The sequence below is a fragment of the Bolinopsis microptera genome, chromosome 12, assembly GCF_026151205.1.
Source record: "Bolinopsis microptera isolate Bmic1 chromosome 12, MBARI_Bmic_1.0, whole genome shotgun sequence".
Lineage (NCBI taxonomy): Eukaryota > Metazoa > Ctenophora > Tentaculata > Lobata > Bolinopsidae > Bolinopsis > Bolinopsis microptera.
The window spans coordinates 7,649,271-7,928,459 of NC_087083.1; the positions used below are offsets into that span (position 1 = coordinate 7,649,271).

At 38.8% G+C, this 279,189-nt stretch overlaps 10 protein-coding genes across 31 annotated transcripts; 5 read left to right on the forward strand and 5 right to left on the reverse strand.

Moving 5' to 3' along the window:
* Positions 1 to 24,978: 24,978 nt before the first annotated feature.
* LOC134824308 (CCN family member 1-like) lies at positions 24,979 to 43,295 on the reverse strand. The gene is made up of 8 exons (XM_063836132.1): positions 43,235 to 43,295; positions 37,526 to 37,604; positions 37,096 to 37,253; positions 35,405 to 35,541; positions 33,195 to 33,346; positions 27,660 to 27,808; positions 26,691 to 26,898; positions 24,979 to 26,465 (listed from the first exon to the last, which is right to left on the reverse strand). The coding sequence occupies exons 4-7, from the start codon at positions 35,415 to 35,417 to the stop codon at positions 26,733 to 26,735; spliced, it is 480 nt and encodes a 159-aa protein (XP_063692202.1). The 5' UTR covers positions 35,418 to 35,541; positions 37,096 to 37,253; positions 37,526 to 37,604; positions 43,235 to 43,295; the 3' UTR covers positions 24,979 to 26,465; positions 26,691 to 26,732.
* A 6,022-nt stretch (positions 43,296 to 49,317) lies between these two features.
* Positions 49,318 to 181,843, forward strand: LOC134824622 (uncharacterized protein DDB_G0284459-like). 18 transcript variants are annotated; one of them, XM_063836552.1, is made up of 33 exons: positions 49,318 to 49,333; positions 138,503 to 138,619; positions 138,858 to 138,947; positions 139,169 to 139,333; positions 139,520 to 139,624; positions 142,986 to 143,134; positions 145,071 to 145,108; positions 146,442 to 147,668; positions 148,207 to 148,313; positions 158,798 to 158,982; positions 159,413 to 159,490; positions 160,669 to 160,776; positions 160,904 to 160,955; positions 161,621 to 161,720; positions 162,243 to 162,348; positions 162,889 to 163,009; positions 167,679 to 167,731; positions 167,875 to 167,920; positions 168,088 to 168,202; positions 168,598 to 168,686; positions 168,959 to 169,000; positions 169,462 to 169,575; positions 170,155 to 170,172; positions 170,573 to 170,606; positions 170,740 to 170,958; positions 171,249 to 171,357; positions 172,195 to 172,308; positions 172,509 to 172,626; positions 174,121 to 174,219; positions 174,351 to 174,393; positions 179,796 to 179,816; positions 180,362 to 180,545; positions 180,803 to 181,843. In XM_063836552.1, exons 2-32 carry the CDS (start codon positions 138,506 to 138,508, stop codon positions 180,541 to 180,543), a joined length of 4,161 nt encoding a protein of 1,386 aa, XP_063692622.1. In that variant the 5' UTR covers positions 49,318 to 49,333; positions 138,503 to 138,505; the 3' UTR covers positions 180,544 to 180,545; positions 180,803 to 181,843. The 18 variants fall into 18 exon arrangements, with proteins under 18 accessions (XP_063692622.1, XP_063692620.1, XP_063692624.1 ...); XM_063836550.1 differs by lacking the exon at positions 49,318 to 49,333 and having other exon boundaries at positions 138,352 to 138,619; XM_063836554.1 differs by lacking the exons at positions 49,318 to 49,333; positions 179,796 to 179,816 and having other exon boundaries at positions 138,352 to 138,619.
* Positions 56,361 to 61,415, forward strand: LOC134824577 (leucine--tRNA ligase, cytoplasmic-like). Its single transcript, XM_063836485.1, has 2 exons — positions 56,361 to 59,822; positions 60,035 to 61,415. The coding sequence occupies exons 1-2, from the start codon at positions 57,118 to 57,120 to the stop codon at positions 60,777 to 60,779; spliced, it is 3,450 nt and encodes a 1,149-aa protein (XP_063692555.1). The 5' UTR covers positions 56,361 to 57,117; the 3' UTR covers positions 60,780 to 61,415.
* LOC134824204 (cytohesin-2-like) lies at positions 67,744 to 90,822 on the forward strand. The gene is made up of 9 exons (XM_063835980.1): positions 67,744 to 67,912; positions 79,302 to 79,391; positions 81,728 to 81,826; positions 82,266 to 82,394; positions 84,128 to 84,274; positions 87,711 to 87,888; positions 88,159 to 88,430; positions 88,919 to 89,062; positions 89,206 to 90,822. The coding sequence occupies exons 1-9, from the start codon at positions 67,829 to 67,831 to the stop codon at positions 89,308 to 89,310; spliced, it is 1,248 nt and encodes a 415-aa protein (XP_063692050.1). The 5' UTR covers positions 67,744 to 67,828; the 3' UTR covers positions 89,311 to 90,822.
* On the forward strand, positions 94,365 to 110,288 carry LOC134824123 (eukaryotic translation initiation factor 5-like). The gene is made up of 12 exons (XM_063835858.1): positions 94,365 to 94,566; positions 94,856 to 94,972; positions 95,238 to 95,335; positions 100,354 to 100,435; positions 103,587 to 103,759; positions 104,390 to 104,529; positions 107,173 to 107,315; positions 107,569 to 107,717; positions 108,593 to 108,754; positions 108,955 to 109,131; positions 109,373 to 109,507; positions 109,772 to 110,288. The coding sequence occupies exons 3-12, from the start codon at positions 95,261 to 95,263 to the stop codon at positions 109,871 to 109,873; spliced, it is 1,338 nt and encodes a 445-aa protein (XP_063691928.1). The 5' UTR covers positions 94,365 to 94,566; positions 94,856 to 94,972; positions 95,238 to 95,260; the 3' UTR covers positions 109,874 to 110,288.
* A 16,892-nt stretch (positions 181,844 to 198,735) lies between the features above and the next one.
* Positions 198,736 to 212,339, forward strand: LOC134824550 (uncharacterized). Of its 2 annotated transcripts, none has more exons than XM_063836456.1 (5): positions 198,736 to 198,803; positions 198,960 to 199,016; positions 199,178 to 199,339; positions 208,933 to 209,017; positions 211,531 to 212,339. In XM_063836456.1, exons 1-5 carry the CDS (start codon positions 198,740 to 198,742, stop codon positions 211,745 to 211,747), a joined length of 585 nt encoding a protein of 194 aa, XP_063692526.1. In that variant the 5' UTR covers positions 198,736 to 198,739; the 3' UTR covers positions 211,748 to 212,339. The 2 variants fall into 2 exon arrangements, with proteins under 2 accessions (XP_063692526.1, XP_063692527.1); XM_063836457.1 differs by having other exon boundaries at positions 199,184 to 199,339.
* On the reverse strand, positions 199,349 to 201,069 carry LOC134824456 (uncharacterized). The gene is made up of 5 exons (XM_063836362.1): positions 200,924 to 201,069; positions 200,412 to 200,793; positions 200,026 to 200,192; positions 199,790 to 199,903; positions 199,349 to 199,362 (listed from the first exon to the last, which is right to left on the reverse strand). Exons 1-5 carry the CDS (start codon positions 201,003 to 201,005, stop codon positions 199,349 to 199,351), a joined length of 759 nt encoding a protein of 252 aa, XP_063692432.1. The 5' UTR covers positions 201,006 to 201,069.
* A 12,197-nt stretch (positions 212,340 to 224,536) lies between the features above and the next one.
* Positions 224,537 to 227,220, reverse strand: LOC134824313 (uncharacterized). Its single transcript, XM_063836138.1, has one exon. The coding sequence runs from the start codon at positions 227,191 to 227,193 to the stop codon at positions 224,731 to 224,733; it is 2,463 nt and encodes an 820-aa protein (XP_063692208.1). The 5' UTR covers positions 227,194 to 227,220; the 3' UTR covers positions 224,537 to 224,730.
* A 2,108-nt stretch (positions 227,221 to 229,328) lies between these two features.
* On the reverse strand, positions 229,329 to 237,144 carry LOC134824429 (deleted in malignant brain tumors 1 protein-like). 4 transcript variants are annotated; one of them, XM_063836336.1, is made up of 11 exons: positions 236,898 to 237,144; positions 236,407 to 236,635; positions 235,410 to 235,522; positions 234,732 to 235,061; positions 234,087 to 234,300; positions 233,171 to 233,286; positions 232,511 to 232,840; positions 230,935 to 231,264; positions 230,398 to 230,616; positions 230,159 to 230,278; positions 229,329 to 229,760 (listed from the first exon to the last, which is right to left on the reverse strand). In XM_063836336.1, the coding sequence occupies exons 1-11, from the start codon at positions 236,956 to 236,958 to the stop codon at positions 229,750 to 229,752; spliced, it is 2,073 nt and encodes a 690-aa protein (XP_063692406.1). In that variant the 5' UTR covers positions 236,959 to 237,144; the 3' UTR covers positions 229,329 to 229,749. The 4 variants fall into 4 exon arrangements, with proteins under 4 accessions (XP_063692406.1, XP_063692405.1, XP_063692404.1 ...); XM_063836335.1 differs by having other exon boundaries at positions 234,087 to 234,297; positions 236,407 to 236,638; XM_063836334.1 differs by having other exon boundaries at positions 229,329 to 229,772; positions 230,174 to 230,278; positions 236,407 to 236,638.
* A 20,617-nt stretch (positions 237,145 to 257,761) lies between these two features.
* On the reverse strand, positions 257,762 to 261,139 carry LOC134823864 (uncharacterized protein K02A2.6-like). The gene has a single exon (XM_063835461.1). The coding sequence runs from the start codon at positions 261,137 to 261,139 to the stop codon at positions 257,762 to 257,764; it is 3,378 nt and encodes a 1,125-aa protein (XP_063691531.1).
* Between the last annotated feature and the right edge of the window lie 18,050 nt (positions 261,140 to 279,189).

The following is a 279,189-nucleotide window of genomic DNA, read 5'->3' on the forward strand; positions in this document are numbered from 1 at the left end:
AACATAGACTAACATTTAATTGGTTGCCGGCCTCGCCAAGATATGGAAGAAAACGAGGTTTATTTACTGCTACTTTACTATACTAAATGATCCCTTGAATCTGAAGTCGATTAATAGTTTGAAGAAAAACTGCACAATACTCAGAAAAGAGCGTAGACAAAAGAAATTTTGACTGAGTTTTGTTTAAAAATTCGTACTTTTTCTACTATTCGATAGGTTGAGGAAGATTGGAAGTGGACGTAACTTAAGTTTTAATAGCAGATCAATATAAAGCTGACAAGCTAGACTGTATTTTATTTTATTAAGCTTAGTAAGCCCTGAATTTAAGTTCAGCTCTGTAAATACTTTCAATGACAAAAACCTTAGTGATTTATTAACAGTCTCCACATCAAACCAAATGTTAATATCAAGCAGGACTGGTCTAGTCCTAAATATCAGTCAATCTGCGAACGGAAATAAATCACTATATTTGGTAATTTAAAAAATGCAACGCGAATTCCCTAAATCAATCATCGTGACACGAAATCCCAAATTAGCACTATATAACCACATTTTTAACTGTAATTTTACCTCAATCCTTAAGTCTGTAATTATAGACAGATGATATTGCAGCCCACGAAAAATGTCGCTGTGGTATCTATCATACCCAGAATTATAAAATATGCGTCGCGAATAAACTCCGACAAAGATAATTAACTAAAATTGTGTACTAAAAAGAAATTTCATCATCGAGCTAACCTTTTCTTCAGAAAAGTCGTAGCACAAAGAAAAATCAAAATTAGATAGCCAGATACAACATTTAAGTCTAATCACTAAGAGACTCAGAGACACTACTGGCAGACTCAGCATGGTTTTGGGAGCAAGATTGAAGATTAATGGTATTGAACTTGTTGAGCTTCTTCCTTAGGTCTCCTACTAGCGTGGTTCACAGGTACATTAATAGGAATCTACCAACTGTATACTGTCGTAAACTAAATGAAGTCTGCGGATATCTGTTCAATATGTGCAGTGGTTGAGTTAAACTAATAAGTTAATAAATTACTTGTCTAGATTTGTTTTATCCGACAAGTCGATTCTGAACAGACTCAAGTAAATGGTTTTCATTGTGAACCATTCCTGTAATTTTTGAAAGAAAAGTGCACACTTTAAACTGACAGAAATAAGCAAAACTGCCACACAAGTGAGGTGAATTTTTAAAAGTCAGCCTCTTTTTTATGCGGTCGTGAAAGCTCCCCTAACAGCTCCCCTAACAGCTCAGCTCAGTGTTGATAATTTGATTGTGCCGCATCCTATGCTAAAATTGGATGAAATATTCTTATAACAAGTATAAAGACGGTCCTCAATAAAGTGAGACAGCAGATTTGATATTAAATCATGAAAAAGTGTGCACGACCTGCCAGCAATACAAATGTATACCTACTCATCGACCAAAAACGGATCGTGAGAGTAAAAACATAGCTTCGACTGAGTGAGTGAGTTGGTCACCTCCACATATCCAACAACGGCAAAAACCCCACTAAAAATGGAAAATCTCAAATAAAATACAATATGACGACTCTTATATAGAATTCAAAATATTCGACTAACTGGTGTTCAGAGTAAGTACACCCAGGAACGCGGAAAGGTAGAACATGAAAAACATACCGGCCGTCGCAGCTGGCAGTTGCACAATGTTAGTATACTTTGGGTGAATAGTAGTGAAGTCGTGTAGTTTTAAGTTGAAGGTATTCTGAACGCTGTTATTCACTATGTGGATACGTTGGATACTCTAGTATAGGCCTTACATAGATAAAGGTCAGGGTATTATTAAACGACACAAAACGTATGCCACTGGCAGTTGACAGAGGCGGGGATAATTCCAGGGACACTAACCCTATAACAGGACTACAGTAGTTTAAAGAGCACTAGAGGGTTGTGAAGTTATCCGAAACTTTCCAGAAGGCCGAAGGGTCAGAATGAGAAGCCATACATCGTACGCGACACGCGTACTTGAAGTGTATATATAATTATATAAACAATAAGATTTGGTACCCAAAAACACATTGCACAGCGAGCTTTTGCCGAATTCCCGGCGTGAAGTACATACCAGCACTTTAAACTACGAGGTGATACTATTTGGCTGGTTTATGAATTGCTTCAGTCGCGGCTTACTAATTTCAGCTCTCAACACACCGGCATATGTTTCTTTTTTGTTTCTAGAAGGACTGATCCATAAACATTCCTAACTTGATAAAACTACTTAGTAAAAGTGAACCTATTATTGTTGTACGCCGTACGGGGAAGTTAAAGTTAAACTATTGTGCATATTAGGCCACACACGTACTGATACCTACGCGTGACTGTCTTAATGCACCAATAGTTTAACTAACCCGTAAAATATCTTGGCATTTCTAAAAGTAGATACAAGTCGTATCTTGTAGCAAGGTGTTCCACCTCTACAGTGTTACAAATAAGGACACTTCACATGATATGTCCTAACATGCCCAAATATGGTCATCACGTGTCAAGTTATATGCCCAAACATGGTCATCACGTGTCAAGTTAAACTACCTGCTCACCAAATTTCAGACCCTGTTAAACCAAGGGATGATTCAAGGAATATTCTGGAAGGTTCTAATACATAGCTTCCTGACAGGAGGGTCCCATAGATACCAAGGATCGGAAATTCTCTACTGAGTGAAGAGAAAGTGCAGGCAGCAGGCTTAGAGGCGATTTATTAAAACAACTTGTAAACTTTAAAGCTTAACAATAACTCAGTTAAGGCTAATAAAAGGGGTGATCACAACAACTGACCCCTCACTATACGCACATCCTTTAAACCGCAAGGATTGTAGAAGGAGGTGGACTAAAAAGTGAAGAGTAGATAAGTGCAGACGTAGAGGTAAGGTATTTTTATAATTATTAAAAGAACCAAGATGATGTTAAACTTACGCGCAATTACGTTATAGTTAGCTTCTCTAATCTTTCTTGATACACTGAAACTGTTTACTGTTCGCAGATGAAACTGTTCACTCTTCCTTAACTGAACTCGATGGTTTAATACATGGTGTTGATGATAAAGTTCCAATCTGTTTAAAACTGCTTTGTTAACATGAATGATTGTGCTTAGAGAACAAAAGGAATGGATAATGCATCAGATGAATAATAGATTTAATATACCCGCTGATCATCAGTCGAATCTATTACTAAACACCTGTTAAACCACAAGCTTACAAGGTTCTTCAAGACAGTTCCCGACTAAGACTTGCAAGCAAATATATCGGTCTTCTTAATTACAAACTAATTATAAAATTTTAAAGTTTAATGTCTGTGATTACAATTAGTATTAACCCAATTGAGAGAAGGAAATATCAAAACAAAACACAACTCCTCGTCTGTTTCCCCAGCAACATGATCTCTACAACAACCAGCGCAAGCCAGATACTCGAAATAGTAAAGATAAGAAATAACAAAGATAAACATTAAAATCTCCCTCTCTTTAAACTATCTGTCTAATGAGGAATTTAGCCTCCCCCAGGAATTTACCCTGGACCTACAGACGGTTTCGACAATTCTCCTTCGTCAGAACAAGCCTTGGTTGGATATGCATGCACATCCCGGAAATATGGACTCTAATCCCTAATAGGTTGTAAACAGCGACTCTAGTTGGAAGCCGGTGCAGGTGACTTAGCCAAAAATATGGTTAGTTCCCGTTCTGGGAGATTAGATATAGTTAGGGATGAAGACATCGACAAGTGGACTCCAAGAGTCAGAGATACTGATCAGTAGTCACGTGGGCTCAAGAGTTGTCGCGTGGGCTCAATCTAAACAGATCAAAATTTCACCTGTAATTTGGAGTAATTTGGTCTTAAAATAGATACGCTCATTGTAATTATTTGAGCGTTGGCGGGAAAATCAGAATTTTAAGTGATGTGGTTCAAATTTAATTTAAGCCGTTCAACTGGTTAAACTCTTTATTCTTCTTCGTAGACATATGATCAGGGTAGAAACCTGACTACAATAATGCATTTCCTGGATACAACAGGCCGGCTTCTGTTAACCACATTTCTTCTGTTATCAAAATTTAAACCACATTAATTTCTTTTAAACATCAACTTTTAACTAAACATAAGAATTATAAACTCAATCTCAAAATATTAACAAACGTCTGAAAACTATGTTAAACTAACTAACGTCCGCGCAAAACGTGTTCAACAAAGTCAGAACTTGAAGTGTGTGTGGTCAGATAATCGGTTAATGCGGTGAAGGTCACGCACATTATGACAGTTTGTATGCCTTTATTATGACAGTTTGTATGCCTTTATTACGACAGTTTGTATGCCTTTATAATAACAGTTTATATGCCTTTATAATAACAGTTTATGCCTTCATGACTGTTAGGTCACACTCCTCTTAATACATAATTCCCCTGATGAAATCAAAATATGCGTCTATTGTGCCTGCGTTAAAGGTCCCCATAGCTTTAATCAAAGGGGTGATCCCAATTAATAAAACCTCGTATGAGTACCGGAGTACGAGACGCATTTATAAAACCACAATGGGTTATTGGGCAGTCGAGGGAGGTGGATTTTAATCCATACGCACCTTTTGTTAGTACTTAAATCAGAAAAATAATGATAACAATCACTTTACTTAACTGCAATAGTGCACTATTACAGTTAAGTAAAATACGGCAGCAATCACTATTAACGTCAAACTTTACTTACAAACGAACTGAAGATATAACATAAAATGTCTACTGTTGGTAAAAGCAGGCTCATATTACAGCTTAGTAACTTGAAGTTGAACTGTTGAACTTGTGTTGAAAGGTTATTGGTAGTCCCCACTTTAAAACAAAATACACGAAACATCTCGAACACATTATCACCGCATCCCAGCAGCTGCAACTTGTGTATTCTAGAAATAGCTAGAGAGAGAGAAGTCGTAGCAAGTCAAGAAGTTCACTGTCAGCTAACTCGCAAGTACCAGTAGGTTTCCTTAGTTGTTCTGGTGAACTTTTGTGGGTTATTGTAAAGGTATTCCTATGGTCTGTAGAAATTGTCTAGGAAGCCATTCATTTACTTTCTGGCCAGTTTGGATGTCATGGCCAGAGACTGGTGAAGACGCGGGTGAAAAGCAGTAACTTTCCAATAAATATGCGAAGAGCGACTAAAAAGAATTGATGGAAAGCTCAATTAATAAAACAGTTAACCATATTTACGGCAGTCGGCACTTTCAAACAAAAGAAACTCGCGGAGGACATGAGCAGTCTGGCTTAAGCGTAGAGAGAGTGGAGAGAATTAACTATAATGGATTTGGGCCTGATATAAGGACGGTCAGCGAGGACTGAAAGTGTTATGTAGTGTAGTTTAAGGGTAAGACTCCGTTAGAGACGGTTAACGATGGTTAACCGTGATAGGTGAACGTAGAGTAAGGGCGTGTGTTTTACAACTTAGATGTAGGGCGGTATAAGTCAGAGTAATTAGGAAGTGTATTTTGTAAGTAATTGAATTGTTAATCATTTTGTTTCTTACCCTTTTTACCATCATTATTACTTTCGTTTTTGTTGTTCGTAACCTAAATTACTACAAATAATCTACGAATCTGAAGCAAGTGATGACTGCTTACAAATGGCGCGAACGGTAGGATCCTATTTTATTATAGGATAGATTGTTTGTAGTTTAATTAAGGTAGGGAGGAGATTACTTCTTATTCAAGAGTGAATTGACAGGTGTGAGGAGTATAGTTACGTTATGTTGTAACAGTGTTGCCAGGTACCGTTGTCAGATTAGTGCAGTGCAAGAGCAGTAAATGAAGGCACGGTTAAGTGTGAAGTTTAAATGATATTTTTGGGTTTCTTTCATCATGGAGGGGAAGGGAGGTTAGATACCGGAGGGGCACAGGTTAGGAGGGGCTGAGGAGATATTTTGAGCGTGGTGAGAGGTGACAATAGTGGAATTACTATTGGAGCATGGCGAGAGGTGACAATAGTAGAATTACTATTGGAGCATGGTGAGAGGTGATAAATAGTGGAATTACTATTGGAGCATGGTGAGGGGTAATAAGTAGTGGAATTACTATTGGAGCATGGTAAGAGGTGATAAATAGTGGAAATACTATTGGAGCATGGTGATTGGTGACGGGTGAGAGTGGTATTAGAAATAGACACATCGAGGCACTAGGAGATATTGCGGTGGCGATACTAGTGGCAGTGGCGTAACGAAGGGCCCTGCTGACCCCGCTGTGCAGGGGGGCGCCGTCTTAGGGGGGCGCCAAATCGTCGTTTGAATGTGGGACAATTTCGAAAACTTAACTAAAGTACTAGCAAAAATGCGCGTTTTGCTCTAGATACACACTTTTTTAGAGATTTTTACCGGCGTATCTTCTAAAATCACCTAATTTGTTCAATTTTAGGGAGGGGCACCAAAAGGGGAGGGGCGCCAACAGGGGGGCGCCTTTTCGGCAGGGGGGCGCCAACAGGCAACGTTACGCCACTGACTAGTGGTAATTATAAAGGTGCTGTTGGACCTTGGTGAGTACTGATATTGGAAGGAGACACGTCAATCCACTTGGAGATATCGCAGTGGCAATACTAGTGGTAAATAGTGGAAATAATATAGGAACATGGTGAGTGGCGACAAGAAGCATGGTGAGTGGTGACCAGAAGCATGGATCGGAGACATATTGGAGGACACATGAATTGAAGGTCACATAGAAACATGGATCGGAGACTGATTGGATGACAGATGAATTGGAGGTCACATAGAAGCGTGGATCGGAGACAGATTGGAGGACACATGAATTGGAGGTCACATAGAAACGTGGATCGGAGACTGATTTGATGACAGATGAATTGGAGGTCACGAAGAAGACACATGGAGACCTGTGAAGGAGACACGTAAGCACATTGGAAGAAGACACATGGAGACCTGTGAAGGAGACACGTGAGCACATTGGAAGAAGACACATGGAGACATTGGAAGAAGACACATGGCATTGGGAAGAGACATATGAAAACATTGGGAGGAGACACGTGGAGACCTGTGAAGGAGACACGTGAACATATTGGAAAAAGACACATGAAGACATTGGAAAAAGACACATGGAGACATTGGAAGGAGACACGTGAACACATTGGAAGAAGACACATGGAGAAATTGGAAGAAGACACATGGCATTGGAAAGAGACATATGAAAACATTGGGAGGAAACCTGTGAAGGAGACATGTGAATTGTGAACACATTGGAAGAAGACACATGTAGACATTGGATGTAGACACATGGAGACATTGGGAAGAGACACGTGAAACATTAGAAGGAGACACGTGAAACATTAGAAGAAGACACAGATATGGAAAGCTGGAGGGAAGAACAGTACGATAATACAGGGGACTGTCCAAAATGTTGGAAAACGAGTGGAAGACGGAGACATGGTGTGAGAAGAAGAGAGAGACGCAGAGAGGTTGATAATTAAGAGGAACACCAGTGGAACAAGAGAGATACACAGTAAAAGAAACAATGGAACGATGTTTGGAGGAGACTCGGAGACTTGGAGACTTACCAGGTTGTAAATACATTCTAGTAGGAGCAGTTGAATCCAAATGGTTTTACGCTATTCTTCCAACCTAAAAACGAAAAGATTTGATAGATGTGGAAGAGTAATGAATTTATAAAGTAAACTTAGACTGGATTGAATAACTATGGGGGATTATCATCCCCCAGGGGCGGTGGAGAAAAGCTGATCAATACATAGGAAGCGAATCTAATCATCCGGAGAGGAGCTGCTCACCATATCATTTTGGATAGGAGGACTTGGAGTCGGAGTCGGAGCTGTCGGGGCAACAAGTGGAGTGGGGAAAAGTACCCGACATAAAGTACAAAGTGACACGAGGAGGAGGAGCAGGGGGATCGTCAGAAGAACTGATTTCGCCATGTTGTACAGAGTCAGACATAATTAAGACGGAGTGAAGTAAGTCAAGCATTATACTTATATAGACAATAGAACATAATATGAAGATGAACAGTGAATAGATGACCCGTCATGGTGTTCAAAAAGGAACAATTTTATTTGGTTCTGGGACAGAGTAATGACTGAGTTGAAGATAGTCTTGGAACGATAGTCTGTAGTACGAGATTTTCTATAAAGTTATTATATGCACTATCATAGTAAAGTTATAAAAAAGCTCAGATTTTGTAAAGTTGTGTAAGCCGTGAATATTTAGTGATTAGGAGCAAGCATGGAATAGAGTCTGTAGTACGAGATTTTCTATTAAATTATTATACTATTATAGTAAAGTTCTAAAAAAGATCAGATTTTGTAAAGTTGTGTAAGCTGTGAATATTGAGCGAATAGAAGCTGATATGGAATATAGTCTGTAGTACGAGATGTTCTATTAAATTATTATACTACATATTATAGTAAAGTTCTAAAAAAGATCATATTTTGTAAAGTTGTGTAAGCCGTGATTATTTGATCTAGATTATTTGATAGATTTTAGATAGTATTGTGTAATAAGGCAGTATTGTGTAATAAGGCAGTATTGTGTAATAAGGCAGTGGAAGTGGAACATCCAGTTCTGGTCTGTGGTTAGGGAAAGTTAGAGAAAGAGAATACAATGGAGATTGTGGGTTGGACCTCACCTGGGCAGGCGAGAAATATATCACCCTCTAGAGGAGAGACAATGAATTTAGGAAACCTCAGACGTAAAGCCTTTGTGTAGATAGAGAGTCAAAGATAGCTCCTAGAAGATGTGAGTTCTAACAAACTATGGATTCAGAGGTCATCAGACAGGAAGCTTTGGTAAAAAGATGAATAGTCGTAACACCTGGACAGTGGACTCGGGACAATGAAGCTTTAGTGGGAGATAAGACCAGCTGCCAAAGGTGTGAGCAGGGGCACGTGAGTCTGGTTAGAGAGGTCGGGTGAAAAACCACGGACAGGACATTATATAAGGTCCGGTGAAAAGGTTAGAAAGGAGATAGAGTTTGCCCGATTCGAGGGCCATTGATGTAGGTTACTTTGGAGCCAGGACCTGTTACGTCAGGGTCCTGGAGAGAGCATTATGGGGGTCTGTAGTTAGTGGAACTGTGCGGAGGACATGAGCACTCTGGCTTACGTTAGGGTCCTGGAGAGAGCATTATCGTGGTCTGTAGTTAGTGGAACTGTGCGGAGGACATGAGCAGTCTGGCTTAAGCGTAGGGAGAGTCAACATTGGTTAACTCAGGAGAGCAGGAATAGGCTGTGTTGTAGCCAGGGTTAACACGGGTTAATCCAACACGAGTGGGTTCGTGTCAACAACAATCGGGCTCAGGTAGAGCGAGAATGAACTATAGTGGATTTGGGCCTGATATAAGGACGGTCAGCGAGGGCTAAAAGTGAAAGTGTTATGTAAGTGCAGTTTAAGGGTAAGACTCCGTTAGAGACGGTTAACGATGGTTAACCGTGATAGGTAAAGGTAGAGTAAGGACGTGTGTTTTACAACTTAGATGTAGGGCGTTATAAGTCAGACTAATTAGGAAGTGTATTTTGTAAGTAATTGAAATGTTAATCATTTTGTTTTTTACCCTTTTTACCATCATTATTACTTTCGTTTTTGTTGTTCGTAACCTAAATTACTACAAATAATCTACGAATCTGAAGCAAGTAGTGACTGCTTACAGGTTTCCTTAGTTGTTCTGGTGAACTTTTGTGGGTTATTGTAAAGGTATTCCTATGGTCTGTAGAAATTGTCTAGGAAGCCATTCATTTACTTTCTGGCCAGTTTGGATGTCATGGCCAGAGACTGGTGAAGACGCGGGTGAAAAGCAGTAACTTTCCAATAAATATGCGAAGAGCGACTAAAAAGAATTGATGGAAAGCTCAATTAATAAAACAGTTAACCATATTTACGGCAGTCGGCACTTTCAAACAAAAGAAACTCAAATGGATATCGAATAAACTATGCGGCAAATTCCGATATATAATGATAAATAAATATAATAATAAGTAATAAATATAATAAATAGTAATAAATATAATAATAAGTAATAGATCTTTAGTTAAGATATTTCAGTCAGTATAAGAGTCCTATCATAGAGTCCTATCATAGGATGGTGACAAGTACTACCGAAGGAGCTTATTTGATACTGCCGTGAGCCTGGCACCTCGCCCACAGGACGTCAATAAAGCAATAACACTATTTACCTAAACTAATTTAATTAACTAAAAAGTAAGAATAAAACTAAAAAACGCCTACATGTGTCTGCTGACTCAGTAGATATAGATTCAAGTTTTGTTAAATTTTTGAGGGGAAATCAGTAGATTTGGCTTCGATACGGTCGCCATATGGCCACCAAACAATCACCATATAGCCGCTATTTATATACAAACAAATGCCTTAATTTGTTAATTTAACTATGTTAATTAAATTGCAACAGTCTGGATCGAATTTGAATAGTTTCATTTATCATATTGTAATACTATTAATATAATCAATTCTCACGATTAAAATATTTTCCTAATTGGTTTGAGGCTGTACCTGAACCATGAACACAGCTTCAAGCCAAGAAAAAACGGAAGAATTTTTTCAACTGTAGATCTAAAATAATTGCTCATGAGCCAAAATTGGATTACGAAGAGAGATATATCCTGTAGTGCATACAAATGTATACTTATATAGTTTTGCATGGTTCAGTTGCATAGTAGTGTCCGAATTGCACTGATTCTAGCCCGAGTAGTGTTCGAAAGGGCGCCCTGTTTTGACATACCTCCTGAGCCGGTACTCATTTCCTCTCTGAGCTAGCTAGTGTATATCAGTTTCTTGTTGGTGTTTTGTCTGTGTTTGTTTGTCCGTAGTAGGAATTTACTGTAACTTTGGAGACTGGGCGCAGTAATGTCCCAGAGGGTTTGTAACATCATGGATGCTGACTAAGCTTACCTGATCCTCTCCAACTTGTATTAGTACACTACTTCATTCACACCAGTCATTTCACTACATTAAACTGATTGAGGTTATGCCCTTTGTACATGCTGAAGCGATATGCTATGATGAGTGGAATATGAGTTAGGATCAGTTTGGTCCGTTTCATGGCAAAAACATTTATTGACAAATTAAACAAAGTAAATGGTTATTTAGTACTACATTACGCTTGAGTTAGTTACATACTAGTAAATTATACTTACATAATAGTAAATTATACTTATCAAAGCACACAAAAGAAACATTAATATATAACTTAAGTTATCTGACGCGGAAACTGGTATCATAACACAGGCAGGAGGTGATTACTATGGTGGAGTATTAAATTATGGTTCGGTTATTAATTAGTACTATGTACATATAATTATGTTAGTTATTTAATACTACTGAAGTAAATTTGACATGCCGCAATTCTCACAAAGAAACATCAAAGCCACACCTACCTGACCCAGAAATTCTTATCATAACCCACACTATTACACTTCTGGTTTCAGAGAAAGATTACCAGAAGAACAAAACAAATGGTTAACTCTAAGTAAGTAAGTAACTTTAACTATTAAATGGCGGTTGAGTTAGTTACATAATAATAAATGCAACACAAAGAGATAGTAATAACTGAGTAAAGGCCACAAGTGTAACGACCTGGCGCAGAAACCGATAACATAAAACATACCGCAACCCCTAACAGCCGCCTTTAGTTTGAGTATAAGTGACTTTTAGCATGAGTATGACGTGGGACTACGTAGTTACATGAGTCGTGACTACTTCTTTTTTTTCTTACCAGTAGCACCTAACGTAACACCTACGTAACACCTGAGTAACACCTGAGTAACATCTGAGTAACACCTGAGAAACACCTGAGTAACATCTGAGTAACACCTGAGTAACACCTTAGTAACACCTGAGTAACACCTGAGTAACACCTGAGTAACACCTGAGTAACACCTGAGTAACACCTGAGTAACGCCTGAGTAACACCTGAGTAACACCTGAGTAACACCTGAGTAACACCTGAGTAACACCTGAGTAACACCTGAGTAGCACCTAACGTAGCACCTAACGTAACACCTGAGTAACACCTGAGTAGCACCTAACGTAACACCTACGTAACGCCTGAGTAACGCCTGAGTAACGCCTGAGTAACACCTGAGTAACACCTGAGTAACACCTGAGTAACACCTGAGTAACACCTGAGTAACACCTGAGTAACACCTGAGTAACACCTGAGTAACACCTGAGTAACACCTGAGTAACACCTGAGTAACACCTGAGTAACACCTGAGTAACACCTGAGTAACACCTGAGTAACACCTGAGTAACACCTGAGTAACACCTGAGTAACACCTGAGTAACACCTGAGTAACACCTGAGTAACACCTGAGTAACACCTGAGAAACACCTTGTCCTCACCATACTTTAGAGATCCTCAATAGAATATCCTTCAATGAGACTCAGTAACATTTCACCACGACTGTTCGTTATGTTTGACAGTTCTTGCATTCACGTTGTTTATTATGAAGACAGAGAGAAACTCTTCTTTTCAGTAATTGTAAAAGTAAATAGTTGAACTAACTACATAATGCTCAATGAGTTACAGCAGAGTACATATTACTCAACTTCATGATAAATGGTTAGCACATGAATTTAGTTAACCTATGAGTGGCGGCAGCACTTTTTCTACAAGACTCTAAATCTCTGTCATTAAAGCCGTAAAGGTTTTAAATCGCGAGAAATCGAAACATTTCTCAGCTTGTGGTTTGGTAGACGCCGAAAACATATCAAACAGAAAAAAAATATTTCAGCCGGCACTTTTACTTTTATTGCAAAAAAACATCTTCGACATATTTAACTGGCGAGACAATAGACGTGCATGATAATTGTGACGTCGTCATGACGCCATCATGACGTCACGTACATGATCATTGATCCTTTGATCATCATGACGTAAATACTAAGTTTAGAGAAAACATACAGTTGTGCTCTAAACTTCTAAAGCAAGAACTTTTGGTGGAATTTTATGAATATCGCTACAGTAAAACCCCGATATATACATTAAATACAGCGGGTACTCCCTTCCCCACATTTAGGATTACTCACACATCGTGAACAATCAATTAGCCCCAATTTTCAATTACAGCAAACCTCTATATACCGCGCGGCTGTTTCCTTTTCCAAACTCAGTGGTTAGTGGTAAATCGGGGTAAATAGAACTGTACAATATTTACAAGGTTTACTAGGTTTACTAGGTTTACAATATTTACTAAGTTTACAAGGTTTACACTGTAAAACAAGACTAAGGTGTCAAACCCCAGGGAGTCCAGATATAATCTTAATCAACATAACACATCTCAGTAGCAGGGAGAGAGAGAGAGAGAGAGAGAGAGAGAGAGAGAGAGAGAGAGAGAGAGAGAGAGAGAGAGAGAGAGAGAGAGAGAGAGAGAGAGAGAGAGAGAGAGAGAGAAAGAGATATCTACTTGTTAAAGTCTACCTTGTGCCGTAATGTCATGCTGCTCTATATACTGTAAGTTATGAGAATGTAAGGAGTAAGATCAAAAGATCACCCTGGACTCAGTACACGTACTCTATAGTTCGACACGTACTGTAGTTCGAGCTCGAAAAACCCTAAAATTCGACCCTGTCGGACTTTAGAGTGCGTGTCGAAACTCGAACTAGAGTACCGGAATCCCTGGCCACAACTCACAACGAGCGATTTCCAAGTGGTTGAGTCTCCAGTCTCCACATCCTAGTAATGGTCAGTTTTGTAGTTTTATGATAAGTGGGATTCTGGTGGGGATGTGAGGTATAAGTTTTTGACGCCTGACAGATAAAACCAATCAGCTTTGACTATAATTATTGACCAATCGAACCCCAGAATAACTGTCATATGTCTAAAAAATTATCAGTTTTGTAGTTTTGTATTTCTTGACTTCTGAGTGACAACAAGCTTACAAATAGCACAAGGTTCATTCCCAAAATCACCTGTGCTCTCATTACAGGGACAAAAGGAAATCGCGGCATGTGCGGAATCGCGATTTTTCCCATTATTTGCGACAAATTTTATGTATAGTCTTATGTATAGTTTGTTAAAAATCGCGGTATCGCGACTTTTGGGCAAACTAATCTGAATCACGATTTTTATTTGTCCCTGGCTCTCAATAAATAAATCATGCTTACCAAAGTAAACCGTGGGTTTGCAAAAGGATGGTTAATTGAAGAGATTTATAAGAGTTGAGTGTGCACTGTGAAGGCTTGACCCTAATAAATTATGTCTATTACTTCTAGACTACGCTCACAACATAAAAGAGTAAAAGGGCTGGGCTAATAATTAGGATACTGTAGAGTCGTCCAGGTTTTCAGGCTCTACAGTTAGTGGGAGTGGTGGACCAGTTGATCCTAGCTGCCGCAATTGTGAAACTGTGCCTATGGAATCTACAGGAATGTGAAGCACATGTAGTGTGCACTGTCTCCCCCGCAAACATTTCTAGACGGCGCGCAAAACCGACATGATAACCACGGCATTTTAAATTTCATATGTTTCCAGACTTTAAAAATCAAAAATTCTTTTCCTCCTAGTGTCCCAGGTACTTAGTAATAAGCTACAGTATAACCCTTATATTAAAGGCCTCAGCATTAATGGTATCGACATACTCATGAGTCTGTTTGCTGATGACACGGATCTGTACCTGGATCCCTCCCAGGCTTGCGTAGATGCAGTTATCCTAGAGCTCAACCTGTTCGGTCAGCACTCAGGCTGTAAGCCCAACATCAGTAAAACTAAGTGAATACCTTTAGGAGCTACCAGAGACAACACTAGTCTTCGAAATTACCTTACCAGTACATACGGGGAAGACATGGTAGCTAACGAGTTTACAGCATTAGGAGTCAAGTTCGACAACACGTCTAGTGGAGCTGATCTCTGCAAAATGAACTACCACAGTAAACTTAGTAACGCCAGCTCCGCTATCAACACCTGGAGTAAGAGAGACTTAACTCTGATAGGAAAGTGCACAATTATTAAATCTCTTATTCTTTCCCAGTTCACTTACCTTATCATACCACTAGAAACTCCTGATACTAACACCATCAGTAAAATAGACACTATGATTTTTCACTTCTTGTGGGGTTGTAAGAGGGATAAGTTGAAACGTGATATTGTTACTTCTCCTCGTGAATGTGGGGGTCTAGGTCTCTTCTATACTATCGATTTTATTATAGGTTTAAAAGTGTCACTTATAGGAAAAGTTATCGATCCTAATTTCCAACATGCCTGGAAAAATATTATCATCAATCAGCTTTTACACCCAAATATACCAACTGTGTGTATAGAAAACTGTCTCACATTAAAGAATACTGGTTTTACCTTTAACCTACTTCGCCATTATAAGCTTTGGAAGTCTATTTCTTCACAGTCAAGTAACAGTACAGTCAACCACTGTGTGTGGGGAAGCGACGTAATAACGGACATTGGCTCCAAGCTCTGGAACGATATTCTTATTGATAGAAATATCATCTATCTTTCTGATTTCGTTTCAGAGGAAGGTAACCTCTTAAGTTTCCAGCAATTTCTGAGAAAGTGGGGCCAAACAAGTAGTATAATCTCTTCGACTCAATATGCGAGTATAAAATTGGGAATACGTCGATTTAATAATACCGATACGTTTACAAGTAACATTACATTTATCGATACCCAACTTTCACTTCGCTTTTGGAGAGGTAGGAATACCCCCAACTCTAGAGATACTCCTCTCACTATCAAAGGTAGAAACATTAGAGATACCATGTCTAAGCGTCTAGATCCCAGCACCCTTCCTCCAATGAGGAACTGGAGTGCTAACCTCTCCTTAACGGATATTGATTGGATTAGTATTTTTACGGATATTTTTACTTCTTTCTCAAATAACTTCAAACTTATTCAGTACCAATATAAGCTCCTTCACCGGATTAGTACTTGTCGGTACATGAGATATAAAATGAAGATTGAAAAAGATAGTCCAAATTGCTCGTTATGTAATCACAACCTCGAAACTATCTCTCACATATTTATTGACTGTCCAGCCACAAGCTCTTTCCTACAGGGAGTAAATCTGTTTATTAGATCGAATATTGACGCAAATTATGACGACCCATATCGCCACTATTTGATTTGCTTAAATCACAGAGATAAAAGTGTTAACTTCATAAATTCGGTTTGCTGTTGGTTTATTGGAAGGAGTTTCCAGAACAAGGAACCCCTATTCTGGGAGCGATATCTTAAACATCTTAAGCTTTTCTTATTAGGTGAAAAACCGGATATTATACGGTGCCTTAAAGACGTTATACCTTGATGACCATTTTATACCCAAAGTTCTGGATCCACTATACACTCTTGTTTATTTATTTTCTCGAAAATTCAGCCGTGCCTTACCTTTACCATTTATTTCACAAGTTGTAGCTAGTGGAGTTATCTCCACTACTAGTATTGATATAGAGTCACATTTAAAACCAGTAGTATCTCTCCTTTTTCTCTCCATCTTATGTGCAATTTATTACTCTATATCCACTGACTTTATTCGACGTATTATCTAAAAGAATAAAAAAAATGTGTGCGTGTGTTTTTATATTTATTTTGCTACGGCGCATGTGAAACCCCAGGGCATCCAGCACCGGAGAAGCTGAAATGACACTCTCTGAACCCTTGGTGCCGCTCAGATTTTGCCTCTTGGCTGGTAAGCCGAGTCATGATCGATTAACTCAGCTTCTTCGGTACAACACAGACCGGAGGGTACTATTAGCCGCTTTGCCGGTGGTATCCTCCTGGTGTCCTGGGGTTTGGCAGGTTCCTCATTTTTAAAAAAAAATAAAAAAATTTTTAAAAAAAATTAAAAAAAATAAAAAAAATCAAAAAATCAAAAATTCTCCATTGTCACGAGGAAGATTGCATTTACTAAATGCTTAAATGGCAGACATGAAATAAAGCTGAGACATCATTGTACTGTAACGTCAACTGTGCATAATATTAATTATAGAGGTTGCATTGTATGAAAGCATTTCCACTGCTCAAATTGAAACTACTTCGCCCACACTGATTAACGAGTATTTATACTCGTTTATAAGCGAATAATCTAGAATTTATGGAGCTATATCAAATATAATGAGATGAACGGAACAGGTTGTAAAATGACAACTTAAAACATCATATTTTAGAACTGTCCTGGTTGTCATACAAACTATCAAAATCATAGCTAATATTTAAAATCGGACGACCAAATTTTTTCACGAACAAGTATCGGTTCAGATAAACAATTCATAAAATAACCGGGATATGCGCAAAACTTGAAACAATAACCATGACCGTGATTGAACTTCCCACGACGTTGGTAAAAAGAGGAACAATTTTTGACGGAAAAGATTGTGAGTGAGAAAATTTTGGGAAGAGTCAGTGCCAGGGCACGGTTTTAATGTTTCGTCCACCACATAATACTGTGACGTTAACGGTTAAGGCAAATGATATCACCATCATTTTCTTATATCATTGGCCTCAGGATATACAGTTTTAAATGATAAAATTAAGCAAGTTTAATAACAGAATGGTCGCCGTGAAATTGTTTTGAAAATCATTAAAGCGTTTGTGAAACCCAAATTCAGTACTCACGCACGGACAGTGTACACTGAATAGTCTTGCGTTGATTCTAATTACGATCTAAATAACAACTAAGGACAAGCTAAATCTGCATATTCAGACGAAGATCTTGGTCTGAGAAATATGTCAAATTATGTTTCTTTAGTCTTTGCTCATGGAATATGAGAAAACAAAAAACCACAAGCTGATTGATTTAGTTAATATACGTAATTTTAGTTAATTGACCTTATTTCAGATCAACAAAGTTTTAAGGCGTCTCAATTCTTTAACAACAGCTATCAAAGACTTACCAGTTGTCTTGATATCATCGTAGTATAAATAAACATGGTTGTATAAATACAACCATACAAAATGGTTGAAGCAAGGAGTTTTCGATTTTTGTTCAGCAAACTTTTTGTGGGTTACATTTTTAACAAATAAATAAAATAGGGGTTAGCAACAAGACAGTCAGCTCATGGCAGACTTTGATGCGTAACTCGTTATCGGGTGAGCGTTATTGGCCGTTAACAAATTCTGCTGCAAAGCTTTTCATCTATAGAGCTTGACTTTATGACTTAGACAAATAATCAAGAAACTGTGATTGTAGCTAGATAAAACACTTAACTTGGCAAGGCACCAAGCCAAGATTTAGGCTAGCAAAAAAGCTGTCTTAACCATTTGTATCGCCTAACCATCTCTTTATATTTTGCTGGCGTTGATCAACAAATTGTTAACGATACTCCACAACATATAGATAAGGGCATCCCTCGCCTTTAGACCTTTCGACCCGAATTGCAACTCAAATTAGGTTTTGAGGTCTAAGTTATAGATCTTTAAGGGCTAGAACTGAGTTGTAGGCTTGAACCTAAACTTTGGGATATGTTAAGGCTTTGAAGCTACTGATCAGATTCAAGTATGAAGAGAAAAATGGAAAATTCAAAACTTGTACAAAGGAAGGAACTATAACAAAAACTGGTTACAGGGACAAAAGGAAATCGCGGCATGTACGGAATCGCGATTTTTCCCATTATTTGCGACAAATTTTATGTATAGTTTAATGTATAGCCTGTTAGTGTTAAAAATTATCGCGAAATCCTTTTGTCCCTGACTGGTTATGATCATGGTTGTAGCATGATGTAGATTGTAGACTATAGAAGTGTAGACAGTTATAGCTACACGTCGTATACCTCTTATCTTTCCTTAAAAGGCCGCCGTGCGCTTCACGCACTAAAAGGAGTTGCAACGTGTGTCAAGACAGTTATAGCATTAGCAAGTAGCTAGAGGCTTTTGATGAGGTTGAAGGGGACTAGACTACATCCTTCAGGAACGGGAACCCTCTATACTTATAGTCTATAAAAACTCTCGAAGTGGCATTTGGTCACTACACACCACGCTACAATATCTACAAGTCTGAGCTGGAGCTTATATTGTGACGTGATTATAATGAATCACAGTCTTCTAATGCTGCCCTTATATTATTACTACAATGGGAAGGCTGTAATTTTGTCGCTGTGTAATCGAGAACAGTTCATTGTACTCATTAATTAGACTGTCACAGCACATGTTATGCTCCTTCGTAATACACCTCATTTTAGGATAACAGTGGGTGTTTAATATTAATAAGTGTTTTATGCGCGGCATTACTGTTCATCACAGTGCTGGCAAGTGAAACCGTTGATTTGATAGTTCTATTCAGATTTTTTTTTAATGAGTATGTTATGTTATTTAAATTTTATGAACGTGTCATTATAATACACGTGTTGATATTTCACTTTTAAACGAGTACATGTTATTTAAATCTTACTTTTAGACAAATGTGCGTTATATTATTATTCATATTTGACTGTTAGACAAATATATTATGGGTTATTAAGTTATTATGATCTTACTTTTAGACGAGTATGGGTTATCAATATCTTAAAACGAGTATGGTAGCTTAATTAAACTTAAATCATCGATTATTCTTATTAATTCAACTTGTCATATTTAAGGCAAATCATGGGGGGTGATTCGGAATCAGCGTCCAAAAATACATCGATCTAGACCACTTTCATGCCCAAAGGGCCTTTTCACAAGAATTTTCTTAAAATTTGGGCGAGCGATTTAGTAGGAGCGCATATTTAACTTTAAGAGATTATATAGGTAGTATATATTCGTCCAAGAAAAACAGAACTCCTCCAAAATCATGAAAACGATTTAAGCCGTTCATAATCATTATAATCACAGTGCTGGCAAGCACGACCGTTGCATTTATTGTGGGTATACTATGTTCCCCATTTACTATTATACCCCCTTTACTATTATACCCCCTTTACTATTATACCCCTTTTACTATTATACCCCCTTTGGTACACGTTACAAGCCTCTTTCGTGCACGCGAAGCGTGCACTCCGGCCGGAGGCGGAGGCCGAAGGCCGCCGCCTCCGGCAGGAGTTTTCCAGGCATTAAGACTCATCGGAAGTCGTTCAGCAGATTTATTTTTAGTTCAAAACATTCTAATTTGATGTCAAAGAGGACAGGAATAAGAATAGTTATGTTCAGATTTTTAAGAAATTTGCATAAAATACTCGCCAGCACTGTTATACGAAATTCGGTAAAAAACCCAAAATCGCCATATTCAGGTGCCCTAAAAACCTTTTTAAAATTGAGTTAGAGATCTGAAATTTTTCAGGGCGTCTAGACGTTGACCAAATTGACTGCAAAAAAAGTTTCAGGTTTCAGGAGCATCGGGAAATGGGTTTTCTAGAACCCCTGTTTTACGACAGATTGTCGGGACATATACATACAGATATACAGATATATATATTCAGGGATAGACGCTTTGCCAGTCAATTGTAGCCTGTATTTAAGTGTCCATAGATTCAAAAGTATAAAAGATACAGCCATTTCCGACCACAGGTCTTGCAAATAATTGTTTACACTTTAGTTTACATTGTATAAAAAATTTATTTGACGTCATAAACACCCCTTGATGACGTCATCAAGTTAACCGTTTTTAAAACTTGATTTTTGACAAAGTAATAACTTTTAAAATTAATTTTAACCCATTAAGGAGTAATTTTATTCAAAATCTGAGGAAATTTTCACCTTAGATAATTGTTCAAGCATTCTGAAAATCTACCGGAAAGTTTTTCTAGCTTGCTCCTTCATAAAGATATTTGTCATTAAAGTTTGTGCTTTTTTGAAGAATTATTTTATAAAAACGTCAATTTTGCGATTTAGTATTCTTTGGTGTTGGGCCATGCCTTGGGTTGTGGAGCTCAGTTCTGCTTCCTATAGGTATAAATTGTGCATTAGGCTAGTTTTAAAGTTGAAAATCGAAAAGATGCACACGTGGGGACACGCCCAAATTGATAGAAAATTGCTAAAATCACTGAAAATTGCTGTTTTCGTCATTTTCTGTCAACTTTAGAGTGCCGTTGTGATTACAGTTCTTCTTGAAATACTTTGAAACTTTGCATGCTTATCAAGCTATATATAAAACAATTACATGCAAAAATTTACGGCGATTCAATATTGGATGCGCATGCAACGTCCGCTCAAAGTTTGCACGTGCGAAAGGTGAGAATTTTGCTCATTCGTGATTTCCAACAAATTCTGCTTTGCCACGACAGTTTAATGTCATTATATATGAATTTAATGTCAACTTGAATGAGTATTAAGTGGTATATTCAGTCAGTGATGGACCGATATGCTTACCTAAACACAAGGAAATGTTTTTAAAGGAAAAATTTCGAAATCGTTGAAACTTCCTCCTTATTATAATGAAGATATCAGTTTATATTTCGACTTTATAAAGTACCCTGACATTATAATCAAAAAGAGATGATATTTTACCAAAACCCATAATCATGGGTAGAGTGGACCGCTGCCAGTGGCTCTCTTTCCCAAACAAAAGGAAATGATATTAATTTGATTGACCGTTCTCAAATGCAAAATGATACCGAGAATGAAATCGGTCGCTCGCTTTTCCCATTCATTTACAATTGTAATAGATTAAGAAGAACTACCCAAAGGCAGCTGTACTCGGCAATAAAGATTCAATAAACTTCAGCTAATGCAATAAGTGATAACTACCACCCTTACCCCGAAATACTAGGTATCGACCCGAACGCAACCCAAAGAGATTTTTACAGCATCTGATTGACATGTGATCAATCGAAAATTATTACAATTCGTAAGCCGTGAATGAATGGGAAAAGCGAGCGACCGATTTCATTCTCGGTATCATTTTGCATTTGAGAACGGTCAATCAAATTAATATCATTTCCTTTTGTTTGGGAAAGAGAGCCACTGGCAGCGGTCCACTCTACCCATGATTATGGGTTTTGGTAAAATTAGGGTTTATATAATGAGGTAATTAAATATTTACTACAATTAAACAATTTGGCCGACTACAGTTCTATAAACATATCTCCAGCACGTGCTGCAGAAATGTAGTAGACGGCGTTGATTTACTTACTGGGCGGCGCTCAGCCTGTCATTCCGACGAATCTTTACTAATACTAATAATAATATTATACTGGGCGGCGCTCAGCCTGTCATTCCGCCAAATCTCTATTTTATATATTGTTATGAATATTATAGCCTGGGGTCCCCAGGTAATGATTCATTTACGTTAGGGTTGCCATTATCGGTACAATTTTTTTAAATCGCGATAATCGATAACTTTTTCAAAATTATCGCGATAATATCTGATATCGGTTATCGGCGATAAATCTGGCAAGATAATAGAATTAATATTTTTCTGCACTATGCATACTTGAATTATTCTCCTATGCTATGTAACCTTGTTACATCATCATTATATAGTTACAATATCATTAATTGAATTTAATTCCCAAAAATCGGTTAAATTCGAACTTTGAAAAAAAAAAATTTTAAAAATAGCAAACTTTAATAGCATTATCGTTGGCTTTATCATTTTCTATAGAATTGCTTAATGCTTTCCTATAGAATCAATTGCAATATTGGCATTGCCCTTTAATCAAGCCCATATTTCATCGACAATATGGCCTATTGTTTCTCTGCAGAGTGAGAGAATTAGAATTACTTTAATAGAATTATCGTGTGCTTTATTCTTTTCTATAGAATTGCTTCATGCTTTTCTATAGAATCAATTGCAATATATAATATTGGTATTGCCCTTTAACAAGCCCATATTTCATCGACAAATGTTCTTTAGGCATATTGTTTCTCTGCAGAGCATTAGAATCACGTATCAAGGTTTACTTAGTGATCATTTTTTAGTCTTGATATGCATCTGCAGCTAGAATACCGGGGTCCGAGTAGAAACTAGAACGTTACCAGCGATCATACAAAGTTAAGGTTCTTTCTCTAATATCTTGACATATCATGTACGTAGCCTATCAAGAAGGGTTCGAGAAAGTGGCGAGTCTATCTTTTGACTCTTCCAGCTTGCAATCAATAAACTGAACATTCACTTCTGCTAGCTTGAGGGAGATTGTTGTCTCTTTAACACAGTCTTAATGATGTCAAACTCATGTCTAACTCAGTCTATCCTGTATTCTGTATTAGATTACCTAACTCCGAGTCAACCAAAACTTCGTTCACTGCATCAGTTATCCGGTCATATCTCTTCAACATACTACACACCACACAGCAAACTCGAACATGTTTTGCAGTCTCGTTGCAGTATGAGTTTCTTTCCGTGTATCAAAAAACAGAATAACTGCGTCTGATCATACAACCTCCAAGCTACCTACTTAACTCATAACTAACTAGATGCGATAATATAACACGACGTTTCAATTTTCACTGCCGCAAATTCATAAAAACTACAGACTACATAGCACGTCAGCATCTGCATGCCATTGTCCATTACATTGCAAATTATGGTACTGGTAGCAGTCGGGTTTAACATGACAAACAAAGAAACAGATAAGAAAAATATGTTAAATTTAGGCTATTTAACATATTTAATAAAAATAATGTTAATAAAAATTGGTCGATTATCTCGATAATTCTCGAGAATAATCGCGATAATCGATAAAGATCTTTGGCAAATTATCGCCGATAATTATCGGCCGATAATATCGGTTGGCAACCCTAATCTACGTGCTTCTTTCTATTTTTAAAAAACTTATTATTTCAATAAGTCTACTTAAGCGGTCACGACCGGGTCCAACTCCAAAAAGTTTGATACGATCATCAGCTACACTCACAAAAATGTTTAAGGCGATATCTGCTGACCCGGGTGATTGGTGAAATATACAACATTAGAATTAGGCAAAAATTTCAATTTTTCTTTTTTCAACCTTGTTTGGTCTGTAACTTCGTCATTTATTGTTTAATTATATAATCCTTTGACCTTTCAAGGGCTTCTTGTACGGATTGTAAGACTAAGTAATGTTTAGTAAAAACATCAGCTAAAAAACGTTTGAAATGATTAAAATATCGGCATTACAGTGACAGACTTCTCAAAATTTCCAAAACTTTCGTAAAAGAAAATATTTATTTTTTCGAAAGTGAGTGCTCTCAAAAATAATTTGTTATGTATCAAATCTTGTTATTTTTATGTATACTTTCTCAATATGAAGTTAACTACAGAGCCCCGGCATAAAACGTTTTTGTATATGTCCCCTTAAGAACTTATAGAAAATAATATTTATTAAATAAATATAATTTTATTCTCATGTTGAAGAGCTGGGTCCGGTTCTAATTTTGTCCCTGGCCCGGCGCCTGTCGGTAACAGCATATTTCAGTGACAAGTTTATGGGCCCTAGGCGAGCCTTGATATTTATTAATTAAGTCTATTGTTATTTTAATATCGACGAGCGGGTTTAATTGCTTTTCCTGGCCCCGTAACCTGTCGGAGACAGGGATAAATGTTTATGGGCCCGAGATTTTTATTAACTTATTACATTATTTAGGGTTTAAGTTTATTCGAAATAACTGTATAACATTAAGTATGTGTCTCATCGGATGAAGATAAAAAAGGCAGTCTCTCAGATAGAACTCCAGGTTAAAGAACCAGTTTTTACTACCGAGAAGTAATACGTTAATCATCCATCATAGTATCCTGATGTCTTATCTGTGGAACACTGTTGTGACACTACCCAGTTGTAGCACATAAAGGTCACACAAAGGTCACACAAAGGTCACACAGAGGTCACACATTGACAAAGGTCACACAAAGGTCACTGTTAGATATAAATGATGGAAAACCAATAAGTTGTTCGACTTTATCGCAGACGATTTAAACGAAATATATGCTAATAAGCTTGTTAAATGAATAATAATGATTCAATACAGGTATAAAGTAGTTCATCATTATAACAATGTTTAATTCGGTAGTTAGACTAGCTCATAAAATCTAAATTTAACATAACACAATATATCTAGTTGGCGATTATTTTTACAGCTGATATTATAATATTAAAGAAAAATAGTTTTTTTTAAGTAGATTACGTAAAGATTAAGAAAAGAAGGTGTTTATGGTTCTTATATTCAAACTGATATTATAATCGCCAATAAGGTAATTTATGTACAAATATCACCTAAACCTAAAATGATGAAAAGTTACTAAATATGTTTTCTAAGTATTCTTCTTCGAAGACGAAAAACAAATGAAATTATATTTTATAAGGGGCTGCAGTGAGTGCAAGTCGGTCACTTCAAAATAAGACATTGGAGTCCAGTGCATATCTCGGTAACTAATAAACATTTTTCAGACAACAAAGCATTGATCTACACAACATTAGGATCTACCAAAGCGATTACAAAATTACAATAATGCCGTTCAAACAATGACATTCTGTTTCAGTCGATCATCACCAACTGTTATGGTAAAAAAGGATCCGTGATGCTTTTCTGATCTTGAGATGAAATCTTATTTTTAACTGGACAAATGTGGAACATGCCGATATTACCGATTCATGTAAGACTTTGTTATCACTAATTTTGTAATTATGGGTATGAATTCACATAACATTTGCACTGCGACAAAAGCTACTAGCCAGAACATAAAGCTGCACCTAAACATGATTACATTGACCTGCCGCGTCTTTAACGGACTTACCGCATAATTTCTAGTGCAACTAATGGAATTAAAAACGGTTAGCAACAAATCACCGTTAATCGCAACAAATCACCGTTAATCACAACAAATCACCGTTAATCGCCATAAATCACCGTTAACCACTTCAATTTCAACGTGTCGGACTACCGGATGTGACTAGAGCTTAGTGGTACAATAATGCAGGTGTTTGTCAATGCTTTGCCTGTTATTATAATCCAACTTTTGGCAGGATACGACGATAGACGCCATTGGGAGGGTCCGTCACGTGGTTCGTCACGTGGTCCGTCACGTGATTTGACGTTTCACAAATACCAGGTATGATCTTGCATTGTAGATTGTAGCTTTTCAGTTCTTTAAAAGGACTCATAGCAATATTTAGAATGTACTGTACACACAATGCGACTCCAATCGAAGTCCTACTATTGAAGTCCTACTGAGTTTTATGCCTTTTAAATCATCACTGGAAGTCTTAAGTAAGTTGCAATAAATAGGTTGCACTGAATAAAATCCACAATGCCATGGTTAAAATCATGATACTTTTTAAAACTGTAAATATTAATCTTGCTTTGGTACTATCCTAGGATTTTAAGGTTCTAAAGCTAACGTTTCATTTCAACCAAACAAATAACCAAATAAACAATTTCACTTTTCGATGTCCATTCAGCGACTTTAAATAAACTTGAAATCGTTCAAAGTATCATCAAGTTCTTTATTTTTTAATCATAAGTGTTATTTACAAGTTTTAAATAACCAACGAGTGTTTTTTGATCTTTTTGGTCTGAATTCTGATTGGAATCAAAGAATTTCTTTAAGTCTTTTTCTTCTTCTTGAATTGGTGTCCTAGTATAGGCTTAGCTTTTAAACAACGGTAACAATGTGTAGTGCATATCTGAAATTGTATGGTGGTGTAAATTTCAGCTTAACATAAACAATTGGTTCATACAAATATACAGCTAACTTTACAATATGTTATTTATGCCTTATTGCTTATAGGGCATTATTTTCGATATCATACGTCCCCATTAAAAAAACAGAAGTTTCCACAGAATGAAAAAATCACTTAAATAATCACTAAATAATCACTAGATAATAACTAGATAATAACTAAACTAACCACGATCATTCCAGGGAAGATAACTTCAGAGAGACCATCTCGTCAACTAAAACCAAACAGACTATTGATGATATCGTCATCATTGACATTAACATTCTGTCTTACGCAGCCACATTCTTGGATTATAGCTACATTATAAAATACCACTCTGCCGTCATAGCAAATCATTCGGAATGTTTCCACTCCCCATCTTATTGGTACGTTCTCACTGATTGGGTGAGGAGAAATTAGAAACAAATTGAAGAAAGAAACTCAACGTTTAGCAAGCATGGTTGTACATATATTTATAGTTTACAGATATTTACATGCTGATATCTGGATATTATCCGGTTGGAAGAGACAAGGACAAGTGAAACAAGGAAGTTAGGAGTAAGGGCAAATTTTCGGCGTCAACGCCATCTTCAGGCTAAAATTGTTATAAATGTTAGTATATAATAAATGCTTCTATACTAGTTAAAATGCTAAATTAAAATTACACACACTGAATACAGGTTACATCAAATGGTATTGTACATTACATTGAAAATAGTGATGTACACACGTTTTACACTCTGTCCAAGTTTTGTACTTGGACAGAGTGTAAAACGTGTGTACATCACTATTTTCAATGTAATGTACAATACCATTTGATGTAACCTGTATTCAGTGTGTGTAATTTTAATTTAGCATTTTAACTAGTATAGAAGCATTTATTATATACTAACATTTATAACAATTTTAGCCTGAAGATGGCGTTGACGCCGAAAATTTGCCCTTACTCCTAACTTCCTTGTTTCACTTGTCCTTGTCTCTTCCAACCGGATAATATCCAGATATCAGTATTTCAATCATGAGACTAATAAACAGCGAACTACTCCGTTATTTGATATTTACATGGTTCAATTTTGCTTATACAATTGTTATTTAAAATCTTTATTTTTATTGAAAAAATTCCGAGAGACTCTAACTTGTAACCTCAACCTCACTAACCTGTTGTGGTCTTCACAGAGCCCGACACACCACTTGTTTCTCACAACCTCCGTACTTTGACATCCATCATGCACGAAATAAGTTTCTATAGGCTTTTCCAGCTCGTATATGTTACTCAGGGATCTTATCGGCTCCTCGCACGGACAAACCTGAAATAATTATCATTAGCATATTATTTTGTAGGTAATATCCGGATGGGAACATTATTTATTAGTCGCATTGCTGAAATGATTCCATGGGGTAAAAATTGTATTGTTCCCGTTTGTTGCGACAAGGAAAAGGCTCTGATCAGGATAAGGAAATTTAGCTTTAAGCTTGCATTTACAAACATGAATAACGCTCATTCGCTCAATGTTCAATAGTTTAAAAGTGCAAGTATATTAGTATATGGTTTCTTTCCCAAAATAATGTATGATTCAAACGTGATATCATCGTGCCATTATGCCTTTATGTTTTATATTTCTTTATATCATCGATGCGTTTACTAAAAATAATGGTAACGAATTGTTATATACATAACATTCATCCCAGGTGACCTCGCGGGGAAGTTAGCGGAGTGAAAACTATCGTCAATGGTACTTCCTTTCTCAGAGAGAGAGAGAGAGAGAGAGAGACGTAATGTGAACTGTAAAGACAATGTGAAGAATTAAGGTCATCGCTTACCATCTTTTATTATGTGAATATCATGATTTAACTTTAGAAAAACTGTTGTTTAAGGTGTAGGACACAGGTACTAAATTAATATCTTCTCACGCATTTCCTCCAACATTAAATTTTTTTTTTAAAGAGAGGCTGGGCCAAGATAGCCCACGAGAGGATAGCATTGAGATGCTCTGCCTACCTCTGGGGTGTGGCAACCCTGGGGAAGGTTGCCGGTGAAATCGGAGTGAATGGTGGAGGATGGTGTAAAAAGTGACATGAGTCAAAATGATACGCTTAAGTGCCAGCTGGGTTTGGAAAAGTAAAACGAGACGAGATAGACAGCATATGAGATAATAAGTCACCCCGGTCTGATCCAGCTCTTCCGGCACAATTAAGCGTTTGGTGCGGTTTGCGAAATTGACAATCGTGGTGATGTGTTGGTTGTCGAATATGTCATTGACAGAGAGGTAGTAGTACTGGAAATATTGACCTCTAATTTGGGCAATAGCCGGACACTGTCCAAGGAAGTGTGAGACAGTTTCCTGATTTCCTCTCCGTCGCCGCATATAGGACAAGCACTGGTGTTTGATTTGCAAATGGTGTGAAGGTGTTTGTTTAAGCTGCAGTGACCCGTGATGAGGTGAACTGCAGTTCTGTAATCTTGTTTGTTGTTGCTGAGTGTAGTGTTGAGGTTTTTTATGATCATTAAATATTGTCGTGTATTGTATTCATGTAGTACAATCAAATATTGGCCAGTCGCTACCCTGTGATCCTTGTGTTCTTGCATTCCTTGTATTCATTGGCTTTATTTAAAGACTTTTATCTATTTGACTTTTTACAGTAGATTATTTACTTATTCTCAAAAAAGGGCAGTTTCTAGTGATTATGTTTCAACAGGAAATGATACATCGTTTAACTCGTATCCCTTGTTTCTTTTGGTTATTATGAACGTAGTCTTAAATTTAAACCTCCTATAATTACTTGATTAGTGGCAAGGTAAAGTAGGGTGACAGTGCGAGTTTCTGACAGTCACCTGGCAAACATTATAATGTAACAAACTTATGTTTCCGGATACTTACATAATTTAATTGTACTATAATACATGGGCGCAGCTGTAGACCACAACGCCTATTATTAGGCAAGCATATTATCGAATGCCAGCATTTGCTCTTTCCTCTAAATTTGATTTTTAATGTAATTATTTTGAGTTACAAACTATTCGGATGTGCAAATATCACAAGATTTGTATTTTCGACCTAGTCTTATTTTCATCCAAAGTACAAACAATACTGTTGTTTTTTGGATTTCTTTTCAGATCTTTGAACCTTTCAAGTACCATAAATTTAACCCTCCTACAACTCCAACAAGTGTCCACTGTGAAACATGTCTTTAATCAGTACCGGAGGGACCTCATATCCTGATATAATCTTCATCTTGTTCCTGATCCTCCCTCTTGTGGCATCTTCTGTCCTGAACCCAGCTGTTTTCTATTATAACTTCAAGTGAGTCTTTGCTGTTCTTTTTTAGTTTGTGTATGAGTAGTAGCGAAGTGCTTCCATTTTTATCAAGCAACAGAACACAACTTTCAACTTTCCCTTTCCATAAAGTCACATGTTTTGTCTACAAAACGCCAAGAACTGTTTCATAGTTAATAATTAATAATTATACTTCATAGAAAGGAGTCCACAGTGCCCAGGTTCCTTTACAAAGTTCTTGCAGTATTTGACTTTCTGACATGTTTGATTTTGCCTGTAATCTTCATCTACAAGGTGCGTTACAAAGAAATGTTTTACTATTACTTACCAGAAATGTTTGATCTTTAAATTTATTACATTAGTTGTTCTATGATAGTGAATACGTGACTAGTGACTACTGACATTACACTACGTGGATCTATTTTTCCTGACCACGTACCGTTTCTAACGATAAATCAAAAGTTTCTGAGAAATCGGAAATCCTTAACACGCACCCATAAGATATCGATAAAAGAGGACCCCAACTGTTACTTCTACGAATACTATGAGATGTACCACTGCAATGCTAACTTTGGGCCGAAGCTTTGGGAGAGAGTGATGGGAGTTGCTATCTACACCCTGCTGGTTACCCCGAATTGTATTTTGGCAGTGTTGGCTACCATCAGATACGTTCAAGTTAGTATTTGTTGTCTCTTTTCAAACACAAAGATTTATTTTATAGTGCAAGAATTAATATGTTTTAGCAATAAAACCATGTTTTAATATCTTTTGTCATTAAAGTCATCTTACAGGTAATTTCTCAATAACCTATTCTGAACAAGAAGCTTATTAATTTTTATTTATCAGATAAAGAACCCGTTCGGCCGTCTGAAGATGCGATACAGTGTAATGTTTATAGTCCTTTACCTCATATACGTGATCACGGTGTTTAGCGTCATGTTCTCGGGTAAAACTTCTTTCTAATGTCAAGTTTGATAATAAAAAGTTTGATGGCGTAACGATTTAAATTGATTTCATTGATTCGAGGTAAGAGGTACGGGTAGTGTGTACAGGGAGCAGGACTCTAGAGCGGGGGACTCTAGTGTACTCGTCGGTTTGCTATTGACGTTTAAAGACTTATCAAATTGGGCACAATAATTGGGTTCTGCAATCTGCATAGAGGCCTTGGCTTGATCCCAATAATCAAATGTTAAAAGATCCAAGCCTAATGACTTTATTTTTTGATAAGTTGGCTTACGATCAAATCCTTGGTTATGCATTTTAGGAAGAAAACTATCAAGGACATATCAAATCGGTCGCAGTAATTGGTATTTGCAAATGTATAATGGCTCAGCACCAAAAATCTTGCTTATCATGAAAATATCTAAACCTAATGACTTTCTCCTCAGATAAGCTGGCTTACTATCTGTCCCTGTCACAAACAGTTGAGAACATCTTCATACTGACCAGAGACTTTAATCAGACTCAAGGTTAGTTGAAAAACAATCCAACTATACTGCCATAAGCCATTCAACTAGTATGCTTTATTATAAATCAGATTAAGAAACTCTCGCATATGGTCGGAATCCGAGTCGGAATCTTAATAACAAAATTCATAATTGATTTTTTAGACATGATTGACAATGTTTTTGCGGTCTTGAACAGACATACCCCGAAGGTACTATGTCGTATATGGTATCCGGGAGCTATTCCTGTCCCCAATGTCGACTGAATGCAGCCTATTTGTAGACGCTCCTATATTTAGTGATCCTATATTTATAGTTCCATGTATTGAAGGTTCCTGAACGATTAGAGGTGATATGTAAATATGATATCCGATAACCAATACCCAGGAAACACTGTTTAGTGAACCCTATTTTATTGGGGGTTGAGCACGCGAGTAAGTAGAAATTCGCAAACATTATCAAATTTATAATTAAGAAAAAAACACAACGTTTAATATTGAAATTGCCTTCACGATGCACTTACATTCAGAACTTCTGTCAGAAGTTAAAAGTTCCTGTTTGCAGATCCTCTAACCCCTTTGTCTCAAGGTTTATGTTAAGATAAGTTTATGTTTCTGTTTTTAAAGTGAAAGTGAAAGTGAAAGTGAAAGTGATAACACCCCTTTTTACTTCAGGTATGAAGAGTATGATAACCACAACCATGCTATCCTGGGGGCCCTGTTTTCTTTGTCAGTTGGTGTCTTTTGTCTGCTCTATACTGGCTATCATTCAATTATACTACTATTCAACTGGTATGTGGTTTATTATAATTCAGACTAGGATACTCTTGCATATGGTCGGAATCGTATATTTCCAGATAGATTATGATTCAATAGTTGCTATATTTGACTCGAACCTTTCGGCTTTAAAACCTTGATTTATATTTATCATTGAAACCGTGTAGTGTGACGTCAAAGAAGCCAATAATAGAATACTTTAAATCCAGATATAACCTCTTACTCTAAAAATAGTAACAATTTGACACTTTGTCTGCATGTTAGACACGCTTTAAGAATAGCTGTAATTTTACAATCAAGTTGTCAAAATCACAGTAAAAGTGCCCGAGTAATGGTGTGACATTTGGCAATCTTCCAGAAGCAGAACGTTCTGGAACCAAATCCCAAGTAGACAATTGTAAGGCCACTTTGAGGATTTTCATCGCAAACGCAGGTGGACTGGTTTACACAGTGATGCATCTGGTAAGATTACTGAAGAGTTTGATTTCTATTGATTCTGGTCGTAAAGAATTCGAACGTTTAAAGCAATGCCAGCAATAACGTGTCTCAATGGGTAAATTACCTGTTTTTCAGGTTTGGTACTTTGGCCTGTCAGACTGGGAGACATCTAGACTTCAAGTGATCTGTTTCTACATCTACAACAACCTCTTACCCCTCTACCTCTCTTGCTTTAACCCCATCATCTTCATATGCTTTACAAACAACTTCGTGAATGAGCTGAGATCTAACCGAAGTGGAGCACCGCGTGGTGTCTACTCAGTGGGGAGTACAGCGAACAATGGTGGTACTGCCAAGACGTGTTCAAGACAAGGCACTATTATCACCATGCTCAGTAATGACCCGAATTTGGACAAGAATGTTTTCTAATTTGTACTGTGGTTTGCTTCATTAACGGATGTATAAAGGGGCTTTTAGTTTAGATCCCAAACATAGTTTATGTACAGTTGTATGGTTGATGGGTAAAATGACAAGTTAACGGTACACCATCGAGCTCTTAACGATCTAGACAGGGAATTTTTTTGTTTCTTGTCACAATTTATGTTTGACAATTCCGGTAATAAAAATTTGTGTTTCTATTTCGACTTAGCTGCATATTTGCCAATTATTATAGTATAAAAATATACACGTAACAATTGGATAAGCTGAAATATTCTTTAACGCAGAATGACTTTAAAATGTTTCGTTTAAACTACCCACCTCACATAATGCCCTTTCTTCAACTTTAGAACAATCATGTCTTTTTCTGACTCTGGTTCCCAGGGGAAGCTTGAGACTACGCTTCATAACACTCTTTCCGCAGCTAGCTTCACAGTTGCCCCATTCGGACCATTCGGATACTTCTACGCAATCTGAAATGTTTTCATTACAGCTCCATTGGAAAACAGTTTATTGTTTTTGTTAAATGGGAAAATGGGGTTTATGGTTTTTATTATACTGCACTCAGTCTCCTTATATCGCCCATACGTCGAATATGGTGGGTAACAATCCCTGTTATGATTTTAGGAGGTTACTTAGGAGGTTACTTAGGAGGTTACTTAGGAGGTTACTTAGGAGGTTACTTATCTCTATACTTCGACCCGGCATTTCTGTCTGCAATCTGTACAATCGAATCCAATCTTCAACGAACGGCTGTAATGGCCCCCACATATTCACATGAAGCCATGCTGTTACAGTTGGTCTGATTCAGCAGATGACCGTCATACAGGCCCAAGACGATAATATTAAGTAGTGAACTTTTACTTCACTCTCTTAATTAAAACTGTAAAGAATCAGAACTCATATGATTAAGAATCAGGATTCGTGTTGATAAATGTTTGTCTGAGAATTAAGCCCTTGTGGTCCGTATGTTGTCGGCAAGTGTCATCAATTGTATCGGCAAAACAACAAACATTGGTGCCACATGATGGTCATTAAAAGCCACTTACAATTTACATGTTCATTCATTTGGCAAATAACCAAGACAGTAGACACATATAATTTACAATGAGCACCTACAAAGTAAAGAAAGCAAGGAAGCTGTTTTACTTGGCCTAGACCTGATTAAAACTGAGAATTACAACTTCTGTTAATTAAACTTCTGTTAATTAAACTTCTGTTAATTATTAGAAGTAAAACTTCCTAATGATCCCACAACAGCCGGACTTAACCGACCACCTCCTTCGCGAACCCATCAAAGCTAATTAGTGCTGGACCAGAAGTTGGATTATCAGTCTAGGACCCTGGAGTTCGAGGTAGACTTGCACCGAGAACTACAGCTAAACCTGGCTGCAATGTAGCAAATATTGGTATATATGTACCTGGTTGTCAGTCTTGGTTAGCTTGAAAACCATCCGAAAATGTTAGTCCCGGAGACCCTTAATTTCCTGGAGTCGCAAGCTTATATTTTATTCGTCTACCGCTGCCCCGGACTGGTTTTTGTTGATTTCAGCCGGTTACAAAAAGAGTCGTTTTGTCTTGATATGACAAGGGCTCGGACCACGAGGGAAAGGGGGACAAGGGCTCCCTTCTCACAGGCTTCTCCACGTGCATTATCACGTGACACGTGCACGTGGGCGGTCACGTGACTCTCACGTGACTCCACTAACGAACAGTTTGAGATCTTGTCTAGCTCGGCCGGGATCGTAACACTGTGATTATAAGAACGGACTCGTGTATCTCCTTACACAGGAAGGTACGGTTAAGGCTGAACTGTTAACCCGGCAAAATCAAAGACTTTTTGAAGTCGGACCGACGATGATGTTTTTTTGCTGTGGTTTTTAAAAATTGGCTTGATTGATTTTCTCTACCTTCAAAAATACAGTGGCCTCCATGAACCCGTCAAAAATTAGTGCATTTTGCTACAAATAGCAATAATAGCATGAAAAATAGTCTACAAAAATATCCTGACACACTGTAACCCCGTCTACGTATCCCAACCTCAATCTTACCTCAACCCGACCTCAAGTTAACCAACATCCAACCTAAACCTGACCTCTAGACTTCGGGCTCCCCTGTATTTGGGCTCCCCTGTATTTGGGTTCCCCTGTATTCGGGCTCCCCTGTATTTGGGCTCCCCTGTATTCGGGCACCCCTGTATTCGGGCTCCCCTGTATTCGGGCTCCCCTGTATTTGGGCTCCCCTGTATTCGGGCACCCCTGTATTCGGGCTCCCCTGTATTTGGGCTCCCCTGTATTCGGGCTCCCCTGTATTCGGGCACCCCTGTATTCGGGCTCCCCTGTATTTGGGTTCCCCTGTATTCGGGCACCCCTGTATTCGGGCTCCCCTGTATTCGGGCTCCCCTGTATTTGGGCTCCCCTGTATTTGGATCTATGCAAATGATATAAAATGGTATTTTAGCCTGACCGACTGGGAAATTATATAAAATATAGAAGATTGTAAGATCGGACGATCAAGCAAGATTTACTTACTTTGATGACACATTCTGCCTTGAGGTTGAAAGCTAGACTGATAAGAAACTTCTAAGATAGCAGATAGGTCTGTGTTTTTTTTTAGCTGTAATGCTCCTTTCTGTTCGTATTGGTGGTCGATATTATACTTTAAATCACTGAAACAAGTTAGTATTCAGTAAAAGAGTAATTAGTAAAGTAGAAACAACAAATCACATATATTGATATATTTAGATTTGTATAGCAGGTCCCGTTACTGTTGGGTTTTTGAAGCAAATGGATTATAAATGTACAGCTGACTGCAAGGAGTTTGTGGCTTTTTTGCTAGCGATCGACTGATTTACATTTAAATTTTTTTTCTTACTTGCTGGTCCAAATGATCTATGTTAAATGGCTTCAAAAGTTTAAATCCCGGCCTTGTTAAAAAAGGAGAAAGAATTGATCCCCACGAAGTCCCAGATATTCCGTTAAATTGACAATCATTTCAACAGAATTTTCAATATATAAATTAATGCGGTACTTATTAGACCAAAATTTATTTTAGACCACTTTCTCAAGATTGAAAGACTATTTATGTCCGTTTTTCAGTTTTATTATGTCAGATAGTGGCAGACTAATTTTTGGTAAACGCTATCACCATGCTACGCTCTAACGACTTCAGCAAGAGGTGTACGTGAATACCTGGCCAAAAATTGTTACCGGCTAGTTTTTTAAATCATTAAAGAGTGAATTAACGGAGTGATCATTAGATTCTGCACTTTTTGCAGAAAATAATCACCTTAGAAGTGTAGGTTCAGGTTAAATGATAAGTTCGTTTGAGTATTATTACATTCAAGTATGCTCAGTCTTCTTCAATTACAAATGACGCAGCCTTTACTCAAACTTACAAGTTGGGTTTTTTCCGCAGAATTGTTAGTTCCAGGAATTCAAAAGTACACCAGTAATCCAAATTGTGGTATCATAATAACATTACTTACTGAAGGACTATTACCGTTATCTTTTAGAAACGTAAAACTTGTTTGTGCAAGACACATGGTGCAACGTGTAATATCTGTATCATGATTGATAAACATTGCCAGACACTGTCATCATCACAAATATGATGTACAGTAACATTAACACTGGTTTATCCGTCACCTTATTAATGTGTACGTTAGATTAGATTGAAATTATTAGATTTCCAAATTTTACAAATTTTTCAAATTTCTCTACTTGACTGGACAATATCATATTTTTATGAAAACATGACGGAACTTATCCGTTATTCCATTTTTTTGAGAAACTTTCTTTGATAGCGTGCAATACGTGACTTTGGAAGATTCTGAAAGATCTATATGTCAACCGTTCACAAACGGTTCCTGAACGCTTACCCAGCTTGTAACAGACGGTTCACGGACATGGGCCGACTCGGTTTGTCACGAACGAATAAAGTGAATGATTATTATACACTTATCGATAAAAGACAAAATCTTTGAATTGGAGTTCTCATCAAAGGCTCACAAATGAGACGGTGTATTAAAATTAATATTTTTAAAAATTAGATACAGTGAAACCTCTATACCGGGCCGATCTTGGGGGAAATAAAAAGTGCAGGGTAAAAAAACCCCCGGTATAGAAAGGTTTTGATTTATCAAAAAAAATTTAAAAAATTAACCATCTCATATATTTTTTATAAAATGTAATGCAAATTTTCAAAATAAATGATAACTCACTCTGAAGTAGAACTAAGAAAGAAAATGTATCGAGTGTAGCTCTTGACAACACTTAGGCAGGAAGTTATATGCGTGCTCACACCTTCCACTGTTATTATGTTCTGAACGTTAACTACCCGCGGGGTTTTGTAGATGCAGTCCACTTCAATTATCGCCCTCTGAAAAAGGTTAGTCAGTTGTTTGTGTTGTATAATGTTATAACATAATGTTGTATAATGCTGCATAATGTTATAACATAATACAACTTGTATTACGTTAAAGTTTTATGCATTTTTGGTATCATTGATATTGCAGAGTGATAAAAAAAAGCGCCCAAAAATGACCAGTATTAAGAAAAAAGAGGAAGTATAATAGATGAAAGGGAAAGTTTAAAGTGAAAGGGAAAGTTTAAAGTTAAAGAGAAAGTTGAAGTATGAAGAAACGTACCTACCGCGAGCAGAGTCCTCGGCCCCAACGGTTCAACGTTTAGCACCTTCCCCGTCAAAACCACTTCTGAGGTTTCTGCAAATCTGTGGGGTCCAATTGTTAGTTTTAAGTTGCTTAATCATGGACGTGAATGATAGTTTGTTTAAACTTTCACCCAAAATGTAAATTAAGCCATTCTTGATTAGAATTAGATTGGCCCAGGAAAACCTTCATGGTTTTGTTTGGTGTCGATTTTGAACTCGGGAAACAGGTCAATAATTAAGCAAGGCATCTAATTCTAATGGCATCTAATGGCATCTACGGAAAAAATACAGACTCTCAACAATAACACGAGGTCTATAAAATACCCTGTGAAATTCCCTGCGATCCTAAAACACCGATTTTACTTTAAAACTATTGTATCAGATATCACATTGTGTCCAAAAGCCCAACATCGTGATACTCGGTTTACCACAAACTCTGTCTCGTGGATAACTGATTTACAAAATCCACCTCCACTCTTGAAGTTCCCTCCATATTTATGATTTTTTATTGTCATTGAGTCAACGTATACTCATACTTCAATATAACCTTTACGTCAGCGGTCAGCCTTCTAATGTCTAGTATGTAAAATAGAACTCTACAAGCCGTTCTACGATAGCTATAATATGTACTATGTAGTGGTAATGACGCAACAGCCATATTGATATAGTGGCTATACACCGACCATATACCGACCGTTAAGCAACCATTTACCGGCCATTAAGCGGTTACATCCTGGCCATTCAACGGGCACAAGTCTTCATTACCATTACCTTTGATACAAGGAATTTTTAATCATACGTGGCTCTATGAGTATGATATTTACGTGACTGTAAATATCCTTGTTGGACTTTAACATCTTGTAGCGATCAAAGCTAGAAAATTAATTAACCTTAACACGTCCGACCTACAAAAATGCTTGTACATCATCTCCTTGTAGTAATCCCAGCATATTACTGATATGACACGAAAATTAATAATGCCCCGTCGTTCCGCGTGTGTTCCGCACGCGTTTCACGTTTGTTCCACGTGCTTTCCACGTATCATATACTCTAGCTGCAGGGAAGACCCTTGTTTGCGACAGTTACAAGCTTGTGCAAGATTGTCGGCGGACTCCTCCGCTACAATATTCTGTTACAACATTACATGCTTACAATGGAGCTTATTTTTAGCAACACGATTGACACGATCAGCGAAAGGGTTTATTTTCGTGGCGTCAGCCGTCAACTGTAAAAAACTGAGTTTTGCTCAGAACCATCATGGTTTTTCTATATCTGACATGAAGTAATATGTTTTTGTGTTAAACTGGAAAGTTAACTCGTATAAACTGTCTCAAACGAAGTCACATGTTTTTGTCTTTAACTGGACAGCTGTATAGTATAAAGGAATAAGAATCCACTGTAGCATTCTAACACGTGGTGAATCATTTTAACAAGCAATAATCTTGTATTGATAGAGTTGGAATTTTCGGCGCCCTCCAGCCGGACAGTCTCTATCAGTCTCTATCACAACCACACTACTTAATACAATCCGTGACTCCGTGCAAGACGTGACAAATTTGATGAAAATATTATGCTAATTCATTAAGGTGGCGTCGCCAGCACTGATTGATTATAGAGCAAACGCTAAACGGTTCTGCAGACGGAAACTTGCAAGATTTAATTGCTCATGTTAAGACCAAATATTATCTGGAAAGTTCCTGGCGGAATTTTTAGGGGTCTGTATTACAAAGTTATTCCTGTAAGGCCGCATGATCGTTAAACTTGTGAATGTTAAACGGTTGAAATTGGAAAAGCAAATGAACGCCAGTTCTATTTTGATGGCTGACTTTTACTGAGACACTCATAGGTTATTAGGTCTACCATCAGCCATGGTTGTGTTACTGACCACAGACCGACCATGGTGACCACAACAAAAAAGCAAAACCACCCACAGAATCATTCCTCAACCCACTTCAATTGACGTCAGCTATGAAACTGGCGCAAAGCCAGCTGATATAACCACGATGGTCCTTTAATGATCTGAAGATGCTAACCGATTTTTCTTCGGTCGAAAACCAGCCAAGCTAAACAACGAGCTACTAAAATGATTACGTTTAGAGAAAATGATTATGAATTGAATACAAAATCACAGCATAATCGCTGAAATAAAACATGTTAAAAATTAATGAATAGTTCATTACCGAGCCAATTCGTCGGACGGTATTTTTGAAGGAGGACCGTTGCAGGTAAACATTGCGGTGGCTTCTTTCAGGAAAAGTGATATCAGAGTAATTGAGAGGAAATTCATTGCAACTGTGATCTGATCTAATCCATCGGAAAATGGGTTGTTATTAATCATAATTTAACTGTAAATATTATCTCATTATATAATACGCAGTTTTTTATTTGAGGGGGAAATGAATTACCACGTACCGGCTGTCCCCCGGTGGCAATACTACGGGACGGACTGTGTGATACTGAGAAAAGCTTAATAGCTATCTGATACTGAGGATAATTGGCAAGTGCGGTACAGTATGAAACCAATGCATAAAATTCATTTTACGTCTGCATTGATAGTTAACTTCTCAAAGTTCACAACAAAATCTGATAATCGCCAATTTTCTGCCTGATCGATAAAGGGCTACTGTTGTGTTTGCACTACTTTCAGGCTTCAGCCGAAATATAAACGTGGCTATATTTCTCTAAATAGCAAGTGGGTCACGCACCAATACTTTTAGAGAACGAAGAGTACCGAACAAACGATATATAATATATATATTTAAATATATTTAAACATTATCATGTTTATATTTCAAGCACAAATAAATGATAAACCCAATTATACGTAAAATTATTTAACAAATTGTCACCAAGTATCAAAACAAAAGCAGTTCAAGTCCAAATTAAACTCCGATTAAGGCAGTAACTGGAAACTTTTTAAAAACTAAACGCAGGAAAAAGTAAATCGAATCATCTAGATCAGCACAGTACTGATCAGGTAGCATTAAAAGTTAAAACAAATGATATTTTAAAGGTAAAATAGTGCTATCAAGTCACGTAAAAATTAGACGATAAAGTGAAGTCAATTCGGAAAAAGAGCACGGCAGTGGAAGTTGCACTTATAAAAATGTGCACTATTTAAATGGTTTCAAATGGTAACGATACCAATTTTTTTTGAAATAATGAAACAGTTACAAAAACTTTGGCTAGCTTTCCACCCTCCACAAAGATCGAAATCAAACAATCAAATTAACAAAATTCGGGGTACTTGCAGAGGCGTAACGTTGCCTGTTGGCGCCCCCCTGCCGAAAAAAGCGCCCCCCTGTTGGCGCCCCCTCCCCTTTTGGTGCCCCTCCCTAAAATTGAACAAATTAGGTGATTTTAAAGAATACGCCGGTAAAATCTCTAAAAAAGTGTGTATCTAGAGCAAAACGCGCAGTTTTGCTAGTACTTTAGTTAAGTTTTCGAAATTGTCCCACATTCAAACGACGATTTGGCGCCCCCCTAAGACGGCGCCCCCCTGCACAGCGGGGTCAGCAGGGCCTTTCGTTACGCCACTGGGTACTTGCCATCGAATTTGTCTGGGAAATTGACAATTTGGAACAGCAAGCTTGTAACTTCTCACCGCGCGGGAAAAACACACAGAAAACGTAATAACTAGACGGGATAAGGTCTATGAAGAAAGTATCAGTTATCAGTCCCCACTGATGACGTAAAACTACAAACAGGATCTGCGGAAACAAATCATGGGACATATTAATGGATTATTATTGTAAAGCGTCTAGCACAGAAGACTTACAAGTTACAACTAATTAGAAAAAGTGTTTGATACAAATGAGTGTGAGAGAGAGAGAGAGATAGAGAGAGAGAGAGAGAGAGAGAGAGAGAGAGAGAGAGAGAGAGAGAGGAGGAGAGAGAGAGAGAGAGAGAGAGAGAGAGAGAGAGAGAGAGAGAGAGAGAGAGAGAGAGAGAGAGAGAGAGAGAGAGAGAGAGAGAGAGAGGAGCAGTAGAGATGCAGGATGATACCCCCACCGAAGACGGTGCTACAGATTTATCTGATCACTATCTCCACTGAGTGCTCCTATATACTACATAATAACGGAGAGTGAGTGAGAGTGATAATATAAAGCCTAATTTGATTGTGTCTGCGGCTGCCTGGTGTCACGTCGAACACAAGCCAAATAAGTAAGGTCACTTCCCGCCGTCAGGATCACGGATCAGAGCTCGTGTAGACTTGTAAACAGGGAACCTAGTGACTTAGCGACCACCAGGAGATATACCCGTTATTTGATCTTCAAGACAGACGTTTCCTTGGTAACAATGTAACCCCGGTAACGCAGACCCTTTGTTTGATGAGAGCCGCGCACTATGGAGGCTGGATCCTCACGGCACGATTAAATATTTATCAGTGCAAACGCATTTTATTTAGACTGGTAATAAGGGGGTGTAGGGATGATTGAGGAGACTTCAGAGGGTATTCAAAGCGTGTACTGACATGAATTTGTAACTGCGTCACTTTAGCTGGATGTGATATCTAGTTCGCAGTACAATTATATCAAAGTCGGAGACATTTTGCTACATATTGTAACACTAATTTTGTGAATTATTATTTAGGTCTTTAGTGTGGGTTATAATAATCTGGAGCGAGATATTATGGAGGACATCATCACTGGGTTCAGAGGACAATTAAATCATGTTTATAACCTCATCAGGAATATATCTAGACGACAATAATATAATGTGAATACTAATGACTAATGACTAATGCGTTCGCATAGAGGGGGATTTAAATCGTTCATCCTAGGTTTTTCGTTTAAAATTAACTTGTTATTTTTTCGAGGGAGAGCACAAAATTTGTGGACGTATGATGGCCACGATCTAGCACTTAATGAAACAAGATGAAGAGGAAGTTCAAGGTGACAGAAAATCGTTGCAAAACACCGTCTTAAATCAGAGAATTAAAGACGCTTTTTAATATTTTATCTAATAATTTCACCTGTCGACCTAGTTCGTGAAAGAAAACTGCACATGAAATCGATAAAATTTCGTTTGTATTTGTTTGTCGGAAATTTTAAAAGTTTTGCTGCGATGATAAAAGAATTAATGGCACTGTTAACAGGTCACTCTGTTATCGTAATTAAAATATATATTTTCAGTTAAAAACAAATTCTGGTAGACTTCTCAATACCCGATAAACAAGCTAGAAAGTGACATCAATAAGGTATTTTAGAATGTGAATAAATCGAAGCAAAATGCTATCTGTGTTTAAGAAAAAGGGGGATGCTTCCACAAAAATAAATACGCTGCTTATTTTCAATTTGTTCTCTGCTTGACTTCTTATACTGCTTCCTTATATGGGCATCACGTGACAAGCTTCAGCTTGATCCCTAGTAATTACCGGGAAATGTCTAAGGACGTTTTGGCATTTCTTAAATCATAGCATAATCGCTGAAATAAAAATTGTTAAAATTTAATGGGCATTTCATTACTGAGCCATTTCGTCGGACGATATTCCTGAAGGAGGACTGTTGCAGGTAAACATTGCGGTGGCTTCTTTCAGGGAAAGTGATATCAGAGTAATTGAGAGGAAATTCATTTCAACTGTGATCTGATCTAATCCATCGGAAAATGGGTTGTTATAAATTGTAATTTAATTGTAAACATTACCTCATTATATAGTGCGCAGAGGGGGGAAATGAATTGCCACGTACCGGCTGTCCCCGGTGGCACTATCACGGGACGGACTCTGTGATAATGAGAAAAGCTTGATAGCTATCTGATACCGAGGATAATTGGCAAGTGCGGTACAGTATGAAACCAATGCATAAAATTCATTTTACGTCTGCATTGATAGTTAACTTCTCAAAGTTCACAACAAAATCTGATAATCGCAAATTTTCTGGCTGATTGATAAAGGTCTATTGTTGTGTTTGCACTACTTTCAGGCTTCAGCCGAAATATAAACGTGGCTATATTTCTATAAATAGCATAAATAGCAACAAAAGATTTAAAAGATATTTAAAACATTAATATGTCTATTTTTCAAGAACAAATAAATGATAAACCCAGTTATATACGTAAAATTATTTAACAAATTGTCACCAAGTATCAAAACAAAAGCAGTTCAATTCCTAATTAGACTACGATTAAGGCAGTAACCGTAAAAACTAAACGCAGGGAAAAATTAATCGAATCATCTAGATCAGCAGTACAGTACTGATCAGGTAGCATTAAAAGTTAAAACAAATGATACTTTAAAGGTAAAATAGTGCTATTAAGTCACGTAACAATTAGACGATAAAGTGAAGTCAATTCGGAAAAAGAGCACGGCAGTGGAAGTTGCACTTATAAAAATTTGCTCTTTTCAAATTAAAATGGTTGCAAATGGTAACGATACCAATTTTTGTCTGAAATAATGAAACAGTTGAAAAAACTTGGCTAGTTTTCCACCCTCCACAAAGACCTTTATCTTTAGTAATGCCCGGGAAATGTCTAAGGACGTTTTGGCATTTCTTAATCCTAATCTTAAACACGTTTTTGGCAAGACCAGTTTAAGAAGAGCGCTAAACCACGACCGTACCATTTCCATACCCAATATTAGTATATTAACCCAGCAGCTAAAATAAATAAAATAGCAAAGTTTCCTCGAATTATTTATTAATTTTATAGCACGCTCGTAATAACCACAATCTTTAAAATTAAATAGCATAAATTTATTAAACTAAAATTAAGGAGAGTAAATTATGACAAATTGAACCGTTCGAATGAAGCAGGGTCGTCTAAGCCCCAGTGTCCATAACATTAACCAAAGTAACACCACGTGATCCATTAAAGAAATAGCACGTGGTCGCCCCTACGTGTCACGTGGAGTTTCCCTCATGGTTTATTGGTTGCATGGCAACCCACGTGATATTACTCAGTATGGGCTGCCGACGGAAATGGGCCAAAGTCTGTCAATTTCTTCCTTGAGGAGATATATGTTCGCCCAACATATGGTTTGACTAGTACGAGCGGATACCACTCTCGGTATGGCGCCGGTGGAGCGCCCTACCGACGGTCTACCGGCGCCCGACCGGAGCCCTACCGGCAGCGGTATTCTCTCGTACCGCCATGATTTGTAAGGTGACGCATCTTTTACCTTGTGTATAATAGCTCTCGTACCGCCATGATTTGTAAGGTGACGCATCTTTTACCTTGTGTATAATAGCTCTCCGATATTAACGTTCAGGTTATCGTGCCGAAATTCATTTATGATCATCATTATTTGCAGAAATTCTACATGCATTGAAATAACGAATGCGTTATGGAACAATGGTTAAAAATGCATGCAAGGACCAAAATACAAAATGGGCAGAATATGATGATGTGGGTGCATAATGAACTGAAAAGATGCAGGGTATGTGCAAGCGATGGGTGCAGGATGTTGAAAAATGGTTGGTGCAAGATTGACAAGATAGGTATGTGAGCAAGAAGATAGGTATGCGAGCAAGAAGATGAGATGTTCGCAGGATACATTCCTTCTAGACACGTGCAAGTCACAGATCACAATTTATTTGCCGTGAAAGTATTCTGGCGCGCTATCTATCATTAGTGATGACTGCATCTAGTTCTTAACGTCACACTTCTATAAGAGTATAAAGGTATAAGTATAATCTATATTCGGCCATGATTGATAAAATCATGGCTGTTAAACGATGATATTTGTATTCTTGATTCTTGATGGAAGGCGGGAAGGCCTCTCGGCCAGACAAAGGTTAAGTATTCTGTGACTCGATAAATCTTGAACTTGGGTGTCATTGTCAATTTTCATTCACATGGATGATATCGAAAATCTGGAGAAACACACGGTGAAAAAAGACATTTATCTCAATAAATTGGCTTGATGATAAAATTCTTTGCAAGTCTACTTGTTAGAATAGCAACTGAAGGGTAAGGAATATTCTAGTAATGAACAAAGCGTACTGCGTTAAACCGGTCTGAAAATACGAAACTACCTGATAAAAACGAGGAGAACTGAAAGATAAGCAATCAAATTTCAGCTTTAAAGTACCGACGTCGAATTTTCCAGGACATTCTAGAACCTTGGAAACATATTTAATCCTGATTAAGACTTCCGGTTGTCCCGTGGATGAGGGCCAGCCGCCAGAGAGATATTTAGGATGTTTCAAGTTTTCAAGAAGATCTAACTTATGTAATCCTATATTTAATGCTTCGAAGGGGAAATTAAATATTAATCGAATCCTTCATCAATTTCTTCCTCATTTGACGTCAATGAAGTTAGTCTTTAGTAGAAAGGAAAATAACCGGGAATATTAGATTGCTAAATTGTTGAATTATATTCTCCCCAGCCAGATAATCTAATGTATAGTGATTGTGTTTGGTAAAGAGACCTGACCCAAAAATAGGAAGGAACTCTTACTTCGGGGGAGGTGAGAAGAGGACGACTTTAAAACCTCAGGACAGATGGATATTAATGGAAGATGGATGTAGGATTAATGGCAGCGAGGATTTTATTGTGTATTGAAATCAAATGCTCACAAATATTAAGTGCACTTAGATTGAGAAAATAGAAAATTGCTCCGACAAATTGGAAAAAAAAGTCAAAGAAGTAAGAACTATACAAAATGTTGCGTCAAAGTGCTTAAAAGGTTTTTCGCTTTAGAAGTATTTTCAAGAAAATGTCGATGGACAAATTTAAAGTAATAAAATGGCGGGAATCAATCGAGGTCAATAATCAACATCCATTATACACATTACACACTACGTAATATTAATGAATTATTTTGTTCAATAGACCATGACTCAATACTTTAATTAGATAAGGACCCTTTTATTATTTTATTAACCTATTCCGTTAATCATTGCTGTACACGGAAGCCATTCATAATGAAAACCCGGAAATCTTTTTTTTAATGAAGACCAATCGTGAAAAAAAAACAAACAAAAAAACACACTAAATCTAAATGTTACGAAACAGCTACGATACGACACGAAATGAATCGATAATTTTTCTAAGAATCATGAACGAGCAAACTCTTGCAGAGAAAGAGTCAAATGACTTGGAGGTCTTAATCCAAGAATCAAATCAAGTCACTTAAGAAGTGGTTAAATACAAGTTCAAATCAAATTGTCTAAACTATTTCTAAACTATCCGGCTGATAATAAGCTTAATCTTAAATGTTCAATTAGATCTACCGGGATGGTTCGTGATACAACATTTCATTTGCCAAATCTACGTTTGAAAAACTAATTATGGTCTGTGCTTACCTGAAATAAGATTATGTAGTTGCTCCAGACTCCATGAACGAAAAAAGCTACTAAAAATAAATGAAATCTCGTCGTTTTTCATTAGATTTAGTACTCCTGACAGAGCTTTGATCTTTTCAGCAGGAGGAGGATGAGGAGGAGAAGCGAGGTCTGGCTCGGCCAATGACGTCTGAATCTTGTTGACAGTGAGTCCCGCAAAGTAGCAGAATTGTTGCTGTATGCGGGGTACCATTTTATCAATTTATCTTTAAAACCCAATTTTAATTTCTTAATCGAACGATCTAATCTACAATAATAACAAATTGGGTATTATTATCAACAAGTCGCCAAGCCATAATTTTGACTTCAGTCCTAAGTGAGTCATGATTAAATTTATTTTTTTTAATTTATGGAAAGTTTCGTATTTTAATATGAACCGTTGAATTATCGGTGAGGATCTGACCACGTTGCTCGTTGGTGCACTAACAATAACAATGAAAGGACTGTGACATCATTCAATCAATAACCATGCACTTTCATTCAAAATTGTAGTAATAAAATACGAGAGATTATTTTCAAATTTCCATGGTCGTCTTAGATACATAAAAAAACGTTACCTTTAAAAACGATTATAAGACGAAACACTAATAAGTTAAGATAAAATAACTTATTTGTAACCCTCCTAGTTCCTTTTATCTACTCGTTTGAAAACCAGTCCTTTATTGTAACAGTTCATAACCTTGCGTCTGCATGACCTAAGATGCAATACCGTGCCGACTATTAAGTCTTTGTTGGAGAATGGAGATCCTTACTCTCCAGTCCCCGCCTTAATACGTCTCAGTGCGAAAATAACTATAGGAATCACTTTCCTGCCAGCAGTTTATGTTTATTTATTATGATAAAGCTTAAATCCTGAAAAGAAGGGCGACTTATTATAGGACAATTATCCACCGTTACAACAATTAACGATGATTTTAAGTCTAAATAAATGTTTCACATTTAAATATATGAGTGATTGAAGTGATTCTAAATTTGCTTTGGTTATCTTAGACACTTTTAAAAACCTTGCTCTTAAAAAACAATCGCCATTTATTACACTGATCATGAAGACACCACATTAATATTATTATGTAATTTCCGAGCTCGTGCAGGTTTCTTTTTTGTAAATTTAACCGTTATTTACTCTGGACTATAAGAATCGCTTTATGGCTAGCAGTTTTGGATTATTTATTATGATACAACTTAATCATCGTCTTTGAGGAGACAAACCACAATCTCATTTTCAAATCCTTGAAATTGAATGAATCATGAGTAATTTACGGAAAAGATTCGTGTTTTAATAATAATATTATTAAATAATATGATAATAATAATAATATTATTAAGTAATATGAAACGCTGTATTATTGAGATGGATTCGACCCTAAAAACCTTTAAAAATAATGGATAACAAAAAAAATAACTTATTTTTAGCCCTCCTGGTTACTAAGAAATTAGATTTCTTTTTAATTTTCATTTATTCATCAAGAAACTAAACCTGTACTGTAACAGAAAATAATTTTGCGCTTGCAAATGCAATGTCGTGCCGACTATCATGGAGCCCTCGTCGAAGGTCCTTACTCTCCATGAGTCCCCTTATGTCTCGAAAATATAGTGTTCTTATGGACTGACAGGAATACATTTCCGGCTAGCAATTATTAGGTGTATTTATTGTACGTTTTTAACCTGCCGAGCTGTGTCTCCTTGCTGGGTCTGTTTGAAACAAATATTTCAAATATTTACTGGTATCCTTATCTTTGATATATTGGAAGCTTGATCATGAAAATGAAGAAGACAAGAAGGCCAATAACAAGTTGTCAAACTAGAAACTGTTCAAATTGAAGTATGTGAGTCCTCAATGTTTCAATTGATGAAAAAGTTGCACATTTAACCCGAACCCCTGCATAATCGATTAAGATTGAACCAAGTTTTAGAGTAATTACTAATTAACACGGGTTATTATAAAAATCGCCGATCATTTTGGTCACACATTTATTGGAATACAATTTATTGGACAATTACAAATACTCCTTATCGTTTATTTTCGTTATTTGTAAATCTAGTGATGATATTATATCACCATGATATATACCCTAATTATAATTGCACCTTTAAGTTGCACCCGCTTCAAACCACACAATAAAGCCTGAAATCTAAAGACCATGTGTCCACGCAGAAATCTTCTTACATAAAGAATCGTGTTATCAATGGCTATCTGATAATAATATTCTCTAACAAGGAAGAATAATGAAGCAATCGCCAAAATAATATTACAATCATGGAGGCGTGACAATATTCAAAAAGTTGTTTGCATGACAATTGACAGGCATACAATGAATACAAGGTTAATCGAGAAAGCTGACATCTTACTATATATAAAGCGAGACAATATAAGCGTGACAAAGTAAACTATGTTTTCGTCAAACTATATATTGATTGAGCACTGTAAGCAGACGACGCCACCCACAATTATATATATATAAAAGTTTTAATACTTTCAACACTACTATATAACAAATAATTTGAGATTATGGTGATAATGGATGTAAAGGTACTTCAACCGACTTAACAATCCAACCGTGTGTATGACGTGTCCCAGTAGCCAATCATAATATATTATATATTATATACTATAGTGTATATATATATATATTATATACATAAATGTTATGTTTGTAAGCAAAATTTCCTGTCCCCCTGTTCCAATTTTAGTAGTCACCATTCTAAACAAGTTTTCCCTATAACTAAGTATATATCTTGTCAGAGTTATAACCTCATTTATTTAATGGAGTGTAAGACTTGTAAACAGTCGTATGTCGGTTATACTACCTCAAATCTCCCTAAGAGATTCTCTAACCATAAGAGTCACATAAAGAAAGGTATAAGAAGTTGTAAATTAGTTAACCATTTTTTAGATATTGATCATGATTTAGATTTTAGTACCATAGCCTGCTATAATTCCTCACTTAGTAAGCACCTTTCTGTCATTATAGTAGACGCTTTAGTATTTGAGCCTAATATTAGTAAAGCAGACAAAGAAAAGGCTATGGAAGCTAGAGAGGGGTTCTACCAGACCCAATTGAAAACCCTTGAACGGTTTGGGGGTATGAACACCCTTGATAGTAACCATCTACTTTTTAAATCTGCCGGAGCTTAGTTTTAGTTTTAGTATATTTTGTAGATTTTATTTAGTTATACCATTATTCCAGAGACGTGCATATTACATTTTTTACTTAAGTATAAATTTTACAGGTTTTTGTTGTGATTTTAAGTGATTTTCCGAGAATCCGTTATCAGTATTTAGATAAGAGATAAGATAAGAGTACATTTTTAACGGCTTTCAGTTTCTTTTTTTAAATTTCAGTTCATCAGATTTTCCCACTGCTTTTAGTTTGTATTTATTCCCAATTGTATATGATTCGTATTTGTTGTAGTTACTTTAATGATATAATTTCTCAGAATTGATGTAAATAAACGATGCAAAGACTTTCGAAGATCTAATCACAACCGCTTTCTTTTATTGTGTAGAAGTCCAGCCATGAAATATATATATATATATATATATCACAGTGCTGGCAAGCACGACCGCCGCCCTTATACTCACCATACTATTTACCCCCTATACTATTAGGCAGTATCCAGATAGCCCGACTCCTGTTCGCGAATGCAAGCTTGCATCAAGATATAACTTATAGTATGGTAGGTAAACTGTGCTACACTTCAGTCTGTTACTATGATCTGTGATAGATTTAAATCAAATTAAAATTTGTCACTGTTCAAGTAAAAGATAATGTGAACCAACCGTGCTTGCGATGATGTGAACCCTGCTTGATTCAGTGTCAAGGGGTTCACATCATCGCAAGCAAGTCTGTGTACTGTTATTATGCAGTCATATGATCTGGTAACCATCAAGTCATAAGTTGTTCACGAACACCTGTTCGCGAACAGGGGTCAGGCTATCTGGATACTGCCTACTATAATTATACCCCCTTTACTGTTTAGTAATTAAGACTCACCGTCTTAATAATGCCTGAAATTGTTATAGACTCCTCCCAATGACCAACTCTTTGATGCTCCTAATCCTAAGAACATGAAGCCAGGGGTGAAAGAAGAGGAAACTGTAACTCAAGAGAATAGAGTAGAACTCACGCTGGTAGTTTACATTATCAAGGAGGCTTTCCTGGTACATGTAGGTAGTAATTCGGACATATGTAACCGGGAATTTGGTAAGGACGAAGGATAAAGTTACCAGCATGACCACAATGTAGCTTTGTATCAGCTTCGTATTCATTTGGGATCTTTGTTGAACTGTGTAGTACCCTGACGACCCCATCTGAACCACTAATTTCAGGATAATCAAATTGGAGACCAGTATGATTAGCCAGGAAATTCCTGAAATGATCCCAGGGATTATCATCTCTGCCTCATGTTAACCAGGTACGAGTTTACTGACAATCGAAGTATCGCGGTCGCACCTTATTGGGTTGTAGTGATCAGACATTTTCCTTTCTCCATCGATATCATCGTTTGGCTGTGTAACATACGCAGTTGATTAGAGGACTACTCTCGTTTAGACTTAACTTCATGTGTTTAGGTAGGGAAAGAAAAACGAGTACCATTCTTAGTAGAATGATAGTATTGGTCTTGAATGAAATTCCTTGCGTTGCGATATGCGAATACAAATCATCAAATATGAAATACAATTAGTTGCACTACAATAGCCAACTTTGTCGATAGTTATAGAATATAGATTGAGAATCTCGGAACAAACAGTGGTACAAAATTATTTTACAGTCACCATGGGCAAAGTTTTTTCAGTACATTTATTAAAGGGGCAGAGGAAGAGGAAGAGGAAGAGGAAGAGGAAGAGGAAGAGGAAGAGGAAGAGGAAGAGGAAGAGGAAGAGGAAGAGGAAGAGGAAGAGGAAGAGGAAGAGGAAGAGGAAGAGGAAGAGGAAGAGGAAGAGGAAGAGGAAGAGGAAGAGGAAGAGGAAGAGGAAGAGGAAGAGGAAGAGGAAGAGGAAGAGGAAGAGGAAGAGGAAGAGGAAGAGGAAGAGGAAGAGGAAGAGGAAGAGGAAGAGGAAGAGGAAGAGGAAGAGGAAGAGGAAGAGGAAGAGGAAGAGGAAGAGGAAGAGGAAGAGGAAGAGGAAGAGGAAGAGGAAGAGGAAGAGGAAGAGGAAGAGGAAGAGGAAGAGGAAGAGGAAGAGGAAGAGGAAGAGGAAGAGGAAGAGGAAGAGGAAGAGGAAGAGGAAGAGGAAGAGGAAGAGGAAGAGGAAGAGGAAGAGGAAGAGGAAGAGGAAGAGGAAGAGGAAGAGGAAGAGGAAGAGGAAGAGGAAGAGGAAGAGGAAGAGGAAGAGGAAGAGGAAGAGGAAGAGGAAGAGGAAGAGGAAGAGGAAGAGGAAGAGGAAGAGGAAGAGGAAGAGGAAGAGGAAGAGGAAGAGGAAGAGGAAGAGGAAGAGGAAGAGGAAGAGGAAGAGGAAGAGGAAGAGGAAGAGGAAGAGGAAGAGGAAGAGGAAGAGGAAGAGGAAGAGGAAGAGGAAGAGGAAGAGGAAGAGGAAGAGGAAGAGGAAGAGGAAGAGGAAGAGGAAGAGGAAGAGGAAGAGGAAGAGGAAGAGGAAGAGGAAGAGGAAGAGGAAGAGGAAGAGGAAGAGGAAGAGGAAGAGGAAGAGGAAGAGGAAGAGGAAGAGGAAGAGGAAGAGGAAGAGGAAGAGGAAGAGGAAGAGGAAGAGGAAGAGGAAGAGGAAGAGGAAGAGGAAGAGGAAGAGGAAGAGGAAGAGGAAGAGGAAGAGGAAGAGGAAGAGGAAGAGGAAGAGGAAGAGGAAGAGGAAGAGGAAGAGGAAGAGGAAGAGGAAGAGGAAGAGGAAGAGGAAGAGGAAGAGGAAGAGGAAGAGGAAGAGGAAGAGGAAGAGGAAGAGGAAGAGGAAGAGGAAGAGGAAGAGGAAGAGGAAGAGGAAGAGGAAGAGGAAGAGGAAGAGGAAGAGGAAGAGGAAGAGGAAGAGGAAGAGGAAGAGGAAGAGGAAGAGGAAGAGGAAGAGGAAGAGGAAGAGGAAGAGGAAGAGGAAGAGGAAGATGGGATCGGAGGAGGAGGGGAGCCGGGAGGAGGGAGGAGGGAAGGAGGGGAGGAGGGGAGGAGGGGAGGAGGGGAGGAGGGGAGGAGGGGAGGAGGGGAGGAGGGGAGGAGGGGAGGAGGGGAGGAGGGGAGGAGGGGAGGAGGGGAGGAGGGGAGGAGGGGAGGAGGGGAGGAGGGGAGGAGGGGAGGAGGGGAGGAGGGGAGGAGGGGAGGAGGGGAGGAGGGGAGGAGGGGAGGAGGGGAGGAGGGAAGGAGGGGAGGAAGATGAGCGTGCTAAATCACTTTACACTCGGTGATTCGATTGTCAATATTTTTCTAAAGGGCCCGACAGTTCAAAGCACACAAATTGCGAGCATTGTAATAACTTCTTTCAAACTTCATGAATCGAGATCAAATCTTTTTCAATGTATTCAGAATCAATATATGCACTTGAATGAATTTATAGGTTTACAACCTACTAAAACGCGCGCGCCCGCCGAGTTGGACTCGTCGACGGTCTTGTTATTCAAAACAAATATTTTACGAGTATCACCCGTACCGTTAAAATGAATCACTTACGGACTTATTAACTTTAATGAATCACTAATGGAACACTTTTGAAAGATAATCCGAATAATAAGATCAAGAATGCTATTGTATTATTTCTCTGTAAAAAGCTCACTAGCCTAATATGAATACCATGAGTAATATTTTTTGTCAAGTTGCCTTGAAAGTGATGTTAAACTAGGGGGTGCACGGTAAAAATAAACTTGCTCGGATTTTCAAAATTTTTGTACCATTGTTTTCTAGAGACTGTGAGAATTTTCACAGTACCAAATTTGTTTTACCTTTTTGGAATGGTCAGTGAGTTTCGCCTAGGTACGTGCCATATTTGATGGTGCGCGGCTTTTGGAGCAAAATGAGATGTAAAAGTCGCGTAATTTGACGAAATTCGTTGATTTTTGTCGTATTATTCTGTCATATCTTTGGTTCCTGAACATAAATCATGCTGAAAATTTGTAAGAACCTTTCAATCATATTTAACTACCGAACCTAAATTAGTTGGGAGATATTTGCTTTGATTAAAAGGTCTAAAAATGACAAAATAGGTATAAATTCGTTGATAACTCAAATTCTGACCATCGAAATTGCTCAAACTAATTTAGGTTCAGTTTACCTGAGGACCCCAGGCTTTAATGTTGGTAAAGATTAGGCGGAATGACAGGCTGAGCGCGGCCCAGTAAAGGTTCAGTAAAACATAAGTTTTTAATAACGTGAGCTGACAAAATTTCAACAAAACTATTAAATGGGAAGTATTATAACTTTTTGATTGTTTCCAAAATAATGTGCTGGCCGAAATACGAGCTAAAAACCATGTTCAATGGTCAGCGCGCGCGTCTTACGGTCGATGGCGCACGGCCTAGTTAAACAACAAACAAGGCCCGTTCAATTTTGGTTGATACACGACAACTTAGTGCAAAATAATTAAGCAAGTTATAAAACTATAACATACGTATTTGACCATTGTTAATGATCTGGCCCGGCGCGCGCTACTTCGTAGCTCGTGCCATTTCGAGAAGAAAGCGGCGCGCGTTACTTCGAAGAAAGTTAGACGAGTAACATCCGTCAACATACTTGGAGGACTTCCAACTTCGCCGCTTCGACGCGCCGCGCGAACTCGCATTCTTGCTTCGTATCGAAGTCGTCTATCGAAGTCGTCTATCGTCGTCTATCGTCGTCTATCGTCGTCTATCGTCGTCTATCGTCGTCTATCGTCGTCTATCGTCGTCTATCGTCGTTTATCGTCGTCTATCGTCGTCTATCGTCGTCTATCGTCGTCTATCGTCGTCTATCGTCGTCTATCGTCGTCTATCGTCGTCTATCGTCGTCTATCGTCGTCTATCGTCGTCTATCGTCGTCTATCGTCGTCTATCGTCGTCTATCGTCGTCTATCGTCGTCTATCGTCGTCTATCGTCGTCTATCGTCGTCTATCTTCGTCTATCGTCGTCTATCGTCGTCTATCGTCGTCTATCGTCGTCTATCGTCGTCTATCGTCGTCTATCGTCGTCTATCGTCGTCTATCGTCGTCTATCGTCGTCTATCGTCGTCTATCGTCGTCTATCGTCGTCTATCGTCGTCTATCGTCGTCTATCGTCGTCTATCGTCGTCTATCGTCGTCTATCGTCGTCTATCGTCGTCTATCGTCGTCTATCGTCGTCTATCGTCGTCTATCGTCGTCTATCGTCGTCTATCGTTGCTCTGCTTCGCAGAGCAACGATCGAGATCTCGACGGATCGACATCGTAGATCAATCAACATACGTATTAAATTAAATTGACATGTGGCTGTGCCATGTGCTTTCGCGGGGGATATGGCACGCACTTTCAGTTTTCACTTTTTGGCTTAAGTAATTTATTGTTACACTTTTTAAAGTGACGCAAGCAGTAAGGATGGTAATCAATATTGCACGCGGCGCGCCGGCGCCACGCGTAATAGTTGATACGGCCAACTAGCATGCCAATTACTTACTTCACGTTAATTGTAGCTAGGCCCGCTGCACACTCGTGCGCGGCTCACAGAGGGGCTGAAACCAGGTTTTCGATCAAACGACAAACGCTGCCATTTGTAGTCAAACTTAGCCAAAAGCAATTAACTTCATAATACAGTTGCTCTCGTCCAATGAAATCGCTGCATTTTTCAAATCATTATGCATAATTGAATTGCATATATTCGTATGCGGCGCTTGGCTTACATAATAAAAAATACAAATTTTTACAAATTTGAATTTTGAAAAAAAGCTGCAACTCTAAACTAACAAATCTATCTCTGAGATCTATGTAGTCTTTCCTGGTACCCTTTCCTTTGGGCCATGCACGTTCGGCTGCTCTCCTCTTTTGACGTAGCAAACTGAGGTCTAAGTCAAGCCAAGGCATGGATTTTATTTTAAGCCACGGCATGGATTTTATTTAATATGTATACAATAAAGTAATTCAAGTGTTGCAATTGGCCGAGCACAATACAGAGGTAACAGAAATTGTCCACTGCTACCAATATTATATAATATGAAATATCAACAATCAGATATATACACATCTACTCCATCATAGGGGCAGGGATGAGGTTATAATATATAAGAGACTTCTGATAGTGGTGTCTCATATTTGCTGTCCAACGTTTTTGATTTAAATCAGAATGAATGGTGTGAATTGCTATATATTTGGTTTATATATTTTTATTTAGAGTCATTGTGACATTATGTGTATATTGTTTGAATAATTGTTTGAAATTACGTATTTGATTGTGATAGCATTCATAGGCATAGATTTGTTGAGAACATGTATTCTGCATGGCTATCTATTCAAGGTAATTGAGGAAAACAGCTCTTCTCGACCAGCTTCAATTATGAATATGTACTCTTTTATCTCTTAGGATTTTAATTTTTATGTCTTAGGCAATGGGAATTTTATGAATGAACTATTTGAAAATCACATTATTTTCGACTATATAGTTTGCAGGGTTAGATAATGCATAATGGTCATGTACATGCAGTACTCACCCAGTACCTTACAAGACATTCTGACTCGACTGGTATAAATTCATTCACTAGTGCTGCTGAGAGCAGCCCCCCCCCCCCCCCCCCCTTGTTTTTTATATTAATAGAATGAATGAATAATGAATCGAAGTGATATCAATTCTGGATACACTATCACATACAACTGTTAGCACCTCTTGTTCACATTATCTTCTTTACATACAAACTAAGGTCATTATTTGGATTGGTTATTATTTACAGCTCTAGCTCAGCAAAAGCTGGATGCTACACCAAAATATAACACTGAGCAAAAAGTTTAATAATTTGTAATTCTGATTCGAAATGGCGTCTCTCTATATAAGCATAAGTTTATAGAAAACCTTTATTTTTACATGCTCATTTCACTTTACTTAACTGTGAAGTAGAAGTAAAGTCAAATTTATGACATCACATCATCACACACGTCTACGAAATATCATCACACTTTGAAGGCCAGTTATATCGTAACCATTTAAAACAAAGATGGCCAGAACAACCATGATTTAGATGAACCATTACTGCCCGTCTAATTGACCATGATCAATTGTTCAACAATTGTATTTTTCGAAATCTCATTGAACAGCCTATCCAATTTAGGATAATTAGCTTAGCTCACAATTTAAGTCCTAATCCAATCTTTTCCAGTTACATGAACACAACATTGCTGTAAGACGTATTTTGGGCTCTCTCATGTCTACTGCTAAAAGAGATTTTCTCATTGATATTGAGAAGAAATATCAGAGGAAATGGGAGGATGAAAAAATCTTTGAATCAAATGCTGAAAAACAGGAGTCAGAGAAATATTTTACATGTATTCCCTACCCATATATGAATGGACGTCTTCATTTAGGGCATTGTTTCACCATCACTAAAGCTGAATATGCATCTAGATATCAACGTTTGAAAGGCAAGAATGTTCTTTTTCCTTTTGCTTATCATTGTACTGGAATGCCTATTAAGGCATGTGCAGACAAACTGACTTATGAAATGGCTACTTTTGGATGTCCTCCTAACTTTCCTGATGAAGACGATGAAGTTCAGGTAGAGGAAACTGTAGACTTTGAGAAAGATCCTACTGCGTACAAAAAGAAAAAGGGTAAATTGGAAATGAAGTTTGGCAACACTAAATATCAGTGGGGTATCATGGAAGGCATGGGAATCCCTGCCAATGAAATTCCAAAGTTTGCAACAACTGATTACTGGCTCTCTTACTTTCCCCCTCATTGTATGCAAGATCTTAAAGACATGGGCTTGTCTGCAGATTGGAGGCGTGGCTTCATCACCACAGAAGTGAATCCTTACTATGACTCATTTGTTAGATGGCACTTTAATACTCTAAAAGAGCGTCAAAAGATCAAATTCGGAAAGAGATATTCAGTTTTCTCTCCAAAAGATAACCAGCCCTGCATGGATCATGACCGTAAAACTGGTGAAGGTGTGGCACCTCAAGAATATACTGGAATTAAGATCAAACTGCTAATACCATTTCCAGCTGCTCTAAGCGGCCTTTTTGGAAAGAAAGTATATTTGGTAGCTGCTACCCTCCGCCCTGAAACCATGTATGGCCAAACAAATTGCTTTGTTAAGGATGATATTGAATATGTTGCATTTGAAGCAAAGAACAATGAAGTTTACATCACAACAATGCGTGCTGCAAGGAATATGGCATGGCAGGAACTTACTCCTGATTATGGTAAAGTTAATGTTTTAATGAAACTGACTGGTAAAGACCTGATGGGTGCTGCAATTAAAGCACCAAGAGCCACATTTGATAAGGTTTATGTTCTCCCTATGATGGGAGTGAAAGCTAACAAAGGAACAGGTGTTGTAACTAGTGTTCCCAGTGATGCTCCAGATGACTATGCCACTTTAATGGACCTCAAAAACAAACAGCCCCTAAGAGAAAAGTATGGTATTGAAGATCACATGGTAGATTTTGATCCAGTTCCTATCATTGATGTCCCTGGTTTTGGAAATCTATCTGCTGTGACTGTTTGTCAAGAACTTAAAGTTAATTCTCAGAACGAGAAAGATAAGCTTCTTTTGGCCAAAGAAAAATGTTACAGAAAAGGCTTTGAAGAGGGTGTTATGCTGGTTGGAAACCATGCTGGAAAGAACGTGAAAGTTGTCAAACCAATCATCAAAGAGGAAATGATTGCTGCTGGTGACGCCTTTAAATACCAAGAGCCTGAAAAAGAGATCATATCGAGATCCGGAGATGTGTGTGTCATTGCTCTTTGTGACCAGTGGTTCTTGGAATATGGCGAGCCTGTCTGGCAGAAGAAGACTGAGGGATGCTTGAAAAATATGGAGTGTTACTTTGATGATACAAGACAGGCATTTGAGAGAACGATTGACTGGTTACACGAGCATGCTTGTTCTAGAAGCTATGGGCTCGGTACCAAGCTGCCCTGGGATGAACAGTGGCTTGTAGAATCTCTATCAGATTCAACTATCTACATGGCTTACTACACTGTTGCTAATCTTCTGCAAGGTGATATTTATGGAGCTAAATCTGGAAGTCTGGACATTAAACCTGAGGATATGACCCATGGGGTGTGGAACTACATCTTCTTCAAAGATAGTCCATTGCCTGAAACAACTATCCCTAGGAGTAAGCTTGATGTTATGCGAAATGAATTCCAGTATTGGTATCCAGTTGACATGAGGTCATCGGGAAAAGACTTGGTCCAAAATCATTTAACATACTTCCTGTATAACCACACCGCTGTGTGGGATAATGAACCTGAGAGGTGGCCTCAGTCAGTTCGAGCTAACGGACATCTTCTGATGGACGGAGAGAAAATGTCTAAATCTCTAGGCAACATTATTTCCCTAAGTGAGGGAGTCCAACTTTACTCCGCTGATGGAATGAGACTGGCTCTGGCAGATGCTGGAGATGTTCTGGAGGATGCAAACTTCAACACTCCCGCAGCTAATGCTGGTATTCTCCGTCTGTATACCCTTATAGACTGGATACAAGAAACTGTTGATGACCTCCACAACCTTCGGTCAGGTCCCACTAATCAGTTCTACGACAAGATCTTCGCTAACGATATAAATGTTGCAGTATCACAAGCTGACAAACATTACTCTAACACCATGTTTAGAGAGGCTATGATCACCGGTTTCTACGAGTTCCTCTCAGCCAGAGATCGTTACAGGGAACTCTCAGCTGCTGGTAAAGGTATGCACAGAGGCCTAATCAAACAGTACATAAAAACACAGATGATCCTGCTAGCACCTGTGTGTCCTCATGTTGCCGACTATGTCTGGAGAGAAGTGCTGAAGGAGGAAGGGTCGGTGGTTAATGCTCGCTGGCCTGAGTACTCTGCCCCTGATGATTCTCTTACTAAGGCTGCTGCTCATCTTATGGAATGTGTCCACGATTTCAGGTTTGTGTGTGTGTGTGTGGTTTGTGAAACGTGATTTATTCGTTGTTAAATGTGACATTTTATTTTATATTTACAGTTCAGTCTGCACTCAGCTCTAATAACATGTAATTAAACTATTTAGTTAGAATTTAATTTATAATTTTACATTACATGTGTCTCAGCTATGTGCAGTATGCGCTAGTTTAACTGAGTTTAACTTCTCTTATTTTCAGACTGAAGCTGATGGCCTACACTAACCCCAACATCAAAAAGAAAGGAAAAGCTGTCATACCAAACGAAACACCCAACCACATGACAATCTTTGTTGCTAAAGACTACCCAAAATGGCAGGAAGTGACACTGAACCACCTGAAGAGTAACTACAATCCATCCGCAGATCTTCCCTTCCCTGAGAACCAAGTTATCTTGCAACAGCTGAAGACCATGGCGGAAGTGAAGCCCATGCTGAAGAAGGTTATGCCGTTTGTTGCGTTTGTTAAGAGCCAGGTTAAAGAGAAAGGTCCGTCTGTTCTTGAAAGTCATCTGTCGTTCATTGAGAGTGAGGTTTTTGAACAAAACAGAGGTTATATCCTGAGATCTCTGGACTTGGACTCGCTGGACATCTGTGAAGCATCATCGTACCATGATCAGAAACTAGTGGGAGATGTTTGTCCTGGGAAACCAATGTGTAAGTTCGAGAAACGAGAGCTGGACCCCGTGGATAAACCCTCAGCTCAAGTAACGTTTGTGAACATTCAACCATGCACACCCTTCTTCAAGCAATCCCTCAACATCTACGACACCGACACCATCGAGGACATCATCGCACGACTGAAGCGAGCTGATAGAAAGTTAAAAGCAAAACAAGTGGAAGTTTACAGATACGTAGACCCAGTGAAGGGTCCGAGACAGCTGCTGGCATTTGATCAGCCCATGATGTGGAACAAGAGGAAACTGTGGAGAAGTTGGAGAAGATAGAGTACTGTCAGAGTAGCGGGTTAAAGTCCGGGCAGAATCTGATAGGGGACACTCTGTGCTATGTTGTGAGCTGATTCTTTAGAATTAGGTTAATTAATTGATTAATTAATTAAGTTAGGGATTTTTAAAATAAGTGGTAGAATGTCTCTTTTTAAATGGTAGTTTTGAGCCGTTTGTTGAGATCAGTTGATTTGATCGATATAACATGGTTGATACTTGATGGATAGTATTTAGGTTTGATTTTTATAGATCATGTAAATCTTTGAAGGTCTCTGTTATTCTAAAGAGATAGTATTAGTATTTATTAAGTTTTCACTTTACATTTTACATTTTCACCTTTTGATAAGGAACATGCAGGTAGTTTGTTCTTATTGTATTTGACTGTGGTACAATTTGACAAGTTTTAGAGTATAAATATACATATATCCTTAAAGATAACTTATTACTTAGTTTTACATCAGTTTATTTAGATGGATTTCATTGATAGTTTATATTTGATAAATGAACTTTCTTCAGTATTTATTAGATGGTATTAACTTCTGGGGATTTCCATGATTCTTTTGTGATAATTACTAATTAGTATATTAGGTTATTTGGTACTCATAATATCTAGCATTGAATAGAGATGTTCACGGAGTTCAGAGTTTTACTAAAATAGATTCTTAGGTTATATATTAAGTTAAATTTGGTTTAATAGTCGCGTAAAACATAAAAAGTTGATAAATCTGTATTCTGTACTCTGTTAAAAGCATGACACTTTAGTTAATCAAAAAGCAGTATATAACTAAGCTAGATACCCGTGCCATAATTTAAGTTTAACTGACGTTAAACACATCACATACCTTTTACACATCCTGTGGAATGCCAACATGCCACATAACATTGCTCAACGTTCTGCAGATCACTGACATTTTTCGTGTAATCTGGTGTTACAACACATGTGACGTGCGCACTGTGCACTGTGCACTGTGCACTGTGCACTGTGCACTAGCAGTAATCAGTATGGACATGTTGCAATTAATTAATATAACTAGATATAAGTAACTAAGTGAAGAAGTAAGCTGTAAGTTGTTTACTCACTTTATTTCCGCCCTAATCTCAGTACTGTTATATTATATTAGTATCACACATACTTGTAATATTACAAATAGCTGAAATGTGTAATAGCTTGTTCACATTGTAACTTTATAATTATAACAATGAACCTGCCTGTCTGTTGGCTGCAGCTACTCACTTAACCTCAATACAATACAACTACCTAACAGAATTCCCAGCATACCTCTCTTCTAACAATATCAAACACTACATATTTTACTACTGCAGTATGATTCATTGTACTAACAATATACTGCACTACTGTTGTAACACTGCAATTAATTAACCAATGATACTCGCTCATTTCCCACACAAGTATATGTTACAATAGTACAACTATACATTGTTACACTACTGTAACACTGCATTGTTACACTACTGTAACAGGGTGTAACACTGCATTGTTACACTTCTGTAACACTGCATTGTTGTACTATTGTAACACTGCATTGTTGTACTGTAACACTGCATTGTTACACTACTGTAACACTGCATTGTATGCATTGTTTACTGTACGTGCTGACTCCTGGAATAGTTGGCATGTTCCGTAATTATATTCTGGATACGTTGGAATTTAGTGGGGAAATTATGGTATTTACGGTGTTTATAAATTAGTTAAATTAAATGAAACAACCTAAGTTACCATCTAGCCTGTATACTATATTATGTTGCATAGTGTTGTAACGATATTAAATGCTATATTTGTTATATTTTACGCAGTACACATTGTACATGATTGTCTGTTCATTAAATCATGATAACAAGCATTGCACGTGCAATGTTCATGACAACATCCATTGCACGTGCAATGTTCATGACAACATCCACTGCACGTGCGCCCTGATAAACAGTATTATATCAGATCTCACTGCTCGGACTAAAGTTCTCTCTCTCTCTCTATATTAAGTTAATAACAGGCAGGAACTGTAGTGATGACAGCTAGAATCTACATTTAAACTGTATATTAGATCATATTACCAGCAAACAGCGAGGGAGAGGTGAGGGAGGATATTGTAGAGTTTAGTATTTTGTTTGTTGTGTTTGTCATACTGGAACCTAGATACCGGTTACTAACCGGTTACTACTGGTTACTATTGGTTACTATTGGTTACTACTGTACTGGTTACTATTGGTTATTGCTGGTTACTACTGTTTACTATTGGTTATTGCTGGTTACTATTGGTTACTACTGGTTACTGCTGGTTACTACTGGTTACTACTTTTTTATTAAATACTTTTCAAATTTTACAGAGTACAGCAATAGATGAATATAAAATAGAACCGTTCAAAATATCGCCCCCATCTGTAAAATATGATGGGCACCCAAACACGGTAAACACATAGTGAACTATGTCCACAGTAACTTGGACCCATTACATCGAATTAATCTAAATCCAAAAATTTATGAAAAACTATTTAATAACAAACAAATCCATGGTGAATAACTGTGGATATAGAGTCAAAATTGGTAATTCAATACGTCAAATTCCAGATACATTAGATACAGGTCTGAAATGGTCATTAATGTGTGAGAAGGTGTGCGGGTGAAGTGTGATATGATGTTGAAAGTATAGGAAGGTAGATAAAAAATTAATAAAACAAAAATAATAATAATATGGGGAGCAAAGAGACTAGGCTAGACTGTTGTTTCACTATCCAATAAACATTTCCATAGATGCTTAGTGACCTCAGCTTTGAAAAGACTAGTAGACACAATCTGTCTTACCTGTAAAGGGAGTCCATTCCACAGTATATGGGTTCTGTAGAAAAATGATTTTGCCAGTGGGCTATTTGAGGTACATGTGGTGTGTGAATTCTGACTTAACTTAGGTAAAATTGATGACACAATAGACAGACTGTCGAGGTGGCAACGTCTTAGTCGAGAAGTGCCCTGATATAAAGAGAGATAGTGAGGCAGCGATACAGGAATTAAATTGTTAAGAACTTTGTAGAAAAAAATAAGATCATTCAAGTCAAACTTTTGAGACAAAGGGAGAATGTCGACAAGCTTGCACTTTTTGACATATTGCTCAGGTGGATAACTGCGGCCCTCTTCAGACAGAATCCATTTAATAGCTCTCTTTTGGAGACTTTCTAATTTATCACTAAGTGATTTATTACAAGGGCGCCAGATTATGGAACAATTTTCGAATTGGCTACGAACCAGGGAGAGGTAAAGTGCCCGGCGACGTTTCTGATCAATGACAATATGGCCATCTCTTCTGACCATACCAAGTTGTTGGCAGGCCTTAGTATAAATTCTGTCGCACTGACTATTCCAACTTAGCTTAGGAGTAACATCGACTCCAAGATCTTTTTCTAACTCTACATACACAAGAGGAGAGCCATCAAGATTATATGCGAATGGAGGAGATAAAGATGGTTTTCCTGAATCAATAAGCACTTTACATTTTGCTGGATGGAATCGCATTTTGTTTCTTAGTGCCCAGTCAGAGAGATAGTCTATATCCATTTGTAAATTAGTATTATCAGAAGATGAATGTATTTTACGCCAGATTTTTGTATCATCGGCATACAAAACAATATCAGTATTATCCGAAAGGCCAGGAGGAATATCATTGATAAACAATACAAAAAGTAAGGGACCAAGAATAGAGCCCTGGGGGACACCAGAATTAACTGAGAGGGTAGATGACATCTCATTACCAATAACCACTCTTTGGTAACGGCCTTGAAGGTAATTGGTAAGAAATTTGAGAAGTGTACCATCAATGTTATATAAGGTCTTTAGCTTATGAAGAAGGATATCATGATTTACAGAATCAAATGCCTTAGCAAAATCAAAATACACAACATGATTGATAATGTTTTCGTTAAGAGACAATGCCAGGCTATCACAAAAGTCAACCATATTGGTTGTGCATGACTTGTGCTCTAGAAAACCATGCTGCCTGGGATCAAGAAGGGTACTTGTCAAAGAAAGCAGTTTACGTTTAACAATGCGCTCAAAAACTTTCATGACTAAACAAGTAAGGGATATTGGTCTATAGTTTTCAACCTCACTTTTCTTACCTTTCTTAAATATTGGGACAACATTTGCAAGTTTCCATTCTTGTGGAATGTAGCCGCTGTTGTAAGATCCACGAAAAATGCATGTTAGAGGGTAAGCTAAACCTACGGAACAATTTTTGAGAATTTTACCGTGTATGCCATCTGGTCCCTGGGCTTTATTTGAATTAATATTTGAAAGAAGCTTACGAACATCCCGATGATCGAAGTCAATATCAAAATCAACATCATTGACATAGGAGATGTCAGTGTCATAAAGTGAAGGATCCGAAAACTGGTTATAAAAGAAAGAATTGAAAAGTTCAGCTTGAGCTTTGGGTTTGAACCGAAGCTGTCCAGAATAACTAACACAATTAGGAATACGGCAGGAGTTAGATTTATACTTAACATGTGACCAAAACTTCTTAGTTATAAGCGCTGGATCATCACTATTGAAAAGATTGTCTCTTATTTTGGCTGATGAAAGCCTCTTAAAATCTTTACGGCTAGTAACAAACTTTAACTCATCAGAAATAGAACCAGAAATTTTAAATTTAGCTCTGAGTCTATCTTTTTTACGGCATGAAGAAAAAAGTTCACTATCGAACCACGGGGGTTGAAACTCTGATTTAATAGTTACTTTAGGAATATGTATATCGACTAAATTCATAATGCAGTCTTTAACTAACTTCCAAGACGAATCAGGATCTAGGCATTCTAGGACTTGCCAATTAATCGAGCATAATTCACGATTAATCATGTCCCAGTTTGCTTTCTTATAATTATAGATTTTACGTTTAGGAGTTTTCTTGCGGGAAAAGGAGCTTTTAATTGAAAAAGTGACAGGAAAATGATCAGATTTGCACACGGAATGAGGAATGGTTACTATTATATTGGTTACTACTGGTTACTACTGGTTACCAAAAAACAGGGTGAGGACGAGCCCACTCTTCGGTTTATATTGCACACAATAACTAGTTCCGTGTTTTTTGTGTACCCGATTCGTTGTTGTAGGGGTTATAACTTAGGCACTGCAACTGGTTACTGTAACCTATAAACTGGTTACTGTAACATTGCTTATGGTTACTGTGACCTTGCTTAGTTGCTTTTGGTTACTGTAACCCCGCTATTGGATGATGTTACTTAGATACTGCTTACTAGTTGGTTATTCAGAAGTTCGTAGTTTCTTGATTTTCAGGTCTCTTGTCTGGGTTTGTTGATTGTGCTATAGGAAGTTCCAGTGATTGAAATGGTATTATGTGTAGTTTACTGAAAAGGTTTAAATTATGACTTGGAAACTGTGACCCACAGGTACTGGTCACTTTAACCCACAAACTGGTCACTGTTACTTATCACTTCGTTACCACAATCCTCTCACTTATCAGCAGTAAATGTTACATTGGTTTCAGTTACCAATTACTACATTGAACTTAAACTGTTCGGTTGTTATTACAGTCATTTCATTTTTGGTAGTCAGTGTGAACATAAGGAAATAAACGACTACCAATTTTCCGGCGATTAAATATTCCTGGAATTTATCTCTTAAGTCTTATGTATCACGTGACGTCGTATCACGTGACACGTACGTTATCATGCCCAAATTATACGGATTTGACCGTGATTTGCTGGCGTGTTCTAGTATACGTAAGCTTACATTCTCTCTTAATGTTACCTAGATACTGGTTACTGGTTACCTAGGTTCTAGATACTGGTTACTGGTTACCTAGGTTCTAGATACTGGTTACTGGTTACCTAGATACTGGTTACCTAGATACTGGTTACCTAGATACTGGTTACCTAGATACTGGTTACCTAGATACTGGTTACCTAGATACTGGTTACCTAGATACTGGTTACCTAGATACTGGTTACCTAGATACTGGTTACCTAGATACTGGTTACTTAGATACTGGTTACTGGTTGCCCAGATACTAGTTACCTAGTTACTGGCTAATGGTTACCTAGATACTCGTTACTGGTTACTTAGATACTCGTTACTGGTTACCTAGATACTGGTTACCTAGTTACTGGCTACTGGTTACCTAGATACTGGTTACCTAGATACTGGCTTTATAGTTACTGGTTTACATGATACTCTCACGAGTTTGCTGCCCTGTCACGGTTATTTGATGGTTGCGTGTAATTTCTGTCATCAGCTTAGCTACTGTGCACTGTATATTTCATAATCTGTCATATGTTGTTATCTATCGAGTTAATTTGAAATAATTATCAGTTAATAATATTCTTAACGACAGCTAAATTGAAATCTGTCAGATGTGAAATTTCTCTGTCAGTGGCCGGTAGAGTTGTTTAAAACATTTACCCGGGTACCAGCCGGTAGATTATGTCTAGTAGTTAACAACAGAATAACAGTTGCTGATAACAGTTAACCAATTAATTAATTAATTAATTAGCAACTAACTTATGAACTACCAGATTTAGGTCTAGCGATGTGAAATATACCCGGGTACCAGCCGGTAGATTATGTCTAGTAGTTAACAACAGAATAACAGTTGCTGATAACAGTTAACCAATTAATTAATTAATTAATTAGCAACTAACTTATGAACTACCAGATTTAGGTCTAGCGATGTGAAATATACCTATACCCGGGTACCAGCCGGTAGATTATGTCTAGTAGTTAACAACAGAATTACAGTTGCTGATAACAGTTAACCAATTAATTAATTAATTAATTAGCAACTAACTTATGAACTACCAGATTTAGGTCTAGCGATGTGAAATATACCCGGGTACCAGCCGGTAGATTATGTCTAGTAGTTAACAACAGAATAACAGTTGCTGATAACAGTTAACCAATTAATTAATTAATTAATTAGCAACTAACTGATGAACTACCAGATTTAGGTCTAGCGATGTGAAATATACCCGGGTACCAGCCGGTAGATTATGTCTAGTAGTTAACAACAGAATAACAGTTGCTGATGGTGGCGCGCAGCACCAGAGAATCTTACCTGTTAGAACAACTGGAGGCGGACAAGCGCTTTCATTCTCTCAGTGATGAGCAGGTAATTAGTAATAAGTAATTAACATGTAATTAGTAATTAGTAGGTGATTGGCAAGTAATTAGAGGATAATTTGTGGCAAAAATTAAAGTACAAGTTAAAAATGTTTTATATTAATGCTTTTCATGCAAACAAGTGAAAACGAATCTTTTATGTCATGTATCCAGGGTTTGGACTGGAATTGCTTAAAGAACTTCCATCGCGTTACATTACATAATTTTCTCAATAAATGTAATAGATTTGTAGTGTTGTAATTAGTTTAAAACTATGTTATATTTACTAGTGTTTGATGTCACTTATCTATATTACTATCTAATATAACTAAGGATATAATTCTCAATGATGAGAAACTGTTTTTTTATATATAAAAAAGTAAAGTTCATTTGACATACTATGACTATTTACAGTTTACATATTATTTACCCTAGTAATAAGTTAAAGTCTCCAATTTTAAGTGGATTAAAACTGGATTTAAGTATCTAACTTAGGCTGGATCCGTTTAAGCTGCTATTATATTAGACAATTAAGCTACTTAAATTTATAGTTTTAAAGCGTACAAACTTGCACTGTACTGTACTTGTTTTCCAGCCAGGAACTCGTAAGTTTATAATATAACTTGCATATTACGTCAAACATACCTCTCAAAAAGGCGCTTCCTTTTTAATGAACTTCCTCGCGAGCTCAATTTAAGTTAGTTTCGTTTATAACTCAGTTACATATACCGTATAATGTATATGTTTATACGTAAAAGACGCCTCTCAAAAAGGCGCTTCCTTTTTAATGAACTTCCTCGCGAGCTCAATTTATATTAAGTTAGATTCGTTTCTTGACATATTTTATTTTGTAGCTCAAAAAAAAGCTTTTAAAAACTTCTTTTTACGTCCGTATATGGTTTAAATCGTAATCGAAAATCAAATCGACCTTAGATATAATATAGCAAGATATTGTGTCATTTATTCGACTTCACTGTCTCTGTTAAGTCTAAGAGCCTTTTTATCGCTCGAAACGTTTAGTTTCTGTTTAGTTTCTGTTTATGGCTGTTTAGTTTCTGTTTATAAACGGTTTTTATGGCTGTTTTAATACTGGATACTATCTTGCGCTTTCTGATCCACACGATTGAGTCCTTCTCCAAGGTTTGTTTCTACCTTTAAACACGAAACCGTGCAAATTTAAAAACTTATGGCAATTTCTGCCATGTTGGCAGTTCTATTATTTTGGCAGTTAACATTATCTCTTCAACACGATTTAACCCTTGATTAACACGATTTAACCCCGCCAACCACGGTACGTGGTCATGCTTTTATAAAAGTAAGCTTCCACTGCCAATATCATAAAGCCATTTCAGTGCCAACAGACCAGAAACCCGTCGAACCGACGTCCGACATTGATGTTTAAATAGTTCTTCTGAAGTTCTGTTTTCTAATCTATGTTTTAATTCATCATAATATCGTCCGTGTTGCAAGTGGCATGTTAATACATAATTGCAGCGAATTTAAGTCGAACCTCGAAAGTCAAGATTGGAAATATAATCGCATCTAACCCTCCTTAATTAAGTATCTAGGAGTCGGGTGACTAAGACTGTGTGATTTGACACAGTCTCAGTGTTTCATTTAAAATTTGCATCTTTGTGCGTATATTTGATATGCATCTTTTCTCGCCCTACTCCTGGAATCCTAATGAACCTTCACTAGTACTGTACACAAGCGAACAAGACATATCTTCTTTAATTGAGGTTAATTGGCTTAACGCCAGATAAAAGTAAACATTTTGCTTTTGAATATGATATTGAAATACCACAACTTTTCTCACGTGTTAGTATGAGTTGTATGAGGCATGAAAATTGAAATTCAGAAGTTTCAGCACAGTTTACCCACCATACTATAAGTTATATCTTGATGCAAGCAAACTACAGTGTCAAGGGGTTCACATCATCGTAAGCAAGTCTGTGTACTGTAATTATTATGCAGTCATATGATCTGGTAACCATCATGTCATAAGTTGTTCACGAACACCGCCTGTTCGCGAACAGGAGTCGGGCTATCTGGATACTGCCCCCCCCCCCCCCCCCCCCCCCCCCAACGTCACGTGCGGTACTAAGTGTATGAGGAATGAAATTCAGAAGTTTCAGCCACCTAACTCAAAACTAGAAAGTCAAGATTTGCAACACGATCTCTGTATAATCCCCGTTAATTAAAGTAAAGGCACTTGGCACAGTCTTTGTTATTAATTTGCAGGTTTTATGTGTATACATTCTTTAGTTTATGCATCTTTTCAGTTTTCTCTCTTTTCAGCCTTCTGAAGGTATTTTGACCAAGTTTGGCCATACAGCCACTGCCCACTCTTGGCTTAGATAAGGCTTACCATTTTGTATCACGGGTGGCTATAATATTTCACTATGGATCCAAATGTTCCTTCGTTAGAGCTGTTCACAGACGGACATTACATATCTTCTCTCGTTCAGGTTGGTATGTTAGTTACACTTGATACACTTGTTACACTTGTTACACGTGTTACAATTGTTACACTTGTTACACTTGTTATACTTGTTACACTTGTTACATGTGTTACAATTGTTACACTTGTTACACTTGTTACACTTGGTATGCAGAGCCAAACTTTAAATGTTTTACTTTTGCATTATAATATGTTAAATATTTTCCTTAATTACTTTGTGTATTGGGTCTATTACACAATACAACTTTTAAAACATCAACAAGTGAAACATGACTGTATTTGAAAGTCCTATTTTGACTATTACAATTAATAATTTAGACCTGTGGTTGAACGGTAATGGAAACTGTGGGGGGGTACCAATGGCATAAATGGCATAATGGAGAATTGGCCAAACAAAATTTCCATTTATGCCATGAAATTTCTATGCCATTTGATGAATTTTATGCCATTTGTCTCCATTCTATGCCATTCGAAATATTAAATTTTAAAACTTTGAACTGAGAATTTAATAACGAATAGTCTGCACCCCACTAGTACTGTCACCTTTATCTCTATTTGTTGTACTGACCCTGGTCATTAGAAACACCCCTAAACAAAAAATTGAAAACTTCTGTAATTTCATTTCTGTTTTAGTTACGCATTTGATTTTTGGTATGCGTATAGAAAATCGATACGGCTTTAAAATGAGATGTTCGGCGACCTCCTAGCTCACTCACTAGACTCAGTAGGAGTGATTTAACTGCGAGGGACAATTGAGGCTAACAAATTAGCCTCACCACTTTCAAAAAAGAACTTTCTCATGTTACGTCCATGATATTCAAGTTGCAAGTATAATCCATATTACCTGGGGACCTCAGGCTATTATGTTCATAAACATAGAGATTATGTTCATAAACATAGAGATTTGGCGGAATGACAGGCTGAGCGCGGCCCAGTAAAATCCATAGTGATTATACTTGATCGAGATCTAAGCTTTAAATATTCGAGGTGAAAATGAAGCTAACCACCTTTTGAGAGGGTGAAATGAGGCTAACAAGTATACTTTTGTGTATATTTTCGAGTTGGTTCGGTATTGTGACTATCTAATATGTCAACAATAAAGATTGATTCATCCTCTTCAAACTCAACATTTCAGAAATCGCCGAGTCTACTTGTAGGAGGCCAAAATGAGGCTAATAAATAATTCGACCGCATTTTAACTTTAATGTACTACTTACTTGATTAGGTCTCCTCAATCATTCGAGTGGCCTGCACCAATGAACTCCCGTTTGTGACGTATCATCTCCCTCCAAAGTTTGCGGTCACTAGCCATCTCGCTCGCTCCTTCTAGGTCTATGTCAGTGTTTCCTGTAAACGCTGCAGCATCTTCCAGCAAACATTTCCTCCAGTTCTTTCTTGGACGGCCCCTAGATCTTCTCCCATGGGCAGGGGTCCAGTTAAGCAGGTACTTAGGAAGCCTAGTGTCTGGCATTCTGGTGACATGGCCAAACCAACGCAGGCGGTTTGCTCCTATGTACGTCTCTACTGGATTTATCTTTGCACCCTCCAGCACTTCAGTGTTTCCAACCCGATCGAGCCATCTTATCCTAAGTATTCTCCTCAAGCAACGCTGATGGAACACCTCAAAGCGATGTAGCTGCTTTTTGGTTGTGTTCCAAACCTCACTACCATATAACAATATTGTCAAAACCGCTGCCTTATAAATCCTGATCTTTGTATAAGACTGGATGTTGCGGTTTTTCCATATATTACTCAGTTGATTGAAGGATCCGGAAGCTTTCTGAATCCTAGCTGACAACTCACGGTCGATAGTACCGTCGCTGGAAATAATTGTACCTAAGTACGTAAAATCACTAACTTGCTGCACTGGCGTGTCTTCAACAGTGATGTTCACTGTGGCTTCTTTCGTGTATGGCCGTTGAGAGGTTGCTTTACCAATGACCATAGCCTCAGTCTTTTTACCATTGATTCTAAGACCTCCCTGGGCACCATACATACACAAAAGGTCAGTTGTTTCTTGAAGACCTTCCTCGCTGTTATCCAGTACAGCCATGTCATCTGCATAATCTGTATCTAACACAGTGATATCATCAACAAGCGGACTGATAGATCTTTGAAGAACCGCTCCGTGGGACACCACTTTGTTGCTTTCTGTTCTCTCAGCAGCCACATTGAGGCAGACATTAAAAAGTGGGGGACCCTGAATGTCTCCTTGGCCACTGCCTGAACTTACTTCAAACCATTCTGATAGTTCACCATTGTGTCTAACAGCACTAACAGTTCCATTAAAGAATGCCTGTATTATTCGAATGTATTTACATGGCAGGCCATAATGACTGAATGCTTTCCAAATATAATTCCTGTCGATGGAATCAAAAGCTGCCTTGAAGTCCACAAAATTTACATACAGGGGGAGATTATATTCAATGCAGTTATGTATAATAGTGCGGAGTGAATAAATCTGATCAATGCATGATCTGTTCTTTCTAAACCCACACTGATTGTCTCGTAGCAAACTTTCTAAACCGTCACTCATGCGTTGTAATATGATGATTTGATACAGTTTAGATGCTGTAGATCTTAGAGTGATCCCCCTATTATTGGAGCAATGAGAGGTATCACCCTTCTTTGGTACAATTATCACGATGCCTTTCAACCAGTCGTCAGGCACTGCTTCTGAATTCCAAACTTTAGAGAACAATTTCTCCATCCTATCCACAAGACCACTTGCCCCATACTTTAACTGCTCATTAGAGATTTCGTCGATCCCAGCACTTTTGTGGTTCTTCAATTTTTTGAGACAGTTTAAAATCTCAAGTCTAGTGGGGGGACCATCACCATCACCAAGATAAGGAAAGCATGGAACCACTTCAAGATGGTCCAGGTCAGACAGATCCGCATTCGTGGGAGGAGGGTTTAATAGCTCCGAAAAATGTTCTCCCCATCTCTCTCTCTGAGCAGAAGGATCAGCAATCAACTTCCCGGATTTGTCTCTTACAGCAGTTGATTTTCGATTCTTCATACCGGACAGTGTTTTTATCCGTTGCCAGACTTCCCTTTGCCGGCCATGGACAGCAGCTGTTTCCAGATCTGCTGCAACTCTAAGAGCCCAATTCTCGTCGTCTTTCCTGCAGCTCTTTTTGACAAGTTTGTTGGCCCGAGAATACTCGCTCCTATTGTTGTTGTCACTAGGCGCCATCTGTTTAATCTTACTGCGTTCTGCAATAAGGCTTTTTGTCTCCTGAGACAAATGCTGCTGCTTTCTGCGCCGGGGGCGCTCACCCAGTACCTCCATAGACACTTCTTTAATGGTATCCTTAACTAATGTCCATTCTCCATCAAGATTCTCCTCCATTGGTAGGCAGCTAAAACGATTTTGAAGAGCAATGCAGTACTCTTCAACCTTGGACACGTTACTTGATATCCATGTTGCACATGAAATTCCTTGGGATTATATTTAATCGGTATTTAAGCTTCAAATATTCGAGGTGAAAATGAGGCTAACCACCCTTTGAGAGGGTGAAATGAGGCTAACAAGTATACTTTTGTGTATATTTTCGAGTTGGTTCGGTATTGTGACTATCTAATACGTCAACAATAAAGATTGATTCATCCTCTTCAAACTCAACATTTCAGAAATCGCCGAGTCTACTTGTAGGAGGCCAAAATGAGGCTAATAAAAAATTCGACCGCATTTTAACTTTAATGTACGGAAACAGGTTAACAACTCACAAGTTACTTGATATCTATGTTGCACATGAAATTCCGTCGGATTATAGCTTCAAATTTTCGAGGTGAAAATGAGGCTAACCACCTTGTGAGAAGGTGAAATGAGGCTAACAAGTATACTTTTGTGTATATTTTCGAGCATGTTCGGTATTGTGACTATCTAATGTGTCAACAATAAAAATTTATTCATCCTCTTCAAGCTCAACATTTCAGAAATCGCAGAGTCTTCTTGTAGGAGGCCAAAATGAGGCTAATAAATGATTCGACCGCATTTTAAGTTGTAACTTTAGTGTACGGAAACTAGTATCTTTGTTTCACACAATAGAGCATAAGTTTTGTGGTTTATCCACTGGGCTTAGAGTTTGTGTTTAAGCTACCAAATTTTATTATTATTATTATTATAGACCCACTATAAAACTTGTAACTGTAGCCCGAAGGTTATTGAGACTTTATCGAAACTTATGTGAGGTTGGATTGAGGCTACCTTCCCTCCTTGAGGCAAAATTGAGGCTAACAGATACACTACGCAGACAATTGTCACTGTGCCAGCTATCAAGTAGTTGCTGAGCAGCAGCAGCAGTTAGATGAAGAAAATGAAGTTGAGGAAGGAAATGTATTAGAGCTGTTGGCTAGAGTAGGCCCCTTACTTCTATGGAGCTCTCTGGCCAATTGCTCTGGCAATGCTCTCCATGGGGCCATGTAATATCACATGATCTGATATCATGCCAAATTAGACTCTAAACTATAAAGTATAATAAAAATGGAACTGTTTGAGAAAAAACATTTTTCGTTACTTGGAAAGAGAATACTTACTCAGCTGTCAGCATAACGAATCAGACGTACCTTGATCTTATATGTACTTGTGACGGTCTTATTTTGTATTTAACTCTGCTGAAGAAGCAATTCCCTAATGCTGAAATCGTCACTTATTACCTTGGAAGTGATCAGAATGAGCAGCTGTTTGCATTTATTCGGGTTTCTTTTTCATCTGGTCGCTCAAGAAATATGGATGCGATAACTATGGCCCATGGAATGGAGAGAAAGAATGTGTACAGTGCTTTATCATTACATGAAGACACATCTGCAATTGCACATGCACGTGGAAGTACAGTTTTGCATCCTACAGTTCACCTCAAAAAGGTTAAATCTACAGGCCAGAAAGCAGAACGAGTGAAATGGACTGGTGGTATGATAAGCCTAGGCAAGTTGGCAAAAACGCTGGACAGGGCATCGAGGGACTGCATTCGAGAAGGGAAAAGAAACAATTTCCCTGTGTTCGCCGCAGTCGCAGATCCTGAAGAACAGAGTGGGAAGCCAATCGTCCATGGCCAAGAACTTTCTTGGGAAGCTGTAGATGATGAAGCTGGATGCCTCGAGGATGAGGACGACTTAGCTTATGAGGTAGAACCTGGAGTTGATGATTGTGATGATGGAGAAACGATATCAACAGATAAATATGGAACACTATCCTTCCGGTCTTTTGAGACACTCACGCTCAATGGAGGAAGAAGCACTTTATCAACAAAATCTCGTCTTTCAAGATTCAAGGGGGACGCGTTTGGAGTGTCTTCTGATGTTCGCATATACAATCAATCTGAATGCGGATGTTCAACAGTTTTGAAAGCTGGCAGTACAGAAACTCTTAAAGTCTTCAAATCTCAGCAGGACTTTGCAACAGGAGTGGTTAGATTTATTTCTTATAAGTCATGCCCCATGAAGTACTACTGCCAGGAACATAGCCTAATCAATGGATCTCCTAATGTTTGGCTACTCGTCGAAGACAAATACATCAGATGCATTGTTCCTTGATGACATTCAAAATCGTTGTGTTGTCAATGTTTGTATTCTGTACATTTTGAACATCTCACAATTTGCTTTTCTTGAATAGTGAAATGTTTGGTATATATTTGATATAATACATTTCTATTTTCTTTATTTGTCATATGAATCTTTGACTTTAACGATCATTCCAAGCGTTATAAAGCATGAAACATGTCTCTTATTCAAGTACTAATAATATTTGCGAATTTAAAGTCATCCTAAAGGTCAAATATGAAGACCTAAATTCATGGCATAAATTGGCATAAATGGAGAATTGGCCAAACAAAATTTCCATTTATGCCATGAAATTTCTATGCCATTTGATGAATTTTATGCCATTTGTCTCCATTCTATGCCATTGGTACCCCCCCCCCCCCCCCCCCCCCCCAAACTGTGTCATGTCTGAGGAGTATAACTGTGTCTACAACATTGCTACCATTTGTCACTAACAGTACCATCATTTGTCACTATTATGTCATTTCTAAAAGAAAAACTCCAGATCCATGTCAACTAGGATACATAACGTCACTTTAGCGCTCACCTTTTTAGTCCAATGCTATTTTTCTCCTCCATTTGTGTGTGGTCACCGTTATGAGGTATTTGACCTTCAAATGAGCCTAACAGGAAGCCTTAATTCCATACAGGCATGTTAATATTTTAGTGGACTGGGCTGGTCTAGTAGGATATGACGTCATAACTACAACATTAGGTAATGTAAGGCATATGCATAGTTTACATACCATGCCAGTTTATTTCTTTCTATACAATTACAATCTAATACTCATTACTCAATATCATAAATTTCACAATTTTGTTGAAGACAAATCATTTGCTAATTACAATAATATGTTGGTTGATATGTTAAAGAAGATAATATCGGTATTATATTGAAGCTCGTAAGCAGTCTAATAGATTCGTTATATGAAAGGCATGAAAGGTATGTACATTTTTGGGTTGGTCAGGTGTTTTAGCAGGATGTTATGTCACTGATACACAACATTCCATAGTTCTCCATCACTGATAATGAACCCGTGTAACCCACTAGTTATTGTATCCTAGCAACTGTAACCTAGCAACTGGTAACTGTTACCTAGCAACTGGTAACTGTAACCTAGGCACTGGTTACTGTAACCTCGTAACCAAGCAACTGGCAACTGTAACCTAGCAACTAGTAACTGTAACCGAGCAACTGGTAACTGTAACCTAGCAACTGGTAACTGTAACCTAGCAACTGGTAATTGAAACCTAGCTACTAGTTACTGTAACCTAGCAACTAAGCAACTGTAACCTAGCAACTGGTAACTGTAACCTAGCAACTGGTAACTGTAACCTAGCAACTGGTAACTGTAACCTAGCAACTGGTAACTGTAACCTAGCAACTGGTAACTGTAACCTAGCAACTGGTAACTGTAACCTAGCAACTGCACTGGTAACTGTAACCTAGCAACTGGTAACTGAAACCTAGCTACTAGTTACTGTAACCTAGCAACTAGTAACTGTAACCTAGCAACTGCTAACTGTAACCTAGCAACTGGTAACTGTTACCTAGCAACTGGTAACTGTAACCTAGGCACTGGTTACTGTAACCTCGTAACCAAGCAACTGGCAACTGTAACCTAGCAACTGGTAACTGTAACCTAGCAACTAGTAACTGTAACCTAGCAACTGGTAACTGAAACCTGGTTACAGCTTTACAGTAACCTAGATACAGTAACCACAGTAACCTAAACACAGTAACCACTGTAACAAACCCACATATTAAATCACCAAACCCACATTCCACAGTAAAGCCTCACCTTTAACCCACCGTCTTAACCTGGTGAGTGATATTACGAAATAACACACATATTTGTCATATCATCTGCGTAATAACGAGTGTTAACATCTTCCGTACACGCACACGTCACTTTACTGGGTGTACTGCATTGTTGAGGGGTTTCTCATTTTTCTTGGGAGTTCTTTCTGGTTTGGTTGCGTGAGTTTCTGTTTAATTTGTTACGTTTTGTATTACGAGTGTTACTCTGCGCGTTGCTAGTTGTTGAATGTTGATTTGTTGTTGGTAAGAAGCGAGGTATTTGTAGAGAGTTTGTTGGAGTTTGTTGAGTTTACTAACTTAATGTAAGTTTGTTAAGTTTACTAACTCAAGTTTGTTAAACTTAACGTATTATTATCTTTGTTATCGTATTACTGGTCTAATGTCTAATCTTTCTCAGCATTTTAAATAGTTCATTGAATTTTTGAACTGCTCTCGATTATGTTTCGATTACTCAGTTGCGTAACTTTTGATATCATTATATTCTTATCTTAACTTATCCAATCATGAAACGAATCTTTCTGCTTTATCTTTTTTTCGATACATTACTACTTCCATACCACACAATACATTCTTCATAGTCAACAATCGAGACTTACTTCGAGTGTCGACACTATATTTCGACACTATGTAATCTATACTACAATTTACAACTGCAATGCATAGTGCTAGAATTTCAACAGAAGGAAATTGAAAGTTTAAAAGCAATTCTATCCGTCTTTAAATTGTTAAATTATCAAGTTAGTTGTAGAGTGTAACATTTTGCAACACAATACCCCTATTTCCGCTGTCAGTAAGTACTTGATTATATCTTGTGTCAATGAATTATTTGTAATCTGACGCCGATAATCCCATCAAATCTATTGTAACAGTCCTCCTTTTCAACCGCTATTCTTTATGTCATGGAGGCTTAATTTACATACTCAACAATGAACCATTGCCAACATTGCCAAAATCAGTTGCTTATCTTTGGAATTTGCTGCACGAGACGCCCATTTTTTCTGATAAAACTAGCTAGGCAGCAGACAAAATTTGTAAATTTTGTAAATTTTGTAAAATTTGTAAATCCTGTTTAACTCCGGAAACAATACTCGTGTCGTTAGATGATTGTGCACGAGTGAACACTCAGGTTCAGCAACAAAATCTCAAGACCATTACTATACCATACAAGTTACCTAACTTCTTTAAAAAGAGAAGAGTAAACTACAAACGGTACCGTACAAGGTAGGATTAACCTTACCTAGCTGCACTTCAAAACTAGGAGTGGAGTGCTGTACAAATAGTTCCGCGCATGTTACGCAAACTTTAAAAAGGAGTGGTGTTTACCAACTAAGTTATTGTCTCCTCCCCTAAGTATTACTAACTAAGTTATTGTCTCTTCCCTGAAGAGAAATGGTATTTTATAACCTATGTGGGGCAGAAGGGTTTGTATAGAGTGACAGGAAACTTGCACTTGGGAAGTAAAAACCAGTAAAACCGTGTTTGACAGATCTCCATGACTATAACTATAAGCCTCTTATTTTGTCCGATTATTTGTCTCCTCTTTACAAACTAACTTATTGTTTTCTCTCTCAGAAACGAGCGGTAATAGAAGTGCGGCGGAAGAAGGAGTTGGTACAGAGAGAGCTTAGTGTTATTGATCAGGAGCTATCTAGGATAGATCAGGTACAGTGACGTCATTATTTACGGTGACGTCATGACTTACAGTGAAGTCATGATTTACCGTGTCTTTGTCTAAACATTGCCTTATTCACTTTGTCTTTCTGACAAGTTTTTCAGAGACAAACCTGCTGCAGATATGGCGGCAGTAAATACCCTTAGTTAAAGAAACTTTACTTCGATTTGTTATTTTATTTTATACAGGGTGGGCCAAAAGTCAGTACCCATACGTTGGCCTTAATCATGGGCACATATTAGGTGCGATGGGTGCGGGATCGCACAATTTACCGTTTTCCGCACACTTCCGCATAATTTATTGTTTTCCGCACATTTCCGCACATTTTGTAATTATCTGCATATTTCCGCATAATCTAGCATTTTCCGCGTAATTTCGCATAATTTTGAAATTTTTGCGTTAAGATTTTCGAGTGTAAAACCAAAATATGTTAAAGTTGGGCACTTTTAGGACCGTGACTCAGGCCCTTTCGGGACCCTGGCCCAGGCCCTTTCGGGACCCTGACCCAGGCCCTTTCGGGACCGTGACCCAGGCCCTTTTGGAACTCATACCTAGGCCACGTGACCCAGTTACCACGTGACTCAGGCCCTTTCGGGACCCTGACCCAGGCCCTTTTGGAACTCATGCTTAGGTCACGTGACCCGGTTACCACGTGACCGAGGCCCTTTCGGGACTGTGACCCAGGCCCTTTCGGGACCCAGACCCAGGCCCTTTCGGGACCCTGACCCAGGCCCTTTTGGAACTCATGCTTAGGCCACGTGACTCAGGCCCTTTCGGGACCGTGACCCAGGCCCTTTCGGGACCGTGACCCAGGCCCTTTCGGGACCGTTACCCAGGCCCTTTCGGGACCGTTACCCAGGCCCTTTCGGGACCGTGATCCAGGTCCTTTCGAGACCGTGACCCAGGACATTATGGAACCCTCGTCGTTACCGTACTTCGATTATAGTGTATCAGTTATCATTCGTAGGTGATAATAGAAGAAGTAGGTGTAAAGGGTAATGAGCTTTATTCGTTGCAGCGTTGGCTTTATAGTGGGCTTAATGGATCTTGGATCAAATGGTTCACAAATACTGACGATCAATGCCAACAAGCGTGTCACATATTTGCGATCACGCATGGGATCTGATCGACTCTATCAAGAGGCGTCTTCAAATAACTGTATCCTGATTCCTGATCTCTACCAGATCAAGTCACTGTTCCCAGATAACTGAATCTCAATATAGGTTCAATCATGGTCTTAGTAAAGAACTACACCCTCAGTAACACATAAACAGACCTATTTTTGATAAGAGCGGCGGTTATACGTTTAGAATTTCCAAAGTCCTCGAGAAAATGCAAAAAAAACCCGCACAATTCCCGCACAAATTTCGAAAAAATCGCCGCACATTTGCCGCATAATTGGTAAAAATTTACCGCACCTTACCGCACATTTTACCTTTATAGTCGGGTGCGGTACCGCATAATTTCGATTTTTTACCGCACCTAATATGTGCCTCTGGCCTTAATAGCTCCGCCGTGTTTTATATTTGAGAGCTGTTGCTTTGCAGATGGCATACTGTACTTACTGGTTCGAGGATTCAGTCGTCAAAATTTGAAAATTCGAATATTTTAGACCACGCCTATTCAATATTAAAACACCTATATTGTTTCCTCTGAACATGCTGAACACCTAATTTTTTCAGAGACGGTATATTATCAAATGTTGCATATGATCTGAAAACGTGAGGCAAAACGGATTAGAAATGACGAAGTTATCAAGCATTTTCTGTATCTCGTTAACAAAATTGACTGGGTGAATATGTGACACCGTGACACGACACCTTAATTGGGCACCCTTAACAATTCCCATAATATTTCACGAGGTAGTTAACGGGGTCACCTTATCACGTGATTAGGTAAACCAATCACCTGATCACACGTAACATGAATAAACTCGTTATGCTTCATATCTCGGTCATCTGAGAAGCTACAGTTCTAATTCTTTCAGGACAAACGTAATTCGAATGGCCAAACACAATTCAATAACATTTAGCTTGATCCGACTATCCAAACTACCAAATAAATGTGAAAATGAACCTCCATTTGAAAAAAATGAACGCGAATATTTTTCGAGTTGACAAATTCCTCGAACCAGTGGTGGTACTAAGTCATACCAGAAAGAAGTATTTAAATTGGGCACTCAGTGACTGAGCTATAAAGGCCAACGTATGGGTACTGACTTTTGGCCCACCCTGTATCATAGAAAAATCAGTTACTCAATGATAACTTAATGACTCTTACTATTTAGGAATTAGTTAATTAATCTTAATGACCCTTACTATTTTAGGAGTTAGCGCAGTTCGAAGGGAGACACCCTGGAGCTGCTGCTGCCGCGAGCGCTGAACACAATCGTAACGATAACACTAAGACTCTGGACGACGTTCAGGTTAGTTGATAATTGATTACTGATAATTAGTTAATTGATAGATAAGAGGCTAATTTATTAATTGCCTGGAGAATGATTTTAAAGATGGCTTACTTCCTCATCCGACAGTTGTATTCGCCTTGCAATTACAAATAACGTGTAAAGTCAGTTCGTTCCTCGTATAACTTTTTTTGACATGTGACATTTAATTGGCACCATGCCATTACCTTATATGGTGATAATACTATAATTATTAGCGATTTGTATTGTATCGGAAGCTGGATCAATATCAATACCAAATAAGGTACTGGCAGGGTGCCAACTAAATATCACGTGTCCATCAGAGAGATGTCACGTGTCAATTAGAGGCCTCAGTATATTCCACAGATCTTTATTGCAGTATTTAATTTGATTGATCAATTAACTAATAGTCTAATTAACTAATTGGCTAATCCTCCAGGGTCGACAGAGGTTTAACGTGGATCCCAAGAAGGGAATAGAGCTTCTGATAGCAGCTGGGTTACTGAATGACACTCCTGAAGATATCGCCTCCTTCCTCTACAAGGGAGAACGTCTTCACAAAACAAAGGTAAGAGGAATGTTTATGAGGCGAGAAGAATGTTTATAAGGTGTGAAGAATGTTTATAAGAATATTTTCCATGTTCTTACTATAACCATCGAGGTGAAAATTCAGTTGCATCTTGAAAAGTGGCCTCCGTTTTCTATCAGTGGCATGTGGATATCAACCCACCACAAAATTTAAAGCTGATAATTCACCAATACTACAGTACTATAGGAATTTTAGATTACAAGTCATAAACTCGCAGTCGCCAGAAACATAGCATAACATTCCCTGGAACTGGCCTAACAGAGACTGTATCCCTTGTATTACAGCGTAAAGTTCAGCAGTCACGCTAATCACACAATATAGACACTAAACCGGTATATATGTGCTGCACAGTTACACTGCATGTTATACAGTTAACACACATTTAACTGCTTTGCACTTATGTTTAGTGGATATCTACTATCTCCGTATATTATATTGTATCCAGGTTTTATAGATTCCTGAATTTGTAATTGTTGTACTTGATAAAGTGCCCTCCAGTGATCAAACATTACTGCTACATCTCAGAATGTGCCCTTCATATCTGTTATCTAACATACCAGCAAGTCTCCAGTATCATAATGCACATACCAGTATTATTATGCACATACCATAACATACCTCGCTGAAACACACAGAAACACGTACCAACTACACAAACACACCCATCCACTGTACTGATTAAACAAACATTTCTCAATCTTATTAGATCATGTTTGTTTATATCTATATATGCCCTTTATATGTATTCACTTAGTACCTGTTCGGAAATTCTTCCGGGATTATGTGCGGTAGTTTAACAGTGTAGGCTGGAATTGCATTTTAACCAATTTAGAATTAGACAAAAAGGATAAGATATAGTTTTTATATTTCAATAATATGTTGCATGAATATATTACTTTTGAGCGCGCTGATAATGTAAACTCTAGATAAATTGCAATTGTTGGTAGCATTATGTAACTCTTGGCAGAGATCAATAATTTGTAATGTCAAATAAGTAATATTAAGTAATATATTAGTATTGGCAGCATAACATAACTTTTGCATATTATTACTACTGTCGTTATATATTAATTAATATTGGTAGTGATCTTAACTGGTGGCTGTCAAATTTAAATGTATTAATACATCTTGTAGTGTTACTATCAATATTATAACAGAATTATAAGGTCATCACCCATAATACGTTACAGGGTACTGTCGATGTAACAACTTAAAAATGCAGTAAAATATTTTGGATATTTGTGTGGAGTGGTGACATAATGTTTGAACTAATAGCTGAAATAAGTGCTCGTATTACACGATCGTAACTCGTTCATCATCGTAACAGCTTATTATACAGACTCTGGCCACTATGATGTCATTTTAACGAATATATTAATACTCCTTCATCAATAAAAACGATATGTAATCTCAATTCTCGACAAATATATCACTCCTGAACACCAACAAAAACGATATATCATCTATAGCAAACATGTTATGACTCTTTCACATGAAATATGAGGTCTTATTTTCCAATATGTTGCTCATTCAGGTCTATAAAAATGAAATGAATATTAATTGTCAAAATGAAAAAAAGTATTTTCTTTTAAACGCGTGAAAACATTTTGATGGTGGAAAGAACAATTTTAAATATGCACTTCACATTCCACAACAAAAGAAAACGTTTACATACTTTTAAAACTTTCCCAAACACAAGGAAATATTTTCAGATCGGCGAGTACCTCGGTGAGCACAAAGAACTTAACTTGATGGTTTTAACGAAGTTTGTTGAGTTGTTCGAGTTCGAGAAGATGGATATCGTCACTGCACTCAGAAACTTTCTAGGAAAATTCAGATTACCGGGTGAAGCCCAAAAGGTAAAAAATTAAACTTTTATTAATTAAGTTATTTATTATATTAATCAAGTCACTGATTGATATTAGTTTTATTTGTTTACATTTTAGAACTGGTTTGGACACGTGACAGTGATTGGTTAGTTTGATTGGTCGTTGGTGGAAACTGTAATACCGGATTGGATATTCATTATTGAGTCACCTGCACTGTCAAGTTTCAAATCAAGTTTCAAATAAACCATCACCAGCATTAAAGTGTATTTATTGATTTGCTAATCCCGTAAATTTGTCATATACGAGTAAATCGGTCTACTTTATAGGGGGGGGTGTCACGTCCGTCTATGTCCGCTTGTCTCATAGAATCCAAAAAGGACAGGACATAGGCGGACATAGGCGGACATAGGCGGACATAGACGGACATAGAAGGACATAGAAGGACATAGGCGGACATAGGCGGACATAGGCGGACATTAATGGACACCTAAATTGCTAAATAAAATGTTCAATTTTTGCTGTTATAGGGGGATCATGTTTTTTGTCCGTTCGGTACCCTATATTTTCAAAACGGACAAAAAATAGAGCGGACATAAACGGACAAAAATGGACAAAAACGGACAAAAATGGAAATAACATTTAGATGCTTCCTCCTCCTACTCTTCCTCCTCCTCCCCCTGGGTCTTCCTGATCTTCCTCAGTCCTCTTCCTCCTCCCCTCCTCAGTCCTCCTCCTACTCCTCCTCCTCGTCCACAGTCCTCCTCATCAGTCCTCAACAGTCCTTCTCCTCCCCAGTCCTCCTCCTCCTCCTGAGTCTTCCTCCTGGGTCCTCCTGCTGGGTCCTCCTCCTCCTCTTAATCCTCCTCCTCTTCCTCCTCAGTCCTCAGTCCTCCTCCTCATCCTTCTCCTCAGTCCTCCATCTTCCTCCTCAGTCCTCCCCCAGTCCCCCTCCTCCTCCTCCTATTCAGTCCTCCTCCTCCTCCTCCTCCTTCTCAGTCCTCCTCAGTCCTCCTCCTCCTCCTGAGTCCTCCTCCTCCTCCTCCTCCTCCTCTTCCCTCTCAGTCATCCTCCTCAGCCATCCTCCTCAGTCCTCTTCAGTCCTCCTCCTCAGTCCTCCTCCTCCTGGGTCCTCCTCCTCCTCTTCATCCTCCTCCTCTTCCTCCTCGGTCCTCAGTCCTCCTCCTCCTGGGTCCTCCTCCTCATCCTTCTCATCAGTCCTCCTCCTCCCCAGTCCTCTCCCAGTCCCCCTCCTTGTCCTCCTCCTATTCAGTCCTCCTCTTCCTCCTCCTCAATTCTCCTCAGTCCTCCTTCTCAATTCTCCTAAGTCCTCCTCCTGAGTCCTCCTCCTGAGTCCTCCTCCTCTTCCTTCTGAGTCCACCTCCTGAGTCCTCCTCCGACCTCCTCCTCCCTCTCAGTCATCCTCCTCAGTCATCCTCCTCAGCCATCCTCCCCAGCCATCCTCCTCAGCCATCCTCCTCAGTACTCCTCAGTCCTCCTCCTTCTCAGTCATCGTCAGTCCTCCTCCTCAGTCCTCCTCAGTCATCCTCCTCCTCCTGGGTCCTCCTCCTCCTCCTCCTGGGTCTTCCTGATCTTCCTCAGTCCTCTTCCTCCTCCCCTCCTCAGTCCTCCTCCTACTCCTCCTCCTCGTCCACAGTCCTCCTCATCAGTCCTCAACAGTCCTTCTCCTCCCCAGTCCTCCTCCTCCTCCTGAGTACTCCTCCTGGGTCCTCCTCCTGGGTCCTCCTCCTCCTCTTCATCCTCCTCCTCTTCCTCCTCAGTCCTCAGTCCTCCTCAGTCCTCCTCCTCATCCTTCTCCTGAGTCCTCCATCCTCCTCCTCAGTCCTCCCCCAGTCCCCCTCCTCCTCCTCCTATTCAGTCCTCCTCCTCCTCCTCCTCCTCCTTCTCAGTCCTCCTCAGTCCTCCTCCTCCTCCTGAGTCCTCCTCCTCCTCCTCCTCCTCTTCCCTCTCAGTCATCCTCCTCAGCCATCCTCCTCAGTCCTCCTCCTCAGTCCTCCTCCTCCTGGGTCCTCTTCCTCCTCTTCATCCTCCTCCTCTTCCTCCTCGGTCCTCAGTCCTCCTCCTCCTGGGTCCTCCTCCTCATCCTTCTCATCAGTCCTCCTCCTCCCCAGTCCTCTCCCAGTCCCCCTCCTTGCCCTCCTTCTCCTATTCAGTCCTCCTCCTCCTCCTCCTCCTCAGTTCTCCTCAGTCCTCCTTCTCATTTCTCCTAAGTCCTCCTCCTGAGTCCTCCTCCTGAGTCCTCCTCCTGATCCTCTTCCTTCTGAGTCCTCCTCCTCCTCCCTCTCAGTCATCCTCCTCAGTCATCCTCCTCAGCCATCCTCCCCAGCCATCCTCCCCAGCCATCCTCCCCAGCCATCCTCCTCAGCCATCCTCCTCAGTACTCCTCAGTCCTCCTCCTTCTCAGTCATCGTCAGTCCTCCTCCTCAGTCCTCCTCAGTCATCCTCCTCCTCCTGGGTCCTCCTCCTCCTCCTCCTGGGTCCTCCTGGGTCTTCCTGATCCTCCCCAGTCCTCTTCCTCCTCCCCTCCTCAGTCCTCCTCCTACTCCTCCTCCTCGTCCTCAGTCCTCCTCATCAGTCCTCAACAGTTCTCCTCCTCCCCAGTCCTCCTCCTCCTCCTGGGGCCTTTTCCTGGGTCCTCCTCCTGGGTCCTCCTCCTCCTTCTCCTCCTCAGTCCTTCTCCTCCTCCTCCTCAGTCCTCTTCCTCCTCTTCCTCCTCCTCCTCCCTCTCAGTCATCCTCCTCAGCCATCCTCCTCAGCCATTCTCCTCAGTCCTCCTCCTTCTCAGTCCTCCTCAGTCCTCCTCAGTCCTCCTCCTCAGTCCTCCTCCTCCTCAGTCATCCTCCTCAGTTCTCCTCCTCCTCCTCCTAGGTCCTCCTTCTGGGTCCTCCTCCTCCTGGGTCTTCCTGATCCTTCTCCTCCCTCTCAGTCATCCTCCTCAGTCATCCTCCTCAGTCATCCTCCTCAGTCATCCTCCTCAGCCATCCTCCTCAGCCATCCTTCTCAGCCATCCTCCTCAGTACTCTTCAGTACTCTTCAGTACTCTTCAGTCCTCAAAATTTTTGCCGCTAATGTCCACCAATGTCCGCTAATGTCCACCAATGTCCATCCAAGTCCGCCAATGTCCGTCCGGGTCCGCCAATGTCCGTCCGAGTCCGCCAATGTCCGTCCGAGTCCGCCAATGTCCGTCCGAGTCCGCCAATGTCCGTCCGTGTCCGCCAATGTCCCAAAAAACACGTCCGTTGTCTCATAGAATCCAAAAAGGACAGGACATAGACGGACATAGACGGACATGACACCCCCCCCTTTATATTAACTATATATCAATTTTACATTACCTACGTGAATTAAAAGTTCCATTATTCGACTTTTGCCTTCCACATTCCTCTCCAGCTATTTAACCAACCAATTATCAAATCAATTAGTTATCTAATCATCTGATTACCCACAGATCGACCGAATGATGGAAGAGTTCGCGACAGTCTACTGCAAAGCAACTGGCAGTGTGTACAGTAAAAGTGACACGTGCTACGTTCTAGCGTTCTCCATCATAATGCTCAACACCTCACTTCATAACCCCAGTGTTAAAGACAAGCTTTCTGCTGATCAATTCGTAAAAATGAACAACGGTTAGTTTTATTGAAGTTTTTATTGACGCTTTCCCTCACGTGACGTCATAGTTTCATGAAGCAGGGAAAGACTGTTTTGTTTTGTTGTGATTTTTTGTTTTGGCACATTTTTTAGCCTTTATAAAACATGATACTAAGCTAGGATCAACAACAGCTGATCAATTAACTGTACTTACGTTAACGTTAGTTGTTACGTCAGTGGTAAACCTAACCTCTAATTATAATCTTCACAGCTAATTATTTAATTATTTAATGATAAACATTAACCAGGTATAAACGATGGTGGAGACCTCCCCGCCCAGCTACTCATAGACGCATACCACTCCATTAAAAACACGCCCTTCGAAATACCTGAAGACGACACACAAGACTTCACCATAACATTCTACAACCCTGATAAACGGGGTTATCTAGTTAAGGAGGGAGGAAAACATAAGAGCTGGAAGAAAAGATACTTTGTGTTGACTGATAATTGTTTGTATTATTTTGTGAAGGAATCAGATAGTGAACCTAAGGGTATTGTTCCCCTGGAAAACCTCAAGGTAAGGTCGACGTTATGAATACTTACGTTATGAATACTCACGTTATAAATACTTACGTTATAAATGCTTACGTTATGAGTTATGAATACTTACGTTATAGATACTTACGTTATAGATACTTACGTTATAGATACTTACGTTATAGATACTTACGTTATAAAGGGTATTTATACAACGTTTGAAATTTATTTCAAACGTTGTATAAATACCCTTTATAACAGGGTTATAACATAAAGTTTTATAAAACTTTATAAAGTTTTATTTCAAACGTTGTTGTGAAAATTAACAATTCCATTTTTTAAGTTCATGGACTCATGCAGAGTCTAGATTTTGGTGCTGAAAAGCTGTAAATACTCTTCTTAAATCATCCTATTATTTTAAGACTCGGTTTTGGCTTCTGAGTTCTGATATGAGTTCCTGGATGTTCCTCAGAAGATTAAGTGATTAAGTGATTAAGTGATTAAGTGATTAAGAAGTAACTGTTCCAGGTTGAGGAGTGTAAACTAAAAGACAGAAAGTTTACACTCGAGATAAGATCCGACGAAAAGTTTATCAAATCAGCTAAAACAGACAGTGGCGGCAAAATGGTGTCCGGTAACCATGAATACTACAGAATACAAGCAAGCAATCATGTAAGAAATCAATTAGTTTAAATAGTTCAATTATTTTAAATATTTGCGAGTTAAATATGTATAATAGTTTATTATATATTATGGGATATTTTATCCCATATCTACAATTTAACAATTCAAGTTAATATTTCTTCTTTACTCAGGAGGAAATGATGGCCTGGATGGAAAGCATCAGAAAAAGCATCAGCAAAGATCCGTTCTATGCGCAAATGCAGGCCCGCAAAAAGAACGCTATGTGCAAACAATGAAGAAACGAACTGACTTAAATGAATTTATTTACCACATGACGTCAAATTTTCCCTCACGTGACGTCACACGTCCAATCACATGTCGTCACATGTTCCCTCACGTGACGTCACACGTCCAATCACATGTCGTCACATGTTCCCTCAAGTCTCGTCACACGATACCTCACGTGACGTCACAAGTTCCTTTACGTGACGTCACACGCTCCTTTACGTGACGTCACACGCTCCCTCACGTGACGTCACACGTTCCTTTACGTGACGTCACAAGTTCCCTCACGTGACGTCACACGCTCCCTCACGTGACGTCACATGCTTCACACTTTTTGTATGCTCGTTAATTGTTATAGCTCCGCTTTTTATATTGCACAATCAACAAACGATATATAGTTTATTGAGGTGTTATTGTGAATTGTGAAACTCAAAAATGTTGGGGGCGGCATAGAAATTAAGAGGGTAAAGGGGAGGCAACCTAATCAACAAAAATAGCACTGTCCTTATAAATTGTGAATGAAATTATTCACTTGATATCAACACGACTCTGCTTAACAATTGGAGGATTTCAAGAAATTGAAGAGTAATTTGGGAGTAATTAATCACAAATGTAGGCCTAATTAGTTACATTATTAAAATGCATTTAACTTCTTAAAGAATACATAACTGGACGAGATATAATGGGCTAATCGTTTTGTAGAAAATATTACTTACATGATAATGAAATGTTAATACTTTTAAATTGATTGATGAATTTGCTCACGCAAGAAGTGAGCTGTCACAGTGATATTTGTTTTAACGCGTTATTATTATGCGGTAGTTATATAATTGATTAATTAAGAATTAATTATTGTTTAATTATATAATTACCGTATATTATTATATCCCATGATCCAATTTAATGTTTTATAAGGTGTCGTTATAATAAGTGGTTAAAAATATCAACATTTTTTGTGATCGTTGTCCCCCGTCACCGCTTCGTGCCCCAGATATTAGCTCTTGATATCTTGTTAAGTTTTTTTGTTGTTGGTTGGGGTGATGAATTCAGTTAGGGTTACGTAACAGCTAGTGCTAAGATCAAGAAATGGGGCTCGAAGTATTTGGCCAGGGCCATGTGAACTTAAATGTTACATTGATTAAGTTTTCCCAGTTTTATATGAAAAAAATGTCTCCTCAGATGGTTTTAAAATGAAACGGAAATTCTTGATCTTGTATTTAAAATTATTTACGGTCTGTTTCGGATGATTTACCTTAATTTCCTAGTTTATGTTTCTGTCAAACACCGCGTTCTCTCCAACTTTTTGAAACCAAACTATTTTGCAGATGAACCAAATTTGAAGTTGAATTAAAGAACGCGATGTTTTACAGTAACACAAATTGTGGTGGCGCGGTTGGATTCACAAGAGGCGATTATTATCCGTGTAAATAAGAGATATGTATCAAAAAAGCGATGTTTCCTGTCTGACTTACAGAACTTTACGGTATCATCGTTTTTTGGGTGACCTTTGTCACAAATTCTTACACAGTTGTTTTATTACCTCCAAAGTCCATCATCTGCAGTTAGACACGTTTAGTGCCCAAATTTGGTTTGCCCCAAATACAGTCCCCCAGGGGCATTTCCAGTAATTTTGTAAGAGTGACCAATAAGAGCGACCTATAACCACTTCTCATGCTTGTTATGCATGTTCATCTTCTATTGTTCATCTTCTCCTGTTTTCGTCTGAGCCGTTATAATCAGTAACCCATGACCTTACCGCCGCATCCAATGTAGGTCGACAGCATTCTGGACATAGCGTGCTGAACAAATCTGGGTGTTGTCCCACTCCATTTGTGGAACGCGCGGAACAGATATGGATTATTAAACTGTACTCCTTTAAACAGTTTGATATGCGCGCCGCAAGCTAATACAGTCTATTTATTTATTTACATTGCTGCTGCGCGCGTCTATCGACGTACTGTTAATTTCGCCAGTTTTCTGAATCCCTCCTGCCTGTACTGGGGACCTCTGTGTTCATATTAACACGATTGAAGATATGGCGGATTGGCAGGCTGAGCACCGCCCAGTAGACTGAATCCATATCGATCTGCCTCATGTTTCGTTTCCCTTGTGATGTGCAAGTGAAGAGGGAGCTGCAAAGTGTATCAAAAATCGATTGAAGTACTGCTAGTACTGCATGACTCTAATAGATGAGACACCAATTCTATTGCCCGAGTTATTCGGTTTCCCCATTTAAGCCCAGTAAACTTGTCCGTATTCCATTTTTACCAAGATTCATAAATTAATAATAACACCAACACCGCAAACAAAGCATGCTTTGCTATACTCATATCAATACTAGAAAAGCTGATCTCAAATAAACATTTAATTGTCACATTTCACGGTAATTTGGTTAAAACTGACACGGTTATTAAAACCATAGCATTTTTGAAGCTGATCTTTGCCATGCCTCATGTTGTGGCCGGCAGTCGGCACGATGCACAGCACAGAGCAACTTACTGGGCCGCGCTCAGCCTGTCATTCCGCCAAATCTATATATATGTTAATGAACATAATAGCCTACCTAACTGGGGTCCTCAGGTAAAGAGCAACGAGTGTGGAGTAGAGTGCGCGGCCATATCGGTACTTCTTTAATTTCGTATTTGCATTTGTTACAGCGCGATGCACAACTGGGCCGCGCTCATCTTATCGTTCCGCCTAATCTCTATTCTATATATGTTTATTAGCATGATAGCCTGAGGTCCCCAGGTAACGATCAGCCTGTCATTCCGCCGAATCTCTATTCTATATGTTTATGAACATGATAGCCTAAGGTCCCCAGGTAATACTGAGCCGCGCATTAAATAATGTTTCTCGCAATATTTCGGTTACCCCAGGCTATTATATTATGCTCATAAACATAAAGATTCGGCGGAATGACAGGCTGAGCGCCGCCCAGTAATATTTCGGTCGATCAAGGATGAATGAAATGCACCACTGGGCCTCGCCGAGCTGCGAAGGATTGACATCAGACATCGTGAATTAAAGTATTTATTATATGAAATGACGATGAGCAATGATATTTGATATTTGGTGATGCACTCAGATTTCACCTAACCATGTGCTTTCGCGCCACTGCGCGCCCGCTTTTTTACCGCCGGGAGGAGGGCGCGCGCCACTGCAAGGGCTCCTGATAGAGCAGTACACTCAGATTTTGTTGTATCACGTGGTGACCCCCACGGTCGCTTCACTATAGTACTTCCCCTGTAGAGTTTCGACGATACAGGGGGAGCCCTGCACTCGTGCGCGGCGGGTCATACAACGTATGACAAAGATTTTGTAGCGCGATGCACTACTGGGTCGCGCGCGCGCATCCAATAATGCTTCTCGCAACCACAGTAGATCTTTGGTTGCTCTATCCAGAGCCCTTGCGCTTGCAGTAGCGCGCGCCCGCCTCACGGCTGTGAAACAACTTGTGAAACAAGCGCGCCCGAAGTGGCACGAAAGCACATGGTTAGGTGTTACTGGGCCGCGCTCAGCCTGTCATTCCGCCAAATCTATATTATGTTAACGAACATAATAGCCTGGGGTCCTCAGGTAAGGTTAGGTGAAGATCTTTGGTAGATCGGCGAGATGCACCACTGTGCCTCACCGAGCTGCGAAGGATTGACATCGTGAATCAAACTCAGATTACAATTCCAATATATAATACCAAATACACTGTATAATAGTATGTTGTACTTTTAAGCGCCTTACACAGCTTTGCTTAGTGAAGCAATCAATACAAAAAAAAGTATCAAACCAATCACTGATCATGCATAATCCTTTCACATAGCCATGTGTATACGCGCACTGCGTGACGCGCTTGTAAGCGAGAGGGCTCTAGTTATAGCAACATAATCCTTGACCACACGTTTGCGTTTAGTTGGTTTATCACCTACTATTATACCAAACCTACTATATGTACACTATACCAGACGCGCACCGAGTTGGATTCGTCGACAGTTTAATATTTGGAACAAAGAGTATCACACGTTGACGGATGTTACTCTTCTAAATTTCTTCGAAGTAACGCGCGCCGCTTTTTAACGGGTGATACTCGTAAAATATCTGTTCCATATATTGGAACAGGACCGTCGACGAGTCCAACTCGGCGCGCGTCCTGGTAGGTTGTAAACCTACAACATACAAGCCGCTTTCTTCTCGAAATATTTTGGCAAGTGCTCATGCTGTGGCTACGAAGTAGCGTGTGCCGCGCCAAACCATTATGCATAAGCATTAACAATGGTCAAATCACACGTTGCATTATTTATCATTTATATTACATAAATCTGTCATTATCAATTATTGATCATGAATCCAAAAATCACCGTTTATATAAAATTTTAATACTACTAGTTTTGCGAATTTTTAGTTTTCATTTGCAATTTATTTTGTATTGTTCGTGTAATTTAATCGTTAATGATCATGAAGGTAAAAATAAACAAATGGTCAAAATGAATGAATAAAATACTAAAGTTACTTGTAGCGCGATGCACTACTGGGTCACGCGCGCGCATCCAATAATGCTTCTCGCTTATGCAGATTGGCGAGATGCAAAGGATTGACATCGTGAATCAATAAAGTTACAATAATAGAACAAAAGTTACAATGATGAATAAATTCACAGTGAATTTAAAATGTTTAGTTTGTTTGGCCGATATTTATAAGTTACGGCGTAACATCAACAATCAACAATTAAACATATGTGTTTATGTATTATGTAACAATATAATAAAATAATAATTTTTGTGCTATATTTTATTATTTATTATTTGCGTGATATTTGTTCGAATTAAAATGAAAGTTAGCATTTTGTCATATAATGATTTGATTGAATGTTAAAGTTCGCTTATTTCATTATACAGTGAAACAAAATTCATTAAGATCAATGATCGCAACGTGAATCAGCAAGTAGCTCGAGTTTCGTCAAGGTTTATAATTGAAGCCGCGCGCGTTTTAATATGTTTATCATCTTACCTTCCGCGCTTTATATTTGTTTTCGCATTGGATACAGATATTGCAATAGATAAAATCAGCCAATAATAATTGAGCATTCGTAGTGTGATCAGTTTTTAACCAATCATCTCAGATCTGTATTGTCACGTGATAAGAGTCTGGTTGCGCAAGTGACTGAGATTTTAAGTCCCCCATTTTAACCGTACGTTACCGTGTTGGCCTGATTTCATCGTTGTGTTAAATATTATATGAGAGCTCTATCTTCAACAGACCACAGACCGCGAATTAAGGTAAATAGGGTACAAAGCTTGTTTTCGCCCATGAAGTTCAATTCTTTACTGGGTTTCATAGTATCATATTCTTTTAATTAACATATGAATGATGACCGCTCTTGCGACTAAAACCTTTGTATGAGTACACGCAGGAACGTGTCATCAAATTTGAAACAATCTTCTATGACTGAAAAGGGCTGGACTTGCTTCGCTTAGACTGAATCATGTATTATACTCCATGAAAAGGCCTTGATTAAGTTTTAAAACTATTATTAATTGCTTTCTTTTCAAATAACCTCCTTTTCAGGCATCAAGGCACTCCTGCTTTTCGACGAGCCTTTTTATGACTTTTGATTTAGAGACTGCAGCCAGTGAAACTTATCACAACACTCAAATAATCAGACCTGATCATCATTGTATGCTGGTAAGTGTAAGGTTTTAAATATTTCCTACGTAATTTCACGATTATGTCTTATTTGTCCACTTGCATACCTTTTTTAATCACTTGCACCCCGGGTCCTATTTATTTAAACCATTGTGTAAATTGCCAAAAATCTGACTCATATGTAGGTAAACTCAATGTTGGGAGTGTTCTATTATTTCAAGTTGTGTACGATTTATTACTGTGCAGCAGTCAAGTGTTGGATTTATCAATTAACAATTAATCTTATTAACCTTTCGTTTTTCAGTCACAATCTAATCGGGGATCAGAATGGCAACTCTCAACATTAATCGAAGTGTCACTGACATGTTCTACAGATACAAGATGCCGAAAGTTATAGTAAAGGTAAGTTATTTTAATAATATTTGCTTACTTACATTACTTAATGTTACTTTACTTAATGTTACTTTACTTAATGTTACTTTACTTAATGTTACTTAGGTAAGTCTTTATCTGGCACAGATTCCAGGATTGTTAGCCTTGTTGGGGATGATTAAATCAAGAAACGGCACTTTTTAAGGAAATGTTGCTAATTTGGTATCACATCTTTGTTACTTTACAGTCATTTAAAACGACCGTTACCACAAACTATGAAGTTGAACTTCTATTTCTCTTGAGCATGATGAACTGAAAACGTTGCTGGCAAAACGCCCATACAGATAAGACTTACATCACACTGCTTATCTTGTATTTGATGTGTTTAGGCAACTTCCTCTAACTGAATTGCCCTACTTTCTACTACCTCCTCGTCAGTCGTCAGCCACGTTGAACAAATCAATGATTAAACCAAACATGGTCATGATTGTGGTACGAGGTGGTCATTTTTAGAAGTCCATTTGTAAAGACTTTGTAATAGAGATTCAGCTGGTTGTATTAGTCACAAAGGAGACAGATAGCAGTTTGACGTCGATTTGCACTATTGTGACAATTCACGCATACATGCTACCTGTCGTTGTCAGTCAGCTCAGGCATTATGTGAGTATTACTAACAAAGAAAATAGGGTTTTATATTCTACCCCAGAGCATGATAACATCATCAAAGCTCTAAAATAGAGGTTCTACCCTTCACAGGGCTCTGTGCTCTCCTGTCAATATATTGGTTTAGATAATCGCTATAAATACCCTCCTGACAGTTACCACTATATGCAATTTATAGGGCTGTGAGAATATGCTAAACGGTGTCAGGATGTCAGTTGATGGGTTCCACATCTGACGATAGTTAGCCCGTATATTCCTAATTGTCACAACCAACCTTAAAGTAATATTCTTTAGAGGTTACATCATCTGGGTGTCCTTAATTTCTGCTTTACGAGAGTCCTTTGCAGTTATTTTCACTGGTCCCCACGCAATTATTCGCCAGAACAATAAAATTCGCCTATCGCAGATTTCTTTGGTTGATTTCGTTGACCATATATGGAATAATAACATTCTCAGCTGAGTGGGTGATTATTCCATTTATGGTCAGGCTGAAATCCACCGGAGTGATGCTGAAGTCCCTCTACTCAGCCGTCATTGGCCAGCTGTTTATAGGTTTTGATTGGAATACGATCATGAAGTATCTGTTCCTCTTTGTGATAGGGATATAGATAGCTGCTTTTCAAAGGGTTCAATACTGCCTGTTATTTAGAATAGTAATAAGAAAGATATCTAAAAATAAAGCTCCAATCTTTGTACCCTTCTACCCCATGTCAAATGACCATTACATATTGACCATGACCAACATTAGATTGTCAATGGTCATGATATTCGTTGAACATGTGACGAATCTTTTATCCAAAGCTAAAGGGTCATTGATCTCGTCTCGTACAGATTACTTTTGACATTCATTGAGAAAACAGGCAACAAGGTTACCAGGTACGGTTAAGGTTTTTTTCTACCTATACCTTGTGATGAAATGGTGGTATGTGCACAAGAACTGGCAATAGCTCAATGTTATTCTAGGCTTGTTTCCTGCACAAGTAACATCACCCATGTATGATATTGAGCTAACAGGGCCAGGGGCCGGGGGGGGGGGGGGGGGGGGGGCGTAGTGTACCCCCCGTTAACAGCTAGCTCCGTGTACATTGTTACACATAAGTGAGTGCAGTATAACTAGTAAGTTAACAGGAGCATTATACTGGAATTAACTAGAATTTTGTAGAATCGTTCATTAACGCTGAATTCGACACTTCGCAGAAACACAGAAAGTAAACTGGTGTAAGCTGAATTAGTAACAGTGTACTATAGCAGAGGCTGGTAATAAGCCAAATACGCCGACTAATTGAAACATCGTTAATCATTAAGGACAGAGGGGGGGGGGGGGGGGGTAAAAGTCGATTTTCCAGTTTTCACATATTTGATCAGAGCTGCTGGAGACGAACAAGAAGAAAAAACCGGATCGAAATCTGACCTTGCGTTTTTAAGATATCGCGCGCCAAATATTGAGGTTTACATGTAATTACATGTAAAACTTTAACTTAAACTGTAAAAAGTTAAACATCCCTTAGTTGAGAATACTGGCCACACCCAGAAGCTGAAACTTGGTACAGTTGTTCCTTGGGCTGTCACCCACAATTCTGTTGCACAGAATTTTGATATTTGCCTCTGTTCTCGAGATATGAGGTTAACTTTACCCCATTTTTCGAAAAATGTCGAATTTGGGGTAAAGTTAACCTCATATCTCGAGAACAGAGGCAAATATCAAAATTCTGTGCAATAGAATTGTGGGTGACAGCCCAAAGAACAACTGTGCCAAGTTTCAGCTTCTGGATGTGGCCAGTATTCTCAACTAAGGGACTTTTAACTTTTTACAGTTTAAGTTAAAGTAATTACATGTAAACCTCAATATTTGGCGCGCGATATCTTAAAAACGCAAGGTCAGATTTCGATCCGGTTTTTTTCTTCTTGTTCGTCTCCAGCAGCTCTGAACAAATATGTGAAAACTGGAAAATCGACTTTTACCCCCCCTCTGGCCTTAAACCACATACGATTCAAGTGATATTGGCAGTCAAACTCTCACGTTATTCTAAGAAATTAGCAGCTGATGTTTCATGTTTATCATCAAGTTGACTGTAGACTTGCTCTCAATGTGTGTATAGAGAGATGGTCTGTGTTGTAGTACGTGATTCAGGGTGGACAGTGTATTGGATGGTTTCTCCCCCGTCGGGTAGATCAAACAAGTATTTCCAAGAACATATAAATGACTGAACATGATAGGGGTAGTCCTCCGCCGCCAGCATAGCAAACTTGTGTTACATTTGTTAATGTTTAACACATCTTACAGTTACAGAGTTGTCCATCTGTAATCTGTATTACACCCAAGACATGTTTAAATGTACAAATAACTCTTTTATTCAAATTTCTGATTGTTTCTGAATAGACTCAGTGATGACAGATTCTAATGGAAATAAATAGCTGAATAACGTATCGACATTTCTACGTCATATTCATATTCTCAATAAATGTATTTAATTGTAGTTGTGAAAATAGTTTAAAACTATTTTCACAACTACAATTAAATACATTTATTGAGAATATGAGTATGACGTAGAAATGTCGATACGTTATTCAGCTATTTATTTCCATTAGAATCTGTCATCACTGAGTCTATTCAGAAACAATCAGAAATTTGAATAAAAGAACTATCAAATCATGAGACTCAAAAACACTACACGAATCCACCAGTGTACAAATAACCTTTTAATACAACGACTCTTTCGAAATCCTACTCGGAATTACCTAGCAGTTGCTGAGTTGCAGTCGGGCGGATAAAACAAGTACATTACATTTGAAATCCACATACTCTATTTGAAGTTGCACAACCACGTCTCTAACCTGCCTGCTACTAAATAATCAGTAGCCAATACTGTATCCTGGGCATTTAATTTCACTATAATTTCAACGAAACCCTAAGAATAATCTGATTGAGTCGTGTAGCATTATTGAGTCTCATTTGATGATTCTTTCAAGAAAATTTTGGTTTTTTTAGTCTATTCTGAAAAAATCATAAATTTTCTTGAAAGAAAACCCTAAGAAGTAAGCCTAACAATACAGTAGCCACTAGGTATTACCCAGGAAGTGCTGTATGTGATAGATAAATCATGACGTCACGACCACCACAGTTGTTTTCCTGTCCAGCCTCTGGTATGATGGTATTACGTGATGATCGCATACTTTTTATAAGTTAAATTTGTTGGCCGCGTTTTTTCTTGACGCAAGTGACCACATTACAACATAAGGAATCTGTGATCTAATTTTCTGCCTTGTAATCAATCAACTATACGGTATTAGCGTAAAAGATCGAATTGGAAGTCAGTCAGATGACGGATAAATTGATCAGCGACTTTACTCGTTGTTCTAGAGTAATGGAATGTATAACTAGCCCTGTTCTGATATATAACTGCTAATTTGTAAAACACACAGAATATAGATATAAAACTATCACAGTTGTTACACAGGAGGCAAGCTGTCGAGACAGTATACAAGAGCTAGACAGTTTGCAGGCGTGTACCCATTGTAACATACCCTTGTACCCGTACCTTGGCTGTTAAAACCAATTTTCAATAATAAATGGATTGAAGATCGGCCTTCCAGCAGAGTATGTTTGCAACCGTATTTTCTTGAAACATCTGATCACAAACCACTGTAGCGCCACTTTATTTCACAATCTAACACGTATGAGGAGAAGACATGTTGTATTGTGAAATGATAACCATGGTGTGACGTTAATGTGGTTACCATGGTAACGCCCATGTTGGGAAAGTTAGCAGTCTAGAACTGTCCAATCACTAGCCCTTTATAACACCACGTGACCTCCCACTGTCCAATCACAGGAGAGTTCTATTTTGGCTACCATACAATTTTACTAGCTCTGTAATAGGAGTATTAGCTGACTTGATCCCTCCTTGGCCTTCAGGCCCCATGTTGATGAAATTCTAATGTTTCACGGAATTTGAGGAGTTAGGGTAATAACATAAGTCTGGATGCAACAGAGATGAGGGGGGAGGAGGCAACCCCATTTTTACTTTTTCCTCAACTTTTGGTCAACTGGGCATGGGTTTGCCCCCCCCCCCGGCCCCGGCCCCCCAACTGAAGTTAACATAATAAATATTGCACGTTTTAAGCTGTCTAGCCGCTCCAGCTAATAACATAGTCTAACAGTTGCTGTCTCTCCCTCTCGCTAAACAGAATTATATTTAACAACCTCTCCACTCCATTATACCAAACCCAAGACTATTAAAACATGCTATTTACTTTTTAACTTGTCTGACATTGCAATTATATGTTTTCAGAACCTCTCTCCAGAATATTACTCTTATAATTATTATAACTACATAATTATTATTCTCATAATTATAATGTTTTAACAGCTGTGTTCTTTTCAGGTAGAGGGGAAGGGTAACGGTATCAAAACCAGAATAGTTAATATGAGCGACATAGCTAAATCCCTCGATAGACCTCCCTCATGTTAGTAATTAATTAATTTTAATTAGTTTTAATTAGTTTTAATTAGTTTTAATTTTATACAATTATGATAACTTATTTTCTATGATATGTTTAGTGGTTATATCAGTTATTTGATTTACTTATTGAAATCATAATTTCAAATTTGTAGAACATTTACATTTTACTTCAAATAATTAAGTTAACGATCCATCTCTTCATATTCCCCAACACTCCACTGGCAAATTAAAAGTTGCATCATGAAAACGATTGTAATCTTTGCTTTTAGTTCCACACATTGACGTAATTGTACGGTAACGCAAGACAGTGTTAGATCGACAGGCGTTACCATGGTTGCAAGTAACTACTATTGTTTACTTTCTCTCCCACGATCTGTAATCTCAATTTAGTAACTAACTTTACACAGTACAACTGCCAGTATATTGTTTATAATCACGTGTTCTATTATATAATATATATTATATATATCTTGTGTTGTGCATTTCAAATTAATACAATAATACATGTTTTACAGTCTCAAGCTGCCATGGTACGTATTATATTTAGTATGTTTACAACAGGGTCTTCTCTCAGCGATCATGTGCATTATCAAAGTCGTCATTAATCACGCATGACTCATGCTTTTAAAAAGTCAGATGATTTTACCGATTGCAACAATTACAAAGTACTACAATTTATTTTTAATTAAATATTATATATCAGAAGATTTTCTACCGCAGTTAAATGAAATTTTTTCTTAGGTAAATTTCTATTGATCCCGTTTAGATCGACAAGGAAAAAGGCTCTTATCCTTGTCGCCTTTTTTCATTTTTGCATCAAACGGGATCAATAGATATTTACCCAAGAAAACATTTCAACTATGCGACTCATAAATAATATTCCAATCCGGATTTTGCAATTAAATAAGCAGCAAAAACTTTTATAAAACAACAGGGGGTGGGAAAATTCACTGTAATAATAACCAGGAATAAGATATAATAATAATAATCCGGTCCGGATTTAATCCGGATCCCCTACGGATCAGAAAAATTGAATATATACAATATTTATCATGAGTGGAAGGTTAAAGAACTACGAGCTCACCTCGATACCTCTAGTTCTTAGTCTTACTAATGCAGTGATGTCATGATAAATCAGCTTAAATATGAATCTTGCGGTTAACCTAATTATGATTTATGTACCAACGCTGCATATTATATGCAAAGTGAAGCCATTTTATGTCACATTTGTGGTATAAAACCATCAAAGCATCAATTTAACCAATTACCAGCGGCCGATTTAAAATAAATTTGCTCATTGGCTTCGTCAGAGTTTTGTCGGCACTATACCGAAAAAAACCAGTCCCGAACTTTTACTGTTTTCTTAATTAAGGCGCTTGAAAATTTCCCACCCACACACAGACTTTTTATCAGTATTGATAAGCTGATATATCATCATTATCTCCTCATCTTTTAAAGTATTTAAAGGTATTTGCTCATTTCTTGTCAGCTGTATAGAACTAATGAACTTTCTGCCCGAATAATCTAGAATATAAAAGTTTCCCTAATAACACGATAAAATGTTCTAGAACAAAAGCCAATTTAATCTTCATGGTGCATGTTTCAAAGAGCAGTATAATAGATAATGGTTTATTTCAGCACTGTAATATAGGTGCTGTGGAATATTCTGAATCATACTGATTTTATTGATAGAACATTCTCGATCATGTGCCAATCTTACCATTCTAGAAATAGATCTTCTATTATTGTTACCAGATTTATTGAAACTTGAGATAATAAAAGCATTATGTAATCTTTCCGTACATGATAATACTACAATATCTTCACTGTCATTTGACTGAGCAATCTAATCGTATGCTGGACAGTAGTTCAATGATGAGTACATGTTTTACAAACTAACGAAAGGTTCGATTGAGAGGATGCTGCCTTCAAACCGTCATTAGCATATTAAAACGTGTTGTACATAGATTATAGATATATCTATCACATGTATCATCTTCCCCTCTTTTCTGCCCTTAATTATAAATGTTATAATTTTTTATCAATTCATTTTTATTTATTGTTATTAATTTATTATTTAGTATTATAATCTTTAGTTTAATACTGTTAATAAATAATAGATAATGATAAACTAATAATGAATAAATGTAATAATCTGTAGTTAAAATCTAATATCGTCACACGACTAAGCATGTATCGTACAGGACAATAATTCTAATATAGTCTATACTTACCAATACTCAACAGCAATAATTCTATACTTACCATGTGTCCAGTGATGCGTGCGTGTTTTAAATAATAACGTCACTACTTAATATAGTACTTATTGTGTATTATAGTGGTTACATGTAGCGAGCAGTGTAGTATCAGTAACCGTTGTTATATCATGAAGATAGCATTGTTACTATCCAGTGGATTGTGCGTACTGTCGAGTAGATGGTGTGAAGTTGAAGTCACGGCAGTGTCTTTTTAATAGACTTAATAAATGCTGAGTAGGAATAAAACAGGGTTTCTTAAAGATGAAACTGAATGTAACATTTGCATTATATTAACTATAAATATGATATACTTCCCTTAATTACTTGTACTAGATCTGGAGAGAAAAAATAAGAGACGTTGTATTAATGATAGAGTAAAAACTGTTTCTTATAACAAACTTACACAAAAATCCTACGCACGATCTATCATCTTATCAAGCATACATCAAATAGTGTTACAAAGCTCTCAAAACTTTTAGTGTAGACGATCCTCAGTATTTTAAACTCTTGGTATACATGCTGCAAGTATTACAACCAATAGTGACCATTAGTAACCACTAGTAACCACTAGTAACTCTTAGCTTGGTATACATGCTGCAAATATTACACCCGCGTACTGTAAAACCACGCTGATGTGTAATAGCTGACAGCTGTGTTAGATATCCACTACACTGACAAGTTAGACCCTGTCACAGTTAATGTTCACATTCTTAATAACATTGTCTTTAACATGTTTTAAACCGTGTAGTTCATGTTTTACTATCGAACAGAAAATATGCTAACTTCATCTCATAGCCCTCTCAATGTATCATCACCATCTTAACACATCCGCTAAATCACATCATTTCACTATATTTCACTATATTTCACTATTTCACTAAATTTCACTATTTTCAGACCCTACAAAGTACTTTGGGTGTGAGCTGGGAGCCCAGACCACGATAGACCACAAGACAGACAAGTACATCGTTAACGGCTCCCATACCTCCGACAAGATGCAGGACATCTTAGACGGATTTATTCAGAAGTTCGTACTTTGTCCCAAGTGTGAGAATCCTGAGACTACACTGGTTAGTTATAGTGGTTCATTTGTTTTTATAGTTCGTTTTTATCCTCACTCTTATTTATTTATTCCAATAATCCCATGAGTTGTTGCATCGACAAGAATCTTATAAGTGGAGGGGGGGGGGTGGGAGAGCAGAGGAGGGGGGAGCAGAGTAGGGGGGGGGGGGGGGGAGAAAACTAGGTATAATTGGAGGATGGTTAGAGATTTTGGGGTTACTGTACCCCTACTGTAAAAAGCCCAATTCGCGTATCCAGAAATCCCTGTAATACACCAATATTCAGTTCAGAAATATCATATGAGTAACGTCTAGATACTACTCACCAACCACCTTCAAGATTCTAGCGCCCATCTGACTGAAGTTGTTCCTTAACTTTATATTTAAAGTAAAGGAACTGGGGTTTGATAGGTCAATATTGGAAGCTGACTGTCACGTGTGATAAAAACATGCCCCGCCTTCAGCTCCCCACCCCGGATTTCATATCTGTAATATTATGCCCTGTAACCTTATTTTATCTGTAATATAATGCCCTGTATCTAACCAGTAGTTACCAACCAGTAACCAGTAGTTACCAGTGGTTACTAACCAGTAACCAGTAGTTACCAGTGGCTACTAACCACACCCCTTCTATCTCAGACCGTACACAAGCAGAGCATATCTCAGCGCTGTATGGCGTGCGGTGAGCGGGGTGTGATCAAGATAGTACACAGACTAACCCAGTTCATCTACAAGAACCCCCCCAATAGCACTCCTGTAGAAAACGGAGCTGGCAAAAAGTAAGTTTGGATTAGTTTATCATGTTTATTAGATCTTAATTATGTTAAGCTGTCTAAAATTTGATTATCATTTCTGCATACTTGGTGGGGGGGAATGCAACTTCAATTAATGTCAATTAATGTCAATTAATGTCAATTAATGTCAATTAATGTCAATGTCAGTTTTGCAAAATTTGGGAATACTGACATTAATTGACACGACATTTTTCGACCAGAGATTATGTAGTTCTACCATATTTTTAGCACTTTAGAACGTTTATATCATCAATTTATTCACTACTATCACAATATATGGAAATGTGAAATGTGAAAAATTCAGATCATTAAATAATAAAACTAAAATAATACGGTTTTCCGAAATTTAATTTTCTTAAATGGGCGTGGCCATCCAAGGGCGTGATTCTCAACATCATCAGAACTTAAAACCCACATTAAACGAAATGCCTTCATGACATTTATATTTGAATTACGAATCTTAAACAGCTAACATTACTCCTTCATACTAAAAAAGCCGATTCTAGATATTTTACCTGTATAAGAAACCAATAAAATATGGGCGTGGCCGGTGGGGACCGAAGATGGAAGAGTTGGAAGCTGAAATTTTTTTTGTGGTCTTTGAACCTAAGGATCAACAGATAAGAACATACTCATAATTATTCAAGGACATTTTGTTTTTTTGAACCGGTCTAACTTACATAGACGTGAATATCTTGAATATTTATCGAATAATGATAATCTCAAATTTCAAGACAAATTAATGTCAATTAATGTCAATTAATGTCAATTAATGTCAATGTCAGTTTGGGGTTTTCATGGAATACTGACATTAATTGACGTTGCATTCCCCCCACTTGGTGATTATTTCACTTCTAGATTACTTCTCATTTTGATTATTTCACCCTGCATTTCACCCTGCAGTTTACCCTTACATATGATATGTTTAGTGAACAAAAATTACAAATATTGTTCACTTTGGACAAACTCTCGCTGTTTTAAATTTCTTTAAACATCACAATTCAAATTTAAGTTTTGTTTATTTTGTCTGTCCGACATGTTTAAAATAACCGAGATTTTAGGACTTGATTTCACTGTTATTTAGAAGTTTTAAAATGTTTATTAACATTGATATTCTGAGAAGTTAAATGTCAGACTGTGTCAGAATATGACTGTAATCGTTCAACTAGTCTTGATTTCCTGACTAATCCATTAACCATAGACCCTCTAGACATAAAATACATTAGTGCCAATATATCCATAGCTTTAATCCCGGTGTGAAATATATATGTCCTACACGTATACTGTATAGTACTCTAGTTTCAAGTGTAACGTTTGTAGTTAGCAATGTATAGTAAGCAATGTATAGTAAGCAATGTATAGTTAGCAATGTTTGAGTCAACTATTTATACAGTTTATAGTGTTTCGTTTACAATGTACTGATTCATGTACTCCACATGTACAGTGCAAGGGTTACTGCTTAGAGACAGTATGATCTTAAACTTAATCTTACCAAGATGTCTAGTTCAACCACAAGTGTCCACAGTAACGTTAATATCACGTGATCCCACAGTCCACTACCTAACCACCTAACTGTTCACTCTTCACCCCCTATTTTACAGCGTAGAGTTAACACAATGGTATATAGAAGTTGCTGCCGGGTTTAAGAAAGTGTGATTTAAGTGCTCGGAGTAACCGGACACTATCTCGCCACATTAGATCACATATTTCACGTCTCTCTTTTTCTCTGAATCACTTTGTTATCCTCAAAATTCCATCTCGTGATTTAAGAGGGCCCTCTGAAATATCTGGTCTTACTTTATACCTTAGTCACAATCACAGCAAGTCTGTAAATTTCTACTCTATGGTAATTTATCTTATATAAATTATAAGACGGTGGCTTTAGATAGCGCACATGATCTGGTGACTCATCGGAATTTTCTAGAACAGTTCGAAGATAACGTCACAGGTGATAGAACAGTATTTGATTATCTGTGACGACAGCAAGTGTAAGAGAACGTGTTGGCATCGCAACGGTCCTTTTATCGTGTTCGTGACTGTAATTCTAGTCCGGAAATTGCGTCACCGGTATACAGAACATTCTAAGAACTCAGCATTCTGATCTTACGTTAAGGTTAATGGGAGCGCGCGTCGCAAGGCGCTGTGAAACTAGTAGTAATGCTAACAATTTGGAGTCATATTTAGCGCTGGTTTACATGCAAAGCAAACAATGTATCCCGTTTATAAATGCGCGCGCGCGCGCGATGACCATTCGGGCGTGGCACTAGTGTCACTCCATGTCAACATGTCTGTGATAGTATTATACTGGGTATCCAACAGAGTGTGAAGTTCTGGTTTATCAAGTAATATGTGACTGAATTGAACTTTTAGGGATTCGCTGTATCGGTACAGTTCCGACATTTTGTTCGGCAGATAAAATTTTACTATTAGTGGGGGCCAACAACTGCAACTGTATCGCATTCACAATATCGCCAACTCCTGATCAAGGTTAACGGGACTTCCACAAAACAATCGCTGGTTACATTTTTATTTTAAGGTTCTATTCCCAATCTCACCGGTCACCCATCTCTAACCTTGAACCTCTTAACATTGTGTAAGATGTTCAGTCAATAACTAGCAAATTTCCAGAGAGACAAAGAAGAATAAAGGCAAGAAGGGTAACAAAAAGGATAGTGACAGTGATGACGAAAAAGGATCTAACAACGACTCAATAATCGCACAAAACTACGTAGACGCTGACAGGAATGGAGACCAGGACAGTCCTCCACCAGGTACCTACTTTTTACAAAACACACTTACCCTCCACCAGGTACCTACTTTTTACAAAACACACTTACCCTCCACCAGGTACCTACTTTTTACAAAACACACTTACCCTCATTACCCAATTACCCATGTTACCGCTGTTTGTATCTCACATTTAACCATCCAACATATGTTTGTCCCAATAAATAGTTGTCTATTTCCCCTTTCTTTACTTTTGTTTCCATGGTCCCATGCACATGGTAACACTCGCGATCACAGTTGCAGAAGACCATGATGACGAAGAGTGGGCGGAGGAGGCGCAGGAATCCCCCGAACTGGAACAGCAACTCTCCTCCATGACACTCAGCAGTAACACCAGCGAGCGCAGCCACGAGGAGAGACTCGAGATGTTCTTCAACTTTACAGAGGTTATTTAACTTTACCGAGGTTATTTAACTTTACCGAGGTTATTTAACTTTACCGAGGTTATTTGATATTCCACTTAGCCCGCAGACAGGAAAGAGTTTTGTCGTCGGATGGATTGTATTTATCATTTGTCTAGCTTAAACAGTCTGAGGGCACCGTCCTGATATTCTCAGTTTCAGAAATATTATCTGGCTGATTGCTAGGAGGCCATGATATTTTTCATGTAATAATCCGAACGCTTAAATAATTATTCGCGAGTGTAGAGTGTAGAATATCTGAGCTAATGAGCCTCTTTTAGATTAGCCTCATGACAGTATGACTCTCGCTAAATCATTTATGTCTTCTAATTTAACATATAATTATACTGCGAGAGTGGGCACTAATGATATAAAACTCTTTGATTTTAGATTTGGTCCGTTAACTGAGTGTGATCAGGTTTCTCAACCTTTCCTAGTTGAGTGTGTCCAACAACCAAGCACACTGCCTAGAAGGCCGGAGTTATGTTTTATAATGATCCTGGACCTAAGTGGCAAGCTGCTCTATATCAACAACAAAAAATAACTGAGTGTGATAAGGGAATAATGACCGATATAAATTCCTTTTGAAACGCTGATTTTCAATGAAATAATACCTAATTATACATTATTATCTTATTATGCATCCAATCCATCACAAATTCATGCATTATCAGAGTCACTTCTTGCGCTTACATGTGCCAGCAGTGCTATTTAATGCTAAATTGAGCTACACACAATAACAAGCCCAGAAAACCAAATTATGCTTGTTCTGGCACCCATTATTGCTACAATTTTAAATTATACAATATCAGGATTGTTCCATTTTCCCTAGTCCTGAAAATTAACACAACCTTTCTCAGAATAAGAAGCAAGGAGGAAACATAGTAAGTGAGCACAAGGAACTGTACGGAGAGGCTGAGAAGCTCGATATTGTAGACAAAGCTCCATCCGTCCTGACGGAGGTGCTACTCGGAGATAACATCCTCCGTGAACTTCCTACCTACCGCAACATCTTCCTCCGGGTTTGTGATATATAGTGATTTTCTATCGTTAATGGGTAAACATCTGCTTGGCTTTAAAAAAACCCCAATGCGGGAGGTTTTGATACAACTGAGCTGTGATTACTCTAATGTGCAGTGCCGCCACGCCTCTCTTAGTCAAGTCTCTCTAGTTAGATCCTAATATAGCTCCAACATCAGCAACTAACCCATCTTGTCCACAGTTCTGTATAAAGAACCCGAGATCCCAGAAGTGCCTGCTCCAATCTCTGGAGATGCTGATCTGTAAAAGGTATCCTGAGACTCTGCTCCCAAAAACAGCTCACATTCTCAAGGGTCTGTACGATCTAGACATCGTAGAGGAAACTATCATCATCGAATGGCAGGAAAAGATAGAGAAGGTATGTTAATTAGATAATTAGATAATTAGATAATGACTCCTAGTCCGGTAGATTACAAGTAGAAGGCTAACTCTGTCTGTAATATGCTGTTTAACATAGATAAAAACCTTAATTTCTCAAGTTATGTATTTTAACGTTAACTAAACTGCCATCCCCACAGTTAATCATTACATACAAATTACTAATATTCCATTAAAAAAGTATGTAAAATTTTAAATTAACGAACAACAACCTGTTTCAGAGCAGTAAGAAGCGGCTTGGAAAGGAAATGTGTCAACAGATACACAACAAAGCGGCTCCCTTTATAAAGTGGCTGAAAGAGGCTGAGGAAGAGAGTGGTAGTGAGGATGAGAGCGACGAGGAGGCTGAACCTGAGGTTTCTAGATAATTAGTTTATATTATATCGTTTAATTATCGTATCATTATTTTTCCGATTAGCTTAAAATCTATTTGATTAGCTTAAAATCTGGTTAATTACCGTATATAATAATTTAAACATATGCGTAGTTAAAACTTGGTCCGAATATTTAATAATCAAATCTTAGTCGTGTCTTATGTATTCAATATCTATCAAAATCAATTGTAGACGTGTTTCGACTTTATACCCCGGAATGTTTATCAATCTCTTATCTCCCACCAGGTTGAAATCGAATACTCATATCAAGCAACTAGCGGACTTCAAGAATCTAAAGTCAAGCCAGCAGTTGTGGAGGACGACGACCTGGATATTGATAATATCTAGTCGTATCCCGGATTATATCTCGGATATCCCATTGTATCCTTGATACCGGATACCGGACACAATGATACCGGATTTGTCGTTCAACGGAGAAACTGTCTGGCTTATATCCTCTATGTTTACATGTCTTATGATTAGCGAGGTTTTAAGCAAAAATGTTAGCTTAATTACTACTCCATGTTAACAATGTTAACTGAGATGTTAACTACGATATGATATGTGTGATTAATGAATGTTGCTATTGATCCGAGTGCCGTCTGTCCGTTCTCAACTAAGGACACACATACCTGGTCGATTACAATGCAGCCGATCAAATGTGCTGATCTTCACCCTTAGCTTATTAAAAAATGCTAAAGCTTCTCAAATGTGGCCTGATTTGTGTCGTTAGTTGAAAACGGCAATGCTCTCTCTTTGACCCTATCCTTTGGGATTTCAACTCGATTATTTATATCGCCATGCTCAGTTGTGGTTTTTTTGAGTTGCGTTCTCGCCTGATTGCTCCAAAAAAAGAGCGTTATATATCAGTTAAATTATTTATTCGGCGACACGGGTTTGTATCTGAGAATTGTGCAGGTATTTGCTGACTGCAACAACTGCACCAGCTTACTTCTTATTTTTGAGACTACCCTCAGAAGAATGCATCAAAAAACTCTGTTTAATATTGTGGGAGGGGGAAGGAAAGAAGGGCTGCGCTGACCCGATTTCGTCAATTTCACATCTGAAACTGGTAAAATTGGCTCAGTTCTCCCCATCCGATCCTTTCCTTTCCATCATTAAAATTGTTTGCTACTTTAAAAGTTTACTCTGCTGCGTTGTTTGAAAAACGGTTTCCTAATCGAAATCGTCTCAATAAAGGGTTGCACCAATGAAAATGCAAAATTTTTTGTTGTTTGAAAAATGTTTTGTAAATTGTGCAGCTTCAATCATTCACTTAAACGTCCAAGTGGCCATTGCAATTTTCATTTAAATACCATTACGGGGGGGGGGGGGGGTGTAACCCAAAAAAACCCAACTCCTACCCAAGAAAAGGTAATACTGGGATTGGGTTTTTTTGGGTTTTTTTGGGTTTTTTAACAAAATTTTAACAAAATTCTAGCCATTTCATTAATTGTATTGAATGTGAATTATTCCCCACTAAGTCTTACCTACGTGTTGTTCTCATGTCTTAACTTAATAGATAGTTTACATAGTATATAAGTGTGTTTATATTGATATAGTATATTATCACGATAGCAAACAGGATGTCTCGTTCATCAAGATATAATCCATATGAATGCACAAAGTGGAAATGTGCCAAACATGGCAAATGTGTTCTCCTGTCATGAAAGGAGGCTATGACGAAGGTCAAGGGCAAGTCAAAGCACATGACTTAAATTACTTGACTTAAGGCGGCTTCAGAGTCCGAGTCTCGATGATGTGTCTCCAAAGCTTTCTGTCCGCCATAAGCTCCTTAATCTCCCCAGTGTTCTTGAGTCCAGTGTCACTTATTAGGTTATCGACGGAGCCCCTCCCTAGGTTCCCAAAGGAGAAGTTGGTGTGCTGCCAGGTCATCATGTCGCTGGATGTGCCCAGCCAACCTCATTCTTCTGGCCTGTATCTTCGAAATAACTCTTGGGAGTGATCCAAAGACCTCCTTGTTGGTGCGATGTCCTCTCCAGTCCACGTTTAGGGCCATCCGAAGCATTCTACTGTAACATCCGTCTATTCTTTTCTTCAAAGATTCTGTTATTGTCCACGTTTTCGTTCCATACAGGAAGATTGATTCAACCGTAGCTTGAACAGACGGATCTTTAAATCTCGGCGCAAATTGGACCTCCATATAGCCTACATTTTGTGGTAGGCAGCCCATGCCTTGGCCTTGCGTAACCTAAAGTCGTGCTCCGTTGTACTAAAATCCTCAACTTCTAAGGCATGTCCGTCCTTAGAAATTATTGTGTGTGGCTCCTCTCCTACTAAATTAACTGTAAGATGCTTGGTTTTAGACAAAAAAGATTTCATGCCTCCTCATCAGATGAGGCTTCTGTAGGACTGTAGCGCCAGCTGCGTTTCTCCACGTAGATGATATCACTGGATGAATCCCTTTGTTCATCTTTTCTATTCTGGTATTCTCAGCAATCAGCATGCACTACCCGATGTTCGATTCTTGCAGGCCAAGGATGTGCAGCTTGCTTCGAGAAAATAGTTCTGCAAGTTCGATGCCTTTGTGCTGTTCTCTGGCTGTTCTTATGTTAAATGTGCCAACCTTAGCAGTCCTTTTACATGATACAATACAATTGATGTTCATATTTTTTTGATGTTTTCTTGTTTGACTTTCTGTAGAAATAGGTTGTCGTGATGTGGAGACCGAGTCATCAGCTTCTGTAATAGCAGCGTAATTACCCCGGCAACCACTTCCACTAGAAAAATAGGGGCTTTAACCCTTAAGCTGTTGATAAACTTCATCTTGACTTTTCAGTTGGCTCACAATCCTGTGCAGTCCCCTGCACATTGGCAGTGGATTGTGTTCTTAACTCTTGCACCACTAAAAGGTTAAGGGCATCTGCTTGAACAATAGCCATCTTTAACTCTCACCATACTATCTTGGGTATCTTGAGCATGTAATTGCACGAACATAATATGCTATACAAGACAAATGTGACACTTCCTTTTTCTACCCAACAGCATCAGTTGTAATCCTTACCCAATCGTGAATCGTCACCTGCTCCAGTGTGGGACTTTCCGATTTTATCCCAAAGCATAAGGAGGTTAGAGTGAGAACAGAGCTACACTTTAGCGGGGACTAACCCTTCCCCTGACTACCTCGTTACCCGGTACCCCGGGCATAGGGAGCCGTATCCTGACTACCAGAGTGTGGTCCAGTCTAGCTGGGTCATAGTAGACTAGGTTGAACAGGGTAACAGCCAACACCTCTTTAGCTACTGTGCAATCCACAGTAAAGATTTACGAGTCTCAAAGCTTCTTGTAGACCAAGAGTTAAGGCTTTAAGGAGTCAATAGATCAAATTATTGAACTTCCGGGGCTCAATGTCTCCCGTCGATCGTCCTGCCTTTAGCCTGGACCCCCTGTCCAGTATCCAGTCTTCAGCACGCGGAGGTAGTGGCTTTCGTCATGCTGTCCGATGAGTGTCTGGAAGAGGGCACCAGCAGGATACCCCTTTTCAAAGTTCTGGGAGCCTCACATCAGACCAGGGCTTCCACCCAGCTTCTATCCAGCGGTGACGCCTTGGGCCACCTAAGCTTCGCACAACCATTGAAAGACCACCTGCCTACTTGTAAAAATTTTGACGATGCGATTATTACAGTCGAGGGTCTGATGCTGTACATTCTCAGTGTAACAGCTGACAACAGTTATCAACACTTAATGCCCTGGCTGTTTACATCCGATGCCTGCGAGCAAACTTTATGCTTTCCTGCGCATAGGCCTCCATGCAGGCATTAGAACTAATCTGTGTTCTAAGGATATGTTGGTTGGCATGGGCAAATCAAACCGTTCGCGTTCCCTCGAGCTTGATGCACTCGGCAAAAGTTTGATCCCTGTAACAGTTGCCCACCCTCGCAACAAGCTTGTTATACCGCATCCGAAAGCAGATACCATTTAGAGGTAAAGATACGTCAATCCCAAGATTGTTACAAGCTATGAAGAAGGGAGTCTCAAGGGTAGAGAACTCCTTCAAGAACACTGTAACTTGAAGGAGAGGCTTTCCAACCATCTTCTGACGGAGCAGAGAGTGACGAAGCGGAAACAGATGACGAAGAAGAGGAAGTGGTCGTGGAGGATATTGACTCATCAGAGGAATGGGCGAAAATAGTAACTGTGTATTGTGATGCTCTGCATCATGATAAGGCTGTTAAGGTTTGCCTCAATGGAGGGCGAGATCGAATGCCATCCCAGTCAAGATTTTAGCGACTACAGGGCCATAAACAAGCGAGATATCACTTAATATCACATGTGATCATGCAGCTGATGGTAACTGCAAGATTCTTTCAGTTGGAGATAGAGCATGGTTTCTCGTTAAGCGGATGATCAGGAAAACGGAAACAGAGATCGTGAAGGTGAGAAGAAAGGCTTTATTCCTCTCGTACCGGTTGCGGTCAGGGTTGGGGTCATCAGTGAGTTGCGTCCCTACTAACTCAATTTGCCATGGCCATCGAAGTGAGCATTACATATGGCTGATATATCATATCTGGATGGCCAACTTCTTCTGAGCACATCAGTGAATAAAATACTGTTTTTGGGTGATATTTAAGCGATTATATCTATTGTGATGTTGTAGTGATGAACCACAACAGTGATGTTGTACTGATAATTGTTTTGCTAGGTGCCTACATGATTTTATTTCCTTCAAATGAAAAATTTGTAAAAAACCCAAAAAAACCCAACTCCTACCCTGAAAAAGGTAATACTGGGATTGGGTTTTTTTTGGTTACACCCCCCCCCCCATTACCGGGTTTAGTCTTCGATCAAGATCAATTTAGGTCTGATTAATTATTCATTCTAGTAACATCCGGCCTCTTGTACTGTTATGAAATATCCACTGGTTCTAAAAAAGGGACACAGTGATTGAAGACCATGCACACTGCACAGCCCCATACTCTAGTTCTTGGAGCTGCACAATTTTCTGAAGAACACTCTTGAAACTTAAGCTTCACTATTGGCTTTGCTTTTTGTGTTCAATCTAAAATGTTAGAGTATTTTTTCCTCTGCGTAATAATTTTTATGTACTGTTGGTATGTTTGATTAAATCGCCAGCAGTTCGAATAGTTATCACGTACAAGATACGTTCCCAACATAAAAACTAAAGTTATTCTACCTTAACTGTTAGTTTTATTTCGTCACCCATTGAATTCAAGTTAAACAGCAAGGTGTGGGGGGGGGGGGGGGGGGTCCAACCCGATGTCCGATATGAGGGTTGATGAGGCCAAAATCGGAAAATTGAGAAATTTACTGAATCAATCTCTAAAAGCTCTCAGAAGTGACATAATTTAACCAGAACCCCTACATATGCTATGTATGCTATATGAAAACGAAACAATTGGACATTCCAATAGTATGTTTTATGTGTATTTCCACTGCAGGGGCTAGTATGCTCACTACTAGTTGGAGTTATCATGTACTCCCAGACCCGAGTGCTTTGGACTTGGTCTCTTGTGAGATCGATTGTTTCTGCTCATTGATTCTATCCATGTTACTTGTTATTATGTATTAGTACAACTAACAACACTAGGTACCGGGTTATATTTTGTGGTCCGGTCTTCAAACATACCATAATATCACTAGTACACTGCACCTTAAATGTATAGTCAAGTACATTTGTATCGTAACACATGCTTGGCTGGGGAATCATGTTTTGTGTCCGTTCGGTAACCTATATTTTTAAAACGGACAAAACGTAGGACGGACAAAAACAGACAAAACATTTAGATGTCCTCCTCCTCCTCCCTAGTCTTCATCCTCCTTCTCATCAGTCCTCCTCCTTCTCAATCCTCTTCAGTCCTCTTCCTGACTCCTCGTCCTCCTTCTTCTCAGTCCTCCTCACCCTCTTCCTCAGTCCCCCCTCCTCAGTCCTACTCCCAGTCCTCCTCCTCCTCCTTCTCCTTCTCCTCCTCCTCCTTTTCATTTCTCCTCCCTAGTCTTCCTCCTCCTTCTCCTCCCTAGTCTTCCTCCTCCTTCTCATCAGTCCTTCTCCTCCTCCTGAGTCCTTCTCCTCCTGAGTCCTCTTCAGTCCTCTTCCTCCTCCTTCTCCTCAGTCCTCCTCACCCTCCTCCTCAGTCCCCTCCTCCTCAGTCCTACTCTCAGTCCTCCTCCTTCTCCTTCTCCTCCTCCTCCTCCTCATTTCTCCTCCTTCTCCTTCCCATCAGTCCTCCTCAGTTCTCCTCATAGTCGTCTTCCTCCTCCTCATCCTCCTCCACCTCCTGAATCATCCTCCTGAGTCCTCCTCCTCATCCTCCTCCTCAGTCATCCTCCTCTTACTCCTCAGTCCTCCCCAGTAGACTGACCTGAATTTTCACTTTTTCGTCCGATCATCTTGGAAAGTTTTTTGTACATCCCCATAGACGTAAATAGTAACCAAAAAAATTATTTTTAAAAAATTCGGAAATTTAGGTGTGCCCCAAGCTGTTTCCATGACAACCGCGCTCGCGAATCTCAGAAATCTGGAAAAATTCGATATCTCAGGACCCATTGCACCTACAGAGCTAAAATTAGGCTTAAAAGATGCGGAATCAGCACATTTATATGAGACTTATTAATAAACATATAGCCTAAAGTGCTTACTTTCGTCAAAAATTGCAAAAAACACATTTTTGTGCGTTTCCATGGCAACCGCGCCCTAAAATTTGAATGTGCATCTCTAATTTAACTCCTAAAACTTTTGACCTGAGATTATTCTTCATATGTATTAAATAAAAAGAAGAGAACTATAATAGGGGGTTAACTACAGGGGAGGACAGCTCAGAACTACAGGGGGAACAGCTCAGAACTATAACTACAGGGGGAGGGAGAACTACAGGGGGAGAACTACAGGAGGAAGAGCTATTGGGGAGAGAACAGCTCAGAACTACAGGGGAGAGAACAGCTCAGAAGAACTACAGGGGGGGGGGGGAGAACTACAGGGGGAGAACAGCTCAGAACTACAGGGGGAGGGAGAACTACAGGGGGAGAACAGCTCAGAACTACAGGAGGGAGATCTACAGGGGACGGGGAACTACATGGGGAACAGCTCGGAAGAACTATAGATAGGGGGGAGAATAGCTCAAAAGATCTACAGGGGGAGAACAGCTCAGAAGAACTACATGGGGAGAACAGCTCAGAACTACAGGAGGAAGAACTTACGGGGGAGAACTGCAGGGGATAGAACAGCTCAGAACTACTGCAGGGGGAGAACAGCTCAGAAGAACTACAGGGGGGGGGGGGGGGGGGGGAGAACTACCGGGGAGAGAACAGCTCAGAACTACGGGGGGTGAATTACAGGGGGAGAACTACAGCTCAGTACAGGGGGAACTACAGGGGGAGAACAGCTCAGAACTACAGGAGGGAGAACTGCAGGGGGAGAACTGATCAGAACTACAGGAGGGAGAACAGCTCAGAAGAACTACAGGGGGGGGAGAACTGCAGGGGATAGAACAGCTCAGAACTACTGCAGGGGGAGAACAGCTCAGAAGAACTACAGGGGGGGGGGAGAACTACAGGGGAGAGAACAGCTCAGAACTACGGGGGGTGAATTACAGGGGGAGAACTACAGCTCAGTACAGGGGGAACTACAGGGGGAGAACAGCTCAGAACTACAGGGGGAGAACTACAGGGGGAGAACTGATCAGAACTACAGGAGGGAGAACAGCTCAGAACTACAGGGGGAGAACTACAGGTGAGAGAACAGTTCAGAACTACAGGAGGGAGAACTACAGGGGAGGGGGAGAACTACACGGGGGAACAGCTCATAACTACAGGAGGAAGAACTTACGGGGGAGAACTGCAGGGGATAGAACAGCTCAGAACTACAGGAGGGAGAACTACAGGTGAGAGAACAGTTCAGAACTACAGGAGGGAGAACTACAGGGGAGAGAACAGCTCAGAACTACAGGAGGGAGAACTACAGGGGAGAGAACAGCTCAGAACTACAGGAGGGAGAACTACAGGTGAGAGAACAGCTCAGAACTACAGGAGGGAGAACTACAGGGGAGAGAACAGCTCAGAACTACAGGAGGGAGAACTACAGGGGAGAGAACAGCTCAGAACTACAGGGGAGAACTACAGGGAGAGAACAGCTCAGAACTACAGGAGGAAGAACAGCTCAGAACTACAGGGGGAGAACTACAGGGGGAGAACTGATCAGAACTACAGGAGGGAGAACAGCTCAGAACTACAGGGGGAGAACTACAGGGGGAGAACTGATCAGAACTACAGGGGGAGAACTACAGGTGAGAGAACAGTTCAGAACTACAGGAGGGAGAACTACAAGGGAGAGAACAGCTCAGAACTACAGGAGGGAGAACTACAGGGGGAGAACTGATCAGAACTACAGGAGGGAGAACAGCTCAGAACTAAAGGGGGAGAACTACAGGTGAGAGAACAGTTCAGAACTACAGGAGGGAGAACTACAGGGGAGAGAACAGCTCAGAACTACAGGAGGGAGAACTACAGGGGGAGAACTGATCAGAACTACAGGAGGGAGAACAGCTCAGAACTAAAGGGGGAGAACTACAGGGGAGAGAACAGCTCAGAACTACAGGAGGGAGAAGTACAGGGGAGGGGGAGAACAGCTCATAACTACAGGAGGAAGAACTTACGGGGGAGAACTGCAGGGGATAGAACAGCTCAGAACTACTGCAGGGGGAGAACAGCTCAGAAGAACTACAGGGGGGGGGGGGGGAGAATACAGGGGAGAGAACAGCTCAGAACTCCAGCAGGGGGAGAACAGCTAGAAGAACTACAAGGGGGGGGGGGGGGGGGGGGAGAACTACAGGGGAGAGAACAGCTCAGAACTACGGGGGGTGAATTACAGGGGGAGAACTACAGCTCAGTACAGGGGAACTACAGGGGGAGAACAGCTCAGAACTACAGGGGGAGAATACAGGGGGGGGGGGGGGGGGAATAAAAAGGGGGGAACTACAGGGGAAAAGTCAGAAGAATACAGGGGGAAAACAGCTCCGAAGAACTCAGGGGGAAAACAGTTCGAACTATAGGGGGGGGGGGGGGGAACTACAGGGGAGAGAAAGCTCAGAACTACAGGAGGGAGAACTATTGGGAAGCTGCTATCCCTCCTGTAGTTCTCCCTCCTGTAGTTCTGAGCTGTTCTCCCCTGTAGTTCCCCCCCCCCCCCGGCCCCTGTAGTTCTGAGCTGTTCACTCCCCCTGTAGTTCTCCCTCCTGTAGTTCTGAGCTGTTCTCCCCTGTAGTTCTCCCCCCCCCCCTGTAGTTCTTCTGAGCTGTTCACTCCCCTGTAGTTCTCCCACCCTGTAGTTCTGAGCTGTTCTCTCCCCAATAGCTCTTCCTCCTGTAGTTCCCCCCTGTAGTTCTCCCCCTGTAGTTCTCCCTCCCCCTGTAGTTATAGTTCTGAGCTGTTCCCCCTGTAGTTCTGAGCTGTCCTCCCATGTAGTTAACCCCCTGTTATAGTTCTCTTCTTTTTATTTAAGACATATAAAGAATAATCTCAGGTCAAAATTTTAGGAGTTAAATTAGAGGTGCACATTCAAATTTTAGGGCGCGGTTGCCATGGAAACGCACAAAAATGTGTTTTTTGCAATTTTTGACGAAAGTAAGCACTTAAGGCTATATGTTTATTAATAAGTCTCATATAAATGTGCTGATTCCGCATCTTTTAAGCCTAATTTTAGCTTTGTAGGTGCAATGGGTCCTGAGATATCGATTTTTTTCAGATTTCTGAGGTTCGCGAGCGCGGTTGTCATGGAAACGGCTTGGGGCACACCTAAATTTCCGAATTTTTCAAAAAAAAATTTTTTGGTTACTATTTACGTCTATGGGGATGTACAAAAAACTTTCCAAGATGATCGGACGAAAAAGTGAAAATTCAGGTCAGTCTACTCCCCAGTCCTTCTCCTCATAATCGTCCTCATCCTCAGTCCTCCTCCTCATCCTCCTCCACCTCCTGAGTCCTCCTCTGAGTTCTCCTCCTCATCCTCCTCCTCATAGTCGTCCTCCTCTTGAGTCCTCCTCCTCATCCTAGCCTCCTCCACCTCCTGAGTCCTCCTTCTCCTCTTCATCAGTCCTCATCCTCTGTCCTCCTCATAATCGTCCTCGTCCTTGTCCTCATCCTCGTCCTTAGTCCTCGTCCTCCTCCTCAGTCCTCCCCCCAGTCCCCTCCTCATTCTCCTCCTCCTCCTCCTCTCCTCATCCTCCTCCTTCTCCTCTTTCTTCTCCTCCTAATCAGTCCTTCTCCTCAGTCGTCATCTTCTCCTCTCGTCCTCCTCAGCCTTCCTCCTCAGTCCTCCTCAGTCCTCCTCCTAATCATCCTCCTCCTCCTCCTCCTCAGTCTCCTCCTCCTCATCCTCCTCCTCAGTCCTCCTCAGTCCTCAGTCCTCCTCTACTCCTAAGTCCTACTCCTTCTCCTCCTCGTCCTCGTCCTCGTCCTTAGTCCTCCTCCTCCTCTTCCTCCTCCTGAGTCCTCTCCTCCTCCTCCTCCTCAGATCCTCCTCCTCCTCTTCAGTCCTCCTCATCCTCTCCACCTCCTGAGTCCTCCTCCTGAGTCATCCCTCTTCCTCCTCCTCTTCAATCTCCTCCTTATCTCCTCCTCATCAGTCCTCCTCAGTCCTCTTCTCCTCTCTCCTCATTCTCATCCTTATCCTCCTCCTCCTCAGTCCTCCTCCTCCTTCTCCTTCTAATCAGTCCTCTTCCTTAGCCCTCGTTATCATCCTCCGAGTCCTCGTTTTTAGTCCTCGTCCTCATCCTCATCCTCCTCAGTCTTCCTCCTCCTCCTTCTCCTCCTCATCAGTCCTCCTCCTCAGTCCTACTCCTCATCCTCCTCCTCGTCAGTCCTCCTCCTCCTCCTCCTCCTCCTTTTCGTCCTCAGTCCTCCTCCTCCTTCTCCTCCTCCTCCTCAGTCCTCCTCCTTTTCCTCCTACTCCTAAGTCCTCCTCCTCCTCAGTCCTCCCCCAGTCCTCCTCCTCATCAGTCCTCCCCCAGTCCTTCTTCTCCTCCTCCTCATCCTCAGTCCTCCTCCTCATCATCCTCCTCAGTCCTCCCCAGTCCTCCTCTTCCTCAGTCCTCCCCCAGTCCTCCTTCTCCTTCTCCTCATCCTCAGTCCTCCTCCTCAGTCCTCGTCCTTCTCCTTCTTATCAGTCCTCCTCCTCAGTCTTCCTCCTTGTCCTCGCTCTCGTCCTCCTCCTCAGTCCTCCTCGTCCTTAGTCCTCCTCCTCCTCCCCGTCCTCAGTCCTCCTCCTTCTCCTCCTTCTCGTCTTCCTCCTCCGCCTCCTCCTCACCAATCCTACTCCTCTTCCTCAGTCCTCCCTCTCCTCTTCAGTCCTCCTCCTCCTCAGTCCTCCTCCTCCTCAGTCCTCCTCGGTCCTTCTCCTCCTCCTCAGTCCTCCCCAGTCCTCCTCTTTCTCCTCAGTCTTCCTCCTTCTCCCCATCCTCCTCAGTTCTCCTCCTCATCCTCCTTCTCCTCTTCCATCTCCTCCTAATCAGTCCTCCTCCTCAGTCGTCCTCCTTCTCGTCCTTAGTCCTCGTCCTCATCCTCATCGTCCTTAGTCCTCGTCCTCATCGTCCTTAGTCCTCGTCCTCATCCTCCTCGTCGTCGTCGTCGTCCTCTTCAGTCTTCCTCCCCAGTCCTTTTCCTCCTCCTCAGTCCTCCCCCAGTCCTCCTTCTCCTCCTCCTCATCCTCAGTCCTCCTCCTCCTTCTCCTTCTTATCAGTCCTCGGTCCTCGGTCCTCGTCCTCGCTCTCGTCCTCGTCCTCAGTCCTCCTCGTCCTTAGCCCTCGCGTCCTCTTAGTCCCCCTCCCCGTCCTCAGTCCTTCTCTTCCTCATCCTCCTCACCAATCCTGCTCCTCTTCCTCAGTCCTCCCTCTCCTCTTCAGTCCTTCTCCTCCTCAGTCCTCCTCCTCCTCCTCAGTCCCCTCGGTGCTTCTCCTCCTCGTCAGTCCTCCCCAGTCCTCCTCTTCCTCAGTCTTCCTCCTTCTCCTCCTCCTCCTCCTCAGTCCTCCTCTTCTTCAGTCCTCTTCCTCCTCCTCATCAGTTTACACAATTTATTGTTACTAAAATGTTTTTAAACGCATTTGAGTCTGTAACATATTGACATGTTACTGTTACTGACTCAAAATGTGCTTGAGAATTTTTTTGTTTAACAGAGTTTTACTCTCCAGTACTATGTAAAAGTTGTTACATGATAAATAAAGATTTTGATAAATAAAGTGATTTTCATCCCTTTTAAAATTAATGTTATTAAAAATTGTGTAGACTATTCTTTGTAGTCGGATCCCAACCGTTCTAAAAGGCTATCTCGTTAGCTTTTCGTGTTAAAAGCGATTTCTCGACGGTTATCACCTCTCTAGATGATTCGTAACGGGTGATACTCGTAAAATATCTGTTCCATATATTGGACCGTCGACGACGAGGATTGTCGACGAGTCCAACTCGGCGCGCGTCCTGGTAGGTTGTAAACCTACAAGATGATTCTTAAAACATTTGGACTTCATGGCAAGGTTGAAATACATGCAATGAGGGCGTTTTCGGCCACACCCTTTTTCAGGGTTTCGCGGTCACTCAAATTATTGTATTTCAGCCCAGGAAGGTCTTAAAGACTATTCCGATACACCAAAATGTGCCTTAAATAGCCACATTTATCTACAACTTATGAAGCAACATATACCTTAAAATGCTTTGTTTTGGAAATATGGCCGAAAAACGGTTTTTGGCTTGACGCAGTTCATAATTTCCGTGATTTTTGGCATTTCCGCCTAGGAAGGTCGTAGAGACTATTCTGATACACCAAAATGTGCCTAATAGCCATATTTATATACAACTTATGAAGCAACATATACCCTAAAAGGCTTATTTTCGGAAATGTGGCTGAAAAACGGATTTTCATCCCACTTATATCACTGGCAACGCACCATAAACCAGGTTGTAGCGCGATGCACTACTGGGTCGCGCGCGCGCATCCAATAATGCTTCTCGCAACCACAGATCGGCGAGATGCGAAGGATTGACATCGTGAATCAATAAACCAGGCTGTGTCCCATCGCTTACTGAAAATATTCTGACAAACTCCACTGACAATATTGTGTCAGCTGGACTACTGGATACCAGGGTTTCGCATCACTCTCCAATTTTCTGTATTCTCGAATGTAGCATGCCTGAAGAACCAGAACTTGACCCTTGTAAACCAAAATACGACTACTGTGAATCTAATATGACCAAGTTCTTAGAAGATATTCAAACAAATTTTTGTGGGCAGGTGTGCTACAACGTAGAAAACTTTGAAATTTTTGCAAATAAGATAAAACTTTTGATCGAAGAAAACTTTTTAATTGAATCTGAATCGTTCAAAAAGTCAAAAAGAAATATGATTGCAAACCCTTGGATCACACCAGGGATCATTGCATCAGTGAAAAAGAAAGAATATCTTTACAAGCAGTGGAAGAGTACAATTAAGGAACCCAACCCTCTTGGAGACTCTGATCTATACTTAACCTATAGTAAATTCCGTCGACAGTTAAAATACATTATCAGATCTGCCAAGAAATTGTACTATTGCAGAAAATTCTCAAAAGTCTCAGGTAATATGAAGCAAACATGGGCACTGATCAATGAACTGAGGGGAAAAACAAAAACTGGAATAAAGGCCTCGTTCAAAATAGATGGTAGTTTAGTAAAAGACAAGCGTGTCATATCGAATGGCTTTAACATGTTCTTCTCTTCCATTGCAGGTAAACTTAACGCGAAGCTCTGCTCCTCCAAACCAATAAGTCGTGACACAGCTTGCCAGAGGCCCCTTAATTATAAGAACTACTTTAACAAAAGAGTTACCAACAGTATGTTCTTAAACCCCTGTGATTCTGAGGAAATCGAAAAAATTGTTAAAACCTTCCAGGGTGACAAGGCTAGTGACATATCAATAGCTGTTCTTAAGAAATGTTGCACTACAATCTCTAAACACCTAGCTGGTTTCCTAAACTCATTCATGAAGCTGGGTCTATTTCCAAATATTCTCAAAATAGGTAAGGTCACCCCCGTATTTAAGAAAGGAGACCCATAGCTGTTTGATAACTACAGGCCTATATCCATTCTACCTATCTTTGGTAAGATATTTGAAAAAGTAATTTACTGCCGACTATATAGCTTCTTTACTTCACATATGGTCATATACGATAAACAGTTTGGATTCAGATCCAACCACTCAACGGCACATGCCATCAATTACTCCATTGACCACATTCTTAAAAACCTAGAAAGTAAGAATCATGTAATTGGCATATTCATTGACTTAAGCAAAGCGTTTGACACAATCGACCACAGAAAATTACTTGTCAAACTTGAACACTATGGCATAAGAGGGCCCTGTCTTGACCTAATTGAAAGCTATTTGTGTAACCGACAGCAGTATGTTGATTTCCAAAATACACACTCTGATCACTGCAAAATTGAATATGGGGTACCACAGGGATCAGTTCTAGGCCCTCTCCTCTTCTTACTCTACATTAATGACATTACCAACTCTAGCAAACTTGGACACTTCATACTGTTTGCAGATGACACAAACATATTTGTTGCTGGAAAAACTGAACAAGAAGCCTATTTGAATGCTAATAAAGTACTTGAATCTGTAAATGACTATATGGAATCTAACTTGCTGCACATTAACCAAAGCAAATCGGTCTACATGTTATTCAGACCTGGCCGGTACTCGTCCTGTGCACGTGCTCGTGAATATGGCTCTGAGAACTCACTCACGTTATCAGGCAACACGCTTACACGGGTAGATAAAGTGAGATTCCTTGGTGTTATCATAGACCATGAACTATCCTGGGAACCCCAACTAGATAACATAAAAAGTAAACTAACTACAAGTATAGCTATAATTAAACGTATTATGAAGTTTATTCCAGAAACAGAGTACCATAAGCTGTATGACTCCTTATTCAAGTCTCATATGAGCTACTGTATCAGTAGCTGGGGTGGTGTCACACCTTATAGACTATCTAAACTGTTCTCCATCCAAAAAAGATGTGTATGCCTTCTATTTGGAAGCAAACCAAGCTTTGACCGGGCAGAGTATTATGAAACATGTGCACGTGCAAGACCATACAGTGAACACATCGCAAAAAGGAGCTTTGCTTTGGAAAACACTAAGCCAATATTCAATACCGAGAAAATCATGTCAATCCACAACCTGTACACCCAACATATATCCACTGAACTGTTTAAAATCTTGAAACTGCATCAACCTATCTCTCTGACAAGTTTATTCCAAACAAGTTCCAGAGCATGTAGCCAAACTATGCGGGTCCCCCGACACAAACTTGAAATTTCTAAACACAATTTTGTCTTCAAAGGTACGACTATATGGATCAGTTTGGTTGATAAAATATTCGACAAATGCACTCCTAATGAAAACAATGTCATGGTCCCTGGCTCTAGTAAATTTTCCGACCTTTCCTCCCCCATCTCAATTATCAAGAGCCGTATCAAAAAGCTCTTACTTGAAACCCAGCAATTGACAACACCTGGGCGTGAAATTGAGTGGCTCCCCCTAAATAGCTGGGGCATTGAACCAGCTTAGTCAATCAGCATCCCATCCCTTGCATACAACTAATTACAAAAGCGCTAATTATACCTGTTTCAAAAGCATCCTGTCTGGAAGTTCCCTGACTGCCGTGTGAATCTTTGGATCTATTTTTGGATCTATTTTTATATTGATATGATTTTTATATACCTATATATTCCTCGCATAATTTCCATGTCCGCCTGAACAAACCTGGCACCATCAAATCTTACTCTAGAAACCCCAGAACTCATCAAGCCTAGTCTGAATTCAAAACTAGTTGACCAGCTACGTACAGTTTCCTGGACAGCTGGAACCTTTTGGGCCATGCACAAGCCAATAGCATGTATGGTCCTGCAGTGGGGTCTCCTTGTCCTTGGATCTGTGTTTTGATCCGTCTTTTCTTAAAATTTTCCATTTGTGTCACTTAGAATCACCTTTTAAAATGATAATCGACACCACTGGTCCTAGTTAAATTTACCCATGGCACGACTACTCGAACGTAACAGTTAAATAGGTGTGACATACAAATAAATAAAATACTTTGTTTTACTAAAATACTTTGTTTTACTTTTGTCGAGCAAACAATGACAATATTTACAAATGGGCTATTGGACTGTTAACTAGAAAGGTCTTAAAGACTCATGAGCAACACAGCATTTGTCACAAGATGTAAGATGACTCACTTTGTGTCCAGAAACACCTACAAAAATTGGAGAATGATCTACTTTATTGGGCATCTCCAGGCCAGGCCAGGCCAGCAGCATATTTGTGTCTTACGAAATGGCAATTTTTCAAAATTACGGTTTCTTTAGTAAAGGTCAATGGGTCAGTTACAAACAGCAAATTGTTCGCAATTGCCGACTCATGCACATCATATACTCAAAAACACTCACATTAGGAGTCATTAGTAAATAACTAATACATGATTTGTGAAAACTCCAACAATTTTTCCTTGGTACCAATTTAAATAAAACGCCGTAGGATACATAAGAAAGCGCCTTCGCTTTGAAATTCTCAGAACAACAGTGATTTCTCTCCGTGGAGACAGAGGTGCGAGAAAAAACATTGTTGATATAAACAGTCTAGATCTTAACTTGGAGCCACAAGGCCAAGGGTAATTTTTAATTGTTAAGGGAATTTTTTGAATTCTTAAAGGGTTGATTTTATATAGGGTCATTGCTATATTATTATGTGTTTATTGTTTGAATAATTTTATTTGAAAAAAAAATTTAAATAAAATGTGTGACGTGCCAGACCAAAATTCAACTTCAAACTTTTTATTTATTCATGCCATGAAACCATAATGAGTTATGTGCCCATCCTTGAAGAACCCGGCGAATGTCCTTGCTGTACGGCAGTGTTAAACAAGGAATTGAAACCGAGGGGTTCCGTTCAGGCCCTTTACACTTTGTTTCTGTCTAGTTCTAATGTACCGTCACAATAGTGACTTTAATATATGTACCAAGAATACCAGACCTAAAATAAATCGGCACTGGATCCGGATCAGATTGTTGCTTGACCGCTGAAACCATGAATAGAACAAATATATGTGAGAACTGTATCTGCTGCAGCAAACCTATTCGTGCTGGACACCCATTTATAAATTGCAATAAGTGTGATATATAGACTCAATAGGTACAATCTCAAAAACTCTTGAGAACTGTCAATCATATTCTACTAAAAACTTCAACAACCTCATAAAGCAGATTCCTCAAACAACATCAAAGCGCATATTCTCACACTACTTTCGAAATATTGATGGAAATGGTACTAACTTTGACAAATTGGCCTTAGAATTAGCCTGCATAGACCACAAATTTTCTGTGATAGGTTTAGCAGAAACAAACATTGATCCCTGTAATAGTCAGCTGTACCAAATTAAAGACTATACTTCATGTTACCAAAAACGCTTCGTTTCTAATAAGACACAACAGGTAAAAAGTAAAGGAAGTGGAGTTTCTCTCTACATTCACAACTCCTTTAACTTCAGTGTGATTGAAAAGTTATCTGTTTGTACAGAGCAATTTGAGTCCCTATTCGTAACAATAAGTAATGCTCCAGAACCAGTAACAGTTGGAGTTGTATACCGCTCACCAAGCAATCCACTTGCTAACTTCAATGCACAGTATAAAGAAGTTCTTACTGCACTGAAAGGACATAAAGCATACATATTAAGGGACTTCAATGTTAACATAACCAATTTATCAGGCCCAGATGAAGATATATTCGAAGAAGTTATTTATAGTCACGGGTTCACGCCCACAATATCCATTCCCACACACCAAATGCCCCACTATCAACTCTGTGGAGAAAAAAGCCAGACTTTATTATGAATGGAAAAAAACAAAAACATTGTTAATTCCAGATGGGGATCTGGAAAGACATAATGTTTACAAGGACTACTCAAAATATCTTAAAATTGCCATAAAAACTGCCAAAAACCAGGTATTATGCTGAAAAGTTTGAGAAAAATAGCCATAACTCCAAAAAAACCTGGAAAATAATTAACGAGCTTCGTGGCAAAAAGAAGAATCAGCTAAAAGATGACTTCATTATAGATGGAACTAGAGTAATTTGTAGGCGGACAATTGCAAACAAATTCAATAGTTACTTTACATCTTTAGCTAGTAATTTAAATGAGAAGGTTTTGTCCGAGAACCAACTGTCTATCCAACCAATGCAATCATTTGTTGAGTTTATGTCGAAATCAGTCAACAGTTCAATACATCTAGAAGAAACTCATCCTGAGGAGATTCTTGAAATAATTCAAGAATTCGTTAACGGAAAAGCCAGTGATATACCAATAGCAGTTATCAAGAAACCGGCTCATCTCTTATCCAACATATTAGCAAATTTGTATAATACATGTATTCAAAAAGGCACGTTCCCATCCATATTCAAAATAGGCAAAGTAACTCCTATCCATAAAAAAGATGATAAATAAAATATTGAAAATTATAGACCTGTGTCAATATTGCCAATCTTTGGTAAAATATTTGAAAAAATAATATACAAACGGCTTTATACCTTTTTCACTGCTAATGACATTCTCAGTAATGAACAATTTGGTTTTCGAAAAGGCCACTCAACCTCACATGCACTCCACAAATCAGTTCATTCAATCACAACATCAACATCCAGTGGTAATCATGTTCTAGGAATCTTTATTGACCTAAGCAAAGCTTTTGATACTCTTGACCATGGCATTCTCCTGAGGAAACTGGAAAACTATGGGGTTAGAGGTCTAGCTCTAGGACTTCTAAAAAGCTATTTATCCGATAGATCACAGTATGTTTCATTTCTCAACACTACATCAGAGACTATGAATGTAAAATATGGAGTTCCCCAAGGTTCCATACTAGGCCCTCTACTTTTCTTATTATATATGAACGACATAATAAACTGTTACAAAGGCGATGAATGCAAATTTGTGCTCTATGCTGATGACACAAATATATTTATCACTGGACCGTCCAAAGAAGCAACATACTTGAAGGCCAATAAAGTTCTTGATTTCGTATGCAAATTCATGAGAAGTAATCTCTTACATATAAATATGTCTAAATGCTGCTACATACATTTTCTACCTGCATACGAATCTGATGAAACCTGCGCCAGGGTTAGGCCGTATGCCAATGAACATGACAAATCACAAGGAATATTTATAAATGGACACAAAATTGTCAAGGTTAGCAACACCAAATTTCTTGGTGTAGTAATTGATGAAAAACTTAGCTGGGGCCCCACAGTGGGCTACCATGCTAGCATAGGCCTAAAATCGACTTTCTTAAATTTCTTTGAAAATAAGCTTACCTTATTGTAAAACGCTAGCCCGATTTCATGCAAAATACCGTAATTAAAAACTTTGCAAGATGCCAAAATGGCGTCGCGTGAAAAAATAGCATTTTTCACTGTCAAGAAATTTTGCCTTTTTTAGCCAAAAATTGCCTAATATTTATTATTTTGGGCTAAAATGCCTGATCAAGGCAGTTTTTAATAATTGAAATACAGTATAGTACTTCAGAATACTCAGACATCTAAAAAAAACTGTGTGACATTAACATTTTCACCTGATTTTTGACCGCGCCTTTTTTATGGCGTGTATTTTAGGCAATTTTTGGGGTATTTAACGACAGAAATCGTTGTTGGTTTGCAATAGTTCGGTATAATGCATGGTATCATCAGAAAGCTTAGACAATTCCCTGTCAGATGCAATAAGAATCACTTTGGGAACTTTTGGGCAACTCTGTTTACAAAATTAAGAAACTCAAAAATTGGGTAAAATTTGCTGCATTTTTAGATAATTTATGAGCTCAATTTTGCTATTAAATTGAAATATTTTAGTTATTCTCCATGTTTGTGGCATTTTTTGCATCCTAGACCAGATGCATATGGATGAAAAATCAAAATATCACAATTATTATAGTTAAAATTGATAAAAATCCAAAATATCGTGATTTTAAACGAAATTTTTGAAAATAACAGGAACAATTTTGGTGTTTCAGAAAATTTTGGTCATATAAATGGGCACAACTTTTGTTCTGATCAATATTTTTTCATAATTCAAAAAGATTTGAGTTCCTAAGATAGCTGTCCTTCGTTTAAAGTTCATAAAAGAGCTTTAAAATTGATTAAACCTCTAAAAAACAACTTTTCCTGGGATCAGCCTCCTATTTTTGGACTTCAAGATTGCTTAAAATCGGCCCAAAAATTTTTTCTGAGACATTTTCGGCCCAGTTAATGATTGGAATCGTATTTTTGTACCCAAATTACCTTAGAAACAAAGTTAGGGGCATGTGTGATGGTCTAAAATACCCTATGCTAGCATGACCCCCACTCACAGCCCACTGTGGGCCCACATATAGAATATCTAAGAAAAAAAATTAGATCCACTACAGGAGCACTTAACAGGATTAAACATTCAGTTCCAGGGGAACACTACCAAAAAATATACTCTGCATTATTGGAATCACATCTTGCTTACGGAATAAGTGTTTGGGGCTCAGCTCTCAAAGACCAACCAAACGATAAGCTGTTCATAACTCAGAAACGTTGTATAAGAATCCTTTTTGGAGACCTAAATGCATACCTCGACAAACATGCCACTTGTGCACGAGCCAGACCTTATACAAATAAATAAATAAATAAATAAATTAAGTCAATTTTTACAGCACAGCAATATATATCTAAATATCAGATCCTCTGTAATCATAATGTATAAAAAAGGAGCTTTTCTCTGTGCTATACAAAACAGAGGTTAGGAGCTGCTTTTTTCGAAAAAGAGCACACCAAGCCCATTTTTAATCGACTAAAATTGCTTACTGTTCAAAACTTGTACAAATACCACTGTATTTCTGAGATATTTCGAATTATGAAATTTCGCACTCCATACTCGTTGTATTGTACTATAGACTCATCAAAACGTGATACAAGCAATGTCATAATCCTCCCAAGAAAAACCAATACTTTTCTTTATATAGCCTCCAAATTGTGGAATAGCATACATAAACGGATTCTAAATGAGAATGGGGAAATCCTCACTACTTCTGTATCTTTGGTTAAATTACGCTGTAAAAGTATCATCCTGGGATCTCAATCCATCAACAATAATAACACCTGGACTTACCACAGCTTTCACATCGCCCCTCACTCAATCACAGACCAAACCATTTCATCACTCACTCACCAAATTGCCGACCCAATATCTATTGAAGTGGCGAAAATTTTCTAGACAAATGATATTTCGATATTATTGCTGCAGCAGATACAAATACCAACATTATTATATTCCCAAACGTTTGAACCTTTAAATTAACTAGGAAAGTCAATCCTCAACTTGACTTTTACTGTTTTAAACAGATATGATGATATTAACTTAATTTATTATTATTATTATTTTTTTTTTACATACTCCTTCTTAGTGTGGTGACTTGGGGTCCATAAATATAACAATACAAGCTGATAAACCAAAAAGAACAACTGGGGTAGGTAGGTAGCCCTGGTGGGTGCGTAAACTTTACGGTCTGCTCTCTCCAAGATCAGCCTGCTTCTCCATTTTACCGTGAAGCCTAATTTCTAGTTTTTATAAAATATAAAATGCAAGTGCAGGTTTACTAATCTTAATCTACTTAACAACTCAATAGCCCAAGTCACCATACCCGTAGTATATTCCATGGTAATAGAAGAGCTTTAAAGTTTTTCAAATTGTTGCTATAATTGATTTAAATAAAAAAATTTGTTGTTTTCTTGACCAGTACCCCACTTTTTAATTATGATTGATTTCGCTGCTTCGACCAATGTTGGTCTGTAATCCCTGGATTGAGATTTGTTGGCCGCAGTTTAATTTAGCTAATTTCTTATAATACCGCAGTGGTCTGGTTCCCACTTCAGAATGACCCCATATTCTTTTTTTCAGTCGCATAGATTTTCCCATCGTTTGATAATGTGTGTCAACTGTCATTCCCTCGTTTTTTAATCAAGTGGTAACTGGCTATTTCTTCTGTTATTACAGCTGTGAGCTGCCTCGAGATCTTATCTGGGGCATGGGCACAAATACTAGAACATTAGAAGATTAGAACTGTAATTCTAGAACTTCAGATTAAGGTTACTTGGCAGAATAGCATTAGCAGGGTTCGAGATTTGACTGAGGGCATTCAGGCAACATACCAGGTTCACATCACCAGTTGAAGTGAATCTTAATTTCGGCATGCAATGCCTTTATGCCTTATAAGTTATAATCTTATAGTAGGATCACGGGGTTTTTATAATAGAAGGTCTCGAGATGCTGATTTAGCTATTTAGGTTTCACATGTGACATTTTTCCAGCTTTGGGTAAAGTGGATTTTAGAGCGGGGAGGGGGTCTAAATGACCAAAATCTGAACGATCTCTTACTTACGGGACACTACGGGACAAGGGACGGATCTCGGGCCTAATAGCTGTTTTTTAATGAGAGGCTGAAGTTTGGACCTAGATGGTCAACGTGAGGATAGCATGAGGATTTAGGATGCTCTGCCTGCCTTTCGTGGGGTCTTGTAACCCCTAAAGATGGTATATCTTATCTAAATTAACCTTGGTTACATCTCGTGCTGTTTCGAATATATAATTAGATTTATAGGTCCAATATCAAGCAAAAAAGTCTGATGTCATGTACTGATGTTATACTTACATGATCTCCGACGCGAGGATCTCCGAAGTCCGATCTTAAAGTTGGATCTCAGAGCCAAAAAGAGGAACGTAAGCCTTGGTTCCTTTCTTTGAGAGTTAAACAGGAAATTCGGGGTTATCAACTCAAACTCGGATTCGTAGCACAATTAAAAAACCAAAGAATAAAAATCTTAATGAATTTCCCGACATTCTAAAATTAATATCAGTTCGTATTCATATATATATATAATATAGCCTGACTGACAATTTTCTCGACTGACTGACAATGTTTCTTCTTTTCCCCATTTAGAATACAAAGATTAGTACATTTTAGCTTATGATTAATATTATATTTTTACCTATAGTTTACCTAGATCAATTCAGTGGCCCAAACTCCAGTAGGTTACAAGCTTTAAGTTCAATTCGAGGAACACTTTGATTAAGCATGATCCTTGTCTAGTTGGAGTTTTCGCATATCATGCAGTAGTTATCTACTAATCACTCCTAAACTGAGCGTTTTAGAGTCGAATCTCGAACCCTGCCATTCGGCCAAGTAATCTTAATCTGAAGTTCTAGAATTACAGTTCTAATGTTCTAGTACTAATGTATTAGTGCCCTAGATAAGATCTCGAGGCAGCTGTAATAAAAAAGAGCTAGCCAGTAACCACTTGATTAAAAAACGAGGGAATGACACACATTATCATACGATGGGAAAATCTATGCGAACCAAACCACTGCGGTATTACTATTATGGTAAATGAGCTAAATTAAACTGCAGCCAACAGATCTCAATCCAGGGATTACAGACCAATATTGGTCGAGGCAGTGAAGTCAATTATGATTATAAAGTGGGGTACTTATACTGGTCAGTGGTCAAGCGTCAATCTGGCCCGGATCCAGTGCCGATTTATTTTAGGTCCGGTATTCATGGAACATATATCATGGTTTCATGGCATGAATAAATAAAAAGTTTGAAGTTGAATTTTGGTCTGGCATGTCACACATTTTATTTAAATTGGTACCAAGGAAAAATTGTTGGAGTTTTCACAAATCATGTATTAGTTATTTACTAATGACTCCTAATGTGAGCGTTTTTGAGTATATGATGTGCATAAGTCGGCAATTGCGAACAATTTGCTGTTTGCAACTGACCCATTGACCTCTTACAAAGAAACCGTAATTTTGAAAAATTGCCATTTCGTAAGACACAAATATGCTGCTGGCCTGGCCCATTAAAAGAGATGCCCAATAAAGTAGATCATTCTCCAATTTTTGTAGGTGTTTCTGGACACAAAGTGAGTCATCTTACATCTTGTGACAAATGCTGTGTTGCTCATGAGTCTTTAAGACCTTTCTAGTTAACAGTCCAATAGCCCATTTGTAAATATTGTCATAGTTTGCTCGACAAAAATCCGTTTTTCAGCCACATTTCCGAAAATAAGCCTTTTAGGGTATATGTTGCTTCATAAGTTGTATATAAATGTGGCTATTAGGCACATTTTGGTGTATCAGAATAGTCTCTACGACCTTCCTAGGCGGAAATGCCAAAAATCACGGAAATTATGAACTGCGTCAAGCCAAAAACCGTTTTTCGGCCATATTTCCGAAACAAAGCATTTTAAGGTATATGTTGCTTCATAAGTTGTAGATAAATGTGGCTATTTAAGGCACATTTTGGTGTATCGGAATAGTCTTTAAGACCTTCCTGGGTTGAAATACAATAATTCGAGTGACCGCGAAACCCTGAAAAAGGGTGTGGCCGAAAACGCCCTCATTGCATGTATTTCAATCTTGCCATGAACTCCAAATGTTTTAAGAATCATCTAGAGAGGTGATAACCGTCGAGAAATCGCTTTTAACACGAAAAGCTAACGAGATTCCGTTTCGTCTCGGACTACAGAGGTCACTTCAGATTCTGACATGAGCTTATTTAGGATATCCAGATCTGGTGGTTCAGGGTAATGTTTGTGATTGTGGTGAGTGAGATCTGGCTCCTGGTCTGGTTTTTTATAAAGGGATGCAAAGAAGTCATGGAAGCTAGCTAAATCAAATTTGTCAAGTAAGGGGCTAGTGTCATGTTCTTGTTTAAGCCGTTTAAATTTTTTCCAGTCGAGTATGTGACCTTCTTCTATAGCTTCATTTAACTTCTTAAGAAAAGCTACTTTCTTACTGTTTACAAAATTGCTATGCTTGTTGCGTTGCTTAAAATATTCTAGTCTGAGGATACTGTTACAGTGCTTACTACCAAGCCGATTTGCTAGCCTATTAAGGTTCCGCCGCGAGGAGTTGACTTGTGGGTCGAACCATTTTTTACGGGCAGAATTTTTGGGAGACTTTTTCACTTTTAAGGCTATATCAGCAGTATAACATCGTTTGCAAAAATGCAAACGATGTTATACAAAAATTCAACCAATTCTCCCACGAGTTTGTACGCTGGGTTGACTGTAATGGACTTGCACTTAATCTAAAAAAGACCTGCTATATGCTTTTCGGTGTTAGAAATACTGATAATACTCCAAATATTCATATTGCAGACACACAATTAGAACGTAAAAGGGAAGCACGGTTCCTTGGCGTTATAATGGATGATAAACTAACATGGTCTAAGCATATAGCAGCTGTTAGATCAAAAATGATGCGGTATGTAGGAATTATGTATAAAATAAAACGTCACCTATCGATTCAAATAAGGCTACAGATATATCAAAGTTTTGTTCAATCGCATTTAAACTTCTGTTCAATTGTATGGGGGTTTGCAGCAAAAAATCACATTGAATCACTCTTCTCACGACAAAAACAGGGTATCAGGGCAGTAATGCCAGGTCACATTAATTACTTTTACAAAGACGGTCGACTGCCAGAACACACAAAACAATTTTTCAATAACAATGGTATACTCACGGTGCACAGTGTTATTGTAAAAAACACACTAATTCTCATGCACCGAATCAAACATTTCCGCAGCTCAGTCCCTCAACAAATCTGTATGACTATCCCAGAAAATGCACCCACTGCAAACTCAGATCACGTGACTGCAGCATCCTGGTTAGCCGAGTACAACACCACACATTTCAGATCTTCGATGTTCTTCAAAGGACCTTTACTCTCAATTTATGCTGTAAATGCAAATGTAAGCACCCTACCCACACTTTTTTCCATAAACCTTTTTAAATCGGCTACAAAACGCATGCTCTTGAACCTGCAGAGTGAAAATGACGATGACACGTGGCCCAGTTTCTTATTACATAATATTCCAGGTCTAAGAAGGTCACAACGTGTCTGAAAGTTACTGGACACAACGGTCATTATATCAGTTTAGTGAATTAGTTAATTAGTTATTTAGTAAATCAGTTATTAGTCATATGGTTATTATTAAGTACTATATATTATATGATATTACAAAAATAAACTATGAATATATATTTGCACACAAAAAAACCAGAACAAACTGATCACAGACTAGCGGCAACTAATATTAATGGATAAGCCACACATCCTAAATTCCAGGTCCATATTTACACTGCCACATTCCCCACTATCACTATTTTCCTATCAGCACAAACCGTAATTAATTGATTTCAACAATCACAAACACTACATATCCAAACTAATGGCATGGCATAGCAATATCTACGATATCCTCAATCAGTCCCTAACAAACTTAGCGCGAGTCTGAAGGGCTGTTGGAAGCACTAGAGTGCTCCATATTTTGTTTTAGCAATAAACCTTTTTTTTCATTTTCTTTTTTTTATAAATTTATTAACTGCGTGCAAATTTGTGTTTCAGATTTGATCTATTTATGATATATATTTATGATTATGTAATAAAGTTATTAATATTATATTCGTAAACATTGGCTGGCTTACAAACCAGTCCCCAAACAAAACAAACTGTGGAGACATTTTATGACTGCATCGTTCAGTTCGTGATTGCCCTCCAGAGTACTGCTAAATTCATTTGTCACAATGCTTTCCAGATTGTTGATAATTTCGGGCGAGGTAAGGGCTTTTTTAAATAGTGAATGGGAGGTGTTGCTGTCCCACTTCTAGCCACAAGGAAAGTTAGAAAAGTCTGGGAGCTGGAAGTTTGCGACAAATGGTTCAAATGTAGTGAGTTTCAAGACTAATGGACAATGATCAGAGTATGATGTAAACTCTTTTACTTGGAGAGAGTTTACATGATCTCTTGCCCATGAGGTGATTACAAAATAGTCAACCACACTGCTTCCATTGTATTTGTGACAGGTCATTTTTCCAGTGGTGTCCCCAAGGGTACGACCATTAAGAATTTTGAGTTGGTTATTGATAACCATGTCAAGGAAGTGTTGGCAGTGGGGTTCAGATATTGTAAGGTCAGAATTGTTTCTTGGTTCTTCTATGTCGTGCTCGAGTCCAATGTCGTTATAGATGTCATGGATGGCAGGTGCATTACAGGAAAGGATATAGTCTGGGAGTTTTCCAGTTCTTGCATTTGCATCGCCACACATAATAACTTCTCCCTTTTGACGTAGTCTGATACAGATAGAGTCAAGAGCAGAGAAGGTATTAGCAGTATAATCTGGATTCTTCTTGACATAGGACGAGTATGCAGGGCTAATATAATAACATACCAAAAATAGGTCAAAATCAAGTTTAAAAAAGTTCTTGTCCAGTTTAACAACAATAATGTCATCAGATTCATTACAAAGCACACTAGAGACACCTTTTCTTAGGTCATTTTCAGCAAGAATGCAGACCCCTCCTGAGCGTGAATTTTTGCGGTTGCTATTAAAAGAGAGGTATCCTTCAATCTTAACTTGCTTCTTTGTTTCTTGAAGACAAAGAATGTTAGCTTGTTTGAGGATTGACAAAAATTCGCTATTTTCAAATTTGTTAGACCCGTCTCCTGTGCTGTCCTGGATGTTCCAGGACATCACAGCGACTTGATCTCGTGATACTTGTTTTTTCTTGAATTTTAGGGTTAATCTAACGCTCTGTAGGGGGCTGCTTTCTATGGGATCTCATACCAAAGGCACGGTATAGGCCAAGTTTAATATTCAAACAAAGTTTTTTCAAACCATACTCTGAGACATGAAGTTGGTCCTCCTTCAACGGGTTAGGAGAGTCTTGGGATGACTCAGCAGCAGAGATGGCACGGGAAAAGTTTCCAGTATTGTTTACAGTATATAGGCGGCGGTAAAAGTCACTTAAAACCCTCTTTTAGCTGAGACAAATTGGGTTATTTCTGAGACAAATTGGTTGGTAAGTTCACTGATTAATCCAGGGGTTGGGGTGGGTAGGGAGATGACAACCTTTGCACTGGAGCTCGAGAGGAGTTTATCGATGACTGATTTTGCATCCTCAATTGCTTTATGCTGCTCATTATATCCTCTAACTTTTCAAGTCTCTTGTCCATAGTGTTGAGTTCATTAGACAGGTTAGGGGGGCTGACACTACCTTTTTGATTGGAATTACTGTCAGAACATAAGACAAGTGTTTGGAGGTATAGCATTATGCATTGGCCAGTATTTGGGTGGAAATCTGGGCTCTTATAGTAGCCTGTAAAATGTTCGTTCACAGAGAGAATTGAATGGATTGCTCTTGCTGTGGCAGTAAATTTAGTAGGGTCTAGTGTTTTATCGGATAGCAAACCGGCTAGGTCAGTAATATTTTTTGGGGTGGAAGTTAAATTTTTCTCTAACTGAGGAGTAGAGTAAACAGTCAGTTAGAACATGAATTTCGTCCTCAGTGCCATGGATAGTAACCGGAGACCAGTGAGTGGTTGAAGTTTTTGAGGATGGCTTTGTGACAAAGTGGAGTTAGGCTCTGAAGCATCTCGTTGGATATCAAGTCGTTTGAGCAACTTTTACCTTTTTTGAGATTTTTGATGGCAGAGGCCACTTCAGATTCTGACATACTAATAAGTTTAAAAATTTATCAAACTTTATCCTATTTATAAATCTTTATTCCACTGGAAAGTTTGATTAGGTTTTTAAAATAGGATACTGATTGATAAATTTTTTAACTATTGTATTTTATAAATAATTAATGTTGGTGGGGAAATATTTGTTTTATATTTTTTCACATAGTGCAATGATATTTTGTAGACATGTGTGATGATTTGATGTCATAAATTTTACTTTACTCTACTTTACCTTGCTTATTCCGGCAAAAAGGGCCGGAAAATCAAAGTTTAAAAAACTATAATTCGTCTCTAGCAATATTACCATAACTATAGTTAGTCTAGTAATATTAACTAGGTAACCATAGTAACTAGCAATATTATCATAACTAGGATGCCTGCAGAGGTGGAACCTCCAGGCTGGATACTTAAATCATGGAACTGTTCTTTTGAGCTAAGCAATGTTACCACAACATTTGGAAAGGAGGACTCAGACTGTCTCATACCAGTAACTTTTGATTTTATTTTGTTACATACCAGTAACTTTCCATTTTATTCTGTTATGATTTAATCATTTATACATTAACTTGCTCTTACTTAACAGTAAGCAACCGCACAGGGATACAAAAGTGATGATTATTTTATTGAATACATAACAGTTATAATCCTCAAGATAATCTAATGAAGAAAGTAAAATTTCTATTTTATTACATACAATATTGTTTGTTCAGTGAGCCATTTTTCAGTTTCGAAGTGTAAGTAAACATCACGCAGTCATCGCTTGGGATCCTAGAAAGCAGAACTACAAAATCAAAGAGGCACCCTTTTCATTGGGGGTATTTATATTTTGATAATTTTCATATTTCAATTTCAATATTTCAATTTCAATGATGATTGAACTTTATATGACCCCCTTACTGTAGATTTGGAATTGATGTCTACATAAAGCCTCATGTAACAAAGTATAATCTTAGATGTTAGGCGTTGATTGTAAAAGCTGGGGGGGGGGGGGGGGGGGGGGGGGAAAGCTAACACTTCTATAATATATTCCTAACAGACGTTTGTTAATGATTCTCGAATTGGTGTAAGAACTATTGTAATAACGCTGGGAGACACCATACGGTTTGGGGCAGATTCTCCAACTTTTCGAGTTGAAGTGAAAGAAAAAGAAAAGGAGATTATTTCACCTCGAAAAACTCTCTCAACAGTTCATGATATTGAGGTTAGTAGATTTTGAAATATTTGCAAAGAAGCACTTCCATCTAAGAACTGCTGGGCGGAACCAAATCAATTTTTGCAGATCAGAACAATGTGGATGGTGCCGGTATGCTCCATCCTCATCAGGTTTGTGTTTTTGAAAACTTCACATAATTGTATCATACAATATAATATATACAAAATATTTCAGAAAGAAGAGTCGGAAGACTGGCCAGAACGGACTCAGAACCAGACAGTAGTCTCAAACAACAAACCCTTCGTTGTAACTCCCATAGCACCCTCCCCGCAATTAAAGGTTCGATTTAATTGCAAATTTGTTTGGTAGCTGAAAATTCATTACTTAAATCTTATTCACTATCATGTGAGATTCTTCTTCTTACTAAGAATTTCCGTCAAGATAACCCGTGCGAAGTGCATCAATTTTCAACACACTTATTAAAGATTATTCTAAATTTTCTTTAATTATTTCTTATTCATTTTATTCTAATTCTAATTTTAATCCAGATTCCATATCTAATTCTAATTCCCTCGAGAATAATTTCTCTGTATTCTAATTGTACAGCTCACAAAGTTCCTAGTAAGCATAGTGTTCACGAGGTTAAGTGCCTGCTTGTGGATAGCGCTGCTTGAGTGTCCTGCTTATTGATATTATATGCTAAATAAAACTGCACTTTTCTCTCATTACTACTCTCTGTATTAGGAAACCAGCTCTCTCTTATAACATTATCCTTATAACCGAGTTCAGTTTTACGTTTATTTTAACTTTATAAAAGTTAGGAACATTAATTGTAGAGTAAAATGACATGTGTTAGCTTTATTTAAAGTCGGGAACAGTTGTTAATATCACGTTAGTCGTGGAAGCACACTAATAAGTTAATCATTAGTGTCAGCCAATAAACACAGCTTAAATACTCCTTTATAAACACAGCGTAAATTTACTCCTGTGCAACATGCAAGCATAGTGTCTGCCTAAACGTTAAATACTTTGAATAGTTTACCTTCCAATGTGAAAATGTTGATGTGTTACAAGTCTGATAACCATTAAAAAACAGACGATAATAATATGTTGTCTGGTATATTATGTGCATAACTGAGATGCTGTATGCATAACTGGGATGCTGTGTGCGACGTGCGAAACATATCAGACTAATATTATCATAATGATGCTGGTGTGGTTCATTTTTAGTTTAAGGTCAGTGTTAAGTTAACTGTAATCAAAATAACACTCGACTGGCGACCACTTACGTCATGAAGTGAAAATAATAATAACTCTTTAGACAGATTACATGGAATGACGTACACAGCTATGTAATGTAGTATATAAATATATAGTATGTATGTGATAAGGTTTTCTTCTGCCAGAGGGAAGTGTCTTTTACAAAATATCGTGAAATTAAATTGTTTCGTTACCTCAGTAATTGTAATATAAGCTTCCTACAACACATTAATAATAAATTTAAAGTAACCGTTGGATAATACTAGTCAGAGTAAGTACCCTACATATAAGTTGGCTATTTATAACAATAATTCGCTTACAAACTGTGTAAGGGAGATCATTCATCAACATCATAAAAATATAATTTTAGATAATTCCATTGTTAAAACTTAAAATAGAACTAAAATATTAGTACGTAGTGTCATACAAGAAATGGCACGCTTACCTGGACTGAAGACAGCCGCTAATAGTAATAAGACACAGTACAGTAATCAACTTTATTACATTAAAATCACATTATAATTACATTACTAGGTCACTCAGGGCACATTAAATGTGATCAATAAATACAAACCTTCATAATATCTGCAACGTGGTGCAAGGTTGTAATAATAACAATGGTTACAGAGCAGCATTATTATAATATAATATAAAAACATAATAATATTATAATGTATCAGAACATATTATAATATATAAAAACATAATAATAGCATAAACAAATCAAGGTATACAGTTCTTGGAATAAAGTGATTAGATAAGACTACCTACCTATATTGGGGGGGGGGGGGGGGGGTACTGTGCTGACCTACCTATAGTGGGGGGGGGGATACTGTGCTGACCTACCTAAGCTATAGTGGGGGGGGGGGGGGGGGGACTAGGGGGGGGGGGTACAGTGCTGACCTACCTATAGTGGGGGGGGGGGGATACTGTGCTGACCTACCTATAGTGGGGGGGGGGGGGGGATACTGTGCTGACCTACCTATATTGGGGGGGGGGGGGATACTGTGCTGACCTACCTATATTGGGGGGGGGGGGGTACTGTGCTGACCTACCTATATTGGGGGGGGGCGGGGGGTACTGTGCTGACCTACCTATAGTGGGGGGGGGATACTGTGCTGACCCACCTATAGTGGGGGGGGGGATACTGTGCTGACCTACCTATAGTGGGGGGGGGGGATACTGTGCTGACCTTCCTATATTGGGGGGGGGGGGTACTGTGCTGACCTACCTATAGTGATTAGTGGGGGGGGGGGGGGGGGTACTGTGCTGACCTACCTATAGTGGGGGGGGTACTGTGCTGACCTACCTATAGTGGGGGGGGGGGTACTGTGCTGACCTACCTATAGTGGGGGGATACTGTGCTGACCTACCTATAGTGGGGGGGGGGGGTACTGTGCTGACCTACCTATAGTGGGGGGGGGGATACTGTGCTGACCTACCTATAGTGGGGGGGGGGGGTACTGTGCTGACCTACCTATAGTGGGGGGGGGGGGGGCAGTGCTGACCTACCTATAGTGGGGGGGGGGGGGCAGTACTGACCTACCTATAGTGGGGGGGGGGGGTACTGTGCTGACCTACCTATAGTGGGGGGGGGTACTGTGCTGACCTACCTATAGTGGGGGGGGGGGTACTGTGCTGACCTACCTATTGCTCTATTGAGGCTGTTAAAACTTGTAAGAAATGACACTATGTTGACGATTGAAAGAAAATGTTCTAATTTGTACTGAAGATTGGAATTTGTCGTGATAATTCAGAATATTTTAATCTATTCTAACTAAAATTATTCAGCCAGCATTAAGATTATTTTGTAAAGAATAAAACTTGAATTCAAAAAAGGTTGACGCTAGAACGGTTGCGATTACAATAATTTGACCTTGTTTCTATTTCAGCATGCTCCACTAGTAACCCTAACCACACTAGTTACCACACTAGTAACCACACTAGTAACCACACTATTTCAGCATGCTCCACGTGCGCCTGCAACTAAGATAACCTCACCTTGTTTCTATAGTAACCACAGTAACCACAGTAACCACACTAGTAACCACACTATTTCAGCATGCTCCACGTGCGCCTGCAACTAAGATAACCTCACCTTGTTTCTATAGTAACCACAGTAACCACACTAGTAACCACACTATTTCAGCATGCTCCACGTGCGCCTGCAACTAAGATAACCTCACCTTGTTTCTATAGTAACCACAGTAACCACAGTAACCACACTAGTAACCACACTATTTCAGCATGCTCCACGTGCGCCTGCAACTAAGATAACCTCACCTTGTTTCTATAGTAACCACAGTAACCACAGTAACCACACTAGTAACCACACTATTTCAGCATGCTCCACGTGCGCCTGCAACTAAGATAACCACACCTTGTTTCTATAGTAACCACAGTAACCACAGTAACCACACTAGTAACCACACTATTTCAGCATGCTCCACGTGCGCCTGCAACTAAGATAACCTCTTACGAGCCTCCTGATCTGCGGGATGAGTCTCCACTACTGCGCGCATCACGTGATCTCTCCATGTCTAGAACCAGTATTGACGATCTGAGGAACAACAGGGCATCTACCCCCAGGTTTGTGGAATATGGTACAGAAGTGTATTTTGTAGTAGAGCAGTATGTATAGTGGAGAGCAGTATCATGTATAGTGGAGAAGTACAGTGCGTATAGTAGAGAATTAGTGCAGAGTGTAATATCTGACAAGCCAATGTGACAGATCATGATTATTATATCTACTAGAGTGTTACGGTACTGTGCTGACTATAATAGTGGGGGGGAGGGGGTTCTGTGCTGACTATAATAGTGGGGGGGGGGGGGGGGGGGGTACTGTGCTGACTATAATAGTGGGGGGAGGGGGGTACTGTGCTGACTATTATAGTGGGGGGGGGGGGGGGGTACTGTGCTGACTATAATAGTGGGGGGGGGGGGGTACTGTGCTGACTATAATAGTGGGGGGAGGGTTCTGTGCTGACTATAATAGTGGGGGGGAGGGGGTACTGTGCTGACTATAATAGTGGGGGTACTGTGCTGACTATAATAGTGGGGGAGAGGGGGTACTGTGCTGACTATAATAGTGGGGGTACTGTGCTGACTATAATAGGGGGGGGGGGGGGGGGATTGTGCTGACTATAATAGTGGGGGGGGGTTCTGTGCTGACTATAATAGTGGGGGGTACTGTGCTGACTATAATAGTGGGGGGGGGGGGGTACTGTGCTGACTATAATAGTGGGGGGGGGGTTCTGTGCTGACTATAATAGTGGGGGGTTCTGTGCTGACTATATATAATAGTGGGGGGGAGGGCGTATTGTGCTGACTATAATAGTGGGGGGGGAGGGGGTACTGTGCTGACTATAATAGTGGGGGGTACTGTGCTGACTATAATAGTGGGGGTGGGGATTCTGTGCTGACTATAATAGTGGGGGGGAGGGGGGTACTGTGCTGACTATAATAGTGGGGGGGAGGGGGGTACTGTGCTGACTATAATAATGGGGGTTCTGTGCTGACTATAATAGTGGGGGGTGGGGGGGGGGGGGTTCTGTGCTGACTATAATAGTGGGGGGGGGGGTTCTGTGCTGACTATAATAGTGGGGGGGGGGGGGGTACTGTGCTGACTATAATAGTGGGGGGGGGGCGTATTGTGCTGACTATATAATAGTGGGGGGGAGGGGGGTACTGTGCTGACTATAATAGTGGGGGGGGGGGCGTATTGTGCTGACTATATAATAATGGGGGTTCTGTGCTGACTATAATAGTGGGGGGGGGGGGGGGGGGGGGGGGGTTCTGTGCTGACTATAATAGTGGGGGGGGGGGGGTTCTGTGCTGACTATAATAGTGGGGGGGGCGTATTGTGCTGACTATATAATAGTGGGGAGAGGGGGGTACTGTGCTGACTATAATAGTGGGGGGGGGGCGTATTGTGCTGACTATAATAGTGGGGGTTCTGTGCTGACTATAATAGTGGGGGGGGGGGGGGGTTCTGTGCTGACTATAATAGTGGGGGGGAGGGGGTACTGTGCTGACTATAATAGGGGGGGGGGGGGGTATCTGTGCTGACTATAATAGTGGGGGGGAGGGGGGTACTGTGCTGACTATAATAGGGGGGGGGGGCGTATTGTGCTGACTATAATAGTGGGGGTTCTGTGCTGACTATAATAATGTTGTAATCACATGTTGTAATCACATGTTGTAATCACATGTTGTAATCACATGTTGTAATCACATGTTGTAATCACATGTTGTAATCACATGTTGACTTAATCTGCTGTCTTGAGGTATTATACCGTGGTTAAATATATTATTATTGAGCCAGATCATCAAATACATGACTTATATTATCTTACCACTGTCAGATGTCCAGTCTCAAGTCATGAATTAATGTTATTGTCCCACCAATGTAATATGATATGGTATATTGTATAAACATTATTATATTGTATATAATATAATAATGTTAACATAAATATAACGTTAATCGGCTGTTTGTTATCTAACATATAATTCCCTGTTTCAGTTCTGCAAGCAGACCAGATAACAAAAGACCTATAAGAAGTACGTGCTTTCTTTCATCCTTTTAACTTTAAACTTTAAACTTAATAATGACTGTTAACTTAATAATGGCTGTTAACCTGATAATGACTGTTAACTTAATAATGGCTGTTAATGATGATACCTGTCCGGGTAAACTGTAAATCAAATGTTCGGAGTAATTCTATCAGTCAAGATTCTTGAGTTGTAGCGTGTAGGCTGTGTAGAATCTACACTGTAGAGTGTAGATGAACTGTAATAAACTCAACATTCTTCACCCTATATTTTCCATACCGTCAAGGATTTTGTACAGTCAATCAGATAATTGCTGCATGAGGAATCTAATGAGAGAGTTTTATAACAACATGATAATATGTGGTACCCAAGATAAGACCTTTAAATAGCTTTAAATTCTAGTAGTTCTAGTTTAAATAGTTTAAACAAGATACTGAGATGTTATTTTCTAGCTGGATAAGAAAGTGGACCAGGAAATGAGGTTAAGTCAGGTAATCAAATGTGAGCGGGTTTGATAGAGTGGAGCCTTATTGTTAATTGAATCTGAGTATTAGATCTTTATTTACACATAACTTCGGTACTCCAGAGATGGTTATAATATGTGAAAGGTTATTCTGCGGGTAAACTCCAAGAAATGAAGACCTTTTCTTCGCTTTTACTTCCTCGAGTGCACTTTCTCTTTGCTTAAACATGATCACATACATTTCTAGTAGTGGTATTAATTTCTTATATATAATAGGAAGTGGAGAGTTAAAAATACCATAAAACAGAACGATAATAAATTGTAATGACTCTTGTAACCCCCTACCCCCCTAACCAGAACGATAATAAATTGTAATGACTCTTGTACCCCCCTACCCCCTAACCAGAACGATAATAAATTGTAATGACTCTTGTAACCCCCTACCCCCCTAACCAGAACGATAATAAATTGTAATGACTCTTGTAACCCCCTACCCCCCTAACCAGAACGATAATAAATTGCAATGACTCTTGTAACCCCCTACCCCCCTAACCAGAACGATAATAAATTGTAATGACTCTTGTAACCCCCTACCCCCCTAACCAGAACGATAATAAATTGTAATGACTCTTGTAACCCCCTACCCCCCTAACCAGAACGATAATAAATTGTAATGACTCTTGTAACCCCCTACCCCCCTAACCAGAACGATAATAAATTGTAATGACTCTTGTAACCCCCTACCCCCTAACCAGAACGATAATAAATTGTAATGACTCTTGTAACCCCCTACCCCCCTAACCAGAACGATAATAAATTGCAATGACTCTTGTAACACTACTAGTTACCATGGTAACACTACTATTTGTACCCTCCCAGTGACGCCCCATCTACTAAACTCCCCGCCGCGCTCGCGCCGCGTCTCCTCTGCCAGTGTGGAAGTGAAGTCCACCACAACCCATCTGAAGACTCACCGTCGTACCTCCTCTGATAACGCTCTCTTAGACCCCTCTCTTAAACCTTCTGCAAAGTCACGTGATAATGTGAACAAGTCACGTGAAGGCAGACGGGGATCACGTGATAGCATATCACAGTCACGTGAGAGTCCCCATAAGTCACGTGAGAGTCCCCATAAGTCACGTGAGAGCCCCCACAAGTCACGTGAGAGCCCCCACAAGTCACGTGAGAGTCCCCACAAGTCACGTGAGAGCCCCCACAAGTCACGTGAGAGTCCCCACAAGTCACGTGAGAGTCCCCACAAGTCACGTGAGAGTCCCCACAAGTCACGTGAGAGCCCCCACAAGTCACGTGAAGGCAGACGGGGATCACGTGATAGTTTACAGAAGTCACGTGAGAGCCTGCAAGCCTCACCGTTTAAACAATCCCCGGTAATGTGGGAGATCCTGTCGGAGAGAAGTAGTTCCTCTCCTGGTTTACTTGACACTGATCCTGAGGATGAACAACTTTTGCAGAGTCTGTGTTTATCAGACACTGAGGAGCACTCTCCTAAAAACGAGGAGCACTCTCCTGAAAACGAGGAGCACTCTCCTGAAAACGAGGAGCACTCTCCTGAAAACGAGGAGCACTCCCCTGAAAACGAGGAGCACTCCTCTGAAAACGAGGAGCACTCTCCTGAAAACGAGGAGCACTCTCCTGAAAACGAGGAGCACTCTTCTGAAAACGAGGAGCACTCTCCTGAAAACGAGGAGTACTCCCCTGAAAACGAGGAGCACTCTTCTGAAAACGAGGAGTACTCCCCTGAAAACGAGGAGCACTCTTCTGAAAATGAGGAGCTTTGTCCTGAAGACGAGGAGGATTCATCTGAAGACAGAGAAGGTTTACCTGATGAGGAGGATTCATCTGAAGACAGAGAAGGTTTACCTGATGAGGAGTTGTTTGAACCACTCCCAGAGCCTAAAGCGTTTGCGTTTGTAATTGACGGGTCTGATATGGACATGACCCCGATAAAAAAGAAATCCCGACCTAAAGAACCTGCACTCGTGTTAGGAGATCTCTCCGAACTGACTAGATTCAGCTCAAAGTCAAAGGCCTTCAAGAAGTCGCAGGCGCGCATCAAGAATAAATATGATACAATGATCGATTCGTGTGAGTGAACAGTGTGATTTCAGGCATTTCAGGTGTGATTTTGTGCACTCGAAGGTATGTGTGATTAGAGCCCTAAGATTGTTACAGTCAGCACATAACGACCTATCTGCCTATCTCAGCATGACCTAATACACACAACTTTGATTCTTATCTCTTTTATTGTCTCGACGTTTCCTTTTTTTCTTCTCTCATTCGTAATTCCCCACTGTCGAGCCATTCTTTGATGAGCATGACTTAACACTTTCCCTAACTATTTTAAAAACATTGCCTATCATTTCAGATTATTGATAGTTTAAACTTACTCTCGTATTAAAAGCAAATATCAACACGGTTGGTCAGAAGTTGTTTAAATATTTTATACAGATATTTCAGAAATCAAGCATTGCATCATATACAAATACAACACCCCTCATTCCTCAATTAGCCATACTAGTAACCACACTAGTAGCCACACTAGTTACCAAACTAGTAACCACACTAGTAACCACACTAGTTACCACACTAGTAACCACTGTTTAACCCCTCCCTCTCCTCTCAGATAAGGGACCTAAGGGAAGTGCATTGTATGGTCAGCCTACTTGGTGGGGAGAAGAAGAAGATAACAGTCACCCTCCTTCAACACCTGATATCGTGCAGAGTCAGAGGGTACGTTTACACTCCTTACACTCCTTACACTCCTTACTCTCCTTACTATTTACACTCCTTACTATTTACACTCCTTACACTCCTTACACTCCTTACACTCCTTACACTCCTTACTCTCCTTACTATTTACACTCCTTACTATTTACACTCCTTACACTCCTTACACTCCTTATACTCCTTACACTCCTTACACTCCTTACTCTCCTTACACTCTTTACACTCCTTACACTCCTTACACTCCTTACACTCATTACACTCCTTACACGCCTTACACTCCTTACACTCCTTACATTCCTTACACTCCTTACTATTTACACTCCTTACTATTTACACTCCTTACACTCCTTACACTCCTTAATGCTTACACTCATCGTTTCACTCCTAGAACTCATTATTTCACTCACTCCTTGAACTCTATCTTATACCGGTTTACATTCCAGTTGATCTTACCACGTTTTTTCTACCCTTTACACAAAAAGGTGATTCACAAATTTACAATTTACATTTCACAGTAGTCAGTAGTCAGTGTATGTGTACAAGTATTTAACATACTGCAGAATACTGCAACAGATAAGGTGCTAGAAAACTACAAAAGTTTAAACATCTGCAGTCTGTCTTGTAAATACAACAATCAACACTCCTCATTCCACGTCTGAAGCTAAACTAGTTCACTAATCTCGCAATGTAACACTAGTAAATCACTTAAGTAATTCACTTAAATACCCTAAATTACGAGCTATAATTAGTGTCCCCCGAGAGGCCCGGTATAGAGAGGTTTCGCTGTATCATTATTAGAATGATATGACAGTTAAAATCCCAACAAATGTGCACGCTGTTTTTTATTTTGTTCTCTATGGCTATTCTTGTAGGCAGGGGTGGGGGCAGGGACAAAAGGAAATCGTGGCATGTACGGAATCGCGATTTTTCCCATTATTTGCGACAAATTTTATGTATAGTTTAATGTATAGTCTGTTAAAATTCGCGGTATCGCGATTTTTGGCCAAAATTATCGCGAAATCCTTTTGTCCCTGGGTGGGGGTGGGGGTGCAAGAGGAGGGGAGGGGTGTATGAATAGGGGTGGGGTAGGAAGAGGGGAGTGGTGTAGGAAGAGGGGGGAGATGATTAGAGATTTCAAACTCTTTCTTTAGTACCGAAAGAGCCCGGGAATAGAGAAGATAAGATAACCAACAAATAGTTCAAATAAGGAACTTCTTATCTTCTGAATACACTTTACTAAATACTGATTGCCTATATTTCACAATCTCTAGAATCCCCGCAAAGTTATTTAAATGATAAGAACTGCTCACAAGTTCCTCCCTACTAGAACTGCTCAGTTTGAGTCCAAATAAAGTCACAGTGAGAGTGTGTAAGTAGACATGTATGTGTTATATGTAACGGTGGACTTCTCTAGAATAACTCATCTTACTCAGACAACGACACGATGTGTGTCTAACAGGATACAGGATACAGGATACAGGATACAGGATACAGGATACAGGATACAGGATACAGGATACAGGATACAGGATACAGGATACAGGATACAGGATACAGGATACAGGATACAGGATACAGTATACAGGATACAGGATACAGGATACAGGATACAGGATACAGGATACAGGATACAGGATACAGGATACAGGATACAGGATACAGGATACAGGATACGGCATACGGGATACAGGATACAGGATACAGGATACAGGATACAGGATACTGTACTATATATATATATATAATGCACATTGCACCTGGCTTTACAAATGTGCACATGTGATAATGTTAATTGTATACTGTCCTGTAATACAGACTACTTATCACAGAGTGTATACTGTATAATATTATATATATACAGTATTCATATAAAATTACTCACCTCTACTATACCTACTTTAACTGTATTAACTCTCATAATATGGAGGCCCGGATCAAATGTACACTATTGACTTCTTTACTTTAACAAGTTTTAAAACTTATCAGCAATATTTGATGAGATATTTAAAGTGCTAAAGATTATACAAGTTAGTAGCAGGGAATAGTAGAGTATTAGCACTCTCTCGTTAGTGGCACAATGACATTTGTTTTCTGACCACTTTTAAGTGTTGCTTACTAAGGTAAACGTAACGTAAGTGACTTGATGCTGTTTTAAAACACTGTGATATTGAGGGTTAATGGGGAGCTGTGTGTGATATTGACAACAGCAAAGTAACATATTGTTAGCTAATAGCGAATGTGCAGTTCACTTCAAAGCTGCATCATATTAATGATCTAAAGTATGTTGATAAATTCAGCTTTAAGTTTTATTTGTCTCAAATTTTAGGATTATACTAGAATGTTCCTGTGTCCACTCATTTAGTGAGCATTGAGCACGTTATTGAATAGGATAGGAGGTAGGTAGAGTTACATTAAAAAAGATAACTGACAACTATTGTGTGGCAGTTAAAACACTTTAATTTCCGGACCATGTTTCCGGAACACGTGTTAAAACTCCGGATATAGAACTGAGTACAGTAGTGTCACTAGTTACCACACTAGTTAACACACTAGTTACCACACTAGTTACCACACTAGTTACCACACTAGTTACCACAGTAGTGTCACTAGTTACCACACTAGTTACCACACTAGTTACCACAGTAGTGTCACTAGTTACACTCCCCTCCCTCCGGATAGGTAGATAATGGGTGGGGTATATACTTTGTAGTGATATATTATGTGTAGTTGGAGTTTATAGTGTATACATAACATTGCACTGGTAGGGCTGTTATTTGTCACATAATAAAGAGTAGAGAGTCAGTAATCGACCGGGATTCCCGGCGCCGTGAAATCCCGGCACCGGGGGAGCTATTTCTTCCCGGCCCCGGCCGATTTTCAATTTTTGCCGGGAATTTTTGATCGAAATCGGCCTAAAACTTTCATATAAATCTTAAAATGGATTTTCAATTTTGAAAGGATGATGTCCAGAGTGCCAACTTTCAGATCCTAAGTCCTGAAAAGTTCTAACTTGGCCGTGGATTTATTAAATTCACGGCCCCGGCCCCGGCCAAATTCCAGAACGGCCAATTCCCGGCCCCGGCAAAATTTGGACATTCCCGGCCCCGGCCCCGGCCAAATCCTACCCACGGTCGTTTACTGTAGAGAGTAACTTAATATAGTACTGGAGCTTAATATCATGTTATATAATATATATACGTCTCAATCATTATGGACTACTATTTTGGGCTGAATTCGAACTCACTTCCTCGTTTTAAGGACGGTACTAGTCGGTATATACTTGATAATATGAAGATATGAACCTGGTTTCACTCGATATAATATTAATACGCCGAGATAGTGGATATATAATACAGATAGAATATAGCTGTGGATTGTATTTACTATTGGGTCTAGTGATGAAATTATTTATGTAGCTTCGGATGTGGAAATTTGTCTGCTTCGGATGTGGAAATTTGTCTACTTTGGATGTGGAAATTTGTCTACTTCGGATGTGGAAATTTGTCTACTTCGGATGTGGAAATTTGTCTACTTTGGATGTGGAAATTTGTCTACTTCGGATGTGGAAATTTGTCTACTTCGGATGTGGAAATTTGTCTACTTCGGATGTGGAAATTTGTCTACTTCGGATGTGGAAATTTGTCTGCTTCGGATGTGGAAATTTGTCTACTACATCAGCTGTCACTCTGATGAAGTAATCCTCTAGTTGTCCTCTAGTTGTCCTCTAGCTAAAGGGATCATTTGGGACACTTTCCAATGGAGTGATCCATTGTTTCATCTTCCGTGAGGCAGTGAGGACATGTTATTGAAATTCTTGTTCTGCTATATTTACTAGAGTTATTAATATAACGTTCTTGTTTACTAGACATTGTATCGGCAAAGTCTGACATTTGTATAAGCTCAAAGAGTTAATACCGCACACACAATTATCTAGTTATATTTCCCCAACAATACAAGTATTAAACAGTGGTCCTAACTATTAAGTAATATATAACCAGTAACTGATTACTAGGCCCCAATTACCCTACCATAGAAACATCTGGAATGTTCGAGTGTCAATTACACACTAAATGTATACAGTGTACACAATATATACAGTCCCTAATTACACACTAAATGTATAGAGTGTACACAATGTATACAGTCCCTAATTATACCATATATGGTACGGTGCATTTCCTGGTTCTAAGTTGGACTATAGATCTACCAGGCTGTATATACTACTAGTACTATAAGACCCATTATATATTACTGTGTTACTGTGAGAGCATCACATAGAATCATAGAATAACACACGATATTGTAATTTACAGAGAGCTGAGACCTGCATTAATTAAACAAACTCTATATTATATAATATATTTGTTTCTTCAGTGGATCAGAGGTATGATTTATGAAATACACGATACACATTAGTGTAGATAGCTGACCTATTATTTTTAATCTCGAGCTCTTAAATTTTCCGACTTATTAAGACAGCGGTTTTTAAACCTGTATACTTAATTTGATATTAACATATCATTAATATTAACATATCGGTGCAGTTAAAAGTAAAACTATGTAGGTATGTTTTGTAGCTATGTTTTGTTGATATGTTGAATCCTCAGGGGACTAATCGTTATCATTTTATTTTTGAAAACCAAATAGAATAATATATAACATTTATATTTACAACAACGTACATTTATATTTACAACAACGTGTATATATGGATAAGATTTTTATCATCAATTCATTGATTCCGTTGGACTCCTAGTTAACTAAACGTTGATACAAAGCATGCAAACTCAAAGTCGCTCTCACAACTTTTGTCAACTGTATTGACAGAAGATCTGGTTCCTCTTATACACAGGAGAACCAGCTTCCTGATAAAAAAGATAATTTACATCTTAAACAAGAATTGCGCCCGTTGTTTCGTTTTGGCGGACGCTAGATTTCCATTTCACTATAACTATTAATATAAGCTCTAATCAGCTCACCTTATAATAATAATATTGAAACATCAGTAGACTACGCGTGCCACATTCAAGTTGGGCTTATAACAAAATACTATACATTACTAGTATACATTAAAATACGCTCGTGCCGCGCATTCATTGACCACAGACTAGCTATACACCACATCTCCGCAAGCAATCCCCGTGCGCGTGCGCGCGGCAAGTTGACATGGTAACGAACGGAAGCAAGTAAGTAAGGAACACGACATATATTTGACCCACCTACCGCTATCTCAAAAATCCTCGTTTTTCTGCAAAAACGTCCATTCGTAACCTTTCACTATTGCCTTTTTTCAAAAGGGTGAAAAGGAAAAAATTAACAACATCTGAATAGTTCTGTTGAGTCTTATGAGATATTTTCTCACACAATAATCTAAACAAGAATTTCGCCGCGGTTAAACCACGCAAGATCAATTTTCCCTACCATGTACTTGTACCATTAATTCTTTTGAGTGAAAAGTGTGACTGGAAAAAAGTGCACCATATTTACATAATAATTAATATGTTTTTTATAAACGAGTGGGATTCGTGCATGGTAAAAATTGACGATTTATTTGTCCAATGCAGCGCCGCGCATCAACAATAAATGAATCCAGAAAATTGCGGAAAATAACTTTGCGAAGGAGTAATTTCACTGTAATTAATTAACACATGGCTAGCGTCGCGCGCAGCATAACAGACGCTTCCTATACACTTAATTATAGGGGACTGGTCTATATTGCGAAGGAGCAGACTTTTTTCATCACCGCAGGTCCATCGGGCCACCTCATATATCCAAACCCGATTACTTATTCCCTACGATCTTTTTGCCTTCGGCAAGAGTAGGGAAAAAAATGTCCTTGCTTCTGGCCCGCTGCCACCCGTTACAGAGTACACCAGTGGACAAAAACTCCCATGTCCGACATTTATAATTCTCTCGTTATATAACCTCCGCTTCTGAGTCTCAGCTCTCTCGTATATTTTTCCCGTTGATTATGAGAGATAAGACTCAGAATTGGGATTGAGAAATTTTATGTTATAATGAGATAAAAAATAATTGCTCCTTAATCAACTATAGCAGTAAAACTAGCATTGTAGGTACAATACTAGCAACACTATAGCAGTAGAACTAGTTGTCATAGCAACACTATAGCAGTAGAACTAGTTGCTATAGCAACACTATAGCAGTAGAACTAGCATTGTAGCTACAATACTAGCAACACTATAGCAGTAGAACTAGTTGCTATTGCAACACTATAGCAGTAGCACTAGTTGCTATAGCAACACTATAGCAGTAGAACTAGCATTATAGCTAGCTACTCCTCCTGACGTGTATGTAGCTAAGTGTCAGTTTGTTAGTTTGTGTGTTGATGCGTGTGTAGTGTGTGTTGATGCGTGTGTACTGTGTGTACTGTGTGTGTTTTTACTTCTAGTTGATACCTTAATACAGCTCTTACGTTATCACTTATACACTACAGTCAACAGTACACTACTACTACTAGTAGTCAACACTACAGTCAACTGTTAATACAGAACCAATCAGAGAACCAATCAGAGAGCTGTATTCTAGTCACGTGATAAAAACTAACCAATCAGAGAGCTGTATTCTAGTCAGAAATGAGATTTCTATAGCACTACAGCTGGGTAGTAAAGCTGTCACATAGGACTATAGTGTGACGTACAACGTACAGTGTACTATTATACTACAATTATATATTTAGAACTTATTATTTTATTTAGTTTAATTTCTACAACGAGTTGTGTGTAGAGTGTACGCTTACTCGGTTACACAGTTACCATGGTTACACAGTTACCATGGTTACACAGTTACACTGGCATGTCACCTACATGGTACAATGTGACGTGAAGATGTACTGTAAAGTATGTTTTCTTTACTGATTACTGTTCGATAATATACCCTTAGTAATACTAAAGTACACTGTAATACTAATACCTCTAGTGATACTAATACTGTAATAGTACACTGTATTAGTTAAGATTGGTGGTGATCATGAAGACTTGAAAACGACGTATCTGGTTCAGGCTTGTGACTCGACAAGTTTCGGCTTTTTACATGGAATCTTATACACTAATAAAATAGATGTGTAGTGTCGTCATTATTTTAAATCTTATACACCAATAAAATAGATATGTAGTGTCGTAATTATTTTAAATCTTATACACCAAGAAAATAGATGTGTAGTGTCGTAATTATTTTAAATCTTATACACCAATAAAATAGATGTGTAGTGTCGTAATTGTTTTAAATCTTATACACCAATAAAATAGATGTGTAGTGTCGTAATTATTTTAAATCTTATACACCAATAAAATAGATGTGTAGTGTCGTAATTGTTTTAAATCTTATACACCAATAAAATAGATATGTAGTGTCGTAATTATTTTAAATCTTATACACCAATAAAATAGATATGTAGTGTCGTAATTATTTTAAATCCTCTACACCAATAAAATAGATATGTAGTGTCGTAATTATTTTAAATCTTATACACTTATAAAATAGATATGTAGTGTCGTAATTATTTTAAATCTTATACACCAATAAAATAGATATGTAGTGTCGTAATTATTTTAAATCTTATACACTAATACACTGTAACAGCACTATCAGTGCTGACCTAATATTGTTCCTTAATTAATTAATTCAGCTACAAAATGGTTCTGTATCTTAATCATCGTACTCAATTAGATATTAATCCGGTAGGTGTCTCAGTACAATAACTAAACATTAGTGAAAGTGAAAGTGAAAGTGAAGTATTGCTGCCATGTACTCAGTGTAGCTTACAATAGTCTATACGTGTAACGTGTCATTGTTAGAAGTGCAATGTGTCACTGTACGGACGAGTTAGTTTACCATTACAAGAGGGCACACTAGTACTAGTACCACACTAAGAGGGCATGTTAGCAAGCCTTAGTGACTAGGGACCAGTGTACAATGTGTAGATTTATAGAGGTACAGTGTTAAGCTCATCTAGATTCTAGAGGCTGCGGTAATGAGGCCAGGGTGTTCAGGGGGAGGGGTAATGAGGGTTTCCAGAGAGGGGGTTGGAGGACCGGCAGTTCGGTTGTTGATTCTCATGAGGAAAGGTTAGGTGTTTATATTTATTATCAAGCTCACAAACGGTTGATAGTAAGAACCTGTTAATTATACTTTTTACACTTAGCTCTGTAACTTGTTCAAGGTTCTCCGCATCACTACACTAATCACTACACTAATTACTCTCACACTCTGTGAGGTTCAGTCTCCAGTACCTCAGGGGCACGCCCCTGTAGTATCTCAGGGGCACGCCCCTGTAGTATCTCTTATTTAGTGAGTTTACTACTTATTTAGTGGGATCAGGAAATTAAGACAGTCCTAGTCAGGTTAAAGTTGTACAGTCCTAGTTATGGAGATAACCACACCTGGTCTCGAATACAAACTAACCAATCAGAGAGCTGTATTCTAGTCACGTGATACACACTAACCAATCAGAGAGCTGTATTCTAGTCACGCGAGTAAGTGTATTAAAGTGAACCAGCGGTGTGAAGTGACTATAACACACAACGCGTACAGGGGGACTTTATAACACTCTCACAGAGTGGTTCCTGAAATTAAAAGAATGAGCTTGCTCACACTATTAAGAAGTGTTATATTCAATATTCAATATCCATTTGTTAGATGTCACCAGATCAATGTGTGACCTCACTGTTCTATCTTCACTGTTATATAATATTATGTAATACACTATGATATTATATCCCCTCCCTTTACTGTACACAGGTTACACAATAAACTATACACTGTACGGTAAACTATACACTGTACGGTAAACTATACACTGTACAGTAAACTATACACTGTACGGTAAACTATACACTGTACGGTAAACTAAACACTGTACGGTAAACTATACACTGTACCGTAAACTATACACTGTACGGTAAACTATACACTGTACGGTAAACTATACACTGTACGGTAAACTATACACTGTACAGTAAACTATACACTGTACGGTAAACTATACACTGTACAGTAAACTATACACTGTACAGTAAACTATACACTGTACAGTAAACTATACACTGTACAGTAAACTATACACTGTACAGTAAACTGTACACTGTACAGTAAACTATACACGGTACAGTAAACTATACACGGTACAGTTTACTGTACACTGTACAGTTTACTGTACACTGTACAGTAAACTGTACACTGTACAGTAAACTATACACTGTACAATAAACTGTACACTGTACAGTAAGCTGTACACTGTACAGTAAACTGTACACTGTACAGTAAACTGTACACTGTACAGTAAACTGTACACTGTACAGTAAACTGTACACTGTACAGTAAACTGTACACTGTACAGTAAACTATACACTGTACAGTAAACTATACACTGTACAGTAAACTATACACTGTACAGTAAACTATACACTGTACAGTAAACTATACACTGTACAGTAAACTATACACTGTACAGTAAACTATACACTGTACAGTAAACTATACACTGTACAGTAAACTATACACTGTACAATAAACTATACAATATACAGTAAACTATACACTGTACAGTAAGCTATACACTGTGCAAGTGTATACTGTAAAACATACAGCTGATGATAATGTTGTGTCCAATCTCTGTGAAATTTAATATCAATATCGGCTTTGTAACTCTGTATAAATCACGAGATTATCTCTACCTGTCGATTATCAATAAGAGAGCATAAGACAGCTGTTTTCTAGTCACGCAATACAAATTAACCAATCAGAGAGCTGTAGTCTATTCACGCAATTCAAATTAACCAATCAGAGAGCTGTATTCTATTCACGCAATACAAATTAACCAATCAGAGAGCTGTACTCCTGTCACGCAATACAAATTAACCAATCAGAGATCTGTATTCTAGTCACGCAATACAAATTAACCAACCAGAATTGGAGGTTCAAACCTAAATTCAGAATTTTACCGCCTAACTCAAAAATCCGGCTCGATAAGTAAGGTCCTGAGGCAATTTTACCCATATCTTGAAAATTTTATGGAAAAATATTGAAAAATAAAAAAGCCTGTGGTGAAGTCACTTTCGTGAAAATTGCCAACTTTTTGATGGTCTTATTGCCTTTGTTTACACATTTCTATAGAGCTATAGATATTAAGCTATAATAGATCTCAGAGAATGTATAGTTGAGGCTGACCTTTTATATAAAGTTGGTTTCTTTCAAAAATATTGATATTTGATCAATTTATGGGCGAAAAATCTATCAAATTTGGTGTCTAATCCCAAATATGGGCATATTGGTTTTTGGTTCATAACTCAGCCAATTTTTGTCCAATCTGGGTTTTGGGCATGTTAAGTTGATTTGGCATAATTGGGATAAAAAGGGAAAAAATATGGGCGTGGCTGGGGTCCGGGACGTGGACCCCCTCAAAAGTTCGGTCTCGGAAACAAGTTTCACAAAACCTTCAGGCTGCCTCCTAATTAACCTCTCTTTCTTAGAGGACGCCCCGACACAGTCACTCTACTGAGTTTGATCCGTTTGATGGCTACTCTGACAGACACGATTTCGCTGACTACCCCACACCGCGCGAATCTAGAGATAACGGTCACCGTGGTGATAGAGACAATGGTTACCGTGGAGACAGAGATAACGGTTCAAGGAGCGGTGGGTTTCCCAGAGAAAGGTAAACTATTTAGCATATAGATATAGCGAACTAAATATTACCTCTAGCTTGTTGATGCAGAACTTTAACATTAAGGTTTCTGAGTATCAGTCCTGGATAATCGTGTTAATAGGAAATACTGCAGACAGCAAATATTAATTAATTAGAATTTGTACGTCTCTATTTCTTTACCAACTCTTTATTTAAAGGTCTGTGATATTTGTAAATGACTCCACTTTTTATTTTTGTATGTGTGAGTTTGTGTGTGTGTGTGTGTGAGTATGAGTATGTGTGAATATGTGTGAATATGTGTGAGTGTATTGTGTATTGTGTATGTAATGTGAGTGTATTGTGTATGTAATGTGAGTGTATTGTGTATGTAATGTGAGTGTGTGTGAGTGAGTGTGTGCGTGTATTTTGTAAGGTGTCTGACTTTGCCCCCTGTGTGCAGAAAGAAAAGTGTAACAAGAAGAGAGGCGTTGCGTCAGTGTGTAAAACGAGACAAAAACCTCAAAAACATTTTCAAGAGGTGAGAAAGTACAGCATATCCAGTCTTCCAGTGAGAATCCAAATTTCAGAGCCGATGTTTCTTTTGTCTGGGATAACACGTCTGGGATGAAATTAATTAAGGGGGGGGGGGGGGTTCACACTGAACCCCCCTCCCTTAATTAAGAGGGGGGTTCACCCCTCTCCCTTAATTTGTGGTATTCTTTCTTTCTGGTTCATTTTCATCGAATTCCATGAAATGTAACCCATAGACACATACATTAATATACTTGTTGATTAATTCTAATGCACGATCTGCGGGATATATAATAATTTCCAAATATATTTGTATGATTTACAGCAGAAATCTCATATAAATTGCAACCTGGACAGCATTATCGGCCGTCAAAATGTCTCTATCTTTGTTGATTGCATGTAATAATTGATTTTAGTTCCGAATCTGTAAAACTAAGGGAACCACAAGCTTGTAATGATGGAGAGTTGTATATGATAATATAGTGATATTATATATAATGTGAGTGTGTAATATATAATAGTATAGTGATATTATATATAATGTGAGTGTGTAATATATAATAATATATTGATATTATATATAATGTGAGTGTGTAATATATAATAATATATTGATATTATTATATATATATAATGTTCTGGTTATGTGGGAGAGAGCGCCAGAAAACACCTTGCTAATAACAGCACACTGCTCTTCATTTCAGACTGATATATAAAGTTGCAAATTAACGACGTTTTCAGTTTGATCAAGGCTTGGGTAGATTTTGGGGGAATAACACACTGTAGTCTGTCATTTCATTATATCATTCAACTCTTCCTCGCAGACTATTGGCGTTGCCCCAGTAGCACAAATTTGCGAAACATGGCTCGGGTTAGATTGAAATTAAACGGGAAATGAGTTAGTGAACATTATTCCCTGATGAAATAAAACTTTGAATCTATAACCGGCAGCAAGTTAGTCTGAAAAGGACAATAATCACCTTAATAAGGCCGGGTTACACTAGTAATAACATATTCTCACAAAATGTTATTAAAGCACTTGACCGAATATATTCAACAATACCTAGGCTCTCACTAATTATACTATGTAATTATGTTACTATCTATATGTGGTTACTAGTGTATGTGGTTATTCTACATTACTTTAACCAGTATTTAATAATGTATCGATAACTAATTTCTCAGGAGCTATAATGGTAACCATGGTAACCATGACAGCCCCGCGCGACCCACATCCGGCTTCTACGAGGATGACAAGTATAGCGAACGCAGCTACGACCGCAACACTGACAGGTACTGAACTACCATAGTTACTATAGTTATCATAGTTCTAAACTAGTGCCATTCTTTCTTAACTAGCAAAACTAGCGCCACTCTTTATGTGTACCCAGTAAGTACTGACTGTTTATAATGTTGTCAGGTCGTACCCTCCAGTCGAAGAGAGACGTAATAATCGAAATCCTCCTCAGCCTGTGAGTTTAAATAATTATTAATTATTATTGTTCATTAATAAATTTTTAATTTTCAATTGTTTGTATTTTACTTCTGAGTTGAAAGACAGTTTACAGTGTAGTGTGCGGAATTTTTCAAGTTATTTTGTAGTATGTGAGACTTGTTTGCGTTCATTTTTATCTCACATTTCTGCTTGCACGTGTAATTTAATTAGGAATATGACACCTCTAGAAAGTTCTCTGACCATGGGACCAAGGAAGCTAATTTGGTCGGCTACGAAAGGTTTTAGTATTAACGGCCTGTTTACCATTAAATTGTTGTGGATAGATCGTAGTGCTAAGAATAACTGGAGACCCGAGACTGCATCATGATTGCCACGAACCAGGAACTATGTACCAATCTGGCCAATTTTATCATGGCGATATTTGTAGCGCGCTGCGACAACTCTGTGATTATTCCCGCGCAAATATTTGCGCGCGCTTTGTCCTGATCACATTGAATTGAAATCGAATATTCTAAGTGATATGGTCTGCTGAATACTTCGCATTGAATAACTTTCAAGTTTCAGCTGCATTATTTTTATTTTGTTCAACCAGAGAGTTGTCAACGAGAGTCAGCATAATCCAGTTATGAGGATTTACAGATCTCGTACTGTTAACCACCTCTCCAAAACCTATAATTTCAGAGGTTTGAGGAGAGAGTTTACACGCCTCCTCCCTCTAAACCGGGGATGGCGTTCCAGATAACTTTTGACGAGCCAAAATCATCCTCACCTCGACATCCTGGTAAATAGCTAGAATTATGTATGGCCCGGCCCCTCTCTTCCTACACCCCTGGTGTGGGCCCCTGCCCCCTCTCTTCCTACACCCCTGGTGTGGGCCCCTGCCCGCTCTCTTCCTACACCCCTGGTGTAGGGCCCCTGCCCCCTCTCTTCCTACACCCCTGGTGTACGGCCCCTGCCCGCTCTCTTCCTACACCCCTGGTGTACGGCCCCTGCCCGCTCTCTTCCTACACCCCTGGTGTGGGCCCCCTCTCTTCCTACACCCCTGGTGTGGGCCCCTGCCCCCTCTCTTCCTACACCCCTGGTGTAGGGCCCCTGCCCCCCTCTCTTCCTACACCCCTGGTGTAGGGCCCCTGCCCCCTCTCTTCCTACACCCTTGGTGTGGGCCCCTGCCTCCTCTCTTCCTACACCCATGGTGTACGGCCCCTGCCCCCTCTCACCCCTGGTGTTGGGGCCGGGGGAACTTATTTACACAAACAATATAGATAGGTAAAATAGGTGGAATTGTGATACAATTAACTCGCAGGAAAGAAAAAGAAAGGGACGCCACCTAAACCAGATAATGAGAATGATAAGAAAAGTAACGTTTCAGTCACCTCTGATAGGAGCAGGAAATCAGTAGACTCGAACAGGTTCGATTATAACTAGTAGGCAAGGGTTACACTAGTATTGGTTATTTTGTAATATTATATTGTTAGGTGGGGGGAGGGGGGGGGGGGGGGGGGTGTCATGAGTATTTTGAGAGTCCCGACGAAAATGCCAAATTCTCATTCCCAAAAATTATTTTTGAGTGTTTTTGAGACAAGTTTGCAGGAGAGGCGAAAAACTCATTCTCAAAAATTTATTTTGAGTATTTTTGGACCACATTGCACTGGTTAGTCCAGTGCACCACACTAAACTAACCACACACACCACATACAAAAATAATTTGGTATATCCCAATTTTTGAGTGGACAATTTTTGAGTGTTCCCGGCGAAAATGGCCAAATTCTCAGATTCAAAAATTCTCAAAAATACTCATGATCCCCCCCCCCCTCTTTGTTAGTCCCTGGATCTAGTTATTTTTAAGCCTAATTATAATTTTTTAGTAATAGACTCAAAATGCACAAAGAAACATCGAAGATTTTCGAAAAAAGGCTGTTTTAATGAATATTAAACTTTCTTTATGTCAGGTCATCAGAGAAACAGTTCGATCGGAGGTCAGATAAAAACTCAGATAGGCATTCAGACAAGGGGTCAGATAAGGGGTCAGATATGAAAATAGATGATATCGAGCTGTCTCTTCCTGATGAGGTAAAAATATAATGATATAATTTTCTTGAGCTATATTAAATGTTGACTTCTGAGAGTATTCTGCCCCTAGGCTACACCTGGCCCTCCACAACCTTTTAACTCAATGTGAGGATTACCATTCCACGAATCACTACTACTACTACTACTACAGTAATAGTAATAGTAATAGTAGTAACTATACTAATCACTACTACTACTACTACTACAGTAATAGTAATAGTAATAGTAGTAACTATAATAATCACTACTACTACTACTACTACTACTACTACAGTAATAGTAATAGTAATAGTAGTAACTATACTAATCACTAATACTACTACTACTACTACAGTAATAGTAATAGTAGTAACTATACTAATCACTACTACTACTGACTTGACTTGACTTAAGGCGGCTTCAGCGTCCGAGTATTGATGCGCTGTCTCCATAAAACTCTATCCGCCATAAGTCCGCCCATTTCTCCAGTGTCGTTGAGACCCGTGTCAGCTCGTAAGCTATCAACATAAGTCATGGCTGGTCTCCCCCTACTCCGCACCCCATGAGTTGGTTCCCAGAGTAGCAAGCGGTTTGCGACTAGTTCTGGTCGCAATTCAGTACTACTACTACAGTAATAGTAATAGTAATAGTAGTAACTATACTAATCACTACTACTACTACTACAGTAATAGTAATAGTAATAGTAGTAACTATACTAATCACTACTACTACTACTACTACAGTAATAGTAATAGAAATAGTAGTAACTATACTAATCACTACTACAGTAATAGTAATAGTAATAGTAGTAACTATACTAATCACTACTACTACTACTACAGTAATAGTAATAGTAATAATAGTAACTATACTAATCACTACTACTACTACTACTACAGTAACAGTAATAGTAATAGTAGTAACTATACTAATCACTACTACTACTACTACTACTACTACAGTAATAGTAATAGTAATAGTAGTAACTATACTAATCACTACGACTACTACTACTACAGTAATAGTAATAGTAATAATAGTAACTATACTAATCACTACTACTACTACTACTACTACAGTAATAGTAATAGTAAAAGTAGTAAATATACTAATCACTACTATTACTACTACTACAGTAATAGTAATAGTAATAATAGTAACTATACTAATCACTACTACTACTACTACTACTACAGTAATAGTAATAGTAATAGTAGTAACTATACTAATCACTACTATTACTACTACTACAGTAATAGTAATAGTAATAGTAGTAACTATACTAATCACTACGACTACTACTACTACAGTAATAGTAATAGTAATAATAGTAACTATACTAATCACTACTACTACTACTACTACTACAGTAATAGTAATAGTAATAGTAGTAACTATACTAATCACTACTACTACTACTACTACAGTGATAGTAGTAACTATACTAATCACTACTACTATGCTCCCACTAATCAGCTGTAATGTGGTTGGTTTCGTTCAGGTTTATAAGCGAAATGTCCATGAGAAGTTCAATCTTACTAATTAAAAGTTCAACTTAAAGTGGAATCGAAAGTGGCTTATAAATTCTCTTCGTTTGATTCCAATGTTTCCAAAATAGTTTGAAATTTTCAGAATCTTTTAAACGTTTCCCTTCTTTTAAGGGTAAGAATTTGTGATAGCTGCAATATAGCTAAACCCTGCTATCAGAGCTATTAGTGTAGCTAAATCCTGCTACCAGAGCTATTAGTGTAGCTAAACCCTGCTACCAGAGCTATTAGTGTAGCTAAACCCTGCTACCAGAGCTATTAGTGTAGCTAAACCCTGCTACCAGAGCAGTTAGTGTAGCTAAATCCTGCTACCAGAGCTATTAGTGTAGCTAAACCCTGCTACCAGAGCTATTAGTGTAGCTAAACCCTGCTACCAGAGCTATTAGTGTAGCTAAACCCTGCTACCAGAGCAATTAGTGTAGCTAAACCCTGCTACCAGAGCGATTAGTATAGCTAAATCCTGCTACCAGAGCAATTAGTGTAGCTAAACCCTGCTACCAGAGCTATTAGTGTAGCTAAACCCTGCTACCAGAGCAATTAGTGTAGCTAAACCCTGCTACCAGAGCAATTAGTGTAGCTAAATCCTGCTACCAGAGCGATTAGTATAGCTAAATCCTGCTACCAGAGCTATTAGTATAGCTAAATCCTGCTACCAGAGCTATTAGTGTAGCTAAACCCTGCTACCAGAGCTATTAGTGTAGCTAAACCCTGCTACCAGAGCAATTAGTGTAGCTAAACCCTGCTACCAGAGCTATTAGTGTAGCTAAACCCTGCTATCAGAGCTATTAGTGTAGCTAAACCCTGCTACCAGAGCTATTAGTATAGCTAAACCCTGCTACCAGAGCAATTAGTGTAGCTAAACCCTGCTACCAGAGCTATTAGTGTAGCTAAACCCTGCTACCAGAGCGATAAGTGTAGCTAAACCCTGCTACCAGAGCGATTAGTGTAGCTAAACCCTGCTACCAGAGCGATTAGTGTAGCTAAACCCTGCTACCAGAGCAATTAGTGTAGCTAAACCCTGCTACCAGAGCGATTAGTATAGCTAAATCCTGCTACCAGAGCTATTAGTGTAGCTAAACCCTGCTATCAGAGCTATTAGTGTAGCTAAACCCTGCTACCAGAGCTATTAGTGTAGCTAAACCCTGCTACCAGAGCTATTAGTGTAGCTAAACCCTGCTACCAGAGCGATTAGTGTAGCTAAACCCTGCTACCAGAGCAATTAGTGTAGCTAAACCCTGCTACCAGAGCAATTAGTGTAGCTAAACCCTGCTACCAAAGCGATTAGTGTAGCTAAACCCTGCTACCAGAGCGATTAGTGTAGCTAAACCCTGCTATCAGAGCTATTAGTGTAGCTAAACCCTGCTATCAGAGCTATTAGTGTAGCTAAACCCTGCTATCAGAGCTATTAGTGTAGCTAAACCCTGCTACCAGAGCTATTAGTGTAGCTAAACCCTCAAACCCTGCTATCAGAGCTATTAGTGTAGCTTAACCCTGCTATCAGAGCTATTAGTGTAGCTAAACCCTGCTACCAGAGCGATTAGTGTAGCTAAACCCTGCTACCAGAGCGATTAGTGTAGCTAAACCCTGCTACCAGAGCGATTAGTGTAGTTAAACCCTGCTACCAGAGCGATTAGTGTAGCTAAACCCTGCTACCAGAGCGATTAGTGTAGCTAAACCCTGCTACCAGAGCGATTAGTGTAGCTAAACCCTGCTACCAGAGCGATTAGTGTAGCTAAACCCTGCTATCAGAGCTATTAGTGTAGCTAAACCCTGCTACCAGAGCTATTAGTGTAGCTAAACCCTGCTACCAGAGCGATTAGTGTAGCTAAACCCTGCTACCAGAGCGATTAGTGTAGCTAAACCCTGCTACCAGAGCGATTAGTGTAGCTAAACCCTGCTACCAGAGCGATTAGTGTAGCTAAACCCTGCTACCAGAGCAATTAGTGTAGCTAAACCCTGCTACCAGAGCGATTAGTGTAGTTAAACCCTGCTACCAGAGCGATTAGTGTAGTTAAACCCTGCTACCAGAGCGATTAGTGTAGCTAAACCCTGCTACCAGAGCGATTAGTGTAGCTAAACCCTGCTACCAGAGCAATTAGTGTAGCTAAACCCTGCTACCAGAGCGATTAGTATAGTTAAATCCTGCTACCAGAGCTATTAGTGTAGCTAAACCCTGCTACCAGAGCGATTAGTGTAGCTAAACCCTGCTACCAGAGCGATTAGTGTAGCTAAACCCTGCTACCAGAGCTATTAGTGTAGTTAAACCCTGCTACCAGAGCGATTAGTGTAGCTAAACCCTGCTACCAGAGCGATTAGTGTAGCTAAACCCTGCTACCAGAGCGATTAGTGTAGCTAAACCCTGCTACCAGAGCGATTAGTGTAGCTAAACCCTGCTACCAGAGCTATTAGTGTAGCTAAACCCTGCTACCAGAGCAATTAGTGTAGCTAAACCCTGCTACCAGAGCAATTAGTGTAGCTAAACCCTGCTACCAGAGCGATTAGTGTAGCTAAACCCTGCTATCAGAGCGATTAGTGTAGCTAAACCCTGCTACCAGAGCAATTAGTGTAGCTAAACCCTGCTACCAGAGCAATTAGTGTAGCTAAACCCTGCTACCAGAGCGATTAGTGTAGCTAAACCCTGCTACCAGAGCGATTAGTGTAGCTAAACCCTGCTACCAGAGCGATTAGTGTAGCTAAACCCTGCTACCAGAGCAATTAGTGTAGCTAAACCCTGCTACCAGAGCAATTAGTGTAGCTAAACCCTGCTATCAGAGCGATTAGTGTAGCTAAACCCTGCTACCAGAGCGATTAGTGTAGCTAAACCCTGCTATCAGAGCAATTAGTGTAGCTAAACCCTGCTACCAGAGCAATTAGTGTAGCTAAACCCTGCTACCAGAGCGATTAGTTAGCTGTTAGCCTATGTAACTATGGTAACAAGTGTTGTAACTATGGTAACGATTAGTTAGCTGTTAGCCTGAACTAATACTGTTTATATGTTAACTTACACATTAGCTCTTAACTGTGCACCTCACTTTTTCAGCTGTGATTAATACTCTCAACGTAAGATAAATACGCTATCAATACGCTATCAATACGCTATTGCTCTATTGATTATCATTTATTTACTAATAACTATGTTTCAGCCTTCTAATGAGGAGGTGGCATGCAGGAGCGACGAAGAAGTGTCCGTATCTTCGTAAGTGGAACTCACTTATTTACTTTACATTAGTTTATTTACTTTACATTAGTTCATATTTGAATGATAAAATATCAGGACGAATAAGGGAAACGAAAGGATTGAAAATAAAAAGGGAAAATATGAAATGTTAAAATTTTCAGGGGGAGTCTGCCCGATGTGCACATGGAAGATCCTGCCATAAAAAAGGTGAGAGTTAAAATTCGTATCGTTAATTCTGAATAAGCATTTTTATATAAATATAATTACATAAGAATGGTAATTAGGTAATTTGGCAGGGAACTCAAGAGTCAAGATTAAGCACGGGTTACACTAGTAATTACATAGAATGAACACTAAGCTAACTCATTGTTCAGGAACTGACAAAGTGGGCGAACTCAATGTTAAAAACTAAAGACTACGTGCCTGTCTTTTCTATACACGACTCAATGAAAGACGGCAGAACACTGGCCCAACTGCTTCATAGTATAGGTAATTAATTAATTAATTAATTATTATGGTTCAGTCGAATTATTTACTTTTCCATCTTATTAAACACAATATGATCGTTAAGAAAGTTGAAAATTCTTTCTCAACAACATTGTTTCTATGGTAACCATCTGTAATAGCATTTGTTAGGTGCTTTGTGTATTAACAATCTGTTTTCGCTCTTTTGAGTGGGTCGATCATATAATTGATGTTTTGGGACAAAGTGAGAGTCTCCACTCCGTTTTTCAAACGTATAGTTTTCAACTATTATCAACTATTTGTTTGAAAAACTGAGTGGAGACTCTCACTTTGTCCCAAAACATCAAGTGTATTAATTGTTTGTTCACATTCAATAATTGCAACAGAAATATTTCATTGTTAACGTACGTAAATTTCAGCCGATGAACGTGTGTCAGACTTGAACAAAGACCCTAAACTTAGGGTAGAAATTCTACCAAACATCGACAAATGTTTAGCCTTCTCAAAGGTAACTAGTAGTGTAACTGTGGTAACTAGTAGTGTAACTATGGTAACTAGTGTTTAGCCTTCTCAAAGGTGCGACTATTTTTAGGGTTTACTTTTGGCAGATTGTTTCAAGTAGTATGTGATATTATTTATATATTATACCTTATATAATACAAGGTGGAATTTGGAGCATCTGATTTTGGTTTAGTTTTAATTAAACTCGGAGTTTCTTTAGTTAAGTAAAGGAAATGAAAAACAAGTCACAAAGGAGATTATCATTTTCTCACATTTCAGCAACGAGACTTCTTGTCTGGTCAAACAATCCTCGTAGGGAAAGTAAATTTTTAGTGTGTCAAAATTAGTGTAACTATGGTAACTAGTAGTGTCAAAACGTTCCATTATTATACAATTATTGTACATTCATGTTCATTGTCCAAGATCAGTAAAACAACACTTGATTAATTCATGTACAGAGTATTAACAAAGTTATAAAAATTGTGTATGGTAAATGCGATCATACAGTTGTCCATGTAGAAACCTCGGTTAACATGACCTCACACTTCAAGCAGAGGGGTGAATAGTTACTCATGTTATCAAGCGAAATGGAAGTAAAATTTTAATTGTAAGCTTAATTGTTGGTTTACCCTGACTTGTAGTGTAATTATGGTAACTAGTAGTGTAATTATGGTAAGTGGTAACTAGTAGTGTAACTATGGTAACAAGTAGTGTAACTATGGTAACTAGTAGTGTAACTATGGTAACAAGTGTTGGTTTACCCTGACTTGACTTGTCCCCAGCAAAACAACCTGATGGTTGGCGACATTGCATCACGTGATATTGTAAAGGGGAACGAGCTGCAGATAACAATTCTTCTGGAACAACTCCGAGCCGCGCACAAGAGGAAATTAGAGGTTCGTTATCTGGACTGTGTTAAACTGGAGTAGAACTTAGAAGCTTTAAACGATGGAAATCATTTATACTATTCATTAATGAGTTGACCAATTAATAAGTTAAATGATTTCTCAGCTTATAAGTTAGCTATTGAAAATCTTGGACCTCAAAAAATCGTTATGATCAATCTCTTCTAAATGGTCCCTAGAACATATCCTGAAAGTTTCAGGGTGATTGCTCAAAAAATGTGGGAGAAGATAGATTTTTAGACTCGATTTTCAGAATTTGTGATTGAAAATCGCTCGCGCAATACAATTACACATAAGCGCTGCCCTTAGACCAGCGATAATTTCGGCCAGGAACAATATTTTTCCATGGGACCAAAAGCAGCTGATAGATATCACTCCCTTTTATCAGAAACAACTAAAAAGTCAATTTCGAGAGAATTTTGATGAAGACCCTCACCCCCGGCCCCTTAATTAGTTAATTATTTAATACCTTAATTAGTTAAATATTTAATACCTTAATTAGTTAATTATTTAATACCTTAATTAGTTAATTATTTAATACCTTAATTAGTTAATTGACCTGATCCTCAGAGTGGTGAAATGACCGAAGTAAGCAGTTATCAGGTGTTGTGTTGTTTTAATGTCATGTGATAATGTCTATACTCTACTGCAGTCGTATTATTAAACAGCGCATGTGTAAAACTGTAAACTATTAACGTATTCTACAAGATTCGGGACTTCCTCACCATTACATACATACAATATACATGTTACCATGGTAACCTTACCATTAGCCGACGTGAATTCAAGACGTTTTGTCGGTGATTTCCAATGTAATCTCCATATTTTCTGTCTTGTATCATGAATCATGATATTTATCAAACCATTTGGTTCGTTGTTACTTGAATTTCACATCAACACATTTGCATTTGTTTAATTATTTTTAATCGCCTTTGAATAATATAAACTGTCATTCATAAGTAAACATAATTAACTAGGATATTTTCAGCGACCGGCTGTACCTAAACCAGATGAAAGTAAAGGTAAATCCTTATTTCCTTGTTTATAAAACTTATTTCAGTCAGTATTTTAATCGTATTTTAAATACTTAAGATTTCAATATTATATGTATCATTTTAGCACATGTATTTGTCTGACAATATATCCTTCTCACAGATCCACTACATACACCAAACCTGGCGAGTGCGTCTAATCACACCTTGTCTAGTCACACCTTGTCTAATCACACCTTGTCTAGTCACACCTTGTCTAATCACATGTCACTAGAGAATAACACAGATAAGCTGGTAACTAGTAGTGTAACTATGGTAACAGATAAGCTGATATTGGGGCACCTAGATTGGAACTTATCACAAACTTGGCTCAAATATCTGGGTAAAGATTCATCATTTTAAATTTGGCATTTCATCAATTTATTAAATAACACATATTTTGTCTTCATTTCCCATAAAGGCTATTTCCCATCATCACTAATTTCCACATACGTCATTCATGGTCCTGAAATCTGAAAAATTGATACTTTTTCAAAATCTCTCACACGTTTGATTTTATCAAGAAAAAGTAAATATTATTAACAAGGAAATATCAGTGTCAGAAGCGGAGTAGTGTAACTATGGTAACTAGTAGTGTAACTATGGTAAATATGATTAACAAGGAAATATCAGTTTCAGAAGCGGAGCTGACGGACGAAGAGGGAGTTCTCCCGTTCAGAAGAAACAAGACAATGGCTGCTCCTCCTCGGTCTAAACGTTCTCAAAATCACACTTCATCTAGGTATAGATAATTAATTATCTTATTAGTTAAATATTTTAGATTACCTCTAATCCTCCTTTATCGATATCAACTAAATTAGACCTCCATTATTTTATATCCACTAAAACCAACTTTCTCGTTCACTTTGTGTACTTCGTTAACTGATGATATATTTTCACTTTAGCTTTGTTAACACACAATACACTTTCTCTTTCAGTTTAGAGACAGGAGATTTTCGCTTTGTTAACACACAATACACTTTCTCTTTCAGTTTAGAGACAGGAGATTTTCGCTTTGTTAACACACAATACACTTTCTCTTTCAGTTTAGAGACAGGAGACTTTCGCTTTGTTAACACACAATACACTTTCTCTTTCAGTTTAGAGACAAGCCTTTCGCTTTGTTAACACACAATACACTTTCTCTTTCAGTTTAGAGACAGGAGACTTTCGCTTTGTTAACACACAATACACTTTCTCTTTCAGTTTAGAGACAGGAGACTTTCGCTTTGTTAACACACAATACACTTTCTCTTTCAGTTTAGAGACAGGAGATTTTCGCTTTGTTAACACGCAATATACTTTCTCTTTCAGTTTAGAGACAGGAGACTTTCGCTTTGACAACACACAATACACTTTCTCTTTCAGTTTAGAGACAGGAGACTTTCGCTTTGATAACACACGATACACTTTCTCTTTCAGTTTAGAGACAGGAGACTTTCGCTTTGACAACACACAATACACTTTCTCTTTCAGTTTAGAGACAGGAGACTTTCGCTTTGATAACACACGATACACTTTCTCTTTCAGTTTAGAGACAGGAGACTTTCGCTTTGTTAACACACACTTTCTCTTTCAGTTTAGAGACAGGAGACAAGCCTACAGATCAGATAGAGCGAATGTTATTACACACATTAAACACTCTCACACAACAGCTGAAGAGTAAAATAGACAAATCTGCAGTATATTCACTGTAAGTAACTATGGTAACTAGTAGTGTAACTATGGTAACTATGATTAACAAATCTGCAGTTTATTCACTGTAAGTTGTTATGTGTTTTAAATACTCACTCTTATTGAATACCCTCACAATGGTCACGTGACGAGTTTCTTCATTTGAGGGTAATATTTTAGATTAGTAGATTTCTATTGAATCCTTACAAACCCTCCTAGACACATAAAGGAAGAGTTAGACTCGCTAGCAGGAAATAACGCCCCGGAAGACTTCGCTCCTAACTCCATGACCGGGCCTCCCCCTCCTGGTTCTGACAACAACGCTATACCTGACTCAGTTAGTTACATCATTATCCTGCCCTCTTTTTTATTGTGCTGCAATTTGTTCAACTTTAATTTATTATAACTTTTTCAAGAAGTACTCCTTCGTTTCCACTCACCGCTATACTATGATAATTCATACGACTGATTTTGATACAAACTTCTATATTTTGACTTTTACTTAAATTTTTTAAAGGAAAGCTCATTGACTGACTTGGTAACTGAAAAACTGACTGAGAATACTAAATCTGAGTTGATAGCTGAGGGACTGACAGATACTGACCAACTGACTGACCGTAAAACTGAGCAAATAATCCTACATTTTGCGGAAGTATTGTGTCCAGGAGTATGTTCTCCAGACGATACAGACAGATCCATATCCCCCTACATGAGGCAATCTCCCTCGTTAAACTTAACACGTGACGTCACCACACCACGTGACGTCACCACACCACGTGACGTCATCACACCACGTGACGTCACCACACCACGTGACGTCACCACACCCCCTGTCTCGTCTCCAAACCCCGACATTCTCCCCAAGTACAGGACTCTTCCTCCTCGCCTGCGCAGTCCAGGAGTAAAGAAACGTGAGATGAAGATAAAGATAACGAGGAGAGTGAACAAGAGAGAGCCCACAAACTCCCTGCCCCGCTCAGTCAAACTGACGGAGTTTGCGGACCAGAATCCGGAGGTGATGGACAAACTCCGGGACATGGCATTCCCGGAAATGATCATGGAGCACACAAACGTGACAGTTAGACCTAGAAAGAGGAAATCCCGGTCTAAACGGGGGAAGACGGCTCCCAGAGACCGGAGGAATAATGCTCCGGTCAGTCACGTGACCATGGTAACGGTCAGTCCACATGTTATAGAACCAGGATCTCTTGAGAAGGGGAGAGTTAGTGATTCTACTTTGGAGGCGGACAGTATACCATATCTCCATCATGATGAGGTAGAGTTACTCTCTCCTTCTTCTCTCACGCACGTCACCCCTCCTCCCTGTCACGTGACGTCACCAGGACAAGTGACGTCACCAGGATTTCTGCTCAACAAATACTACGAAATATTTGGAACCGAACTCCCGGCCAACTCCTCAGACAGTTGCCTGGAATACAAGGCCGGTATCTGTGATAAAAAGACACGTGACGTCACACCACGTGACGTCACATCGCCATGTGACGTCACTAGAGACAAGTGTTCACGTAAGAGCAAACTGACTGAGCAGTATATAGATGAGTTGGGGGGTTCTGTTAGCTGCGATCAGTGGATAAGTTGGGTCCTGTGTACTCACTACGATCTGGAGTGGGGAGCCGTGCAGGGACTGGCTCACCAGCTCCTTACAATTAATCCTAAATTTGCTGAGGTGAAAAACTAGAGTTCCTAATTCACTTATTGACTGATTGACTAAGATTAGTTACTTCTACTTGACTAACGATTCACTAAATTAGTTCTTTATAATTACTTAATGTAATGATACTTTATATTTTACATCTTTATTTCTTCCTAGGAAATAACTGAAGCTCTGAAGAATTTGCGGTTCTTAGAAAGGAAACTGACGGAAATAGAAGAAAACTTAGTTCACGTTAGGAACGAGACCATACCTACGGTAAGAAAATTCTAGATTTTTTAATCAATAAATTAGTCAATTAGATAATAGTTCCAATTAAAAGTATTATTTTTATGTATACTTTACCTCTCTCTTTACTTTTTCAATTAACTAACTAATGGTTTTCCCAGCTGGCGAAAAAAGGGATGGAGAAACCTAAGAAGAAAAAGAAAGGTAAATAAAATTATTTATAATAATGTGTTAAATATCTGTATAGTCTAAAGGCGTGATTAAAATAGCTTCAAACTTTCTTGAAAAGGTTCAAACGTGTTAAATTGGATCTCTGAAAGAAACTTTTAGCAAAAAAGATATGAAACAAAATCCTGCAAAGATAAAATCCATCAAGTTTTTGAAACAATTTTCTCACTCGTATGGTGGCTGATAAATTAGCTTTTAAACGCTGACCCGTAACAAATGTTGCTGACAAACTCTGTTTAATTAGTTTACAAAGTGTGCTGTGATTCCTTATGTAACCTAGTAACTCAAGTAACTATTTCATGACTAGTAATGCAGTGACTACTTGGTGACTAATAATGTAGTAACTATTTCATGACTAGAAATGCAGTGACTACTTGGTGACTAATAATGTAGTAACTATTTCATGACTAGAAATGTAGTGACTACTTGGTGACTAATAATGTAGTGACTATTTCATGACTAGTAATGCAGTGACTACTTGGTGACTAATAATGTAGTAACTATTTCATGACTAGAAATGTAGTGACTACTTGGTGACTAATAATGTAGTGACTATTTCATGACTAGTAATGCAGTGACTACTTGGTGACTAATAATGTAGTGACTATTTCATGACTAGTAATGCAGTGACTACTTGGTGACTAATAATGTAGTGACTATTTCATGACTAGAAATGTAGTGATTACTTGATGACTAGTAATATAGTGACTACTTCATGATTTTTAATGTAGTGACTATTTCGTGATTTTAAATCAAAATGTCCGACTAAGAGCTGCAACCCAAAAGTAAACAAATTATTTATTTTCGGTTAAAAATAAATAACATACTTAAATATAAATAACATACTTAGCTATAAGTAACATACTTAGCTATAAATAACATACTTAGCTATAAATAACATACTTAGCTATAAATAACATACTTAGCTATAAGTGGAATGATAATCATGGATAATGATAAAATTACTTTGATTTAATTGTTAAGCGGGTCTTTATTTGCACCAACGATTCATTGTATCGATAACGAACGTGACATCACGTTATGTGTAACATGACGTCACGTTATGTGTAACGCGTGATAACGTCGTGAGACTGTGTTTGATTTAAGAAAAGTTTCATTGCTTCTGAAGTAGCTATCAGTTCGCCGGTCATTGTTGGGTATAATACTCAAATGTTTTATTGTGTTCATTTTAGGTGCACTATAACGCAGTACTACTACAGTGTACAGGGGTAGGTGAGGTGTGAGATAGGCATGTGTATTTATTAAATAGTATCAGTTATACTATTAAGTAAATAGTATTTATTATACTACTTAATTGATAGTATTATTTATGCTATTTATACACATTTAATGAGCACGATTCTATTGAATAGATTATTTAATGCTTGCACTGCACAACAAATTAGTGATTACTTCCCTAGTTTCAAAATTTTATTACTGATATGTCGATTAACAAATTAATTAATTGAAATTAACATTTGATTAATCAAATATTTGAAATAAAGTGACTTAATCTGATTGTTTAGTTCCTAGGGAAGCTGAGAGTTCGGTTTAACCTCCCACTTAAAGCTTTTGTCAGTCCCTTGTAAAGGTAGAACCTTAGTGAGAGTATCCGTTATGTTTATTTTGGGTACTGTCATTTTTTATCTTGTAATTTTCTTACCATGTGATTTTCGTAAATTATAAACTCCTGTTTTATTTGGGTCGTGAAGCTTTGTCGTGTTTAATTTATGTTTAATTTATACCGTTCCTTGCACGAGACCTTATACTGTAAAATAAAATATACGGTAAATATATTAGTTATAATATAAAAAGTTTTGTGTGATTACTTGCACGTGATGTTAAATCAATATTCTGCTGAGATTCATTCTGAAAATCTATCAAAGTTTCTTTATCTAATACTATATTAATACTGTTATATGATACTATCTTACTATCTTAATACTGTTGCAACGCTCCAATACACCCACTTTACTTCCATTAAAACAAGTTGTCTTTCCTAACAAGCTGTGATGCTCTAAACACTAAAATCTTTCCTAATCTTACTAAGTTTGGGTTTAGATTAGTCATTAATATGATCATTTTTATTGAAGCACTCTCGAGACATCTTTTTAACCTTTATACCTTTATTATAACGATTACATGTAATTTAAATGTTTGTTAAAAGCATTGTATTTCCAAAGCACTGTAGACCCTGGTCATTAGGAAATGTTTCTAATGACCAGGGTCTGTAACCGGTTTTCACTAGGTCATTAGCTACTGCATAGCAATGATATAGGGGTGTCGATAATGGAACGCAGTTTTAAATCATAAGGGTGCCGATCATAGAGTGAAATTTAAAATAATCATTTAAATCACACGTACTGAAGTACTGAAGTACTGATTACTCACACGTACTGATTTACGTGACTCAGTAAAGAGGCTCATAAATACAGCTCCTTCATAAATACAGCTCTAATATCTCCCACGTAGTTTCAACAATTAAAATATCATTTTCTCAATATAACCCGACAACATATTCTTATGTTTGGCCTTTAATTTACAATTGATCAAACAACAAAAGCTATTGTGAGCGCTAATCGGCTAATGATTCATCCCGCTTTGCTATAATGTAGTATTATAATGTAGTATAGCATGATTTGTTAGAAAGATCTAGTCAAAAAGCCGATCAACATTAAGTTGAGAAATCATTGCATTCATTACCGCTGAATTCTAGCAAAGCATTTTATTCGCGATGAACGTGCAAACCTAACATGCGACATATTGCACGTGCAAACCTAACATGCGACATATTGCACGTGCAAACCTAACATGCGACATTTTGCACGTGCAAACCTAACATGCGACATATTGCACGTGCAAACCTAACATGCGCCACGTGTTTTATGCGCTGCTTGTAAGTTGTACAGTGTACACTGTTGAAGGTGCAATGTGTGCTGTATGTAGATTGTAGAAACTGTTGCACGTGTATAACACGTGTATAACACGTGTATAACACGTGATAAGACGTGTATAACGACACCCCTATATCTTGCAGGGGCAGGAAGCGTATTGGGGTGCCTTACTCCGCGGAATCCCACGCCGGTAGATGACTGAGAGATTACGTGACTGTTAAATCACGCGTTACACATAACGTGACGTCACGTTCGTAGACAGAGAGTTCACGTGACGTAACAGAATAATCAGAACATGGGGTTAGGGGCTGGGAAGTCTTTAGTCAAACTGTCTTACTTGAACTGATGTGGTTGTGTTTATTGCATGTGTGTGGGTATGTAACTGTAACATTGTACTATGTATATACTATATAGTATTAGTAATTATGTTAGATTTGTTGTTGTTTGTTGGAATGGAGGGTTAACTGAACAAGTGGAGACTTACTTAATCAGTTACGGGTAATTAGGTGTAATTACGGGTAATTAGGTGTAATTATGTGTAATTACAGGTAATTAGGTGTAATTAACACTGGAAATACTACATATATAATACTAGTACTACTTATCATCTCCACTGCTAGTTAATTAACCCTTGATTCTGGAAATGACATGGAACTGTTTTTAGTCGCGGGTTAAGTTTAATGTATTGAATTTTGTTGTGATAAGATAATTTAACATGTAGATAATTGTAATTTCAATATTTCATGTTCTTGTTCACGAACCTAAAAACTGGTTTGCCGGGCCTGCCCCGGAACTTTAACACACGTTGACAATTTATTAATTTAGTTGCTCGCAGTTTCGTTAAAGTCAGGTTGTTAAGTAACACTAGCAGATTCGTTAAAGTCAGGTTGTTAAGCAACACTAGCTGTCACGTCTCTCAAAAAGTTGTTTTGAATTAGTGCGCTTACTATTTAATTGTGCGAATAATTTTATTTTTGAAGATATAATTGAAAAAGTTCTTTTTGTTGATTACACCTGAATAAATACTTAAGGGATGCTATGATGTTTTTAATTTTTCAATCGGATGATTTTTGTTTTTGGATTGGATGTGAGATGAATAGTGAAAATAGTGACTATGGTAACTAGTAGTGTAACTATGGTAACTATTGGATGTGAGATGAATAGTGACAATAGTGACTTGTTTATCCGATATTGTGGAGCTTTGAAATAGAAGTTAGCATTTGTAAACTTATATTTAATTCTAAGTGAAATTTGCCTTTTGATTTTTGTACGTCGCTGTATGCTAAGATGTTGATACTTCATCAAGATCATTTCATGGCCTCATTTTTTTACTCGTTAATCAGTGAAGCATATTTTTGATTTTCCAACTTTCGTCGTTTGGGAGAATCTAAATAGGACATGTACAAAGAGATAATAAGTGTTTAACGAAATATTTCACCTTCAATTGCGTTCACACTAATTTTTATTTCATAATGATTAGAATATTTTTATTGGAGGGCTTCAGTACACGTCCGCCGGGTGGAGAGCAATCTCTATAAAAAACTGTGGGAAACATTTTGAGTTAAGCAATTATTTTGATGTTGAAAATTTGCTGGATGATGACTTACTGACTTAAGTCGGCTTCTTGGTCCGAGCAACTACAATTCCTCGCCACACGTCGCGGTCAAGCATAACAGATCTTATCTCTTCAACACAGGAAAGGCTGGTGTCCTTCTTTAGCATGTCCAGAAACGTAAGGTGGGGCCTCCCCGGTCTCCTGTATCCATGCTGAGGGTCCCAGAACAGAAGTTGGTTTGCCAGAAGGTCGTCATGCCTGGCTACATGTCCAGCCAGTCTCATTCTTCTGGAGGCTATCATCGCTGATGGCTTGGGGATGTTGCCGTATAAATCACTGTTGTTGATGATTTGTGGCCAACGTATGTTCAAGGCCATCCGGAGCATTCTAGTGTAGCATCCATTGCTGGATGATACAGTAGTAGTAGTACAGACAATTTGCACTTATGAGAGTGTATTCCTTAATGATGAGCATAGAAATAAAGTGGCTTAAAAACTTAATCAGTGTTTTAGCCGAGGAAAAGTGTTAAGAAAAAAAAGAAGATTTTTCCTGTTTTTATGTAGTTTTTACAGACAATACAGTGCTTCTATCTCAACAAACTTGATTGAAGATAATGTGTAATTCTAATAATGCAGCCGAAGTTTTTATTTATTTTATGAATTACGACTATTTTATTTGTCCACTAAGTTACACTGTAAAGTAACCTGAGGTAAGAATAATAAAAGAAAACACGCGATTCGTTATTATACACGGGACCATTATCACAGCTCAATAAGTATTCCGAGCTTAAACTATAATTTCTTATACAGTGGTTTTCAAGAAACTCAATCATCACTTACTGATAATCTATATAAGTATTTGAACTGTAAATGATGGAGACATTAGACAATTATTCAATTACTTTGATTAGTAAAAATGATTGTTTTTAGAAAAAGACAGGGAGAGTAACCGTGAGTATTGCGTGTTGACCTCCGATTGTTTTCCATTTACCAATTTCATAAATTCTCTTGATTTTATCTTTAATCAAGTTCTTGCTGTTTCTAAAACGCATTTCAGATTTTATGCTATAGCTTGTGCGATTTATGTCATTTTCACGAAAATTTCATTAACTTGCTTTTTAGAGACTAAAATTCTTTAGACTTCAAGTCTCTTCAGAAGATGATAGCATACTTAGCCTAGATTGCTATGTTTGCCTCCTGATTACATTCTATGAATCTTATCTAGCATACTTTAATCAGTAGTGCAATCGAGGAAAATATACTAGGATTTTATTTTTAAATATATTAGTAAAAAATAAAGTCCTCGTCTATAATAATATATGTTCTCATTTCTCAATTGTACTACTGAATGCAGTAGCACTAGTAATGTTCAATGATTCAAGATTTCATACAAATCAGTATTTTCACAGAGTAATCCTCTTATTGTTAGTGTGCACAATGTGTCTTTATTATTCTATTATTTATTCTTGTAAATTAATTATAATTCTTTACCCCAGGTCTGAGTGGTATGTTTAGGAGTAAGGACTCTAGCAGTAAAGACTCCCTTTCTAATCTGAAGAGCGCTAACTCAGTAGCGAGCATTAACAGCATTAACAGCCTGTCAGACAGTGGACTAGCTTCAGTTGGGGGCGGTCCCCCCGGCTCTGTGACTAACGAGAAGGCAAATATAGTCACGTGAAGGTGAGGGTCTTAGTGTTATCCACCATTATATGTTAACAATTAACATATCCTTATCATACTCAGTACCTAATATCTGTGACTTAACCTTATCAATTATCATACTGGGATGGTCTGATTTTCTATAAGTATAGTTATTTGTTTTTTCAGTTTCATGAAAGTAGTCATTTCTAATTTATAGTTTATTGGCATATTATTTAGTTGATTGGCTGTTTAATAAATTTAAACAACCTAGTTTCTGAATTATAACTTATTTTCAGATTTGGGAAAAAAGAAATCAGAAGGAGTAATTCTCTACAGAACGTGAGAGCCAGTAAATACAAACCGCTCCTAGTCCCACTTAATCTAGAAGCAGGGCATAGTCCTGCTGCTAACTGCTGCTAACTGCTACTAGTTACACTAGTACTCATCTTTATCAGTTTCACGGAGTGCGCGGCTCAAATATCGTGCGTATATTGGAGTGTGCGGCTCAAATATCGTGCGTATATTGCACGTGTCTCGCAAAACTAAGTTAAACTACACCACTTATGCTGACTACTGTAAACTTTAATAGAACTATTAGATATTAGTAGTTTTTAGTGACGCATGATTATCTTGTTAATGAGTATACAGACTTGATATTGTCAATTAATCATCATAATCATATTATGTGCAATGTGTCAATCAAACTTGTTGTCGATTTACAATTCACAAATCTCATATCTTGAGGTTTGAAATCTTCACATTTATGATTTAAGTTTTTAATCGTGTTAAATAGTTAACTTTTTCTTATATTATGACAAAATGATAAATGGAGATTGTTGCATGTTGAATAACTATGGTAACTAGTAGTGTAACTATGGTAACTAGTAGTGTAACTATGGTAACTAGTAGGAATATACTGAATATATATATATAGTATTGAACAATACTGACTCTCTAAGACAATATTGGTTTCATTTTGACTATTTTCTTATTTTTGACAGCTGGTATGTGTTACACAGATATAATTGCCACATTGGTGGGAACCTCCATGATTTTCAAATTTCTTGGCTAAATGTTGAGATAATAACCGATGTAGATTTTGTCATACGTTGTATGACCCGCCTGTAGCGTCGAAGACGCTACTATAGTGAAGCGACCGTGGGGGTCACCACGTGATACAATGTGGATTGTAGGCAGCATTATCTCAATATTTAGTCAATATCTTCAGACTCGTAATCGTGTTGTTATTATTGTTCGGTTTTTGTTGTTCAGTAAATACTGTAGTACATTTTTGATCATTGTTCTTGGAAATCTTCTCTACTAATTATACATTGTAGTTATAACTTATAACTTATAACTTATAACTATTACTGCTGAAAGTCGATCGTTATTATTATATTTTACTGGGCGGCGCTCAGCCTGTCATTCCGCCTAATCTCTATTCATATATGTTTATGAACATGATAGCCTGAGGTCCCCAGGTAAATTATATTGAGAATTTAGTATCTGATATCGTATACCCAGGAAACCTTACTGATAGGGAGGAAGTGAAAAGAAATAGAAAGGTTTTCAACAAAATGTTCGTTTCGTGAAACTAAAGTTACCTCCCCAGGAGGAAAATTAGGGACATTATAGATTTTGAATTATCGCGAAAAGTCTTATTTTGGGCCTTATAAATTGCGCAGTTTTAACTTTGCGAATTCTTGTTCTCTGATTGGCTGAATTGTATCACGTGGTACGTGGTGAAATTGCATTATTGGAATGTTGGAAGCGTGCAAATGCAATGAACTTATGAGCGCGCGCGGAGCTCAACAAGCAGTGAAAACGCAATTTCATCTGTAGTAATATCGCCAGCCAGTAAGGTTTGCTGGGTTAACATATTATTATGTAATAAACTTTTTTTAAAATTGTATTGCTATAAGGGGTTTATACTGGGCGGCGCTCAGCCTGTCATTCCGCCTAATCTCTATTCTATATGTTTATGAACATAATAGCCTGGGGTCCCCAGCTAGGTAAGATTAGATAGCCTGAGGTCCCGGCCCCAGCTAGGTAATATTAGTTCACATATCAATCGACTACAACTAAGGTCGGGGTGGTTGGGGTTTCTAAATGATTACGATAATTTTGACACAATACTATTACTATAGTGTTTGTATCGTAATCGTATTTGGATCATGATCTGTTAAAGCATAGCTCTATTATTTGTAGCGCGATGCACTACTTGGCCGCGCCGCGCATATTCTGTAGATCGGCGAGATGCCGCGAAGGATTGACATCGTGAATCAAGGCTTTTATATCATTTTAACATTAACTTTGCATAGTGATGATACGTTTGTCGTTTATTGTGCCTCTTGTGATTATCTATTTCTCCAGTGTTACGTTACCCCGACGCTCCTTGTATCACGTGGTGACCCCCTCTTGCCTCTGTCGCTTCACCCCTGTAGAGTTTCTACGATCTGAGATGGGGGGGGGGGGGGGGGGGGGGTTGATGGCGAGTTATGCTTTGTCAAAGTGGATGCTTTTAAAAATGAAATATAAAATGAATAACGACCCAATCATAAGGTAAAAAGTATAGGCTGTATTTTAAGGGCTAATCTCAGTCCATCTAAGTCGTAAGTTTGGAGGAATAATACGGCTAATTTTGCGATTCTTTAAAGTCTTGAACCAAAATACCCTGCTGCGCCGTCAACTGGGCCCAGGAAACCTTACCTGAGGACCCCAGGCTATTATGTTCATTAACATAATATAGATTTGGCGGAATGACAGGCTGAGCGCGGCCCAGTAAAGGAAACCTTACTGGCTGGAGCCTAACTTTGAAAGTAAAAGAGATAGCGTCTTCCGGTTTTTTGCAAAATGTTCGTTTCGCAAAAATAACGTTTCCCCCCCAGGGGGAAAATTGAAAACAACGTAGATTTTGAATTATCGCGAAAAGTCATATTTTAGGCCTTATAAATTGCGCAGTTTTAACTTTGCGAATTCTTGTTCTCTGATTGGCTGAATCGTATCACGTGGTACGCGGTATTTCTTGGAATATTGCATTCTTGGAATATTTGAAGCGTGCAAATGCAATGAACTAGCGAGCGCGCGCGGAGTTCAACATGCTGTGAAAAGGCGATCACCCTGTAGTAATATCGCTAGCCAGTAAGGATTGCTGGGTATGAGATAGCCGAAAAGCTGCAAAGGGGGGGGGGGGGGGGGGGGGGGGGGGGGGGGGGGGGGGGGGGGGGGGGGGGGGGGTAGAGAGACACAGTGAAACCAGCCACCGCGGGGAGGAGCAACCAGGAGATGTAGTTAGTTAACCAGGCAAAGTAGAGGGCCACATTGGACCCGAAGTAGTGTTCCACGAGATCACAGAACGACCCTTCAAGGGGACCAGCGTGCCAGGAAGCTGTGCACTCTTCTGAGCTGGAGTGGAGGGGCCAGAACTGTACCATTTCTACCCGCTCTAATGCTAGAATAAGAGGGTCGCTCTTCAGTAGTCCACACTTGGGCCTCGGGAAGAAGTCAGGGAGGGTTTTCATTTTGATTCGCTTCAGAACCTCGCTGGTTATGTAAGATAGTTCGGATGGTTTGAAGATTGATTGGGTGGATGTTTTGTTAGTGTAGGGTGGCTGGTATTGTTTGTGCTTTCCACTCAGATACTCACGTTTGAACCCCTTTAAATCCCGTTTTAGAAACCCCCAACCTTCTGCTTCCTTCGTTATCAGCTCTTCTGGGGCTGTGACAACAAATGCTGAATAATTTGCATTTTCTGGATGGTCATGACATGACATGTTCAGTCCGTTATCTTGGATTCTTCCTTTCACAAAATCCAAAAGGTTTTGATCTTTTGTCTTTAAGATAACAACATAGTCACCCATTTTGCGTTAAAAGAGTTGCTAACACCTGCGGTATGACGTTAATCAATTTATCAATTAATTAATTACATTAATCAGTTACATATTATTATGGTACACTTACAGATGCGGATTCTGCTGGGGGGGGGGGGGGGGGGGTGGGGGGGGGTGAGGCACAATTTTTGACACGTGACAGCAGTAAACCAATCACCTTCCGTTATAAAATATACACTGAGCAATATAAAAACCCCAGAATTATGGTATTATCTTGTTATGCATCCAGAATATTATATGCCTCACCTCCCCAACAGTATCTAGCCCCATAAAGCTATGATAATGAGGCACCCTATAAGTTACGGCTGTATCAAAGTGATTAAGTGATACCAGAAAGATTCACACATACGGTGAGATCAACCCTTCGCTTTTCAAAACTAAACTGAGAAAGTAAAACAACCGTCATAAAACCAAAGGTTTGAAGTAACTATTGGAAGGGCGAATGCCAATAGCTACACATGGAGAATAGCTATGCTAGATTCAAGTTACTAATATAATAATGTGATTATGAGCTATTACTAGCTTACTAGCAATTGGACAGCAAGCTTTGAGAAGTATCAAATAACGAATAGTTTCTAATGATGGTAGAGAGCATGTATAATAGAGTGACATGTCGGGAAACAGTACACCCTGACAACTATAGCATTATGTGCAGCTACTTTATGGATACTTAATGTATAAAGTAATGGGTTAATGTAGCGAATTAGCTTTTAAATATACAGATATATACACCACACAGAAATACCGAGAATTCTATATTTATTTGTTTGTAATGCCGGTCCCCAACTAAAAGGCTTAACCCTGGCCACTACCCTGGCCACTACCTGCACATACTTAAGTTAATGTTATGTAGATAGCGAATTAGCTTTTAAATAGATGTTTCTTTGTTTATAATACCCGTCCACCATCTCGTATTGGGAAATAATCCAACTCAAGGGTTGGGTGTAAATAGTACTTACTAAATAAAATGTATTGAATACAGAAAATAAGTGCAGTGCTGATGCCCAATGGTAATCGGAATTTAATTTAGATTAAATCACAGGATTATAATAGGATGATAAAGTTTAAGATGCTGAGTAAGCTTGAAACGTTTAAGTTAATGATAAACTGGGATGAACTGGTAACCATGGTGATGTGTTAGTGTGCAGGCTCAATCTTCATGCTGTGCAAACAATGTAATGATAATGTATCTTATAAGCTTATACATCAACTTTCACGTTTCTAATGAGATCGGAGCGATTGAAACAAAGTTAACAATTAAAATTGTAGTTATTAACTTTAAGACAAGGCAGTAGTTGGATAAAGAAACAGTAGATAGCTTGCTGACAGGGTATATACTAGCCCCTATTCCGTAGCCACAAGGACCGTATTTAAGTATTTATTGCGACAGAATCTTGAACATGTTTTAACATGTTTTAAAATTTTAAAATGTGCGGAGAAATATTTTCACCCCTCGACTTTTCACCCCCTACCAGTGCCATCTGTAACAAAGTACTTGGGTACTGACTGCAGTGGAGATGGGGGGACTGCGTGGAGATGGGGGGACTGCGTGGAGATGGGGGGACTGCGTGGAGACGGGGGGACTGCGTGGAGATGGGGGGACTGCGTGGAGATGGGGGACTGCGTGGAGATGGGGGGACTGCGTGGAGATGGGGGGACTGCGTGGAGATGGGGGGACTGCGTGGAGATGGGGGGACTGCGTGGAGATGGGGGACTGCTGCAGTGGGGGACATGACCTTTCCGGCAACAAACAATCAACTTCGGCCATATCGGGCCCGTAATAACTTAATAAAACAATAACAGCGGACATGGTCACACTAAGCCCCATGAGCGTGTGGCCATGTCACAGCGTGTGGCTTTGTATTGACCCAGCTTTTTGTTGAGTTCGCCCATTACATATCGGGCCCGTAACAAACAAAAAGGCAAAAACAGTGGCATGCTAGCTCACCCTAGTGCTAACCCATGTGATCTCAGTGAATGCCACGTGACTTGTCAAGATGGTCCGTTCTAATTCATATTGTGACCACACGCGGTGGTCTCACGAACCTTACATTTTGACGAATAACCTGCCCTCGTAGCCTAAGTGTCTGGCTCTTTATCAATTTACACTATCAATAGTGAGTTATATTAATGCGCTCGTTCAACTTAAAGACTTAATAACTTATGTAAACTTAATTACTTATTACTTAATTACTTATAACTTTATTAGCAGTAAAGGAGGTAGCAGTTGCCAGATCACTTAAAGCCACTTAGAAAGCCACTAAAACCCAATAAAACTAGGCTCATGACGTGGGAATTCTGTGGACTTGACGATGTTATGAGTAGAGTCCCAGGAATTCTGTATACGATCCTCAACATAGCACAGTAAATCGTGCGGCAATGAGGAGATACCATGAGATTAGTGCTTAATATTATCGGGGCGTGCTTTTCTCTGCTCTACGCTACTGTACACTTCTCAGCTTTTAATTACTGCGCACTTATTACTTTTTTAGTAGAAGCTCTTACGGGAATTTTCTGTTCGATACATAGGGACTTCAGATACACCTTTCTAGACGTATTTTTGACTGTAGAATTGATTAAAAGTGGTTTTTAAATGATAAGACTAAGTTTCCCGGGTAAAATCGCCAAAAAACATGGTTTTTGAACTATTCAGCAAGTTAATTTTGTTGGCATATCAGCAAAATTTGCATGAATATAGCTGAAACACAGCCGCACATGATGGCATTAAAATTAAGCTATTATTCCAGGATTTTCCCGGGTAAAAATCCGAAAAGGTGGTCAAAATGTGCTCCTTTTTGCTTAACTTTGGAATAATTTTCTGCAGTTATATTAAATCAACTCAAAAATAGTCGTTTCGTGTTTGCCTACATTTTTCCTTTTCGAGAAGTGTACCCAGTTGATATACTTTATCGAAGTTTAAATATTGTCAATCCGCAAGCGTTTTTGTCACACATTTCCGACGCGAGATTACGTCTGTTTTAACTAATATTTTCACACCGAATAGAAAACAATGTGATTTTATTGCTGACAATATATGAATATAAATACTTTATTGGCCTAAGAGTTATAGACTGTCAAAGTTTAAAACGCGCATTGGTATAGCATGTGACTAATAAGGTCCTATTTATATTTCTAAACATATTCTTGATCCTTACACGTCATACTCTCGTGGGCCCATACTTGTGCAGGAGTTGCATTTTGCTCTCAACATCTGTGTTTTGGTGACCCTCAGGTCCTTTTTTTTTTTTTTTTTTTTTTTTTTTTTTAAAGAGAGGCTGGGCCTGGTTGGCCCACGAGAGGATAGCATATGGATGCTTTGCCTACCTCTGGGGTATGGCAGTCCTGTGGGAGGATGCCAGTGGAATCAAGATGTGTAATCACGGATGATGGTGAGTGTTGTGGGGTGTGTTATAGATAAACGGTTAAGTGGTGGTTGAGTGTGGAAGAGAGGGGCGAAACAAGACGGCGTTAAAGTAGTCGCTATGTTACACCTGTCTGGTCCAACTCCTCCGGCACCACTAAGCGTTTAGTGTGGTTTGTAAAGTTGACAATGGTGGAGATGTGTTGGTTGTCGAATATGTCATTGACAGAGAGGTAGTAGTCCCGGAAATATTGACCTCTTATTTGGGCAATAGCCGGGCACTGTCCGAGAAAGTGTGAGACAGTCTCCTCTCCGTCGCCGCATTTAGGACAAGCACTTGTGTCTGATTTGTGAATGGTGTGTAGGTGTTTGTTGAGGCCACAATGTCCCGTGATGAGGTGCACTGCAGTTCTGTAATTTTGTCTGTTGTTACAGAGAGTAGTGTTGAGATTTTTGATGATGTTGATGTTTTTATGTCCAAGTGTCAGTTTAGTGTGTCTGGGACCATTAGTAATCCATGATTCTTGATTAAGTTTTGTGACTTTGTCGTTGATCAGGCGTTTGATGTAAGATTGTGGAATTGGGCAATTCAAAGTGGATTCACTGGTTGTGCCATTTTTGGCCAGCTCGTCTGCTTTTTCATTACCCCACAATCCGATGTGTGCTGCTATCCATCTGATCTCTAAGGTGTTAGTGGATCCGAGTGTGTTGAGGGTGTCGTAGCAGTCTCTAGTGGTTCTACTCCTCGTTGAAGGTGAGGATATAGCTTGAATAGAGGAGAGACTGTCTGACCATATGATGATATGTGTGTTTGTGTAAGTTGATAGATATTTACAAGCTTCGATGATGGCAGTGAGTTCTGTTTGATAAACGGTGCAATAATCAGGAAGCTTGAATGATCTTTCATCTAGTGTAGTTTTGTTGTTGTCTGTGGTGATAATATAACCAGCCCCGCTACCTGAGTCTGTGCGTGACCCGTCTGTGTAGCAGGTGATGGTTTCACTGGGGATGTTGTCGATGGTGTTTTGGAGTGAGCCTCTATATTCAATGTTGTCAGCTCCAGGAGTGGTGACCGTGAAGCGTCGTTCAAGCATCATGGTTGGTATAGATAGGTCTCTCTCTGCTTTGGGTGGTATGTTGAGGTCTACCATGAATTGTTTGTTGATAGTGGTGTGAGTTGTGATGGTACCTTTTCTGGGGGCGATAGTTTCGAGGGTTAGGCTTCCATATGCTTGAAGCCTGGCTGTGCCCTTTGCTGCTTCACCTCTCAGGAAAAGTATGATATCTGGAGTGTTAGTGAGGTGGTTCAGTGCGATGAAGGGAGTACTAGGCATGGCACCAGACATCATTCTTAATGCCAATGCCTGAACTCGTTTGAACTTCCTCGCGTTGGTGTCTGTTTGGGTTGCCCTAATCCATATACTACAGCAGTATGATAGAATAGGTCTGATGACAGCGGTGTACATCCATTTGCATGTTTTAGGGCTCATACCCCAAGTGGGGCCGACAGCTCTTCTGCATTGCATAAGGGATGCCGTAGCTTTTTTGGTGGTATTGGTGATATGTTCATTGAAATTGAGCTTGCTGTCGAGGGTCACTCCTAGGAATTTGGCAGATTTGGATAGTCCTATAGTGGTGTTACCCACCACCACAGGTCTAAGGGTCCATTTCTTATTCCAGGTAAACATGACTATTTGTGTTTTGAGTGCGCTTATGGATAGATCTTTGGTTTGGCACCATTTTTCTATTGTGTTGATGGTTTTGCGTGTTCTGTTCCAGATGATGTCTAAATCATTCCCCTCCGCTAGAGAAAGCAGATCATCTGCAAAAGCTTGCAGATAACCTGGTATGTCTCTTGCGGTGTAGGCCAGGAGATCATCGACTACCAGGTTCCAAAGGAAAGGGGAAAGGATGCCACCTTGGGGGCACCCTCTCCGGATCCGAACCCTTTTCGACTTATCCTTATGATTTAATGTGATGAATCTGTTAGTTACCATGTTGATAATCCATTGTGCTGTGGCCGGGTCCACTTTCGTGGTCTTGATAGCGTCAGAAATAGCCTTGAAAGAGACATTATCAAAAGCTCCCTCTATATCTAGAAAGACTCCTAAGACATATCCCTTCTTAGCTATCCTGCGCTCGATGGTGTGAGTAACTTTATGAAGGGCTGCTTCGGTTGAACATCCCTTCTTAAAGCCAAATTGTCGTTTGTTGATGTCTTTAGCGATATTAAGGTCGTGTTGCATATGCCACAGTATCACCTTCTCCTGTAGTTTTAACATCACAGGAGAAAGGGTGATAGTGCGAAATGATTTTGGTTGGTTGTAGTCAGTTTTTCCAGGCTTTGGAAGAAAGATTCCAAGGGATTCTTTCCACAAAGTTGGAATGTGTTGGGTTTCATGATTTTTTGTCATAATGGTTCTGGTGATGTCTTTGATGTGTGTCCAAGCTTTCTGTATGATGATAGGTTTGAGGGTGTCGGGTCCAGCAGCTTTTAACGGATCAAAGGATTTAAGAGCCTCCTCGATTCTGTCTGGGCTGTAGATGGTATTGAGTAAGGTGGTGGTGATTGGTAGAGGTCCAGGTGGAGGCACTGGCGGGTCAGTGACACTATCCTTGAAGTGGGTTTGTGTCCTCAGGTCCTTTGATTACATACATTTTGTCCTAGAAAATCTGATTTTATCGGAGTCTTATACTTTTGAGAAAATTTAATGTTGTTCATTCATTGTGTAAATTTGTATGTAATTGATCGATTTGAAAGATTTCAATAAAAAAATTGTGTCCAATTAATGGTTAGGTCTCCAAACTCAGAAAACACGTTTTTTGCCCGTAAGAGCCTCTTCTATAATAAAACACGAACAAACTTAACTATAGCTGCAGTACTGAAAACAACGACCAGGAGGATGAAAATAACCCAAGCAGTAAGTCAGTGAGTGCCCACATTCTAGCCATACAAATTTAAACACAATTAGCCATTTTGATTTATTGTTATTAGAAATATTACCACTAAAAAGGATGCGAGTATAAACTTATGAAGAGAATGCACATAGCAACGGTAACATAGCAACGGTAACAGAAAGATTAGGGAACTATTCCGTTATTGGTATGTGGGCCTAATGTTTAACATATTACTTCCTACCTACCTTATACTTTGATCGAGTTGTACTTCATGATCATATCAATCACTCAACAAGAACAAAATTAGATTTTGGTGTTGACATCAATATGTAATATTGCAATGTAACTCCACTTTCAGAGAGAGTTCATAAATCCCGCTGAAAAATGTTTGGGCACATTCTTCGTAGCGACTGCAACTCACCACCACAACTAGCTCTAAATTTTGCTGTTGATAGTATGTCAAATATGAGGGGAAGGATTGGTAGACATCAATGTAATATTTTTAAAACTATTTTAGACGATTTGAATAAAAGAAATACTTATTTGAATAATAGTGACGACTTGACAGACTTAAGGTATTTAGCCTCGAACCGCCAATTGTGGAGAAATTTATTTTGATTTTGTTTAGTTCGATAATTTCAGTTTTAAGTTCAATTTTTTGCATAATTTTTGATTTTGATAATTTCAGTTTTAAGTTCCATTTTTTGCATTTATTGTAAGTTTTCAGTTCTGCAAGTCTTTTAAGTAGACTTATCAGGTCTTTAGGATGTTCTTAGTAACTACTTTGGATTTGTGTAAAGTTTGATAATAATAACATCAATATCTTTATTTGACTCTCAGGACATCGAGCAAGGGTTCATCAGCGTTACCAAATAAAATATAACCTACTTGCAGCCATAGTTGGTTCGTGCGTCAATTTTTCGGGAAAAGTACGTAAAGTGCGTTTGAATTATTTCGTGCGTTAAAAGTGCGTTTAAGTACGTTTACCGTTGAATTCACCAGCATTTTCTGTAGACTGCAGCAGTGTAGCGAACAGATCTTACACGTTCTGGAAAATTCTTTCTTATATCACGTTACAGATTACACTCAGTCCAGAGGCAACGCCCGCAACACTGCACACGCACACTGGCATTCCAAAAATAGCTACTGTACAGTGTAAGGCTCACCAATGACAGTTTATGTGAAATCTTGGAAATAACACTGTTATAAGGTTGGTCTGAAACAAACTTTTAAAAATTAGCAAAAAATGAAAAATTGGAAGCAACTTAAGCAAAAAATAGCTCTTAAGTTGAAACTAAGCAAAAATCAAAGTATAAACTTAGTTCAAAAATTTTGCTTGAATATTTGCTAACTTTGTTACTTAAGTTGGTTTTCGGAACGGATTTTAGAAAAAAAGGGAAAACCAAGCAATATTTACTACTAAGTTTCATTTCGGAAAGGACCCTCTGATGTTTTGAACTGTGTATTCAAAAATGAAAAAACCGCAAATGGCCCAGCGAAGTAAGGTAAAAGTGCGTTTTACGTTTTTTCGTACGTTAAGTGCGTTACGTTTTAAAAGCACGTTAAGTGCGCACGAACCAACTATAATGCTTGCAGCTGCTGAAACTGGAAATTTATTCTAGTTCACTGGCAAGTTGCCAAACGTTTTATCACACACATGAGCAGTGTGACCACTATTTGTTCATTAATCATAATGCTGACAAGCGCGACTGTCGCTTTTATGTCATAACAACGAGCGTTTCATTTCGAGGAAAATATTTAGGTAAGTTAGAACTCCTGACTAAACGAGTCCCGAAGGCACGAGTTTATAGATTGCTTATGGTACGGCACAAGACAACAGTCTTGGGAACATTTTCCGACTAAAATATTGAAATTCCTGTCATGCTGCTACCATCGTGTTACTCTCGTGATTGCCACATGACAGCTTACCTAACTGCTATTGGACAGCGTACTTTTGTCACATGACGATTTGATTATCAACACTTATTGAGAATGAGTACTGTATTTCATAAATCACATAGGTACAGTCCTTAATAAAATAATTCCTTTGCGATAGATACTCCTCTAATTTCCAACGATTACGGTGATATTTCAAGCTTGACTCAACCCTTGCTGTTCTCTCAAACTATAAGGATGTAATTGTGAATCTAATTTTGGTTGAGCATGAAATCCAGCCTTTCTCGCTGGCTAATATAGGTCACGTTATCTATCAAATGACTGTACCTCGTGACTGCGTCACTCGGTTACCACGTGCTCGACAAACTGGTGCCGTACCATAATTACTCTTAGTGAATTCTATATATTCTAGTTAGCTCTACAAATCGGAACGAAACGAAACGAAATTAGTTTCGTTTAATTAGTTTTTTAATCAATTCTGGGTCCCCCTTTTATGTTTTTGTGAATTGAAAAAAAGGAGTTCATGCCAAAACAAGAATAAATTGTTGAACCTTTTTAAGTTTGAATACTGTTTAAGACCCTTTTAAACATGAAGATTTGGCTATAAATAGAAAATAGCAACGTTAGTTTTATTATATAATATCCCACAATCCACGGTTGTTATAGGTAATTCAATACCAGTGTTCTACTTTTGTACAGATGACATTGACTCATGGGAATACGTGCTTGGTTATCGTGTATATGGAGTAGCGAAGTAGTGAGTACACTGCACTTGACACTCAGACAAAGTTATTCGGTACCTAATTTGTCCGTGTCGCATTTCAAATGTTAAATCGCATTTTTATCGATTTATTTATCAGTTTTGCAAGTTGTCTCTGATTAATCTTTAGATTTTAATCTGCAATCAATTTACAGATATAAAATCCCAAATAATGTATACCATACTTTGATGACACTTTCTTTCTTCCCAGCGATGATTAAGCGACTTAGAAAAATTAGTTATGCCGTCATGGTGTTTTTATTCTTGGTCTTTGTCTTACTTTGGAAAGAAATCATCAGGAACCCGGGAATTATGGAGCTCTCCTCCATTAAAGATAAAAGGATTTCAGAACGCGTATATCCTGACCCAGCTTTTAATCTTTCCTTAAATCCCAAGAAAAAGATAGTAATTCTGTTAACTTCATTTCGCGGTGGATCTACATTTCTAGGCCAAATTTTTGATAGCAATCCCAGGTTACAATATCTGTTTGAACCGTTTTATGATGGAAGTATCAGAAAAATGTACAAGGAAGGGGATATCCTCGGAGCTCGACCGGACCACACAGAGTACGAGCTGCGAATGCTGTACTTACAGCAAATAATGCACAACTGTTCTGTGTATCCAACTAACTTTCCGGAGAAGCATGAACGGTGTGGAACCGCTGAAGAGAACTTGGCACGGTTCAACTCTACAGTGTGCGGTGATAAGAGCTACAAAAAAGGAGAACTGTACCAAGAGATCTGTAGATACCGTGCTACAACCATCCTTAAAGTTATACGTATGAAAAACATTGAAGACCTGCTAAAAATAGAGCAGATAAAATCTGCTAATGTGAAGATAATACATCTTATCCGGCACCCGATACCACTGATGATGTCGAGGAGGTACGGTGGCTTGTTCTACATGTGGGATCAGAAACTAGTGTTGGAAAGTAACTACCAGCACTTTCCCAGTTGGAGGGTGAAAGTGGCGTTAGAAATGTATGATTACTGTTCTGAAAATATCAGGAATTTAGCGTTTGCTGAGTCCAACAGTTGGATCAAGGACCGGTACATGATGGTAAGTCATCGAGATATGAGTCTTACACCCCAGGAAACTACTGAGAAAATATACGATTTTGTAGGGGAGAAACTTACTAGTGAAATTAGAAACTACATAACAGATATAACGGGAGCGAGTTCCGAAGGATTCAAAAAGAGAAGTAGCAATGCTCTGGAGGTGTATAGGAATTCAACTGAGCTTTCAGACAAGTGGAAAGAACTTGGGATGTTTGGTAAATATTGGAATCTGTTTTCTGTTGAGCTTCAGTGTAGACAAGTGTACGATCTATTGGGGGTAAGTTCTACTGTAGACAACATATCGCGAGCAAAAGCTTTGCGGACCCAATCAGACATATCTGATAGAAATCTTTACAACTATTTTAGTCAAATTTGAAAATATGAAATTATGGAGCTCTTGATGGACACGATTGTATTTGTACATATATTATTGACCATTGTTAATGGTCTGGCCCGGCGCGCGCTACTTCGAAGAAATTTAGACGAGTAACATCCGTCAAATTCATTATTAATATTGACATATTGATATATCATCTGAATTCTGAGTCTTGCAACTAAAATTTTAACTTCTAAGAAAGAATTTTGATAAAAAAAAGAGTGTCCATGTGTTAAGTAACTGTGCCTTATCCATGCCCAATCCGTACCTAAGTTGCCCCTCAACTTAAAGTCATAAAGTGTGCATGAAGTGTCCACCGACAGATTATCGAATTGCAATGCAACAAAACAAATTATTCCGATTCATAAAGTTTAAATGAAGTTACTCAGCATTATAGTGTAAAATGATTACATAGCATGATTGGGCATGGATAAGGCACAGTTACTTAACTGCTGCTCACTGCTGCTCACTGCTGCTCACTGCTGCTAACTGCTGCTAACTGCTGCTCACTGCTATTAAATGTTACTGGGCGGCGCTCAGCCTGTCATTTCGCCGAATCTTTAATCTTTATTCGGGCTGAGTGAATTGTGACTTCCATCGCCCTAAAAAAAGTGTGAATGCTCATTGGATGTTAACAGTTAAAGCGCACGTGACTCGCATTCACGTGATCACAGGAGGAGCAAAGACCAAAGTGCAAAGAAACTGCCACAAACTGCTACTAACTGCTAATAACTGCTAGAAACTGGCACTAACTGCCACAAACTGCTACTAACTGCTACAAACTGGCACTAACTGCTGCCGTTTTCTCAGAAAAGGCAGTAAGTCCATATTTGCCATTTCGAGATATTGCGACTTTTGCGTTTATGGTTTTTTCTCCGCTTACTTTTTGCGTAAGATCAAAAGTAAACACGTTGAGTTATCAATAATTAGTCAAATTTTAATTTGTCAAAAAAATTAAAGCTTTGAGCCGTCCATAAGCTTAGATATAACCATTTTTATGCCAAATAATCGAGCTTATTTTTCATACTGGATGGACTTACTGCCTTTGCTGAGAAAACTTGGACTTACTTCCTTTTCTGAGAAAAATCTCTGTTCAATATTTTTCTGAGAAGGAAGTAAGTCCAAGCTTTTTACTAAATATTTGAGGTTTGGATCTATGTATTTTGGATTATATTGTAAAATATAAACAATTAGGTAAATCTAAATTGCTCCATATCATATAATAAATGTTTTTGAATAGTAGTATGCCCTTATTTAGGCAAACTCGCCAATTTTGAAAGATTTCAGTGCATTAAATGATATCCTATCGATATTTTGATGAAAATGAACTTGATCTAAAAGATGTACCTAAACTAAACATTCTCTGCGATTATAACAGCTCAATAACTGCTCCAATGTTTATGTTTTGCAAATAAAATACATCCGGCGTTTTTGAAAATCGGCCACCAAATTTTTTTGAGGCCTAAATGAAAATTTTGATCACTTAAGTAAAGTTGAAATGTAATTATACATCGATTCTGAAAATTTCAAGCGAAAATATCAATCGGCAGTAAAGTTATGTTCTTTTTGGGAAATCGCTTTCTAAAATTCCGCTTTTAGCATGCTTTTATAGGAAGTATGTCCAGCTACTTCTTCCTATCACAGATAATTTATCTCAGAAAAGGCAGTAAGTCCACGGAATTACTTCCTTATCTCAGAAGATTTTCAAGATTTTCTCAGAAAAGGCAGTAAGTCCGGACTTACGTCCTTCTCTCAGAAAATAATTGGCCAAAACCGAACATAATGTTTCTCAACTGGGACTTACTTCTTTAGAAATTGCATGCAACTATGTTTCTTACTTCCTTAGAAATTGCATGCAACTATGTTCTATACATTAATATGTAGCTCATGTTGTAGAGAATTTTCTACTGAAAATTTTGATACCAATATTGTCATATTTCGAAAAATTGGACTTCCTTTTCTGAGAAAACGGCAGATTACTGCCACAAACTGCTACTAACTGCTGCAATCGCGCCCACGCATTCGTGCGCCGTTTGTGTGTGATCGTTCACAGTTCAGAACCAATTACAGCCTAGCCGCGCAAAAGATCACGTGCACGCTAACTACCAATAAGAAAGAAGTGATGTATGTGCTACAAAAGACGAGCCCTGAGTTAGATTGTAAAATCTGATTATTTGATTGTAAAATCACATAAACGCGCGTTTTAGAGGGTTCAATTACGCCAGGCGCTATGTTTATGAACATAATAGCTTGGGGTCCTCAGGTAAACTAAATGCTGCTCACTGCTGCTAAATGCTGCTACCGCGCGCACGCCATTTTCTGAAGTTGCGCGCAGCGTGCGTGGCGCAGTAAAAACGCCATTTTTTTGGGCGAGCAAATTATAATGTGTTGGTTCAGCCGAATTAATTTTTATCAATTTTATTTTTATTTTTAGTTAGTTGTTATCCGGCCAAACAATAAGAAACTTATAAAAATAAAAATATGACATTGTAATTTTGCATAGCTGAAATGTAACAATTGATCTATATTCAAATTAATTGAATTTTCAGATGAACAATAAAGTTTTTCGTCTCGAAATCAAACTTCGTATTAATTTACTTTTTTATTTATTTATTAGTTAACGTACAATATAATAGTATAGTAATAGGCGCACGTTATATCTCCGCCAAAAGCAAATCCATGTCCAATTTGATACGCATAAAATATGTTTATAACTTCCTTGATTGAGCATTGGTTGACGATGTCAACCCATTGAGATCGTTCGCGTTGCTTTGCAAAGCAGAGCAACGATCGACGATCAGAATGCTAGTTCGCGCGGCGCGTTGAAGCAGCGAAGTCCTCCAAGATTGTGCACTAAGTTGGCGTTTTTCGACCAAAATTGAACGGGGAATCGTTTAAAATAATTGTTGAGGCACCTCGATAAAAGTAAAACAAAATTTAAGTAAAACAAAATGTCGCGCGCGCGCCCATATCAGCAGTGAGCAGCATTTAGCAGCAGTGAGCAGCATCGGCGCCATAGTAATAACATACAATTTTCTTAATCATGTGAAATGCAAGATATTCTCATTATTCACAATGTCAATCTTTCGCATCTCGCCGATCTGTGGTTGCGTGAAAATGTTAAATGCGCGGCGCGACCCAGTAATGCATCGCGCTACAAGATATTTTCAAAATGTTTACCTTTTCACTTGCTTATTGCTACGATGATATCTTTTTATTTTTTAAACGTTTCATTGCTGTAAGTAGTAAATACAAATTATGACATCACGTCATTACATATGTTTACAAAGTATTCTTGCACTTTACCTGGGGACCTCTACTCAGGCCAGGCTATCATGTTCATAAACGGAATGACAGGCTGAGCGCGGCCCGGCCCAGTATAATCTTGCACTATGTGAAAAATACAATAAATATTTTCCCACCATCATTCATAATGAATCAAGTAAGACAAGCAATAGTGTAAGCAGAAGGACACCATTCTCATCTATTTTTTCTTTAGAGAATGATGCATAACTGTTTGTACTCCAAACATTTATTTTTTGTTTTAATTCGTCCTGTTATACTGGGTGAAAGTGCCGATTTTACATTTTTACATAATATATTCTTAGAGATTTTTGCAAATTTCGTAGCTCCAACCTGGTACCGACTGTTCAATCAGTAAATTTGTTCCATATAGGCAGATCCTTATGAGAGAACTATAATTCCTGTGTGCAGTTGCTTCTCTCATTCCAAATTATCCCATGAACTCCACTTCTCCCCATTCATATCTAAATTTACGGATAGAAATATCACTCGAACAAATTAATTGAAATATATTTGTCATGCAACTTTAGGAAGGGATTCATCTTCACAATAAAAGATATCACATTAAAAGACATACTTGACGGAACAAATTTGGAGACAATTTGTAATTATTATTAATATTTGTAACTTTCATTCTTTTAAGCTGTGAAACGCCATTTGATAATATCAAGTACAATTATCTATTTGCAGTATGAGCAATGAAGAAGTCACTGTTTCTATAGAATCTCCAGCCAAATCGTCAGCAATTTTAGAAGGTATATATTATACATTTTAGTGATGTAAAACAGTCATTAATTGTTCTTTGTTAAAAATGATAGGTATATTCTACTCACAAATGGTTATGTCTGAGAAGTATGGATTTTGAAATCTGATTCTTTATATTAGCTTTATCTGGCAACTATTTTTTTCAGATACAGTTATTGAAAACAAATGTGTAGAAAATAAATTAGTGATCAACGTTCAACCTGGTGAGTCAAGTAGTCTTAGTTTAAATGATATATGTATAATGTTCGTCTAATAAATAATCATCCAATCACTCAACTTGCCTGCCATTTTGGTACATAGCGAAAGCTTATGTAAGAGCAATGCTATAACACTGTGCCATTTGAGTATATACTATTTTCTACAGTATCAGATTCCACTGTGTGCGAAGACACTGACACAGCAGAGGGAGAAAAACGCAAACAAATAGAGAATTATAAACATAAGAAAGCTACTGTAGGAGGAGATAAGGTTGATACTCCCTCAAGAAGCAAGCATGTCCCTCACACTTTTCTTACTATGCCTGATGGTAAGAGATTTACCACTTGTGTGCTGCAAGTTTTACCAAAGTTGACTTATGATTGAAATTTTTGTTTTGCAATTTATAGTAAATAAAAGGTATCAATATCAAAAACAATCAGTATATGATTTGAAATACAAGATTATACAGAAGATTTCGTTAAAAAATCGTTAACAAATTGTCTTGAATCCATATTATGAGGGATCAGAGAAAATTTATGAAACAATTGTTTTAGTATAACAATTGCTTTATTATAATATATTTATCAGTCTAGATATTAAGTAATATTCTACTTGCCGGCTCCAACTGCCTCTTTCCCTCTCGCAATTTTCTTTTTGCAGTACCCTCTAAAACTTTTATTTGTAAGATAATATATAAAAGGATTGATGAAGCAAGAAGTCTGCATGACAATGAAGGTGAATCGTGTGTATATAACCAAGCTTTTACCATCAAATAAACCTATCACATTGTAAAAGTCTAAACACCATAGAACATATGGGAAGTTACTGATGAAAAACATTGTAGTTGTCGCCAGAACTATTAGAATATTCTTCCTTTTCACCTGACCTCTCCCTGTAAAGAAAAATAAGCAAGCCTTCTTTAATTTGAATTTTTTCATTATGATTTAGTGGTTCAAATGTACCGAAAGGAATAAATCTCATGGAATATAAAATATTTAAAAATCTCACACATACCCTTGACTCCGGCTATTAGAATAAGAGCACTATTACTAAACACCAGCATGACAATAGGAACTATCACTACAATCAGGGATAAGATAACATCAACTGAAGGGTTTACAAACAGGTTCACTCCCGTGGTATTCTCTTGTGGGGTGCAGCCCATGTAATCTTGTATGAAACTGAAATAAAGTTACTATCAGTTAAACAAGGTTACACAATAACATAATATATGAAAATCTTTAAAAAATAATTGTAATTTAGGATAATTTTGCAATGTTAAATGTTGCGTTGTCAAGTAAGGGATCATATCTACCAAATGATTGAGGAACAGTTGTTTTTTCTGTTTTTTGACTCTTGATTGATAATCAACATCATTCAGTCAAACATCACCTGCTTACCTAACTTGAGTTGACGTGATGGCCTGATATAGAGTTATGGACATATATATAGAACTAGTAGCCACTCCACCACATGTCACTATCACGCAATGCCATTGCTTCGGAGACCGCGCAAGTGGCACCATGCATCGGTACAACTTGTTTACCACAAGCGCATTCACAAAGAATGAGTTCGCGTCAATGAAACAGTATTTGATGGCAAGAAGAATTTTGCAGACGGTGGACCATTCATAACCAGTTATCAGAACAATGATGGTTGGGAAGACGTTGAAGAGACCGCGCAGGATATCCGCAACAGCAAGGTTTTGTACGATCCACACTGACATTTTATCAAGTTTTATTGCGTCATGTTTGACTGTGGCATGCATCACAACGAAGTTACCTGAAGTAACAAAACTGGTAAATTCTGTACTATCTGTATGATATTAGTATAACATTTCAGAAATTAAGGAGGAGGAAATGTATTCAAATACTTTATACTGTTCTACAAATATAAAGGTTTAAAAATTTACCTGTAAGGCATAAGACGAGAGCAATGACATACCATACAATTATAATAATCTCCTCGTGTATTAGCATAGAAGAAGAATCCATCTGTAATAATGATGCGGTTAATTGGTTAAATCAGCTCATTGAATGTTGTCATCATGTTGTCGTGTCACGTGATTTAGCTAGTACTCGTACATCTTCAGTAAAGTAACTGTATTACCTCTTATTACAAATCTATGCTGGTAGCTTTACTACAGTAACAATCTTTCCACGTGCACTTTCCGCTCTCGTTACTATGCCACCTTTTGATTTATAGCCAATTTGCACGAAGGTGGTCAGACAGAAAAAGAGAAATCTCCGAATTATAAGTTAGATATTACCCCTAAATACAAATATGTGCTGGTAGCCTAATTATAGCCACATATAAAAATAGCATGGAGATTCATAATCAATTCAATCGAAGATACTGATTTTCGTTAAGTATCACGGTCAAAAATAAAGATCAGGATTCGTTAAATTTGGAAATAGTAGTTGTACAGCAATACTAAGGTAATGGGACTACTGCAGACCCTCTACTGTCAAGGTTTGGTGAACGGTAGTTAAAAGCGATTAAGGGACATAAGTCAAAGTGGTACAGCAACATCATGTAGTGGACATCTTGAGAAATGAGTAATAGGTAGAATGTAAGGTTTCTCCTTCATAAATCGTATTTTTCTCCGATAATAAATTGACATCAAGTCTTGAAAATTATTCGAGATTCTGACTTATGTCCCTTAATCGCTTTAAACTACCGTTCACCAAACCTTGACTGCGGCTTTGTTAACAAGGTTTGGCCGGTAGAGGGTCCGCAGTATCCCAAAACCTTAGTATTACTGTACAACTACTACAGAAGTAATCCCGATAACACTCGACCTCTGCCTGATTCAGAGGATGTCACCCTTTTACCTTCACACGCTGTAAGAAGATGACGATCAGACCTCATTAAATATGGAAATAGATACAAAAACTGCGAACTGATATAATATGTTTCTCCATTACCTGGAGTTCACATTAGATCTGTACTGATTCTGTACTTATTCTGTACTATAAGAGAACATTAGAGTATCGTATCACTCTATCAAACGACCAACCAATAAATGTTGACCGGACAAACAAAATACTTGATAACCATTTTAATTCCATTTTGAACAGTTTTGCTAAAGATCTCTCGAATGAGTAGTTGCAGTATACTTGTACTACAGCATGATGTTGTGATACATATGATGTGTTTTTCTACTCTGTCTGCTTCATCACATGCATCAACATCGTCATACATAATATGAAAAGATATGTGTTCTTTCGATGTTTCTTTTTTTTAACTGGTAATCTATAACATGTGATGTCACACAAGTGATTTATAGAACTTATTAGATGGATTTATAGAATTGGTTAGACTCAAAATAAGGAGTAAAAATAAGGAACAAATAAGGAGCAAATTTTCCAAACTCGTGGACTCATAAAGTGATCAAGAAATTTGACCTGCTTGAGCAAGGGGAACAGCCCAAAACAGAGTATCAGGAAGGCCCGGTACCCAAAATCCTGATTAACTAGCAAGGATAAAAGATAACAATAGGTAAAAGCTAAATATAGACACCAATACTATACCAGATTATTCCTTCTGATCATGCAAGGGGGCTGGCTGTTTAGGAACAAAGCAGAATCTCACTGTACATGCAACTGATTTGATTCGAAACGTTCATCAAATAAGTTTAGATAGAGAATAGTAGAGAATTATTCGGGAAATTAACATGAGATAGGTGTTGTTAAAGCTTCCATAGAAATACAATCTGTATTCAATGTAATAGGGACCTTACCAAGTATATGAGATATTCTAACGCCATGCAGCTGGTACAAACACCTTAGTAAATCGATAAATGTTTACAATATAATTCTAGAATAAAGTTGGTATTGTACACAAAACCCTCAAATTTTTCCCGATTATACTGTTATAGAAGATCTAACTAACTAGATCTAACTACTGATTAACTGATGGAGAACGATACTTTGACACGTGACAGTTATTTACGGTAACCAATGCGCTTCAAGTATTATATACGTCACTGATACGCATATGTAATATGCGTTGCTTCACTGGCTCGACTGAATAGTGTGGCTACTATAATAGTACTATGATCTATCTTATTATATCTACTTTATCACCACCATAGTGCGCATCTGAGTGATGTGTGTCACAGACTGTCTCTGTGGCATTCTCGTGCTTCATCTCCTGCCATTCATCTTTATACGTCTCCAGACATATCACGTCTCAGCTCTCATAAGCAATTGAATCTTACGAGAGAGAAACCGTTTCAAATTAATCAGCGACACACCGGACAACCGGTCATAATTAGAAAACAGGATATTACGTGCAGTTTATTAATTGTGAGTCGCCATGCAATTCACGTTTTGATATGTTGACTTTAGTAAAGTCATTTTAAAATAATGTTAGATAGCAAGCACACAACATTACACTATCGGGAGTTAATCTAGTTTATATAGATCTGAATAAAGCGGATATATACAGAGAAATTGTAACGTGTTTGAAACTTAGTAGATATTTGTGTTCGTCCGATAAGATAATTACTACCAAAATTTAATTACATAATTAACTGATTAATTAAATTGACAGAGATTTGGGGGTTTATTTAGTTATGATTAGATCTTCCAAGTAATGTTGAAATGGAAATATAACGAGGTCATCTTCTTACAGCGTTACTTACTACAGAAATGGAAATATATCCATTCTTCCGTTTTCTGACAGCATGAGTGCCTAAGACCATTTAAAGATCGGAGGTCTTTTGACACATTTTTGACACATTTTTGACAAATGTTTGCATTTTAGGCTTTTCCAAAAGGGGGTTTCTTGGGGCCGGCGATTGATTTTAATGAATTATGATGGTTTTTTAAGGATAGTTCTTGACCCAAAAGAATTAAGGTTAAAGAATTCGGAATTTCAAAAATGTTAATTTAACACATTTGTCAGAAAACGGAAGCATTCGAATGAAGCAGAATACCAATACATTTAAATATAAATTGCACAAAATCTATCGATTATTGATTGAAATAATACCCGTACTACACATTACCAAGTACGTTACGTGGGAGATTGTGCGAAATAAAATGAAATAAAGTGAAATAAAGGGAAATAAAGTGAAAGAAAGTGAAAGAAAGTGAAAGAAAGTGAAAGAAAGTGAAATAAAATGAAATAAAATGAAATAAAATGAAATAAAGTGAAATAAAGTGAAATAAAGTGAAATAAAGTGAAATAAAGTGAAATAAAGTTCACACGGTACAGCAATCTGATGCAGTACATTTGACAGAGTGAACTGTAGAAAGCTTAATAGTTTAGCTAATAATGACACGGTTAATAATAATTAACGTAATAAAATAATGGGGGGTTACGAGCTGTCTAGACAAATAACCTGCCATTATTATTTGTAATATTTGTAATTCAATGTGGCATATTCAATGAGTTCAATCAAGAAGTGCGGTTAAGATGGGAGCTTCATTGATTAGAACAGTAAAGCGTTATGAGCTATAAAATCACATACCTAACTATGCATTAAGAGTACAGGATTTTGTAAACCACAATCACATACTGTGCACTTATAGTGCAGCGTTATGAGCTATAAAACCACATACTGTGCACTAATAGTGCAGCGTTATGAGCTATAAAACCACATACTGTGCACTAATAATATAGCGTTATGAGCTATAAAACCACATACTGTGCACTAATAATATAGCGTTATGAGCTATAAAACCACATACTGTGCACTAATAATATAACGTTATGAGCTATAAAACCACATACTGTGCACTAATAATATAGCGTTATGAGCTATAAAACCACATACTGTGCACTAATAGTGCAGCGTTATGAGCTATAAAACCACATACTGTGCACTAATAGTGCAGCGTTATGAGCTATAAAACCACATACTGTGCACTAATAATATAGCGTTATGAGCTATAAAACCACATACTGTGCACTAATAGTGCAGCGTTATGAGCTATAAAACCACATACTGTGCACTAATAGTATAACGTTATGAGCTATAAAACCACATACTGTGCACTAATAATATAGCGTTATGAGCTATAAAACCACATACTGTGCACTAATAGTGCAGCGTTATGAGCTATAAAACCACATACTGTGCACTAGTAGTGCAGCGTTATGAGCTATAAAACCACATACTGTGCACTAATAATATAGCGTTATGAGCTATAAAACCACATACTGTGCACTAATAGTATAGCGTTATGAGCTATAAAACCACATACTGTGCACTAATAGTGCAGCGTTATCAGCTATAAAACCACATACTGTGCAATAATAATATAGCGTTATGAGCTATAAAACCACATACTGTGCACTAATAATATGGCGTTATGAGCTATAAAACCACATACTGTGCACTAATAATATAGCGTTATGAGCTATAAAACCACATACTGTGCACTAATAATATAGCGTTATGAGCTATAAAACCAAATCTTTTAAAGGACCACTTTAGTTAATGAGAATTGGGTCATTTTTCATTATGTTATGAAAAAAAGGCTGTAGAAATATGTGCGGTGTTTTTATTTCTTGATGTGATTAAAAAAGGTATATTCCCCCGCTTTACTCGGTTTTCATGTTTATTCGGAGCCGGTGCCACCACGTTTTATATTTGGCAGTTTTCAAAAATAAACAAATATTTGATTGCTTTTTCATGTAAAACTACCTGGCTAGTAGCCAGAAAGTTTCGTAACAAATGTGCACATTTTAATCTAACTTCGTATGGGAATTCTGTGAATCGGATCACACACGATTTACTTAATTGCAAGTGAAAGAAAGTGAAAGAAAATGAATTATAGTAAAATAAAATGAAATAAAGGTCACTCGGTTCAGCAATCTGATGCGGTAGATTTGACTGAGTGAACTGTAGAAAGTTTAATAGTTTAGCAAATAACGACACAGTTAATAATAATTAACTTAATAAAATAATGGGGGGTTACGAGCTGTCTAGACACACATCAAGAGCGATCCACTCAATTCTCTCTGTGAACGAACAATTTACAGCCTACTATAAGAGCCCAGATTTCCACTTAAATACTGGCCAATGCATAATGCTATAGGACCTCAAAATAAGATCGAAATCTACAAATCCGATCTATTCATAGAAAAATAGTATTATAAAACATTTCTATTTTATCCCTACACATCCTTTGTACATTATTTGTACATTATTTGTACATTATTTGTACATTATTTGTACATTATTTGTACATTATTTCTATCACGCTGAATGCATACATACATGATAAATAATAAATGGCCAGTAAAGGAGGTTTCAGCTAATTCCTGGCTATATTGAGGGGAGTATACTAGTCTAATATATACTTTACACTAGTTTAATATGTACTTTACACTAGTTTAATATGTACTTTATACTAGTTTAATATGTACTTTATACTAGTTTAATATGTACTTTACACTAGTTTGATATGTACTTTACACTAGTTTAATATGTACTTTATACTAGTTTAATATGTACTTTACACTAGTTTAATATGTACTTTACACTAGTTTAATATGTACTTTACACTAGTTTAATATGTACTTTACACTAGTTTAATATGTACTTTATACTAGTTTAATATTATGTACTTTACACTAGTTTAATATGTGGACACGTTCATTTGAGTTTGAGGATATTGGTAAATATAAGTGACCCTATTAAAAGGCACAGTGTAGTTGACTTTGTCACACTATTGAATTACTTAAACCCTTGATGGTTAGGATAATCGTCTCATCCTCTAGGCTAACTTTGTCACATAACGATATCTTAATCAGGTGATAAGATATCGCTTAAATACGGCCGGCACGGAAATGGTTACATTGTCACACTATAAACATGTGACGGAGTAAATATGAACCCCTTGCTGCCGTTTTTGACCAAATTTTTGAGTGTCCAGTTGATTGGATGGGTACATATGACCATTACCTACATATTTGACGACTTTTTTCGTTATATGGTGCATTCAGGTTTACTCTGTCACACATTAAAGAAAATATGTGATGAATGTTTAGGGCACCCTGATAAGCAATGCTGAGTAGTGTAAGTTTATTTGATGGCCTGGAAGTGCTGGGAATTGTTATTATATCATATAATAGTCGTAAGGAATTAAAACACAGAAGGCACAACCAAGCTTATTTTGTCACACAATCTTGATGATATCTGAACATGTGTGAAATTGAACAAATAATGGTATACCAGCTTAAACCCCTTATATTATACGTACTATGGATCAAACAACACTGCTAGTACCATGCACCATGCCAGTCACATAAATCATTATCAGGTGGTAATATGTTAACAGTGTCACAATTAAACTACCGCTACATGATCAAAAATAGGGTAATTTCGTCACAAAAAATTATTATAACTCTGTTAGCTCCTTGCTGGCAAAATAACTAGTTTATCGAAATTTTTTTGATGATAAGGTTACATGGTATTCTAATAGAGGTATAGTTCTTCAAAATAGGGGCAAGACATGTTTACTTTGTCACATCAGTTATTATAAGAGTTAGGTAATCGTCATCAGATTAAAAGATATTTTTCGTAGTTTGGATCGATTAATACTTTAATATACCTGTAATAAATCCTATGCCAATTTTAACACACTATCTTGATACTGTTGGGGCAGAAAAAGTTAATTTTGTCACATTTTCAATGTCTTTGACAAATTAATCTAAATCTAGGGGCAAGACATGTTTACTTTGTCACATCAGTTATTATAAGAGTTAGGTAATCTTCATCACATTAGTTACATATATTTTTTTGTAGTTTGGATTGATTTATATAGGTAATAAAGCAGCCTATGCTAATTTTTATACACTATCTTGAAATTTTTGGGGCATGAAAAGTTAATTTTGTCACATTTTTAGTGACTTTGACAAATTTAACCTAAAATTGTTAAACTTAAGCTCTGATGTTCTGGACAATATTCTAATAGAGGTATAGAATATAGATCTTCAAAATAGGGGCAAGACATGTTTACTTTGTCACATCAGTTATTATAAGAGTTATTATTAGAGACTATTTCATTCTATAATCATTGTTTTTAATCTATTTACGATTTCGTATAATTTTTTGTGACAATGTAAACATCAACTGATCTTAACTTGCATCAACTACATTGTCATCATATAAAATTTTCCCGCCTTTCAAACCAAAATCAGATATAAATAATTCGCCCAAAATTTTAAATTTCATTTATTGTGACAGAATTAACCTCATTTCCCAATAACCAAGTGCCTGTATAAGCTAAATATTCAAAACAACATATTTTAGGGCTATGATTGGTAGAGCAACCATCAAATAATGAGTTGAAAGGGTTTTTAGGACACCTCACAGTAGAATAGAGGTATGGTATCATGAGTGTGACAAAGTTACCTAAATATTGCCTTGTAACCGTTCGATCCGTGCCCATTAACCAATGTTGTATCATAATTGTTAGATTGACCTAATTTACTATATTTCAGACCAAGGAATGATAATTAGACAAATGCAGTTAACTAAGTCACACAAAATGTGACATTTGAAACATTATAGTGCCTAACAACAATAGATTTTCTTTCTGAGCGGTGCATATGGGAGTATGGGTTACGTGGCTAATGTTCAGAACTTCTGAACGTGCTAGGTTAATAGATGTCAAAATTAAGCCACTATCGTCAAAAACGCTATTATTTTTGTTTACCAATATCCTCAAACTCAAATGAACGTGTCCATGTACTTTACACTAGTTTAATATGTACTTTACACTAGTTTAATATGTACTTTACACTAGTTTAATATGTACTTTACACTAGTTTACAACAATTTAAGGTATGAGTTAACATACATCAGCCCCATGGATATTCGGATAGAAACATTATTTATGAGTCGCATTACTACTTTACTATACTGTTTAAAGATCAAAATGTCTGATAATTACTCTTCAGGAAAGAAGATAATGTTCTCCCTTCCCACAAAGACAAGCAACACTAAAAACACTGGCAGCTACGGGGAACGATTAAAACACACCAGGTAACAAACAACAAAGATTAGTAGATGTGGATTCTGGTGAGGGGTGTAGGAATACCCCCCTCCCCCGCCCCCGCTTTCTACACCCCTGATTCTGGTGAGGAGGTGATGCACGTGACAGCTGCGATTATCCTTCCACTACTGACTGATTACGTCACGTCGTCATTAGTCATGGGCATCGTCGTACTTGATAATATTATAATATGAGACACCTGTTCAGCAAACTGCTTCTTATAAAGTTATTTATAAAGGAGTATTATAAAGAATTACAGATCTCTGAGTAAACAGAGAAATTACAAACTACCTTGTATGTACAATATTATTTTTGTGTGACGTACAATCATTAAGTCCGTAGATCTCGTAAGACTGAGCGTGAGTTTTTTAAATTATAGTGTTCAGTAGGGAGCATCGCGGCTCTCGACAGACAAAGTGAAACAAGGCAAATAAGTGGTGAAAACTAAATGAAAATAATCGACGTTTCAGCACTCATTGGCCATTTAAGTAATCTTAGTAAAAGGCCAATGAGAGCTGAAACTAAACACTACAATCTTTTATATATATATAAGTCACACCTGCCCAAGCTAGAGAGCCATGGCAGGGTCAGCAAGCAAGGCCCGGACCAAAACAAACTGAGCCGACTGGTTATAGAAACACTACAATCTTACCCACCATATAAATATTATACTATTAGAACGGGTCATTGTTCTCTTATATCTGAACAATTCGACTAATGGCAAATTAAGATTTATAATGGTTTATACAGGTTAAAATCGTTAGTAAGAAACTTAATCTATTGACCATCACCATATGGTATGAGCATTAGCAAACTTTGAGCAAATGTTTGTACCGTATGTATCTAATATGATAACCACAACGCGTTGAGGTAGATGTAAAGGTGAGGTCGATGTAAAGGTGAGGTCGATGTAAAGGTGAGGTCGATGTAAAGGTGAGGTCGATGTAAAGGTGAGGTCGATGTAAAGGTGAGGTCGATTTAAAGGTGAGGTCGATGTAAAGGTGAGGTCGATTTAAAGGTGAGGTCGATGTAAAGGTGAGGTCGATGTAAAGGTGAAGTCGATGTAAAGGTGAGGTCGATGTAAAGGTGAGGTCGATGTAAAGGTGAGGTCGATGTAAAGGTGAGGTCGATGTAAAGGTGAGGTACCTTGACTATATTTAGTAAACTGGTAGGATATGGGAAATTATTACAAGTTAATATCTTATCCTTAATGAGAAACTTAATCTTTAGCCCACCAGAAAGAAAACTTTGAGCAGAAAATAAAAACGACTATAATTTAAAGGATTGAGGTTACATTCACCTTGTTTTTAAGATTTAACCTGTTTTTCTGACGTGTCTACTTACCAAAGACCCATATTAACTTTTAAAAGCATTATAATTTAGTGATAACTGGGCATATTTATAGTATGGTGAGTAAACGTTAGCTTAAAATAGAGCCAGTCTATTTATTAATTGAATGACAAAAACTTCATTTAGATAATCGCTAAATGCAAAAGTCCTAAAATGTTGATTGGAATTACCTTGGAGGTTCATATTATATTGGAAGTAAAAGGTCCTTTAAACTATAAAGCTATAACGAATAATTAACAAATTTTGATTACGTAATCAACGACCAAAATGAAGGAAATGAACGAAATAAAGGAATCAGCAACTATTAAAGTTAAGAGAACCGCAACAGCCTACTGGCGATGTGACCTAAGCATAAAGCATGACAAAACACGCTCAACTATCAAATCCCTATGAGTTTATGAAATGTTATTGTTTACTGTAGACATCTGACGCTCGCCAGTCGGCAGTCATTATACCAAACCTTGAGCTTCTCTCAATTGCCAAAAAGAATGGCTCTGTCAGCTGTCTTCGGCATTTGTATCAATTCTTTTCTTTTATCTTAGAGACAAGAGTAAAGAGAAAGGCCACAATTGGCGCCAGAAATCCTTGTATTTAAGTCAAAAAGATCTGCCTTATGCATATTTATCAATCGAATGAAAAAAACGTGCAATATTCTGAGCTATAAAAGTATAAAGACAAAAGAGCGGTTTTTACTTTTAGTCTTAGATCATATTAGTCTTTTAGTCTTAGATCATATTACTATAAAAGTATAATAAATGGTAGATTTGGTAAAAACAGCATACTCTAGGCCCCATACCACGTGTAATATCACGTGTAATATCACGTGTAATATCACGTGTAATATTACGTGTAATATCACGTGTAATATCACGTGTAATATCACGTGTAATATCACTCGTAATTATGTAATATCACGTGTAATGTCACGTGTAATATCACGTGTAATATCACGTGTAATATCACGTGTAATATCACGTGTAATATCACGTGTAATATCACGTGTAATATCACGTGTCACGCCACGTGTTACACCACGTGTAATATCACGTGTAATACCACGTGTAATATCACGTGTAATATCACGTGTTTCACCACGTGTGTGTAGCTATATTAATGCTTGTATTCCAATAAAATAACACTCCTCTCCTCTCAGCACAACTGCAGAAAAGAAGAACACAACCCAAGGACACGGCTTCACACAACGAGGGATAAAATACATTGCACTCAGTCTTATCTGCTGTATTATCGGGATACTCTTTTATCTGCTAGCTGCTGACGCTGATAACACTGCACGGTTACTTGTGTTGCTGATAGGGGCCGGGTTGGGAGTCTTCTTCTTTCTGTGTGCTAATGATTACGTTTGTAGGTAGTGAGGGTGTCACGTGGCATGTCACGTGTTCGTGATCAGACACTGTTAATTAAAGATGAAGTATATGGTGAAGATAGGCTGTGTTAATTATGCTGACTGATTGTGTAGTGTGTAAATAATAAATTAAATGATGATCAGATGATAATAAAGTAAATAAACTTCATATATCACAACTTTCTCCCTTAACAGTTAATACTTTAATAGCCGATCGGCGATCGGCATTGTACATATTTGTCGAGCAAGATCATCTTATATACTCCTGGTTAAATAAGTGGCTGGTATTGGAGATTTGTCAGATATGTGGGGTTGCTTTTATCTTTAATCATCGTGTTGTGAATAATGCTGTTACCATGGCAACTGATAGTAACCATGGCAACTGTTTTTCAGTAATATTCTGGGTTCTTTTCTCTGTTCGAATAAAAAAGAATCTTCATTCATTTTAAAACTTAATAACTAATATTTAAAATTAATCATTGATTAATTAAATAAAACAGATGCTGTTACCAGGCCAGTATTGAAAAAGTGACCGCTATCTCCATTAGTGTTATACCTGTATTCGCATGATAGCAGTTAGGGTCGTTCACATATTACGTAATCACTGAGGGGAGGGATGGGTGTCTTAATCACTAAGGGGAGGGAGGGGTGTCTTAATCACTAAGGGGAGGGAGGGGTGTCTTAATCACTAAGGGGAGGGAGGGGTGTCTTAATCACTAAGGGGAGGGAGGGGTGTCTTAATCACTAAGGGGAGGGAGGGATGTCTTAATCACTAAGGGGAGGGAGGGGTGTCTTAATCACTAAGGGGAGGGAGGGGTGTCTTAATCACTAAGGGGAGGGAGGGGTGTCTTAATCACTAAGGGGAGGGAGGGGTGTCTTAATCACTAAGGGGAGGGAGGGGTGTCTTAATCACTAAGGGGAGGGAGGGGTGTCTTAATCACTAAGGGGAGGGAGGGGTGTCTTAATCACTAAGGGGAGGGAGGGGTGTCTTAATCACTAAGGGGAGGGAGGGGTGTCTTAATCACTAAGGGGAGGGAGGGGTGTCTTAATCACTAAGGGGAGGGAGGGGTGTCTTAATCACTAAGGGGAGGGAGGGGTGTCTTAATCACTAAGGGGAGGGAGGGGTGTCTTAATCACTAAGGGGAGGGAGGGGTGTCTTAATCACTAAGGGGAGGGAGGGGTGTCTTAATCACTAAGGGGAGGGAGGGGTGTCTTAATCACTAAGGGGAGGGAGGGGTGTCTTAATCACTAAGGGGAGGGAGGGGTGTCTTAATCACTAAGGGGAGGGAGGGGTGTCTTAATCACTAAGGGGAGGGAGGGGTGTCTTAATCACTAAGGGGAGGGAGGGGTGTCTTAATCACTAAGGGGAGGGAGGGGTGTCTTAATCACTAAGGGGAGGGAGGGGTGTCTTAATCACTAAGGGGAGGGAGGGGTGTCTTAATCACTAAGGGGAGGGAGGGGTGTCTTAATCACTAAGGGGAGGGAGGGGTGTCTTAATCACTAAGGGGAGGGAGGGGTGTCTTAATCACTAAGGGGAGGGAGGGGTGTCTTAATCACTAAGGGGAGGGAGGGGTGTCTTAATCACTAAGGGGAGGGAGGGGTGTCTTAATCACTAAGGGGAGGAGGGGTGTCTTAATCACTAAGGGGAGGGAGGGGTGTCTTAATCACTAAGGGGAGGGAGGGGTGTCTTAATCACTAAGGGGAGGGAGGGGTGTCTTAATCACTAAGGGGAGGGAGGGGTGTCTTAATCACTAAGGGGAGGGAGGGATGTCTTAATCACTAAGGGGAGGGAGGGGTGTCTTAATCACTAAGGGGAGGGAGGGGTGTCTTAATCACTAAGGGGAGGGAGGGGTGTCTTAATCACTAAGGGGAGGGAGGGGTGTCTTAATCACTAAGGGGAGGGAGGGGTGTCTTAATCACTAAGGGGAGGGAGGGGTGTCTTAATCACTAAGGGGAGGGAGGGGTGTCTTAATCACTAAGGGGAGGGAGGGGTGTCTTAATCACTAAGGGGAGGGAGGGGTGTCTTAATCACTAAGGGGAGGGAGGGGTGTCTTAATCACTAAGGGGAGGGAGGGTGTCTTAATCACTAAGGGGAGGGAGGGGTGTCTTAATCACTAAGGGGAGGGAGGGGTGTCTTAATCACTAAGGGGAGGGAGGGGTGTCTTAATCACTAAGGGGAGGGAGGGGTGTCTTAATCACTAAGGGGAGGGAGGGGTGTCTTAATCACTAAGGGGAGGGAGGGGTGTCTTAATCACTAAGGGGAGGGAGGGGTGTCTTAATCACTAAGGGGAGGGAGGGGTGTCTTAATCACTAAGGGGAGGGAGGGGTGTCTTAATCACTAAGGGGAGGGAGGGGTGTCTTAATCACTAAGGGGAGGGAGGGGTGTCTTAATCACTAAGGGGAGGGAGGGGTGTCTTAATCACTGAGGGGAGGGAGGGGTGTCTTAATCACTAAGGGGAGGGAGGGGTGTCTTAATCACTAAGGGGAGGGAGGGGTGTCTTAATCACTAAGGGGAGGGAGGGATGTCTTAATCACTAAGGGGAGGGAGGGGTGTCTTAATCACTAAGGGGAGGGAGGGGTGTCTTAATCACTAAGTGGTGGGAGGGGTGTCTTAATGCTATGCTGAACGATACCTATTATAAAACTGATCGGGGGGATGGAGGGGGGAGGGGGGGGGTTGAAAATAGGCAAAAGAGTGATTACGTAATACGTGAACGACCGCTAGTGTACATAATATAGTTGGATTATTTTGAATCTGATTTGTAGAATAGTTTGTATATTTTTGATAAATTTTTATTTTTCGATTTAAACAAAAGTTAAGTGTTCAACTTGGTTTGAGAAGCTGCAGCTCAATATCTCGGCAGCAAAAAGGGAACTCCTATAAAAAATATATAAAAATAAGGAACATTTTAATTTGCTATTCCTAAATAAAACACTATCTAAAATCTAAAAGCTTGTGGAAGTGCAGCGGAACATCTGAAGTTAACTTTAAGATAGTGTGTAATGTTCACGTGTGTAATGTCTTTACCGCAATTTTAGCATTCAGTACTGAAATTTCAGTGTGTTCCACTCACCTAGGTTCCAATCATAATTTTCCTAGGTTACAACCCCCCAATGTTAGCGATGTATTGCTTTTCATACAAAGTTACAACAACGTCTTACGTTATGTATCCTGGGTTTGGACAGGATATTACCCGCTTAAAATATTTCCATCCCGTTACATAATACTCAATAAATGTAATAGATTTGAAGTGTTGTAATAATAAGTATGTTAAATGTATCAATATCTACCCGTCCTGATTAATGAGACTACAGGTTACTACACCTTATAGGACACGGTGCCTGCTTAGTGATTATACCGGCTTACTAATCCAGTAGTTATATTATATATAAGTTACATTAATGTGTTACATAATATGTTAATATGTCACAGTATGCGGCTCCCCGCGAGTATGAATTTGTCTTTGTAAATGACTCTTATAAGCTCCGGTGCTTGCTTATACTGGGCTATTAATATAATAGTTAATAATAATAATGAATTGAAGTTTAAGAACACCACTGTTAATTAAGATAAACTGATACTCAGCTTATCCTCAAACTTCAATGTACGTGTCCATATAATATAAGTTACATTAAAATGTTAATATGTCACGTGAACCAATTAGTATGCACCAAGTGTAGGAATTTGTCTTTTTAATAAGCTTGCACTTTCGCAAATTCAGCTTTAGTGAGAATCATTCTTTTCTCTAAAGCAGCTCAATTATACATTTCATTCCCATTCTAGTTTCAATGAATAGTTGGAAACATCGAGCTCTCAGATGTACAATTGTATAGTGGTAGTTTATAATTTGCAATGTTACCATGGTGATAGTTATTTAGAATATATATTCGCATTTATCCACACTATATTTACATTACATTACACGTACAACGTGATATCGTTATCAGTGCAGTGTGTACAACACCAACTACACCGATTAATTGCCAATCTGCGAAACATTTAATTATTATTATCACTTCGAGATGGCCATGGTGATAGTGTACGTGGTAATTAATACCTGTAGGAGTAGTTATTTGCTGAGATCATGTTTTGTTCCCATGGTAACCTCTAGTTATCATACTCAGTAAATATATGCTTATTATACCGAATGTATGGTTGATATCTAGATATTATGTGCATTCTTGTGGTGAGGTATATTAGTTTGTCACGTGTAACACTGATTCTGGGTTTTGGTTCTGCAATTTGATTGGTTACTTTCTGTCACGTGTCAAGAATGCACTTCAACTCCAGAACCTTGTAAATATACTTTATATGTATCGTAAAAATATGGTCCAATATTCCATAAAGATAAACATATTTGAATTTAACTACTCCTCCATTACTAGAAGTGAAACATTACAATTACAATTAGAGTGTCTCGTATGTGAGTGGTGAAACGTGATGTCATATTTCATCAAAAAGCTAAAGTAAAAACGTTAAGCAATGCACGATTTCACAAGCATCAAGAGAGCTGATACTCCTTATGTTGTCTTTTTGTCGACGAAATTCACGTGCATTGTGAACTATAGTACAACCGCATCCAGATATCGGTTAACTGGCAACTTAACAAAGTGGTTTGATTACAGGTAATATTTGCAGGTCAATATTTTAATATTACTAATAATAGTACTGCGTCCTGTTTCCTTAATATTACTAATATTACTAATAATAATACTACGTCCTGTTTCCCTCTTATTTTATTGCAGAGACGTCTTAAGGGCAATAAACAGTGAAGGACACTAAATCTTATGTACGTGATTTGTTTCCATGGACACATGGAAAATAATAATTCTCGTAATATGGTATGGTATTAGGAGACATTAAATTCTTGATTCAATTCAGGACAATTCCATAACAACGCACATGGTAACGGTGGTACGTTATCAAAACAGCGCGCCTAGCACAATATTTGTAGTTTCTTGAGCGCTGGATATTTTCGAAATTTTATTAGGAAAAGTATGACATCAACATCAAATAAAATGCGCGCGTACGCGCTATTGACATATGACTTCGTCGCTAACCCTAATGCCTAACCCTGTTCGAAAACACCTGTTCGGGAACACATGTCAAGCTACTTGGTACTGCTGCGCTCTCTTCATCTGACTAGCAAAATTCAGAAAAACTTTCGGATAATCTCTTCCAAATCAAAAGGCCGAAAATCGAGTGTTTTAGCAAATATATCTTAGAATGATTTTAAATTTTCTGTAGATACGCCTACCACTTTTTTTTCGAACTTTCCAGATACTAAAATGGCTATAGCCATATTATAAGTTTGATACTCTGTGCAAGTTTGGGCGAATTTTGGTGTGCCAAATTTATCACTTCAAACACAAGAAATTTGAGTTGTACCGCTTATTATATACTGGACCTTGAACAATTATTAAGTAACCATAATATTAATATGGATATACGATTTGGCAAATAACTCTGCAATTTTGTATGCAATTTGTACAAAACAATTTGGTTTTTTTGGCATTTTTAATAGGATTATAGGAAGTAAGTCAAGTTACTTTTTTCGTTCGGATCATTTATCTCATAAAAGGATGTACTCACGGACTCACTTCCTTATCCCAAAAAATATTCCAGATTTTCTCAGAAAAGTTTGGACTTACATCCTTCCCTCAGAAATTATTTAGGCAAAACACGATGTTTCTATACTAGTACTTACTTCCTTTAAAATTACATAAAACAACGTTTCCATACAACTGGTATATGCTCGTGTTTTAAAAAGGACGGTACACCCGGTGGTACGATGATTTCCCCACCTTCCAAGCAGTGTCGTAATGTTGCCTGTTGCCCCCCCCCCACTTACGTTGCCTGTTGCCCCCCCCACTTACGTTGCCTGTTGCCCCCCCCACTTACGTTGCCTGTTGGCGATCCCCCCACTGCTTCCAACCCTGGAGCCACTGTCAGTGGCGTAACGTTGCCTGTTGGCGCCCCCCGGCCGAAAAGGCGCCCCCCTGTTGGCGCCCCCTCCCCTTTTGGTGCCCCTCCCTAAAATTGAACAAATTAGGTGATTTTAGAGGATGAGCCGGTAAAATCTCTAAAAAATGTATATCTAGAGCAAAACGCGCAGTTTTGCTAGTACTTTAGTTAAGTTTTCGAAATTGTCCCACATTCAAACGACGATTTGGCGCCCCCCTAAGACGGCGCCCCCCTGCACAGCGGGGTCAGCGGGGCCCTTCGTTACGCCACTGGCCACTGTAGGAACTCCAACCAAAACTTCCCAGTTATATGAAAATGGTACGACGCGCTCACAAGAGGTATATATATTAAATTAACGTCATTTAGTTCGATATTTTATTTCTGTAAAAATACTTTCCTTAAGAGCTCAAATAGTCGACAGTCAGTAATACTATAAATAATCATACTTGCTGACCATTTTCTTACAAATCTGGTTTTAAAACTGTATTTGAGTCATTATCTGTCTGGTTTCAAACTTCAAAGAACTCAAATTTTTAAATTCCGCAAATGTGAAATTTATGTGATTTAAAAACACTATTTTAGTTATTATCTGTCAGATATTAATGTTTTGGAGCCAGGGTGTGGTCAGGGAACTCACGTGGAGGGGGTTGCTTAAATAATTTACTTGTTTTGATATAGACTCCGAAACCATAGCAGAAAACAGGTAAAAACTTAAAAAGTAAGCAGTTAACTGTTTTCTAATTTCTTAGCTCAGACTACAGGTACTCATGAAGTAATTAGGCACTTTAGCACTGATTCTCCTTTTCATAGTAGCAGGCCCATTAAAACATGAAAATAAGCTCACTGCATCCTGATCAAACACTGTTCAGGGTAAAGTTCAAGAAGCTAGAAACTACACATATGTGTTTTGAGACTGCAGATTTCTGTAACATGAAGTGCTCTGGAAGGTGAGGATCGTTACTTAGTGTTGATTTTCGTCCTATTTTTAATAAAGTAATAATTATCGAATACAATATCTGAATTTTTCGTGGGGATCTTTATTTTAAGTCCGCTTTGCTTTTAACCATGGATTAATATGTTTTACTATTATTAATATTACTACTTATTATTAATAATAACTGATAAAATCATATTTCCAAGCTGGTCCAATGTAAGGTATCTTTATCTAATAAGCTAATAGCACTCAATTATCATGCCGTGTTAATTATAAAAGTAAATTGTGTTTTACTTAATATAATATTATATATACTTATATATAAGTGTTAAGTGGGTCACGAAGGGAGAGGGGATTTTCAATGGCCAATAACGGCTTACGTAATGTAAAACACAACCATCTGGGGTTTCTTACACGTAATAGGTCAAAAATCTCGAGCACCCAATTAGTAGGCCGTGTCCTAAGTGGCCGTTATATCGCGTTAAGTGGTAGTTTTCTCTTTAAGTTTAAAAGCGTAATTTTGGAAAAATTGTCTTACATCCGAAAATTGTAATATTTTCACCCAGGAACAGGAACTACCTATTTAAACGCATTACCTAGGCCAAGTAATTGATCGATTATACATATACAAGATGCAAAGTAATTGAATTAGATAATGTTCGTTAAAATTCGGTTCAGTGACCGTTTTTATATTTTACATTTCTGACTTTCAGCCGCCGCATATAATGCAATTTTTGCTATCGGTGGAATTTTATTTTCTTGGTACTATTCGCCAGGAGTCTCGGTATCTCAAATTACTAAAGACCACATTTAACGGGCTTTATTGTGATAAAATCTGCCACGTTTTAAAAAGAATTGAAATAATGAAGTAGCGTTGAAAGGTCTGGATCCACACCCCTCCTCCGCAAGATTTGCTCATTCACCCACCACTTACACCACTTTTATAAGGTTTATATCATTAGCCAAGACAAGACTGAGCTGCCGTACAAATGTGAAGTGTGGCGTGAAAGCCGCTCTCTCTTTACAGTTGACACTGGATATGAGTACAGCGTGTTTCACTCCGCACGCTGTGGACACGTGTTGACAACCAGATCACTTTTTACAGCTGGCTGGTTCAGACCTTGTTACTTACCTGATAAATACTGCTGATGTGATGTGAGAATAGGTTCGGTTAATGTGATGGTCTCACTGGCCAGGCGACAGCTGCAGATTATAGTGTCTGGAAAATTTAGACTTTAACATTGTAAAAAGGCTTAGGATTATTTAAAAAATGAAACTTAGGAGCCATGCTAGATGGTGTAATGTCTTGCTGATACGGAAAGCACAGACTCTAGTTGGGACCTTATTCCTAAGTGTAATCCAATAAAATAGTGTAATTTAATAAGACCAGCTGTTGACAATAACGTGTGCCACTATGTAGTGGTGGTAATCATGTGAACACATCACAATACTCACTTTGTACCCGTAAATAATACTGACTTTCTGTACAAAGTAAAATGATTTAAGACCCTCTAATTGCAGCATGTAGCTGAAAGTCGTGGAGACTGACACTGGTTTGAGTTACAACTCTTATCCAGTCGCGACGCGCGCACTGGCACGTGACCAGTCGCGATGCGCGCACTGGTCACCATGGTCACGTCATGCGGAGTAGTACACGCGTTTAAAAGTTGAGAGTTAATTGATGACAGCGTAACTACTACAACAAGATGGTGGTTAATTGTCGTGACATTCCGATCTTAGCATTGACTAAGTTGTGGTGAGTTGGTTCCTAGTTCCGACTCACGTTTAGCTTTCTTTACTATTGAACTCTGTTTAGAGATACGCAACTAGCTGCAACATGTTGGTTAAGCTGGATGCGTTAATATAAGTTACTAGTTAGAAAGATAGACGAGTAATACTAATTTGTTTAAAAAAATAAAAATATTTATATTAGGTCATGGTAAATTATTGAATATTACAATTGTAAATATTATACTTATAGCACGATGGGCGGTAAAGAAATTTCTAAAAGATTATTGTAATATTTAGTATTTACGTAATTATCGTAATTGAAATTTTCATTCATTCAGATTACATTTTTCGTAAGATTTGATTGTAATGGAAATAATTTTAGAAATGTTATATCATGAACTTCTATTTTTACAACTTTATGCTTAAAAACCTCGAAATTGATTCCACCAAAGCTTTATAGTAGAGGCTCTTACGGGCAAAAAGACGTGTTTTCTGCTACGAGTTTAGAGACCTAACCGCTAATTGGACACAATAGTATGATGTCTAAGGATCGATAATATGTTAAGAAGTATAAATTTGGCCTTATTAGTCACGTGCTATACCAATGCGCGTTTTAAACTTTGACAGTCTATTACTCTAAGGCAAATAAAGTAATTATATTCATATTTTGTCAGCAATAAGATCACATTATTTTCTATTTAGTGTAAAAATATGAGCTAGAACGGACATAATCTCGCTGAGTTATAGCTGTTTGAAATTTATGATGAACGCGCGGGTGCCAATTGATAACAACTAAATGCTTTTGCGCGTAGTGCGCGTCGAAAATTTGGCAAAAACGCTTGCGGAGTGAAAATATTCAAACTTCGATAAAGTATATGAAGTGGGTACTTCTCGGAAAGGAAAAATTTAGGCAAACACGATGTGACTATTTTTGGGTTGATTTAATACAACTGCAAAAAATTATTCAAACTTCAAGCAAAAAAGTCAAAATTTTTACCACTTTTTTGGATTTTTACCTCAGAACAAATAGAGGGATTTGTTTTATTTTTATACAATCTTGTGCGGCTGTCTTTTAGCTATCTTTATGCAAGTTTTGCCGACATGCCAACAAAATTAACTTGCTCAAAATATCAAAAAACATGGTTTTTTGGCCTATTTTTGGCCCAAAAATCGGTTTTTTGCGATTTTACCTCAGAACAATCAGTCCAATCATCTTGAAACCACTTTCAATCGATTCTACGGTCAAAAATACGTCTAGTAAGGTGTATCTGGGGTCCCTAACGTATCGAGCAGACAATGCCCGTAAGAGCCTCTACTATTAAATCATATGCTGCTGGAAACTCTACTCAAAAAATAAAATCTATGATGATCTCTCATCAAAGTAAAACTTAATTAATTAAGTTAATACACATCACCTTAACACATGCAAACGCGTCTGTCTGAAAATCAAATAACTTACTTAATTAACAATTCCAATAGCACAGAAAATTATATGAAAAAGTTTCCGTATTTTCACAGTAAATTATATGAAAAATTTTTCATATTTTCACAGTAAATTGTATGAAAAAGTTTTCATATTTTCCTGTTTTATCTTCAATTTTACAAACGAGCTTAAGTAGACTAGAAATATTACAATAATTCGACATATTCCGTCCTCGGTTCGTTGAATAATATTTATTATTCCAATGCTAAATACAATGAGCATTGATGAGCTAAATACAATGCAGTCCGATAATCAGTGAAATTTCACCGAATGATGATTTTATTTTACAGACCAGCGTAGTTAAAAAGTCATGAAATTGTTTAAAATACTTTTTAGGCCGTCATGGTTGATTAATAAGAAAACAGGCTAAAATCTTAAATGTACATATTCAATTAAAGGAAAGGTATAGTATAGTGAAGAATGTCCATATAGAAAATATTAACAGACGTTCATTTCATTATGAATTTTCGTTTTATATCTCTATAGCGCCAATTTAATTATTTCAATCAATTCTACGCTAAAAGAATAATTTAAAACCATAAAATTCATAACTTTAAACTAACTATAAATATTTCAAGTTGCTAAACTAAAAAATAGTTCATAGAATCAAACACTATAAATCTACATTGACGGCTGTCTCTACAGAATGTATCATTATCAACTAGCAGAAAGCACATTTGATTCTCCAAACTTTGTATTGTATATATTGACGTACTTAATTGAACTAAATAAGATGATGCAATTCCTGCTTAGTTACGTAGCTTTTATACTGTGAACGAATGTGCAAATAAGTCGATGACTTTAAAGGAATTTTCTAGTACTGTCTTTCTCGAACAACTCTATAAGATATCTTTTTAAATTGAGGAATCTAAGATTGTTATCTCTGTTGAAATTGACCAATTTCTTTTAATAGATAGCGTACATGCTGTACGTGCATATGATGTACGTTTATACGCACACAATACTTTAAACAGATATTCATAACTAACAGGGTGTGGTACTGCTCAGTTGCGTTACTTGTAAGTTTGTAACTGACAGCTGCAGCACCCCACCTGCCTGAGGCACACCCTTCACTAGATACCATCATACTGAGGTGAAACAGGAAAACTCAGAGGTCATACCTCAAACTACAGTCTTGAAGTTGGAGGTGTGACGTTAAGAAGGTTCAGTCTTAAAGGGACCCTTGCTGTTTTAGGTAATACTAATCGGCTTCGCAGACTGGTTATAGATGAAATCACAGGCGATATTCTCAACTGTCAATAAGCCAGATTCTCGGGCATCATGCTGTTTGGTTTGATACCAAAAAAATGACAAATCATTCTCCCGGCCTTGCTATATAATATATATAGAGAAGCTGTTCCAACAAACTGTAACGACAAATATTTGTAGAACTGCTGACAGGGGCAATTAGTACAAGTTGTGAAGAGGGGGTAAAGTGAAGAAAATTGAAGGTTCCGAGTCTCTCTACTATGCTGTTGTCATGGTTACGGGCTCTCTCTCACTCTGGGTTGGAAAGGATTGCCATGGTGATTATCTGATCACATAATATAACAGAACTTACAAGTCATCAGCTACAATTAACAGGTCACACTTTATTTACTGTGAGCAAGTGTGGCTTATTATAATGGGTGCTGCTTTACCATGGACACGTGTAACTTTGTGTGTGGACGTGAATGAAGCTACATTCAATCATTGAGAATGAGTGGTTGGTCTTGGCAACCTGCCAGTTTCACACTAGTTCTCAAGAGTGGTCTAAAAACCTACCGGACGGAGAGAAAGTTCTGCCTGTCAGTATTTGGCGTGTGTGAGTGAGGGCTATTTATAGATGTAAAACAACTATTGCTGTCAGCACATTTCCTGTGCAATCCACTCTCTGCTGGCATTTGCTTATAGTTTTAGACGACACGGGTATCCCTAAACTTAAGAACATCACGAAACTAGTGACTTAATCACTTAATCAGGATGTAAATAATATGACACAAGTCTCATTAATCTCAACTTAATTACACGCTGTTTCTTATGTAAAACTAAGGATTGTGGCTTCTCTATACTCAATATATTGCGAGCATTCTCTAGAACATTTTCTTAGTCACGTGAATAAAGAATTGGAATTTAAAAAATACTTAAGTTATGATATCATGCTTACATGAAATAGTACAGAGATGGAATTATTCTGGATATTAGTGATTTGCTTCCATCCTCCATTAAGTAATTCAGTATAAAATCTAGATTATCTTCACGATTAAGAGGGCAACGTAGATATGTGAAAAGTATAATCTAGTGAGTAGCAATAGATAACGATTCGCATAGCAAATAACGATCAAATAACTAACCGCATTGTTAAGATCTAGTAGTATATGATGGAGGTGAACACAGAGGCAGCTGATATTATACTCATGAATATGTTATGCCCAGTTAGCCTAAGAACACGTTATATTGAGGCAGAATAAATATAGGCTTGACTGTATTAGCGTATTGCGTAACTCTAATTTCTTAATATCAGAATGGAAGCAAGAACGTCAACCAATAGTAATAAAAATTACCTTTTTCAAAGGTGGATGGCAAAATGCTATAAATTACCATGCTGTTTATTCCATCTGTCCAATATTACCGTTATAGTTCTGATGAACCCTGTCATTGTGACCGTTTCAAAATGTTTTTACTGTCCAGTAAAATCTTAATGTTAGAATAATATTTTAAGATAAAAAATTCTTTCACGTCGAATATATTACAAAGTAAATTGTTTTGAAAAACTCAATCACCCATTTGATTTATTTTCACGGAACAATTCCCTCTACAATGCTACAGTGCTCATTTACAAATACTAATACAGCTAAAATCTCGATCATAGCTATGGTTACTACTTTAAAAGGATTACTAAAGCTCACTACTGTTCTTTAAAAGCAGCACTCTCGACCCATTCCTTGAGTGGCCTGGCCTCCTCGGAGCGTCTCTAATAATCTCTACTGCTTGTCCTCCTCTACTCAACAAACTCTCTGTAGAATTAGTCATTAGTTCCATCTCTTGGTCATTAAACAGTGCTCTAGTCAAGTGCATTCTCGCTAGATTAGGTGATCCATGTCCCGGTGCTCTAGCTAAGCTTCTGGAGGAGCCAGTGTGATGAGTAGGAACCCTCTGGAGACTGGGAGAGGAGAGAGCTTCAGTGTCAACTCCGTCTTGTACGGTGTGTCGTCTCCCCATTCTGCTGAGAGCAACCGGTATTCTGGAGGGAGGTGGAGTAGCGCTGTAGGGGTTAGGGAGAGTGCTGCTCTTCTTTCCCATGATGGGGGTGAGGTTGAAGCCGGGAGTGGCAGCTCTGGGTGGGACAGGAGGAGCGTTGCTGAGCGAGCTGTTTACTGGCAGAGTGTAGGCTTTCCTCTGAGATTGAGGGGTGGAAGTGGAGGTTCTGGAGGACTGGGGAGTTGAGTTGGCTGTAGTGGAGAGGGTGGTGTTTTTATCCCACACGAATATGTTAGGGTCGGTTGTAGTCATCAGGGTGACGGGGTTGCCCTGGGCGTCATCTAGTTCGATGTACCGAGGAGTACTCACTAGGTAGGAGGGAGAGGATTCAGAGGACTGGGATCTGTGCCGATAGTTCATGTTTTGGTGGATTATATTCCCGTCAACAGCTGTTAAGTGATCCCTTATTTCATCTATTAGGACTCTCCTTTCCCTATCTCTCTCGTTGGACAACTTTGGTTGAACCTTCTCTCTTCGTTTCTTTAAAAAGTCGAAGTTGATCGGGCCAATAATGCAAGCCCAGCACTTTCCCAGACACCCGAAAACCTTCAATAGTTTCAAAACCACGCCGATAACAGTGAAAATACCCACAAGTTCTGTTGCCATTATCAAAGCCTCCTTCCAGTTCTTGATCCCGTTAAACCACTCTGCTGGGTTGAGATGTTTGGCCCAAGTTGCAGGTGATAAAATACTCATCTTCTCTCCCTTTTCATAGTCAATAGCGGAGTCAGGCAGTTCAAATTCTTGAAGAAGTTCACGAATGCATTCAACAGGCTTGCAAAGTACTGACTCAACCCCAACCTCAGTAAAGAGGCAAAGCCGAGCTTGTTGGTGTGCTTCACAAAGGGAACTTAATCTGATGTAGAAGATGCTGGCGTCACTCTGATGTTCTGGAATATTAATTTTGAAAACGTCAGTTTCACTATCCACTGTCAGGTTACCCCTGATGCTTCCTTCACCCTCGTAGATAGTGATATTGACGAAGTAGTTGGAATGTTTGTCCATCATGACCACGCCATCAAAATCACGGAAATGAGAGACATCAAACACCTGCACGACGGTATAGTCCCCCTCAAGCGTCAGAGTCAACTCAATATTGCTGTATTGTCTGAAAAACGCCTCAACACTCCTCTCCTCGTCGGACCTCTCAACATGAGCAATGGACGTCTTGAACAACTGGTTCAGTTCAGTGGCCTGGTGGAATGTTTTCTGAGTGTTCTTGTTATCAAACTCCACATTAAGCTCATCACTATCACAATTGTCCACCTCCACGTTGAATGAGTCCATGATCTGAGACTTGTCCATCTCGAACATACCCCTGGTGAACTTATACCAGCCCAACTTGTTTGTGTCGTACTCGGACAAACCGTTCAGCTCCACTCCTCCGTACAGCGTATCTCCGGTATCAGAGCCAAAATACCAACCCGCTTTTAACGGTGATTGTATTGATGGAGCGGACACAGTTAAGTAGAAAGGTTTTAGTATGGGATGGCCCCCTTCAATGTCCACCTCAGTTGTAACTGTCCGCTGAGTATTGAGACTGGTGACACTAAACATGGCTCTGTTAGCTCCCGGACCCAGCTGTATAGCCTTCCAAATAGTCCTGTTCTGCGGGGTAACATTGATACTGCAGCACACTTCAGCACTGCCCGACAGAAACGCGGTACAACCAGAGTTGCTCTTGCCTTGCTCGTACCAACTGTAGCAAGTACCTTGAGCTGCGAATATGCCGTTTTCCTTGCAACTGTCTGTGTTGGAACTACAGAAGTCCTCTGCTCCCGGACAATCACACACGCACTTAACGTCCACATTGGGGATACCAAAGGAGTAGGAATTCGTGTACCGAAGCACACTTTTCACATCATCAAGTGAGATTCCGTACACTTCACTTTTATGCCAGTACTTGGCATTTTCGAGTGAAAAACAAGCGGTCTCTTTAAGACCCAGAGATATTGTAACGAGTGTCTGCTCGCTGAGCTTGCCGGTTACTCGGTCCCTAGTGAGGGTTCCCTTGTGGTGGATGGGCGGGGACTTACTGCAAAGCAGGGAGGAGTACCGGGGCAGCCAGCAGATCACGTGTAGTATTAGTATAATAAGCATTCACAGTGTAGGGGGAGGTTTCATTCCCTGAAAGTGAAAGTGGAAGTGAAAGTTTCATATTCATCATGTGAACCGTGTTTATCAATATCATATTTATCATAAAATAATGGTTGTGTGATGTAAGGTTCAGGCGTAATTAACTCGACTACCATGACGCTTATAAACACGTTGAAAACATTTCATTGTGTTTCAATTCTGTCTTTAGAAGTGATTTAAGTACTGAAAGCAATTGATTGTAACTTGCAATCGGTAGTATTTTTAGCCCACACAGAAGTTTAGAATAAAAAATATTATATCCCACGTTGATCGCAGAATTCTTTGCCCCACGCTGTGGGCCTGCCGCGCACAACTGCGTAGCAAATATCCATGTCCACGAACTTGTACCAAGTAGTATCAAGAAAAAAACAGCATAATTTACTACATTTTAATCAGCAACGAGCGGAAACCTTTAAAGCGTTAACAAAAACTGAACCGTATCAAGAAAAACGCGGCAACCAGAATTAGCACAAACCAGGATTAGAACATTAAGTTTAACTACCATAAAGTGTGAACTTGACGACACGGCAGTTCTTGCCGCCAATACGAAACACAACCATACGTTTTTATAGTTCACCAATCAAACCATCGGTAATGACAGGTTCTCTATAAATGATTAAACATAATTAACAAATCCCTCCTCCAGATAGATATCACAAAATATTCCACGGTAAAATTGGCAAAAACAGGATACAACACCTCCAAGAAATGAGTTCACTGAACGAAATAAAGAGAAAGGGTGGGATGACTTAACCTACATCTGACATGACAACATTGCAGAGAGAGAACCCGGCCTAGAGAGAGAGAGAGCTGCTGATATCTCTCTCTCTCTCTCTCCCTCGCTGTGTCAGCAGCTATACGCTCAGAACCTCGTGACGTGCCAATATATACTCATTCTGCAACTGCTCTGCTGTTAAAACACTAACATAGCTCACTCTCTGAGCGGGTTATATGGCTTCTGTTTTTGACATAGCAAGGAGAGAGAGAGAGGTAGAATTAGTCGGGTATAGTGGAATGTAACTGCGGAATTTTAGAAATTTATAGGAGAGGTCTCCACCTTGACTCACCCTGTTGGGTTGAGCGGTAGAAATTTAGAAAATTGAGGAGTTTGATTGAGGTGGAATTGGTTCCGTGCCATAATTAAAGGGTAAATATTTCGTATGCAGGTTTGTTTAGGAATGGGATATGAGAGAGGTTGTGTTATAACTTTATGAACTTGATTTAAAAAGTTCGCGATGTTAACTTGTTGACCGAGTACAGGGTTAAACAAGAAATGTTTCAAGTTATCAAAGCCTTATAACTTGTTCAATTACCTTCTAGTGCTTAGCTAGATTCACAGAAGAACGATCACCTACTTTAATATTCATAAAGATATAAATTATACGGGATTCCTTATTTAGACTTATATTATTATATGTAAAGATGATCTAACTTAGATAATCTAAGCAGTAAATTCTAACTTAAATAATAATTTTAGCTTGACGCATCCTATTTTTGGCATCATCCAAATTGGTGAATTTGTGTCGAAAACATTTCAAATAGTCATTATAGATTACGCAATAGTTTTGAAATAAAACGAAGCGTAATTTGATTAGAAAGGTGATTATCTTATCGGCCTTATAATGCGCGGAAATTGCTCAATTAATTACAAAGGCTGCGCACAAGGTTTAATTTGCATTTGGTGATTTCTTAAGAATAATAAGTTTTAGGATAAAATAATCGTTTTGCTCAGTTAAAAAAATATGATCAGTCTAGGTAATCTACATATTTAAAAACACCAGTGCTGCAAAATTGAAGGCAGTGATTCGGATAGGTCTGGTTTAGAAGCACTAAACCGAAACGATAATGACCATAATGTACGTGAGACATAACTCAGTACGCACTTAAATATTTACACGAAAATCGAATTCACTGTCACAAGAATTAGCAGTAAAAGCCTAATGTTGAAATATTCATCCAAATTGGAAAGATTACTTTTTTAAAATTGTCAGGGCCACTTTAATGAGACAGAGAAGCACAAATTATAATTGGCCGTTAACATGATCGATCAGTAGATGGTAAATTTCTCTAATTCAGGCAATCAATAAAAAAAGCTGATAGAAATTAATAAATAAAGTATAATAGACCCTGGTCATTATAGGGTCAATATGGCATAATTTATCTTATAATGTTTAAACTATTTGACCTTAAAATATTTAAACTATTTTGCCAAATACCAAAAAGAAATTCGATGGAATGCTAGTCTACTCCGAAGCAAAATAGCTTCCAGGATTAACTAATGAAACCCAACTTTGTAATGTGCTCTCCTTCCCGCAAGTATTTCTTGCAATATCTTATAATAATATAAATTATTGAAATAAAGGACAATCACTATGTCGTCCGACATGCGAAAACTCTCATAATCGTCAATAACTACTAGATTTAAAAAAAGTCATTAAGTTTATTTCTCAAAAATAATTATAAAGTTTCCCTTGAAGCTTATTGGTCCTCCTTTCTGTCCCTATATCCGTACCTTAACTCCTACGTCGAACCTGAAAAACAAGGTTGGAATTAAGGATGTCATGTTGTATATACATGTTATATAGGTAAGATATGGGCATTTTTATTATCCTCACTTCATTTTTTATCGTATTCCAAATTCATTTATCAATGAAATTAAATCTTTATGATTTTTTTTGTTATTTTAATTTTTGATTATCTGTAAAAAAATGCAATCATACAATCATGTATGGTAACGACGGATATGTGTGTAGTAAGGATGTCTTAAATTTGATTAAACTGATGCCGTCATGCCGACTTAAGTTTATGGCAAATTATCTAAACGGATCTTTAAGCTGCTGGCCTGTTTCATAATTAACACAGCGTCAGCATTTACCAGCAGCAAAATTTTGATTTATTTTATTTTAATTTTTTAAAGAGCCCAACTTGCCTGCAGGATCACAAGCCATAAACACATCGTCACCGTGGTAACAGTTGTGAGATGTAGAAAACCAACAAGACCCCCAGTCAGCCTCACTACACTCCACGTTATCCAGCGTGATGTTAAACCCTTCAGTAAAAAGTTATCAGTAAAACAAAGTTAACTATTTTGTGCCAGTTTTGTACAATAGCTCAATGTTAATGAAAATCTCTACAAAAAAAAGCAATTTAAGATAATGTTTAGCATACCTCGCTGATAATCGAACCCGTAGTAGTATCCACTAGACCAGTTTATTGCACTATCGTATCCCATTTCCTTGCAGATCGCGTGTGCTGAATTAGCACTGAAATAATCTTTACACACCGTGCCTCCATTGTAGAACAGCAGTCCCCAATCACCTGGAGAAGCTTCTTCTCCCAGCTCGTTTAACAGCCGGAAAGGATTGCTATCTTCTTCAGCTGTTACATCTGGAATTTTGATCTCGTGAGTCCAAGTTCTTAACATTGAAGTGTTCAGTAGGGAGCATCACGACTCTCGACAGTCTGTCTAAAGCCATGCGATGCTTACTGCTTTTCTAAACACTGCAAAGCACCTGGAACTTTACAATCGTGCCACTCATCTACAAAGCACCTGGAACTTAACAATCGTGCCACTCATCTTAGATTGCAAATTTTCTTACGATTTCAAGAATTGATACTATAGTAACTATATATAATAGTCGTGGATATACTCATGGTAATTGTTTTTTTTTCTAAACTGAAAAAGTATAATTTTGAAGCTCCAACCTGAAGTACAACTGATAAACACGTCCTTAAGATGGTAACAGTCGTTAGAGGTGGAGTAACTGCACAGTCCCCAATCATCATCACCACACTCCACGTCATCCAATGTGATATTAAATCCGAGCTGGAAATTAAAATTATAATGATATCCACTGGTCCAGTTTAATGATCGGGAATACCCTAATTCTTTGCAGATAGCGTTCGCTGAATTTTCATTAAATCTATCGTGGCAGACGGTGCCATTCTTGTAGAGCAACAGTCCTCTTTCCTGTTCTACTACGTCTTCACCAGACTCTGTGACCAGACGGAACAGGTCTTGTTCAACTTCTTCTGCTGAAAACGTTACAACTTAGCTCACGTGTTCTGTTTGTCTTATTTACCACCTTGATTACAGTTGCATGAGCATAAAATATAACCGTTTATAAATTCGATGGTGTCATTTGCTAATGTATCTTGTCAACAGAGACAAATTGTTCAAATGGTTGAGCAATGAGCATATAATAAAATACCTAACAATCTTCATTAAATATTCTGTCATCAAGCCATTAGTTGAATTATAAATTTTAGTTTGGTGTGTCCTATGCCAGCTGTCTTCCTATAGTTTGACAAGAACGATCATAACTTCAGTCATATAAATCATGTTTACCAAATATTTACCTAAATAACAGTATTACAGCTCATTCGCATTTGTAAATATAAGGGACCAACAATAGGGCATAACCAAGTTAGTACATGCTCATTCGCATTTGTAAATATAAGGGACCAACAATAGGGCATATCCAAGTTAGTACGTCATGGTCATTCGCATTTGTAAATATAAGGGACCAACAATAGGGCATAACCAAGTTAGTACATGCTCATTCGCATTTGTAGATATAAGGGACCAACAATAGGGCATATCCAAGTTAGTACGTCATGGTCATTCGCATTTGTAAATATAAGGGACCAACAATAGGGCATAGCCAAGTTAGTACATGGTCATTCGCATTTGTAAATATAAGGGACCAACAATAGGGCATAGCCAAGTAAGTACATGGTCATTCGCATTTGTAAATATAAGGGACCAACAATAGGGTTATAGGGCATAGCCAAGTTAGTACATGGTCATTCGCATTTGTAAATATAAGGGACCAACAATAGGGCATAGCCAAGTTAGTACATGGTCATTCCCATTTGTAAATATAAGGGACCAACAATAGGGCATAGCCAAGTTATTACATGGTCATTCGCATTTGTAAATATAAGGGACCAACAATAAGGCATAGCCAAGTTAGTACATGGTCATTCGCATTTGTAAATATAAGGGACCAACAATAGGGCATAGCCAAGTTATTACATGCTCATTCGCATTTGTAAATATAAGGGACCAACAATAGGGCATAGCCAAGTTAGTACATGGTCATTCGCATTTGTAAATATAAGGGACCAACAATAGGACATAGCCAAGTTAGTACATGGTCATTCGCATTTGTAAATATAAGGGACCAACAATAGAGCATAGCCAAGTACATATTGGTCGCAATGAAGATACTGGTGAAACAGCTACAACTTAAAAAGTTAAAAGCTTTAATTTCCGAACCTGCAGTATAACAGCTCATGTGAACGTCCTTGTCGTGATAACAGTTATGAGATGTAGAAAACCAACAAGACCCCCAATCACCCTCACTACACTCCACATCATCCAGGGTGATATCCAGTCCCATCTGAACCTTGTACCAAAGGTACCCACTTTCCCAGTTTATAGCGCGGGTGTATCCTAGAAGTCTGCAGATAGCGTTGGCTGAGTGGTCACTAAACTTATCCTTACAGACGGTTCCACCTTTGTAGAGTAATAATCCTCTCTCACCCGGCGAAACGGCTTCGCCAGAGTTTGTTACCAGGCGGAACAGATTCGCATCGACTGGTTCTTCTGTGAAGTAAACAGTTTGGGGGAACCAATCAGCCACGGTGAATTGGGGTCCGCAGTGAATCCAAGTTTTTGCTTACTTTATGTATTTTATGTTAATTTTGAGTGTCTTCGAGATTAACAGCAAAATCACGAACGTTAGAAATAGAACGTTATCCCGAATAAAATAATTCAAGGAGCAGTGTAAAAGGGTAAAATCTTTTTTTTCTTATCATTTAAACGTTTGCCTTAAACTTAATCAAGTAATTGGTACTCACAGAAAAGATAAGTTAACCTTAATAACTATTTTAACCATCTTTACTTTTTTAGAGTGGTGGATGGAAAAATCCTAACCTGCTGCACAACTAAGAAACACATCTCTGTAATGATAACAAAATTCAGAGGTAGAGTAACTGCAGGACTCCCAATCATCATCACCACACTCCACATCGAATAGAGTTATATCAAACCTAAGATGAGAAGTACAGAATCTTACAGTTACAGCGATAAGTACAGTAAAATGTGTACGCTAAATTGAAAAGTACGACTAGTACCACGTACTTTTCACTCAAAATTCTGTAAGATTTTAACTTTGTTTGTAATATGAAATAGTGAAGGCGATAATATTAAACCCGAGTTGGTAGATCAGGTTGTAGTGGTAGCCGCTCGTCCAGTTACTTGCTCTCTCTCTCTCTCTCTCTCTCTCTCTCTCTCTCTCTCTCTCTCTCTCTCTCTCTCTCTCTCTCTCTCTCTCTCTCTCTCTCTCTCTCTCTCTCTCTCTCTCTCTCTCTCTCTCTCTCTCTCTCTCTCTCTCTCTCTCTCTCTCTCTCTCTCTCTCTCTCTCTCTCTCTCTCTCTCTCTCTCTCTCTCTCTCTCTCTCTCTCTCTCTCTCTCTCTCTCTCTCTCTCTCTCTCTCTCTCTCTCTCTCTCTCTCTCTCTCTCTCTCTCTCTCTCTCTCTCTCTCTCTCTCTCTCTCTCTCTCTCTCTTCTCTCTCTCTCTCTCTCTCTCTCTCTCTCTCTCTCTCTCTCTCTCTCTCTCTCTCTCTCTCTCTCTCTCTCTCTCTCTCTCTCTCTCTCTAAAGGGTAGAATCGTTTTTTCTTATCATTTAAGCGTTTGCGTTAAACTTAATCAAGTAATTGGTACTCACAGAAAAGATAAGTTCTCTCTCTCTCTCTCTCTCTCTCTCTCTCTCTCTCTCTCTCTCTCTCTCTCTCTCTCTTTCTCTCTCTCTCTCTCTTTTAACTTTGTTTGTAATATGAAATAATAAACCCGAGTTGGTGGATCAGGTTGTAGTGGTAGCCGCTCGTCCAGTTACTTGCTCGAGAATGCCCTAGAACTCTGCAAATAGCGTTGGCTGAGTGGTCACTAAACTTATCGTTACACACAGTGCCACCTTTGTAGAGCAATAATCCTCTTTCACCCGGTGAAACGTCTTCATCAGAGTCTGTTACCAGGCGGAACAGACTACTGTCTTCAACTTCTTCTGGTAATATTGGAATTGTTACTTTCTATTGTGACTTTAGGTAACGAGAAAATTAATTTGCAGTCAATATTATATTACTAACTGTGTATTCAAAATCGTACAGATAAATTTTAAATTATTTTCAAAACTACAAATAAATAATTTTATTGAGGAAGCAATGTAGCAGAATTAATATATTCAATGTTTCTATATATATTTGCATTTGTAAATATAAGGGACCAAAAATAGGGCATAGCCAAGTTAGTACATGGTCATTCGCATTTGTAAATATAAGGGACCAACAATAGGGCATAGCCAAGTTAGTACATGCTCATTCCCATTTGTAAATATAAGGGACCAACAATAGGGCATAGCCAAGTACATATTGGTCGCAGTGAAGATACTGGTGAAACAGCTACAACTTAAAAAGTTAAAAGCTTTAATTTCCGAACCTGCAGTATAACAGCTCATGTGAACGTCCTTGTCGTGATAACAGTTGTGAGATGTAGTAAACCAACAAGACCCCCAATCACCCTCACTACACTCCACATCATCCAGGGTGATGTCCAGTCCTGTCTGAACCTTTAACCAAAGGTACCCACTTTCCCAGTTTATAGCGCGGGTGTATCCTAGAAGTCTGCAGATAGCGTTGGCTGAGTGGTCACTAAACTTATCCTTACAGACGGTTCCACCTTTGTAGAGTAATAATCCTCTCTCACCCGGCGAAACGGCTTCACCAGAGTTTGTTACCAGGCGGAACAGATTCGCATCGACTGGTTCTTCTGTGAAGTAAACAGTTTGGGCGAACCAAACAGCCACGGTGAATTGGGGTCCGCAGTGAATCCAAGTTTTTGCTTACTTTATGTATTTTATGCTTATTTTGAGTGTCTTGGATCGATTAACAGTTTTCGAGATTAACAGCAAAATCACGAACGTTAGAAATAGAACGTTATCCCGAATAAAATAATTCAAGGAGCAGTATAAGAGGGTAAAATTGTTTTTTTCTTATCATTTAAACGTTTGCGTTAAACTTAATCAAGTAATTGGTACTCACAGAAAAGATAAGTTACCCTTAATAACTATTTTAACCATCTTTACTTTTTTAGAGTGGTGGATGGAAAAATCCTAACCTGCTGCACAACTAAGAAACACTCTGTAATGATAACAAAATTCAGAGGTAGAGTAACTGCAGGACTCCCAATCATCATCACCACACTCCACATCGAACATAGTTATATCAAACCTAAGATGAGAAGTACAGAAACTTACAGTTACAGCGATAAGTACAGTAAAATGTGTACGCTAAATTGAAAAGTACGACTAGTACCACGTACTTTTCACTCAAAATTCTGTACGATTTTAACTTTGTTTGTAATATGAAATAGTGAAGGCGATAATATTAAACCCGAGTTGGTAGATCATGTTGTAGTGGTAGCCGCTCTCTCTCTCTCTCTCTCTCTCTCTCTCTCTCTCTCTCTCTCTCTCTCTCTCTCTCTCTCTCTCTCTCTCTCTCTCTCTCTCTCTCTCTCTCTCTCTCTCTCTCTCTCTCTCTCTCTCTCTCTCTCTCTCTCTCTCTCTCTCTCTCTCTCTCTCTCTCTCTCTCTCTCTCTCTCTCTCTCTCTCTCTCTCTCTCTCTCTCTCTCTCTCTCTCTCTCTCTCTCTCTCTCTCTCTCTCTCTCTCTCTCTCTCTCTCTTTCTCTCTTTCTCTCTCTCTCTCTCTCTCTCTCTCTCTCTCTCTCTCTCTGTCTCTATATATATATCTCTCTCTCTCTCTCTCTCTCTCTCTCTTTCTCTCTCTTTCTCTCTCTTTCTCTCTCTCTCTCTCTCTCTCTCTCTCTCTCTCTCTCTCTCTCTCTTTCTCTCTCTCTCTCTCTCTCTCTCTCTCTCTCTCTCTCTCTCTCTCTCTCTCTCTCTCTCTCTCTCTCTCTCTCTCTCTCTCTCTCTCTAAAGGGTAGAATCGTTTTTTTCTTATCATTTAAGCGTTTGCGTTAAACTTAATCAAGTAATTGGTACTCACAGAAAAGATAAGTTCTCTCTCTCTCTCTCTCTCTCTCTCTCTCTCTCTCTCTCTCTCTCTCTCTCTCTCTCTCTCTCTTTTAACTTTGTTTGTAATATGAAATAATAAACCCGAGTTGGTTGATCAACCCGAGTTGGTGGATCAGGTTGAAGTGGTACCCGCTCGTCCAGTTACTTGCTCGAGAATACCCTAGAACTCTGCAAATAGCGTTGGCTGAGTGGTCACTAAACTTATCGTAACACACAGTGCCACCTTTGTAGAGCAATAATCCTCTTTCACCCGGTGAAACGTTTTCACCAGAGTCTGTTACCAGGCGGAACAGACTACTGTCTTCAACTTCTTCTGGTAATATTGGAATTATTACTTTCTATTGTGACTTTAGGTAACGAGAAAATTAATTTGCAGTCAATATTATGTTACTAACTGTGTATTCAAAATAGTACAGATAAATTTTAAATTATTTTCAACTACAAATAAATAGTTTTATTGAGGAAGCAATGTAGCAAAATTAATATATTCAATGTTTCTATGGGGTGGCAAGTCCATGTTCATCGCAGCCCTTTTAGTTTTACCTTCTTATATCAAAAAAACTTCTTCTAACCTTGTGATTTAACAGCAGTGACAAAAAATGCGAACAGGAATATCCACTGTCTTGTCTTCATCTTGTTGCACAATTTTCAATAATTGACTCCGACTGTTTTGCTTGCTGAAACTGTTATGTAATATCCGGACATTATTTATGAGTCGTATTGTTGTGATGAAGCGTATTAACTCTTAAACGATTTTAGTTTGATAGTAATACCGTATTGCGTAATAAAACGTTGCGTAATAGACATTGGAATTTGTTAAGATATGAATTTGTTTGTTTCCTGGGCGGTACGAAATAACTATGAGTGGTTCTTTCGCAAGTATTTAATTTATGAACAATTATTTATGGAATTCCGTCATCACCAGTTCAAAATAAGCACTATCGATGGTGTTTTAGAAAAACTATCAAATTTAAGTGTCGAAGTTTGGTGATATAACGATGTACAAGCAAATCTAAAACCGTGGTTCAACGACGAGAATACCAGATCAATTTAACGCAGTACTTCAGACTTTCAGAGTAAAGTTAGAAAGTCTCTAAGACTGGAATAATCGAGCAGAAAAGAAGTCCCTTTTACAAATCTAATCAATCATTTAGGTAATTAATACCCTGTTATCTTGAGTATAATCTTCAAATTCAATTATATTTGAATATAATTATATATTTACATGATCCTAATTCAAGAAATTTTGAAGCCGTTTGAAAACATTATTATAACGAACATTAGCAAATGAAAGGCGCACTCAACAAGAACCAAGATAACGCGGAACATCAAAAGGTTCTGAATTACTGAACCTTACTTCAATATAAACGGTTTATTTTTAAACTTTAGAATAACGGTTTCCTGATTAACATTATTTTATGTTATAAGTTATAATTTTGCTAAAGATTCTAGAATAATCGGTGATTAAAACGATATCAAAGTTTCTGTTCACTTAGGTTGCAAAAAGCATATAAATCCCATAAAGATGTGACCTCATGCTGCCATTATATTTATGATTTTATAGATGTTTTGTTACAAAAACAATAGTTTCATTCTCAATCACTTTCAATACTTAAGAATCTTTTAATGTTCCATTAAATGATTAAACTAAGTCACGTGGTAAGAAATGCTCAAATATCATTGGTCAATAAATATAAGTTATATTATATGTATGTTTGAGCAGCGAAAGATCGGGGGTTTTTTCTTCACATCATTTACTATTTTAAACCTATTCATGGGCTCATGGGGGAAGGAAATGGCGGCTATTTAAATGGCCATGGTAAATCAGGGTTTATAGTGAATCGGGGCGCGACAAAATGGGGTTTTGTTGTATCATGCTGTAAGATCATTTGAAATTTCCCATGACCGTAACACACTCTAACACACTCTCATGCACTCCTGGGCGGTACGAAATAACTATGAGTGGTTCTTTCGCAAGTATTTAATTTATGAACAATTATTTATGGAATTCCGTCATCACCAGTTCAAAATAAGCACTATCGATGGTGTTTTAGAAAAACTATCAAATTTAAGTGTCGAAGTTTGGTGAATGGTGATATAACGATGTACAAGCAAATCTAAAACCGTAGTTCAACGACGAGAATACCAGATCAATTTAACGCAGTACCTACTTCAGACTTTCAGAGTAAAGTTAGAAAGTCTCTAAGACTGGAATAATCGAGCAGAAAAGGAGTCCCTTTTACAAATCTAATTAATCATTTAGGTTATTATAAATACCCTGTTATCTTGAGTAATAATCTTCAAATTCAATTATATTTGAATATATATCCTAATTCAAGAAATTTTGAAGCCGTTTGAAAACATTATTACCACGAACATTAGCAAATGAAAGGCGCACTCAACAAGAACCAAGATAACGCGGAACATCGAAAGGTTCTGAATTACTGTTTCAATATAAACGGTTTATTTTAAAACCTTAGAATAACGGTTTCCTGATTAACATTATTTTATGTTATAAGTTATAATTTTGCTAAAGATTCTAGAATAATCGGTGATTAAAACGATATCAAAGTTTTTGTTCACTTAGGTTGCAAAAAGCATATAAATCCCATAAAGATGTGACCTCATGCTGCCATTATATTCATGTTTTTATAGATGTTTTGTTACAAAAACAATAGTTTCATTCTCAATCACTTTCAATACTTTTAATGTTCCATTAAATGATTAAACTAAGTCACGTGGTAAGAAATGCTCAAATATCATTGGTCAATAAATATAAGTTATATTACATAGTTATATGTATGTTTGAGCAGCGAAACATGGGGGATTTTTTAAACATCATGTACTATGTTAAGCCTATTCATGGGCTCATGGGGGAAGGAAATGGCGGCTATTTAAAAGGCTATGCTAAATCAGGGTTTGTAGTGAATCGGGGCGCGACAAAATGGGGTTTTGTTGTATCATGCTGTAAGATCGTTTGAAATTTCCCATGACCGTAACACACTCTAACACACTCTAATGCACTCTAACGCACTCTAACACACTCTAACACACTCTAACACACTTTAACACGCTCTAACACACTTTAGTACACTCTAACACACTCTAACACACTCAAACACACTCTAACACACTCAAACACACTCAAACACACTCTAACACACTCAAACACACTCTAAAACACTCTAGTACACTCTAACACACTCTAACACACTCTAGTACACTCTAACACTCTCTAGTACACTCTAGCACACTCTAACACACTCTAGTACACTCTAGCACACTCGAACACACTCTACTACACTCTACTACTCTAGTACACTCTAACACACCCTAACACACTCTAACACACTCTAACACACTATAACACACTATAACACACTCTAGTACACTCTAACACACTCTAGAACACTCTAGTACACTCTAACACACTCAAACACACTCTAATAATACACTTCAGTATCTAATAATACACTCTAGCATCTGATATTTTGGTGAGCGGACGTTCAGTTTGAAATTTACAAATCATTACTGGTGTGATCTAGCGAGTGTGCTAAATCACTCTACAATCGATCTTCGAGATTTTTCTAAAAGGGCCCCTGACAGTTGAAATCTTCCTGGTTCGATGTAATTTCGAACGCTGATTTCAAATCACCCCACATGACTTAGGGTTAAAATACTCCCCTAGCGAGATCTTGATCACGTGATATTACCATATAAGGAAGTTGGTCTAATTTCTCGTTAGGGTTCCAGCATATGCTTCAGTTAGGGATTGGATTAGGTTTAGAGTTGAGATCAGATTAGAGGGCTAGGATTTCGAAAAGTCGTTCAGGGCCAGCTAGAGAACGTTTTTAAAAAGTCGCGTGATACTCGAGTGTAGAGTGATTAATCATAATCCCGTTGTGAGACTCCAACTATATATTCTGATATTTAAAATAAAAGTGCCGCGTTGTGAGACTCCAACTATATATTCTGATATTTAAAATAAAAGTGCCGCGTTGTGATACTACAACTATATATTGTGATATTTAAAATAAAAGTGCCGCGTTGTGAGACTCCAACTATATATTATTCTGATATTTAAAATAAAAGTGCCGCGTTGTGAGACTCCAACTATATATTCTGATATTTAAAATAAAAGTGCCGCGTTGTGATACTACAACTATATATCCTGATATTTAAAATAAATATCACTCTACAGTGATTAATCATCATCCGTGATTAAGCCGCAGTCGCCTCCAGAGTACAAATACTCCAGGGTAGAATATTAAAATAATGGTAATGATAAGGTCATGATTAATTGTCCGTTCAAATAAAGTCCGGTAAAGTACGTTTTCATGATCACCATTAATCTAATAAGGGATATTATAAAGTTTACTCACCTTTGTATTCGTCATTCCAGTTTTTTTGCAAGAGCAGAGCATTAAATGGAGATTACGAAGAAAAACGACGTAATCTTATCTCAAAGCGACCCTCCTGTATAAAACTAGTTATACCACTTCCAGCCAGTACTAGTTGTGGTGTTATAATCAGACATCACATGACGACATTAAAAGTTTTAATGTAAGTTTTAATTTAAAACTTAGTATCTCTAAGTGACAGTTGATTCACGATTTCAATCCTTCGCATCTCGACCCAGTTGTGCATCGCGCTACAAAATGACAGCTGCTCCAAGCGGAAGTTAATTAAACACTTCAAATCTATCGCATTTAAACATCTATTACATTTATTGACGTAATCCTAAATACTCCCGCGTGGGTGGCCGTAGAAAGCCGATACTATTGGAGTAGTATAGGCTAACGGTTCACCTGATCGCACTACATCGTTTTTATCATATATCTTCATGATCGCCATTTATCTAAGGGATACTAATATTACTAAGTTTACTCAGCTTTGCATTAGTAAATACACCTTTCCAGATTGCTTTCTAGAGCAGAAAAAAATTTTTTATTCCTTTCTTTTTTCATTTATTTTTTCATATCTTTTTTCACATCTTTTTTCCTTTATTTTTTCCTTTCTTTTTTCCTTTATTTTTTCCTTTCTTTTTTCCTTTCTTTTTTCATTTCTTTTTCCTTTCTTTTTTCCTTTTTTCTTTTTTTTTCTTTTACACTATAAAGGTACTCAGAACATGCCTCCTATAGTTATACCAAGACCAGTCTCTTCACAAGGATGGACCTTCTATATTCACTGACACAAAACTTCAGAAGGAGATTTCTAAGTTTTTAATTGAAATAATTAAACGACATTTCCCGAGTAGTAGAGAGAGACAGGTTAAAATATCATCTAAAAATTTGAATCTGGCTGGTCTTACACCCATTGTATAATGTAACTAATTTCTGGGTGTACTTTTTCGATCCTTTGCCTCTTTTCTTTGCACTTTTTATTTTCTGTTTCGTTTTTTGAAGATCGTTCATTCTTGTATTCCCAACGTCGTGGTGCTGAGAAGCTAAGAGGCAACGATATTTACTTATTTTACGATTTTGACACTAATTAAAGGTATAAATTTGGGACCCAAAGTTCTATATTGGTCAATTTTGTATTTCTTCTGGTCAAAATGCAATAAAAACTTTCGATGCAGACAAAAAACGTTTTGATGGAATATCATTTACGGTGTTTGCGGAAATTTGTGTTGAAGTTGATGTCGTGGTATCAGTAAAATGGCAACAGATATATTTCGTCTAGCTTTATATATAGCAAGATTACTTTAAAATCTCATACTTGTCTTTTACCAACTGAGATTTAAGTGTAATTCTTTATTTAACTACCTTGACCTCAAACATTGAAGTTAAAATAAAGAAACTTACTAAAATGCGATAAAGTGCACTGAAACCACTGATAGTGATACACGATAGATACTTAGATGAGTGAAGCAAATCTCAATTAAGATAATTTTACAATTATAGGTATTAGCTAACAATACTCATTACTCACCTCACTCACTATTAACCCCAGACCCACATTAAATTCACAAAAAAAGCCTCCATAATCAATGTTTAAATTAAACTTTAATGCAACCGCTCACAACATTAAACCGAAATAATGACAAATTTAAAAAAATTAAAAAAATTTGTTTTTTTAAATTAAAAAATAAATAGATTTAACTGAATACCCTGCACAGTATGCCTACTAATTAAGTAATTTAGCTGTTTTCCCTGGGGGCTGGGGCTACCTGAAATTAACTCTTATATATTTATTATTATTATTAACTCTATTGATAATTAACCCTTATTATTTTCACTCGATCTTCCACGTGATTAAAACGCGTTTTTCTAACGACAATCGTGTGTGCACGTGTATCCTCCGCTGCTTAAAAGAGCGGATAAGTTCCAACAAAGATCAGCAAACCTTTTATTATCCATTTGGTGACAAACTCGCGAATTTTCCTCACGCATAATTTAGTTTTGATCTTGAACAAAAAATGTTGTGTAATCTTAAGAGTACAATGTACATGCACTATTATTTACTTTTATAAGACATCCACCATTACTATTAGATACCTGATTTTTGCAATGTTTTTATGTTTAATGCGACGGGACATGCAATTTATAATCTTGAGGGATATATTTTAAAAACATGTTGCAAGTATAATAATGCTGCGGAAGTACGTTGCCAACTATTTCCAACTATCTATTTATAGTTTATCACGTCAGCTGCGCTAAAACTTGATTTGTCTAGACCGGACCTGATATTTATCTTTATTAATTGGTTATCTTGCTGCACACATGTCCATTTAAGGAACTTTCTACTGTTAGTCTTTAATTTGTGAGCAATATTACCAATTTTGAGGTTAAACTTTGCAAAACGTATGTTTAACCTTTTAACTGTAGAATTTGATTAAAAGTAAAAAGGTGGTCCGGTAAGGATTGTATTAATTTTGATGGGCAGAACGTAAACTGACAATTTTTCAAAAACCGCCGATTTTAAATATTAGGACGCAATAATGAAACTACCGGACCAGTATAATATATACTTATATAGTTCTGCAGAACCAGAATTCTGCTAATTCTTTACCAATTCGGTATAATGGCGGTGATTTTCATATTAACATTTTTCTGCCTTCGACATCATTTTTAAATGTTTTGTCGAAAGTCTTCTGTCTGAACTCATTGATCTCCTTTTCAGTAATACAAATAAGTTGGCACTATCCGTCGCGGAGTCGAGTCCGCGGCGGAGCCGCCGGACTCCGGGCGGACTCCGAGCGGACTCCGGCGGAGCCGCCGGACTCCGAGCGGACTCCGGCGGTGCTCCGCCAAAATGTATTTACAGTGGACTCGAGTACATTTTGGCGGACTCCGAGTGGAGCCGAGCGGACTCCGAGCGGACTTTAAAGTCCGCCGCGGACTCCGAGCGGCTCCGCGGCGGCTCGGCGGAGTGTCCGCCGCGGACTAAGCCACTAGGCGGACTCCGGTCCGCCGCGGACTCCGGCGGAGTGCTTGGCGGACTCCGCCGGACCTCTCCGCCAGACTTGAATCCGGCGGAGTCCGGCGGAGCTTGGCGGAGTCCGCCAGCTCGGCGGACTCCGCTCGGAGTCCGCCGGACTCCAACAGAGTCCACTGACTTCCGACCTCCGTCTTCCGACCCTCGGCTAAATTTGTCACGTGACATACAACATAGCATTTTGCAATATTGTGGTCAGATGAAAAGGTCGCTAGTGATAAACCTTAACCATTACCCTCACAATGTCAATAGTGTACAACTCTAGTCCTAACTTTGACCCTATAATGTATAAACGTTGACCCTAACCCTCCACCAAACCGTCCGCAGCGAAATATCAATGTCATTGACTGGTCACGTGACCAAAACAATTTTTGTCATATTATCTCGATCATATGGGGAAGCGTTTTTAGCAAGCAAAAATACGTCGACCATCACAGGACGACGCCAGCCAGCACTCTCTACGCTCTTCGAGCTCCGATCGTCCTGTGACGAAGTAAGGACGAAGCCTGAGGTCCTCAGGTAACATCGACCACCGATTGAAAATTTTTTTGACATAAAGGTCAAATGTAAAACTAAAATCTTGATGTTGATTGATTGACGACGTCAATTTTTGAGCACAGCGCGACTCGCGAACGCATATTGCGGAAAAGGACCGCGTAGCTAGTCAAGATGTTGATAAATATTTGGCTTGTTGCGCGATGTGTTGCTCTAACTATAGCCCTCTCGCTTGCAGTAGCGCGCGACCGCCGCGCCGGAGGCGGAAATGACCTGGTTAGCTAGGTAAACGCGATGTGCCTTGTAGGATGAAATCCTACTACATACTAGCTGACGCCATTCGCAGCTGTGCTGCTCGCTGTACGTCAGCTCGTTGCGATGCGCCGCGCAATGAGCTGCCAGGCTAGGACATCGTCCTGGTCCAACAAATTTTGGCGAGCGATTTTCTCCAAAAATTTAATGAGGGCGTCGACGTGCGACGAGCAACGAGAAAAATTGCGTGGCGCGTCGGGTGGCACATCTTAACGGGTGATACGCGTATAAATTTCGATCGCTGACGTACAGCGAACATCACAGCTGCGAGTGGCGTCAACTAGTAGGATTTCATCCTACAATGCAAGGCACATCGCGTTCATTTAGCTAACTTGTATCACGTTGCGACCCCCACGGTCGTTTCACTATAGTGGGTGTCAAGTAATTTGCGAGCCGCACGAGAAATCTCAGGTGCAACTGTAGGAGAAGAACTCGCGTGCGCGAAGCGACCATTTCAGTCCTAAAACCTTTTTGATGGTGTGATCGCTATGTTGACAAAAAGCTTATCTCTGGGCTCTGGCTTTTTAAATTTTTTGACTTGCAGCACTTTCTTAATCAATTATTCTTATTTGCTTACATGGGGACCCTGGGGTTTACTGTATAAATACTTAAGTCTTGGTATTGAGACTATAAAATCAGTTAAAAGCCACAATTTTAGTCACAATATTTACAGAATGGAGCTTCCAAACTAGCCACATAATTCAAATTTGTATTACTATTATTGGTATCCTAAGAATAATACATAATATGTAACAGAACTAAAATTCATCTGTATAATAAACTAACAATATTACATACGTCGGGGGGGTACCAATGGCATAAATGGCATAATGGAGAATTGGCCAATAAAAATTTTCATTTATGCCATGAAACGTATGCCATTCATGCCATTTTTGATATAATACATTTCTATTTTCTTTATTTGTCATATGAATCTTTAACGATCATTCCAAGCGTTATAAAGCCTAAAACATGTCTCTTATTCAAGTACTAATAATAATTTGCGAATTTAAAGTCAAATATGAAGACCTAAATTCATGACATAAATGGAGAATTGGCCAATAAAAATGTCCATTTATGCCATAAAACGTATGCCATTTATGCCATTTTATGCCATTGGTACCCCCCCCCCCCATACGTCAGTGCTTCAAAGAACTATGTTTTTGAAGAAGTTTCAAAGTTAATATTTGGTTCCATATCGGGTAAAACTATTAAAGGGCATGATAACAGGAAAATAGACTGATATCATACTGTTTCCGGTCAAGTAGCCAAATCTCTAGACGGGTACTCTGTTACTTGTCGTTTGTGATAACATAAAAAGGTGGTATGTGGTAGATATTTATGTAGCATACTCTACAATCTAGATCTTTAAAACGAAGTAAGAGTTATCACGCCTATATTAGTCGTTTATCTCCCCGTTAAATCTACAATTCTAACATCATTGGGCAGCATGAGACAAGCGAAAAAAAAACAACATACGAATAGATTTCAAGCTCATAAAGGATCGTTGTTGGAGACAGGAGATTTCAAAACTAAAGTTTGATAGTCGAAGTTCTCCTGTAGAATTTGAGTCCAGGTAGAGCACTTTCGTTCGACAAAGTCCAACCTTAGGGTTTGTCGAACTACAGTTGTACGTGTCGAACTTGAGTATGTGTACCGAATTTACCGTGGTAAAAAACATCTCCACACCGTGAAATGTGCTAAAAACTACAAAAGGTTCGCCTCAAGATAGTCTATCAATAATTTAAGGAGGCTTTGCCGAGACAACCTATACGCCCGTTTAATTTTTACAGGCAGCCCAGAAGTAATTGGTTCTGAAACAATTCAAGATTTAAATCTAATCCCTTTAAAGTAGGCGGCTCAGTTACTTACACATTATTACCAAAACAATTAAAATATACCCAACTACCATCTATAGCCTATTTTCTAATAATAGAACAATCTTCAGCTAACATGGCAATTAGAATGTTACGGGAGTATGTGTGCAAAATAAGAATTATTTCCTGAAACTTCTATACAAATTTCCCTGTCAACTTTACCCTTAACCCGATTCCTGACCAATGTTACTTCCTCAAACAATTAACTACACCATTAACAACTGAGCTTCTATACTTGATATTCAAATGAAGCGGTAAGTAAAAATTGATAATATAACTAAATAATTTCCTAAAGTTTGGGAGCATCTCTTGACATATACAGTCGTAGATCTCAACCCAGCTTCTTCACAATATAATATGTCCCTAGAGAAGACAGAAATGCCGCGTTGACTGAACGGTAATTGTCCTGAGAAGATTTCCGATAACGTCGGTAAACGAGTTGGGGCCAGAAGTCTCTCCATCAAATGCAATGAATTAAGTGTCTGAATGGCAGTTCTATGCTGTGAAGGCAGCAAATACATCTTTGCAATTCCCGTCCAAGATTCTTCTCCAAGAGGGCTATAATCCCATTGTGACCGGTAAGGTCACAAGATCTAATTGGCGGTGTCCCCACCTCCTTACAATGCGTTCAAGGTGGCAGCAGCTGAAAGTGGAAAACTGAGCAAACATTTGAAATAGTTTTTTAGAGTTAAGTAGAATTTTTACGAGCAATTTTACAGATTATTTTGATTTAATTGACTTTAATGTTGATGAAAAACTTACCGGTTCCATTCTCCGTGGCTGCAAATCCAAGGTAACGACCAGATGGCTGCGTTACAAGGGTCGTGTTTCTCAGTAACCTTCTGTCTAATCTTGTGTTGATCCAAGGCTGGTTTAGGTTCTGCTGGAAGTTGAGGTTCTGCTGTAGGTTCGGATGGGGATACTTTTATGAAGTAAGGTCCAGGAAACGAGCTGCGGAGCAATATCTGTTCATCCAGCTCGGCCCTTTTCTGTTAAGGTTCATAAAATTGGTCCTCTGACTGTCTTTATTGGCTCTATCTTTGGATTTCTTCAGTCTCCTGAAATATATTAAGCCACATTATATGATACGTAAAGATTTGTTTAAGCATACCCAAAAGGATTTCTTTTATATTAATAGCTTAATAAAAATCCAACATTAAGATGTATTTGAAAAGTAACTTAAAAGGACATGCAGAGCGACCAATATCGACTGAATCAATGCTTGGTAGCACAAACCGGAGGTTAGAAATGAATACTTGACCACATGGTTGTTGCATGGGTCACTTGCAACATATATCACATACCTTGGTTTTACATTTCCTTTTCAATAACTAAATCAGAGCGACCTCCAATCTCCATAGATTTTCAAACGCATGGTCCGACCATATCGACGAGAATTTTCAAATGATTTCGGTATTTCAATTCCGGCCGCGGTTGCTGAGTTTCTGAAAAATAAATCATTATAAAACATTATTGGGATTTTATATTGTCTGAAATATTCGAATTTTCGAATGTTGACGACGGACTTCTCGAATGAATACTTACATAATGCCATCTGCAAAATTACAGGTCTCAAAATATTGAACACGTGTGTAACGGCGTTACGGCACTTTTGGCCCCCTCTATTATTCCTAGTATATCTATAATATTAGAGCTATTCTGGTGTATCTGAACATTGAACAAGGTTAGAGCTACTAAAGTCTGGTGTATCGTAACAATATAAATACTAGTAAGGTATGGTGTATCTTAACAATATAAGAACTAGTGACGTCTACGTCTGTCGTCTGGTGTAACTCAACAATAGTGTATCTGAACAGTAAACAACGTTAGAGCTATTAAAGTCTGGTGTATCGTAACAATATAAATACTAATAAAGTCTGGTGTATCTGAACAATATTAGAGCTAGTAAAATGTTGTGTATCTGGTGTATATTATAGCATAGCCATTCTTTATTATGTAGTTTATATATTTAGCGTAAAAAACATTGTTTGGGTTTTAATAGCTGTAATGATATCCCAGATATGACTTAATATGTGGGATGACTTGCATGCTATTGTGTCTTATTGTGATAGTGTGATCGAAAACAGCTCGATATTATTTACATCACCCACCAAATGCGATATGACTCATATCGCATTCGGTGGGTGATGTAATTATTATGAGCTATGATAAATCACATTTGTTGAGGAAAAGAAGAGGTAGATGGTAATCCAGGTAAGCCGGTTCAGATTGACACAATTGACGGTACAGAGGTTTTATTTAATACATATTATGCGCTTATCTTAACTCCACTGATTCATTAAACTAATTACAACACTACTATTACATTTATTGAGGATACATAACATGAAGACTTTGTTGTAACCTTGTATGAAAAGCATTAAAGCATTAATAGCACAGCAGGCTATCGGTTCGATCTTAAATGTGCCTTTGGTGCAGTTTCTGTGAAAATCGATAAGGATGTACTGTAATTAATTATGAAACTCTAATAGTATTATCCTGTGGTTAACGTTTTTCAGTTTCAGCCCTTTTGACTTAGTAATTGATTACTAAAAACTACTTTTCTCCGTGTTTTAAGCTATTCCAATCATTTTGAGTCAAAAAGTTTATAAATTTTTGCTAATTAGCTAATTTATAATTATCCAATTAACTGATTATCTGACGTAAAATTGTCTTCCTGATAATATGAACACCCTCGATTAATCTGCAACCTTTTAAGATGTTCACAACTAAAGATATTCGACAAACAAGAAAAGTGGAAAAGTGGTAAAGTGGCAAAAAGTGGCCTAAAGACAAGTGGAAAAGTTTGGAAAAGTTGGTCAGCCATAAAGGGCACCTAATGGGATTCAAAAACGTCAAAAATCTTTTGTAAGCTTTGTGTGTCGGCAGATCGAATTTTTCAGACGGATCTGTCTGTACCAGTACAACTCGACAATTCACGCAACGTATTATACACTGAGAAAAATCTCGAAGTTCCTGTGATGCGCACTCAAATTTTGTAACGAATGCTGAAGGAAGTGTGATTTATATGAAACTTTGCCACATTTTGGTCTATAATTCGGTGTGTCTCTAATATGATATTTGGCAAATAATTGTGGCGTGGTCAGAGCCGCGCACACGTGCGAGTTAAGCGAGTATCATCAATGGAATGTACAAATGTGTGTGGTGTGTGCGAAGCAAATTTCAGCGTAGCCGATGTAATCTATAAAAACATATTATGCTATGATTCCGTTTTATTACAGGATCTGGCATCTGCCGTAAATATTACTGATTTTATCAGTGACACACACTAACTATGCAATGTTACCTGTTTCTCTGATAAACTGCTCGGACAAGTATACGGCTATTATAGGGACTGCGATTCTATCAGCTACACCAATATCAATAAGGAGTACTCGGACTCCTCTAACGGAATTAAATAATGAAAGTAGTAGTAAGGGGAAAAGTGGCATTCCGTTGGATTTAAATGTTCACAAGGATTTAGCAACGGAATATGGTAGTTAAAACCCCTACGAACATAATTAGACTTGTCACCAATTTTGTATCTCGACAGAAACACCACTTTTTACCACTTTTTACCACCTTTGTACCACCTTTCTGGTTTGCCGAATATCTTTAGTTGTGAACGTCGTAGAAGGCTGGAAATTAACCTAGAATGTTTATCTTATCAAGGAGTAAAACTTTTATAAGAAAAATTTTTACATTGGACAATCAGCTAATTGGATAATTACCAATTAGTTAATTACCAAAAAAAGTGAAAAATTTTTATTGGCTAAAAATGATTAAAATCGTTTGAAACACGGAGAAATGTAGTTTTTAGAAAAACTTCAAAACTTTTTCACTTACAAATTTTTTTCGAGACTTCGAAAAATTTCGAAAATTTGAAAAAAAATTTTTCCGCCAAAAGTGATCGAATTGCATGATACGTGGATAAAAATGCTTTGCAGAAAAACTTCGAACCTTTTTAGATTGGGGAATACTAAAATCATCAATATTTGAAGTTGGAGTTCAGTAAATCTCGGCATATTTTAGTAATTAGGAATAGCTTAGCGGAAAGGGCTGAACCTGAAAAACGTTAACCACACAATATTAGAGTTTCATAACTAATTACAATACAGCTTTATCAAATTCCACATAAAGAAACAGCACAAAAGGACCGTTTAAGATCGAACCGATTTTACCTGCTGTATACTATCATTTTATTGATTTCAATGATCAAAACCTCTCTGTACCGTCAATCTTGCCAATCTACACCGGGTATCTGAATGTACCGGACCTCTTCTTTGCCTCTATAATAATTAGACCCAGTTGTGCAAGAAATGCGATTTCTCACAGGGGCTTCTTTTAACTGTGCACCTTTTGTCACTCTCGCAAGAGGCCTGGTATAATTATAGGGGGGTATAGGAAGTGTAAATATACCTTCCATCATCCACTGTGGCTTTTTTGTGTTGTGAATGCACATGCCGCTTCGTTTGCTATGCAAGATACCTCGAATAACCCCCATATGTCATTGCCAGGGTCGGGATAGAGCTGGAGATAGCATTGAGAGGTTGCTAGAAATAGCTAGACTTAGAATAAACTGGTGGTAGCTGGGTGGTGCTAGCATGGAGGTAGCAGAACGTAGCTACACGGGGTTTCATTGGAGTTGGTTATTTTAATGGCCAAAGAGTGCCGGAACTAAAGTTACTTAAGATTGCAGTTTAGGGGCAGTGCAAACCACGGTGGAGTCAGGGACACAGAGCTACAGTGTAACAGTGCAGGAGTACTGCAAAAGAACAGTGCAAGTGATACAGTCTGCAACAGTAAAACGCCGAAGAAGGAGATAAGATTTCTGGCTGCAGAGGAGGAGAGGAGCAGGAACCTGATTGTGTTTGGGTTGAAAGAAGAGGAGGAAGAAGAGTTTCCTGCTCTGGTAACCGCATTTTTGGAAGAGGTGGGGTGATGACTTAATTCCAAGCGACACGGTGGGCTGGAACCAATCAGGTACAGCTATCCGACCTATCAAGATCACCGTCCTGAGCTTTGTACCGCGACAATTGACCCCCTAACAATTGACCCCCCGACAATTGACCCCCTATGTAATTACACTGGCGTCAAATGTCGCAAAATCTAGGGCTTAGTACGACAATTGACCCCCCATGTAATTACACTGGAGTCAATTGATCGGGTTAGGGTCAGGGTCCTGGGTCAGGGTCAGGGTCAGGGTCAGGGTCAGGGTCAGGGTCAGGGTCAGGGTCAGGGTCAGGGTCAGGGTCAGGGTCCTGGGTCAGGGTCAGGGTCAGGGTCAGGGTCAGGGTCAGGGTCAGGGTCAGGGTCAGGGTCAGGGTCAGGGTCAGGGTCAGGGTCAGGGTCAGGGTCAGGGTCAGGGTCAGGGTCAGGGTCAGGGTCAGGGTCAGGGTCAGGGTCAGGGTCAGGGTCAGGGTCAGGGTCCTGGGTCAGGGTCAGGGTCAGGGTCAGGGTCAGGGTCAGGGTCAGGGTCAGGGTCAGGGTCAGGGTCAGGGTCAGGGTCAGGGTCAGGGTCAGGGTCAGGGTCAGGATTAATTATATTAAATTATATTTCCGGGGGTCAATTGTCGGAGGTCAATTGTCGGGGGTCAATTGTCGGGGGGTCAATTGTCGCCTACCCCTAAGCTTAACCCCTAAGCTTAACAGCCTTTCATCATAATCTGATAGCTAGACTTTATTCTAAGTCTAGTTATTTCTAGCAACTCTCAATGCTATCTCCAGCTCTATCCCGACCCTGGCAATGACATATGGGGGTTATTCGAGGTATCTTGCATAGCAAACGAAGCGGCATGTGCATTCACAACACAAAAAAGCCACAGTGGATGATGGAAGGTATATTTACACTTCCTATAATTATTCCAGGCCTCTTGCGAGAGTGACAAAAGGTGCACAGTTAAAAGAAGCCCCTGTGAGAAATCGCATTTCTTGCACAACTGGGTCTAATTATTATAGAGGCAAAGATGAGGTCCGGTACATTCAGATACCCGGTGTAGATTGGCAAGATTGACGGTACAGAGAGGTTTTGATCATTGAAATCAATAAAATGATAGTATACAGCAGGTAAAATCGGTTCGATCTTAAACGGTCCTTTTGTTTTTAGTATTCCCCAATCTAAAAATGTTCGAAGTTTTTCTGCAAAGCATTTTTATCCACGTTTTATGCAATTCGATCACTTTTGGCGGAAATTTTTTTTTTCAAATTTTCGAAATTTTTCCAAGTCTCAAAAAAAATTTGTAAGTGAAAAAGTTTTGAAGTTTTTCTAAAAACTACATTTCTCCGTGTTTCAAACGATTTTAATCATTTTGAGCCAATAAAAAATTTTCACTTTTTTTGGTAATTAACTAATTAGTAATTATCCAATTAGCTGATTGTCCAATGTACAAATTTTTCGTACAAAAGTTTTACTCCTTGATAAGATAAACATTCTAGGTTAATTTCCAGCCTTCTACGACGTTCACAACTAAAGATATTTGGCAAACTAGAAAGGTGGTACAAAGGTGGTAAAAAGTGGTAAAAAGTGGTGTTTCTGTCGAGATACAAAATTGGTGACAAGTCTAATTATGTTCGTAGGGGTTCTAACTACCATATTCCGTTGCTAAATCCTTGTGAACATTTAAATCCAACGGAACCCTTAAATCGACCACTTTTCCCCTTACTATGGAAAGTGATCGATGGAGCGGATTTTTAGAAGAACAGGAGAGTAAAAACTCAACGGTTGCCATCGTGTCTTCCGAGACTAGTGATTAAGGCGCAGATCAGCGGGATGCTGGAGAACAGAACCATCAATTAGTGATCAAGAGATACCGGAACCAGAACTTAACCACGATATGGGTTGAGAAACAGAGCAAGTTTGCGACCTCCGGACTATTACAGTGATAACCATCATCTACAATTAGACGGGTGACTGATTAACAATCACAAGCAATATTTCAGTAATGCCAGATAATCTGGCACGGTTTCAAAACTGGGATTGGATATTACCCAGGCCCAACCGAGCACAGTTCACATATATCATAATATCAATTATAGTTGGCATAGTTCTAGCCACACTGCTAGATTACATCAGTATGAGTCAGGATGTTTATAGTATTTGTCTTTGCGAGGGGTGTCCGGGGTGGGGGGTCGTGAATTTGATTCTGACAGCAGCTGACCAACAAACTAGGACAAATCTGATATAGAGCCGATAAACTCAAGCAGGACTGGTACTGTCTTATTGGAAAGTCTTTGTGGCCGTGTAAACTGACTTGTTCTGATATTTGGACTTATGTGGGTATGGTGGTATCATTTCGAACCCATTATATGATGTATAATAGGACCTCATAATAAAATTAAACCCTACAATTTTTCTCCTTATTGCTAATTGCTTTGGTTGTACCTACATTCCGCAGCTCTCTTATTGATAAAACGATATTACTCTGTGCTAACCTTGTGTACAACGTGTGTAACTGTAAAAGAAGTATAGGTACAATGTCAGGCGATAACTCTAATGAACTGGCTATTGGGAACCTGCTTCTCCGTACAGGAAGTAATGAGTAATGAAATTGTGAAACGTTTTTGACCACTCTGCAAAGAGTTTAGCAAATGTCAAGTCAATATCTGCTTTTAATCTTGATATGTTGTGTAAGGGCCGCCTTTTATGCCTTGGGCTATCGGTTGGAGAAATACTATGATGGTCATTGATTGGGATATCTAGTTTGCTTAAAAGCATTATCTAAGAGCTAATTAGACGTTGATTATAAAATAAAGAAAGGGTACATAACCTGATGTGAAGTTAAGTCGATGAGAAGGGAGAGGTCAGGATTGGATCATGATGAATCAGCACCAAGACGGTTAAAGGGTTCCAGCTAGGGATTGGCTGAGTTACCAAAACTGTAACGAGGAAGCGTTACAATAATCTTAAATTAAGCTACAATATAATATTAGTAATGAAATATTTATAATAAGTAAATGAAAATGTTCATTAACTCTATGACTCTTTAATAAAGTTATCATCCTAGAATGTCATGACCATATTCAATCACGAGTTACAATGTATAACTTAGCTTCGTTGAGTGTTCAATCTTCAAATTTTCAACCGCTATAGAGTCCTCATGTTATAGGAGGGTACCGCTCTAGAGTCCTCATGTTATGGGATCTATAAGAGAGGGCCGCTCTCCAGTCCTACTTCCGACCTTCACCGGCCTACAGTCCACCGCTCAACAGTCCACCGCTCTACAGTCCTCATTTTAGGATTGTACCGCTCTAAAGTCCTCATGTTGTGAGATCTAAAAGGGCGGCCGCTCTAGAGTCCTACCCTGGTGATTTGACACCACTCTACAGTCCTACTTCCGACCTTCACCGACCTACAGTCCTACGCTCAACAGTCCACCGCTCAATAGTCCTACAGCCGTTCTACGGCCATGGTGAGGTGAATAATCTCCTCCAAACTAAAATTGTCCGGGGGGCTACTGAATCAAAAATCTCTTATCCCGTGGAGCTCCCAGACTTCCGAAGCCTTATAATTGTGTTGAAATCTTTTAGTGGATTTGTGCTCGGAAATGGCAACAGGGGCTCGCCCTGTTGTCCAGGAAATTTCTTTATAAAATCTTTTTAATCAAAATTTCTGTCAACGTGTTTTGGAGCCGGTCAGTTTTACATTTCTAAGAGGGCTAAATTAGTATCGGGCTCGAGTCGGCTTCCCTAATAGGGGATGATTTAAGAAGCTTCATGGCACTCCGCTGGACTGGTGCAATATGTAATCTCATAGCGTACCGTGCGGGGTTGCCAAAACATTAATTACCAGAGTGGGAGCTGGATGAGAGTGGGGCTTAAATGTAACTTTAAGTTCCATCTGGATTATTGTGGCTTAATAAGTTAATACTATAAAGTGCCGTGATTTAATATAGATTTTCACTTGGCATAGCCGGGGCCTGGGAATGCACACGGTTCCAACATGTAAGTATCCCAGGCTGGGATACTTACATGTTGGAACCGTGTGCATAGTTTTTGAACATTGATTTAGCTGACTCAGACGGGAACAAACTGTATACAAAGGACAGTCTTGTCAACAGAATTCAATTTGAGCTCCGTGCGTTACTGCCATCAGAATGCTTGGAATGTAACGAAACGTACATTGTTGAGTTTGAAGCCGATTAGAAACCTGTTTTTCACTGTCATATGTGTTTTCGGGGATCACACAACTGTTCTGCTGTTACGAGTTTCCACGATGTTTTTACTAGTGCTACTGTTCTTTCTAGTTATGTTTGGTTGTGTAAATCATGCAAGGAATCAAGTATTCCTATTAAACCACGGAAATTGAAGAGCCGGCATGATAGTACTGTGAACAAATCAGATCCCGAATCTCAGCAACCCAAGGAGGATTTGATTGCGTCACAAATGTCCTCATCCGAGGAAATCACGGACCACTCCACTTTTCAATCCTGGACCCCACACGTCGACAGGATAGCTGAACGTGCAGGAAAAGTTGCTTCTTGGGTGCTAAGTGCGTTCAAAACGAGAGACAAAGCCACCATGATGACTCTAAACAAGTCTCTCGTTAGAAGTCATTTGGAGTATTGCCGTCCTCTGTGGAATTGCTCTAAGAACAAGGAAATCCAACAGCTAGAAGGGATTCATATTATGGCACCCAGCACCTCAACTACTGGCAGAGATTAAAGGCCCTAGATCTGATGTCATTGCAAAGAAGAAGAGAACGGTATTTAATCATCAACATGTGGAAAGTTCTGCATTGCAAGTGCCCTAATGATATTGGTATCCAGTTCTCGGTCACTCTCAGACATGGTCAAAAAGCAGTTGTGCCCAGTATAGACTATAGTTAAGTCCAGCAGTCAACGTAATCAAGCACTACATGACAACTTTGCAGTCACTGGACCTCGATTATGGAATGTAATCCCAACACATATGCACACCATCGAGGATCCTATGCAATTCAAAGCAACTTTAACGAACTTTGTGAAGTCATTTCCGGACGAGCCTCCAGCTCCCGGATACAGCCGTCGGAATGGAAACTCCTTGCTGGATTGGAGTGGTGATAAAACAGTTTCTATACTGTCCGGGGGGTCGACTTCTTCGATGGCCCGATAGAGGATTCTATGAAGCCCAACAAAGTAACAAAGTAAGTACAAATTCGATATATTTAAAATTAATTCTCACCTCTTATTCAAAGATCAACAGATGTATAGATCAATATCGGCATATCCCAAGATATGATTTTTTTCTCTGTTCGTCAACTGCAAAGTGGGCGTAATGTGTTAAGGGTTACAAGAATTTTTATCATAACTTATTATTGTAATCATGGTATTCACCAGGCAAACCATGTACAGTAACACCAGGATTTACTGCACAGTTTGCTGTTTGAGGGAAAGACAACTTGTGCGATTATTCGTCGTGTATGATAAATCAGGGTTTTGATGTGGTTCACAAGCACTCAGCTCAAGTTGGGGGTAATTAGGGAAGCAGTGAGATATTACGAGAATATTAGAATAAGTCTACAACTCACCTTCGGGTTTCATGCTTTGAACATGAACATGTACAAATAGGTTCCAAGAGAGGTATTGTACGTGTCGACCGTCATGGAGCTTCAGCAGAAAAATATAAGGTCGAACAACAATCCAGCATAATTTTTGACTGCAAGACATCTAATAGAGATACTGGGTTTTCGTTTGAAAATTCAATTAATTAGTATATATAAATCAAGGCTCGTTATATTTCAGCCATGCAAAATTAAAAAGACATATTTTGATATACTAATTGATGAATGGTGCTGTAATACTAATATAAGTAGCTTATAATTGTGTGGCCGGATGACAACTGTAATAGCTCGCTTAGCTTGAACAATGGATACACATAGCTGTTACTCTAATCAGAGGCTGAAGATAATATCATTAATAATACATAACATAAATAATACATAACACCTTCCCTTCGCAAATGAATTTACTTTCATGATAAAATCGAACAAAAGTTAAAATAATACGTGCGTGCTTCGCGCATTAAAATTACCTAAAATGCTCGTGGTGTTAAAAATCGTACACTAAAATCCCGTTTGGCGTCGCGCCCTACGTCGATAAATTCCTATTTATAAACAAAATCCCTGGATTACACTGTCATAATAGCCCTAAATAATCTTTTTAAAAACTATTACTGTTTCTGAACTCCCTGGATTGTTTACAAATTCCATTAAAAACAATTAAATGCTGTATAAAAAGTATAAAAGTGTACTACATGTGTGCATAAAACATGTGCTTTACAAAACATAAAAAATGTGCTTTACAAAACGTAAACAATGTGCTTTACAATACATGCAAGAATCACGGGTTCACAAACCCGGTGTTAGCATTATACCTGATCTTAGGTTTTGAACTCAACCTCCCCGAGCGTCTAACTGGCTCCTGACTACTGATCTGAGTGTTTGGTTGTGTCGGTTGGTTACTAGTCACGACTGGCGATCCTTCTCTACTTGGACCCGGCTGCTGCCCCACTGTTATTACAGGTTGCTCAATATTCCTCGGCTCAGTGTTTCTTTCCGGTATCTCAATTTGCTGCTTCTGTAACTCGATTACTGGCACTAACCGTTTCTTCATCGCCTCTACATGTTTCTTTATGATCCTACCCTTGTAGTTCACATCATACCACAATGATTCTCCGTGTCTTTTTTCAATCGTTGCTGGTTCGTACTCTTTCCGAGTGTCAGGTCGAACCCATACTGTTTGTTTCTCCTCAAATACACGTTCGTTTCTTCTACTGTCAACAACTTTCTGTTCATTATCAACATTTAGTCTCTCCGCTTCCATCTGATCACTGGGTCTGAGGTGATGTAACTTAGATCGTAAAGTTCGTCCGTACATCATTACTGCTGGTGGTTGCTTAGTTACAGAGTGTGGAGTATTCCTATATGCCATTAGGAAGTTAGCGAGATTTAAATCTAAATCCTTAGACTTTTCGTACATCTTTTTCATCGCTGACTTAAAACTCTGGACAAACCGTTCGCAGCTTCCGTTACTCCTCGGGGAGTATGATGGGCACAAAACATGTCTTATCTGATTCTTCTTTAGGAAGTTCTTGAATTCTTCACTGATAAATTGCGGTCCGTTATCGCTGACTAGAACCCAAGGTACCCCTGTTCTTGAAAATACTCTTCTCATTGCTTTTATCGTAGCTGGCGCAGTAGTGTTATGAGACATCTTGATAACTTCCGGCCATTTTGAGTAAGTATCGTACATCAGTAACCAATAGTTATTTTGGAATTCTCCAGCGAAGTCCACATGTACTCGTTGCCAGGGTCTTGTTGATTTAACCCAGGGATGGTCGATGACTTTTGGTAACTTTTTCCCGTGTTTTTGGCAGGATGCACATGCTTTAACTAAAATCTCTATATCTTGGTCTATTCCTGGCCACCACACATAGCTTCTAGCCAGGCTTTTCATTCCAGTCATCCCTACATGTGTAAGGTGTAGCATCTTAAGAACCTCTGCTCTTAGTTTATGTGGAATGATTACACGATTTCCCCATGTGATACATCTTTTTTCAGTCGTGAGTTGGTTCTTTCTGTCGTACATGGCTTTCATCTCCTTGTGATCTTTGTCTATCTTTTCCGGCCAGCCATCTACAATGTACATCGCTATCTTGCTCAGAATAATGTCTTTGGATGTCTCCCGGGCAACTTCTTTTGCATCTATCAGTGCGTCCTCCATGGTCAAAGAAAATGCCTCTTCACATTCGTTTGGCTCGTCCACATGAATGACTTTTTTCGGGAATCTGGACATTACATCAGCATTAGCATGCTCTTTTGTATTTCTGTATACTATGTTATAATCGTAATTTTGTAACAGCAGTGCATATCTGGATAATCTGTTCGCCGTCATCTCTGGAATGCCTCTCTTAGGTCCAAATATATGTACTAACGGTTGGTGATCCGTCACTAGTTCAAAGTGTCTTCCATACAGATACATATGAAACCTTTTTATAGCCCAGACTATCCCTAAAGCTTCTTTGTCAATCTGGCTATATTTTTTCTCAGCATTCGATAATGTCCTTGAAATAAATTCAACCGGACGTTCATTTGTTCCATCATCATCTATGTGTGACAATACAGCTCCCAAACCCACGCTGCTTGCGTCTGTATCCAGCTTCAAACGTTTCAGCGGGTTGTAGAACGTCAATACTCTGTCAGAACAAAGTAATTTCTTTAATTCTTCGAAGGCTTTCTGTTCAGTCTTTGTCCATCGCCATTCAACTTCAGTCTTTCTCAACTCGTCCAATGGAGCGATTATTGTCGACAAATCTGGTAGATACTTGCGATAATACCCAACTGCTCCCAGAAATGCTACTAAATTTTTCACATTTTCAGGTGCCTGTACTTTTAACAGATCGTCTATCTTGCTGTTGACTGGTGACATACCATGCTTGTTCACCTTGTGTCCTAGATAAATCACTTCTTCATGCATCAGCTTAGATTTATTCAGTCTGCATCTGAAACCGTTTGCTTCCAGTCTTCTCACAACTTTATTCAGATTATCTAAGTGCTCTTTATCGTTCTTTCCTGATATTAAAATGTCGTCTATCCTACAGCAAACCATAGGTATACCCCGTAGTACATTGTCCATCAGATTCTGAAAGATTGCTGCGCTGCTATTTATTCCATACGGTAAGCGCGTCCACACATACTGTCCCATATGCGTATTCATTGTCGTGATGAGTTGATCTTCTGTTGATAGCTCCACGTTATTGTACGCTTGTTTTATGTCTATGACTGAGAACTTTTCTCCTCCCGAAACGCTTGCAAAACATTCTTCTGTAGTTGGTAACGGGTGATGTTTCATTTCCAATAGTTTGTTGACTGCTTTAAAGTCTCCACATATTCTCACACCGTCTCCTTTTTTCACTGGCATAACTGGAGTTCCCCATGGGCTCTCTTTGACTTTCTTCAAAATTCCTTGTTTCACCATGTTGTCTAACTCCTTTTCCAGTAAGTCTTTAATAGCAAAAGGTACTGCTCTTGATTTCTGCGTGACAGGTCTGCTTCCCTCCTTCAATTGGAGTTGCACTTTATAGTTCTTTACCAGACCTAACTCATCTTTGAAGATGTCACTAGACATTATCTCTTGTACTGTCCGTATCTTTGTTGGTGTTCCAGGATCTGTTTCATCGTCCACACTAACAAAATTTCTCAACTGATGTGTTCTAGGAGCAGTCTCTTCGTCCTCACATCGTTGTCCAGTTTTAAACTTTCTCTTGGCGGTATCTGTCACTGGTTCTGATTCCATAACTCCCAACACGTTCACTGTTCGTACTCCTTCTTGAGTCCCAGGAAATTCTCCTTCGTGTGCGCTACAGTTTCCATCAGTTCTCTCCAGTTCAACCTCTTTTGTTGGTCTCTGTCCAACTTCTGCTGTTTGGCCCTGTGTTCTCGTTACTAACTTTTCTAACCAGTTTTCACCACAAAACTCTGTAATCCAAGAGCGTCCAAACAGTGCTGGAAAGTGATTATCCACCACATACAGTTCCAACCCTTTCACAATCTGGTTGTTTATCGCCACTTCCACAACTGCTTTACCGCATACCTGCTGGTATTGACCATTCGCCACACGCAGTTGCCTATCACTACTTCTCAACTTAAACTCCACACCAGCTTTCTTCAGCATCTCTCTACTGCACACAGATACACTTGATCCACTGTCAAACTCCATCAGACACTCTCGGCGATTGATCCAAACCTTGATCAGGGGTCTAGAATCACGCAAAAAGTTCACGTTATCGAAGTAAACAGTGTTATCATGCCAAAACCTGTTATCATGCAAAATAATGTTATTGTCATGCAAATCAACATGCGAATCATCATGCAAATTACTACCATACAGAACACTATTATCATCATCCTGAATTTTAGAATCATCAATACTTGTCAGGTTGTTGCCCAAATTTGAAGATTTTTGAAACAAAACATTTAACTGGTCATCTAAACTTACGGATTTCTCCGACAATTCACAATAGTAAATATTTCGACTCACAAACTGTTCTGTGTCCTGGTTTGAATCGCTGTTTGAATCGCTGTTGTTGCAGTCTGTTGATACATGATGTGTAGATTTACCACTCTGTTTCCAGGACTTGCGTTTCGTCTTCTTACGGCAGTCCTTAGCAGTATGATACAATTCACCACAGTTGAAACATTTAGTATAGCAGTCCTTGGTTGCATGCGATTTGAGTTTGCATTTATTGCATCTTGTCTCCTGATTGGAACTTCCCTGTGAAGATTTCCCTTGAGACTTCTTGCTGATCTGTACCTTATGTACAGTTTGCTGGGAGTTTTTAATCATTGCAGCCTCTGATTTAGATCTGTCCATTGCCACCACTTTTCTATACGCTCTCTCTAGTGTCAGTTGTTCGAAATCCTCCTCCAATAGCAACTCCTGTGCTTCTGAGTTAACAATTCCCATTATAAATTGATCTAACATTGAACTGCCGAAGTCTGTAAACTTGCATTTGACTGCCAGTTTTTTTAACCTCGCAACAAAGTCTGCTGTTTTCTCCGACTGCTTTTGGTGGCATTTGTAGAATCTGAATCGCTCTGCCAAAACAGTCGGTTTCGGGACCATGTGATTTATGAGAATTGTCTTCATCTCGAAATATGTAAGTTCGTTGACGTCATTTGGAGATGCTAAAGACGTAAGTAGGGAAAAGATTTCTGGATCAATGCTCGTTAAGAAGTGAGGTTTGATCGTTTGACATAGCTGATTATATTCCGCTAACAGTTGTGCATGCGCGGTTCGTTGCGCTTCATTCGGATTCTCTACTAACGGTTCCGGTTCAACCGGATAGGATTTTTGGGACTCGAGAAACCATGTGTACTGCTCGAACCAGTCTTCCGGCGCGCTGACTGTAGCGGTCAGAGGATAGGGGTAGGATTTTGTCATACTCGTCGCCAATTGTAATAGCTCGCTTAGCTTGAACAATGGATACACATAGCTGTTACTCTAATCAGAGGCTGAAGATAATATCATTAATAATACATAACATAAATAATACATAACAACAACTAATTAAAAAATAAAAATAAACTTATTATATAATAATTAACGTTGGGGCCGTCTACCAAATTTGAATGAGAAACAATAACAAGAAATGAAACATATCAAAGAAAATCATAATTATTTTGTTCATTACAATTCTGTCCCAACGAGCTGAGAACAAGAAAAAAGTTAAAAATTAGTAGAAATTTAAATAACAATTATCCTTCGTGGACGGTAGTTGTTTCAAATATGAAGAAGGCAAAATCTCAAGAACCGACTAAGTTATTAATATTAATACAATAGTCACGTCAACAGTTTTGACCGACACTCTATAATAAATAAATAATGATGTCTTTGTGGCAAAGAACAGAAACGCCACGCAGGGATTTACAATTACAAAGTAATCGTGTGTTAAACGCTATTATAATGTGACTAATATTTGACAATTTAAGCCAAAACGAGGATGAGAATGCCATACTTTCGACAAATGAAATCACCAATATCAATCTATAAAAGAAGGGCCGAAGTTGCAGAATTTATTAAAATTAAATGAAATGATGGTGAGGGTCACGAATCACGACGCAAACAACAAACAGTGACAAGGCAGACGGGCATCAAACCGCACACACAGTGCTATGCAGACGAATCAACTGTTAATTTTACATAGCAATCTGACATTCATCACGTAATATACTCTGCAAGCATTTTAAAATATATTGTATATCGATATGTCTCCAAATAATTTAATATTTAAAACGCTTAGCAACCCTCCGCAAATATTTCGTATAAGCAACACACAGATATTCAATACAAAATACGGATGGCGCGGCGCTTTATTGTGGAGGGAGAATTTTTTTCTCCCTCTGGTTTGTTATTGTTTGCAAATTGACTATGACCCCCTTTATCGTCCTGACGATACAGGGGGAGCCGCGCACTTCGTGCGCGGCGGGTCATACAACGTATGACAATAGCTAACCAGGTGCTTTCGCGCCGCTGCGGGCGCGCTTGTTCCACAAGTCATTTCCGGCGGTCGCGCGCTACTGCAAGCGAGAGGGCTATAGTTAGAGCAACACATCGCGCCACAAGCCAAATATTTATCAACATCTTGACTAGCTACGCGGTCCTTTTCCGCATGCGCTCGCGCTGTGCTCAAAAATTGACGTCGTCAATCAATCAGCATCAAGATTTTAGTTTTACATTTGACCTTTATGTCAAAAAATCTTTGAATTTTCAATCGGTGGTCGATGTTACCTGAGGACCTTAGGCTTCGTCCTTACTTCGTCACAGGACGATCGGAGCTCGAAGAGCGTAGAGAGTGCTGGCTGGCGTCGTCCTGTGATGGTCGACGTATTTTTGCTTGCTGGGATCCGGCCGAATGACGCCACATGCAACGTGTAGGGTAAAACTAAAAACGCTTCCCATATGAGATAATATGACAAAAATTGTTTTGGTCACGTGACCAGTCAATGACATTGATATTTCGCTGCGGACGGTTTGGTGGAGGGTTAGGGTCAACGTTTATACATTATAGGGTCAAAGTTAGGACTAGAGTTGTACACTATTGACATTGTGAGGGTAATGGTTAAGGTTTATCACTAGCGACCTTTTCATCTGACCACAATATTGCAAAATGCTATGTTGTATGTCACGTGACAAATTTAGCCGAGGGTCGGAAGACGGAGGTCGGAAGTCAGTGGACTCTGTTGGAGTCCGGCGGACTCCGAGCGGAGTCCGCCGAGCTGGCGGACTCCGCCAAGCTCCGCCGGACTCCGCCGGATTCAAGTCTGGCGGAGAGGTCCGGCGGAGTCCGCCAAGCACTCCGCCGGAGTCCGCGGCGGACCGGAGTCCGCCTAGTGGCTTAGTCCGCGGCGGACACTCCGCCGAGCCGCCGCGGAGCCGCTCGGAGTCCGCGGCGGACTTTAAAGTCCGCTCGGAGTCCGCTCGGCTCCACTCGGAGTCCGCCAAAATGTACTCGAGTCCACTGTAAATACATTTTGGCGGAGCACCGCCGGAGTCCGCTCGGAGTCCGGCGGCTCCGCCGGAGTCCGCTCGGAGTCCGCTCGAAGTCCGGCGGCTCCGCCGCGGACTCGACTCCGCGACAGATAGTGCCAATAAGTTTATTTGCGTGTCTAACTATAGCGACAATTGTTTTTTCTCCAAAAAGGAATACAACGGTTTTATCTGCTTCTCGCTCGATAAGCTGAAAGACGCCATTAAATTTATATTGCTCAATACTTTTGTTTCTTTTGGAGGTCAGATCCTCAGACAGACGAAAGGTATTCCCATGGGAGGGAATTCAAGTGGTCAGTTCGCCGATCTTTCTTTATGGAAGTGTGAATTTAACTACATGACCAAACTCATCAAGGAAAAGAAGTTCAGCCTTGGTAAGCTTATCTCTAAGAACTGCAGATGTGTTGACGATCTCGGCACTATATCAACTATCTAAAGTTTGCCAATCTCATCAGGACAATCTATCCACCAGACCTACTCATGGAGAGAAGTGGTGACGACAATAAGAACATCAACTACCTTGACATTAACATTTCTTTAAGTGAGTCAGGTATCGTCACAACCAAGCTATACAACAAGCCATGTTTACCTTCCCTAATAGTAATATTTCTTCTTCTGTTGGATACAATGTCTTTTATGGTGAGGTCCTACGTTATTCTTCCAACATCACAAGTCTTGATTCCTTCTTAAGGTCTATTAATTTACTGTACAGAATCCTTATCTCAAGAGCTTATGATGATAGACTCTTTAAGAAGAAGTTCATAAAGTTGATGAGTGACCGACCCAACGTACTTCACAAGAACGGAATATTTGATGTCAACGACATATTCGACATCGCATTCAATGTGGACAGGTGATCACTGACGAGTGTTTGCTAGGGGAGCTTGGTAATTTAATATCGGTACAGGTATTAAACCCCCGAAACCGATAGCCAAGTCATTTGCTGATGATGTCCACTTAGACATTTTTCTTCTTTTTTTGTAATCCTTTATTTCTCCTGATTTACCCAGGACCTGGATTACGGAATGGGTTTATTTCTTGGTACTGGCGCCTTTTTTGTTAATTTCTCCCCTATATAAATATTATACAATATATTTTAATATGTTTTTTGAGATTACCCGATGATTTTACACTTTTTTTTGAGTGTGGAGTCTATGTTGATTTAGTTCGATAGTTCAGTTTTGTATTTACTCGTTTAACTATATGCTATGTGAACATTTTTCCCGGAAATTGATGAAATATTTCGCAAATTCTGTAGAACCAGAATTCTGCTCATTATAATTATAATGTTTGAATCTCTGTGTTTATGAACATAATAGCCTGGGGTCCCCCAGGTAATACACTTGTACCCTATTATAGTATATTTATACACCAGACCTTTTCCATTTCCATCAGTTATTATACTGCAGTGTTTCAATTATCAAGCAGTTTGTTTGACCAAATTTGATTGGTTCTCGATTCTTGAAGTATAGTGTATACTGGAACAAACTTAAATCGTTCATGTAACGGCTTAAGTTGCCGACGTTATTTAAATTGTTTGCAAAATGCCTTGAAAGTGGTTAACCCGATCTTTGCCCGATTAGATAAACGATGCTAGATTCAAGTCTGCAACATTGAAGAATGCATTAAATTTTGAGTGCCTCTATGGCTAATGTTGATTAATTTTAAAGTTTATCAAAAATTTCTGCATCTAATCTTGGAGCATCGTATATTTTGTAGAGCTCCGTGCCCGAGCCGCTCTTATCTGGACGCCTGTCTCTTACCTGGTTTTACATGTACAGCAGAGTTTATGGTCTATAATTGCACATAGATTTTATTTGCTACACGTTGTAAGCCTCTCTCGTGCACGAAAAGGGTTACAACGTGTATCACTATCAAGCTTTTATCGATAACATTAAATTTCCAGCTTACAATAATTATATTCCTAAAATATGCCACGTTACTATCATGTCTTATATTGTGGAATGATATCTTTCGTTTTGTGGAATTGGAGTTTTAAGTTTTAACTGCTATATTTTACGGTTAAAATATTTCTCTCCAAAATTTTACTGTTTTTGTAATGTAGTACGCGCTGTGCGCCACAGCCAGAATTTCAAAGGTTTCATAAATTTCAATAATATAGTACTAGTAGCGTACAGTTTGCCAAAGATTTTTGAGCATTGTGCTCGTGCAAAACGCCTAAAAGTAATGTGGCAATAAATAAATTTGTGAACTATGCTTACACTTACAGTAATTGATCTCGAAGAGGGTGCAAGGAGAGAGAACCTGGAAAAATTTTAAGGTATGAATTCTAGCAATGAGAAATGTAAATTTGGACTACATGGGGTGACTATTGTGCGGACAGTCTGCAGATGGTCTAACTGCACTGTAATAATATCTTTAAAACTAACAAAAATTAATTATTTCTAGGGGCCAAATGAGGCAAAAAAGTAACTAAAGATCCCTCAGTAAAACTAAGGATACTTTAGTAAAACTAAATGAGTTTGGCCGACATGAGTGTTTAACTCTTGCAGTTTCACTATTCCTTAATTCCTACTGAATGTTATCTATTTTTTTGAATTAACCATCCTTAGACCTAAATAGTCGTTTAATGATTCCTCACATATATCCATTTGCATACAAATACTAAAATAAGGATCGTTATATAATTAGACTGGAAAACGAAATTTATTTTTAGATGATGATTTATTTTTTATGCGAATGAGTTACTGTTATAACTACTTTTTATAGTGTTAAGTTCATTCAAATATTTATTTTGCATAAATGATAAAAATATAAGATTTATATATATTACTGTATTATGGCATCATTCAAACACCTGTTTCATCAAAGTCCTGGAATAGCATCAATCGAACGCTTAGCGCAGCTTGTTTTTTTATAATTGGAGTTTTGAACGATCAGCCAATATTTAAATATTTAATAAGAAAGCAGCATCGATTTCAGCCTCTTAAATGTTTCCACACTATAGTATGGCATGTCTGTATAGTGTTGTATAGTTTTAATAATTTGAGTGCACTTACCATGGTATTACCATTCTTCTAATATATTGCTTGTTTGATAATTGATATGCACATTTTTCTTTGGTGTATAAGTATTGTCACAGCTGTTGCTATATTTTATAAATGCTGAATTCCTGCCTCATTCCAATTCCATCCACGTGATAATGGTCTAATTATTTCATGCAACACCTTGTCAAGTTGTAAACTTTCTTGGCGAAAGATTTATAATTCCTTTATTCTGGAAATAGAACTCTCAAACAGTTATTTCAAATCACTTTGCTCGAACATACAGGCTTTGGCAACAAATTAATTTCTAAGTTCCTAGAAGAGTAATGGCAATACTGGCAATAGACGTAATTACTAGAACTTGAACGTCAATTGTAACAAATTCTTCGCACTTAAGTTTAAATTTTATACAATTACAATCGAGTTCTGCTGTAACTCTTTTTAAATTTTACCTCTGATTTTAAATTTTAAATTTTGGGTTCGTTAGAGCACAATACAGTAAGCTTGATCACGAGTAACTTATTTTATTTTTTATGATTCTGTTAAAATTCCTGTTTACAGACAAACTTTATTTGAACGGACAAGAATGACAATAAAAAGTTTTCCAGCCTCCAATTATATATATTAGAAATTATGAAGTTTAAATAAAGTTATAATCAGAACGCTAAGTATGAGCCTTATTCAATTAAGGCACCACTTTCTGCTAAACTAATCAGTGTCAGGGCCTTTTCAAGCTTGGGCGTGTAATTTAGTTACTTAGCTGTAGGGGCGGCTGCTCACATTACACTTGTTCTCAGCCTGTCATTCCGCCGAATCTATATTCGAATCTATGTTCGTATCTCTATGTTTATCTGTTTATGAACATAATAGCCTGGGATCCCCCAGGTAATACACTTGTACCCTATTATAGTATATTTATACACCAGACCTTTTCCATTTCCATCAGTTATACTGCAGTGTTTCAATTATCAAGCAGTTTGTTTGAGCAAATTTGATTGGTTCTCGATTAAGTATACTGGAACAAACTTAAATTGTTAATGTAACGGCTTAAGTTGCCGACGTAATTTAAATGTTTTGCAAAGTGCTTAAGGGGGGAAGGGGGGGGGGGTTCACCCTGATTTTTTTGTGAAACTTGGTTTCGAGATAGCAGTTGGCCAACAAACTAGGACCAGTGACCGAACTTTTGAGGGGGTCCCGGACCCCAACCGCCAAACGGTGTCCGCGGGGCAGCCACGCCCATATTTGGTCCAAATTAGGCCCAATTTTGCCAAATACCCTGAACATGCCCAAAATACAGATTTTAGGTACTTTACTTGTAGCTAGTAGTCCCCTAAACTCGTATATGAATTTTCATCAAGATTGGACAAAAAATGATTTTGAGCCAAAAACCATATGACCATATTTGGGCATACGCACCAAATTTGATCGATTTTGGCCTATAAATTAGTCAAATATCAATATTTTTGAATGAAACCAACTTTAGATTGACGGTAAGCCTAAACTACACATTATCTATGATTATCAGCTCAGTATCTACCTAACTGTGATTCTGTGTTCAAATAATCGCAAAAAATGAACAAAATTGCCCATATCTCAGTTCGCGATATTTGCAAAACTGACATCGCTCAAAACAATAGAACTCAATAGGGTTTCAATATTTTTACATGAAATTTTCAGAATCAACGTAGAATCGCATTTCGACCTTAAGTTTTGTATTGGAATTTTGAGTTAGGCCTTTAAAAAAATTTGGCGGCCAAATTCTGAATTTTGCATTGCAAATTTTGGAATTTGGCCGCCAAATGTTTTTGGGCATGTTCAGGGTATTTGGCTAAATTGGGTCTAATTTGGACCAAATATGGGCGTGGCTGCCCCGCGGTCACCGTTTGGCAGTTGGGGTCCGGGACCCCCTCAAAAGTTCGGTCACCGGTCCTAGTTTGTTCGAAACCAAGTTTCACAAATCAGGGTGAACCTCCCCCCCCCCCCTTAAGTGCCTTGAAAGTGGTTAACCCGATCTTTGCCCGATTAAATAAACGATGCTCGATTCAAGTCTGCAACATTGAAGAATGCATTAAATTTGAGTGCCTCTATGGCTAATGTTGATTAATTTTAAAGTTTATCAACAATTTCTGCATCAGATCTTGGAGCATTGTATATTCTAAACTCCGTGCCCGGGCCGCTCTTATCTGGACGCCTGTCTCTTACCTGGTTTTACATGTCCAGCAGATTTTATGGTCTATGCTTTTTAATTTCGCACAGCTTTTATTTTCTACACGTTGTAAGCCTCTCTCGTGCACGAAAAGGGTTACAACGTGTATCAAGCTTTTATCGATAACATTAAATTTCCAGCTTACAATAATTATATTCCTACAATATACCACGTTACTATCATGTCTTATATTGTGGAATGATATCTTTCGTTTTGTGGAATTGGAGTTTTAAGTTTTAACTCGCTATATTTTACGGTTACAATATTTGTCTCCAAAATTTCACAGTTTTTGTAATGTAGTACGCGCTGCATGCGCCACAGTCAGAATTTCAAAGGTTTCATAAATTTCAATAATATAGTAGCGTACAGTTTGCCAAAGATTTTTGAGCATTGTGTTCGTGCAAAACGCCTAAAAGTATATAATTTGGCAATAAAGAAATTTGTGAACTATGCTTACACTTACAGTAATTGATTTCGAAGAGGGTGCAAGGAGAGAGAACCTGGAAAAATTTCGGAAAACATGTTTTAAGGTATGAATTCTAGAAATGAGAAATGTAAATTTGGACTACAAGGGGTGACTATTGTGCGGACAGTCTGCAGATGGTCTAACTGTACTGTAGATAACTTAGCTGCAGATATTTAAACTACACAGTCTAGTTATCCGAGAAATATCTTTAAAACTAACAAAAATTTATTATTTCTAGGGGCCAAATGAGGCAAAAAAGTAACTAAGGATCCCTCAGTAAAACCAGTAAAACTAAAGATCCTTTAGTGAAACTAAATGAGTTTGGCCGACATGAGTATACGTATTTAACTCTTTCAGTTTCACTATTCCTTAATTCCTACTTAATGTTATCTATTTTTTTGAATCAACCATCCTTAGACCTAAATAGTCGTTTTATGATTCCTCACATATATCCATTTGCATACAAATACTAAAATAAGGATCGATTATATTAGACTGGAAAACGAAACTTATTTTTAGATGATGATTTATTTTTTATGCGAATGAGTTACTGTTAGTGTTAAGTCCATTCAAATATTTATTTTGCATAAATGATAAATACATAAGATTTATATATACTAGCAGGAACCCGTGAAATATAGCCCTAAACGGTGTCAAGACTCAAGATACTGAAATAATTATTACCTATTTAATTGGCGTTTTTGACACCACTTGGGGGTCCAAATTTTCGGCTCTAAAATCATTATTCCTCGGCCAATTTTTTATTTTTTCATGCTGATTTGGAGGATATTAAAGCATTTGACCCAGCCAAAAAAGTTGCAGTTGTATATCTTTTACGGTTTTTGCAGAAAGTTGCGTTAAAGTCGATGCCGTGGTGTCAGTAAAATGGCACAGATATATATATATATATATATATATATATCGTCTCGCTTTATATATAGTAAGATTACAGTGTATTATGGCATCATTCAAAGTCAAACACCAGTTTCATCAAAGTCCTGGAATGGAATCAATCGAACGCTTAGCGCAGCTTGTTTTTTTTATAATTGGAGTTTTGGCGCCATAAACCCTTTCATTGGCTGAACGATCAGCCAATATTTAAAGATTTAATAAGAAAGCAGCATCGATTTCAGCCTCTTAAATGTTTCCACACTATAGTATGGCATGTCTGGAGTTAAAGTGTTGAATAGGTTTAATAATTTGAGTGCACTTACCATGGTGAGTGGTGACTATTAGTATTACCATTCTTCTAATATATTGCTTGTTTGGTAATTATGCACCTTTTTCTTTGGTGTATTATCATAGCTGTTGTTATAATTTATTTTATAAATGGTCTATTTCATGTAACACCTTGTAAAGTTGTAAACTTTCTTGGCGAAAGATTAATAGTTCCTTTATTCTGGCAATAAAAATCTCAAACGGCATTTATTTCAAAACAATTTATTCGAACATACAAACTTTGGCAACAGATTAATTCCTAATTTCCTAGATGAGTAATGGCAATACTGGCAATAGACGTCACTACAACTTGAACGTCATAATTTTAACAAATTCTTCGCACTTAACTTTAAATTTTATACAATTACAATCGAGTTCTGATGTACACTGTAACTCTTTTTAAATTTTACCTCTGATTTTAAATTTTAAATTTTGGGTTCGTTAGAGCACAATACAGTAAGCTTGATCACGAGGAACCTATATTATTTTTTGTGATTTTGTTAAAGTTCCTGTTTACGGACAAACTTTATTTGAACGGACATGAATGACAATAAAAAGTTTTCCAGCCTCCAACTATATATATTAGAAATTATGAAGTTTAAATAAAGTTCTATAACTATATAATACTGTAGTTTAACACAGTTTAACACAGTTTAACACAGTTTATTAAACTCGGCTTCTTTTTGCTTGCTTAAAGTTTTGGACCGATATTATGCTGATACTGTTCGCCATTTTTAGTTCTTTTATACTTTTATAGTTCTAAATTCTTTAATGGCATGAATACCATATACAAGTATAAAAGTATAAAGAACTTGGTGGCAATGTACTAATATAAATTAAAGCATTAAGTTAACATTTTCCGTTTTCACACGGTTTCTTTGTGAGCTAGATGTTGTGCACCTTTGCATGCACCCTTGTCCCCTCCGCCGGCCCGCCTACGCCCCCTATGATGGGTGTCGGGTGATGAGTCGAGCAAGGTGGATGCATATAAGAGATGCAGCTTTTGTCGCTGTTGAAGGGAAACTTTTAGTCTTGACAAAAGTCTTTGCTTTGTACTTGTGCTCTATGGGAACCTTATAAGAAACTCCTAGCATTCATGACGTCTTGATAAGCGCCATCTTACGAAAATGCAATTGATTAATAAAATTATAACTCACACAAAGGAGAGGAGCGAGCAAAAGACTAGGTCTTTGTGAACAAACAGACCATCTTTTTTACTGAAAGGTATGAATGTCTTTGAGTGGTCGGTGGGTGACGAAAATCGATTTTTTAAAATTATTCAATAGTATAGATATAATGTTTCATAGTTATCGTTATATATTATTGACATGGACACACTTTTGTTACTGTTTTTACCGTTGTTTATATTTTATTGTTACTCCTAGTCCTAGTCTGAGAAATATCTACGGTTTTCCCACTATAGCACTATCATGCAGGACTCATATCGCGTATTTTGATATAATTAATACTGACACGCAATAAAAAAACTGTTAATGATTAAGTTTAACATCCCGTTGACTGTTCATCGATTCGGTTAATGGATAATACCAAAAGACGCAGTAGCACGCCACGTCTATTTTCTCTCCTTAACGACAATAAGGATAACTTAAAGATTACTAGAAAGATGACTAGAACGACATGTGCTATGTGCTATGAGACTCCGCAGTCCGCTCCAAACACAATAAAATAACCAGTATTTGGTCGCCGCTCAGCAAATGGTTGCAGACTGTGCTACCATGACCATTATCCCTATGGGTAGATTATGATAACATTGAAATAACGTACGATATCGTTCGATTCGAGGATTGCGAAAATCAAATTACACACTGAATGAAAATAGAACTATTGTTCAAAAACTAGGCGACCGATTGCTGCGTCAAGATCCAATCAATGCTTCTTTGTTTTCAAAATTTTGATGAAAAGAATGCTCCAAAAATAACAAACAATGGAATGGTGGACTATTATACTTATATTTGTATTTAAGGGATGGTTCTTTGAACACAAGTCACCTGCATAGTCTCCGTATCACGTATCGCCCACTATTTGATAATACGGGCAACAGGCAACTCCATTTGAACTCCAAGTCCAACAGCTTAAGACTTAAGAGTTATGGTTTTGACTGATGGTTTTGACTGATGATTTTATAAGGCAAAGCCTTGAGCCGTGGGAACCATTAAGATGTAGTTTCAGTGACATAAATATATGTCCGGGCTATATCGCTATATCGCCCGCTGGTATAGTGGGCAGCCGGATAGCTGCTGCCGCAGCCCGCTATAAGTATATCAGCGGGCTGTGACAGCGGGCCGGGATATATCAGGTCTTCTTACTAGCGGGCTGCGCGGGCCTGCTGGCGCAAATATAGCCCGCTGGTGGATATATATATATATAATAAGTTTAACGTGTTTTGCCAGCCTTTTTAACCATACCTTACTTTTTCTTTCTGTTGCTTAATATCAATACCAAAACAAAACCTTAGGGCTGCAACAATTAATTAAATTAAACAGCTGATATATTTTAACAATCTTGAAACTCTAAAATTCCTAATTGCTACTCTCACACTCAACTCCACCCTGCAGCTGTCATGTCTCCAAAGAACTACGCCAACAAATCTCTATACGGGATGGAGGACGCACCAAAGTATGCTTTGACAAGCTACTACCTTTTCGTACTGCTCAACTGTTATAAGTGATTAACATCCCGTTGACTGTTCATCGATTCGGTTGATGGATAATACCAAAAGACGCATTAGCACGCCACGTCTATTTTCTCTCCTTAACGACAATAAGGCTAACTTAAAGATTACTAGAAAGATGACTAGAACGACATGTGGGGTGGGCGACAATTGACCCCCGACAATTGACCCCCGACAATTGACCCCCCGACAATTGACCCCCCGACAATTGACCCCCCGACAATTGACCCCCCGACAATTGACCCCCCGACAATTGACCCCCCGACAATCGACCCCCCGACAATTGACCCTCCGACAATTGACCCCCCGACAATTGACCCCCCGACAATTGACCTCCCGGCTGACCCTGACCCTAACCCTGACCCTGACCCTGACCCTGACCCTGACCCTGACCCTGACCCTGACCCTGACCCTGACCCTGACCCTGACCCTGACCCTGACCCTGACCCTGACCCTGACCCTGACCCTGACCCTGACCCTGACCCTGACCCCTGACCCTGACCCTGACCCTGACCCTGACCCTGACCCTGACCCTAACCCTAACCCTAACCCTAACCCTAACCCTAACCCTAACCCTAACCCTAACCCTAACCCTAACCCTAACCCTAACCCTACCCCTAACCCTAACCCTACTACCATTATCCCTATGGGTAGATTATGATAGCATTGAAATAACGTACGATATCGTTCGATTCGAGGATTGCAAAAATCAAATTACACACTGAACGAAAATAGAACTATTGTTCAAAAACTAGGCGACCGATTGCTGCGTCAAGATCCAATCAATGCTTCTTTGTCTTCAAAATTTTGATGAAAAGAATGCTCCAAAAATAACAAACAATGGAATGGTGGACTATTATACTTATATTTGTATTTAAGGGATGGTTCTTTGAACACAAGCCACCTGCATAGTCTTCGTATCACGTATCGCCCTCTATTTGATAATACGGGCAACATGAACAGGCAACTCCATTTGAACTCCAAGTCCAACAGCTTAAGAGTTATGGTTTTGACTGATGGTTTTGACTAATATTTTTATAAGGCAAAGCCTTGAGCCGTGGGAACCATTAAGATGTAGTGCCAGTGACATAAATATGGTGTACGTGTCTTGTAATTGTTAAAGTTTAATAGCTTAGGCCCCAAATATTTGAGCAGTGTGGGAATTTGTGACTTTTGTGTTCCTATAGTTTGTGGTGTGTTTAACATCAGTTTACGATACTACATTAAGTTTCATGTCATCTGCACACGAGCTGCATGAGCAGCCCTACCGGACACAAATATAAAATATATGTCCGGGCTATATCGCTATATCGCCCGCTGGTATAGTGGGCAGCCCGCTATATCAGCGGGCTGTGACAGCGGGCCGGGATATATGAATATCAGGTCTTCTTACTAGCGGGCTGCGCGGGCCTGCGGCGCAAATATAGCCCGCAGCCCGCTGGTGGATATAAGTATAACGTGTTTTACCAGCCTTTTTAACCAGACCTTACTTTTTCTTTTTGTTGCTCAATATCAATACAAAAACAAAACCTTAGGGCTGGAACAATTAATTAAATTAAACAGCTGATATATTTCAACACTCTTAAAACTCTAAAATTCCTGATTGCTACTCCTCACACTCAACTCCACCCTGCAGCTGTCATGTCTCCAAAGAACTACGCCAACAAATCTCTATACGGGATGGAGGACGCACCAAAGTACGCTTTGACAAGCTACTACCTCTTCGTACTGCTCTCCTGTGTAGTAGGTGACACCATTATCCTAGTAGCCAGTATAAAGTACAGAGCTCTCAGACTCCACCCTTTCATTACTCATGTTATTCAGAATATCGCTGTGAGTGATCTGATGGTTGCACTTGTTTACGTGCTTCCTAAGGTTATAGCAAAGATAGCTGATGGGTGGGTATTAGGGTATGGGCTATGCTATTTTACTGCGTATGGAACTTATTATTTCAGTTTAGCAGGTCTTCTTTTTATCTGTGTGTTGACTTCTAGTAAGCTGATTATATTGAAGGGTTCCCATGGAAGAAGGTCATTGTCTGCAAAGAAAGCTCAAATTGTTTTATTGTTACTCATAGTCCTAGTCTGAGAAATATCTACGGTTTTCCCACTATAGCACTATGCAGCCGCAGGAGTCATGTCGCGTATTTTGATATAATTAATACTATACTGACACACAATAAAAAAAACTGTTATGAGTGATTAACATCCCGTTGACTGTTCATCGATTCGGTTGATGGATAATACCAAAAGACGCATTAGCACGCCACGTCTATTTTCTCTCCTTAACGACAATAAGGCTAACTTAAAGATTACTAGAAAGATGACTAGAACGACATGTGGGGTGGGCGACAATTGACCCCCGACAATTGACCCCCGACAATTGACCCCCCGACAATTGACCCCCGACAATTGACCCCCCGACAATTGACCCCCCGACAATTGACCCCCCGACAATTGACCCTCCGACAATTAACCCCCCGACAATTGACCCCCCGACAATTGACCCCCGACAATTGACCCCCCGACAATTGACCCCCCGACAATTGACCTCCCGGCTGACCCTGACCCTGACCCTGACCCTGACCCTGACCCTGACCCTGACCCTGACCCTGACCCTGACCCTGACCCTGACCCTGACCCTGACCCTGACCCTGACCCTGACCCTGACCCTGACCCTGACCCTGACCCTGACCCTGACCCTGACCCTGACCCTGACCCTGACCCTGACCCTGACCCTGACCCTGACCCTGACCCTGACCCTGACCCTGACCCTGACCCTGACCCTGACCCTGACCCTGACCCTGACCCTGACCCTGACCCTGACCCTGACCCTGACCCTGACCCTGACCCTGACCCTGACCCTGACCCTGACCCTGACCCTGACCCTGACCCTGACCCTGACCCTGACCCTGACCCTGACCCTGACCCTGACCCTGACCCTGACCCTGACCCTGACCCTGACCCTGACCCTGACCCTGACCCTGACCCTGACCCTGACCCTGACCCTGACCCTGACCCTGACCCTGACCCTGACCCTGACCCTGACCCTGACCCTGACCCTGACCCTGACCCTGACCCTGACCCTGACCCTGACCCTGACCCTGACCCTGACCCTGACCCTGACCCTGACCCTGACCCTGACCCTGACCCTGACCCTGACCCTGACCCTGACCCTGACCCTGACCCTGACCCTGACCCTGACCCTGACCCTGACCCTGACCCTGACCCTGACCCTGACCCTGACCCTGACCCTGACCCTGACCCTGACCCTGACCCTGACCCTGACCCTGACCCTGACCCTGACCCTGACCCTGACCCTGACCCTGACCCTGACCCTGACCCTGACCCTGACCCTGACCCTGACCCTGACCCTGACCCTGACCCTGACCCTGACCCTGACCCTGACCCTGACCCTGACCCTGACCCTGACCCTGACCCTGACCCTGACCCTGACCCTGACCCTGACCCTGACCCTGACCCTGACCCTGACCCTGACCCTGACCCTGACCCTGACCCTGACCCTGACCCTGACCCTGACCCTGACCCTGACCCTGACCCTGACCCTGACCCTGACCCTGACCCTGACCCTGACCCTGACCCTGACCCTGACCCTGACCCTGACCCTGACCCTGACCCTGACCCTGACCCTGACCCTGACCCTGACCCTGACCCTGACCCTGACCCTGACCCTGACCCTGACCCTGACCCTGACCCTGACCCTGACCCTGACCCTGACCCTGACCCTGACCCTGACCCTGACCCTGACCCTGACCCTGACCCTGACCCTGACCCTGACCCTGACCCTGACCCTGACCCTGACCCTGACCCTGACCCTGACCCTGACCCTGACCCTGACCCTGACCCTGACCCTGACCCTGACCCTGACCCTGACCCTGACCCTGACCCTGACCCTGACCCTGACCCTGACCCTGACCCTGACCCTGACCCTGACCCTGACCCTGACCCTGACCCTGACCCTGACCCTGACCCTGACCCTGACCCTGACCCTGACCCTGACCCTGACCCTGACCCTGACCCTGACCCTGACCCTGACCCTGACCCTGACCCTGACCCTGACCCTGACCCTGACCCTGACCCTGACCCTGACCCTGACCCTGACCCTGACCCTGACCCTGACCCTGACCCTGACCCTGACCCTGACCCTGACCCTGACCCTGACCCTGACCCTGACCCTGACCCTGACCCTGACCCTGACCCTGACCCTGACCCTGACCCTGACCCTGACCCTGACCCTGACCCTGACCCTGACCCTGACCCTGACCCTGACCCTGACCCTGACCCTGACCCTGACCCTGACCCTGACCCTGACCCTGACCCTGACCCTGACCCTGACCCTGACCCTGACCCTGACCCTGACCCTGACCCTGACCCTGACCCTGACCCTGACCCTGACCCTGACCCTGACCCTGACCCTGACCCTGACCCTGACCCTGACCCTGACCCTGACCCTGACCCTGACCCTGACCCTGACCCTGACCCTGACCCTGACCCTGACCCTGACCCTGACCCTGACCCTGACCCTGACCCTGACCCTGACCCTGACCCTGACCCTGACCCTGACCCTGACCCTGACCCTGACCCTGACCCTGACCCTGACCCTGACCCTGACCCTGACCCTGACCCTGACCCTGACCCTGACCCTGACCCTGACCCTGACCCTGACCCTGACCCTGACCCTGACCCTGACCCTGACCCTGACCCTGACCCTGACCCTGACCCTGACCCTGACCCTGACCCTGACCCTGACCCTGACCCTGACCCTGACCCTGACCCTGACCCTGACCCTGACCCTGACCCTGACCCTGACCCTGACCCTGACCCTGACCCTGACCCTGACCCTGACCCTGACCCTGACCCTGACCCTGACCCTGACCCTGACCCTGACCCTGACCCTGACCCTGACCCTGACCCTGACCCTGACCCTGACCCTGACCCTGACCCTGACCCTGACCCTGACCCTGACCCTGATCCTGATCCTGACCCTGACCCTGATCCTGACCCAGGACATTAACCCTAAACCTAACCCTAACCATAACCATAACCCTAACCCTAACCCTAACCCTAACCATAACCCTAACCCTAACCCTAACCCTGACCCTGACCCTGACCC

Bases quoted from the DNA above. Each gene is read 5' to 3' on its own strand.
- LOC134824308 (XM_063836132.1), bottom strand. The intron at 27,809-33,194 runs GTGGGTAGTTTA...TAATTATTTCAG, and splicing joins AAGAAAGGGCATTATGTGAG to GTTTGTCCGTGCGAGGAGCC. The intron at 26,899-27,659 runs GTTAGTGAGGTT...TCACCCAATCAG, and splicing joins CTCTGTGAAGACCACAACAG to TGAGAACGTACCAATAAGAT.
- LOC134824577 (XM_063836485.1), top strand. From the start codon at position 57,118: ATGTCTACTGCTAAAAGAGATTTTCTCATTGATATTGAGAAGAAATAT. The intron at 59,823-60,034 runs GTTTGTGTGTGT...TCTTATTTTCAG, and splicing joins GAATGTGTCCACGATTTCAG to ACTGAAGCTGATGGCCTACA.
- LOC134824204 (XM_063835980.1), top strand. From the start codon at position 67,829: ATGGTGGCGCGCAGCACCAGAGAATCTTACCTGTTAGAACAACTGGAG. The intron at 67,913-79,301 runs GTAATTAGTAAT...TTTCTCTCTCAG, and splicing joins ATTCTCTCAGTGATGAGCAG to AAACGAGCGGTAATAGAAGT. The intron at 81,827-82,265 runs GTTAGTTGATAA...CTAATCCTCCAG, and splicing joins AGACTCTGGACGACGTTCAG to GGTCGACAGAGGTTTAACGT.
- LOC134824123 (XM_063835858.1), top strand. From the start codon at position 95,261: ATGGCAACTCTCAACATTAATCGAAGTGTCACTGACATGTTCTACAGA. The intron at 108,755-108,954 runs GTTTGTGATATA...TCTTGTCCACAG, and splicing joins ACCGCAACATCTTCCTCCGG to TTCTGTATAAAGAACCCGAG. The intron at 109,508-109,771 runs GTTTCTAGATAA...ATCTCCCACCAG, and splicing joins ACGAGGAGGCTGAACCTGAG to GTTGAAATCGAATACTCATA.
- LOC134824622 (XM_063836552.1), top strand. From the start codon at position 138,506: ATGCCTGCAGAGGTGGAACCTCCAGGCTGGATACTTAAATCATGGAAC. The intron at 145,109-146,441 runs GTACGTGCTTTC...GTACCCTCCCAG, and splicing joins TAACAAAAGACCTATAAGAA to TGACGCCCCATCTACTAAAC. The intron at 174,394-179,795 runs GTAAATAAAATT...GATTGTTTTTAG, and splicing joins ACCTAAGAAGAAAAAGAAAG to AAAAAGACAGGGAGAGTAAC.
- LOC134824550 (XM_063836456.1), top strand. From the start codon at position 198,740: ATGAGCAATGAAGAAGTCACTGTTTCTATAGAATCTCCAGCCAAATCG. The intron at 198,804-198,959 runs GTATATATTATA...TATTTTTTTCAG, and splicing joins ATCGTCAGCAATTTTAGAAG to ATACAGTTATTGAAAACAAA. The intron at 199,340-208,932 runs GTAAGAGATTTA...ATTACTCTTCAG, and splicing joins TTTTCTTACTATGCCTGATG to GAAAGAAGATAATGTTCTCC.
- LOC134824456 (XM_063836362.1), bottom strand. From the start codon at position 201,005: ATGGATTCTTCTTCTATGCTAATACACGAGGAGATTATTATAATTGTA. The intron at 200,794-200,923 runs GTAAATTTTTAA...TTGTTACTTCAG, and splicing joins TCTCGTCTTATGCCTTACAG to GTAACTTCGTTGTGATGCAT. The intron at 199,904-200,025 runs GTATGTGTGAGA...TTTTCTTTACAG, and splicing joins TCTAATAGCCGGAGTCAAGG to GGAGAGGTCAGGTGAAAAGG.
- LOC134824313 (XM_063836138.1), bottom strand. From the start codon at position 227,193: ATGCTTATTATACTAATACTACACGTGATCTGCTGGCTGCCCCGGTAC.
- LOC134824429 (XM_063836332.1), bottom strand. From the start codon at position 236,958: ATGAAGACAAGACAGTGGATATTCCTGTTCGCATTTTTTGTCACTGCT. The intron at 234,301-234,731 runs GTTCGGAAATTA...CAATATTACCAG, and splicing joins CATGAGCTGTTATACTGCAG to AAGAAGTTGAAGACAGTAGT. The intron at 231,265-232,510 runs GTTCGGAAATTA...TAACGTTTTCAG, and splicing joins CATGAGCTGTTATACTGCAG to CAGAAGAAGTTGAACAAGAC.
- LOC134823864 (XM_063835461.1), bottom strand. From the start codon at position 261,139: ATGGAGTTTGACAGTGGATCAAGTGTATCTGTGTGCAGTAGAGAGATG.